Here is a 251,299-nt window from a genome sequence, read left to right as displayed (position 1 = left end):
GACCGGACCTGGGGGCGGGGGGGGTGGGGAGAGCCGCGTGCTGTGCTGCGCCGCGCCAAGGGCCATGAACGTTACAACAGCAGGGAGAATACCGAGGTAAGTTTTAGGTGCGGTTTTCAGCGCGGAAATCAGGCGTGGCTCGCAGGGCTGCACCATCCTAGGCGCGGCCCAAAACTTGACCCCATTGAGGGGTGAGGCTATCGCGGGATTTGAAAACAAGGATGAGAACTTTTATTTTTCAAAACCTGTCTGTCATCAACTAACCATTCCTTGTTGATTCACTTTTTGAATCCTGTCTTCTCTCCTACATTTTTCAACTTTGGTGATGCGATGGGCCTTTCAATTAGATTTATCTAAAACATAATTTTTATTGAAGGTGATAACTACCCATCATGAAAGTCAACCTTCTGTACTTAAATTGTACAAATTTAGATTCTGGCCTGTACTTAACTTCAGAGGTGATTAAAATTGTATAATTTGATTAGATATTGCACAATGATGTGGACATGATGCTGGCATTGGAGGCTTCAGAAAATCAATTCAGTGGGGTCATACCCTTCAGGGCAATGAGAGAGAGGTTTACCAGGGATGAGGGACATCCGTTATGCGGGGAGATTGGAGAAGCTGGACTTGTTCTGCTTGGAGCAGAGAGGGTTCAGGGGAAACCTAATAGAGGTGTTCAAAATTATGAAGGGTTTTGATAGAGCAAGCAGGGAGAATCTGTTTCCTCTGGCAAGTGGGTTGTTAACCAGAGTCAAAGACTTAAAATAATAGGATTGACTATTTGTACTATTTATGTTCTTCGCAAGCGTCCTGTCGACACTCCGTCCCTGTTGTCTCCCGCCACTGCAATCAGCCCGAGCACGCTCCGTGAGCCTCCGAGTGACCGGGGAGAGAAGGGGCCGGGCCGGGGTGGGGGGGTGTGTGTGGGGGAGGGAGGCAGCCTGGCGGCGGGGGGGGCAAAGGGCAGAGAAGAGAGAGAGGTGACGGGGGGGGGGGGAAAGAGAGCGGGGGGGGGGGAGGGGAGAGAGAGAGAGTGGGGGGGGGGAGGAGGAGAGAGCGGGGGGGGGGGGGAGGAGGAGAGAGCGGGGGGGGAAAAGAGAGGGGCGGGGGGGGGGAAAGAGGGGTGGGGGGGAGAGAGGGGGTGGGGGGGAGAGGGGGTGGGTGGGAGAGAGAGAGGGGGGCGGGGGGGGGGAGAGAGAGGGGGCCGGGGGGGGAGAGAGAGGGGGGCGGGGGGGAGAGAGAGGGGCGACGGGGGGGGAGAGAGAGGGGGGGCGGGGGGGGGGGGAGAAGAGCGGGGCGGCCAGGCAGGGGGGGAGGAGACGAAGAGCTTGGCGGGGTGAGGGGGGGGGAAGAGAGACACGGTGGGGGGGTGGACCGGAGGGGAGAGAAGTTCTTCCAATGCAGAAATCACGACACTGTCACTATTCACTTCACACCCAATAAACCTGTTAACAGTCCGCACACACTGCCCCATTTATGGCGGGGGGATCATGCATTTGTGCCGGGGCAAGGGACTTTGGCTATGGGGGAGGGACGCACTTGTGCTGGGGTAAGGGACTTCGGCTGGCACTTAGTGGCTTCTGGGAGATCTATCCTCTGTAGCTTCTGGAAGTCAAGTGGATCAAGTTACAATTTGTGATGTCTGAGAACGAGGGCTGGGTGGTTCCAGTTACGCATTCCAGAGAACCTTCAGGGTGTGGCTTATCCTCCAAGGGGATCAATCAGACACAAGGGAAGCCATTTTTGCAGAGCAAATAAACGCGTCCTAAAACAATTGGCATAAGAGATAGAGGAGAAATGAGGATACATTTTCTCAGAGGGTTGTTAAGATCTGGAATGAAAGCAGATTCCATGGGAACTTTTAACATGTAATTGGACATGTACGTGAAGAGGAATAATTTGCAGTGTTATGGTGAGAAAGCTTGGGTATGGGACTAAATTGGATAGCGAGCCAGCACAGGCACGATGGGCCGAATGACAACCTCCTGTGCTGTAAGATTCTATGATTTTGTGTGAGGTGTCTCGGTTCATTAATCGAGTGAATCAACTGAAATAGGTTAGAACTTTATGTAGGGCTCATTGAGAAACCTGGATGGAGCACAGAGGAGAGACCACCAGGTTACTCAAGTAGTCGTGGTCAGGGGATGCCAATCTTGTGTTTTATAATAATTTATGCATTGAGGATGAAGAGGTGTCTTAGTTTTGAGGTACTGGGTAAAGCAATTGGGATAGGTGGTATTTGGCAGCATTTGGGGATGCAGGGAGGAGAACATGTTGACCGTACAGCCCATTTAGAACTTTGGAGGAACAAAGAGGAACGTGTTGAATATTAGCAACTTGAAACTCAGCAGCATATTCCACAGGCCCGTAAAGCAGTTTCAGTCGCTGTTGAGTGTGGACTGTGAGGCTGTATTTAAACTTCTTCCCTTGTCCTCTTCCTACGTTAGAGTCTGCAGATGAGAGTGTGCTGGCCGCCAGCCAACTGAGGAGCAGGCTCCCACAGTCCATGAAGATCATGCATGAGATCATGTACAAAGTGGAAGTGTTATACGTGTTGTGTGTACTGCTGATGGGAAGGCAGCGGAACCAGGTTAGTGACAGACTCCAGGCACATTTCATTAGGACTTGTAACCTTTGTCTCTGGGTCTTTTTCTTTGAGAACTAGTCGCACATCACGGCAGGTCCTTCACCATATTCTTACTCCTTTCAACCTTGAACCAGAGCTACTGGCCCTTCCGAAATATTGGCCCATTTGTTGAGAAGTACCGCCGGTGTGAGTGGATATTGGGTCTTGGTATGTGCTATGTTTGTAGCCTGCTTTAATGTTGCTATCTGATCCCAGTTTCTAAAAGGGCTGTAGCAGCACTGCAGAAAGTTGTGTTGTGTAAGGTGGTGAAATGCCATCATCCACTTTATGCTTCAAGCTTTCCCACATTAGGAGAACCATGTAGAATTTTAGTAGTGTCAAGTGTTAGATTTGGAGATTTCATCAGATCATAGGATTGTCTGTGTAATTGCGATTTCAGTGCCGGCTCTCCTGCAATGCTCATGGTCAAGGAACAGAAACCGGCAAGTGTCCAGTCTGTTAATTTGACAAGTTTGTGCAATTGCTCATGTGCTCATCGCCAAGAATATGCGGATTACTGCTGCTGAACAGTTGCGATGTTCTGTCCACTGTGATTGATTGCAGAATGCATCTGTTTAACTGGCTGGTATATTTATGACTCACCATTTTAGTTTAGTGTGACATGAGCAGAATTTAATTTGAGAAAGTGATTACTCCTGCTACTGGTTTTCCTGACTTTCCAATGTTCCTTTCTCCCAATACTGATTCATTCTAGCTCAAGTCCACAGCCACCACCAGTCTCCGCCCCCTTCAAGTAGCTGTTCTAAGATTGGAGAATGTGTGCGCTGGACCTTCAGTCAGAGAGACACCGCAGCTCAACTTGATCTACGTGCTCTGTCCGCACAAGCATTCCTCAGCACCTGGTTCGATGGCAGTGCTTTCTCATTCCTAGCCTGAGGATGCTACCCGCTGCCACACTGATCGAGATTAACTCGGCACAAACCGTGGCTAATTGCTATGCTTAATATCTAGACATCAAGTTTTTCAATAAATACTGGAAACTGAAAACATTCAGACAACCATATTTTCTTAAAGCTCTGAGTTGCCATGTTATAATATGGTACCTGGGTGGGATTGCAGAATGTGCTGTTTGCTGAGCCGGAGACCAGCCGCTGGAACTTATTTCTCTGTTGTTTCAGGTTCATAAAATGTTGGCAGAATTTCGACTTATCCCAGGACTGAATAATCTGTTTGACAAACTGATATGGAGGAAACATTCTACTAATCACGTGCTGCACGGACAGAACCAAATCTGTGACTGCAGTCCAGTGAGTATGGAACTTAGAAACTGACATTCTTACTCCCTCTGATATTTTTTAATATGCAAACTTTTGGTGCTCTGGTAACAAATTCCATAAATGTACTGGGTATGTTGGGTTGTGTGTAAGGTCACTTGCCCGAATGATCACTGACCAGTAAGTTCACGGTAGATTCCCTGGCTGTGCTGTGATGAGGTTTGAAACACAACAAAGGTGACTGGATAAGTTGTATGGTTTTGGTGTGAATTATATCATTTTTTTAAATTTTGTTACAAGCGTTATTTTAGTATTTTAACATCCAGCTGCCAACAAAAAATGTTGGCTCCCGAAAGGATTTTCGGAAAATATTGAGAGATTTCATTGTCTGTCTGTCTGTCCTCTCTGTCCCTCGCTCATTTTGTTGATGGATCTTACTGTTGGTCCTTGATTGGTTTTCATGCAACGCTGGTTCCTTTTGATATCTTTGTATCTGCTTGCTGCTGCTTCACTGGTGTGTTCCCTACCTGTTCGGTTGTGATTGGCTCAAATACAATCTACAAAAGAGCAACATTCAGATGTAAATGTAATGCAATTTGTCAGACCTGTGGAGTCTGACACTTGGCATGTGCTGAATGCATTGTGGACCGAGAATTTAACTTTCGACAATCCAGCCCAGTCCACGGCCGAAGGGCTGAGCTCCACCGACGTGTTTAACTGCCCGCCATAGATTCATGTGCAGCCAGTGATCCCTGCAGTGCACCATTCCATTATACACTAGGAATCCCCTTGGCTGGCTCCTCTTCCCCTCTCCTCTCTCTCCCCCCAACACCCGGCTGGCTCGCTCTCTCTCCCTTGCCCCCCCCCCGGCCCAGCCCAGCTTCCCACACACAGTCACAACCCATGGACTTGGCCCAATGTCTCCTGGTTTTACCCCTGGTTTGAGCATTTTACAGCTAGAAGTCATATTCTGATGTAAAGGAGCAATGCTTTAAATCTGGACCAGCACCAACAGACCCAGGTTGGGTGGATGTGTTAGACTGACACCTCAACTAATGCAAATTTCCAAATGTGGTTTTGTACATTGGAATTGGATGGACCCAGTTTCTGAAACCAGAGCTCTGTAATTGAAGCATTGTTGTGTCTAATAACTTTAATTCCTAGTTACACCAGACACACACTACAGTGGTAAAATAATCATGTTAGAAACTGTATTATTGGAAATTTACAGCACTCTTGTGTGTAATTGTATGTAAGGAAGAACACAGGTGATCGTGAAACTCTGGGGATAGACACGTAAATCCTTACACTGGGGTTCCTTGGGTGATTGCCTCTTGCAATGGTCCTGCCACTTTAAACTTCGAGCTCAGCAGCATCGCTGTCCCTATGGGTTGGTGAAACCTGTGGTAGAGGTGATTTGTTCAGTGCATGGTTACACACCGTGTCTTTCTCTTGCAGCGACATGAAAATAAATTCAAGAACAAAACCGCCTTGTGCTCCAGTGCCAAAAAACTTTTTTTGTCACTCCATATTTTGAAACCAAGAAGTGCTGTTTGGCTCAGAGCGGTGTTCCAACAACTGGTTCAATAGCATAGACTCGAGCAGAGTTGGAGACATTGCATCTGTCAGTCCAAGCTTTGGGCTCATGCCCTCATATGCTGGTCAGAGCGAGGTCAATTTTCCAATTGGGATTTAGCTAGGATTTGCTCTGATATATCTCAATTGTATATCTAAGTGAACAAATTTGCTGTTGGTGCTTTAGACATGAAAGCTTTCAACCGATTGAAGATTTCACTAGTTTGTATCCAGTAATATTTTGCAATCTGACAAAACCACTTTGTTCCTACATGTTGCAGCAAGTGTGCCCTGTCACTAATGCATTAGCTATTCCTAGTGACTGCTGCACTACCGGTTACACTTCTGCCTTTTCTTTTGGACCTGAATACACTCAGACCTAGCTGTGCAAGTGCTCTTGTTGCAACAGCTCTCTTTACCTAAAACTTTTGCCATTCCTCCACAGGAGATTTCCCTGAAAATCCAATTCTTGAGGTTGCTTCAGAGCTTCAGTGATCACCATGAGTGAGTATTTTGAAGCTGGCATTTCCAGCATACCTGTCTGGGTGTATTGGCACCTATAACCACTTACAGCAGCTCACCAGTGTCTAAACTTGTAAAATCGGATTGCAGCTGCAGGTCATGGGAGGAGGAACCCAATTCGCTGATCCAGCTCCCGTTTGCATTCGCCAACCTCCCAAGTGTATCTGCAGAACCCACAGCAACGTGCCTTTGGGAAATGCACCAAGTACATCAGCCTTTACAATTAATTAGTAATAGGACTGTTTCCCAAGGCCACAGTAGCACAAGGATTGTGTGAACGTCCATTGCTTGTAAGGTGTGGAATTTTCAGAAGTTTATGGGGGGATAGAAAACAGTGCTTGCATATAAATTTAAAAAAATCCTTGTATATTCTTTGACAGCTGATGGTGCTTGGTGCTTCTCAGACTGTTGGTGTATTTGCTTCAACCCCAGCTGTTTTAATTTGGTTTTAGCACTTAGCGACCTTGAAAATATGACATTTTCCCATTGGCACCCTCTTTGGTTATATTTTATCTGTTCTGCAATAGTCTCGGGAACAGCCACATTGAATATCATTGATTTCTCCGATCAAACAGTTCTGTGGTCTGTCTGAAGATTAAACCTACATTTCGGGGTGAAAATAGTGTGACGCACTAAAGCACCCAATCCCTTGAACGAGCACAGGTTTCTGGCTCAATGGCCTTTTGCACCATGTCCAGTCGCTAGCACCCCTCACATCAGATTAGGAAAAGGGGAGGTGCAAAGAGACCTGGGTGTCATGGTACATCAGTCATTGAAGGTTGGCATGCAGGTACAGCAGGCGGTTAAGAAAGCAAATGGCATGTTGGCCTTCATAGCGAGGGGATTTGAGTACGGGGGCAGGGAGGTGTTGCTACAGTTGTACAGGGCCTTGGTGAGGCCACACCTAGAGTATTGTGTACTGTTTTGGTCTCCTAACCTGAGGAAGGACATTCTTGCTATTGAGGGAGTGCAGCGATGGTTCATCAGACTGATTCCCGGGATGGCGGGACTGACCTATCAAGAAAGACTGGATCAACTGGGCTTGTATTCACTGGAGTTCAGAAGAATGAGAGGGGACCTCATAAAATGTTTAAAATTCTGATGGGGTTAGACAGGTTAGATGCAGGAAGAATGTTCCCAATGTTGGGGAAGTCCAGAACCAGGGGACACAGTCTAAGGATAAGGGGTAAGCCATTTAGGACCGAGATGAGGAGAAACTTCTTCACCCAGAGAGTGGTGAACCTGTGGAATTCTCTACCACAGAAAGTTATTGAGGACAATTCACTAAATATATTCAAAAAGGAGTTAGATGAAGTCCTTACTACTAGGGGGATCAAGGGTTATGGCGAGAAAGCAGGAATGGGCTACTGAAGTTGCATGTTCAGCCATGAACTCATTGAATGGCGGTGCAGGCTAGAAGGGCCGAATGGCCTACTCCTGCACCTATTTTCTATGTTTCTATCTTGTAATAGATTAGACAATGAAAACTCTGGGTTTGATTCCTGAATGTCTCTCCTTTCATGTGACCGTTGTTGTTTTGGATTTTCAGGAATAAGTACCTATTATTGAACAGCCAGGAGCTGAACGAACTTAGTGCCATCTCACTCAAAGCCAACATTCCTGAGGTCGAAGCAGTTGTCAACACTGACAGGTAAACCGAGCATTAACTTGCAGTGTATGCGAAGAGTAACCATTACAGTGCTTAAATTAGGAAGCTGCAACCACTCTCGAGTGTCTCCCATGAGTTTGTTTAATGCTACCATAATACTGAATCTGTGCAGCAGTGTACTCTGATTTTAAACAAAAATGCAATTTAGTTTGAAATCAATCAAACAAACTGCTCTGTCCAGGGTGGTGTCAAGCTTCCATGAGTATTGTGACTGCACCATCCAAGCAAGTAGCAAGATTTCCTGATTTCAGCTTTGAGGGGTCAGGAGTTGAACCACTTTTCAAAGTACCTAACCTCGGGCCTGCTCTGGTAACTGCGGTGCTGGTATGGCTGTTTCAATTCAGCTTCTGATCAGAAGATTTGCCCCCTCCGACCCCACAGATGTTGATTTTGAGAGACTTGACAATAGTGGTGCCACTAAAAGTCATGGTGATATGGGCGTTCTCATGTTCAAGGTGGCCACTCCTGCTGACATGACTGGTGGAGGCTTCATGGGCAGCTGTGAATAGAGGGCACGACAACTTGGTGGGGTGGGGCCGGTGGAGAGGTGTGCAAGTATCAAAGATGTAGAAACCGTGACCATTCTAAGTTGGGAATTGGAGGGGTGGTTGGTTATGGTTGTTGTATAAACCTCTCTATCGTCTGTGGACTACATGATGAGCTACTGAGTAACCCACTGAATAGTCGCCACACCCCTGGCTTGAGTCCTATGTCTCTCTCATTTCGAAGCAGGTCCAGCTCTTATTAAACTTTTTTTTTGGCATTCTATGTAGTATGTAGGATCGTGTGGTAAATGGAAGTGTTAAATGTAGATTTAGACACACTCCTAAACTGGGATTAAGTCTTAGAACATACGAACATAATAAATAGGAGCAGGAGTCAGCCCTCGAGCCTGCTCCGCCATTCCACAAGATCACGGCTGATCTTCGACCTCAACTCCATTTTCCTGCACTGTCCCCATATCCCTCAATTCCCTTAATATCCAAAAATCTATCGATCTCTGTCTTGAATGTACTCAACGACTGAGCCTCCACAGCCCTCTGGGGCAGAGAATTTCAAAGATTCGCCACCCTCTGAGTGAAGAATTTTCTCTGCATTTCAGTCCTAAATGGCCGACCCCTTATTCTGAGACTGTGACCCCTGGTTCTGGACTCTCCAGCCAGGGGAAACATCCTCTCGTTATCTATCCTGTCAAACCCCTTACAGAAGCGTTTATACATTTCAATGAGATTATCTCTTGTTTTTCTAAACTCTAGGAAATTACAGGCCTAGTCTACTCTCACAGGACAATCTCTTCTGCCCACACCCCCCCCGCGCCCCAAACCCAGGGATCAGTCTGGTGAACCTTCGTTGCACTCCCTCTATGGCAAGTATATCCATCCTTAGGTAAGGAGGCCAAAACTGTGCACAATACTCCAGGTGTGGTCTCACCAGGGCCCTATATAATCGCAGTAGGACATCTTTACTCTTATACTCAAATCCTCCTGTAATAAAGGCCGACATTCCATTTGCTTTCCTAATTGCTTGCTGTACTTGCAGGTTAACTTTCAGTGATTGGTGTATAAGGACACCCAGGTCCCTCTGAACACTGACATTTTCCAAACTCGTGATTCAAAAAAAAATAGTCTTGTTTTTCTTTTTTTCCTACCACATTATACTCCATCTGCCATGACCTTGCCCACTCAATTAACCTGTCTAAATCCCTTTGCAGCCTCTTTGCATCCCCCTCACAACTTACTTTCCCACCTAGCTTTGTTTCGTCAGTAAACTTGGAAACATTACACTCGGCTTATTGGGGTCGAGGAATGGGGGCTTTACTCCAAACCTTTGTGCAACATTTGATGCAATAGTAGGAAACCTGTTTCTAACCTCAATTGATCAGCAAAGTATCAAAATTGTACTTAAAAACTGATTATTATTAGTGGGCAGTGAGTATGAATCATAAAATTATAGAGCAGCAAAGGAGGCTTTTGACATCAATAGATTAATTCACAGATTAGTTGCACATTTCCATGACCGCTTTTCATAATATTTCTTTTTTCCTAGAAGTCTGATCTGTGATGGGAAGAAAGGCCTTCTGACTAGGTTATTACAGGTCATGAAGAAAGAACCTGCAGAATCCTCTTTCAGGTAGGATTGCTGCACAGTCTGTAAGGAAGTGGAATTAACACCACTCGTTCCACTGCTAGGGACAAATCTGCCCCATACCATCCGCCGCACCTTCCTGGCCAAACACTTCTTCCCTTCCACACCTTATTTCGGAAGCCATGTTGTGTATTTCTAATGGGTCCTTCCTTTTCCCAGTGATGATAAAGGGCATCTCTTCTGATCCCTTGTAGCATCTTCCCAGGCTGGTGGGCCTGTCATTCCCTGGCTCTGACTTGTCCCTTTTTTTGAAAATCGGAACTACATGAGCTTCCAGTCCAAGAGAACTATCCCGGCTCCACTGGCCCATTGAAGGTTCGGGCTCCCAGAGCATCTGTCCAATCTCCTTAATCACCCTTGGATGGATATCCGCAACTGGAGCCCAATCAGTTTTGAGCTTTCCCAATCTATCCAAGGTGACCTTGTGATTTTAATAATAATGCTACTCAATACTGAGCACCCTTTATCTGGGACATAAGCTTCAGCTACAGGAGAACAGACTGATGCAAAATAAAACTTAAAAAAAATTATAAATGGGATTAATCCAAGATCCTTTAATGTGGTACTAAATTCCAAATATATACGCCATATTTGAAGTCCCAATCTCAAATTTTGGTTCATGTGGTTAAGGACAGATTTGGATTGGAAAATTGCAGCTACATTCAGTGTTTTTTGTAGAATGTGCATTAAATGTTGACCTTCAAAGAACTTAGCTGCAGCTCCTGCAATGGCTGAGAGTTTATGCAGACTGATGGCCATGTCTCGATGCTCACCTTGCTGAGTTGGCTTATTATAGCTGGGGTGCAATTACCAGTGCACGGATTGGTAGCAGCTGTGCTGCCCTGCAATTCATTAACCCGCTGTTAAAGTGCAAACATGGATAATGGCTACATGGGCCAATACTGACAGGGCACACTGCCTGTGGGGCCATACCCTGTGGCTGATCAGGAGAGGGAAGGCCCATTGTTGAGGAATGGACCTAGCTATATTTATCGATTTCTTGTCTCCCATTCCTGGCAGATTCTGGCAGGCCAGAGCAGTTGAGAGTTTTCTACGAGGAGTGACCTCTTATGCTGACCAGATGTTCCTTTTGAAACGTGGCCTGCTGGAGGTAAGGCCCTGTTTAATCGAAGAGAAGCATTACATTAATGGTCAAGCTATTTGTGGAGGGTGGGAAGAATTTCCTACGTGTTCCAGTTTGCTTGCAAGATGTGACCATTTTAACTCTGCATATGTCATATTCCTACACCGTGTCTGGAAGTAGGTTCAGATTTAAAGTTAGAACCAGCCTGTCCTCTCTGGCTTGATGTTACTGGTTATTGGGGAGTACTGCTGGTGGGGGGGGGGGGGCAGCAGGAGCGGGGCAGGTGCTCGGGGGAGGGGCTGGGGGGTGAGGGGAGGGGCAGGAGAGGGGCTGATGCGGGGGGGGGGGGAAGGGCTGGTGCTGTGGGGCGGGGGAGAGGGGCTGGGGGAGGGGCTGGTGCTGGGGGGTTGGGGGAGGCAGGTGCGGGGGGGGAGGCAGGTGCGGGGGGGGAGGCAGGTGCGGGGGGGGAGGGGCTGGTGGGGGGGGGTGGGAGAGGGGCTGGTGCTGGGCGGGGGGGTGGGAGAGGGGCTGGTGCTGGGCGCGGGGGGTGGGGGAGGTATTGAGACTGAAGACCTCACTCCTGTGTTGCAGAAGCATGTATATCTGCTGCCGACTGATGGCCAAGCAGCGCTCCATTTTGTGGATATGCCTGCTGCCCCCTGAGAGAGAGATGGGGAAACTGGCCTGTTGATAATGCAGTAGAATAGAACAGTTTTCCAACTTTGGCGTGCAATGCTAGTGTCAGGTGCTGTTGGGTCGAGTGATGCACAATTAGATGCACAGTAAAGCTCTCTCTCCCCCCCCCTTTCCCCCATGCCTTATTCCCAAACTCAGCACTGTTCCCACTGCTCGCACTGGACATCTTTGTGGCCTCAGCAGTAAGATGCTGAGTTGTGCAATATGTTGTGTCCAGGAACAGGATTAAAACTGCATCATCCTCACTTCACGAGACAGGCCCTTACAGCGAGCAAAATGGAAGGCTCAGGATTCCCCACTCATCCACTTCTGCTGATTACAGTCCGAATCCCAGGGGTGAAAGGGCAATGTCTAGTCAGAGTAGAATTTGCATATATTTTAAACATTTCAATGTAAATGAACTACTGTGGAACATAAAATAAAGTTGGAAAATGTAAAAAAAACTTTGTCAAGGTACAAAGATGTTAGAAAAATTGTGGCTAAAGATGCAAGACACAGCGAGAATTGCAATAGCATCGGAGGAAGGGAAGGGCCTCTTCAAATCAAGGTAAACTTGTGTATTTTTCTTCTTGCAGCACATTCTGCTGTGCATTATCGACAGCGAGTGCAAGTCACGGGATGTGTTGCAGAGTTATTTTGACCTTTTGGGTGAGCTGATGAAGTTCAACGTTGATGCGTTCAAGAGGTTTAATAAGTATGTAAACACCGAAGGGAAGGTGAGTTGTGGTACACTGAGCTGCACAGCTTAATCTACAATGGCGTCTGCTTGATTGACATTTATTGTTTAGAAAATATAGCAAGTGCCCTGTTTTAATAAGGATTTTGCAAGTTCCTTGTATTTCATCGATCAGTAAAAGTAATCATGAAGCTGTCGAATTGTCATAAAAATCCAACTAGTTGACTATTGTCCTTTAGAGAAGGTCACCTACCTTCCCTACCCAGCCTGGCCTATATCATTCCAGTTCCACACCAATTGATTTGGCTGAGCAATCCACCTAGTTAGAAGACCCACCAATACCTTCTCATGGCAACAAATGCCGGACTTGCCAGCGCTGCCCACATCCAGAGAATGAATTGTAAAATTATAGATGAAGTTGGCTTGATGGCTGAATTCCTCAGTTGGGCTTTGCCATCCCCTTGCTACTGGTTCTCCGGCTCTGAGGTAGATGAGATCAGTAATACTGTACATTCTCCTCCGTGTATCCGCCTGGTCTCACTGCAACCCAGCCTGGAGCGAGGGCTTTGGAACCTCTGACTGGGGGCGTTTCCCGCCATTAGCTATGACTCAAGCTGGGCGCAGGGGACGTCTGTTCAGCCACAGTGGTCGAAGGTTGGTGGAGGACCTGTCACTTTCCAGGCATCACGGCGCACAGGCAGACGTTCAGAAGCTGCAAGGCTGCTGATCCTCCATGGTCAAACACAACTGGCTCTGGAGGGACTTCCAGATGGAAAGCAGCAAACGCCCTCTCGCATGCAAAATAAGCCTCAGAGCCACAAATCGCTGGTGGAGCGGGGGGCAGCGACACCGCTGGGGGGGGGGGGGGGATATCTCGGTGGTGAGAAGTTTCCCCGCTGACTGCTCTTATCAGAAAACCGTGTTCTGAAACCAAGTCCTGAAACTGAACTTGTTGGGTGATTAGATTTTTGTACATAAAATCTTCATGCTTCATTTTGTGATTGTAATTGTGTAAACTGACTACTGCAACCTGTCATGATATAAATGCTTGAAAAAGAATATTAAAGGATGTGAGGAGTGGGGGTGGCTTGTGAAAATAACACATAGGCAAAAGACCTGTTCCTGTGCTGGAATTTCAGTGATTTTATAAAGTGTTGCAACCAAACCAAATTAAAAACTAAGGACTGTACTTTTCATCATTGATGGAAGTAGCTAATGGATGAGAGCTGGGCCGTGACAGCTATTGAGAAGGGCAAGACGATCCCCCATTGACAATTTTAACGAGCAGTGTACTGGGGCCTAAAACACTTCCATCTATTTCCAACTAGTAGCTTGTTTTCAACATTAATGTACTCACCAAACTGCAGCAAATGGTGACACTGTCTGTCGTCTTCAGTTTCAGATATTTTTGAATCAGATCAACAGTTCTTTAGTGGATTCCAATATGTTGGTTCGCTGCATAGTGTTGTCCTTGGATCGATTTGAGAGCCAAACAGACGCTGTAAAAGGTATAATGAAAGTGAACTCAAGTCATTCTGCAATGAAACTAATTCTTTCTCATTGCCCTCCAAAGAAGTGGGGCAGAGTACAATTTTTTCAATATTCAACAAATCTGACCGCAGATTTTTTATTGTTTATCGCGAGAAATGCACAACCAGTTCAGCATCAAACAGGTCAGGTGTAGCATGCAGAGTAAATCTCGCGAGGTGAAAGTAGGTTTGCTCAACATCAAGGCAGAATATGGCACCAAGGCGCCCAAGGTAAACTGAGAATGCGAGTTAAGCGGAAACCGTCTGGTGTCTGGAATCAGACCTGCCGCTGGGAAATGGTTGTGGTGATTAGAGGCCAATTGTTGTAACTCCAAGGCATCACTGCAGGAGTTCCTCAGGGCAGTGTCCTCGGCTGCTTCATCAATGACCTTCCCTCCATCATAAGATTAGGAGTGACAGTCCTACTGTGTTCAGCTCTATTCACAACTCCTCCGTTTCAGCCTCATCATCATAGACAGTCCCTCGGAATCGAGGAAGACTTGCTTTCAGTCTAAAAGTGAGTTATCAGCTGGCTGTACAGTCCAATGCGTGAATTACAGTCTCTGCCACAGGTGGGGCAGACAGTGGTTGAAGGAAAACGTGGGTTGCTGCACACTCCTTCCGCTGCCTGCGCTTGCTTTCTGCATGCTCTCGGCGACGAGACTCAAGATGCTCAGCGCCCTCCCAGATGCTCTTCCTCCACTTTGGCCAGTCGTGGGCCAGGGATTCCCAGGCACAGGTGGGGATGTTGCACTTTATCAGGGAGGCTTTGAGGATGTCCCTGTAACGTTTCCTCTGCCCACCTGGGGCTCTCTTGCTGTGTAGGAGTTCCAAGTAGAGCGCTTGCTTTGGGAGTCGAGTGTCGGGCATGCAGACATTGTGGCCCGACCAAAGGAGCTGGTCGAGTGTGGTCAGTGCTTCGATGCTGGGGATGTTGGCCTGATCGAGGACGCTAATGTTGGTGCGTCTATCCTCTCAGTGAATTTGCAGGATCTTGCGGAGGCGGCGTTGGTGGTATTTCTCCAGCGCTTTGCGATGTCTGCTGTATATGGTCCACGTCTGAGTCATATAGGAAGGTGGGTATCACTACAGCCCTGTAGACCATAAGCTTGGTGCCAGATTTGAGGTCCCGGTCTTCAAACACTCTCTTCTTCAGGCAACTGAAGGCTGCGCTGGCACACTGGAAGCGGTGTTGAACCTTGTCGTCAATGTCTGCCCTTGCTGATAGTAGGCTCCCGAGGTATGGAAAATGGTCCATGTTGTCCAAGGCTGCACCGTGAACTTTGATGACCGGGTGGCAGTGCTGTGTGGCGGGGTCAGGTTGGTGGAAGACCTTTGTCTTACGGATGTTTAGCGCAAGGCCCATGCTTTCGTACGCCTCGGTGAAGGTGTTGATGGCTTGAAATTCGGCCTCTGAATGTGCGCAGGCGCAAGCATCGTCCGCGTACTGTAGCTCGACGACAGAGGATGGGATGACCTTGGATCTAGCCTGGAGGCGGCGACGGTTGAACATGTTCCCATTGGTTCTATAGTTTAGTTGCACTCCAGTGGGGAGCTTGTTGAGCATGAGGTGGAGCATTGCAGCGAGGAAGATCAAGAAAAACGTTGGTGCGATGACGCAGCCCTGTTGACCCCGGTCTGGACATGGATTGGGTCTGTGGTGGATCTGTTGGTCAGGATCACGGCTTGCATGTCGTCGTGGAGCAGGCGGAGGATGGTGACGAACTTTTGGGGGGAGCCGAAATTGAGGAGGACGCTTCATAGTCCATCGTGGTTGACGGTGTCAAAGAAAGCCATATACAAGGGTTGGTGCTGTTCCTTGCATTTCTCTTGTAGTTGTCGCACCGTAAGGATCATGTCCGTTGTGTCCCTTTTTGGATGGAACCCGTACTGTGACTCCGGGAGGAGCTTCTCAGCCACAGGGAGAAGATGGTTGAGGAGGATTCTTGCAATGACTTTCCTAGTGGCCGACAGCAGGGAGATTCCTCTGTAGTTACCGCAGTCGGACTTGTCCCCTTTTCTGAGATCTCCTGGCATGCTCTCCTCCTTCCAGATAAGAGAGATGAGGTCGTGCCAATAGTGCCTGGGCTGTAGGTGGACTTGACTACGCTGAAGAAACCTCGTGATTGTTGGCCAACTGCTGGATCTCGTGTGCTTTCTCCACCCACCAACTATTCTTTAGTTCGTGGGCTTTTTGTTGGACCTCGGTCTTAAGCCGCCTGTAGAGCTGTTTTGCTGTCCAAAATTGGGTTGCTGCTTCAGGTTCAGAAATGCCTTGCACTTGCAGCTTATAGAATATAAGAGCAGGGAGGTTATGCTTAATTTGTATAATACTTTGGTTAGGCCACAGCTGGAGTACTGCGTGCAGTTCTGGTCGCCATATTATAGGAAGAACGTGATTGCACTGGAGAAGGTGCAGAGGAGATTTACTAGGATGCTGCCTGGAATGGAGAATCTTAGTTATGAGGACAGATTGAATAGGCTGGGTTTGTTCTCATTGGAACAGAGGCGGTTGAGAGGAGACCTCATTGAGGTGTACAAAATCTTGAGGGGCCTAGACATAGTGGATAGTAAGGATCTATTTCCATTGGTGGAGGAGGCTATTACGAGAAAGCATAGTTTTAAGGTGGTTGATGGAAGGTTTAGAGGGATTTGAGGGGGGGGGGCTTCTTTACGCAGAGGGTTGTGGGGATCTGGAACTCACTGCCTGGAAGAGTGCTGGATGCAGAAACCCTCACCACTTTTAAGAGATGGTTGGATGTGCACTTAAAGCGCAGTAACCTGCAGGGTTACGGACCTCGAGCTGGTAATTGGGATTAGACTGGATGACCTTTTGTTGGATGGAGCAGATATAATGGTCAGTACTGCAGGGAATAGAATACGGCCAGGGTGACTCCTGGACTAGTTTCGATCGCCTGGATGGGTCGGAGAGGAATTTTCCCAGATTTTTTCTTGCTAAATTGGACTGGGTTTTTATCTGGTTTTTGCCTCTCCCAGGAGATCACATGGCTCCGGTTGGAGTGTAGAATGTTTCAGTATAAGGGGTATCGCAGTTGTGTGAGGCGGACTGGTTGGGCTGGGTGCTCTTTGCCTTTCCGTCATTGTTCATAGGTTTATATGTAACCTTCAGGGCTGCTGACCAAGGGCCGTGCGGCTCTTTGTTGGCCGGCGTGGACACGATGGGCCGAAATGACCTCCCCCTGCGCTGTAAATTTCTACGTTTCTATTAGCTCCTGGTCGTTCTCGTCAAACCAGTCTTGCTGTTTCCTGGTTGAGTGACCGAGCATCTCTTCGCAGGCATTGGTTATGGAGGCTTTGAGGTTAGATCAGGCACCGTGGGCACTCTGCGCCTCGGTGTCATCGAGGGTCATCAGGTTGGTAGTGAGGATTCTCTTAGTTGGGTCTTTGAGTACCCTAGCGTTGATTTTTCTGCAGCATTGTTTCTGTTGCCGTCGTCGCTTTGGGGCTATGTTGATGATGGAACGGTTTAGGCGGTGGAACAGTCGTTGGCTCCTGTCATGGCGCGGGTGATGCACACGCCCTGGCGGTCCCTCGCTCGGACGATGAAGTAGTCGAGCAGGTGCCAGCGTATGGAGCGAGGGTGTTGCCACGATGCATTGTACTTGTCCCTCTGGCGGAGCAAGATGTTCTAGGCATTTTGTCAGGAGCAGGGTACCGCTGGAGTTGGTTTTCCCTACTCCCTCTCTGCCGATCACGCCTCCCCAGAGGTCTGTGTCCTTACCTACTCTGGCGCTGAAGTCGCTGAGCAGGATCAGTTTGTTGTCCGTAGGGACGCGGGACAGGGATTGTCCGAGGCTGGAGTAAAATCCCTCTTTGGTCTCATCTGTAGCTTCGAGTGTTGGGGCATACGCGCTGATGACTGTGGCACACTGGTTCCGGGACAGGGTGAGTCGGAGAGTCATGAGACGTTTGCTAATCCCGCAGGGGGAGTCTCTGAGGCGGTCAACCAGCTCGTTCTTGATGGAGAAACCGACTCCATGAGGGCGACATTCTTTTTCTGGTTTGCCTTTCCAGAAGCAGGTGTAACCTCCACTTTGTTCTTTGAGCAAGCCTTCCCCTGCCCCCGGGTCTCACTTAGGGCGGCGATGTCGACAATGAAGCGTCTAAGTTCCCGGGCAATGATGGCGGTGCGGCGCTCCGGTCTGTGGCTGTTGGGATCGTCCTTGGGTCCTGATGTTCCAGGTCCCGAACTTCACATTGAAGGGTGGAAGATGCCTGTGCGTGAGTTCTTTTAACGTGGGGTGGCCGGTGCACACCAGCTACCACACGGGCTGAGCAGAGCAAGGTGTTAGTCCGGTGGCAAGGGGGTCCGAGACGACTGGAGACCAGGCACTGCTGTATGGGCCTAGATGCAAGCCGTAAGCTCGGTACTAGGCAGTGCCTTCAGAAGAGGTGGTGGGAGAGGTGTGATGAGGGGTGGGGATGAGGAGCGCTGGGGCCCTGCTCCATTTTAGCTTCTCGAAGGGTCGTGGGCAAAGTCAAGAGTGGCCGCCGCCATTACTCACGTTACATGCCCGACACGGGCTCCGCTGCAGCTCCTCCAGCTGCTTTCGTCTCCGCAAACTGGGCCGCCGGCCGATAGAACTCCAGGGCTGGCTCCAAGCTGGCCGAAGGGACTCCGAAGGACACCGCCGGGCCTGGGCGGACGGAGGCCGGGCCTGGGCGGACGGAGGCCGGGCCTGGGCGGACGGAGGCCGGGCCTGGGCGGACGGAGCTCCAAAGCCTTAGAATCTGGAGAGGGAGCGAGTTGCAGGTGCAGTGGAGAGGTCCAGGAGGTGGTTGGTGCTGCGGAGAGGTCTGATAGGTGGGTCCAGGTTGTTGTCCGTGCAGCATGGGTTTGTGCTTTGGGGAGTGGGGAATGTACCCGCAATTAGGGCTGGGGGGGGAACTTAAGCTTAAGCTTAAACTTAAACGGTGGTAGGGTAAGAGAATGTAGGTTTGAACCTACATCAGGATCTACATAACGTTCGGGCTTGGCTCATAAATGGCAGGCAACATTCACACCACATAAAACAGACCAACCATTGCCCCCCTGATCTGCACATTACTGGTGGCCCCCAAGGTATTGCTGCTGGGACGCTCATTGCCAGGAGCACATGGTAATAAATCTGCTGCAGGGGGCAGGAGATGGAAAGGTGGGCTCAAGTGGTCCCTGGTCTTTATTGAGTAGTTTTAATTTAAATAGCATGTGCTATCATGATCTGCAGTTTAGCGGTTTACATCAAGAGTTGGTAAAATTCCTGCTGTCATTGTGTATATTCCTCTGTTTGTGTAATCGTTTGGTTTGTAATTTCTCCACTGATCTGTGTGAGGAAGGAGTTGCAATCTGGTTATCCCCTGCACTATTATTCTGACCACTGTGCTCTGTACTTAGTTGCAGAAGTGATTTCCCAGTGCTGCCTACTATCCTACATGTCGCGTGTGGAAAACCGGCTCTCATTCCTTTTCCGGCTAATTAATATTATTCAAGTGCAGACGCTCACGCAGGTAAACTTAATTCTTTTATGAAGTATTTACATTTTGTCAAGAGAATTAAAATGTCTTTTGTTTCAGCTTGCTCTCTCAAACATCAAATTAAAACACGTCTACAAATTCTTAACTGTTTTATAATTCGGAGTAAGCCAGGGTTTTAATGCAGACCCTGACCTCAAACTTAGCCCCTTATAGATCTTGACCTTTGACCTACCCCCTTATAGAGCCTGACCTTTAACCTACTCCTCTCCAGTTCAAGAATCCACAACAGTTACACCTAACGTTAAAGTGATACATGTCTACATTCTATTTTGTATGGTATAATTTGTATTTTTAAAACCGTGCATTCTCTGATTTAGCATGAGCAGTTCCACAGGAGATTGTCGTGTGTCTGAATGTCTCTCGCTCTGAAAATATTTTTTTCCTCATGGGGCTAACTTCAAAAGCCATGGGTTAATTTAAATCTAAGTTTGATGATGGGCGCCTACACAGGAATGTTTATGTGGGGAGGGGTGTTGCTGGGGGAGGGGAGGACGGGGGCAGGGAGGGGAGGCGGCTAGTGGTGGCGGGGAAGGGATGAGGTGTCAGCGGTGGGGAGGTGGGGGGAGAGAGAGGGGGGGGGAGAGAGAGAGAGAGGGGGGGGGGAGAGAGAGAGGGGGGGGAGAGAGAGAGGGGGGGGGGGGGGTGCATCCACTGGTTCTCCATTGTCCGCTCTACCAGTTACATCCTCACAAAATTCTAGAAGATTTGTCAAGCATCATTTCCCTTTCATAAATCCATGCTGACTTGGACCGATCCTGTCACTGCTTTCCAAATGCGTTGGTATTTCATCTTTAATAATTGTTTCCAACATTTTCCCCACTAATGTCAGGCTAACCGGTCTATAATTACCCGTTTTCTCTCCCTCCTTTTAAAAAAAAAAAAAAAAATGGTGTTACATTAGCTACCCTCCAATCCATAGGAACTGATCCAGAATGTTAGAAAATGACCACCAATGCATCCACTATTTCTACAGCCACTTCCTTAAGTACTCTGGGATGCAGACTATCAGGCCCTGGGGATTTTTCGACCTTCAGTCCCATCAATTTCCCTAACACAATTTCCTGACCAATAAGGATTTCCTTCAGTTCCTCCTCCTCACCTAGACCCTCGGTCTCCTAGTATTTCCGGAAGGTTATTTGTGTCTTCCTCAGTGAAGACAGAACCAAAGTATTTGTTTAGTTGGTCTGCCATTTCTTTGCTCCCCATTATAAATTCACCTGATTCTGTCAACAAAGGACCTATGTTGGTCTTCACTAATCTTTTTCTCTTCACATATCTATAGAAGTGTTTGCAGTCAGTTTTTATGTTCCCTGCAAGCTTATTCTCATACTCTATTTTCCCCCTTCTAATTAAACCCTTTGTCCTCCTTTGCTGAATTCTAAATTTCTCCCAGTCCTCAGGTTTGCTGCTTTTTCTGGTCAATTTATATGCCTCTTCCTTGGATTCAACACAATTCTCATTACACATCACCCAGTCTAGTTAGTTCCTCGACATATTGGTCAAGAAAACCATCCCTAATACACTCCAGGAAATCCTCCTCCACCGTATTGCTACCAGTTTGGTTAGCCCAATCTATATGCAGATTAAAGTCACCCATGATAACTGCTGTACCTTTTATTGCATGCATCCCTAATTTCCTGTTTGATGCCATCTGCAACCTCGCTACTACTGTTTGGTGGTCTGTACACAACACCCACTAGCATTTTCTGCCCTTTGGTGTTCCGCAGTTCCGCAGCTCTACCCACACAGATTCCACATCATCCAAGCTAATGTCCTTCCTTACTATTGCGTTAATCTCCTCTTTAACCAGCAACGCTACCCCACCTCCTTTTCCTTTCTGTCTACCCTTCCTGAATATTGAATACCCCTGGATGTTGAGTTCCCAGCCTTGGTCACCCTGGAGCCATGTTTCCGTAATCCCAATTACATCATATCCGTTAACAGCTATCTGCGCAGTTAATTCATCCACCTTATTATGAATGCTTCTCGCATTGAGACACAGAACCTTCAGGCTTGTTTTTTTAACACTCTTTGTCCTTTTAGAATTATGTTGTAATGTGGCCCTTTTTGATTTTTGCCTTTGATTTCTCTGCCCTCCACTTTTCCTTATCTTCTTTCTACCTTTTGCTTCTGCCCCCATTTTGCTTCCCTCTTGTCTCCCTGCATAGATTCCCATCCCCCTGCCATATTAGTTTAAACCCTCCCCAACAGCACTAGCAAACACTCCCCCTCGCACATTGGTTCCGGTCCTGCCCAGGTGCAGACCATCTGGTTTGTACTGGTCCCACCTCCCCCAGAACCGGTTCCAATGTCCTCGGAATTTGAATCCCTCCCTCCTGCACCACTCCTCAAGCCACGTATTCATCTTAACTATCCTGTTATTTCTATTCTGACTAGCACGTGGCACTGGTAGCAATCCTGAGATTACTACCTTTGAGGTCCTATTTTTAAATTTAACTCCTAGCTCCCTAAATTCAGCTTGTAGGACCTCATCCCGTTTTTTTACCTATATCATTGGTACCTATATGCACCACGACAACTGGCTGTTCACCCTCCCCCTCCAGAATGCCCTGCAGCCGCTCCGAGACATCCTTGATCCGCACCAGGGAGGCAACATACCATCCTGGAGTCTCGATTGTGGTCGCAGAAGCGGCTTTCTATTCCCCTACCACTATAGCTCTCCCACTTTTTCTCCTGCCCTCCTGTGCAGCAAAGCCACCTATGGTGCCATGAACTTGGCTGCTGCTGCTGCCCTCCCCTGATGAGCCATCTCCCCCAACAGTACCCAAAACGGTATATCTGTTTTGGAGGGAGATGACCGCAGGGAGGACCCTGCACTACCTTCCTTGCACTGCTCTACCTGATGGTCACCTATTCCCTGCCTGCCTGTGTAACCTTTACCTGCGGTGTGACCAACTCACTAAACGTGCTATTCACGACATCCTTAGCATCGCGGATGCTCCAGAGTGAGTCCATGTGCAGCTCCAGTGCCGCAATGCGGTCTATCAGGAGTTGCAGCTGGACACACTTCCTGCACACATAGTAGCCAGGGACACTGGAAGCGTCCCTGACTTCCCACATAGCACAGGAGGAGCATGACACGAGTCTGGGCTCTGCTGCCATGACTTAACCCTTAAATTAACTTAATTTGGCAACAAGGGAAATCGTGTTTGACAAATTTGCTGGAGTTCTTTGAGGATGTAACGAGCAGGGTGGATAAGGGGGAACCAGTGGATGTGGTGTATTTGGATTTCCAGAAGGCATTCGATAAGGTGCCTCATAGAAGGTTACTGCACAAGATTAAAAACTCCTGGGGTTGGGGGTAATATATTAGCATGGGTAGAGGATTGGCTAACAGAAACAGAGTGTCGGGATAAATGGGTCATTTTCAGGTTGGCAAACTGTATCTAGTGGGATGCCACAGGGATCAGTGCTGGGACCTCAACTATTTACAATTGGAAGAAGGGACCGAGTATAATGTAGCCAAATTTGTGATGTGAGGAGGGCGCAAAGAATCTGCAAAGGGATATAGATAGGTTCACTGAGTGGGCAAAAATTTGGTAGATGGAATATAATGTGGGAAAATGTGAGCTTATCCACTTTGGTAGGAAAAATAAAAAAGCAAATTATTATTTAAATGATGATTACAAAATACTGCGGTACAGAGAGACCTGGGGGTCCTGTACATGAAACTCGAAGTTAGTATTCAGATAGAGCAAGTAATTAGAAAAGCAAATGGAATGTTGACCTTTATTGCAAGGGAGATGGAGTATAAAATTAAGGAAGTTCTGCAACTGATCAGGGCGTTGGTGAGACCACACCTGGAGTACTGCGTACAGTATTGGTCTCCTTATTTAAGGAGGGATATACTTGCATTGGAAGCAGTTCAGAGAAGGTTCACAAGGTTGATTCCTGAGATGGTGGTGTTGTCCTATGAAGAAAGGATGAGCAGGTTGGGCCTATACTCATTGGAGTTTAGAAGACTGAGAGATGATCTTATTGAAGATTCTGAGGGGGCTTGACAGGGTAGATGCAGAGAGGATGTTTCCACTCATGGAGAAATCTAGAACTCGGGGGGCAAAGTCTCAGAATAAGGGGTCACCCATTTAAAACGGAAATGAGGAAGAATTTCTTCTTTCAGAGGGTCATGAATCTTTGGAATTCGATACCCCAGAGTGTCCATAATAAAACAGGGAAGCTGGAGGCAATCATGCGTTGTGAGGAACCAGATATAGTAGGGATTACTGAGACATGGCTACAGAAAAATCAGGACTGGGAATTAAACATTGCAGGGTATAACACATTTAGAAAAGAGAGAGAGAAGGGAAAAGGAGAGGAGGCGTAGCTGTACTTATTAGAGATAGCAGTGGCAGTAGAAAAAAGTGACAACGATCAGCAAGACAGAAATAGAATACATGTGGATAGAGATAAAAGATAATAAATGATTAATCACACTAATGGGGATAGTTTACAGACCACCTAATAGTGGAAGGGAGGTGGAGGATGAAATATGCAAACAAATTAGGGAAATGAATAAAAACATAGAATAATAATCATGGGGGATTTCAACTACCCTATTAATTGGACAGAAGAGGTAGGTAAAGGAATGGAGTTCCTACAATGTGTACAGGACTGCTTTCTAACCCAATATATAAAAAGCCAAACAAGAGAGGATTTGCTATTAGAGCTAGTAACAGGGAATGAACCAGAGCAGATAAGAGAAGTAAAAGTAAGGGAACATCCAGGCAATAGTGATCATGATATAATGCGCTTTAAGATAATTGAGAAGGGCATAAGTATAACAAAGACTAGGGTAATAGATTGGAGAAAAGCTGGTTTTGAGGTGCTGAGATTAGCACTTGGGTAAAATAAAATGGACAACAATGTTGGCAAACAATGTAAAACAGCATTGGAAAACATTTAAAACGTGTTCAGCGGAGTCCAGGAAAAATATATTCCGCTAATAAACTAGAACAGGCTAAACACTAAAGACTCCATGGATGAATAAAGCCATAGAGAGCAAGGAAAGAGGCATACATTAAGTACATGGACAGCTGGGAGGAACATAAGAGAGAATACGAAGGGATTGGGAGAGAAGTCAAAAACACAATTAGGAAGGCAAAGAGGAAATATGAAATTAAATTATCAAGGAACATAAAACAAAACAGTAAAATATTTTACAGGCACATCAATAAAAAATGGAAGGTTGGGATGGGAATAGGGCCATTAAGGGATAGACAGGATAATACACGGGCAGCAATAGAGAGATGGCAGAAATATTAAATAATGACTTTGCTTCAGCATTTACCAGGGAGATAGAACAGGTGGAGATGACATTGAATGATGAGATTAGTCATGTATTAACTGCATTTAAAATAAAACGAGGAAATATACTAAATAAACTAATGAAACTCAGAGGATAAAACCCTTGGTCCAGACAGATTAGATTCGCGCATTTTAAAAGAATCTACTACACATATTTAGTAATTCTTTAGAAAAAGGTGTAGTGCCAGAGGACTGGCAGAGAGCTAACACAATACCTATATTTAAGAAGGGGATAGAACCTGTTCAGGGAATTATAGACCAGTCAGTTTAACATCGGCGGTAGGAAAAATAATGAAATCCCTACTAAAGGAGAAAATAGAAGAACATCTAGAAACCAAAAATATAAATAGCATGGATTTTAAAAGGGACCAACCTCATTGAATTTTTTGAAAAGGTAACAGAGAAAGTAGACAAGGGTAATGCAGTAGATGTAATTTATCTAGATTTATAAAAGACCTTCGATAAGGTACCCCATAATAAACTGATGAACAAGGTCAGGGAACGCAGAGTCAGGGGACAAGTAGCAGAATGGATCGCTAGCTGGCTTCAAGACAGAAAGCAGAGAGTAGGGGTAAAGGGTAGCTATTCACAGTGGCAGGAGGTGGTGTTCCACAAGGATCAGTGCGACCACTGTTGTTCACAATTTATATTAACGGTGTAGACATTGGAATCAAAAACACAATTTCTACATTTCTGGACAACACCAAATTGGAAGGGGGTGGGGTTGGGGGGTGGGGGTGTGTGGCCAATACAGAAGCGGGATCTCGGAGTACAAATACACAAATCACTAAGTAGCAACACGGGTTAGCAAGGCCATTTATAAAAAAAAAATCAAACCAAGCACTGGAGTTTATGTCTAGAGGGGTAGAGTTGAAAAGTAGGGAAGATTTGCTAAACCTGTATCGAACCTTGGTTAGACCGCACTTGGAATACTGCGTACAGTTCTGGTCGCCTTTTTATAAAAAGGATATAGAGGCACTGGAGAGGGTGCAGAGAAGATTTACAAGGATGATACCAGAAATGCAAGGGTATACATATCAGGAAAGGGTGAACAGGCTGGGGGTCTCTTCCCTTGAAAAAAGAAGGCTGAGGGGTGACCTAATAGAGGTCTTTAAAGTTATGAAAGGTTTTGATAGAGTGGATGCAGAGAGAATGTTTCCACTTGTGGGGAAGAGCATAACTAGAGGCCATCAATATAAGATAATCACCAAGAAATCCAATAGGGAATTCAGAAGAAATGTCTTTACCCAGAGAGTGGGGAGAATGTGGAACTCGCTGCCACAGGGAGGGGTTGAAGTGAATAGAACGATACATTTAAGGGGAGGTTGGACAAGCATTTCAGGGAGAAGGGAATCGAGGATTATGCTGATAGGGTTAGATGGGAGGAGGTTCGAGTGGAGCATAATCACCGGGACGGACCGGTTGGGCTGGATGGCCTGTTTCTGTGCTATATAACTGATGTAATGCTGTGTCATTTTTAACACTAATTCGTTTATTGATGGGAAAATTTCCCCCTCTGTTTAGTCGGACCGATCACTGAAACGGCATCAATAAAGTTTGTTCCTTATACTCCATCATCTGGTGTCTCGCACTTACTTGAGACTTGTTGTTGTGAGCTCGAGGAGGAAGGAGGCTGACTGCTAAGACATCCTACTAATATTTAATGTTTCTGCTATGCAAGGAAAATGTCAGCTGTCTGAACACGAGCCTGGTGATCTTGATGCTGGCGAGGCGCAAGGGCAAACTGCCATTCTATCTGAATGCCCTGCGGGAGAAGGAGCTCGCCGAGAAATACCCGGGTTTCCTCCTCAACAATTTCCACAGCCTGCTACGCTTCTGGCAGGAGCATTACCTCAACAAGGATAAGGACAGCACGTGTCTGGAGAACGTGAGTCTGCACAGCCGAGGCATGAATCTTTAGGGTTTTCAATCATCTTAAATAATAAATAAAAATTATATGTAATTTAATTTCACCTAGTTTGTTATTTTAATCCAACCTGGAAATTGAGCAGGTGGCTATCCGCTGTCTTGCCCTTTGTGTCTTGGCGAATGTAGTGTGATGGGAGCAGTAACTGGGGAATGATAGAAAGAAAGGTTGATTTGGTGAACTCCTCGACCTCAACTGAGTGGTAACTGGCTCTCTAATCTTCACTGCGAGTGGGGTTATGGGCTGATAGTCAGGGTCGGAGAGTATGTGTGTGTATTAATGTGGAGACATGATTTGACCAGGCCTGGCTTTCATGCCCTGTTTTAATAACGTGCTGATTCTTGTTGTCTGAGTTTGCAAGTATTACAAGTCTTACAAAGAATTACTATTTGGAAATGGGTGTTTGTCCTTCACATGAGCCTGCCCTGTGCCCATATTCCTTTATCCCCATTTCCTTTATCCTAACCTATTATTGATATGGCCTCTGCTTCAATCACTCACTAATCCTTGGCCTCAATCTCCAGTGTAAAACAAACAGTTTCTCCTCTCGACCACTGGTTACATTCTGTTTCTAGCTGCCTTGTCCCATCCTTATTTGTTTTATCTCTCAATCACCCTGTAATCTCCTGTTCTAACAAAAACCACATGTTTGAGAAGAATGGTTAATTGGGCGAGGTACTGTATGACCTCTGGAACCCAGGAGTCGTACCCCAACACCAAATGTCTCCTTTAGGGCAAAGGGAGGGAGAGAGGAGGAACCTCTCAACATTGAGCTCCTGCTCAAAGCTCTTGATGACCTTTTATTACAAGTTAAATTTTGAACCTGATCCTCTTCCTCCCACAGAGTTCCTGCATTAGCTTCAGTTACTGGAAAGAGACAGTGTCACTGCTGCTGTGTCCTGACCGAACGGCCCCTTGTGCAATCATTAGCTACATTGATGAAGCGTACATGAACGTTGATAAAGACTTCAGTGAAGACTGATATGCAGCGTGTGGACCAATTGGACTAATGCTTCGTACAACTGCAGAGTAAGCCTGAGACCATGGATATTCAGGCCGTATTGTCTGATGTTTGTTTGCATTCGGACTGGGAGTTGGGGAAGAGCTGGTTGGTGTTTGACGCAGATGCTTTTATTTTAACCATGGACTGATGCCTTTTGTCTTTGATTAACGTCCTTTTGGTTGTCTGAACTTGTACGTTACTGGCTGGGGGGAGGATGAGAGATGTTCCATCACTGGGTGCAAGAGTCCTAGTTGCCTGAGAACCAGCACTGCCTTGGGCTAAACGTACTGTGGAGCACTTTTAAGATCTCTGATCTTTTTAAACAAATGTCCCATTATACTTCGGTATTTTAAATGTTCACCTCTACCTGTGTCATTTTGCATCTTCCCATTTACAATTCTTGGTTATGGGAAGACGCAAATGGCTAGCAGAGCACCTGTCAATGTAATCATAGTGGCAATGTACATTGGGACTTTAAAAGTAGTTTTATTTCTTTTACAGGAACTTTTTACTTTAAATACTTTGGTAAACTGAGTTGCTGTTATCAGGGTTTTAATGAGCTGTGTTTCTCTTGGGGTATTTTGAGTCTGCTTTCAAGCATTGAACTTAAAACTTATATAACATGTACAGCTTATTAAATACTCATATAGTTTATAATATATACAGTGTACTTAATATGCCCAGAGTTTGACTTGTACAATTTGCTGAATGCTCCGATAGTTTTTTGCAAAGTCTGGAAAGGTTTCATTTTCTAAAGGGATCTAGTGCACGGTTATTCATCGAGCTTTTTTTCTTTCATTTATCATCTTCTATTTTTTTCTCTCTCGCCAATTTTCTTTCTTCCCCAAGGTGGTGACTCCTTACTGGGTGCAGTTCCATGGGTGCTGGTCGCCCTCGAGTGCCTCGCCCAAGTTTGATGATTCACAGTGAGTGTCTGCAGGCTGTTGGATTGTGGGAGGGCACATCAAAGTGGAGCCAAGTTCTGTCCTTGAATTTTCAGCTGGAAACGTTGAATACTGATCCAGGTCCGTAATCCTGGCCAATTCTTCTCTCCCTACCCAAGGTGCTGTGAGGCTGTGCTCAGCTAACCGAGCACTGCGCGGGGGGGGTCATCCTGCTCTCTGAGTCACAGGCGGGCCCAGTTGGGTTTTTGATTGAATGCTGATTTGTGTAAAGCCATTAAACTTTACACAATGAGTGAGCTGTATATATGTGTAAAATAATGATTAATGGGCTTGAATTAGTGCAGTTTATAATACTTGTGGAAGTAAAAAAATCTGTCAGTGTGACATCAAATGACAAAATTCAATGTCGCTAAGATTTCAGTCAAGTGTATCGCGTGTGAAATGTCTGCACTCTGTCCACTTGCACCACCTTTCCATACGTCCTGTGTCTGGGGGCAGTATTGTGAGGTATAAACACGAGGGGGAAGTACTGGTGATGGAGCTGTTTGAGTTTATAAATAAAAAGACTATCCACAAGATGAGGATGCACAATGTTGGTGCCTCTCCCATATCTGGAGTCTCTTTAGTATCTTACAGTTCCAAGCTGGCTGATATGAAGAGCCTGTGTGGAAAGAGGCTAATTAAAACGGAGCTAAGCTATCAGCGCCTCTAATCTCTGATCTGCTTCCCTGCCTCCCTCCCTCTCCTGAAGGATTTGATTGTTGCTGTGATTTTAGTTCCACAATCCCTCCTAATCTCCAGTGCCCCACCTGAATGTCCACTATTATGTAAGCCTTGACGGCAAGTGTGTGGGCTATTGAGCCAAGTGAGCATCGCAGCCAAACCCAATCTTCACACAATCTCCACACACGCACTTTCACTGGGCCTGACAGGCTTGCCCTCCCCAACACAGGCACTGCGCTGTGAGCTGAGATCAGATAACATAACTCTGACATGAGATTGGACCTGGTCTGCTTACAGGCAACACTATTCGGGGAGCTCCCAGATGTATTTTTATAACTCACCCCACCAGATTTAAGGATTACCATGCTCTGCAGTAGTGGTTGTGCCCAGTTTCTACCCCTGGGCTCGGCAACCTCTGCATGCCTGATTGGCTGCTGCCGTTGACACGGGTTCAGCACTGTGCAGGTCTATGGCTTTGCCTCTACTTGAACATTATTGATGGTGTCCTAGTCCTAGACCAGCAAACAGCTCAGTGCCCCCAGGGTGTAGTGCCCCCAGGGCGTCGGCTCAGTGCCCCCAGGGCGTCGGCTCAGTGCCCCCCAGGGCGTCGGCTCAGTGCCCCCCAGGGCATCGGCTCAGTGCCCCCAGGGTGTCGGCTCAGTGCCCCCCAGGGGTCGGGTCAGTGCCCCCAGGGTGTCGGCTCAATGCCCCCAGGGGGTGGAAGTAAATAGCTAAATGCTAAACTCAAACTCTGCATTACTGCAGCAAGAGTTTTGAGTCCATTGAATGCCAATGTTGAGAGTTTTAACCATCAAAATGTAATCATGTTGCAGTTCTGACTCTTAAACAGACTAAATCCATCTCCCTACTTGTCTCCAGCAGCAGAAATCCTGAGTGCTCCTCGCTCGCCGAGACACATTTGCTAAACGTTCCACCTGTTGTGTGATCAGACTCTGATTTTAAACACCATCCCGGTAACTGCTGCACTCTGTCCATCCCGGTAACTGCTGCACTCTGTCCATCCCGGTCGGTAACTGCTGCACTCTGTCCATCCCGATCCAATATTAGGATGTCTAAAACTAATGCAGCTCTGAAGCATGTGTATTGCCTCACTGAAAAGAATCTGCATTCTCTGCTTTATTTGAGATGAATGATTTTCTCACTCATTCCCATTCATTCATTCCATTTATTGACGAGTCCAGTGAAACCCACAGTTCTTGGATTGCAATCTCTGGATTTCCTTGTAGTTGATTTCAACCATTAAAAAAACATTCAAATTTCGAAAATAGTTCTTTAGGACAGAAGGAGGCCATTCAGCCCTTTGAGCCCGTTCCGCTGTTCTGTTAAATTATGGGTGATCTGTATTAACACGTTTACCTACCTTTTGATCCATATCCCTTGATACACTTAGCTAACAAAAATCTATTGATCTCTATCTTGAATATTTTGATTTACCCTCCAGCATCCACAGCCTTTCGGCCTGGTCTCGCTGTAATATTGCCTGTGCCAGTTTGCATTTGCAGGTCCTTGGATTAACCAAAGACTGTTCAGGATTTTAAAATCATTTAAAGTTGGCAGCGACACATCTCTGTGTATGTGAATGTTATAACATTCCATTCACAGCAGGGGGCAGTAAAGAGCTTTGTAAATGTTGTTTCAGAACTTTAGGCTATCACTGCCATTGGCTGCAACGGGCATAGAACTAGCCGGAGGGTCTGTAAGACTACTCAAAGTCTCTACCGGTGGGTTACAATACAGCTCATTGAGATAACGCAGTATCAGTAGGCTGTGTTCATCCGACTGACTCTGTAATTACATTAAAATTGTTTTTCCATTGGCTAAAGTCTGCCATCAGTCTGGATATAAAGAGTTCCTCTGGGCTAGTTAGTAACTAAGTAAAAAGTCCAGCCAGTGTGTGGCTGCATTCTTGGGGTCTTGGGCAAGCACCGACCAAAAGGATATGGACTGGATCTGCACGGAGGCTGTGTCAGGCAGATGTGCAGCTGGTCCACCACTTTATCCATAAGGAGAGGGATCTTAATGGGGAATGGGTTGGGCAGGTTGTGACTTTATAGAAGATCACAGAACAGAGCAAGACTTGGGAAATCACTTGCAGTGTTTTTATTCATTTTTGTGAAGTTTTGGACCTAGTGCCTTATGTAACCTCCTGAAACAAATAGGAGCGCTTGGTTAAATCCCAGATTTTATTTGGGATTGTACTTCAATTCTGAGTATAGATGGGAGACTCACTGAGCCTCTCAAAAGGAATGGGACAAAATTGCCCACTGTCCCCTCATATTCAGCATTTGTTGGATGGCATCAAAAGGGATGTTTTTACAGTGAGACATTTCTGAAAGAATGATAATGTTCCTTGCCTGAGGGTCTAATACACTGAACAATGGGCGAACCGATGGAAGGAGGTGGTGGGGGTTCCCAAATGTGTGTTGGTTTGCACAGCTCAAGTGGGGATCTCAAAGGTACCAGCAGATTCTATCCAGTTGTTGCTTCACGGGGCTTTGATCAATGTCAATTTTAACCTGCAGAGTGGTTCATAATTACACAGAGAGGGGTGAAGATGCTTTGATTTTTTCCATCTTCCTGCAATGACAGCCAAATCCCAGGTGAAAGGTGTAAGAGATATCCATACAGTTCCCTGCATGGTTCAGGATTCCGTGATGTGCAATGGGAGGGCTTCCTCCCACTAGCAAGATCCAAGACCAGGCCGTGAGGTGGATTTCTGTCAAAAAGGGGTAATGGTTGTAGAGAGGGAAGCTTGTGGCCTGTAGTAAGCTGCCACTGAATACCCAGGGGTCAGGTTGGCACCAAGGTAATCTGCTTGGTCATAAAAGATTGGAACTGTCGACTCTGTGATGGACAGACAAGTCCAGCGCAGTGTTGATGGACAAACCAACCCACCTTGTTAATTTCTCGCTTTCTCGCCGAGATTCTTCCTGCTCTGCTTCATTTAACACTGCAAGACTCGGGATGCATTCTTACTGAAATCTCAGTTACCCTCTGTATGTTGTGTACATTTCCTTTCTCCAATATCTCCATGATTGTGCAACTATTTTCCCATTGCGATTATTGGATACTTTGATGCTTGCCTATAATGCAAACTGACGAGTGGCAGCTCGTGTGTTGCTGCTTTCTTGCTTCAGTCCTGTGCCTAGTCCCTGTGTTCCGTGTGTGTCTGTCATCTGCCTGAGATGATCCAGCACTTGCTGTCTGAGGCAGTGAAGCCTTTTCAACACTTTGTAAGGTTATCTTATCTCCCCATCTGAAAGTTCTGTTTCAATTAATTTCTTTTTACGAGGTATAAAGTAGATCGAGACTGAGGGAAGAATGTATCTTTAAACTGGGCAGGGGCAAGTGGAGCAGTGAAACGGAAAGAATTTGAGTATTGATGAATTATTCTACATCACATTGAATACTTGCCAAATCTGGCAGTAAGCAAGGTTGGGAGAATAAGCAGCTATTTGGGGGGTGTGGGGTAATGTCAAGATGAATAGTGCTTCAGTTCCCTTTCTCTTATTTCTAACCAATGAAAGCAGAGTTGAACGCAGAGGGCCATGGGTATAGTTGACCAATCAATGGACTGTGTTTGTATAAGCGATCTGCCAAAGAGAATCCTGCTAGATCTAAAGCTGGCCTTTTAGCCTATTGTATGTTTAACTTCACAAATTGCTACTAGATTAAAAGCTGATGAAAGTCACTGCGATAATGCTCTCTGCCTCTTGGGCCAGCGGTTAAGTGGTGATGTGCATTTGACATGAGTCCTTCCATCTCGGGTAATCGGGTATTGTAATTTCAGTAGTCACCGTATTGAGGTGCCCTGTTCATAGTGTCCCATCTTCATTGGACCACAAACTCCTAGTTTAGAAACATAAGAACAGGAGTAGGCCATTCAGCCCCTTGGGCCTATTCCACCATTCATGGCTGATCTGTATCTTAAATTCATCCCATCTGCCTTGTCTCCAAAGCCTTTCATACCCTTATCTGTCAATCTCAAGACTTAAAATGATTCCTTGAGCTAGCATCTACCGCTCTTTGTGTGAGAGAGTTCCACACTTCTACCGCCCTTTGTGTGAGGAAGTGTTTCATAAGAACATAAGAAATAGGGGGAGCAGGCTATACTCCGCCATTCAATAAGATCATGGCTGATCATTGACTTTAACTCCACTTTCCCGCCCGATCTCCATATCCCTTGATTCCCCTAGACTCCAAAAATCTATCGATCTCAGCCTTGAATATATTCAGAAACTCAGCATCCACAGCCCTATCAATTCCTATCAAAATCCTAAAAACCTCAATCAAATCAACCCGTAACCATCTATACTTTGATCACCCTCAACTGAACCCCGGAGAACACACAAACTGATTTGAAATGTGACTCATTTATCCTTCAGTAAATCCCCTTGTGTCTTTGTTGGAAGAGATTGCAGCAGAGCTTGTTGGTACTCAGTTTCGTTATCATAGAACCATAGAAATTTACAACACAGAAGGAGGCCATTCGGCCCATTGTGTCCGGGCCGGCTGACAAAGAGCTATCCAGCCTAATCCCACTTTCCAGCTCTGGGTCCGTAGCCCTGTAGGTTACGGCACTTCAAGTGCATGTCCAAGTACTTTTTAAATGTGGTGAGGGTTTCTGCCTCTACCACCCTTTCAGGCAGTGAGTTCCAGACCCTCACCACCCTCTGGGTGAAAAGATTTCTCCTCAAATCCCCGCTAAACCTCCTACCACTTACTTTAAATCTATGTCCCCTAGTTATTGACCCCTCTGCTAAACGAAATAGGTCCTTCCTATCCACTCTATCTAGGCCCCTCAATTTTATACACCTCAGTTAGGTCGCCCCTCAGCCTCCTCTGTTCCAAAGAAAACAAACCCAGCCTATCCAATCTTTCCTCATAGCTAAAATTCCCCAGTCCAGGCAACATTCTTGTACCCTCTCTCATACAGTCACATCTTTCCTGTAATGTGGTGACCAGAACTGCACGCAGTACTCTAACTGTGGCCTAACTAGTGTTTTATACAGTTCAAGCATAACCTCGCTGCTTATATTCTGTGCCTTGGCTAATCAAGGTAAGTATTCCGTATACCTTCGTAACCACCTTATCTACCTGTCCTACCTTCAGGGATCTGTGGACCTGCACTCCAAGGCCCCTCTGTTCCTCTACACTTCTCAGTCCTACCATTTATTGTGTATTCCCTTTCCTGTTAGCCTTCCCCAAATGCATTACCTCACACTTCTCCGGATTGAATTCCATTTGCCACTGTTCTGCCCAGTACATTGATAGCTTCCTGCAGTCTGCAGCTTTCTTCTTCATTATCAACCACACAGCCTATTTTTGTATCATCTGCAAAGTTCTTAATTATGCCCCCTATATTCAAGTCCAAATCATTGATATATATACCACAAAAAGCAAGGGACCCAGCGTAGAGCCCTGCGGAACCCCACTGGAAACAGCCTTCCAGTCACAAAAACACCCATCAATCTTTACCCTTTGCTTCCTGCCTCTGAGCCAATTTTGGATCCAACTTGTCACTTTGCCCTGGACCCCGTGGGCTTTTACTTTCGTGGCCAGTCTGCCATGTGGGACCTTATCAAAAGCTTTGCTAAAATCCATATACACTACATCAAACGCTCTGCCCTCATCGACCCTTCTGGTTACCTCCTCAAAAAATTCAATCAAGTTAGTCAGACACAACCTTCCCATAACAAATCCATGTTGACTGTCAGTCTTTGATTAATCCATGCATTTCTAAATGAAGATTTATCCTGTCCCTCAGAATTCTTCCAATAATTTTCCCACCACTGAGGTTAGGCTGACTGGCCTGTAATTACTCGGTTTATCCCTTCCTCCCTTTTTAAACAACGGTACAACGTTAGCAATCCTTCCGCACCACACCTGAAGCCAGAGAGGATTGAGAAATGATGGTTACAGCCTCTGTGATTTCCTCTCTTGCTTCACTTAACAGCCTGGGATACATTTCATCTGGGCCTGGGAATTTATCCACTTTCAAAGCTGCTAAGCCCCTTAATACTTCCCCTCTCTGTTTATTTCATCTAATATTTCACACTCCTCCCTGATTGCAATGTCTGCATCATCCCTCTCTTTTGTGAAAACGAACTCAAATTATTCATTAAGAACCATAATTTCCCCCCTGCACTTTCTATACGCCTCTAGGGTTCCTGCAGCATTGAGCCCTCGGTATCTATCATAAGCTTCCTTTTCTTTCTTCTACCCTGTATGCCCTGTCCAGGGGGCTCTAGATTTGTTAGTCCCACCCTTTTTCTTTAAGGGGACGTACTTGCTCTGAACCCACACTATCTCCCCCTTGAATGCCTCCCACTGCTCAAATAGCTGTTTCAGTCCACTTTGGCTAAATCATCTTTCAGCTTAGCAAAATTGGCTTTACCCCAGTTGAGAACTTTTATTCCTGCTCTATCTTTATCCTATTCCATAACTACCCTAAATCTCACTGAATTATGATCATGAGCACCAAAATGCTCTTCCACTGATACCCCTTCCACCTGCCCAGCTGCGTTCCCTAAAACTAAGTCCAAAACCGCCCCTCTCTTGGGTTTGCTGCGTACTGGCTTTTTAAAAATTCTGCTCCCTCCATACGTTTCACACTAATTCTATCCCAGTCAATATTAGATAGTTGAAACCCCAAACTATTACTGCCCTATTGTTTTTGCACGTCTCAGACATTTGCCTACATATTTGCAGTTCTAGCTCCCTCTGACTGGGGGTCGATAGTACACTCCCAGCAATGTGATTGCCCCTTTTTTGTTCTTCAGTTCAACATATACGGCCTCATTTGATGATTCTTCCAACATATCATCCCTCCTCTTAGCTGTAATTATTTCTTTCGTCAACATTGTGACCCCCTCTCTATCTTGTCTGAAAACCAGGAATGTTGAGCTGCTATTCCTACCCTTCTTTCAGCCATGTTTGTTATTTTAAAACAATTCTCTTAGTCTAAATTTGATTCTTAAAAGAAATGTGGCAAGAAAATCACTAACCTAGATAGAAAACTTCACTGTTAAAGTGCAAGAAGATAGCGGTCAGGGGGCGATTATTCCCCAATTGATGCCTTGAAACTTAGTTCTCTGGGTGTTTGTGCATGAATGGACCCTGTTCTATTTCAACGGATTAACACCGTCCCCCAAATAGAGGAAGGAATTTTTATGAATACACTGAGCGTGGTAGTAAGTAGCTTTGCAATTTGCCCGCCTTTAGCAGCTGATGGCTGTTTTGAAGTCATGTTGTGAGCCAAGTCTCGGTGTTATCCAAACTTAACTCAAGTTGCTCAGTTGTAAAATTGCCTTTTTGAAGATTTACTCAACTCCTGAGACTTTCCACCAAACTATTTTTGATTACTTTTAATGGTTGGAATTGGATCCATTTTGTTCTACAAAGCTCCTCGTGAAGTTTACGCCCCTTTGATCTTTCACACCCTCCTCTTCAGGGAACCTGCAAAAATGACCTGGACCCAGGGTATACTGACTGTTGAGTTGCTGCCTGCTCCCAGAATGCCTCTCTGCTCTCCAGTTAAAATATATATATTTTGTTTTTATCATTGTTTATTTAATCTGTTATTGTACATGACAATAAAAATGCTTCTGATTACCTTACACCAGTGTGAGATTTGGATATACTCCCGCCACCAGAGGGGCCTTGCGGTTGAAGTAACCGCATCGAATGCGGTTGGAAGTTAATTATTGCTGCCAAATAATAACTAACAATTTTCCCCAAATTTGACTTTGAGGAGTTTTTTTTGGCAGGTTTCCCTGACACTCGGGAGTTGTCTGTAGAATCATAGAATGGTTACAGCACGGAAGAAGGCATTCGACCCATCGAGCTCGTGCTGACTCTCAGCTAGTCCCACTCCCCTGCCCTTTCCCCATAGCCCTGCAAAATGTTTTCCTTCAAATACTTATCCACTTCCCTTTTGAATGCTGTGATCGAGTCTGCCTCCATCACCCTTTCATTCCAGAAACCAACTACTCGCTGTGTAAAGTTTTTTTCTCACATAGACTTTGGTACTTTTGCCAATCACCTTAAATCTGTGTCCTCTGATTCTCGACCCTTCTGCCAATGGCAACAATTTCTCACTATCTACTCTATCCAGACCCCTTATTTCTGACTCGGCTGGTGAAGGCAGAGAGGACCCAGCTTCAATCATAGGAATAGGCATCATAGGAAGAGGGAAAATCAACGAGAAAGCCAGTCCCTTCTCCACTGATCATCATCATCATAGGCAGTCCCTCGGACTTGCTGCCACTAAAAGTGGGTTCCCAGGTGGCTGAACAGTCCTGTACGGGAATTACAGTCTCTGTCACAGGTGGGGCAGACAGTGGTTGAAGGGAAGGGTGGGTGGGGAGTCTGGTTTGCCGCACGCTCCTTCCGCTGCCTGCGCTTGATTTCTGTATGCTCTCGCCGACGAGACTCGAGGTGTTCAGCGCCCTCCCGATGCAGTTCCTTCACTTTGGGCGGTCTTTGGCCAGGGACTCAAAGGTGTCGGTGGGAATGTTGTACTTTATCAAGGAAGTTTTGAGGGTGTCCTTGAAACATTTCTTCTGCCCACCTGGGGCTCGCTTGCCATGTAAGAGTTCAGAGTAGAGCGCTTGCTTAGGAAGTCTAGTGTTGGGCATGCGGACAATGTGGCCCACCCAATGGAGCTGGTCGAGTGTGGTCAGTGCTTCGATGCTGGTGATGTTGGTCTGATCGAGAACACTGACGTTGTGTCTGTCCTACCAGGGGATTTGCAGGATCTTACGGAGACATCGTTGGTGGTATTTCGCCAATGATTTGAGATGTCTACTGTATATGGTCCACATCTCCAAGTTGTACAGGAGGGCGGGTATCACTACAGCCCTGTAGACCATGAGCTTGGTGCCAAATTTGAGGGCCTGATCTTCAAACACTCTCTTCCTCAGGCGACCGAAGGCTGCACTGGCACGTTGGAGGCGGTGTTGAACCTCTGCATCGATGTCTGCCCTTGGCTCCCGAGGTATGGAAAATGGTCCACGTTGTCCAGGGCCGTGCAATGGATTTTGGTGACCGGGGTGCAGTGCTGTGTGGCGGGGTTTTTTCTCGATCTTCCTCGCTGCAATGCCCCATCTCACTCTCAACAAGCTCCCCACTGGAGTAGAACTAAAATATAAAACCAATGGGAACCTGTTCAACCTTCGCTAGATCTAAGGTCGTCCCATTCTCTGTCATCGAACCACAGTACGCGGACGATGCTTGCATCTGCACGCACACATGGGCCGAGCTCCAAGCCATCGTCAACACCTTCACCGAGGTGGCCGAAAGCATGGGCGTTACACTAAACATCCATAAGACAAAGGTCCTCCACCAACCTGACCCCACCATGTGGTTTGGGTTTGATTACCATCAGTCCAACTGCCCATCAGCACCGGGTGTCTCAGCTCACCAGAAGAACAAGGTGCTGAGCTCATGAGTTTGCTCCTTCAGCAGCAGGTAGGAGGCGACAGTATTTGGAAATCAGACATTGCTGCTATGTGTATGCATGTTGTGGCACGTTGGGGGGGAATGTGCTCGAGCCTGTGTGCCTGTACAAAATGTCTGAAGTGCATTGTTCCATCAGCACTTCTGTGTAGAGTTTACCTTTTTAAAAGCTCAAAGTAAAGGTGATTTAATGTGAAGCTTCACTCCATGTGCCCAGGTACTTGCCAAGAAACATGAGCAAATTACAAACACGTTCAGAGTGTGATGTGATTGTGTATGTCCCGCTAAATCAACTTTAATATTCAGCTTTGCACACAGTTGTTTTGGTTGACGTGACAGTATTCTGAAACTTGCCGAGGACACGCCGTGCCAGTAATCTACCCAGATATTCCTTGGCTTCCTGTTCACATTATCGGTTTGAGTCCCAGTCTCTGGCACTTGGCACAAGCTGGGCTGAAATTTGGCATTAAATATTTCAGATCAACTTGTTATTTTGGGGGCGGGCAGGATGCGAAGATCCCTCTCGTCTGTAGTAGCGACAGGAAGCTTCCCTTCTGACTTACAACGTAATTGTCAGAGAAGGAGCAGGAAATGGCCTGTGGATTCATTTTGTGTTTCTTGCCTCAGCTCTTCAGCTTGGTGTAGTTTAATAGTTAATGTGAGGTGGTTGAGGGCTAGTTTTCCAGTTATTTTCTGATTGCTATTCCAGTCTCGTGTTCAGCACCAACTGCAGTTACCTCTTCCCTGCCCTTATCCGTGAGGGGGAGCGCTCCCCAATCCGTGAGAGGGAGCACACCCCTCTTCCCCCCCCCCCCCTCTCTTCTCCTCTCCCTCCTCCCCCAAATCTGGGAATGATTCCTGGATTCTTTTCCCTCATTCCCTTCCTAAATCTCAGCCACACTGCTGCGGGGTGAAGTGTGTGGGGGCTGGGCCTGAGTCACTGTTCCGCCTGTATTTGGGGATTATTCCCTGGACTGTTGACTACTCGTCATTCTCATAAGGTGGGAAGCTGCCAGGAAATTACATTTAAAGGTGAACCACTGGAAATATCAACCCCAGACCAATGAGTTGCATTCTGATTTGCTTTATTCACACAAGCTTTGTTGCACTAAAACTACATTGAAACCAAAAAGCAGGGCGATGTTTGAGACTCGTGTTCACTCTTCGTGCTGAAATAGGAAAAAAGGACATGTGTAAACATCAAATCTGAGTAGAGCCAGTGACTTCCCGAGGGGGGGGGGGGGGCAAGGGGAGAGTGCCTAGCCCCCAACCAGACATGTAATTTATCTGAACTGGAGGGGCAGGGGAGGGAGTTGGGTGCACTGGTGCGAGGTTCAGTGGAAGTAGCAGAGATATGTTTGGGCGGCTTGGTTGGGTTATTGTCCGGCGCAGACTGAGTGGGATTGCAGACTCTCGGACCGATCCTGGAGGCTGAAGAACGGCAAGTGGAGGCACTTCCTCCAAACCCATGTTGGCCGATCTCAAAACGATTGAGGGGGTCGTGATGGTGCCCACACTGGATTTAGGATTTTCAGACTTTAAGCAAGATTACAGGTGGTAGAAAAAAAACATTAAAAAATGAGTGGGATTGATGTAGAAATTCTTCATCAACTCCTTGTTTTATACAAGACTGGTTAGATCATAACTGAATCTTCAGCGCACCCTATTACATGGATATCAGAGCTATGGAACAGGTATGCTGTTTCACTGGATTATACACTTAAGAAAAATAGGGAGGTCACATATTACTTGGAAAATACGAATCTAAATGGGGTAGAGGAACAAAGGGATCTCGGAGTACACAAAGTATCGACACGGGTAAACAAGGCCATAAAAGCAAACCATGCACAAGGGTTTATTTTTAGAGGGATAGAGTTGAAAACTTGAATCAAACTTTGGTTAGACCACACTTGGGAGCACTGCGTACAGTTCTGGTCGCCATATTATAAAAATATATCGAGGCACTGGAGAGGGGAAGGTGAACAGGCTGGGTCTCTTTTCTCTCGAACAAAGGCTGAAGGGCCGAATAGGTCTTTAAAATGATGGTAGGTTTTGCTAAAGCGTCGATACAGAGTGTTTCCACTTGTGGGAGAGACAAGAACTAGAGGCCATCAATATCAGATCGTCACTAATAAATCCAATAGGGAATTCAGGAGAAACATCTTTACCCAGAGAGTGGGGAGAATGTGGAACTCACTGCCACAGGGAGTGGTTGAAGTGAATAGTATCGATGCATTTAAGGGGCGGCTGGATAAACACATGAGGGAGAAGGGAATAGAGGGTTATGCTGATAGAGTTCGATGAGGAAAGACGGGAGCATAAACACCGGCATGGACTGGTTGGGCCGAATGGCCTGTTTCTGTGCCGTATATCCTATGCAATCCTAGATCAGGCATGGGAGGATATAGTAATTATTGACATGTAAAACTGGGATTGTAGTCACAAGCAGAGAAGGGTCAGGGGGTTGAATAGGAATGGGGAAAATGAGAGAGGATGAAGATAATTCCCACTTGTTGCATCAGTAATAAGGGGGCATATAGTTAGGATTACAATCGATACAGCACCTTTACCTCGTAAAGCCTCCATGGTGCCTCACAGGACAAAAATTGACCAAATGAGATGTGGAGCAAGGTCCAAAAGCTTGGTCAAAGTGGTAGGTTTTAAGGAGCATCTTAAAGGAGGAGAGAGATTTAGGGACGGAATTCCAGAGTTAGGGCCCAGGCAGTTGAAGGCACGGCCACCGAAAGTGGAGTGATGGAAATGGGGAATACACAAGTGTCCAGAATTGGAGGAGTGCAGAGATCGCAGACATGTGTAAGACTGGGGGAGCCCATGGAGGGATTTGAAAACAAGGCTGAGAATTTTAACGTGGGTGTTTATGTAGGTCAACGAGCACAGGGGTGATGGGTGAACAGGACTTGGTTCGAGTTAGGATACGGCAGCAAAGTTTTGGAGCTCAAGTTTACGGAGGGTGGAAGATGAGAGGCCGAACATCAGGGCATTGGAATAATCAAGTCTGGAGGTAACAAAGTCATGGATGAGGGTTTCAGCAGCAGATGAGCTGAGGCTGGGGTGGAGATGGGCGATACTATGGACCACAGTTCTCTACATTTTTAGACAATTGGAGTTGTACAGAGTGATGTGGAAATCTGAGACCTTTTACTATACCAGACAAATTAATTCTACTGTATTCCCTTCGTACCTTGGTATCTCTGCTTTTGGTTCTCAGCTTATTGACCTGCGACTCTGCTATCTCAGCACGTTCCTCAGCATCGTCCAGCTCGTGCTGCAGTGTCCTGTACTTGGTTATACTTGTGCTGGCGTTTCCCTCCTGTGATAAAACCATAACGTTGTTACCTTGATAAACACAACTCTCCAACGTGTGAAACTTGCAGAAATGCCAATAAACTCACCGCCTCTTCAGCCTGTCGCTTGTAGCTCTTGACTTTCAGCTGCAGCTTATCGCTGAGGTCTTGCATACGAACGATGTTCTTCCTGTCCTCCTCAGCCTGGTCAAGGAATTGACAGCTTAATACCAGACCTGCAGTTTCACAGGTGAACTTTCAAAATCCTACATCCAATGATGGAGGCAGCTGGGGTCTTGGGGAGGGTCATGATCCCCTTCCTTTTGATGCCGCCTCAAAATGAAGAAAATTGTCACTTTCTGCAATGACTGCTGTGAAAGTGGCCCAAAACTTTACCTAATACAGGTCTTTAAAAATGATGGCGGGGTTTGATAGGGTAAACGTACAGACGATGTTTCCACTTGTGGACGAGGCCAGAACTAAGGGCCATAAATATAAGATGGTCACTAATAAATTCAAGAGGTAATTCAGAAGAAACTCCTTTACCAGAGAGTGGTGAGAATGTGGAACTCGCTGCCACGGGGGGGGGGGGGGGGGGGTGAGGTGAGGCGAATAGTATCGATGTATTTAGGGGGAAGCTGGATAAACACATGAGGGAGAAAGGACTAGAGGGATATGGTGAGATGCAGTAACCTTACTGCTACCAAATGACCTCCGCCGGACTTGCTGCCACGAGCCGTGTTTCTGTGTTGGAATGTCAATAGACTCGAGGTCAGGAATGACAAAGGTCAACAAGTATACTGGAACTATAGATGGGGACGGGCGAGTACTAATCCTTTGACAGGTTCCGAACAGTCACTGGGGAAGTGGTCAGAGAGATTAACCCGGCGGTGACCGGTTCCAGTGTTACAATGTGGAGCAATTCAGGCTCCTGCTCCAGGAAATGCAGCAAAGATTGCAATGGGCGGGTGAAGGATTCTGCAAAAGCCCCTTGGGCTCTGTACCTGGTAGGTCAGCTCCTTGATTTTCCGCTCGTACTTTCGCAGACCCTTCACAGAGTCCGCACTTTTCTTCTGTTCGGACTCCAGCTCAGACTCCAGCTCCCTCACCTGGAAAACAAAGGGGAATGGCTCATCCACATGGGGTTGGCTAAAATGCCCGTACCGCAATTCAGGACTTTTTGACTATTTTTCTAGGGAATGTATTTTAAAAAATATATTATAAAACTCTATTTTTAAAGAAAGCGAATTCTCAAGTTTTTTTTAAACAAGCAGAAAATGCTGGAAATACTCAACAAGTCAGGCAGCATCTGTGGAGAGACAGGCAGTTAAAGTTTCAGGTCGATGACACTTCATCAGAACTGGAAGAAGTTAGAGATGTAGCAGATATTAAGCAAGGGCAGGGAAAAGGTGGAGGGGAGGAATGAATAGCTGCCATTTTAAAACATTGAGGCAGTCTTTGTGCTCTGAAATTGTTGAACTCGATGTCGAGTCCAGGTGGCTGTAAAGCACCTCATCAAAAGCTTCAATGGAACAGTGTAAGAGGCAGAGGTCAGAGTGGGAGTGGAGCGGAGAATTAACGTGACAGGCGACCGGAAGCTCAGGGTCACGATTGCGGACTGAGCGTAAATGTTCCGCAAAGCGGTCACCCAATCGTCATTTGGTCTCTCCAATGTAGAGGAGACTGCACCGTGAGCAGCGAATACAGTATACTACATTGCAAGAAGTACAAGTAAATCGCTGTTTCAATTGGAAGGGGTGTTTGGGGCTCTGGGTGGGGGGAAGGGAGGGGGTAAACGGGCCGGTGTTGCATCTCCTGTACTTGCACAGGAGGGTGCTGTGGGAAGGGGAAGGAGTGATTGACAAATGGGCCAGAGTATCGCGGAGGGAGCGGTCCCTTCGGAATGCTGAAGGGATGGGAGGGGAAGATGTGTTTGGTGGGATCACACTGATCCGCTGAATGTGGAGGCTGGTGGGGTGGAAGGTGAGGACAAGGGGAACCTGTCGTGGTTCTGGGAGGGAGGGGAAAGGGTGAGAACAGAAGTGTGGGAAATGGAATAGACACGGTCGAGGGCCATGGCAACCATGGTAAAGGGGAATTCTCGGTTGAGGAAAACATCGAAGCACTAGTATGGAAGGTGGCATCGTCTGAACAGATGTGACAAAGATGGAGACACTGGGAGAATGGAAGCAAGGTGAGAGGAAGTATAGTCCAGATAGCTGTGGGAGTCAGTGGGCTTCGACTGGGAGGAGACACGCATCAACATCTGGGATCTTGCTCAGGCCAACATCGAAGCACTGACTACACTCGACCAGCTCCGTTAGGCAGGCCACATCATCTGCATGCCTGATACGAGACTCCCTAAGCAAGTGTTCTACTCGGAACACCTACATGGCAAGCGAGCCCCAGGTGGGCAGGGAAAATGCTTCAAGGACACCCTCAAAGCCTCCTTGATAAAGCGCAACATCCCCACTGACACCTGGGAGTCCCTGGCCCAGGACCGTCCAAAGTGGAGGAAGAGCATCCGGGAGGGCGTTGAGCACCTCGAGTCTCGTCACCGAGAGCATGCAGAAAGCAAGCGCAGGCAGCGGAAGGAGCGTGCGGCAAACCAGGCTCCCCACCCACCCCTTCCCTCAACGTCTGTCTGTCCCACCTGTGACAGGGACTGTAATTCCCGTATTGGACTGTTCAGCCACCTGAGAACTCACTTCCACTCTAAAAGCAAGTCTTCCTTGATTTAGAGGGACTGCCTATGATTATGATGATGAATGGATGTTTATCAATAGTCTATCCGCAGAAATGGAGACAGAAGTCGAGGAAGGGAAGAGTCGGAGATGGACCATGTGAAATTGAGGGAAGTGTGGAAATTGGAAGCAAAGTGAATGAAATTTTCCAGTTCAGGGCGAGAGCAGGAAATGGCACCGATAGTCATCAATGTATCGGAAAAATAGGTGAGGGAGGGGACCTTAGTAGGACTGGAACAAAGAATGTTCCACATATCCCACAAAAAGGCAGGCATAGCTAGGACCCATGCAGGTTTCCATAGCAACACCTTTATTGTGGAGGAAGTGAGTGGAGTCAAAGGAGAAGATGTTCAATGTGAGAACAAGTTCAGCCGGGCGGAGGAGGGTGGGTACTGGTCGGGCCTCTGTTCAAGATAGAAGTAGAGGGCCCTCAGACTGTTCTGGGGGGGGGGGATGGAGCTGTAGAGGGACTGGATGTTTAACAAAAGGATAGTTAGAGCCATCTTTATGTCGATTAAGTTGACCCAGTGATGTGGGGTACGGTGCCGTGTTCTTTATTATCAAGGATTGAACTGATGGGTGGTTTGTCACACCACCTTACAGTGAGTTAAAGCAGCTTAATACCCCTGGAGTTGGATCTGACTTTCTCTCGCCAAGTGTTTCCGAGGCCTGGTTTCGAGCGCTTGAAGAATGCATGCGTGAGGGACGCGAATACCTGTTTCAGGTAACGGGGGCGACGGCGCATCCTCGCTCCCATAGCTACACGTAGATACAATGCAAACTCAATCAACCCCAGATCAGGCTGCCTATGGGGGCAACTGAGAGCGAGAAAGATACTATGGCAGAAAGGAGTTCAAGGCTGAACGTTGCTTGCCCAATAAAAAGGCTCTCAGGACAAACTGTCCCTGCTTGCTCATGTCATCACCTCGATGAGCTGAATGTTTAAAACTTCTAAAAAGATTTATATTCGATGTAGTGGCAGGTCACTGGTGAGGGGGAGATGGGGGAGGGACTGGTGAGGGAGGGGAGGGGAGGGACTGGTGAGGGGAGGGGAGGGACTGGTGAGGGAGATGAGGGGGGGACTGGTGAGGGGGAGGGACGGGAGAGGGGAGGACTGGGGAGGGGAGAGGGACTGGTGAGGAAGGAGAGGGACTGCTGAGGGAGGGAAGGGGGGAGCTACTGGAGGGGAGGGGAGGGGAGGGGAGGGACTGGTGAGGGGAGGGGATGGGAGAGGAGGGGATGGGAGGGGAGGGAGAGGGGAGGACTGGGGAGGGGGGAGGGACTGGTGAGGAAGAAGAGGGACTGCTGAGGGAGGGGAGGGGGGAGGAGGGACTGGGGAGGGGAGGGAGGCTGGGCAACTTTCCCGACCCGGTGACAGTGTGTGAGAGAGTCACCGAGCAGGAAGCAGAGACGACGCTCAGTATCCTTTGCTGTGCGACAATTTGATGTCTGTCCCTGAACAAATATTTAACATTGAGAGTTGAAGAGGAAGATTGTTAATACAAAAGCAAAATACTGCGGATGCTGGAAGTCTAAAATAAAAACAGAAAATGCTGCAAACACTCAGCAGTTCAGGCAGGGTCTGTGGAGAAACAGTTAATCTTTCAGGCCGAGGGTCTTTCATTGTTAGCTCAGTTTCTCTCCACAGGTACTGCCTGACCTGACCAGCTTTGACTGTTGTTATTATAGGAAGATTGTTAAATTCTTTATTTTTTTTTGAAAGCTGGCAGGAGAAGGTAGAATCCCCCAGACCCTGGGAAACCTTGGACCTCCCCCCCCCCCCCCAAATGTATTGCTGTCTCCCGCCCACCAGGTGCTGATTCCTGCTGGGTTGCTGCGGGAGATTGGATCAGAACCTCTCTCCAGCAAGACTGGGTGAGCTGCACCCTTGGCCCTCAGTCCCGAGGCTCAACCGTCACCAGCCCACCTTACCCTTTGCCGATGTCACTCACTCTGCTCTCTAGTTTCTGGATCTGTTTCTTGCCTCCTTTCATTGCGATCTGTTCAGCTTCGTTCAGTCGCAGCTGCAGATCCTTCATTGTCTGCTCCAGGTTTTTCTTCATCCTCTCCAGGTGCGCACTGGTGTCTTGTTCTTTCTTCAGTTCCTCCGCCATCATTGCAGCCTGAAAACCATTAAAGCCCATCAACTGCTCGACTCAAAACTGACGATTTATACTCTGTCTATTCTGCTCGTGATCAAGAAGTAATGGAAGCTTGTAGGAAAGGTATGGCAATATTCATGGTCAATTTTAGTCTTCATATTGTTTGAACAAATCAAATTGGCCAGGGTAGCCTTGAGGAAGAGTTCATAGAGTGTATCTGGGATGGTTTCCTTGAACAGTACATTGCGGAACCAACCACAACCAGGGAGCAGGCTTTCTTAGATCTGGTCCTGTGTAATGAGACAGGATTAATAAATGATCTCGTAGTAAAGGATCCTCTAGGAAAGAGTGATCATAGCATGGTTCAATTTCAAATTCAGTTGGAGGGTGAGAAAGTTCAGTCTCAAACCAGTGTCATAAGAACATAATGCTGTACCTGCATACTAACTTGTGTTTCATACACAAGGACCCCCAGGTCCCCCTGTACTGCAGCATTTTGTAATTTCTCTCCATTTAAATTATAATATTTTTTTTACTTTTTCTGCCAAAGTAGATAACTTTACTTTCCCACATTATACTCCATCTACCAAATGTTTGCCCACTCACCTAGCCTGTCTATATCCCTTTGCAGATTCTTTGTGTCCTCCTCACAATTTGCTTTCCAACCCATCTTTGTATCATCAGCAAACTTGGCTACATTACACTCGGTCCCTTCATCCAAGTCATTAATATAGATTGTAAATAGTTGAGGCCCCAGCACTGATCCCTGCGGCACCCCACTAGTTACCATTTGCCAACCGGAAAATGACCCATTTATCCCGACTCAATGTTTTCTGTTAGTTAGCCAACCCTCTATCCATGCTAAAATATTACCCCCAACCCCGTGAGCTCTTATTGTGCACAATAACCTTTTATGTGGCACCTTATTGAACGGCTGCCACGTTTCCCACATTACAACAGTGGCTACACTCAAAAGTACTTCATTGGCTGTAAAGTGCTTTGAGACATCTGGTGGTCGTGAAAGGCGCTATAGAAATGCAAGCCTGTCTGTCTGTGTTAGAACTATACTCATTGGAGTTAAGAAAGAGGTGATCTTATCAAAACATAAAAGATACTGAGGGCGCTCAACAAGGTAGATGCAGAGAGGATGTTTCCACTCGTAAGGGAATCTAGAACTAGGGGCATAGTTTAAGAATAAGGGGTCGCCCATTTAGAACTGAGATGAGGAGGAATTTCTTCTCTGAGGTTCGTAAATCTCTGCCCCAGAGAGCTGTGGAGGCTGGGTCTTTGAATATATTTAAGGCGGAGATAGACAGATTTCTGAGCGATAAGGGAGTGAAGGGTTATGGGAAGCGGGCAGGGAAGTGAAGTTCAGTCCATGATCAGATCAGCCATGATCTTACTGAATGGCGGAGCAGGCTCGAGGGGCCAAATGGCCTACTCCTGTTCCTATTTCTGATGTTCTTGTGTTAATAATACTTTGAAAATTGGAGTTCTCTGACGCTTTGGTTGGTTTGTGCAGTGAATGTCCAGAGTAACGGTCGATTTAAGCTGATTGCAATCTCCCCTGGACCCCGATCACTCGGGTTAGGACAGTCGTGTGGGGGAGAGAATCCAACACCATGAGAACCGGAAACTGGAGGGCAGCACCTTCCGTGGAGGTTACCCCTGCGCCTCGCTGTGCACTTCTGCCCCCCCCAACACATATATATATAAATCAGCCCAGAGGGCGACAGTTCAAATCCCATTCGGGCAAAGTGTGAAACTGAATCCAACAAATGTGGTCAGTCATGGGCTGCACCAGAGCTGCTGGATTGTAAAATCGGAAGTGGCTCCATTTCACTCTCATTCCCTGTTGAAGTGCGCAATCACCGACTTGTTCAATGACTGGAAACAGGCAGGTGTGGAGAGGGCATCAAAGCGGGCCAGTGAGCGAGGTGTTGGCAATACACCGTGCTGCATTTCTCAGCTCGACACTTACATCGGTTATTGCTTTCTTTGCTTTCTCCTCTGCATTCCGACATTCCTGTACTGCTTCCTCCACCTCGGTGCTCAGGTAATTAATGTCGCTCTCCAGCTTCTTTTTCTGGTTAATGAGACCTGTATTCTGAAGATGTGCAAAAGAGAAGATTACTGTTTCCCTCCTCTTGGCCTTAGCACCAGCGCCCCAATGTACAACCTGGCGCACCCTACCTGTGCAAGCAGCAGGTTGACGCGCTCTGTTGCCTCCAGTAATTCCTGCTCGGCCAGCTTCCTGCCTCTCTCCGACTGCTCGAGGCCAGCACGGAGCTCCTCAACCTCCGCCATCAACAGGTTGCTGTGACGCTCCACCGCTGCAATTTGCTCCTTGTAATCATCATTCTGTCGAATCGTTTCATCAAGTTCCAGTTGGATGTCCTACGAGAAACACACGTTGTTACTGCCGCTGATATTCAAGGTTCCTGGATCGAGCGGACTGAAGCTTACACACGTGTTCACATTCAAACAGTGTCTGCACTGTACACAAGCATTTCTCGCTCATTAAAAGCAATTATACAAGATTGAAAGGTGTGTGTCTCGATCCGGATCTCGTCCTGCCCCACGCTCGCCCTCTGCCCCTGCCCCCAGCCCGACCTCTGCCCCACGCTCGTCCTCTGCCCCTGCCCCCAGCCCGACCCCTGCCCTATGCTCACCCCTGCCCCACGCTCAACCCTGCTCGACCCCTGCCCCCTGCCCCACGCTCAACCCTGCCCGATCTCTGCCCCCTGCCCGACCCCTGCCCCACGCTCAACCCTGCCCAACCTCTGCCCCCTGACCTTGATGTGTGTCTGGAGGTTCCGCAGCAGTTTCAGGGCGTCGGTCGCCTGTCGATTGGCGTGATTCAACTGCATTTCCATCTCGTTCAGGTCGCCCTCCATCTTCTTCTTCAACCTAATTGCTTCATTTCTGGCCTTTGCCTCGCTGTCCAGTGCTGACTGCATCTGGTCCAGGTTTCTCTGGTGGTTACGCCTGAAATCAGCGTGGCAGATTTATAATAAATAAACTTTTCTTTGACGTGAGAGGTGATATAAATAAAATATCCATTTTCTGTTTGAAGTGCACTGCCTTTGTTATGGAGCAAATGCAGTGCCGACTGTGTGTGGGAGACAACAACATCACGTGGCATCACAGGTGGTGTTGGCCGAATGTGACCGACCACTGGTCCTGATCCACCCTGCCATGGGATCTTGCTGCCTTCCTTGATATCTGTCGTTGGATGCGAGACACGAGGTCACAATTATTGCCCTTCTCTAGTTGCCTTGTAACAATTGTTTTTACAGCTGATTGCCTGCCCCCTGAACTGGGCCAGTAAGGCAGTGTTAACCACAGTAATGGGCCTGGAGTCACATGTGAGCCAGGCAGGAGTGGGAAAGGAGTCACGTGTGGGCCGGGTAGGAGTGGTAGGTTTTTTTTCCCTGAAGGCTATTATTGACTTGGTTGTATTTCTAAGGCTTCTGGTGCCAAAAATGACCGGATTTATTGAATTGAATTTTTCCTGGATGTCCTGATGTGATGCTCGTAAAGATATTCTTCCAGTTCACCTGGACAAAGAACTGCAACAATTTCAGATAACAGGACAAACACCACATCGTTACTGAGCAATCATAATTAACACTTTGTACATCCCATAATACCTTGATCTGTAGATTAGCCAGAATGCAAAAATCCATCTCCGAGATAATCGGGTCAGAGTGTGTCTGTAGACAGTTGGATTGTCTTGGACTTTATTAAGGAACGGCACTGCTTCCAGCTCTCAAATTATTTCAAGAATACATTAGTACATGATTGAAAATAGACAGTGTGGAGAATCCAGAAATCTTCCCAATTCGATGAAGGATGTAATCTGTGCTTTCATCTAAGCAAATAACGTGATGAGGAACAGTTAAGAAAGTTAGCTCTGGTTTCTTGTGGACAGGACATACGTGGACAATTGTCAGGTTGATGCCAATGAGGCAGCTGCACTGGGGAAGCGACTATCTCTGGTACACTGATAGTCCACACTACAGCTGGGATCTTGTCTTGGCCCATGACCTTTACTGTGTTCAGTGCACTCAGCTGTTTTTGATATCGTGTGGAGTGACCAGAAATAGCTGGACACTGGGATCTCTGATGTTGGGACCTCAGAAGCAGGAGGCAAAATTGGATCATCCACTCACCACTCCTGGCTGAAGATGTTTGCAAACTCTTTAACTTGCTCTTCCACTGGGCTCCATCATGGTGAGGATTGAAATATTCTTGGAGACGCTCCAGGTTACTTGCTGGATTGTCCACCATCATTGTTTGAAATAAAGGAGACTCTTGAATTGGTACAATAGATGTTTTCAAGATTTTGTAGCTAATTGTTGATTATGGCAAAGAGTTCAGATCCCAGGGGCCAAAAGCTAGTTAGGGACTTGGGACTAAGGAGGGGTGTTGGGGGAGCTCAGCTCAGGGAGTGAGTGTGGAGGGGTAACTGGTTCTGGAGAGAGAGGATTGCAGGTAAGTCAGGTGATTGCTGAGATGGGCAAATGTCACTGTTTCCTGTTAACATTTCTTAGCTTTTGACTGTTTGACCAATTTGCTTTTACCCTTAGAGTGCCAGAAGGTGAATAATAATATAGTAACAAAACCTTTCAGCTCACCGTAGGTTTTCAATTTCCTCATCCTTTTCTGCCAGTTTTCGTTCAATCTCAGCTTTGATCTGTACGAGTTCGAGTTGGATCCTCAGAGTTTTACTTTCCTCGTGCTCAAGGGCACCCTGGGAAAAAAATAAAAGCCTGTCAATCAAGGTTTCTATGTAACAAGCTCTGGTTAGTCATGGCCCAGCTCACTGGTACTGAGGCACAAGCTCACGCTAGGTCCCTGGGTATCAAACTAAAGTGTTTGGAACATGGGAGTTTTCACTTGGATTGTCAGACAGTAAGTTGATTTAAATTAAATTAAATTTCGACTGCACTAAGTGATTTGCGAACAGTTGAAGTTCTTGCTGTTCTTGAGTTTTCAAATTGAGCTTCCTCAAAATTGAACAAGTTTAGGGAGAGGAGAAACTTTCAGAGCATGAAAACGGCAAATGTATTTAAAAAAGGAGGCAGACAAAAAGCAGGAAATTATAGACCAGTTAGCCTAACATCTGTCGTTGGGAAAATGCTGGAGTCCATTATTAAGGACGCAGTAGCAGGACATTTGGAAAAGCATGATTCAATCAAGCAGAGTCAACATGGATTTATGAAAGGGAAATCATGTTTGACAAACTTGCTGGAGTTCTTTGAGGATGTAACGAGCAGGGTGGATAAGGGGGAACCAGTGGATGTGGTGTATTTGGATTTCCAGAGGGCATTCGATAAGGTGCCACATTTGAGGTTACTGCACAAGATAAAAGTTCACGGGGTTGGGGGTAATATATTAACATGGATAGAGGATTGGCTAACTAACAGAAAACAGAGAGTTGGGATAAATGGGTCATTTTCCAGTTGGCAAACAGTAACTAGTGGGGTACTGCAGGGATCAGTGCTGGGACCCCAACTATTCACAATCTATATTAATGACTTGGATGAAGGGACCGAGTGTAATGTAGCTAAGTTTGCTGATGATACAAAGATGGGTGGGAAAGTAAATTGTGAGGAGGACACAAAAATCTGCAAACGATACAGACAGGCTAAATGAGTGGGCAAAAATTTGGGAGATGTAGTATAATGTGGGAAAATGTGAGGGTATCCACTTTGGCAGAAATAATAGAAAAGCAAATTATAATTTAAGTGGAGAAAAATTGCAAAGTGCCACAGTACAGAGGGACCTGGGGGTCCTTGTGCATGAAATACAAAAGGTTAGTATGCAGGTACAGCAAGTAATCAGAAAGGCCAATGGAATGTTGGCCTTTATTGTAAGGGGGATAGAGTATAAAAGCAGAGAAGTCCTGCTACAACTGTACAGGGTATTGGTGAGGCCACACCTAGAATACTGCATACAGTTTTGGTCTCCGTATTTAAGGAAGGATATACTTGCATTGGAGGCTGTTCAGAGAAGGTTCACTAGGTTGATTCCAGAGATGAGGGGGTTGACTTATGAAGATAGGTTGAGTAGGTTGTACCTCTACTCATTGGAGTTCAGAAGAATGAGAGGTGATCTTATTGAAACATAAGATAATGAGGGGGCTCGACAAGGTGGATGCAGAGAGGATATTTCCACTCATAGGGGAAACTAAAACTAGGGGACATAGTTTTAAATGGGCGGCCCCTTATTCTGAGACTGAGATGAGGAAAAATTTCTTCTCTGAGGGTTGTAAATCTATGAAATTCTCTGCCCCAGAGAGCTGTGGAGGCTGGGTCACTGAATATATTTAAGACGGAGTTAAACAGATTTTTGAGCGACAAGGGAGTAAAGGGTTATGGGGAGCAGGCAGGGAAGTGGAGCTGAGTCCATGATCAGATCAGCCATGATCTTATTGAATGACGGAGCAGACTCGAGGGGCCGAATGGTCTCCTATTCCTATTTCTTATGAAATTCAAACTTTCACACCAGCAGAGAGCAGAAGCACCCTGGAAACAGTTTTAGAGCAAGTGTCAGTGATGGGCACTTAGTGTAGGTCACGATTTCCTTTTGGTGGGTGACCTACACTGAGTACACACAGAAACAGGCCATTCGGCCCCCCGCTCCGTGCCGATGTTTATTCTCCACACCAGCCCCCTCCCACCCCTCCATCTCACTCTATCACCATATCCCTTTCTCCCCCATGTGTTTATCCAGCTTCCCCCTAAATGCATCGATACTATTTGCCTCAACCCCTCCCTGTTACAGCGAGTTCCACAATCTCATCACTCTCTGGGTAAAGAAGTTTCTCCTGAATTCTCCATTGGATTTATTAGCGACTGTCTTATATTGATGGCCCCCTAGTTCTGGTCTCCTCCAGAAGTGGAAACATCTTGTCTACATCGACCCAATTGAAACCTTTTATAATTTTGAAGTCATTGATTAGGTCACCCCTCAGCCTTTTCGAGAAAAGAGCAGATAATGTGATGGGAATAGAACAGCTCCATTTAAAGACATTCTTTAAGATGATGGCCCAGCGAGAAAGTTAGGGAAGAACTGGTGGAGTGCAGACTCACGTCTGAGATCCTGCAGATTATGGATTGTGATCCTGACTGTGGCTGGGTTGTGGAGGTTGAGACAAGTGTAACCGATTTCACAGCTTCACCAAATCCAGAGTAATGTCAATTTAAATTGGCTTTGTAATTTTACAAAAGTGTAAGATAGATCATAATGAGCAGTTCCGGAATCTGAAGCTCAGACCCATCCCATAAACCACAACATCAACTACTTCTACAGGGCAGTCCCTAGTGACGAGGGTGATGCTCTTCATACCAAAAAAAGATGTGCTCACAGGTGTTTCAATGACTTTCAAAGGGCAGAAGATGCCTGTAGGTGGATTTGTTTAACGTGGGGTGGCCGTTGCACACCAGCCACCACACGGGCTTGACAGAGCGAGGTCTTGGTCCAGTGGCAAGGACGACTGGAGACCTGCTGTGCTGGCCGACACCACCGCTGCCCAATCAACAAGCAGCTTGTAATAAATTGGCCACTGTCACATGGTGGTGCTTTACACAATTACACACTCAATACGACTAGCTTCGGTTTCTCACAACTCATCCATGCAGTTATTTTCTCCATGTTGCTCCCAATCTGTCTAGCAGATTCGGGGCTCGGGTGAAGGCGAACAATGTTTCCCGTCACAATTACTCTCCAGCTCTGGCTGGAATCCTGGATGACCCACCTCTGCCTCGGCCAATGCACTCTGCACCTCGCTCTTCTCCTGCTCCAGGCTCTTTTTCATTTTCTCCAGCTCGTGAATGCTCTTGCTGCTTTCGCTGATCTGGTCAGTCAGGTCTGTGATCTCATCTGTCATCACATAAAACACAATCTGAGATTCCAATAAACAGTAATTTAAGCTCCCATGATGCCCCAAGGAATGGCTCTCTTGTTCAGTTCAAATGTCGTGGGTTCGAGACCCACTCGTGACCCGAGCCTGTAATTGAGCCCAACCCTCCCAGTCACACCACTGACAGAGTGCAGCACTATCAGAGGAGCAGTACTGAGGGAGAGTGGAGGTCTCCAGTTAACAACCAGTTCTTTATTTTTGCTGCTGTTGCTTGAGGGAGGAATGTTGGTTTCGACACAGCAGCGATCCCTCAGTACTGACCCTCCGACAGTGCGGCGCTCCCTCAGTACTGCCCTCCGACAGTGCAGCGCTCCCTCGGTACTGCCCCTCCAACAGTGCAGCGCTCCCTCAGTACTGCCCCTCCAACAGTGCAGCACTCCTTCAGTACTGCCCCTCCGACAGTGCAGCACTCCCTCACTACTGGTCCTCCCACATTGCGGCCCCACTGGAAACATTCTTCCAGTCACAAAAACACCAATAAACCATTACCCTTTGCTCCTGCCTCCGAGCCAATTTTCGATCCAACTTGTCACTTTGCCCTGGATCCCATGGGGCTGTTACTTCCATGACCAGTGGGTCATTAGTGGGGGGGGGGGGCGTGGCGGGTTCAGGTGAGCAGAAACCTAAAAGCTCAAAGGTGGGCGTAGTCTATAGGCCCCCTAACAGTAGCAACTCTGTTGGTCGGAGCATAAACCAGGAAATAGTGGGGGCTTGTAAAAAGGGAACAGCAATAATCATGGGTGATTTTAACCTCCATATTGATTGGACAAATCAAATTGGTCAGGGTAGCCTTGAGGAAGAGTGTATCATAGAGTGTATCAGGGACGGGTTCCTTGAGCAGTATGTAACGGAACCAACCAGGGGGCAGGCTATCTTAGATCTGGTCCTGTGTGTAATGAGACAGGATTAATAAACAATCTCCTAGTAAAGGATCCCCTCGGAATGAGTGACCATAGCATGGTTGAATTTCAAATTCAGATGGAGGGTGAGAAAGTTGGATCTCAAACCAGCGTACTAAGCTTAAATAAAGGTGACTATGAATGTATGAGGGCAGAGTTGGCCAAATTGTAGGATGATTGATGAACAGTGGTGTACATTAAAGGAGATATTTCATAACTTTCAAGAAAAATATATTCTAGTGAGGAGGAAAGGGTGTAAAAGAAAAGATAGCCATCTGTGGCTAACTAAAGAAATAAAGGACGGTATCCAATTAAAAACAAGGGCAGACAAAGTGGCCAAAACTAGTGGGAGGACAGAAGACTGGGAAGCTTTTAGAAGCCAGCAAAGAATGACTAAATAAAATTATTAAGAAAATGATTAAGAAAGGGAAGATAGACTATGAAAGTAAACTAGCACAAAATATAAAAAGATAGCAAGAGTTTCTACAGGTATATAAAAAGGAAAAGAGTGGCTAAAGTAAATGTTGGTCCCTTAGAGGATGAGACCGGGGAATTAGTGATGGGGAACATGGAGATGGCAGAAACTCTGAACAAATATTTTGTATCAGTCTTTACGGTAGAGGACACTAACAATATCCCAACAGTGGATAGTCAAGGAGCTATAGGTGGGGGGAGGAACTTAACACAATCACAATCACTAAAGAGGTGGTACTCAGTAAGATAATGGGACTAAAGGCAGATAAATCCCCTGGACCTGATGGCTTGCATCCTGGGGTCTTAAGAGAAGTAGCGGCAGGGATAGTGGATGCATTGGTTGTAATTTACCAAAATTCCCTGGATTCTGGGGAGGTCCCAGCAGATTGGAAAACTGCAAATATAACGTCCCTATTTAAAAAAGGAGGCAGACAAAAAGCAGGAAACTATAGACCAGTTAGCCTAACATCTGTGGTTGGGAAAATGTTGGAGTCCATTATTAAAGAAGCAGTAGCAGGACATTTGGAAAAGCAAAATTTGGTCAGGCAGAGTTAGCATGGATTTATGAAGGGGAAGTCATGTTTGACAAATTTGTTGGAATTCTTTGAGGATGTAATGAACAGGGTGGATAAAGGGGAACCAACGGATGTGTATTTGGACTTCCAGAAGGCATTTGACAAGGTGCCACATAAAAGGTTACTGCACAAGATAAAAGTTCATGGGGTTGGGGGTACTATATTAGCATGGATAGAGGATTGGCTAACTAACAGAAAAACAGAGAGTCGGGATAAATGGTTCATTCTCAGGTTGGCAATCTGTAACTAGTGGGGTGCTGCAGGGATCAGTGCTGGGACCTCAACTATTTACAATCTATATTAACGACTTGGATGAAAGGACCATTGAAACATAGAAAATAGGTGCAGGAGTAGGCCATTCGGCCCTTTGAGCCTGCACCATCATTCAATAAGATCATGGCTGATCATTCAACCTCAGTAACCCTTTCCTGCTTTCTCTCCATACCCCTTGATCCCTTTAGCTATAAGGGCCATATCCAACTCCTTTTTGAATATATCTAACGAACTGGCCTCAACAACTTTCTGCGGTAGAGAATTCCACAGGTTCACAACTCTCTGAGTGAAGAAGTTTCTCCTCATCTCGGTCCTAAATGGCTTACCCCTTATCCTTAGACTGTGACCTCTGGTTCTGGATTTCCCCAACATCGGGAACATTATTTCTGCCTCTAACCTGTCCAATCTCATCAGAATTTTGTATGTTTCTATGAGATTCCCTCTCATTCTTCTAAACTCCAGTGGATATAGGCCCAGTCGATCCAGTCTCTCCTCATATGTCAGTCATGCCATCCCGGGAATCAGTCTGGTGAACCTTCGCTGCACTCCCTCAATAGCAAGAACGCCTTCCTCAGATTAGGAGACTAAAACTGTACACAATATTCCACGTGTGGCCTCACTAAGGCCCTGTACAACTGCAGTAAGACCTCCCTGCTCCTATACTCAAATCCCCTCGCTAGGAAGGCCAACGTGCCATTTGCTTTCTTCACCGCCTGCTGTACCTGCTTGCCAACTTTCAATGACTGATGTACCATGACACCCAGGTCTCGTTGCACCTCCCCTTTTCCTAATCTGTCACCATTCAGATAATATTCTGCCTTCCTCTTTTTGCCACCAAAGTGGATAACCTCACATTTATCCACATTATACTGCATCTGCCATGCATTTGCCTACTCATCTAACCTGTCCAAGTCATCCTGCAGCCTCTTAGCATCCTCCTCACAGCTCACACCACCACCCAGCTTAGTGTCATCTGCAAACTTGGAGATATTACATTCAATTCCTTCATCTAAATCAGTAATGTATATTGTAAATAGCTGGGGTCCCAGCACCGAGCCCTGCGGTACCCCACTAGTCACTGCCTGCCATTCTGAAAAGGACCCATTTATTCCGACTCTCTGCTTCCTGTCTGCCAACCAGTTCTCTATCCATGTCAATGCATTACCCCCAATACCATGTGCTTTAATTTTGCACACTAATCTTTTGTGTGGGACCTTGTCAAAAGCCTTTTGAAAGTCCAAATACAGCACATCCATTGGTTCTCCCTTGTCTACTCTACTAGTTACATCCTCAAAAAATTCTAGAAGATTTGTCAAGCATGATTTCCCTTTCATAAATCCATGCTGACTTGGACCGATCCTGTCACTGCTTTCCAAATGCTCTGCTATTTCATCTTTAATAACTGATTCCAACATTTTTCCCACTACTGATGTCAGGCTAACCAGTCTATAATTACCCGTTTCTCTCTCCTTCCTTTTTTTTTAAAAAGTGGTGTTACATTAGCTACCCTCCAGTCCATCGGGACTAATCCAGAGTCAATAGAATGTTGGAAAATGATCACCAATGCATCCACTATTTCTAGGGCCACTTCCTTAAGTACTCTGGGATGCAGCCCATCAGGTGTAACGTAGCCAAGTTTGCTGACGATAAAAAGATGGGAGGAAAAGCAAAGTGTGAGGAGGACACAAAAAACCTGCAAAAGGACATAGACAGGCTAAGTGAGCGGGCAAATATTTGGCAAACGGAGTATAATGTTGCAAAGTGTGAGGTCATGCACTTTGGCAGAAAAAAATCAAAGAGCAAGTTATTATTCAAATGGAGAAAAATTGCAAAGTGCTGCAGTACAGCAGGACCTGGGGGTCCTGGTGCATAAAACACAAAAGGTTAGTATGCAGGTACAGCAAGTGATCAGGAAGGCCAATGGAATCTTGGCCTTTATTGCAAAGGGGGTGGAATATAAAAGCAGGGAAGTCTTGCTACAGTTATACAGGGTATTGGTGAGGCCAAACCTGGAATACTGCGTACAGTTTTGGTTTCCATATTTAAGAAAGGATATACTTGCTTTGGAGGCTGTTCAGGGAAGGTTCATTAGGTTGATTTCGGAGATGAGGGAGTTGACATGAAGAAAGGTTTAGTAGGTTGGGCCTCTACACATTGGAATTCAGAAGAATGAGAGGTGATCTTATCGAAACGTATAAGATTATGAGGGGGCTTGACAAGATGGATGCAGAGAGGATGTTTCCACTGATAGGGGAGACTAGAACTAGAGGGCATAATCTTAGAATAAGGGGCCGCCCATTTAAAACAGAGATGAGGAGAAATTTCTTCTCTGAGGGTTGTGGATCTGTGGAATTCGCTGCCTCAGAGAGCTGTGGAAGCTGGGACATTGAATAAATTTAAGACAGAGATAGACAGTTTCTTAACCGATAAGGGAATAAGGAGTTATGGGGAACAGGCAGGGAATTGGACCTGAGTCCATGATTGGATCAGCCATGCTCGTATTAAATGGCGGAGCAGGCTCGAGGGGCCGTATGACCGACTCCTGCTACTATTTCTTATGTCCTGATGACCAGTCTGCCATGTGGGACCTTATCACAAGCCTTGCTAAAATCCATATACACTACATCAAACGCACTACCCTCATCGACCCTCCTGGTTACCTCCTCGAAAAATTCAATCAAGTTAGTTAGACACGACCTTCCCTTGACAAATCCATGCTGACTGTCCTTGATTAGTCCATGCCTTTCCAAATGAAGATTTATCCTGTGTCTCAGGATTTTTTCCAATAATTTTCCCACTGCCGAGGTTAGGCTGACTGGCCTGTAATTACTCGGTCTATCCCTTTCTCCCTTTTTAAACAAAGGTACAACACTCGCAGTCCTTCAGTCCTCCATCACCACACCTGTAGCCAGTGAGAATTGGAAAATGATGATCAGAGCCTCTGCTATTTCCTCTTTTGCTTCTCTTAACAGTCTGGGTTGCATTTCATCCGGGCCTGGTATTTATTCTCTTTCCAAGCTGCTAAGCCCCATAATACTTCCTCTCTCACTATGTTTATCTCGTCTAATATTTCACATTCCTCCTCCCTCATTGCAAAGTCTGCATTGCCCCTCTCTGTTGTGAAAACGGATGCAAAGTATTCATTAACAATTCTACCCACAGATTTCCTTTATGGTCTATAATAGGCCCCACTCTTTCTCTAGTTATCCTCTTGCTCTCAATGTATTTATAAAACATCTTTGTGTTTTCCCTGATTTTACTTGCCAACATTCTTTCATGTGCTCTTTGATTTCCTGATATCTTTTTTAATTCCACCCTTGCACCACTTCTACTCCGAGAGTTTCTGCAGTGTTGAGTTCTCGGTATCTGTCAGAAGCTTCCTTTTTTTCTTTATCTCCCCCTGTATGTCCCTTGACATCCAGGGGGCTCTCGATTTGTTAGCCCCACAGTTTTTTTTTAAAGGGAACATATTTGCTCTGTACCCTCCGGATCTCCTTGAATACCTCCCACTGCTCTGACACTGATTTACCAACAAGTAGCTGTTTCCAGTCCACTTTGGCCAAATCCCATCTCAGCTCAGCAAAATTGCCTTTACCTCAATTGAGAACTTTTATTCCTGGTCAACGTTTGTCCTTTTCCAATAACTACCCTAAATCTTACTGAATTATGATCACTGGCACCAAAATGCTCTCCCATTGATACCCCTTCCACCTGCCGCGCTTCATTCTCCAAAACCAATTCCAGAACCACCCCCTCCCTTTATTTTTTTTTTTTTAGTTGTCCTTTGCTGGTTTCTACAAATTTCCCAATCCTCTGGCCTTTCACTATTCTTTGCAACATTGTATGCCGTTGTTTTCAATTTGATACCATCCTTTACTTCCATAGTTAGCCACGGATGGTTCATCCTTCTCTTAAGAGTCTTTCTTTCTCACTGGAATATATCTTTGCAGAGAGTTGTGAAATATCTCCTTAAATGTTTGCCATTGCTTTTCTACCGTCTTACCCTTTAATCTATTTTCCCAGTCCATTCTAGCCAGCTCCACCTTCATACCTTTGTAATTGCCTTTATTTAAGTTCAGAACACTAGTTAGAGAGCTGGGTTTCACATCCTCAAACTGAATTTGGAATTCTACCATGCTAAGAGGCTGCAGGGTGACTTGGACAGGTAGGTGAGTGGGCAAATGCATGGCAGATGCAGTATAATGTGGATAAATGTGAGGTTATCCACTTTGGTGGCAAAAAGAGGAAGGCAGAATATTATCTGACTGGTGACAGATTAGGAAAAGGGGAGGTGCAATGAGACCTGGGTGTCATGGTATATCAGTCATTGAAAGTTGGCATGCGGGTACAGCAGGCGGTGAAGAAGGCAAATGGTATGTTGGCCTTCATAGCTAGGGGATGTGAGTATAGGAGCAGGGAGGTCTTACTGCAGTTGTACAAGGCCTTAGTGACGCCTCACCTGGAATATTGTTTACAGTTTTGGTCTCCTAATCTGAGGAAGGACGTTCTTGCTATTGAGGGAGTGCAGCGAAGGTTCACCAGACTGATTCCCGGGATGGCAGGACTGACATATGAAGAAAGACTGGATCGACTGGGCCTGTATTCACTGGAATTTAGAAGAATGAGAGGGGATCTCATAGAAACATATAAAATTCTGACGGGACTGGACAGGTTAGATGCAGGAAGAATGTTCCCTATGTTAGGGAAGTCCAGAACCAGGGGTCACAGTCTAAGGATAAGGGGTAAACCATTTAGGACCGAGATGAGGAGAAACTTCTTCACTCAGAGAATTGTGAACCTGTGGAATTCTCTACCGCAGAAAGTTGATGATGCCAGTTCGTTAGATATATTCAAAAGGGAGTTAGATGTGGCCCTTACGGCTAAAGGGATCAAGGGGTATGGAGAGAAAGCAGGAAAGGGGTACTAAAGTCGCATGATCAGCCATGATCTTATTGAATGGTGGAGCAGGCTCGAAGGGCCGAATGGCCTACTCCTGCACCTATTTTCTATGTTTCCATGATCACTCTTCCCTTGAGGATCCTTTACTATTAGATCATTAATTAATCAGTAGTTTAACAATAGTGAGTTTATATTCAACAATCTATTTAAAAATATTATGCGTTCACACTTCTTGTCTATGGAACATTACTCCGTTGTCACACTTCTGTCATCATTTTGTGTCAATTTTCCCATATCCACATTAAAATGGAGAATCCTATGTAAACTTGGCACACTGTAATTACACCCTCCCATCACTAGGGCTGTAGAACCTAGAGGAAATCCTCTGCTCCAACCCACCTCTAACCCACTTCACCCAAAGACTCCACTTGCTTTTGACCTCCACATACCCATTGCTACAGGAGATCACCGAGTACAGTAATATCATTGGTACGTCTGAGCTACAGAAGGTGTATCCCAGGCCAAGGCCGGTGATATTGGGGGTAATGTACTGACGTGGATAGAGAACTGGTTGACAGACAGGAAGCAGAGAGTCGGAATAAATGGGTCCTTTTCAGAATGGCAGGCAGTGACTATTGGGATGCTGCAGGGTTCAGTGCTGGGACCCCAGCTATTTACAATATACATCAATGATTTAGATGAAGGAATTGAATGTAATATCTCCAAGTTTGCAGATGACACTAAGCTGGGCGGTGGTGTGAGCTGTGAGGAGGATGCTAAGAGGCTGCAGGGTGACTTGGACAGGTTAGGTGAGTGGGCAAATGCATGGCAGATGCAGTATAATGTGGATAAATGTGAGGTTATCCACTTTGGCGGCAAAAGGATTTGAGTATAGGAGCAGTGAGGTCTTACTGCAGTTGTGCAGGGCCTTGGTGATACACCTGGAATATTGTGTTTCAGTTTTGGTCTCCTAATCTGAGGAAGGATGTTCTTGCTATTGAGGGAGTGCAGCGAAGGTTCACCAGATTGATTCCCGGGATGGCAGGACTGACATATGAGGAGAGACTGGATTAACTGGGCTTGTATGCATTGGAGTTTAGGAGAATGAGAGGGGCTCTCATAGAAACATATAAAATTCTGATGGGACTGGACAGGTTAGAGGCAGGAAGAATGTTTCCGTTGCTGGGGCGTTCCAGAACCAGGGGACATAGTCTAAGAATAAGGGGTAAGCCATTTAGGACCGAGATGAGGAGAAACTTCTTCACTCAGAGAGTTGTTACCCTGTGGAATTCCCTGCCGCAGAGAGTTGTTGAAGGCAGTTCGTTAGATATATTCAAAAGGGAGTTAGATATGGCCCTGACGGCCAAAGGGATCAAGGGGTATGGAGAGAAAGCAGGAAAGGGGTACTGAGGTTGAATGATCAGCCATGATCTACTGAATGGCGGTGCAGGCTCGAAGGGCCGAATGGCCTACTCCTGCACCTATTTTCTACGTTTCTAATATACCTTGAAGGTTCTTGTTCTCTCGTTTGAGGGTCTCCAGGTGGTCCAGTGACTCCTCGTAGGCATTCTTCAGTTTAAAGAGCTCAGTGCTCAGGCTACGGGCCTCCTTCTGTGAGGCCTCTAGCTCAGCCTGAGACTCCTCGAACTTCTGCTTCCAGTCAGAGATCGTCTTGTCGAAGTTGCGTTGCTTCTTGTCAAATGCAATAGCTGCTGAATTTGCTCTCTCCAGGTCGATCGTCAAATCCTCGATTTCTGTCTGCAGACGATGCTTGGTCTTGTCCAGCGAGGAGCACTTGGCGTTTACCGCTTCCACCGCCTCCTCTGCTTCTTGGAGACGGATAGCCAACTTCTTCCTATAATCAGGAATCGGGTGAATCAGGTTAATTCCTGACGCTTATTAAGGGGATGAGTTATTCACTTCAAGCATCCAGTATCCTGTCAAACACTCCCAGGGCACAGATTAGATATAGAGTAAAGCTCCCTCTACACTGTCCCATCAAACACTCCCAGGGCAGGTACAGGGGGTTAGATACAGAGTAAAGCTCCCTCTACATTGTCCCATCAAACACTCCCAGGGCAGGTACAGGGGGTTAGATACAGAGTAAAGCTCCCTCTACACTGTCCCGTCAAACACTCCCAGGGCAGGTACAGCACGGGGTTAGATACAGAGTAAAGCTCCCTCTACACTGTCCCATCAAACACTCCCAGGGCAGGTACAGCACGGGGTTAGATACAGAGTAAAGCTCCCTCTACACTGTCCCATCAAACACTCCCAGGGCAGGTACAGGGGGTTAGATACAGAGTAAAGCTCCCTCTACACTGTCCCATCAAACACTCCCAGGGCAGGTACAGCACGGGGTTAGATACAGAGTAAAGCTCCCTCTACACTGTCCCATCAAACACTCCCAGGGCAGGTACAGGGGGTTAGATACAGAGTAAAGCTTCCTCTACACTGTCCCATCAAACACTCCCAGGGCAGGTACAGGGGGTTAGATACAGAGTAAAGCTCCCTCTACACTGTCCCATCAAACACTCCCAGGGCAGGTGTAACGCTGTCCCATCAATCTGAAACATTAACTCAGTTTCTCCCTCCACAGATGCTGCCTGACTTGCTGAGCATTTGCAGCATTTTCTGCTTTTATTTCAGACTTCCAGCATCCACAGTATTTTATTCTCGTGTGATCCCGAGCGGGATTACCCAATGCAGTGGGACACGGGCCAGTCTCCTGCTTTGGGCCATTGCCAACAAGATCTGGCCGTGTATTACACTTCAGGTTCTGCATGTTGTGGTATGCAATGACTTGCTGTATGACTTATGCATCCCTGTACAAAACTAGTCAGCAGGGAGCTTCCCAGAGAATAACAGGTTTTTGGGACAGGCTGGCAGCTCGTGTGGTGAACGCTGATTCACTGAATTGCTTTGAGCGAGAGCTGGAGCTGTTTCTGGCTGGAGAGGATATATCCTTGTACAGGAGGTCAGTTCCTGGTAACGTTATCAGGACCAGGGGACACTCCTGGTTTCGATCACCTAAGGGGGTCACAGAGGAATTTTCCACATTCTTTCCCCTAATTGCCCTGGTTTTTATCTTTTTGCCTCTCCCAGGAGATTCCATGGCACGAGTGGGGAAGGGTGTCTGTACCGAGAGGCACACGGTATCACAGCTGAGTGGGACAGGCTAGGTGCACCACAAGATCTCTTCCTGGCTCAGTTTTGTATCTTTGCACTTTGTCGCATGCCATCACGTTTACTGAAAGCGTTTCTCAGAGGGTTCTACTAGTTCCTGATCTGTAATAAAGTACAGCTTCTTAACCTAAAAGCAGGTCGGTGAAGATTGAGTCATTTGATTAGGTTTATAGAATTATAGAAATTTACAGCACGGAAGGAGGCCATTCGGCCCATCGTGTCCGGGCCAGCCGACCAAGAGCTACCCAGCCTAATCCCACTTTCCAGCTCTGGGTCCGTAGCCCTGTGGGTTACGGCACTTCAAGTGCATATTCCAAGTACTTTTTAAATGTGGTGAGGGTTTCTGCCTCTACCACCCTTTCAGGCAGTGAGTTCCAGACCCCCACCACCCTCTGGGTGAAAAAAATTCCACTCAAATCCTCCTACCAATTACTTTAAATCTATCTCCCCTGGTTATTGACCCCTCTGCCAAGGAAAACAGGTCCTTCCTATCCATTCTATCCAGGCTCCTCATAATTTTATACACCTCAATCATGTGCCCCCTCAGCCTCCTCTGTTCCGAGGAAAACAGATCCAGCATCTCCAATCTTTTTTCATAGCCAAAATTCTCCAGTTCAGGCAAGATTCTTGTAAATTTCCTCTGCATCCTTTCCAGTGCAATCACATCTTTCCTGTAATGTGGTGACCAGAACTGCACACAGTATTCCAACTGCAGCCTAACCAATGTTTTATACAGTTCAAGCATAACCTCCCTGCTCTTGTATTCCACGTCTTGACTTATAAAGGCAAGTATTCCATATGCCTTCTTAACCACCTTATCTACCTGGCCTGCTACCTTCAGGGATCTGTGGACCTGCACTCCAAGGTCCCTCTGTTCCTCTACACTTCTCAGTTAATGTGTATTCCCTTGCCTTGTTAGACCTCCCCAAATGTATTACCTCACACTTATCCGGATTGAATTCCATTTGCCACTGTTCTGACTTCTTAATCATATCCCCAACATTTAACTCCAAGTCATTGATATATACCACAAAAAGCAAGGGACCCAGTACCGAGCCCTGCGGAACCCCACTAGAAACGTCCTTCCAGTCACAAAAACACCCATCAACCATTACCCTTTGCTTCCTGCCTCTGAGCCAATTTTGGATCCAACTTGCCACTTTGCCCTGGATCCCATAGGCTTTTACCTTCATGACTAGTCTGCCACGTGGGACCTTATCAAAAGCTTTGCTAAAATCCATATACATTACATCGCACGCACTGCCCTCATCGACCCTCCTGGTTACCTCCTTGAAAAATTCAATCAATGGTTGTGGGCGTTGGGTTGAGGGGGGGTCGGGGAGTTGGGAGCATTTGGGTTGGGGGGGGGTAGGAGGGTTGGTTGGGGGGGTCGGATTGGGTGGTTGGGGGGGTCGGGATGGGAGAGGTTGGGTTGGGGGGGGAGAGGTTGGGGTGTGGGAGGGGGTGTCGGGTCGGGTTGGGAGGAGGTTTGCTTGGGGGGGTCGGATTGGGGTGTGGGAGGGGGTGTCGGGTTGGGTTGGGGGAGGGTTGGTTGGGGGAGGTTGGGTTGGGGGGGGGTCGGGTTGGATGGGGGGTTGGGGGTTCGGACTCTGCAAGAGTTTACGTTGCTGAGTATATCTGTCCAATCATTTTAACTTTTAGACTTGCAACGGGTCCAAAGAAAGTTCTGTCTCCAGGTTCTGTGGTTTTGCTTGTTTTTAGCTTGCGTGCTGTGACACAGATATTAGAGAAATAAATCTAGAAACATAGAAGCATAGAAAATAGATGCAGGAGTAGGCCATTCGGCTCTTCTAGCCTGCACCACCATTCAATAAGATCATGGCTGATCATTCCCTCAGTACCCCTTTCCTGCTCTCTCTACATACTCCTTGATCCCTTTAGCCGTAAGGGCCATATCTAACTCCCTCTTGAATATATCCAATGAACTGGCATCAACAACTCTCTGTGGTAGGGAATTCCACAGGTTAACAACTCTCTGAGTGAAGAAGTTTCTCCTCATCTCAGATAAATGGCCTACCCCTTATCCTAAGACTCTGTCCCCTGGTTCTGGACTTTCCCAACATCGGGAACAATCTACCCGCATCTAACCTGTCCAGTCCCGTCAGAATCTTATACGTTTCTATGAGATCCCCTCTCATCCTTCTAAACTCCAATGTATGAAGGCCCTGTTGATCCAGTCTCTCCTCATATGTCAGGCCGGCCATCCCGGGAATCAGTCTGGTGAACCTTCGCTGCACTCCCTCAATAGCAAGAGCGTCCTTCCTCAGATTAGGAGACCAAAATTGAACACAATATTCCAGGTGAGGCCTCACCAAGACCCTATACAACTGCAGTAAGACCTCCCTGCTCCTATACTCAAATGCCCTAGCTATGAAGGCCAACATGCCATTTGGCTTCTTCACCGCCTGCTGTACCTGCATGCCAACTTTCAATGACTGATGTACCATGACACCCAGGTCTCGTTGCACCTCCCCTTTTCCTAATCTGTCACCATTCAGATAATATTCTGTCTTCGTGTTTTTGCCCCCAAAGTGGATAACCTCACATTTATCCACATTATACTGCACCTGCCATGCATTTGCCCACTCACCTAACCTGTCCAAGTCACCCTGCAGCCTCTTAGCATCCTCCTCACAGCTCACACCGCCACCCAGTTTAGTGTCATCTGCAAACTTGGAGATATTACACTCAATTCCTTCATCCAAATCATTGATGTATATTGTAAAGAGCTGGGGTCCCAGCACTAAACCTTGCGGCACCCCACTAGTCACTGCCTCCCATTCTGAAAAGGACCCATTTATCCCGACTCTCTGCTTCCTGTCTGCCAACCAGTTCTCTATCCACGTCAGTACATTACCCCCAATACCATGTGCTTTGATTTCGCACACCAATCTCTTGTGTGGGACCTTGTCAAAAGCCTTTTGAAAGTCCAAATACATCACATACACTGGTTCTCCCTTGTCCACTCTACTAGTTACATTCTCAAAAAATTCCAGAAGGTTTGTCAAGCATGATTTCCCTTTCATAAATCCATGCTGACTTGGACTGATCCTGTCACTGCTTTCCAAATACGCTGCTATTTCATCTTTAATAATTAATTCCAACATCAATTGATCTAACATCAGAAATAGCTTTACTATTGGAGAGGGTGCAGGGGAGATTGACCAGAATGGTCCCAGGGATGAGGGACCTCAGTTACGGGGAGAGACTGGAGAAGCTGGGGTTGTTCTCCTTAGAGTAGAGGGGGTTGTGGGAAGATTTACTAGAGGTGTTCAGATCGAGTAAATGAAGAGAAATGTTCCCAGGGGCAGAAGGCTCGGTAACCAGAGGACACAGATTGAAGGCGGTTAGCAAAAAATCCAGGGCTAAACAAGAATTTTTTTTTAAAAAACACATCGAGTTGTTGATCGGGAAGGCGCTGCCTGAAAGGATGGTGGAAGCAGATTCAATAGTAACTTTCTGAGGGGGAAAATTGTTCGGGTAATGGGGAACAAGTGGGGAGTGGGCCGAATTGGGTGGCTTTACCAAAGAGCTGGCACAGGCGCGATGGGCCGAAGGTTCTCCTTCCATGTTGCATCAGTCACAGGATTACATCGGTTTATACGGCACCGAAACAGACCATCCGGCCCAACCAGTCCATGTTCCACTCCAGCATCCTCCCGTCTTTCCCCATCTAAATCTATTCCCTTCTCCCCCATGTGTTTGTCCAGCCTCCCTTTAAATACATCGATACTATTCGCTTCAACCCCTCCCTGTGGTAGCGAGTTCCACATTCTCACCACTCTCTGGGTAAAGAACTTTCTTCTGAATTCCCCATTGGATTTCTGGGTGACTATCTTATATTGATGGCCTCTAGTTATGCTCCTCCCCACAAGTGGAAACATTCTCTGTATCCACTCGATCAAAACCTTTCATCATTTTAAATACCTCTATGAGGTCACCCCTCAGCCTTCTTTTTTCCACAAGAAAAGAGACCCAGCCTGTTCATCCTTTCCTGATGTATATACCCTCACATTTCTGGTATCATCCTTGTAAATCTTCTCTGCACCCTCGCCAGTGCCTCTATATATTTTTTATAATATGGCGACCACAACTGTACGCAGCACTCCGTCAGCCGTGGCTCAGTGGACAGCACCCTCGCCTCGGAGTCAGAAGTTTGAGAGTTTAAGTCCCACTCCAGGAACTTGAGCACAATAATCTAGGCTGACACTCCAGTGCAGTACTGAGGGAGCGCTGCACTGTCGGAGGAGCAGTACTGAGGGAGCGCTGCACTGTCGGAGGGGCAGTACTGAGGGAGCGCTGTACTGTCGGAGAGGCAGTACTGAGGGAGCGCTGCACTGTCGGAGGGGCGGTACTGAGGGAGCGCTGCACTGTCGGAGGGGCGGTACTGAGGGAGCGCTGCACTGTCGGAGGGGCGGTACTGAGGGAGCGCTGCACTGTCGGACATGGCATCTTTCAGATGAGATGTTAAATCGAGGTCCCAGCTGCCCCCTCAGGTGGACATAAAAAGATTCCATGGCACTACTTCGAAAAAGAGCAGGGGAGTTATCCCTGGTGTCCTGGTCAATATTTATCCCTCAATCAGCATAACAAAAAACAAATTATCTGGTCATTATCACATTGCTGTTTGTGGGAGCTTGCTGTGCACAAATTGGCTGCTGCATTACCCACATTACAACAGTGACTATATGCCAAAAGTACTTCATTGGCTGTAAAGTGGTTTGAGACGTCTGGTGGTCGTGAAAAGCGCTATATACTCTAACCTTTTACTCTAGTTATGGTCTAACCAAGGTTCGATACAGGTTTAGCATAACTTCCCTACTTCTCAATTTTATAGCTCTAGAAATAAACCCTAATTCTGAGTTTGCTTTTTTATGGTCTTGCTAACCTGCATCACAACCTTTTAGTGATTTGTGTATTTGTACCCGAGGTCCCTTTGTTCCTCTACCCCACCTAGACTCCACCCTCCAAGTAATAAGTGACCTCCCTATTCTTTCTACCAAAATGTAATACCTCACATTTGTCGGAGTTGAACTTCATTTGCCAAATACATGCCCATTCTGCAAGTTTATTAATGTGCTCCTCAGTGTTGACTATCGCCCCATTCTATGATAATGTTGCGAGGACAAGGAGATGAGAGAATAACATCGCAACCTCAGTGAGGAAATAAGCTATTTCCAGTGTTCCTGATCAAGGTTAAAGCACGTACTTTGCCTCCTCCAGTTCCTCCGTTCTCTGGATTGCGTCAGTTTCATATTTGTTCCTCCATTGTGCCACCTCTGCGTTGGCCTTGGACAGCGCCCGCTGTAGCTCTGCCTTCGCCTCCTGCTCCTCCTCGTACTGTTCTCTCAGAAGGTCACAATCGTGTCGGGAAGCGTGCAGAGTGTGAGCCAAAGCATTCTTGGTCTTTGATGTAAACACAAACAAAATCAAACATTTCTGGACTGAAACATGGGCTGTGCTGGTGGCTTTAGTTCATCTGCGACACCATGACTTACACAGAGAGGTGTGGTTCTGGACAGACGCAATATAAACCAATCAGTTTTCCCGGTGGCTTAGGGCTAATGTCACTGTTCTATGTGGTATTGAGTCCGAAACATCAGCAAGATCTCAGATTCAGACCAAGTCTATGTTGATCAGCTGATTGAAGCACGACAGCCTGTGACATCAGCCGTGCATTGGGGGAGTAACAACTGGCCAGGGTTCCAGTGATTGCCAGCCAACGTTTGGCTGTGCGAATTGCGGGCGAAGACAGAATGGGGCTCAGGCACTCACAATTCATTGTCCAGTACTGGATCATTTCCTCCAATTAAACATTTGAAAGACTAAGGTAATTGGGGTTGAAATTGGGTCCCGCCGTTTTGAGGCGGTGTCTCTGCCTGAGTGCTGATGTTACCACCAGCCATTGCGTGCAGCCTCAAAATTCAGTTTTTACACCCAAAGATATGAGAGCAGCGCTAAAAAGTGGCATTGCACACTCATCCTTGGGCGGGAGCTCAGGAGGCCGACTGAATTTCGTATCGGGAGGCGGCCATCATGCTGGCTGAAAAACAAGAAGAAAAGGGAAGAGCGAAAAAAACAACAAACTTCCCCGGCCGGTACACGAACGTCCCCGGCCGGTACACGAACGTCGCCGACCGATACACGAACTTCGCCGACCGATACACGAACTTCGCCGACCGATACACGAACTTCGCCACTGTTACAACTAATGATGAAATAAAGAAAGAAAAAAAAACTGACAATCTCTAGGTGAATACACCCAAGCACGGTGATTTCCCAGGCGATACAAACACCTTGCCTTCAGGCGTCTGTACAAACCAAATATCGCGGGAGCAGCGCACAGGGGGCGTTGCACGCTGGATGATGTCACCGCGTGGGTGCCGTTAGAGGGCACAGCGTTACCTCTTGGCCCCTCCACCAAAGAGCTGACCGAATTTCTCCTGAGCCGTGGACGGCACTTAGCACCGACCGTAGGCCTTTACCATCTGTTAGCCGCCTAACACCGGTGCTAACAGGCGGCATTATAAAGGGAATTTCGAGCCCATTGTCTTTGGTCCCCGTCACAAATTCCGTTCCCGAGCCACTGACTCCAGTCCTCTTCCTGGCCGAAGTCCGAGGCTGAACTAGACTGTTTGCAACTTCGGCATCCTATTTGACCCTGAGCTGAGCTTCTGACCCCATATCCTCTCCAAGAATTAGGAGCAGGAGTAGGCCGTACGGCCCCTCGAGCCTGCTCCGCCATTCAATACGATCACGGCTGATCTTCAACCTCAACTCCACTTTCCTACCCGATCTCTATATCCCTTGATTCCCCTCGAGTCCAAAAATCTATCTATCTCAGCCTTGAATATACTGAACGACAGAGAATTCCAAATATTCACAACCCTCTGAGTGAAGAATTCCTCCCCATCTCAGTCCTAAATGGCCGACCTCTTATCCTGAGACTGTGCCCCCTGGTTCTAGACTCCCCAGCCCGGGGGAAAACTTCCTCCCTGCATCTACCCTGTCAATCCCCCTCAGAATCTGGTGTGTTTCAATCAGATCACCTCTCATTCTTCTAAACTCCAGAGAGTATCGGCCCATTCTACTCAATCTCTCCTCATAGGACAACCCTCTCACTCCAGGAATCAGTCTGGTGAACCTTCGTTGTACTGCCTTAAGACAAGTATATCCTTCCTTAGATAAGGAGACCAAAACTGTGCACAGTACTCCAGGTATGGTCTCACCAAGGCCCTGTACAATTCTAGCACGACTTCCTTACACTTATACTCCAACTCCCTTCCAATAAAGGCCAACATGCCTTTTGCCTTCCTTATTGCTTGCTCGCTTTCTGTGTTCTGCCCAAGGACACCCAAACCTCTCTGAACACCAACATTTAAAAGTTTCTCACCATTTAAAAAAAAATCTGTTTTTCTATTCTTCCTACCAGAGTGAATGACCTCACATTTACCCACATTATACTCCATCTGCGACCTCACTGCCCACTCACTTAGTCCGCCTATTCTCAGCTCCGTAACATCTCCCGTCTCCGACCCTCCCTCAGCTCATCCGCTGCTGAAACTCTCATCCGTGCCTTTGTTACCTCTAGACTCGACTATTCCTGTGCTCTCCTGGCCGGCCTCCCATCCTCCACCCTCTGTAAACTGGCACTCATCCAAACTCTGCTGTCCGTGTTCTAACTCGCACCAAGTCCCGTTCACCCATCACCCCTGTGCTCACCAATCTAAATTGGCTCCCAGACTGGCAACATCTTGATTTTAACATTTTCATCCTCACGTTCAAATCCCTCCATCGTCTCGCCCCTCCCTATCTCTACAATATTCCAGGACTCTGTTTCTCTGACTCTTGAGCATCCCTGCTTTTAATCACCCCACCATTGGCGGCCGTGCCTTCAGTTGCCTGGGCCCCAATCTCTGGAGCTCCCTCCCTAAACCTCTCGACCCCTTTTAGACACTCCTTAAAACTTACCTCTTTGACCCAGCTTTTGGTCACTTGACTTATGTGGCTTAGTGTCAGATTCTGTCTGATTACCACTCCTGTGGACATTTCTCGACCGGACATTTTGGTGAACTTACTTTATTCTCTTCCTCCAGCTGTCTCCTCAACTCTTCAATACTTTGTGTGAAGGAAATCTTTCCTCGGCTCAGCTGGTTGATTAGAGCTTCTTTTTCTTCCATTTGTCGGCTGAACTCCCCTGATAGTGATTAAAGGACACACAATAAATCAAGTGGCCAGATTTCTCTGCTTATGCTTTGTGGCCCTCCCCTTCCAAGGGTGTTGGCCAAGCCTCCAGTATATCCCCACGGAGACAGGCTGCATGTTTGAGCCCCATCACTGGGCGTGGATTTCCACCGCCAAATACCTGACATTACGGGGCAGCCCTGTGCAAATTCCCCGAGTGTTAGCACCTGCTGTGTCACCAGGGGCATGGGCTGGCCCCCGAGACACCACCCCTCCCTCCCTCCCCCCCGTCAGCGACTTTAACTGTTCCCCTGAAACGGGGCGGAACCAAGGCCCTCATTTAAATATGCAGATGGATGCGTTGCTGACTGTGATTTTAAACAGAGGCCTGAGTGGGACGTGGAGTCGGGGCGAGATTTGCCGTTGTTCCAGGGACCATTCCTTCGATCCCCGGTCATGGGCTCCTACTGCCCAACATTAGAAACATAGAAAATAGGTGCAGGAGCAGGCCATTCAGCCCTTCTAGCCTGCACCACCATTCAATGAGTTCATGGCTGAACATGAAACTTCAGTATACCCTTCTTGCTTTCTCGCCATAACCCTTGATCCCCCGAGTAGTAAGGACTTCATCTAACTCCCTTTTGAATATATTTAGTGAATTGGCCTCAACTACTTTCTGTGGTAGAGAATTCCACAGGTTCACCACTCTCTGGGTGAAGAAGTTTCTCCTCATCTCGGTCCTAAATGGCTTACCCCTTATCCTCAGACTGTGACCCCTGGTTCTGGACTTCCCCAACATTGGGAACATTCTTCCTGCATCTAACCTGTCTAAACCCGTCAGAATTTTAAAAGTTTCCATGAGGTCCCCTCTCATTCTTCTGAACTCCAGTGAATACAAGCCCAGTTGATTCAGTCTTTCTTGATAGGTCAGTCCCGCCATCCCGGGAATCAGTCTGGTGAATCTTCGCTGCACTCCCTCAATAGCAAGAATGTCCTTCCTCAAGTTAGGAGACCAAAACTGTTCACAATACTCCAGGTGTGGTCTCACCAAGGCCCTGTACAACTGCAGCAACACCTCCCTGCCCCTGTACTCAAATCCCCTCGCTATGAAGGCCAACATGCCATTTGCTTTCTTAACCGCCTGCTGTACCTGCATGCCAATCTTCAATGACTGATGTACCATGACACCCAGGTCTCGTTGCACCTTCCCTTTTCCTAATCTGTCACCATTCAGATAATAGTCTGTCTCTCTGTTTTTACCACCAAAGTGGATAACCTCACATTTATCCACATTATACTTCATCTGCCATGCATTTGCCCAATCATCTAACCTATCCAAGTCACTCTGCAGCCTCATAGCATCCTCCTCGCAGCTCACACTGCCACCCAACTTAGTGTCATCCGCAAATTTGGAGATACTGCATTTAATCCCCTCGTCTAAATCATTAATGTACAGTGTAAACAGCTGGGGCCCCAGCACAGAACCTTGCGGTACCCCACTAGCCATTCTGAAAAGTACCCGTTTACTCCTACTCTTTGCTTCCTGTCTGACAACCAGTTCTCAATCCACGTCAGCACACGACCCCCAATCCCATGTGCTTTAACTTTGCACATTAATCTCTTGTGTGGGACCTTGTCGAAAGCCTTCTGAAAGTCCAACTATACCACATCAACTGGTTCTCCTTTGTCCACTTTACTGGAAACATCCTCAAAAAATTCCAGAAGATTTGTCAAGCATGATTTCCCTTTCACAAATCCATGCTGACTTGGACCTATCATATCACCATTTTCCAGATGCACTGCTATAACATCCTTAATAATTGATTCCATCATTTTACCCACTACTGAGGTCAGGCTGACCGGTCTATAATTCCCTGTTTTCTCTCCCTCCTTTTTTAAAAAGTGGGGTTACATTGGCTACCCTCCACTCCATAGGAACTGATCCAGAGTCAATGGAATGTTGGAAAATGACTGTCAATGCATCCGCTATTTCCAAGGCCACCTCCTTAAGTACTCTGGGATGCAGTCCATCAGGCCCTGGGGATTTATCGGCCTTCAATCCCATCAATTTCCCCAACACAATTTCCCGACTAATAAAGATTTCCCTCAGTTCCCCCTCCTTACTAGACCCTCTGACCCCTTTTATATCCGGAAGGTTGTTTGTATCCTCCTTAGTGAATACCGAACCAAAGTACTTGTTCAATTGGTCTGCCATTTCTTTGTTCCCCGTTATGACTTCCCCTGATTCTGACTGCAGGGGACCTACGTTTGTCTTTACTAACCTTTTTCTCTTCACATACCTATAGAAACTTTTGCAATCCGCCTTAATATTCCCTGCAAGCTTCTTCTCGTACTCCATTTTCCCTGCCCTAATCAAACCCTTTGTCCTCCTCTGCTGAGTTCTAAATTTCTCCCAGTCCCCAGGTTCGCTGCTATTTCTGGCCAATTTGTATGACACTTCCTTGGCTTTAATACTATCCCTGATTTCCCTTGATAGCCACGGTTGAGCCACCTTCCCTTTTTTATTTTTACGCCAGACAGGAATGTACAATTGTTGTAATTCATCTATGCGGTCTCTAAATGTCTGCCATTGCCCATCCACAGTCAACCCCCTAAGTATCATTCGCCAATCTATCCTAGCCAATTCACGCCTCATACCTTCAAAGTTACTCTTCTTTAAGTTCTGGACCATGGTCTCTGAATTAACTGTTTCATTCTCCATCCTAATGCAGAATTCCACTATATTATGGTCACTCTTCCCCAAGGGGCCTCGCACCATGAGATTGCTAATTAATCCTCTCTCATTACACAACACCCAGTCTAAGATGGCCTCCCCCCTAGTTGGTTCCTCAACATATTGGTCTAGAAAACCATCCCTTATGCACTCCAGGAAATCCTCCTCCACCGTATTGCTTCCAGTTTGGCTAGCCCAATCTATGTGCATATTAAAGTCACCCATTATAACTGCTACACCTTTATTGCATGCACCCCTAATTTCCTGTTTGATGCCCTCCCTAATATCCCTATTACTGTTTGGAGGTCTGTACACAACTCCTACTAACGTTTTTTGCCCTTTAGTGTTCTGCAGCTCTACCCATATAGATTCCACATCATCCAAGCTAATGTCTTTCCTAACTATTGCATTAATCTCCTCTTTAACCAGCAATGCTACCACACCTCCTTTTCCTTTTATTCTATCCTTCCTGAATGTTGAATACCCCTGAATGTTGAGTTCCCAGCCCTGATCATCCTGGAGCCACGTCTCCGTAATCCCAATCACATCATATTTGTTAACATCTATTTGCACAATTAATTCATCCACCTTATTGCGGATACTCCTTGCATTAAGACACAAAGCCTTCAGGCTTGTTTTTTTAACACCCTTTGTCCTTTTAGAATTTTGCTGTACAGTGGCCCTTTTTGTTCTTTGCCTTGGGTTTCTCTGCCCTCCACTTTTCCTCATCTCCTTTCTGTCTTTTGCTTTTGCCTCCTTTTTGTTTCCCTCTGTCTCCCTGCATTGGTTCCCATCCCCCTGCCATATTAGTTTAAATCCTCCCCAACAGCACTAGCAAACACTCCCCCTAGGACATTGGTTCCGGTCCTGCCCACTGCCACCCCCAGTCCATCACCCTCCGGCCCCATCCCCTGCTGCCCCTCCCGAGACCATCCTAACTGAGGGCACGCAGCTCAACAGAGAGATTTCGAAGGGGAGTCATGTCTTGTTCACCCCTCTTTCCTCCTCACCCCTCCGACCCCTCTCCCACCCGACTGTCTTCCCCCCCGCCTCCACTCCTCTCCCCTCCAAACCCTCCCCCCCACACTCCTCTCCCCCTCCTCCATCGTCTTACCCCTCACCCCCCACCGTCTTACCCCTCATCCCTCTCCCACCCCCTCGCCCCAACTCCTCCCCCCCGAACGTCTTCTCACCTCTCCCCCCCCCCAAACCCCTCTCTCCCCCCTCACCCACCCCATCCCTCTCCCCCCTCCTCCCCCCCGACCCCTCTCCTGCCCCCTGACCCCTCTCTCCCCCTGGCCCCTCCCAACCCCCCCTCTCCCCCTCTCCCCAGACCCCACTCCTCTCCCCCCCCACCCCACCCCTCTCTCTCCCCCCCGACCCCTTCCCCTGCTGTGGTTTCCTACCGTTCTGACTCTGCAGTTTTGCTTTGGTCGAAGTTAAATCAGTGACGTGACGCTGAAGTTCTCCAACTTTGTTATTCACTTCATGCAGTTGATCTTCATAAGTTCTGGCCAGTTTCTCTGCATTGATCTAGAACACCCAGAACACTATCTCATTCAGTTATTCTTTACACTTCTATCAAACCACTCAACAAGGACCAAGGAGACATTTTCAGCAAAGATTCAATATCTCCCTCAATGGCTCAATGTGTTTTCCACGATGAGGAAAGTTCTGGATTCAATTCCTGGTCTGGGCTTAGAAACCACCACAACCCCTGCCCCATTTCCCCAGATCAGGGTTCATTGTCCACGAACGACAGATTCCCAGCAGGATTTCTGCCACCTGTGTCACAGAGGGAGATCATCCACAGGTGCCCTGAGAATGGGGGAAGCTGGCAATCGCAGCAGTGGGGGGGGGGAAGAGGGGGCGAAGATATTTTCATTTGTAGATGTTCCAAAAATCATTTGCAAGTTGATAAGAGTTGGGGGTGATTTTTGTAATTTATTGGTTTGGCCACAGTTCGAATATTGTGTCCAGTTCTGGAACAATGTCAAGACCATGGAAAGGGTGCAGGAGAGTCACTGAAACAATCCCAGGGATCAGAGACTTCGGTTAGGAGATGGTGAAGAGGAGATCTGATGGAAGTCAGAGTTTCAATAAGGTAAGTCAGGGGAAACTATTTCCATGCCTGGTGAGTCAGTAACTCGAAGGAAGAAATGTAAGATTAACACTAAAAGAATGAATGGAAAGGTTAAAAGAGAAGTTTAATGCTGAGGGTTGTAGGGTCAAGAAATGCTCTATAAGAAACAGTGGAGGAAACGGAATCCATAATAGACTTTGAAAGGGCAGTGGATAAATATTTGAAAAATAAAACATAAAGGCACAGGGACGGATTGGGGGTAGACAGAACTAAAGCTGTCTCAGAGACCAGCACATGCACGGTGGGCAGAAGGGAACAGTATCCCAGCGAGGCAGAGATTGATTAAATTAAATGTTATGTATCATAATACTGTATACTGGATTTAGTATGTAAGAAATTCTAAACGTTCCCTTAACATCAGTAAGTGTTGCTGTTTCAATTTGAGTACATATAGTAGTTTCTAGTCAGTTCTCTTAACGTTTCAGTTAAGCAGAACCAATTAGAATGTTGCTTGAATTAGAATGATCTTTAACCACAAAGTAAATGTGGTTGTTATTCCGTCCCCAGTCAGAGTGTTCTAACAATATCTGAACTGAACCTGGCCAATTACACGCCAGCTCTGCAAGCCGCTCACCTTAGCTTTAGTTACATGTTCAAAGCTGGAACTTAAATCATCCGTCTCCATTTTGAGCTCGCTTTTCTCTTTCTCCAACTTCTGTTTAACCCTTTGTAGGTTGTCAATCTGCTCACTCAGCTCCGCCACTGTGTCGGAGTGCTTCTTCCGCAGGGCGGAGCCAGTTGCCTCGTGATGCAAAGTCGCCTCCTCCAGGTCGCGCCGCAGTTTCAGAAACGCCGCTTCGCGTTTCTTGTTCATCTCCACCTGTGCCGATGTCGCACCTCCTGCTTCCTCCAGCCTCTCACTCAACTCCTCCAGCTCCCGGGACACATCGGCTCTTTGCTTCTCCACCTTAGCCCGGGCAGCTCGTTCTGCCTCCAACTCCTCCTCCAGCTCTTCAATTCGAGCCTAGTTACAGGGGCAAAAATGATCAACACTGGGACTTGACAAACAAATATTGACAATTCTCCTGATTTTAGAGATGGGAAGGGACATCTTGTCCGTTAAAATGAAACACTTCTATTTTGGAATCCAGTGTCACTCTCGACATCAAACAACAGAATAAAGGTCCTTTGCTCATCCAATCTCAAACCCTACTGCCCCAGACTGACATATATTCCCAGCTGTTTGTGGAACGTCTCTGACTGATAGTCAATTTAATCGCGTGGGCCAATGCTCACAAGGACCTCGGCTGAAAATGTTCAAAACTTATTTCATAGGAGCCTTGCAGTAAGGATTTGGGACCATCGGCCAACAATGTACAAGGAATGGCAATCCGTTATAAGAGACATAACCAGTGAAGCTGGTACTATTGTGTGGCACAGCACACCAGCACCACACTGGACTGAATGAATTCATTTTCAATGGTTGAGTATTTTCAGGAGCAGTTCCCAGTTACCTGCAGTTCCTTAATCTTCTTCTGAAGTTGAATGACGAGGGCCCCTTCATCCTCGACCTTTGAGTTCAGCTGATTTATTTCAAAATCCTTCCTGTGAACAACATGAGCATTCAGGTCAGGGGTCAAAGTCACATACCTGGCTTCAGATTACTCCAGATTTCTTTGCCTTTTCTTTTGATTTTTACTTGCCTCTGAGTCAGCTGTGGCCCAGTGAGTCGCATTCTCCTCTGAGTCAGAAGGTCGTGGGTTCAAGTCCCACTCCAGAGACTTGAACACAAAATCTAGGCTGACACTCCCAGTGCAGTACTGAGGGAGTGCCGCACTGTCGGAGGGGCAGTACCGAGGGAGCGCCGCACTGTCGGAGGGGCAGTACCGAGGGAGCGTCGCACTGTCGGAGGGGCAGTACCGAGGGAGCATCGCACTGTCGGAGGGGCAGTACCGAGGGAGCGTCGCACTGTCGGAGGGGCAGTACCGCACTGTCGGAGGGGCAGTACTGAGGGAGCGTCGCACTGTCGGAGGGGCAGTACTGAGGGAGCGTCGCACTGTCGGAGGGGCAGTACTGAGGGAGCGTCGCACTGTCGGAGGGGCAGTACCGAGGGAGTGCTGCACTGTCGGAGGGGCAGTACTGAGGGAGCGTCGCACTGTCGGAGGGGCAGTACTGAGGGAGCGTCGCACTGTCGGAGGGGCGGTACTGAGGGAGTCTTGTATTGTCGGAGGGGCAGTACTGAGGGAGCGTCGCCCTGTCGGAGGGGCAGTACTGAGGGAGCGTCGCACTGTCGGAGGGGCAGTACTGAGGGAGCGTCACACTGTCGGAGGGGCAGTACTGAGGGAGCGTCGCACTGTCGGAGGGGCAGTACTGAGGGAGCGTCGCACTGTCGGAGGGGCAGTACTGAGGGAGTGCCGCACTGTCGGAAGTGCCGTCTTTCGAATGAGACTTTAAACCGAGGCCCCATCTGCTCTCTCAAGTGGACATAAACGATCCCATGGCAGTATTTTGCAGGGATTTATCCCCGGTGTCCTGGGGCCAATATTTATCCCTCAATCAACATCACTGAAACAGATTATCTGGTCATTATCACATTGCTGTTTGTGGGAGCTTGCTGTGCGCAAATTGGCTGCCGCGTTTCCCACATCACAACAGTGACTACGCTCCAAAAGTACTTCATTGGCTGTAAAGTGCTTTGGGATATCTGGTGGTCGTGAAAGGCACTATATAAATGCAAGTCTTTCTTTCATTTACTAATACTCGATTGACAGGAATGTCACATGACACACATTTACAAACTAATTGGGAGATGTGGTCATGCCATGATTGGTGAATTAGCCTTAGCCTTGATTCCTCGTCTGTGTCGAGTTTTCTGCAGTTTCCCTGGGCACTGCTTCCCCTCTGCTAACTTGGCCAAGTGGCTATTGTTTATGTGTGAGTCCAGTCAGTGAATGTTAAGATGTTTGACAATGGGGGCATCACATGAGCTCAGCATTTCCTCATGTGACTGCCACATGTGCGCAGTGTCTATCAGTTTCCAGATAATGATCGCTACACCAGGGTCATGAAGTGAATTGTATCCACCGAGGACTCAGATCAGGAAACTCGAGACAAATTTCAGATGGAACCTGGACCTTCCGGTATAACTCATAGAATCACAGACTGACACAGCTCAGAAGGAGGAAATGCAGCCCATAGAGTTGTAGGAGCTATACAATAAGTCCCACACCCCCTGCTCTTTCCTGCAAACAATTCCCTTTGGAATGTCACTGCTGAATCTGCTCCCACCGTCGTTTCAGGCAGTGCATTCCAGATCATAACAACTCGCTGCGTGAACACAATTCTCCTCACCTCCCCTCTGCTCCTTTTGCCGATCACCTTAAACTTGTGTCCCTCTGGTTACCGACCCTCCTGCAGGATTTTGAACACCTCTATCAAATCTCCCCTTAACCCTCTCTGTTCTAAGGAGAACAATCCCAGTTTCTCTAATCGCCCTACATAACTGAAATCCCTCATCATTGGTACCATTCTAGTAATCTCTGCTCTGAATGGAGAATTGCTTTGATTGCTTGCCTGTGTTGTACAAGCTCAGAGATTTCAGTCTAAACATTGTGTAATCTTGTGACAGGAATCGTGCTCCCAGTCTGTTCTGGATCTAGCGAGCAAGTGGTGCAGGAACGCTGTATTAAAGTGCGATTCTCATCGATTGGGGACAGGAAAAGCCCAGTCGGGGACATTGGAAGTGAGGGCGCCCTTTTATCGGGAATGGTGAAGACACGCTGTGTAAAAATGACACACTCACTTCTTCAGCCTCTCCTCCAGCTGCTGTTTATCGTTCTCCAGATCCATGACACACTCGTGACTTAGTTTCACATCTCCCTCCAGTTTCCGTTTCACTCGCTCCAGATCCATTCGCAGTTTTTTCTCTTGTTCCAATGACCCTTCGAGCTGCCGCGGAAATGAGAGGAAGAATTCAAACAAGAATGGTTTTATGAAGGGAAACCATATTTGACAAATTTGCTGGAGTTCTTTGAGGATGTAACGAGCAGGGTGGATAAGGGGGAACCAGTGGATGTGGTGTATTTGGATTTCCAGAAAGCATTCGATAAGGTGCCACATAAAAGGTTACTGCACAAGATAAAAGTTCACGGGGTTGGGGGTAATATATTAGCATGGATAGAGGATTGGCTAACTAACAGAAAACAGAGAGTCGGGATAAATGGGTCATTTTTCGGTTAGCAAACAGTAACTAGTGGGGTGTCGCAGGGATCAGTGCTGGGCCCCAACTATTTACAATCTATATTAATGACTTGGATGAAGGGACCGAGTGTAATGTAGCCAAGTTTGCTGATGATACAAAAATGGATGAAAATGCAAATTGTGAGGAGGACACAAATAATCTGCAAAGGGATATAGACAGGCTAGGTGAGTGGGCAAAAATTTGGCAGATGGAGTATAATGTGAAAAATGTGAGGTTATCCAATTTGGCAGAAAAAATTGAAAAGCAAATTATAATTTAAATGGAGAAAAATTGCAAAGTGCTGCAGTACAGAGGGACCTGGGGGTCCTTGTGCATGAAACACAAAATTTTGTATGCAGATACAGCAAGTAATCAGGAAGGCAAATGCAATGTTGGCCTTTATTGCAAGGGGGATAGAGTATAAAAGCAGAGAGGTCCTGCTACAACTGTACAGGGTATTGGTGAGGCCACATCTGGAGCACTGCATACAGTTTTGGTCTCCGTATTTAAGGAAGGATATACTTGCATTGGAGACTGTTCAGAGAAGGTTCACTAGGTTGATTCCAGAGATGAGGGGGTTGACTTATGAAGATAGGTTGAGTAGGTTGGGCTTCTACTCATTGGAGTTCAGAATAATGAGAGGTAATATTATCGAAACATATGAGGGGGCTCGACAAGGTGGATGCAGAGAGGATATTTCCACTCATAGGGAAACTAAAACTAGAGGACACAGAATAAGTGGCCGCCCATTTAAAACAGAAATGAGGAGGAATTTCTTCTCTCAGAGGGTTGTAAATCTGTGGAATTCTCTGCCCCAGAGAGCTGTGGAGGCTGGGTCACTGAATATATTTAAGGCGGAGATAGACAGATTTTTGAGCGATAAGGGTTATGGGGAGCGGGCAGGGAAGTGGAGCTGAGCCCAGAATCGGATCAGCCATGATCTTATTGAAAGGCGGAGCAGGCTCGAGGGGCCAAATGGCCTACTCCTGTTCCTATTTCTGATGTTCTTTAGCAGCAAACACAAGACAGGTAGAAATTTCCCACCTCCGATTATATCGATGGATTGTCAGAACAGAATATTTTCATAATTCATGAAAATGGAGATATTTGATAATATCAAACCAGAATGTAACGTAAAGTTAATTCCCAATTCAAATCAAATTTATATCTAATTTTATTCTCATGTGAATATTCAGCTTTGACCAAATAGGATTTATCTCAAATCCAGAGAAACACAACTAGTTTGTGCCCAGGTGTGAGCAAGATGTCAGTGCTGTAACCTGCTCATGGTGAGTCATGCGGTAACCATACTGGAGGAGCGAGTTATGCGAACTTTGAGAGAGAGTAGGGACGATTAAAGCCAGTGAGGACGGGCGGAGAAAAGCGGTTGGGTCCCATCCCGATGAGAGCCGCCATTTGAACACATTGTTTGCCGATGCGGGAGTCGATGCTGCCACAGGTAAGTGCGGCTGGATCAATAGTTCCAATGATATCATTCGGACCCGGACAAACGTTTAACCGCAGGAGCGGTCAGTGCTGGACCTGCGATGGAATCACAAGCAGTAAAGGTTCGGGTAAATTACAATAATTAATCTGTTTCCCGCCATGTTGTGAGTTTGGTGGAGCAGGTGGGTCCCCACACTGAGACCTGGGGCCTCCTCTGCTCCAGGCTGCCCATCCCCTCAAGGAAATGAGTGAAGAAGCTTTTTTGGGAGGAATTTGTGCTTCGAGCATCAACGAGGGGGATGGTGGGTGAGGAGGTGCGGACACGAGAAGATTTACCCCTGAAACTCTGGCGCTGCCTAAAGGGGTGTAGACCCTGGTACCAGATCTCACCTCAAAACCCACGCCCCACCCGTCCCAATACCACCCTGAATCCCCCTGAAATATTGTAAAATTTCCCAGATCTATTTTTGCAGTAATTGTCCAGTAAACGCGGTCAGTCAGATGGAAATGAGCTGTTTGACTGACTTCCTCAACCTCTACGACACGGTCTACCTCGACTTCTAGAAAGTTCTGCACAAAACTTTACAAGTTCAACTCAAAGTATTGGAGATTCTGCGTAAAAACTGGAAATGGATAAGAAATTGATTGAAAAGTCAGGAGCAGCGGAGTTAGTTAGACTGAGTGCCCGGGATTAATGTCCGGACCCTCATGTTTACACTGCAATTGTCAAATTTTGTTTAATTACACTCCTGTGAAGCACTTTGGGAAAGTAACCAAAGAATTCATCCGACAGCGAACACTCAGACCTGCTCTAGATCAATAAACCGCCCGGTGTTTTTAAACCAGCTTGGGATTTGAGCCAACATTCAGCTAGAATCTTCAAACTGGTCTTTTTAAACTTTAATTTTCACTCACGTCATCAACCTGTTGCTCGAGTTTGGCCTTGGCTTTGGTCAGAGTGTTGACCTTATCCTCCTCGGCCTGTAGGTCCTCCAGAGTCTGTTGGTGAGCCTCCTGAAGGGCCTTCCTCTCCTTAGTCAGTTTAACGATGGTTTCATCCAGAGTCGCCATTTCTTCCGTAAGATTCTTAACCTAGAAATGGCAGCAAGAAACGTGGATTAAAACCCAACAAGTTGCTCATCGCTGGGCAAGAGGGTCATTCTCATTCTGCAGCCTCACGCCTGCTTGGAAACAGATGCAAGATGTGAGTTTTAGCGTTAGTGAGCACCAAATATAGAATTATAGAAATTTATGGCACGGAAAGAGGCCATTTTGGCCCATCGTGTCCGTGCCGGCTGACATAGAGCTACCCAGCCTAATCCCACTTTCCAGCTCTCGGTTCGTAGCCCTGTAGGTTACAGCACTTCAGGTGCACATCCAAGTACTTTTTAAATGTGGTGAGGGTTTCTGCCTCTACCACCCTTTCAGGCAGTGAGTTCCAGACCCCCACCACCTCTGGGTGAAGAAATTTTCCCTCAAGTCCCCTCTACTCCCCCAATTACTTTAAATCTATGCCCCCTGGTTATTGACCCCTCTGCTAAGGGAAATTGGTCCTTCCTATCCACTCTATCCAGGCCCCTCATAATTTTATACACCTCAATAAGGTCTCCCCTCAGCCTCCTCTGTTCCAAAGAAAACAGACCCAGCCTATCCAATCTTTCCTCATAGCTAAATTTCTCCAGTCCAGGCAACATCCTCGTAAATCCCCTCTGTACCCTCTCCAGTGCAATCACATCTTTCCTGTAATGTGGTGACCAGAACTGCACGCAGTACTCCAGCTGCGGCCTAACCAGTGTTTTATACAGTTCAAGCATAACCTCCCTGCTCTTGTATTCTATGCCTCGGCCAATAAAGGCAAGTATTCCGTATGACTTCTTAACCACCTTATCTACAGGTCCTGCTACCTTCAGGGATCGGTGGACCTGCACTCCAAGGTCCCTCTGTTGCTCTACACTTCTCAGTGTCCTACCATTTATTGTGTATTCCCTTTGCCTTGTTAGCCCTCCCCAAATGCATTACCTCACACTTCTCCGGATTGAATTCCATTTGCCACTGTTCTGCCCATCTGACCAGTACATTGATATCTTCCTGCAGTCTGCAGCTTTCTTCTTCATTATCAGCCACACAGCTAAATTTTGTATCATCTGAAAACTTCTTAATCATGCCCCCAACATTCAAATCCAAAGCATTGATATATATCACAAAAAGCATGGGACTTTGGGGGGGGGGGGGGATTTTTGGCTCCCCTCTGCTCCGTTTTTTGCCCCGGAGTGGGCGCTCAGCCCCCAGCGCCCCACAGCGATCCTCGGTCCGGTTTGGTGACAGCGCTGGGCAGCACCGCCCGGAAGAGCTGCGCCTGGTGTGTAACGCCCCTGGGTGCGACACATTCACGAGTTTGGACTATTGCCCGACCCGTCTGCCCTGCACTGACCGCTTGGGAAATCAGGGCGGCCCAGCGATGCCAACAGTGGAGAGGCAGGGTTATGGACTCCTGAGGGAAGTGCGATTGTTTGTGCGATGTGTTGTGCTGCGCAGGCAATATTTTGGGAATGTTTTTGTGGAGTTTTTTTAGTTTTCCCCCCATCCCCTCCCCCCCCAGGCGCCTCCAGGAGCATTCCCGGCCCAGTTCTTTAGCTCGGGAGTTTCCCATCCTAACACCCCGAGAGATGGGTACAACGCCTCCCTTAGCGCTGCTCTCCTGACGCAGGGCCCAGCGGCCAAACTTACTTTACTGAGGCGCAAACTATTCCCGGGCACAAACTTTCCCGCCCCGCCGCCATTACCGCCCAAAAACATCAAAGCCGCAAATTCAGCCCTAGCTAGTATCGAGCCCTGTGGAACCCCAGTGGGTACAGCCTTCCAGTCACAAAAATACCCGTCAATCATTACCTTTTGCTTCCTGCCTCTGAGCCAATTTTGGATCCAACGTGTCACTTTGCCCTGGATCCCAGGGGCTTTTACTTTTGTGACCAGTCTGCCATGTGAGACCTTATCAAAAGCTTTGCTAAAATCCATATACACGGCATCGTACACACTGCCCTCATCGACCCTCCTGGTTACCGCCTCAAAAAATTCAATCAAGTTAGTCGGACACGACCTTCCCTTAACAAATCCATGCTGACTGTCCTTGATTAATCCATCTCTTTCCAAATGAAGATTTATCCTGTCGCTCAGAATTTTTTCCAATAATTTTCCCACCACCGAGGTTAGGCTGACTGGCCTGTAATTACTTGGTCTATCCCTTTCTCCCTTTTTAAACAAAGGTACAACGTTAGCAGTCCTCCAGTCCTCTGACACCACACCTGAAGCCAGGGAGGATTGGAAAATGATGGTCAGAGCCTCTGCTATTTCCTCTTTTGCTTCTCTTAACAGCCTGGGCTACATTACATCCGGGCCTGGGAATTTATCCACTTTCAAAGCTGCTAAACCCCTTAATACTTCCTCTATGTTTATTTCATCTAATATTTCACACTCCTCCTCCTCAATAGCAGTGTCTGCATCGCCCTCTCTTTTGCGAAAACAGATGCAAATTATTCATTAAGAACTATACCCACATCCTCCGCCTCCACGCACAGATTACCCTCATGGTCTCTAATAGACCCCACTCGTTCTCTAGTTATCCTCTTGCTCCTAATGTATTTATAAAACATCTTGGGGTTTTCCTTAATTTTCCTTGCCAAAATCTTTCCATGCTCTCTCTTTGCTTTCCTAATTTCCTTTTTATACAGCTCTCGAGTTTCTGCAGTATTCAGCCCTTGGTATCTGTCATAAGCTTCCCTTTTTTTCTTTATCCTTCCCTGTATGTCCCTTGACATCCAGGGAGCTATAGGTTTGTTAGGCCCACCCTTTTTTTTTTAAAAAAGGGAACATACTTGCTCTGTACCCTCAGGATCTTCTCCTTGAAGGCCTCTCACTGCTCTGACACTGATTTACCATCAAGTAGCTGGTTCCAGTCCACTTTGGCCAAATCCCATCTCAGCTCAGCAAAATTGCCTTTACCCCAATTGAGAACTTTTACTCCTGGTCTATCTTTGTCCTTTTCAATAACTACCCTAAATCTAACTGAATTATGATCACTAGCACCAAAATGCTCTCCCACAGATACCCCTTCCACCTGCCCAGCTTTATTCCCTAAAACTAAGTCCAGAACTGCCCCCTTCCCTTGTTGGGCTTGCTACACACTAGCTAAAAAAGTTCTCCTGAATGCATTTTAAGAATTCTGCTCCCTCTATACCTTTCACACTAATTCTATCCCAGTTAATATTAGGGTAGTTGAAGTCTCCTACGATTATTGCCCTGTAGTTTTCCCAAAAAGAGTTCCAAGTTATCCTGATGGGAAATGTGTGAAGGGTCTGAGGCACTGGGGTACAGTGCTGGTGGGTACAGGTCTGTCACTGTATAACTGGGATACAGTACTGGTGGGTACAGGTCTGTCACTGTATAACTGGGGTACAGTACTGGTGGGTACAGGTCTATCACTGTATAACACTGGGGTACAGTACTGGTGGGTACAGGTCTGTCACTGTATAACTGGGATACAGTACTGGTGGGTACAGGTCTGTCACTGTATAACACGGATACAGTACTGGTGGGTACAGGTCTGTCACTGTATAACTGGGGTACAGTACTGGTGGGTACAGGTCTGTTACTTAGCACTGGGATACAGTACTGGTGGGTACAGGTCTATCACTGTATAACTGGGGTACAGTACTGGTGGGTACAGGTCTGTTACTTAGCACTGGGATATAGTACTGGTGGGTACAGGTCTGTTACTGTATAACTGGGATACAGTACTGGTGGGTACAGGTCTGTCACTGTATAACACTGGGGTACAGTACTGGTGGGTACAGGGCTGTCACTGTATAACACTGGGGTTCAGTACTGGTGGGTACAGGTCTGTCACTGTATAACACTGGGGTACAGTACTGGTGGGTACAGGTCTGTCACTGTATAACACTGGGGTTCAGTACTGGTGGGTACAGGTCTGTCACTGTATAACACTGGGGTACAGTACTGGTGGGTACAGGTCTGTCACTGTATAACACTGGGGTACAGTACTGGTGGGTACAGGTCTGTCACTGTATAACACTGGGGTACAGTACTGGTGGGTACAGGTCTGTCACTGTATAACTGGGGTACAGTACTGGTGGGTACAGGTCTGTTACTTAGCACTGGGATATAGTACTGGTGGGTACAGGTCTATCACTATAACTGGGGTACAGTACTGGTGGGTACAGGTCTGTCACTGTATAACTGGGATACAGTACTGGTGGGTACAGGTCTGTCACTGTATAACACTGGGGTACAGTACTGGTGGGTACAGGTCTGTCACTGTATAACTGGGATACAGTACTGGTGGGTACAGGTCTGTCACTGTATAACACGGATACAGTACTGGTGGGTACAGGTCTGTCACTGTATAACACTGGGGTACAGTACTGGTGGGTACAGGTCTGTCACTGTATAACACTGGGGTACAGTACTGGTGGGTGCAGGTCTGTCACTGTATAACACTGGGGTACAGTACTGGTGGGTACAGGTCTGTCACTGTATAACACTGGGGTACAGTACTGGTGGGTACAGGGTGTCACTGTATAACACTGGGGTACAGTACTGGTGGGTACAGGTCTGTCACTGTATAACACGGGGGAAGGGGAGGGCAGGGGGACGTGGCGTGGGGAGGGATAGTTAGAGGGGTGGATGCGGGAGGGGAGGAGCGAGGGGAGTGGGACGGGGATGAGAGTGGAGGGGCTGGCGGGAGGGGGAGTTCCTGAGTATCACACAGTGCAGTGATCCCGGAGCAGGTTGTGTTTCCACCCACAGTCGATGCTAGGAGTGCAGGGGCCGAAATGGGGAGAGCGGGAGTCTCCCAGGAACCTGGAATCTTTGCTCATTGAGAATCTCACCTTATTTTCCGTTGCGTGTTTCTCCTTTTCCACTTTGGCCAGCGTGAGTTCCAGGTCATCAATGTCTTTCTTCAGTTCTGCGCACTCGTCCTCTAGTTTGCGTTTCTTGGCCGTGAGCTCAGCGTTCATCTCCTCCTCATCGTCCAGTCGCTCCGTTAGTTCCTTTGTCTTTGCCTCTAACTGGATCTTCGATTTGATTAGCAGATCACATCTTTCTGCTGCATCAGCGAGAGTGTCCTGTTCCTAGAGAGACAAATCGCACGCTTGGTCACGCCAGCTCTCAACGTTCCTGACATGTGTGAACAGGACTGAATGTTAAAGTGGAGCGCTCAGTGCTTCCCATGTTAAATGAGGTGGCGGCTGCTCTTACTGTTAGAGAGGGTGACACAAGGGATCAAAACAGACACTCCCACACTGTGGCCCCCCTGAGCGAGGTTACCAGCAGTGTGAAATGCAAGGCAGTTGGGTCAGGAGTGTTTCAGCCCAATCCGTGTCTCACAAACCTTTACAGCCAACAGAGAGACAGCATGACTTCCATCAATCTCGGGTGGAGTAACAGGCTGGTGGCAAAGCCGCTGCCTCACTGGAACCCTCGGCAAATAGCTTAACTCTTTGGGGGGCATTTTCACTTTTGAGTGATAGCAAATCAGCTTGCCCGATGGAGACTGAGTGTTCGATTTGCTGTCACCTGATTCTCATCAGCGATAATAGTTGGGGCCATTAAAGGGCCATATCCTGTGGGGTGGGGCCATTAAAGGGCCATATCCTGTGGGGTGGGGCCATTAAAGGGCCATATCCTGTGGGGTGGGGCCATTAAAGGGCCATATCCTGTGGGGTGGGGCCATTAAAGGGCCATGTCTATGGGGTGGGGCCATTAAAGGGCCATGTCTGTGGGGTGGGGCCATGTCTGTGGGAGTGGGTCCTGGGCAGCCCTTGTGTCTTACCGCCTGTAGCTGAAGGGACAAATCGTTCTTTTCTTGGATCAGGCTGACTTGCTTCTCCTCCAGTTCCTTGCGCTTGGCCTCCGACTTTACCAGGGCCTCCTTCAATTTCAGGAATTCATCCTTCATGGTTGCCATCTCCTTCTCTGTCTCAGCGCTCTTCAGCAGAGGTTTAATCTTGAAGAAGAGCTTCATCCAGGACCAATTTTTCACTGCGTTGAAAGCACGAATGTTCCATTGGATGACGAGCATTGCATCTCTGGTTCCAAAAGAAGTACAAATTATATGTTTTGGCATAACCTTAATCCATAGTCCCTTAATCCAGTACTTCATGGGAATTGCCTCTTAATCCAGCTCAATGCTTTCTTTGAGATTGTGCACTTGTTTTTAAATATGTTTTTCATTCTCGGGATGTGGGTGTCACTGGCAAGGCCGGCATTCTTTGCCCGGATCTCATTGGGGTTTGTTAAACAACTCAGTGGCTTGTCCTACCACTTCAGAGGGCAGTTAAGAGTCAACCATGTTAATGTGGGCCTGGAGTTACAGAAAGGCCAAACCGGGTAAGGGCAGCAGATTTCCTTCCCTAAAGGACATTAGTTTTTGCCATAATCCAACAGCTTCATGGTCACTTCTACAGATACCAGCCTTTTAAAACTGAATTCATTCTCATGTTTCCCCGTGGTGGGATTTGAACACACGTTCTCTGGATATTAGTCCAGGCCTCAGAATACTAGTCCAGTAACAAAGCCCCTACACTACCCTACGCCAAATTACAAAGGGAATTGACAAAGCTGGTGACTATAACAAAGGATGCAGGACTCGGGGACATACAGATGGGTGCCAACAGGAACAGTTTTAGATTTCCACGTTGGGCATGAGTGGTGAAGTGAAGACCTTTCCATCCACCAACACGGGAGTGATGGGAGCAAGCTGCTGAGTTTCACCCATTTAGAACCAGAGGCATGTGAGCTATTGCAATGAACACTTTTCATGTAATTAAATGTCTGTCTCACTGCCACCATTCCCGGCGAGAGCTGGTATTTACCGCCTGGCGATTATCTTCTGATACTCAATTCTCATCAATCGGCCTCGGCTCCGAGCCTGGATCAAGGTCAGAATCTTCGCCAAGCGCTCGTCTCGCATTTCTTCCAGCTGACCCAGCAAGCCAGCCTTGAAGAACACCTGGTTGACGAAGGAAGGGACACTGTTCAGGGGCAGACAGGACAGAACATTCCCCTGGTCATGGCAGGCAGGGTTATAACCTAGCACAAGACTTCATTCACTCAATAAAACTCAAGTCTTGGGTGGCTCCTCGGGAACAGCATTTCGTTAGTGGGATCTTCCTCTACACTTCTCCAGGGTGGAAACCCATTTAGCTCAGACAGCGGCAGTTCAGGAGGAGCGAGCTGAGTGGGCGCGGGACTACAAAGGCCGGCGGCAGTCAGAGGTGCCTGAGATCGGGAGGAGCCGGGGATCGGGAGGAGATCGGGGGGAGCCGGGGATCGGGAGGAGCCGGGGATCGGGAGGAGCTGGGGATCGGGAGGAGATCGGGGAGAGCCGGGTTTCGGGAGCAGATTGGGGATTGGGAGGAGATCGGGGAGAGCCGGGGATCTGGAGGGGATCGGGAGGAGATCGGGGATCGGGAGGAGATCCAGTGGATCTATGTGCAGCAGCGACAGGAGTAAGGGACAAAAAGTAAAAAGACTCAAAATCGAAGTGTGACGTCACAGCCAAGCAGGTAAGTGATTGGCTGGTGGATTGGTGAGTCTTTTTCTTTTCTTTAAAAAAACCTTGGGCATTGGTGTAAGTTAGGAACTGCAATTAAATGGAGAAGTGATCTTTATTATCTAAAGAGAACTAATTAGTTAAATCAGCTGATTGCTGAGTAGTTGCTGGGTGTGTTTTGCTAAGGTTTAGAGTTTATTTCTGCTTGATAGTTCCAAGTGTAACTAGAGAGATGACAGTGCAGCTCAGTCCCATAGATTACACATCCTGTGGCATGTGGGAAGTCCTGGACGCTTCGTGCAGCTGGGACGACCACGTGTGCAGGAGGTGTCTCCAGCTCCAGTTTTGGAGTTTGAGCGGCGGCTGGAGTCACTGCGGTGCATCCGTGAGACTGAGAGCTACGTGGGTAACACGTTTCTAGAGGTGGTCACCCCGCAGCTTAAGAGTGAGCAGACAGAAGAGGAGGACCAGGCAGATAGTGCAGGAGTGCCCCGAGTCCATCTCGCTCTCCAATCGGTATTCTCTTCTCAGTACCAATGGGGGCAACGGTGGCTCTGGGGAGTGCAGCCAGAGCCAAGACTACGGTACCACGGGGGGCTCAGCTGCACGGAGGGGAGGGGGGTGAGGAGGAAGAAGAATGGAAGAGCTATAGTGGTAGGCGATTCAATACCCAGGGGAGCAGACAGGCGTTTCTGCGGCCGCAGACATGACTCCAGGATGGTATGTTGCCTCCCCAGTGCCAGGGTCAAGGATGTCACTGAGCGGCTGCAGGGCATTCTGGGGGGGGGGGGGGGGGGGGGGGGGGGGGGGGAAAGAGGGTGAACAGCCAGAGGCCGTGGTCCATATCGGGACCAATGACAGAGGTAGAAAGAGGGATGAGGTCCTTCAGGCAGAGTTTAGGGAGCTAGGAGATTAAAAATCAGGACCTCAAAAGGTAGTAATCTCCGATTACTCCCGGCGCCACGAGCTAGTGAGTACAGAAATAGGAGGATAGAGCAGATGAATACGTGGCTGGAGAGATGGTGCAGGTGGGAGGGCTTTAGATTCCTGGGGCATTGGGACCGTTTCTGGGGGAGGTGGGACCTGTACAAGCCGGACGGGTTGCACCTCAACAGAGCCGGGACCAATATCCTCGCGGGGGGGGTGGGGTTTGCTAGTGCTGTTGGGGAGGGTTTAAATTAACTTGGCAGGGGGATGGGAACCTGAGAATGGATTCAGTAGGGAGGGGAGTAAAGCTGCAATTAGAAAGCAAAAATGTAGAAAGTGAATTTGAAAGAAACAAGCAGGAAAAAGGGGTAAAAAACAAAATTAAAGACACTTTGTCTAAATGCACGTAGCATTTGTAACAAAATAGATGAGTTGACGGCACAAATAGATACAAATGGGTTTATCTGATAGCCATTACAGAGACGTGGTCGCAAGGTGACCAGGTCTGGGAATTAAATATTCAGAGGTATTTGACAATCCGGAAGGACAGACAGAAAGGAGGTGGGGTAGCTCTATTGATAAACGATGGAATCACTGCAATAGTGAGAAACGATATTAGCTCAAATGATCAGGGTATTGAAACAGTTTGGGTGGAGATAAGGAATAATAAGGGGAAAAAGTCACTGGTGGGCGTAGTCTATAGGTCCCCTAACAGACACAACTCTGTTGGTCGGAGAATAAACCAGGAAATAGTGGGGGCTTGTAAAAAGGGAACAGCAATAATCATGGGTGATTTTAACTTCCATATTGATTGGACAAATCAAATTAGTCAGGATAGCCTTGAGGAAGAGATAATAGAGTGCATAAGGGAAGGGTTACTTGAGCAGTATGTAACGGAACCAACCAGGGGGCAGGCTATCTTAGATCTGGTCCTGTGTAATGAGACAGGATTAATAAACAATCTCCTAGTAAAGGATCCCCTTGGAATGAGTGATCATAGTATGGTTGAATTTCAAATTCAGATGCAGGGCGAGAAAGTTAGATCTCAAACCAGCGTACTAAGCTTAAATAAAGGTGACTATGAATGTATGAGGGCAGAGTTAGCTAAAGTGTAGGATGGTTGATGACCAGTGGCGTACATTTAAGGAGTTACATCATAACTCTCAAGAAAAATATATTCCAGTGAGGAGGAAAGGGCGTCTGTGGCTAAGTAAAGAAATAAAGGATGGTATCCAATTAAAAACAAGGGCAGACAAAGTGGCCAAACTAGTGGGAGGTCAGAAGACTGGGAAGCTTTTAAAAGTCAGCAAAGAATGACTAAAAAAATGATTCAGAAAGGGAAGATAGACTATGAAAGTAAACTAGCACGAAATATAAAAACAAATAGCAAGAGTTTCTATCGGTATATAAAAAGGAAAAGAGTGACTAAAGTAAATGTTGGTCCCTTAGAGGACGAGACCGGGGAATTAGTGATGGGGAACATGGAGATGGCAGAAACTCTGAACAAATATTTTGTATCAGTCTTTACGGTAGAGAACACTAAAAATATCCCAACAGTGGATAGTCAAGGGGCTATAGGGGGGGAGGAACTTAACACAATCACAATCACTAAAGAGGTGGTACTCAGTAAGATAATGGGACTAAAGGCAGATAAATCCCCTGGACCTGATGGCTTGCATCCTCGGGTCTTAAGAGAAGTAGCGGCAGGGATAGTGGATGCATTGGTTGTAATTTACCAAAATTCCCTGGATTCTGGGGAGTTCCAGCAGATTGGAAAACTGCAAATGTAACGTGCCTTTTTAAAAAAGAAGGCAGACAAAAAGCAGGAAACTATAGACCAGTGGTTGGGAAAATGTTGGAGTCCATTATTAAAGAAGCAGTAGCAGGACATTTGGAAAAGAATAATTTGGTCAGGCAGAGTCAGCATGGATTTATGAAGGGGAAGTCATGTTTGACAAATTTGCTGGAATTCTTTGAGGATGTAACGAACAGGGTGGATAAAGGGGAACCAGTGGATGTGGTGTATTTGGACTTCCAGAAGGCATTTGACAAGGTGCCACATAAAAGGTTACTGCACAAGATAAAAGTTCACAGGGTTGGGGGTAATATATTAGCATGGATAGAGGATTGGCTAACTAACAGAAAACAGAGAGTCGGGATAAATGGTACATTCTCTGGTTGGTAATCAGGAACTAGTGGGGTGCCGCAGGGATCAATGCTGGGACCCCAACTATTTACAATCTATATTAACGACTTGGAAGAAAGGACCGAGTGTAATGTAGCCAAGTTTGCTGACAATACAAAGATGGGAGGAAAAGCAATGTGTGAGGAGGACACAAAAAACCTGCAAAAAGACAGACAGGCTAAGTGAGTGGGCAAAAATTTGGCAGATGGAGTATAATGTTGGAAAGTGTGAGGTCATGCACTTTGGCAGCAAAAATCAAAGAGCAATTTATTATTTAAATGGAGAAAAATTGCAAAGTGCTGCAGTACAGAGGGACCTGGGGTACTTGTACATGAAACACAAAAGGATAGTATGCAGGTACAGCAAGTAATCAGGAAGGCCAATGGAATCTTGGCCTTTATTGCAAAGGGGATGGAGTATAAAAGCAGGGAAGTCTTGCTACAGTTATACAGGGTATTGGTGAGGCCACACCTGGAATACTGCGTGCAGTTTCCATATTTACAAAAGGATATACTTGCTTTGGAGGAAGTTCAGAGAAGGTTCACTAGGTTGATTCCGGAGATGAGGGGGTTGATTTATGAGGAAAGGTTGAGTAGTTTGGGCCTCTACTCATTGGAATTCAGAAGAATGAGAGGTGAGCTTATCAAAACATATAAGATTATGAGGGGGCTTGACAAGGTGGATGCAGAGAGAATGTTTCCACTGATGGGGGAGACTAGAACTAGGGGGCATGATCTTAGAATAGGGGGCCACACATTTAAAACTGAGATGAGAAGGAATTTCTTCTCTGAGGGTTGTAAATCTGTGGAATTTGCTGCCTCAGAGAGCTGTGGAAGCTGGGACATTGAATAAATTTAAGACAGAAATAGACAGTTTCTTAACTAATAAAGGAATAAGGGGTTATGGGGAGCGGGCGGGGAAGTGGAGTTGACGACAAGATCAGATCAGCCATGATCGTATTAAATGGCGGAGCAGGCTCGAGGGGCCATATGGCCTACTCCTGCTCCGATTTCTTATGTTCTTATATTTTAGCAGAGTCTCTGCTAAACCAACACCAAGTTTATACCGAGAGCAGGAACGGGGAAGAGGAAAGCTAAGGGAAAGATTTCAGATTAGAATTATAGAATAGAAAAAAATTAAATAAAAAGAGGGGCAGAAAGAGAATCAGAAGGAAAGAGGTCTGATGATGGGCCCAGTTAAATGCTTCATTTTACTGACTTTTATACAAAGAATTACAGTTAATAATTAATATTCTACCAGTAAAGCTATTTCCAATATTAGAGCCGATTTATTTGTGTAATCTCCCAGGGAGACGGGAATATTCTGACTCTGCCTGGTTAATGGTTGAGAGCTGTTTCTGGTATTAAGGCCTGTTCTTACCTTAGTGTGACCAAACTTGTACTGAGTGTGGTCGATATCGAGAGACCCCAACAATTTCTCTGTTGCTTTTCTGCTGTCGACGAACTTGTCTTCAGGAACAGCATTTGGGTTGAGAATACGATAGCTGAAAATATAGAAAGGTTAAACAATCTGCTTCCTCTGAACATTACGGCGAGAGTCGAGGCTGGTGCACAGGGTCTGGGCTTCCCGTCACACCAAACACACTTAACAATGGGATCGGAATCATATAAATAATGTCTTTACATCTCAAAGCAGGTCACACATTGAATTACTCCGGAGTGCAGCGACTGTGGGTATGTTGGAAACTCACCAGGGTGAGGAGTGGCCAGGAATGGCTGGCGGAGGAATGTTGCTCCCTATTCTTCCAATAAGGATGTGGGATTGTTAACATCCACATGAACAGGTAAGGGGTAAGTCGGGGGAGGGGGTGGGGGGGTAAGTCGGGGGAGGGGGTGGGGGGGGTAAGTCGGGGGAGGGGGTGGGGGGGGTAAGTCGGGGGAGGGGGTGGGGGGGGTAAGTCGGGGGAGGGGGTGGGGGGGGTAAGTCGAGGGAGGGGGTGGGGGGGGTAAGTCGGGGGAGGGGGTGGGGGGGTAAGTCGGGGGAGGGGGTGGGGGGGTAAGTCGGGGGAGGGGGTGGGGGGGTAAGTCGGGGGAGGGGGTGGGGGGGTAAGTCGGGGGAGGGGGTGGGGGGGTAAGTCGGGGGAGGGGGTGGGGGGTAAGTTGGGGGAGAGGGTGGGGGGGTAAGTCGGGGGAGGGGGTGGGGGGGTAAGTCGGTGGAGGGGGTGGGGGGGTAAGTCGGGGGAGGGGGTGGGGGGGTAAGTCGGGGGAGGGGGTGGGGGGGTAAGTCGGGGGAGGGGGTGGGGGGGTAAGTCGGGGGAGGGGGTGGGGGGGTAAGTCGGGGGAGGTGGTGGGGGGGTAAGTCGGGGCAGGGGGTGGGGGGGTAAGTCGGGGCAGGGGGTGGGGGGGTAAGTCGGGGCAGGGGGTGGGGGGGTAAGTCGGGGGAGGGGGTGGGGGGGTAAGTCGGGGGAGGGGGTGGGGGGGTAAGTCGGGGGAGGGGGTGGGGGGGTAAGTCGGGGGAGGGGGTGGGGGGGTAAGTCGGGGGAGGGGGTGGGGGGTAAGTCGAGGGAGGGGGTGGGGGGGTACGTCGGGGGAGGGGGTGGGGGGGTAAGTCGGGGGAGGGGGTGGGGGGGTAAGTCGGGGGAGGGGGTGGGGGGGTAAGTCGGGGGAGGGGGTGGGGGGGTAAGTCGGGGGAGGGGGTGGGGGGTAAGTCGAGGGAGGGGGTGGGGGGGTACGTCGGGGGAGGGGGTGGGGGGGTACGTCGGGGTAAGTCGGGGGAGGGTCCAGAACCAGTGGGTTATTTTTGTCATAATGAGGTTCCTTTGGATGTCAGTAATTCCCGCTCTCAGTGCATTGATTTCAGAATCCTTGTCCTTATCCTGCGCCCTCGATCCACCCTCTGGTCACTCCGCCCCACCTCGGGGTACACGAGGCTGGCAGGATCCTGGGCCTCAACTGGCCCTCTGTGCTGTAACCATTGAATGATTAATACCCCATAACCTGATCACTTCTCGCCTGTCGACCCTCGCTGTGCAGCCTCTCCTGTGATGCCCGTCAGAATGTCGCCATGCTGAAGGTGAAGCCTGTTGTGTCAATGATCGAAGTCACTGCATCAGTTTGGAGCAGATTTAGAGCCGAGCCTCATTGGGAGGGTGTAAGTTTTACCGCTCTGCCGTCAGACGGTGCACTCGGTGACTTTCCTGTGTTTTGATGCTGGGCTCAGTCACTATTTTTAAACGGGTTGTCGACATTTAAAATAATACGCTGTGGATTGACCTCCCGTTATTCAGTAATTTGTTAAAAATAGAACAAAGAAATATTTCTACAGTCCTGACATAAAAGACCAAACGTCCTCGGACTCCGCTGGACTCTTGCTCTGCGAGATCCCAATCAGCTGTATTGGGGGAGGGGCTGGGGACGAGGGCTCCTAATGCAGGGCGACCTCTCTCCCCGGACCCTAAGGAACTCAGCGAATGTCTGTACACAGAGTGAGTTGGCTGGAATCTGCCTCCGGAGCAACACATGTGGGCCCATGGGGGGGGGGGGGATAAGCCAGGCCAAAGGTGGGTACACTTAAGCAAAGGAGGGCACACTGGTGGGAGGGGGTCACACTGGCGGGGGGGGGCACACTGGCAGGGGGCACACTGGCCGGGGGGCACACTGGCGGGAGGGGGGCACACTGGCGGGGGGGGGGCACACTGAGTGGCACTGTCTGCGATATTTCAATGCACAATGGCAGCACTTGAGAAGCCTCTCAATGGGTCTAGGAATGGCTCCATTGTTTCAGTTCCTGCCCCGCCAACACTCGAGTACAGGGCAGCTCTCCACCTCTCCCCATCCCTTCCTTTTATAATCTTCAGGTTTATGGCCACCTGCCCACCTCTCCTGGATTTATCTCATACGGTCAGTCCTGGTAATCTCCCTGTGCTGTCGGTTAACCCAAGTATCTCAATAAACAAATCTCAGTTCTTCATAATCTCTTCTGTTCACCCCTGCAGTACACCCGGAGTATTAAAGAGTTCGGCAGCCTCATGGGGCGCAGGGTAATGTTCGCCATAGTGCGGTAAGGGGTTGGCACCCGCCAATACTGTGGCAGTGCCTCCACTAACCCCTGCACAATCTCACCCCCGCCCCGGGCAAAAAGTGTTTTGCGCCCCCCCCGGAGGTACTAACAGGCATTGCAAAAAGGGGAAATTTTATCCCCATTATGTTTGAAAGATTCTCCTGGATACAATTTCCCACTGGGACATCCTTGGCCGTGTCACAGGAACAGGAATCGACCGTATGGCCCCTCGAGCCTGTTACACCATTTACCAAATGTCACTCAGTAACTTGCTGTCAAATTCCAACTGGATGCACGAATGCATGATGGATTTAAATCTACATCCCACTCACACGGTAAGGTCCCGCCTTGTCTCTGTGGCCCCTTAACCCTTCTCAGAATGAGGGGCAAAGGGTTGAGTTTCAGGAATTCTCTTGGTGTTGTTTTAAGGAGCCATTCGACTCTAAGCTGTAAGGGGGTTAAAGGTTACTAACCCTGGGATGGTCAACAGGCCACAGCCAGGCTGACATTGACTGGACTCCCGGGGCCAAACAACAACTTGTATTTATATAGCGCCTTTAAGGTAGTGAACTGTCTTAAGGCGCTTCACAGGAGTGTTTATTACGTGATTTTAAAAAATTTGACACCAAGCTGCATAATTAGCGCAGGTGACCAAAAGCTTGGTCAAAGAGGGAGGTTTTAAGGAGCATCTTGAAGGAGGAGAGAGAGGTAGAGAGACGGAGAGGTTTAGGGAGGGAGTTCCAGAGCTTGGGGCCTAGGCAACAGAAGGCACGGCCACCAATGGTGGAGTGATTATAATCAGGGATGCTCAAGAGGGCAGAATTAGAAGAGGGCAGAATTAGAGGAGCGCAGACATCTCGGGAGGTTGTGGGGCTGGAGGAGATTACAGAGATAGGGAGGGGCGAGGCCATGGAGGGATTTGTAAACAAGGATGAGAATTTTGAAATCGAAGCGTTGCTTAACCAGAAGCCAATGTGGGTCGGCGAGCACCGGGGTGATGGGTGAGCGGGACTTGGTGTGAGTTAGGACACAGGGGCAGCGAGCACAGGGGTGATGGGTGAGCGGGACTCGGTGCAAGTTAGGACACGGGGCAGCGAGCACGGGGGTGATGGGTGAGCGCGACTCGGTGCGAGTTAGGACACGGATTGCCGAGTTTTGGATCACCTCTAGTTTACATAGGGTAGAACGTGGGAGGTCAGCCAGATGTGCATTGGAATAGTCAAGTCTAGAGGTAAAAAAGGCATTGATGAGGGTTTCAGCAGCGGATGAGCTGAGGTAAGGGCGGAGATGGGCGATGTTGTGGAGGGGGAAATAGGCGGTCTTAGTTATGCTGCGGATATGTGGGCGGAAGCTCATTTCAGGGTCAAATATGACACCAAGGTTGTGAACAATGTGGTTCAGCCTCAGACAGATGTGAGGGACAGGGATGGAGTCAGTGGCGAGGGATCGGAGTTTGTGGCGGGGACCTAAAAGAATGGCTTCGGTATTCCCAATATTCAATTGTAGAAAATTTCTGCTCATCCAGGACTGGATGTCGGACAAGCAGTCTGACAATTTAGTGACCGTGGAGGGGTGGAGAGAAGTGGTGGTGAGGTAGAGCTGGGTGTCTCAGCGTACATGTGGAAACTGACGCTGTGTTTCCGGATGATGTCACCAAGGGGCAACATGTAGATGAGAAATAGGAGGGGGCCAAGGATAGATCCTTGGGGGACACCAGAGGTAACGATGTGGGGGTGGGAAGAGAAGCCGTTGCAGGTGATTCTCTGACTACGATTCGATGGATAAGAATGGAACCAGGCGAGTGCAGTCCCACCCAGTTGGACCATGGTGGAGAGGCGTTGGAGGAGGATGGAACCAGGCGAGTGCAGTCCCACCCAGTTGGACCATGGTGGAGAGGCGTTGGAGGAGGATGGAACCAGGCGAGTGCAGTCCCACCCAGTTGGGCGATGGTGGAGAGGCGTTGGAGGAGGATGGAACCAGGCGAGTGCAGTTCCACCCAGCTGGACCATGGTTGAGAGGCGTTGGAGGAGGATGGAACCAGGCGAGTGCAGTTCCACCCAGCTGGACCATGGTTGAGAGGCGTTGGAGGAGGATGGAACCAGGCGAGTGCAGTCCCACCCAGTTGGGCGATGGTGGAGAGGCGTTGGAGGAGGATGGAACCAGGCGAGTGCAGTCCCACCCAGCTGGACCATGGTGGAGAGGCGTTGGAGGAGGATGGAGTGGTCAACCGTGTCAGAGACTGCAGACAGGTCGAGAAGAACGAGGAGGGATAGTTTGCCTTTGTCACAGGCACAAAGGATGTCATTTGTGACTTTGATGAGAGCCGTTACGATACTGTGGCAGGCGCGGAATCCGGATTGGAGAGATTCAGACATGGAATTACGGGAAAGATGGGCACGGATTTGGGAGGCGACAACACGTTCAAGGGTTTGGAGAGGAAAGCGAGGTGATGAAAAAATACCCCTCCCCAGGATTAAAACGGCCATTTTGGCCGGAGATGAAAGGTAAAGCCCTGGTCACGGCCCTGGTGTCAGTGTGAACAATCAAGTCATGATCAGTGACTGTGCAAAAAGCAACCACAATCAGCAAAGGTCTTTTACATTGTGGGTGGAGGCCCTACTGTGGCTATTTGAGGGGGTTCAAAGTTCAACACATGGACGCACCACAGCATGTGTTTCCTTACCGCTGCTTGAAGTCTGCATACAGCACTCTGTTCGGGAAACCTTTGCGGCAAATACGGATTCCTTCGAGCACGCCATTACAGCGGAGCTGGTGCAGAACCATGAACGGGTCCATCGCACCTGCACAATGGAGAACGATGAATTACCAGCCAGCAAGGACCAAGCGTTAGAATGGCCAAACCTACCCTGAACCACAGTCTCACCATCAGGTCCCATTATCCAGAGTTTGACCGTCAGGTCCCATTAACCAGAGTCTGACCATCAGGTCCCATTAACTAGAGTCTCACCGTCAGGTCCCATTAACTAGAGTCTGACCGTCAGGTCCCATTAACTAGAGTCTGACCATCAGGTCCCATTAATCAGAGTCTGACCATCAGGTCCCATTAACTAGAGTCTGACCGTCAGGTCCCATTAATCAGAGTCTCACCATCAGGTCCCATTAATCAGAGTCTGACCATCAGGTCCCATTAACCAGAGTCTGACCGTCAGGACCCGTTACATTGGGGCCTTTCCCGGGGGTGCCTGTGAACAGAGAGGATCACGACATGGGACACTTTGAAGAATGATTGTGTGGAGTGTTGGATTGAAGGGTTGAAAGTTTATTCTACACAGCACAGTTTGTCACAAGTTGTCACTTGTAGGCCGGAAGGATCATATTTCTATCGCGCTTTCACGACTTTAGGAATTCCCAAAGCGCTTTATACCCATTAAATACTTTTGAATTGTAGCCACTGTTGTAATGTTGGAAACACGGCAGCCAAAATGTGCACAGCAGGATTCCACAAACAACAATGATCAGATAATCTGTTTTAGTGATGTTGGTTGGGGGATGAATATTGACCAGGACACTGGGGAGAACTCCCCAGATCTAGTTCAGGAGGGGGCATTTGCCTGAGCCTACTGCTGAGGCATGTTGTTGGGCCGGAGTGGAGGGATCTCTTCATTGCATTTAGTTCATAACTGACTTGAGGAATAGGAGGGGGAAAGGTATTTTGTGTGTGGAAAACGTTTCATTGATCACTATGTGGACAAGAAACTTCCTCCCACAGACACACACACACAAATGTACTTAATGGATCGTTAGGGGGGCAATCCCAACAGGACAGCTTGTGTCAGTCACACTGGAGTATTCTTGGGATCAGTGTTACACATTGACATAGCTCAGATCGCCACCTGAACATTCACCTCCTAGTAACAGCACCAGGCTGGATGGAGCCAAGTACCTGGAGTCTTGGATTCGTTGGGAATGATACAGCGCACAAAATGAGGCTGGGTCTGTCGCAAGTTGGTCATCAGCTTGTTGAGGTTCTCCTGTGGTGATGAAAGAAAGAAGTTTGTTACTGCAGGTGCCTTCTTCAAGATTGGGCTCAGAATTTGCTGAACAATTCTATAGCTAACAATCTGCTCTTCACACAAAAACTATTAAAGTTACCCTTTCTCTTGAACTTTCTCCCATCCCGACCTCAACCCCTGTCCCTAACTCATGCCGAGGTTGTGAGGTCACTGGCACCTGTGTGAGCATGCACACTGTGTAGATGCTCGCTGGTTAATAGGGGATCCTCATTGGTTAATGGGGGATCCTCTCTGGTTAATAGGGGATACTAGAAATTTACAGTACAGGAAGCCATTTCGGCCCATCGTGTCCATGCCTGCCGACCAAGAGCTACCCAGCCTATTCCCACTTTCCAGCTCTGGGTCCGTAGCCCTGTAGGTTACGGCACTTCAGGTGCACAGCCAAGTACTTTTTAAATGTGGTGAGGGTTTCTGCCTCTACCACCCTTTCAGGCCGTGAGTTCCAGACCCCCACCACCCTCTGGGTGAAAGAATTTCCCCTCAAACCCCCATTAAACCTCCTACCAATTACTTTAAATCTATGCCCCTGGTTGTTGACCCCTCTGCTAAGGGATTAGGCCCTTCCTATCCACTCTATCCAGGCCCCTCATAATTTTATACACCTCAATAAGGTCTTCCCTCAGCCTCCTCTGTTCCAAGGAAAACAAACCCAGCATCTCCAATCTTTCCTCATAGTTAAAATTCTCCAGTCCCGGCAACATTCTCGTAAAGCTCCTCAGTAATCTCTCTCGTGCAATCACATCTTTCCTGCTATGTGGTGACCAGAACTGCACGCAGTACTCCAGCTGTGGCCTAACTAGTGCTTTATACAGTTCAAGCATAACCTCCCTACTCTTGTATTCCATGCTTTGGCTAATAAAGGCAAGTATTCCGTATGCCTTCTTAACCACCTTATCTACCTTTCCTGCTACCCTCAGGGATCTGTGGACACGCACTCCAAGGTCCCTCTGTTCCTCTACACTTCTCAGTGTCCTACCATTTATTGTGTATTCCCTTGCCTTGTTAGCCCTCCCCAAATGCATTACCTCACACTTCCCCGAATTGAATTCCATTTGCCACTGTTCTGCCCACCTGACCATTACATTGATAGCTTCCTGCAGTCTACAGCTTTCTTCTTCATTATCAACCACACAGCCTATTTTAGTATCATCTGCAAACCTCTTAATCATACCCCTTATATTCAAGTCTAAATCATTGATATATACCACAAAAAGCAAGGGACCCAGTACTGAGCCCTGCAGGACCCTACTACAAACAGCCTTCCAGTCACAAAAACACCCATTGACCATTACCCTTCGCTTCCTGCCTCTCAGCCAACTTTGGACAAACTTGTCACTTTGCCCTGGATCCCATGGGCTTTTACTTTTGTGACTAGTCTACCATGTGGGACCTAATCAAAAGCTTTGCTGAAGTCCATATACACTACATCATACGCACTACCCTCATCGACCTTCCTGGTTACCTCCTCGAAAAATTCAATCAAGTTAGTCAGACATGACCTTCCCTTAACAAATCCATGTTGTCTGTCCTTGATTAATCCATGTCTTTCTAAATGAAGATTTATCCTGTCCTTCACAATTTTTTCCATTGATTTTCCCATCACCGAGGTTACGATCCTCTCTGGTTAATAGGAGATGCTCCGGGTAATAGGGGAGCCTCTGGAGTTGAGCGACAGATATTGTAGTTTTCTTTTCCTGGTGACAGTGTGCCGTTGTTCCAAGCAATATTAAGGGTGAGGGGATATGATTGGTTTGGGATGCCGCTGCGTTTATTTCCCCATCAGGACTTATCCGGCTGTCGTTCTTTTTCAAAACTTAACACATTCTACTCTTCAGCAGATAGTGAGTAGAAAGATAGCACAGACTTAAAGTGATGTTCATTCATAAATTAGCTAAACATCACTGCAAGTCTTAACTACCTTGATCTCATTGTCAGGTCAGAAAGAAATCACAAGGTCAGTTCGGATTAAGGAAGCTTTTAGGCATTTCATCTCATCCATCCCGAATCCCAACATTCCCACTGAGCCAAGCTGTCTCCAAGAAGCCTTAGTAAATGGTTAAGAATGGGATCATCTATTAAAAAGTATAACCTCCCTCTTTAGCCTTTGGAATCCTCGCTTAATAAATCCAACAAGGAATTCAGGAGAAACTTCTTTACCCAGAGAGTGGGGAGAATGTGGAACTCGCTGTCACAGGGAGGGGTTGAGGCGAATAGTATCGATACATTTAAGGGGAGGCTGGACAAACATATGAGGGAAAAGGGAACCGAGGGTTATGCTGATAGAGTTAGATGAGGAAAGGCGGGAGGAGGCTCGAGGGGAGCATAAACACCGGCATGGACTGGTTGGGCCGAATGGCCTGTTTCTGTGCTGTATATCCCATACAATCCTATGTATGGTCACCCTGTTTAAAGTTTGGTGGTATCTGCTACCTGATACATGTTTGATAGGGGAGAGATGGGGCCAGGCTGATGTGATAATTCTTAGTTATTGAGCATCTGGGGAAAGGATTTTATTTGAATTACGAAGAGAGCTATTCGCACAGTCACAGTGGGCACTGTACTGATCTAGCTCGGGGCTCCAGCTTCTGAATGCTGGGTAAGGTGAGGGTGTGACCATCTCCTCTCTCCGCCCACTGTCAGGATAGGATTACAAATACATTTGGGCCAATCTCAGCCTAGCTGACCTGAACGTTGAGTTTACAACTACCTGTAACTTTCCACAAATTTGCACTGAATAAACAATCTCACTTGGCGAGGACTGGTGTGAGAAATGGAGCTCAGAAGGGCTCTGGGTTTCAGGTACATTATTTGAACAGGATAGAGTGAGCTTTACTCTGTATCTCACCGTGCTGTAGCTGACCTGGCAATGCTTGGGGTGCCCATAGTTCCAGTGCCAACATCCTTTGCCTTAATTGGAACTAAAATTTGACCAAAGCAAGAAAGAACGTTTCCTGGGATATGTACAAGGAGAAAATCTTATTGGGATTGACTGAGGGCAGTCTCGGGCACTTTGATTGGGTCACTGGTAATGTTATGGTGCTCTCCAATTGTTCCACTATCTCCCGCTCTGTCTAGGTTCTTTCCGTACTATCTCAGGTTTGAAGTATTAGAAAGAACAAAATATAATGGAGTGTTTTCCAATGACTATTACATTGAGTGATTCCGTTTCACCCTCTGTCTCGTATAGTAACTAATCCGGAGAATTCGGGCAGTTTTTGTACAATAAAATTTAAAGTATCCAATAATTTGATTACAAAAAATGTGAAGAACATTGTAACACAGGAATCTAGAGCTCAAAAAATAGAAATATTTGATCATTTGGATTAAGTGACTTTGAATTAAGAGGCACTAAGTGTTGCTGAATTGTAGGATCAGTTTGCATTTTTTCATATCGAACTATTAATAATGTTTCACAATTTCAATCAGTGGATTTTTGTCACTAACTATTTGAGTGGATATTGAAATTCAAACTGTTCCATCATTGGCCGGGTCACTTCCCAGCAGTTTAAGATGTTTCAGGCGAAGCGATGTGGAATGAAACTCGGTCAGATTCTGATACTGGTGCACGCACTCTGAGTGAAGGAAGCTGTATATCGCCCCATGGAGTGTATCGGAGGGTGAGATTACAATTGGCCAACATTTGAGGAGTGCGGAGTGTGCACAAAAAGCCAGTTTGAAGCTGGATTGTACACAGAGTTGAATCTTACTTTATGTAACTGGGAGACAGTCTGGAAAGACGCAGCTTTCTTCCGCTTTTCCTTTGTCCCAGACTTGCTCTGCTCCTGGGCTGGAATGAAAGGAGAAGAGTGAAAAATAAAATATTTATTATATGGGAGTCGGTGGGTACAGCCACTTCCAGCAGTAAGTGCACCCAGAAAATCCCAGAATTAATCCCGGTCTCAGTGACGAGTCAGCAGGATATCGAGGTACTGGTACAGTCAGGGCACAGCCGGGGGCATTGGCCTGTGTTAAACCTGAATTGAGAGTGCTTAATACAGACTCTAGGTTAAAGTATTCACAACTACTTCATCTCTTACTTGCTCCATGAGCAGGGAAGGTTCCAGAATTGTGCCTGGCCCGTGGTCCGATTGATTGTGTCTGCACTTCATTGCTGGTGATTGGGGGTTGAGATCGGGATCTGGGTCCAGGTCAGAATGAGGTCGGATTCAGGGTTGAGATTTGAGGCCGGTGTCGTAATTTGGGGGCCAGGGTCAGAGTGGGGTCAGGGTTGGAGTCAGGGGTCGGGTCAGATTCAGGGTTGAGTCGGGTCAGGTCAGATTCAGGGTCAGAGTGGGGTCAGGGTTGGAGTCAGGGGTCGGGTCAGATTGGGGTTCGGGTCTGGAGTCAGGTTTGGGGTTGGTGTCGTAATTCGGGAGTCGGAGTCAGGTTGGGGTCGGATTCAGGGTCGGGAGTCGGGGTCAGTGTGGGGTCAGGTTGGGGTCGGGGTCAGCGTGGGGTCAGGTTGGGGTTGGATTCAGGGTCGGGAGTCGGAGTCGGGTTGGGGTCGGGAGTCAGGGTCAGTGTGGGGTCAGGGTCGGTGTGGGGGTTTGGGGTCGGGGGTCAGGGTCTGGGCCTACATGGACGGGAAGCAACAGACCACAGTCCCTGTCCTGACTGTTGGAAAGTTTCAGTCTGAGGCACTCAGCTGGACAAAGAACAGGAACAGATATTAACAAGTTGAAAATAATTTACCTATTTCGGCACCGATATAATTTTCATACAAGCTGGCCAACAGCTTGTTGGAAGATTTCTGAAAGATTGCCACCACTGTCTCATTCAGAGGGTCCTTGTTTTTATTCAGCCACCCATTAATATTGTAAGGAACCTGTGGGAAAATCAAAAGTAATCCCCGTGGAGATCAAGACTCAGCAACAAAACGTGTCGGACTGGAGCCCAGTGAATCTCAGTTAACTCTTTCACTTACTGAGCGTCCCCTTAAACAGGCCCTGTCACATTCTCTCTCACACTCTCTCTCTGATACACTGTTATATCTGTGTAATAATTTATCACACTTACCACACCAGCGTAGTGAACCAGCTCGAAATGAGCCTCATATTTGCGTTTTTTGTCTGGCCGAGGTTTCTGCAGGTTGGGCGATTTCCCCAGGTGATTGTCATACAGCTTGGCTTTGAATGACATGTCGGTGGCTTTTGGGAACATGCATTCCTCCTCCAGGATTGACAGGATGCCCAACGGCTGAGTCAAACAGCGAATAAACAGTCAGTGAGTTAAGCACGCTTTCTCACTTCCCGCCAATTCCCTTCCCGCCAATTCCCTTCCCTCTCCGCCTTTTCCGAGGTTGTTACCTCCTCCCTGAGGTAAAGTTCCATGGCAGCAGTTGCCCTCTGGGCCTCACCCTGCGTAAGAACCTCTATTTGACTGGGGGTGGCATCACAGTGAGTGGGATTCTAGCCTTTGTCGTAGCCGTCATGTAAGAACCGGGACAATTTTTCCCTGATATTCCCGGGTCCGGAATCCAGTTGTGGCCCCTTAGCATGATGGCAACTGAGATCAACTAACTGTGCACAGACTGGGAATTGAACTGGGGTCTCCCTGGTCTAGCTCAGTCAAAGAGGTAGGTTTTAAGGAGAGTCTTAAAGAGGGAAAGAGAGGTAGCGAGGGGGGAGAGGTTTAGGGAGGGAGTTCCAGAGCTCAGGACCCAGGCAGCTGAAGGCACAGCTACCGATGGTGCAGTGATTACAAACAAGGATACTCAAGAGGCCAGAATTGGAGGAGTGCAGAGATCTCGGGGGGAAGGGGGGGGGGGGGTTGTGGGGCTGGAGGAGATTAGAGATAGGGAGGGGTGAAGCCATGGAGGGATTTGAACACGAGAATGAGAATTTTAAAATCGAGGCATTACTGGAGCGGGAACCAATGTAGGTCAGCGAGCACAGGGGGTGGTGGATGAGCGGGACTCGGTGCGAGTTAGGATACGGGTCAGGTTGGAATAGAGGGCGAGAGGAACAAACCTACGGAAGGATCTGCAAACTACAACAAATATTTTAACTGAATTTTCTGGACATGCAACAAAAATGTGTATGTCAAAAGATCGTTTTTCCCTAAAATATTTTACATTTGAAAGAGATGAACGGTTTGCACAAGTCTCTACCTTTTCAATAAGATCAATACAAGCCTGCAGATCCAGGCCAAAGTCAATGAAGACCCAATCGATTCCCTCCTTCTTATATTCCTCCTGTTCCAGCACAAACATGTGGTGATTGAAAAACTGTTGCAGTTTCTCATTTGTGTAGTTGATGCAGAGCTGCTCGAAGCTATTAAACTGTAGGACCAGAGAGAGAGAGAGGAAGGGAGGGGGGAGGGAGAGAGAGAGAGAGAGAGAGAGGAAGGGAGAGGGAGGGAGGGAGGGGGAGGGAGGGAGGGAGGGGAGGGGGAGAGAGGGAGGGAGGGGGAGAGAGAGAGGGGGAGGGGGAGGGAGAGAGAGAGAGAGAGAGAGAGGAAGGGAGGGGGAGGGAGAGAGAGAGAGAGAGAGGAAGGGAGGGGGAGGGAGAGAGAGAGAGAGAGAGGAAGGGAGAGGGAGGGAGAGAGAGAGAGAGAGAGAGAGAGGGAGGGAGGGAGGGGGAGGGGGAGAGAGGGAGGGAGAGAGAGGGAGAGAGGAAGGGATAGAGAGGGAGAGAGAGAAGGCGAGAGAGAGAGAGAGAGAGAGAGAAGGCAAGAGGGAGAGGGAGGGAGGGGGAGGGAGAGAGAGAGAGGGAAGAAAGGAAGGGGAGAGAGAGAGAGAGAGAAGGAGAAAGGAGAGAGAGAAAGAAAGCGGGAGAGAGAGGAAGGTAGGGAGATGGAGAGACAGAGAGAGGGGGAGGGAGGGAGAGAGAGAGAGCATTAATAGTTATACAGGATGTGGTCTGTAATTGTTGGACTGAATGCCTGGAGACAGAGTGAGACGATGGGTTCTATTATGGGTTGTAAAGTCCCTACACCTTCCAGCATGCTCAGATTCAGAGTGTGACTGCTCGGTGATCTGTGTTCGGGAGGGGGATTTCAACCCCACCCCCGCCTGACAGTTACCAGGGGGGCAGTTAAAATAGAGTAGGGGATTGACCCTGACCTGGCCGTGTAATTGAAGGCAGCAAGGACGCCCGCTGAGCGATTCATGCACACTTCCTTGGTGAACGCCTGCATTGACTAGAATAGAGAACACGAAGAGGCTATTCAGCCCATTGTGTCAGCACTGGTTCTTTGCTAGACTTTGACAAGCCCCTTGATATCCAGAAAAGCTTTAATGAGGTCACTGCAAAGTCTCTTTTCAATTGGAAAGTTCAGCTTTTTACACAAAAACAGCATTTCCTGATGGTTGGATGAATTAGCTAGAGTTAACGACCTGCGGACCTTCGACCGGTCACTCTCACATTTCCCACCTTATCGGCTTCGGTTTTAAATGGATTGCAGTTGTAGTCAGGGACTTACATCAAATATTTCAAAACCTGCGATGTCCAGCACTCCGATGAAGAACTGCCTTGATAACTTAGTGTCCAAGGTCTTATTGATCCGAGTGACCATCCACTTAAACATGCGATCATAAGTGGCCTTCCCCAGAGCCCCCACAGCATAATTGACCTGCAAGGGAAGAAATTACATTTCACCAATGTCGAACCTTTCTCTGCAGTGGCTTAAAGGTGACCAATGATGTGATCTGGGCAGATCCATGCCCCTCAATTACTGGCTCTTCAACAACTTGCATTTATATAACAAAATTAAATATCCCAAGACACTTCACAGGAGCGTTATCAAACAAAACCTGACACCAAGCCACATATGGAAATATTAGGGCAGGTGACCAAATGCTTGGTCAAAGAGTTAGGTTTTAAGGAGCGTCATAAAGGAAGAGAGAGAGGAAGTGAGGGTTAGGCAGGGAATTCCAGAGTTAGGGCAAGGTCACCGATGGTGGAATGCTCAAGAGGGCAGAATTAGAGGAGCGCAGAGATCTCGGGGGGTTGTGGGGCTGGAGAAGGTTACAGATGGGACGAGGGCCATGGAGGGATTTGAACACAAGCATGTAAACTTTAAAATCAAGATATTGCGGAGTCAATGTAAGTGAACAAGCACAGGGGCAATGGGTGAGCGGGACTCGGGGCGAGTTAGGACACGGGGCAGTGAGCACAGGGGGGGATGGGCGAGTGGGACTCGGGGCGAGTTAGGACACGGGGCAGTGAGCACAGGGGGTGATGGGTGAGCGGGACTCGGGGCGAGTTAGGACACGGGGCAGTGAGCACACGGGGTGATGGGTGAGCGGGTCTGGGTGCGAGTTAGGACACGGGGCAATGAGCACAGGGGGTGATGGGTGAGCAGGACTTGGTGCGAGTTAGGACACGGGGCAGTGAGCACAGGGGGCGATAAGTGAGCAGGACTCGGTGCAAGTTAGGACACGGGACAGCGAGCACAGAGGCAATGGGTGAGCGGGACACGGTGCGAGTTAGGACAAGGGGCAGCGAGCAGAGAGGCAATGGGTGAGCGGGACTCGGTGCGAGTTAGGACACGGAGTAGCGAGCACAGGGGGTGATGGGTGAGCGGGACTCGGTGCGAGTTAGGACACGGGGCAGCGAGCACAGGGGGTGATGGGCGAGTGGGACTCGGTGCGAGTTAGGACACGGGGCAGTGAGCACAGGGGGCGATAAGTGAGCAGGACTCGGTGCAAGTTAGGACACGGGACAGCGAGCACAGAGGCAATGGGTGAGCGGGACACGGTGCGAGTTAGGACATGGGCAGCAGAGTTTTGGTTGAGCTCAGGTTGACGGAGGTGGTGTCGGTGATGCAGCAGATGGGGGCGTAAGCTCATCTGTTCCATGCTCAGAGGCTGCTTTTCAATTGTCCTCGAGTTCTCAAAACCCTATTTTGTCTCTCTTCCCACCACCATAAAGCTTCTAAATCCCGTTGTGTCCGTGCCTCTGGCCACACCGTTCCTTCTATACCATCGGAGATGTTGTTCCAGAGTCCTCCCAGTGTAGGATGGTCAGGAATCAATGCCCAGGGTAGAAACAGGGTCAGAATCCTGGAACTCCCTCCCTAACAGCACTGTGGGAGCACCTTCACCACACGGACTGCAGCGGTTCAAGAAGGCAGCTCACCACCCCCTTCTCGAGGGGCAATTAGGGATGGGCAATAAATGCTGGCCTTGCCAGTGATGCCCACATCCCAGGAATAAATTAAATAGAACATGGCTCCTGATGTCTGAGGGAAACAGGGCACGTGCGGGCATTCTCGCACTGGAAGTTCTGTCCCTTCTGCCAAGATCAGCCTGGTGTGCTGGCTCCCACAAACACCGGCTTCATTACCTTTAAACTGGTCCCTTTGACAATGGGAACCAGCTTCTCATGCTGCTGGTAGGTACCCAGACCCCCATATCACACGCTCGCTTACCTCTGGCAAGTGCCCAGGAACTGACCGGTCATCAGCGGGGTCAGGGGCAGCGGACGTTCCCTGGGTTAATATTTCCCCCCAAAATACCACAGCACAGGATAAAGTGGCAGTGTGCTGTGTGTGTGATCCATAGACCCAGGAGGCCCCTGCTGTGAGTTAGCTGATGTCAATCGGGACAGCACCAAGGGTGGAGGTCACTGGTCAGTGAGCAATCAGTGAGTGGGCAATGAGACGGTCACCTGTTTGACCTCCATCTGTGGAACACGCTGAGATACTGGGAGCGCCAAAAAGAGACGGAAAAATATCAAATCATTTATTTTTTTTTAAAATGGGAAATAACTAAGCCGGGAAATATTAAATACAATGAAATATTTTGTACTACCTGGGCGACGGTCTGACCCTTGGTCACCCATTCATTCCCTACTTTCACCCGGGGATGGAGCAGCGCTTTCACCAGGTCGGCGGAGCTGACACCCATCAGGTAAGCAGCCTTGTCGGTATCTGCAACGTCAAAGATCAAAGTTACTGTGAGAATCAGTAATCCCCACAACCAATCCCATTTCAAACCGAGGTAGTGAATGGGCCCCGGGGAGTGAATGGGCCCCGGGGAGTGAATAGGCCCCGGGGAGTGAATGGGCCCCGGGGAGTGAATGGGCCCCGGGGAGTGAATGGGCCCCGGGGAGTGAATGGGCCCCGGGGAGTGAATGGTGAACTTGGAATACCTTTTTATTTGGAGTTCAGGGTAGGATGGGAATGATTCTCAGCTGTGAGAGTGTAATGTGTGAAATGTCACAGCACATTCGTGGTGGTGTGCAACTGTCCCCTACCCTCACACTTACCGTCACCAGATCAATAGACGGCGGTAATTCCAACCTGTCTCAACTGGCAGGAAACTGACAGAATCAGGTGCAAAGCCGCATTCACCCCTCGATCGGCTTTACTCTCCATTGAGCGAGGAGCAAAACCAGCCTTCTACCAATCCTGTGAGCTTTACTCTGTATCTAACCCATGCTGTACCTGCCCTGGGAGTGTTTGATGGGACAGTGTAGAGGGAGCTTTACTCTGTATCTAACCCCCTGTACCTGCCCTGGGAGTGTTTGATGGGACAGTGTAGAGGGAGCTTTACTCTGTATCTAACCCCCTGTACCTGCCCTGCGAGTGTTTGATGGGACAGTGTAAACATAGAACATAGAAAATAGGTGCAAGAGTCGGCCTTCGAACCTGCACCACCATTCAATAAGATCATGGCTGATCATGCAACTGCAGTACCCCATTCCTGCTTTCTCTCCATACCCCTTGATCCCTTTACCCGTAAGGGCCACATTTAACTCCCTTTTGAATATATCTAACGAACTGGCCTCAACAACTGAACAGCACTGAACCTTGCAGTACCCCACTAGTCACTGCCTGCCATTCTGAAAAGGACCCTTTTATTCCTACTCTTTGCTTCCTGTCTGCCAACCAGTTCTCTATCCATGTCAATACATTACCCCCAATACATTGTGCTTTAATTTTGCGCACCAATCTCGTGTGTGGGACCTTGTCAAAAGCCTTTTGAAAGTCCAAATACACCACATCCACTGGTTCTCCCTTGTCCACTCTACTAGTTACATCTTCAAAAAATTCTAGAAGATTTGTCAAGCATGATTTCCCTTTCATAAATCCATGCTGACTTGGACCGATCCTGTTATTGCTTTCCAAATGCACTGCTATTACCTCTTTAATAATTGATTCCAAAATTTTCCCCACGACCGATGTCAGGCTAACCGGTCTATAATTACCCGTTTTCTCTGTCCCTCCTTTTTTAAAAAGTGGGGTTACATTAGCTACCCTCTAATCCACAGAAACTGATCCAGAGTCTATAGAATGTTGGAAAATGACCACCAATGCATCCACTATTTCTAGGGCCACTTCCTTAAGTACGCTGGGATGCAGACTATCAGGCCCTGGGGATTTATCGGCCTTCAATCCCATCAATTTCCCCAACAATATTTTCTGACTAATAAGGATTTCCTTCAGTTCCTCCTTCTCACCAGACCCTTGGTCCCCTAGTATTTCTGGAAAGTTATTTGTGTTTTCCTTAGTGAAGACAGAACCAAAGTATTTGTTCAATTGGTCTGCCATTTCTTTGTTCCCCATTATAAATTCACCTGATCCTGACTGCAAGGGACCTACATTTGTCTTCACTAATCTTTTTCTCTTCACATATCTATAGAAGCTTTTGCAGTCAGTATTTATGTTCCCTGCAAGCTTACTCTCATACTCTATTTTCCCCCTCCTAATTAAATCCTTTGTCTTCCTCTGCTGAATTCTAAATTTCTCCCAGTCCTCAGGTTTACTGCTTTTCTGGCCAATTTATATGCCTCTTCCTTGTATTTAACACTATCCTTAATTTCCCTTATTAGCCACAGTTGAGCCACCTTCCCCGTTTTATTTTTACTCCAGACAGGGATGTACAATTGTTGAAGTTCATCCACGTGATCTTTAAATGTTTGCCATTGCCTATCCACCGTCAACCCTTTAAGTATCATTCGCCAGTCTATCCTAGCCAATTCACGCCTCATACCATCGAAGTTATTTCCTTAAGTTCAGGACCCTAGTCTCTGAATTAACTGTGTCACTCTCCATCTTAATGAAGAATTCTACCATATTATGGTAGAGGGAGCTTTACTCTGTATCTAACCCGTGCTGTACCTGCCCTGGAAGTGTTTGATGGGACAGTGTAGAGGGAGCTTTACTCTGTATCTAACCCCCTGTACCTGCCCTGGGAGTGTTTGATGGGACAGTGTAGAGGGAGCTTTACTCTGTATCTAACCCCCTGTACCTGCCCTGGGAGTGTTTGATGGGACAGTGTAGAGGGAGCTTTACTCTGTATCTAACCCCCTGTACCTGCCCTGGGAGTGTTTGATGGGACAGTGTAGAGGGAGCTTTACTCTGTATCTAACCCCCTGTACCTGCCCTGGGAGTGTTTGATGGGACAGTGTAGAGGGAGCTTTACTCTGTATCTAACCCCGTGCTGTACCTGCCCTGGGAGTGTTTGATGGGACGGTGACTTACTTTCTGTTCCGTCTGCCTCCGCTTGCTCCTCCCGTTGCTTTTGTTTGAACTTCATGTTCCCATAGTGCATGATGGCTCCTACAATCTTGTAGCAGCCATACTTCTCATCAGTACTGAAGCCTAGGATGTCCATGGCGTGCTATTTAAAGCAGAAACAAGGGCAAATTATTCTCCCTTGTTATAGTCATTTCCGTCTCAGTATCGGTATTCAGTCGCTGCCTCCGACTGTGAGCTCATGTAGACTTTACTGACAGAGCTCCTGTGACATTGCTCACACAAAGCGACACAGCTTGGCTATTGCTGCATCCTCAGGGCAGTGCCCTAGACCCAACCACCCTCAGGGCAGTGTGCTCGGCCCAACCATCCTCAGGGCAGTGTCCTAGACCCAACCACCCTCAGGGCAGTGTCCTAGACCCAACCATCCTCAGGGCAGTGCCCTAGGCCCAACCACCCTCAGGGCAGTGCCCTAGGCCCAACCATCCTCAGGGCAGTGTGCTCGGCCCAACCACCCTCAGGGCAGTGCCCTAGGCCCAACCACCCTCAGGGCAGTGCCCTAGGCCCAACCACCCTCAGGGCAGTGCCCTAGGCCCAACCACCCTCAGGGCAGTGTGCTCGGCCCAACCATCCTCAGGGCAGTGCCCTAGGCCCAACCATCCTCAGGGCAGTGCCCTAGGCCCAACCACCCTCAGGGCAGTGCCCTAGGCCCAACCATCCTCAGGGCAGTGCCCTAGGCCCAACCATCCTCAGGGCAGTGCCCTAGACCCAACCATCCTCAGGGCAGTGTCCTAGACCCAACCACCCTCAGGGCAGTGCCCTAGGCCCAACCATCCTCAGGGCAGTGCCCTAGGCCCAACCACCCTCAGGGCAGTGCCCTAGGCCCAACCATCCTCAGGGCAGTGCCCTAGGCCCAACCATCCTCAGGGCAGTGCCCTAGACCCAACCATCCTCAGGGCAGTGTCCTAGGCCCAACCATCCTCAGGGCAGTGTGCTCGGCCCAACCATCCTCAGGGCAGTGTGCTCGGCCCAACCATCCTCAGGGCAGTGCCCTAGGCCCAACCACCCTCAGGGCAGTGCCCTAGGCCCAACCACCCTCAGGGCAGTGCCCTAGGCCCAACCACCCTCAGGGCAGTGCCCTAGGCCCAACCATCCTCAGGGCAGTGCCCTAGACCCAACCACCCTCAGGGCAGTGCCCTAGGCCCAACCACCCTCAGAGCAGTGCCCTAGGCCCAACCACCCTCAGGGCAGTGCCCTAGGCCCAACCATCCTCAGGGCAGTGTCCTAGACCCAACCATCCTCAGGGCAGTGCCCTAGGCCCAACCATCCTCAGAGCAGTGCCCTAGGCCCAACCATCCTCAGGGCAGTGCCCTAGGCCCAACCATCCTCAGGGCAGTGCCCTAGGCCCAACCATCCTCAGGGCAGTGCCCTAGGCCCAACCATCCTCAGGGCAGTGCCCTAGGCCCAACCATCCTCAGGGCAGTGCCCTAGGCCCAACCATCCTCAGGGCAGTGCCCTAGGCCCAACCATCCTCAGGGCAGTGCCCTAGGCCCAACCATCCTCAGAGCAGTGCCCTAGGCCCAACCATCCTCAGGGCAGTGCTCTAGGCCCAACCATCCTCAGGGCAGTGTGCTCGGCCCAACCATCCTCAGGGCAGTGTGCTCGGCCCAACCATCCTCAGAGCAGTGCCCTAGGCCCAACCATCCTCAGAGCAGTGCCCTAGGCCCAACCATCCTCAGGGCAGTGCCCTAGGCCCAACCATCCTCAGGGCAGTGTGCTCGGCCCAACCATCCTCAGGGCAGTGCCCTAGGCCCAACCATCCTCAGGGCAGTGCCCTAGGCCCAACCATCCTCAGGGCAGTGTGCTCGGCCCAACCATCCTCAGCTGCATCATCAATGACCTTCCCTCCATCAAAAGGTCAGAAGTGGGGATGTTCACTAATGACTGCAGAGTGTTCAGTGCCATTCGCAACTCCTCAGACAATGAAGCAGTCCATGCCTACATACAACAGGACCTAGACAACATTCAGTGGCAAGTAACATTCGCGCCACACAAGAGCCAGGCAATGACTATCTCCAACTAGCGAGAGTCTAACCACCGCCCCTTGACATTCAACGGCATTACCATCGCCGAATCTCCCACCATCAACATCTTGGGGTCACCATTGACCAGAAACTTACCTGGACCAGCCACATAAATACTGTGGCTACAAGAGCAGGTCAGAGGCTGGGTATTCTGCGGCGAGTGTCTCACCTCCTGACTCCCCAAAGCCTTTCCGCCATCTACAAGGCACAAGTCAGGAGTGTGATGGAATACTCTCCACTTGCCTGGATGAGTGCAGCTCCAACAACACTCAAGAAGCTCGACATCATCCAGGACAAAGCAGCCCGCTTGATTGGCACCCCTTAAACATCAACAGGGTTATAAGAACATAAGAATTAGGAACAGGAGTAGGCCATCTAGCCCCTCGAGCCTGCTCCACCATTCAATAAGATCATGGCTGATCTGCCATGGGTTAACGAACCATGGCGGGTAAATCAGTCATGATCGAACTGAATGGCTGAATGGTTTCTTCCTGAACCTGTATTCCACTCCCTCCACCACCATGGCTGCCATGTGTACTCGGATATAGGATTGGTGCCAGAGGACTGGAGGTTTGCAAATGTTAGTATGTGCTAATAAATGAAAGTTAGGATAGATTTGATAAAGGCAAATCGTATTTGACTAACTTGATCGAGTTATTTGATTAAGTAACAGAGAGGGTTAGCAAAATGAAAGCCCATGGGATTAAAGGGGCAGTGGCTACGTGGATACAACATTGGATAAGGGACAGGAAGCAGAGCGTGGTGATGAAGGGTTTCTCAGTCTGGTGGGAAGCTGTTCCCCAGGGGGCGGTGTTGGGACCACTGCTGCCTTCGATATATATTAATGAGCTGGACTTGTGCATACAGGGGATCATTTCAAAGTTTGCAGAAATGTAGTAAACAGTGAGGAGGATAGAAATCGACTTCACGAGGATATAGGAATGGGCAGACACATGGTTAATTACATTTCATGCAGAGAAGTGTGAGGTGATACATTTTGGAAGGAAGAATGATGAGGGGAAATATAAACTAATGGTACGATTGTAAAGGGGGTGCAGGAACAGGGAGACCTGGGGGTGTCTGTACACATATCACTGGAGGTGGCAGGGCAAGGTGAGAAGGCTGTTAAAAAGCATCTGGGATCTTTGGTTTTATAAACAGAGGAATACAGCACAAAAGCCAGGAAGTTACACTAAACCTTTATACATCACGGGTTAGGGCCCAGCTGGAGTATTGTGGCCAATTCTGGGCCCCACACTTTAGGTGGGATGTTGGGGCCTTGGAGAGGGTGCAGGGGAGATTGACCAGAATGGTCCCAGTGATGAGGGATTTCAGTTATGGGGAGAGACTGGAGCTGTTCTCCTTAGAGCAGAGAAGGTTAAGGGGAGAGTTAATAGAATGATTTTGATGGAATAAATAAGGAGAGATTGTTCCCCATGGTGAGAGGGTCAGTAACCAGAGGGACACAGGTTTAAGGTGACATGAGGAAACATTTTTTCACACAGCGAGTTGTTGTGATCGGGAATGTGCTCCCTGTAATGACGGTGGAAGCAGATTCAGTCGTAACTTTCAAAAGGGACTTGGATAAATACTTGAAGGGGAAAGATTGACGAGGCTATGGGGAGAGCGCGGGGAAGTGGGACTAATTGTATAGCTCCATGCCAGATCTTAGAAAGAGCTATCCAATTGTCCCAGCCTCCCCCCGCTCTTTCCTCATAGCCCTGCAGGATTGGACTGACGTGGGTCACAATAAACCTTGCCCATGCTGAGGACCAACTAACAGAGTAGTCACAGCAACTCAGTCAGCAAACCATTTCTCCCTCTCCTCTTTTGGCCGTTGCTTAACTGTTTAACTTGATTTTTCCAGCGAGGCTTTTGAAGCACATTCCTTGTATCACCCGTGTCCTCCCTCAAAGTAGTAATCTCGGGATTGCTACCAGGGCCACATGCTAGTCAGAGTAGGAATCGCAGGATAGTGCAGATGAATACATAGCTTGAGCAGTGGTGCAACAGGGAGAGATTCAAATTCCTGGGGCATTGGAACCGGTTCTGGGGGAGGTGGGACCAGTACAAACCGGACGGTCTGCACCTGGGCAGGACCGGAACCAATGTTTGCTAGTGCTGTTGGGGAGGAGTTAAATTAATATGGCAGGGGGATGGGAACCAATGCAGGGAGACAGAGGGAAACAAAAAGGAGACAAAAGCAAAAGACAGAAAGGAGATGAGGAAAAGTGGAGGGCAGAGAAACCCATGAAAAAGAACAAAAAGGGCCACTGTACAGCAAAATTCTAAAAGGACAAAGGGTGTTAAAAAAACAAGCCTGAAGGCTTTGTGTCTTAATGCAAGGAGTATCCGTAATAAGGTGGATGAATTAACTGTGCAAATAGATGTAAACAAATATGATGTGATTGGGATTACGGAGACGTGGCTCCAGGATGATCAGGACTGGGAACTCAACATCCAGGGGTATTCAACATTCAGGAAGGATAGAATAAAAGGAAAAGGAGGTGGGGTAGCATTGCTGGTTAAAGAGGAGATTAATGCAATAGTTAGGAAAGACATTAGCTTGGATGATGTGGAATCTATATGGGTAGAGCTGCAGAACACCAAAGGGCAAAAAACGTTAGTGGGAGTTGTGTACAGACCTCCAAACAGTAGTAGTGATGTTGGGGAGGGCATCAAACAGGAAATTAGGGGTGCATGCAATAAAGGTGCAGCAGTTATCATGGGTGACTTTAATATGCACATAGATTGGGTGAGCCAAACTGGAAGCAATACGGTGGAGGAGGATTTCCTGGAGTGCATAAGGGATGGTTTTCTAGACCAATATGTCGAGGAATCAACTAGGGGGAAGGCCATCTTAGACTGGGTGTTGTGTAATGAGAGAGGATTAATTAGCAATCTCGTTGTGCGAGGCCCCTTGGGGAAGAGTGACCATAATATGGTGGAATTCTGCATTAGGATGGAGAATAAAACAGTTAATTCAGAGACCATGGTCCAGAACTTAAAGAAGGGTAACTTTGAAGGTATGAGGCGTGAATTGGCTAGGATAGATTGGCGAATGATACTTAAGGGGTTGACTGTGGATGGGCAATGGCAGACATTTAGAGACCGCATGGATGAACTACAACAATTGCACATTCCTGTCTGGCGTAAAAATAAAAAAGGGAAGGTGGCTCAACCGTGGCTATCAAGGGAAATCAGGGATAGTATTAAAGCCAAGGAAGTGGCATACAAATTAGCCAGAAATAGCAGCGAACCCAGGGACTGGGAGAAATTTAGAACTCAGCAGAGGAGGACAAAGGGTTTGATTAGGGCAGGGAAAATGGAGTACGAGAAGAAGCTTGCAGGGAACATTAAGACGGATTGCAAAAGCTTCTATAAGTATGCAAGGAGAAAAAGGTTAGTAAAGACAAACATAGGTCACCTGCAGTCAGAATCAAAGGAAGTCATAACGGGGAACAAAGAAATGGCAGACCAATTGAACAAGTACTTTGGTTCGGTATTCACTAAGGAGGACACAAACAACTTTCCGGATATAAAAGGGGTCAGAGGGTCTAGTAAGGAGGAGGAACTGAGGGAAATCTTTATTAGTCGGGAAATTGTGTTGGGGAAATTGATGGGATTGAAGGCCGATAAATCCCCAGGGCCTGATGGACTGCATCCCAGAGTACTTAAGGAGGTGGCCTTGGAAATAGCGGATGCATTGACAGTCATTTTCCAGCATTCCATTGACTCTGGATCAGTTCCTATCGAGTGGAGGGTAGCCAATGTAACCCCACTTTTTAAAAAATGGAGGGAGAGAGAAAACAGGGAATTATAGACCGGTCAGCCTGACCTCAGTAGTGGGTAAAATGATGGAATCAATTATTAAGGATGTCATAGCAGCGCATTTGGAAAGAGGTGACATGATAGGTCCAAGTCAGCATGGATTTGTGAAAGGGAAATCATGCTTGACAAATCTTCTGGAATTTTTTGAGGATGTTTCCAGTAGAGTGGACAAGGGAGAACCAGTTGATGTGGTATATTTGGACTTTCAGAAGGCTTTCGACAAGGTTCCACACAAGAGATTAATATGCAAAGTTAAAGCACATGGGATTGGGGGTAGTGTGCTGACGTGGATTGAGAACTGGTTGTCAGACAGGAAGCAAAGAGTAGGAGTAAATGGGTACTTTTCAGAATGGCAGGCAGTGACTAGTGGGGTACCGCAAGGTTCTGTGCTGGGGCCCCAGCTGTTTACACTGTACATTAATGAGTTAGACGAGGGGATTAAATGCAGTATCTCCAAATTTGCGGATGACACTAAGTTGGGTGGCAGTGTGAGCTGCGAGGAGGATGCTATGAGGCTGCAGAGTGACTTGGATAGGTTAGGTGAGTGGGCAAATGCATGGCAGATGAAGTATAATGTGGATAAATGTGAGGTTATCCACTTTGGTGGTAAAAACAGAGAGACAGACTATTATCTGAATGGTGACAGATTAGGAAAAGGGGAGGTGCAACGAGACCTGGGTGTCATGGTACATCAGTCATTGAAGGTTGGCATGCAGGTACAGCAGGCAGTTAAGAAAGCAAATGGCATGTTGGCCTTCATAGCGAGGGGATTTGAGTACAGGGGCAGGGAGGTGTTGCTACAGTTGTACAGGGCCTTGGTGAGGCCACACCTGGAGTATTGTGTACAGTTTTGGTCTCCTAACTTGAGGAAGGACATTCTTGCTATTGAGGGAGTGCAGCGAAGGTTCACCAGACTGATTCCCGGGATGGCGGGACTGACCTATCAAGAAAGACTGGATCAACTGGACTTGTATTCACTGGAGTTCAAAAGAATGAGAGGGGACCTCATGGAAACGTTTAAAATTCTGACGGGTTTAGACAGGTTAGATGCAGGAAGAATGTTCCCAATGTTGGGGATGTCCAGAACCAGGGGTCACAGTCTAAGGATAAGGGGTAAGCCATCTAGGACTGAGATGAGGAGAAACTTCTTCACCCAGAGAGAGTGGTGAACCTGTGGAATTCTCTACCACAGAAAGTTGTTGAGGCCAATTCACTAAATATATTCAAAAGAGAGTTAGATGAAGTCCTTACTACTCGGGAGATCAAGGGGTATGGCGAGAAAGCAGGAAGGGGGTACTGAAGTTGCATGTTCAGCCATGAACTCATTGAATGGCGTTGCAGGCTAGAAGGGCCGGATGGCCTGCTCCTGCACCTATTTTCTATGTTTCTATGTCAATACACAACAACCAATGATATATCGGATAACCAATCTCCCTCAGTTGGTAGATCACTGCCCAGTGAGTGACCAGCGGATTCCACACCAAGGAAAAACTTAACAGAAGGCCAGAGAGGTCAGGAAGATCACAAGTTTGATTTTCAGTGAGTTAGCTGAGGTACCTGTAAGTATCTGTGAAGCACCCCCAGCGTAAGCTTTGAAGGTCCAGGAATTGTGCTCACACGTGCTGAGCAATTCCATCTGTTCTTGCCTCTCAGTGCTGGATACAAACTCCAAGAAAATACACAAAACTTCATCTCGAAAGCGGCCCAGTTATTTACGAACTCCCCCAATCTCTGATTGCACAGGCATTGATCCCACTGCTAACTTCGTGGGGATCCATTTTCAGCTTTTCCGGCAGTTGAGTAAAACAAGTGTTCGGCCCTTAGGTATGGAAATTAAGGCCTAACGCCCTTGAAATGAAATTCCTTGTACTTCTGAAATTCAAATCAGGAATGTCAAACAATCTTTGGGATTCTTCAGCTGAAGCTCTGTTGCTCCAAAACTGGACACCAGGCACTTAACTCTTCACTTCAACAGAGGTAAAGGAACTCTTTACAAAATTGGTTAATGTCAGGCGTCAGGAGGGTGGATGTCGGGCTCTGAACCAAGATGCCTGTGGATCGATGGAAATTGGTGTTGGGAACATCTGCTGCCAGTGCAGGTCAGGCAACTTCCCACGTGAAGATACAGCAATGTTGGGCTACCGACCTCGCTGGCAGCAGCCTGCAGGTAAGCCCCAGGATGAGGGACTGGAGGAGTCCTGACTTATTCATTTAGTTTTTAATTAAGTTCAAATGGCAGTTGAAGTGAAGAGTTAAGTGTCCGGTGTCCAGTTTTGGAGCAACAGAGCTACAGCCGAAAAATCCCAAAGATTATTTGACATTCCTGTTGTGATTTTCATTTCAAGGAAGAAAGTATCCTGATACTGGAAGTAACTGTGGCTAAACTTTGCAGGTTGGCCTTTGCCCTCTACCCTGTTCCTGAGTAACAGATCAGGTGACAGGAAAAACTTACATCAGTTGCCATCAACTCTTCGCCATCATCCAGATTGTCCACGGTTACAACCCCTTGGGAACAGACGTGATAGTCGAAGGCATTGTTACTCACCAGTAACATATCTGTCAAAGAGAAAATTCAAGTCAGTGACAAAAGGAAAATATAACAGAGAAGGACATTTCTCTAAAATTTAGTTGGGACTCAGGATTTTTGCCCCCATCTGTTTTGTTGATCTTAAGGATAGATTTTCAGGTCAGATTGTTGTGTATGTATATACCCTGTACACTCAATGTACAGTTACATAAGACCACTGAATGTACCTTCACACTGTATACACTATGCCTGTACCACCAGAGGGTGCAACTGATGGAGACCTCGGGGGTTACCTGCACACTGCAGGTAACCAGGTATAAAAGGGAGCTCACTTTACTGTACCCTCATTCAGGAGCTGTAATAAATGGACGAAGGTCACAACAGTTCAAGTGCAATACCTTAGCTCATGGAGTCATTACTAGCGTGCTTACAAATACAATACAAATAAAGTTAAGTCCAGGATTACAGAGCTCGAATGTAAACCCAGTCCAGACGACTGGAAATCATTGCCATAATGAGCCAGAGCTCCCAGTGGAGTTTTGGCCTACTCCAGAGACCTAGGGGGCTGAAACTGATCAACTCGCCGCCCACCGCTGCCCACATTCCTCTGCAAGACCCGCCCAGTGCCACTTTTGGGGTGGCCTGGAGCGGACGGGAGGGGAGAGCTGCCGGGAAGCGCCCGCTGATGTCAGCAAGCGGCCGAGTGGTGCAACTGAGCTCCCACCCGCCGAGCTCCCAGATGCCTGTCGGCGGGAGGATGGGGATGGACCGCTGGTTGGAGGCTGGTCTGTCCCCAACAGTAAGTCTGAAGATCCTGAAAAAAAGGTAAGTGAACTTCCTATTTATTTTTTTCCACAACGACTTACCTGGATGGGGTCCCCTGAAGGTCTTCCGATCGTTTTTAACATTTTTTGCTGTTATTTTTTTTTCAGGTCTTTGACCCTCCGTGGGCCCGACTCCACCCATGGCGGCACTTGGCAGCAATCGCCTCTGCCACCGAGAACGCGACCTCCCGCCCGCAGCCGCCCAGATTGGCGGCGTACGTTGTCCATTTGCCGCCCGCCAACCTTCGATGGACCTCGACGATGAATATCCCGCCCAAAGTACCGTTCGGTACCTCAGCGCCATCGACAGCACTTTGGGCGGGTAGAGGCCTTGATCAAATTCAGCCCCTGAGACTAATGTGGGAAAATTGTGAGAGAACTGAGAATGAAAGGGAAGTGGCACTGTAAGGGTGCAGTGGGCTGCCCTACCCACAGAATGATTCATTGGCAGATCTGTCTGAAGGAGAGTGAGAAAGGAGTGTCAGCAAAATGGAGGTGAAGCAGGATACGCAACGTGGGAACACAATCGGAGCAGCAGCTCTGGAGCAACCCCTCCCCTAACCTATATCTCGTTGGTTGCATGAGGTGAGTGTTGTAAAGTTGCTCCATCTGGAGTCGAGTGTCCCTCCCAATCAGAGGCAGTGCAGCATTCCTGCAGTCAGCCCGAGAGATGAGAGGTGCGTCACAGGGTCACACGGCACTAGTCTCCGTAACTTTGACTCTGAATGCACACGGAGAGTTCCAGGGACAAATCGAGGAATGTGCACCTCTTATGGGCTTGTGTGTGGGAGGGTAACTCCACGTGGGCACAGGCTTGCTGTGGGGCAATCTCACCTGCCTCGTATCCCTCTACTGCTTCCTTCCAAATAATAACAGGAGAATCTCCATACAGAAACCCATTGCTGACAGGCCGTAGCAACACGAGAACCCACGGCGCGTAAAGCCACGAATAAATCAACCGTAAAAACCACTGGTTTGACTTCCTCTGACCCTTAAACTCTTCACTTTTACCCCGTACAACTGTGTCATATCGGCAGGCACTCATTACGCTGGGCACGGCTCAATCCAGCTCCAATCTATCAGCGGGGAGCAGCGAGGTTGTTGAAATCCATCCTCAATCACTGATTTCTTTTTGAAAAATAAATTCTGTCCAACCTTCTCCTCTTGTCTGCCAAATACACATCCCAGATTTTGGTGAATGTGTCTGGGTGACGTTCACTGTTATTAATGCTCGAATCGACCAGCAACTTCTGACGAGGCAGAGAAACTCCATGAAATGTGAATCACTGCAAGTTGCTGGAGAATGATTTTTGCCGTTCCACCGTTAACTTCGCGAAAACGGCATCTCATGCTTAACTGCCGTCAGTCTTATTAATTACCCTAAACGCACCAGAGAAAGTTAATTCTAGTAATTATCAGTGTAAATGCCCCTTTAACAGTGTGATCATTGTTAATGACTGTCAATCAACCTCACTGACCCAGAAAGTGAACAATTAAAAGTGTGGAGTCTCATTCCTTCAGGTTGTGAATTGTTTTCGGAGAGTTAAAAAATGTCAAATATTTAATTTTTACATTTTTATTTACTTTTCCTTTCCGTCTCGCACTCTTGATCCAATCTTTCTTTCCCTCTCTATTTCTCTTTCTGTACCCGATTTGACTCTAATTCACCCGATTTCTCTGTCATTCCTCTTTATTTCCCAATCCTTAAATCTCATTGGTCAAGCAGATAGACTGTTGATTCTGTCGTTCACCGAGGTCCCAGATGCCCCATGGTCCTCGCCATGCCGGTATCAGAATGCGCTTCCAACAAGTTACATGGCAAAACATTTTTAAGCCTAAATGTGCAATTGCAAATCTAACTAACGGGACTTGCCGCGAGATGTCCCACTCCAGACAAATCTGGCCACGGACTCGTGCTGAGTAACTGTCTTGGAGACACAGGCAGCAGTGGCCATTCCCCAGTACGAGGCTGGACAGTGAGGATATTTAACCCAGCCCAGCCGGATCCTCGATATCCACTTTCCAAGAGGGCTAGCTGGATGGTGAGCAGGAGCAGTTATGCTGGTTGAATTTACCCCTTGCTAACCAATGGCTAATTGTAGCATCCCTGTAGGAAAATGATGCACAAACCAAAGGTTGAACCTAGGGTCTTCCTAGACTGTGTGCCTCAGCACTGCTCGTATCCACAGGGTCAGGAGTGCTGACAAATTATTGGACCTGAAACTCCTTTCCAACTTTGAGATACAAGGTTTTAGGGAGGTGCTAACGTGTGTCTTTTTGTACTCACCAAACAGCTCTGGCTTTTTGCCGGAGAAAATCTGGTAATAAATGTGGTAACTTCTTTCACCGGGCTGCTGGAAGATTACTCTCGACTTTTCTAGCAGGTCTGAAAGTCAAAGGTTAGAATGATTACAGAGCAACGTGCGCAGGCTGCATCGGATTTCACAGAGCAGAACAATTATTGTCTGAAGTGTGTGGAACACAACATCTAAACTGGACTTTGAAGAAAGGCTGTGGAGACTGAAGTTGGTCTGAGATGGAGACTTGCCATGGAGGTGCAGTTTGGTTAAGGGGAATAGGCCAGACGTATTCATGAGTGTAGGTCTATAATTCAGACCTTCCCTTCGGAGCCAGGGTTGGAACATAAATCAGTCTTGTTTGGAGTTATATAGAATTTACATTTTTATACCACTAGTTCTGGTCTCGTCCACAAATGGAAATATCTTCTCTATGTCTACCCTATCGAATTCCTTCATAATCTTAAAGACCTCTATTAGGTCACCCCTCAGCATTCTCTTTTCTAGTGAAAAAGCCGCAGCCTGTTCAGTCTCTCCCGGTAGGCATAACCTTTCGGTTCTGGTATCAGCCTAGAAAATCTTTTTTGCACCTTCTCCAGTGTCTCTATATCCTTTTTATTATATATGGAGACCAGAACTGTGCACAGTGCTCTAAGTGCAGAATAACCAAGGTTCTGTACAGGTTTAACATAACTTCTCTGCTTCTGAATTCTATTCCTCTAGAAATGAACCCGTGTGCTGGGTTTGCCTTTATTATGGCCTTATTAACCTGCATCACTACTTTTAGTGATTTGTGTATCTGTAGCCCAGACCTCTGGTCTTCTGGCCTATTTATTGATTCTCCAAGAGTTGGGGATGTGCATGGAGGATCGCTGAAAGTGGACAAATTTGGCAAATTAATTATTCAGCACAAGATGATCTGGGACCTTCTGAACCCTTCTGAGCCCAACAATGCAACCCAGTCGTGTTTCCTGCAGGAGCTTTGAACCCAGTAGAGAGAAACTTTCATCTCATGGGTCTAGATATCAGACTGTGCTAACTCACTGCAACACCCAGCCCTCAGCCTGTGTCCCAATGCTCCGGCAAAGTGTTCTCCACACTTACAGATGTCGATATCAGCTGATGCCAGTTTTCCCGTGGGACCAAAGTGGATCCGGATAAACTTCCCCTGCACAAAGAGAAGGTGATGGTGATATTACTAAAATCAGTGAGTGTAACTAATTCATTAGATGCAAAATGCTTGAAGATGTTTAGACACAATCAGACGCCACATCACAAGTCTCTCTCTTTATTTTCTATTATGTAATTAAGCTTTTTCAAATTGTACAGTTTATTGTCTGGTATTACCTGCTCACATTGCTTAACATGTCGGCAATTGTGAGAGAGAAAGGGGGTGAGGCAGAGAGAGGGGGTGAGGCAGAGAGAGAGGGTGAGGCAGAGAGAGAGAGAGATGGGTGAGGCAGAGAGAGAGAGAGATGGGTGAGGCAGAGAGAGAGAGAGATGGGTGAGGCAGAGAGAGAGAGAGGGTGGGAGAGAGAGAGAGAGAGAGGGTGGGAGAGAGAGAGAGCGAGGGGGTGGGAGAGAGAGAGAGCGAGGGGGTGGGAGAGAGAGAGAGCGAGGGGGTGGGAGAGAGAGAGAGCGAGGGGGTGGGAGAGAGAGAGCGAGAGGGTGGGAGAGAGAGAGCGAGAGGGTGGGAGAGAGAGAGGGTGGGAGAGAGAGAGGGTGGGAGAGAGAGAGCGAGAGGGTGGGAGAGGGAGCAAGAGGGTGGGGGAGAGAGAGAGACGGGGGAGACAGAGACAGAGAGCGAGAGAGAGGGGGGAGACACAGAGAGAGAGAGAGAGGGGGGGGGAGAGAGAAGGGCAGACAGAGAGAGAGAGAGAGGGGGAGACAGAGAGAGAGGAGGAGGCAGAGAGAGAGAGGGGGGAGACAAAGAGAGAGAGAGGGGTGGAGAGAGAGGGGTTGAGGCAGTGACGGGGGGAGGCAGAGAGGAGGGAGACAGAGAGAGAGGGAGAGACAGAGAGAGAGAAGGGGGCAGAAAGAGAGGGGGAGACAGAGAGATAGAGAGATAGAGAGAGGGAGAGAGATAGAGAGAGAGGCGGGGAGAGAGGGAGAGAGAGCGGGGAGACAGAGACAGAGAGAGGGGGAGACAGAGAGAGGGGGGGAGACAGAGAGAGGGGGGGGTGATAGAGGGGGGGAGACAGAGAGAGGGGGGGAGACAGAGAGAGGGGGGGGTGATAGAGGGGGGGAGACAGAGAGAGGGGGGGGAGACAGAGAGAGGGGGGGAGACAGAGAGAGGGGGGGTGATAGAGGGGGGGAGACAGAGAGAGGGGGGGAGACAGAGAGAGGGGGGGGGGAGACAGAGAGAGGGGGGGAGAGAGAGAGGGGGTGAGACAGAGAGAGAGAGAGGGGGGGGAGAGAACCGGGGAGACAGAGAGATATGCATTTGATCAAATACTTACAAAACGGGAAGAGTTGTCATTTCTTAGGGTCTTGGCGTTGCCGAAAGCCTCCATCGCTGGGTTTGCTTCAATGATCTGGTCTTCTAAAGTACCCTAGGGATTGAATAAACCTACTGTGAGGGCAACCTATTCCAATTAGCTCCAGAACTCACTTAAATTAATCATCAACACCTCAGCCCAAAAAGCTCATCCCTTTCTCATAGACCAACTGCCCCAGCTGACCAGGCCCATTCCCTCATCCAGTTACCTCGAGCTGGTGTCCACTTCAGCAGATTCCCAGTGACATTATTCCACAGGCCAGTGATCTCTGGCTTATAGACTTCGATCTGGTTTGCCTTGGTATTTAAACACTTCACCAGAACAATGCACTGGATCACCTTCACCAAGTTCATTCTGAATCTTGCTGCAATGTCTCTACGTTTAGTACCAGGGGCGGGGATCAAGGTCATGATCAGCGTGGGCGGGGCGAGGGGAGGGGAGGGGGGGGGAAATCGGGGTATTTAAAGTGTCCAGTGAGGTGACACAGAATTCAGGAATTCAAACTTCAGCTCGATGCTCAGAGGGCAGAGTTCAGGTGGGCTGAGTGGCCTTTTCTTATTTCTTATCAGTCTCCTTTACCGATTTCTACGCAGCGACATGACACAGGTATTTATAAAGAAAAGGACACTTATGTACAGAAGCACAGACACAAATATATAAACCTGCACAAATAGTTTTACATAAATATACAGACATAAATATTGAAAGATGCCGAGGAAGGTACACACAGTGTACACACATTTATATAGACATGAAGATTATGAATATATAGCAATATTTACAGTGTAAACGCCTGAAATGTAAAATATAAGGAACTCCTGGGAACATGGGATGATTACGAGTTCCGATGCGCCAGATGGAGGTTAAATTTGCCCCAGAGGTGTATTCATCAGAGGTCAAAGGACATCAAATGTAAGAGTTCAAAGTTTTGAAAGGATTAGGGAGGGTAAAAGTGAAAGTGAATCAGTAGTAAGGGTCTTACATTTAGGAATAGAACTAAAAGTACTGAGGGAGAAAGCAGAATAAAACTTTACAAAAGGAGGTTTGAGATGATTGAGTGTTAAACCTGAGTCAGTCGGACCATTTACAAGGGAATTAGATAAAGACTTGCCAAGGACAGATGGGGAATGGGATTCGAGTGATGTGTGGCTGAACACGTGGAGAGTGACTGTTCCCCAGATGCTGTAGGGGATGGGCAGTAACAGCATGTCCTCCTGCCGTTTCCTCACATTGTGTGGAGATGTACAAAGCACATGGACACAAGCCGACAGACACATCACCCACACCCAGCAATCTTACCCCAGTCTTTGTGGCCGGCTGGGACTTGGAGGGAAAACAAAGAGAAATAAATTAATATTTTTCTGATTAAAATGTTAAAACATTTTCCTTCTTTGAAAAAAAAATCAGCAATTTTATTTTGAAAAATCACAAAAACACATAAAAAATTATATTAAAAACTCTTGTTTTAAAAATATATAAAAAAGGAAAAAGAAACTTTAGGGCAAAAAGTATTTACTTGTAAAGTACAATCGCTGTATAAATTACTGCATGTTAAAGCAAAACGGACGGAAAAATAGTTTTTAAAGAAAAATGTAAAAATGTAAAATGAAAAGTGAAGAAGTTTGAAAGAATTCATCTTACTCCCTTCTTTCCACCTCCTTCGCCCAAGGCAGCAACAATTGCAAAGTATTGAATAACACGTTTCGTGTTCACAGTTTTCCCAGCTCCAGACTCACCGCTGGGCAGACAAAACCAGCAAAGGAAAAAAGTGAAAAAGTTAAACCCCAAAAAATCAAAATTAAGTAAGAAAATATTCATAGAATCATTCACATTATCAAATACAAAAAGAATCAAGGTTTTTTATTCTCAGATTTAAAGATAAGTCTCTCTTTGTGCTGATTGAGCGGTGTCAGTATATTCTGCACAAGCTGGGTCATTGCTATAATGTGGGCAGTCTGCTGTCTGTCTCTCTGTCTGCCTCTGTGTGTCTCTCTCTCTCTGCCTGTTTGTCTCTCTCTCTCGCATTCTCTCTGGCACTCTCTCTGGCACTCTCTGTCTGGCTCTCTCTCGCACTCTCTGTCTGGCTCTCTCTAGCTCGCTCTCTCACTCTCTGTCTGGCTCTCTCTTGCTCTCGCTCTCTGTCTGGCTCGCACTCGCTCTGTCTGGCTTGCTCTCGCTCTCAGTCTGGCTCTCTCTCGCTCTGTCTGGCTCTCTCCCGCTCTCGCTCTGTCTGGTTCTCTCTCTCTCGCTCTCGCTCTCGCTCTCGCTCTCGCTCACTCGCTCTCTGTCTGGCTCGCTCTCGCTCTGTCTGGCTCTCTCTCGCTCTCTGTCTGGCTCTCTCTTGCTCTCGCTCTCTGTCTGGCTCTCTCTCGCTCTCGCTCTCTGTCTGGCTCTCTCTCGCTCTCGCTCTATCTGGCTCTCTCTCGCTCTCGCTCTGTCTGGCTCTCTCCCACTCTCGCTCTCTGTCTGGCTCTCCGTTGCTCTCTGGCTCTCTTGCGCTCTCGCTCTGTCTGGCTCTCTTGCGCTCTCGCTCTGTCTGGCTCTCTCTCGCTCTCGCTCTCTCTGGCTCTCTCTCGCTCTCGCTCTGTCTGGCTCGCTCTCGCTTGCTGTGTCTGGCTCGCTCTCGCTTGCTGTGTCTGGCTCGCTCTCGCTCTCTGTCTGGCTCGCTCTCGCTCTGTCTGGTTCTCTCTCTCTCTCGCTCTCGCTCTCGCTCTCGCTCTCGCTCTCTCGCTCTGTCTGGCTCGCTCTCTCGCTCTCTCGCTCTGTCTGGCTCTCTCTCGCTCTCGCTCTGTCTGGCTCTCTCTCGCTCTCTGTCTGGCTCTCTCTTGCTCTCGCTCTCTGTCTGGCTCTCTCTCGCTCTCGCTCTGGCTCGTTCTCGCTCTCGCTCTGTCTGGCTCTCTCTCGCTCTCGCTCTGTCTGGCTCTCTCTCGCTCTCGCTCTGTCTGGCTCTCGCTCTGTCTGGCTCTCTCCCGCTCTTGCTCTGTCTGGCTCTCTCCCGCTCTCGCTCTGTCTGGCTCTCTCCCGCTCTCGCTCTGTCTGGCTCTCTCTTGCTCTCGCTCTGTCTGGCTCTCTCTCGTTCTCGCTCTGTCTGGCACTCTCCCACTCTCGCTCTCTGTCTGGCTCTCCGTCGCTCTCTGTCTGGCTCTCTTGCGCTCTCGCTCTGTCTGGCTCTCTTGCGCTCTCGCTCTGTCTGGCTCTCTCTCGCTCTCGCTCTGTCTGGCTCGCTCTCGCTTGCTGTGTCTGGCTCGCTCTCGCTTGCTGTGTCTGGCTCGCTCTCGCTCTCTGTCTGGCTCGCTCTCGCTCTGTCTGGCTCGCTCTCGCGCTCTCTGTCTGGCTCGCTCTCGCTCTGTCTGGCTCGCTCTCTCGCTCTGTCTGGCTCTCTCTCGCTCTGTCTGGCTCTCTCTCGCTCTCGCTCTGTCTGGCTCGCGCTCTCACTCTCTGTCTGGCTCTCTTTTGCTCTCGCTCTGTCTGGCTCTCTCTCGTTCTCGCTCTGTCTGGCTCTCTCTCGTTCTCGCTCTGTCTGGCTCTCTCTCGTTCTCGCTCTGTCTGGCTCTCTCCCACTCTCGCTCTCTGTCTGGCTCTACGTCGCTCTCTGTCTGGCTCTCTCTCGCTCTCGCTCTGTCTGGCTCTCTCGCGCTCTCGCTCTGTCTGGCTCTCTCTCGCTCTCGCTCTGTCTGGCTCTCTCTCGCTCTCGCTCTGTCTGGCTCGCTCTCGCTTGCTCTGTCTGGCTCGCTCTCGCTCTCTGTCTGGCTCGCTCTTGCTCTGTCTGGATCGCTCTCTCGCTCTCTGTCTGGCTCGCTCTCGCTCTCGCTCTCGCTCTGTCTGGCTCGCTCTCTCGCTCTGTCTGGCTCTCTCTCGCTCTGTCTGGCTCTCTCTTGCTCTCGCTCTGTCTCGCTTGCTCTCTCGCTCTCTGTCTGGCTCTCTTTTGCTCTCGCTCTGTCTGGCACTCTCTCGCTCTCGCTCTGTCTGGCTCTCTCCCGCTCTCGCACTCTGTCTGGCTCTCTCTCGCTCTCGCTCTGTCTGGCTCTCTCTCGCTCTCTGTCTGGCTCTCTCTTGCTCTCGCTCTGTCTGGCTCGCTCTCGCTCACGCTGTCTGGCTCGCTCTCTCGCTGTCTGTCTGGCTCGCTCTATGTCTGGCTCTCTCTCGTTCTCACTGTCTGGCTCTCTCTCGCTCTCTGTCTGGCTCGCTCTCGCTCTCTGTCTGGCTCTCTCTCGCTCTCTGTCTGGCTCTCTCTCGCTCTCTGTCTGGCTCTCTCTTGCTCTGTCTGGCTCTCTCTCGCTCTCGCTCTGTCTGGCTCTCTCCCGCTCACGCTCTCTGTCTGGCTCTCTCTCGCTCTCTGTCTGGCTCTCTCACGCTCTCGCTCTGTCTGGCTCTCTCGCGCTCTCGCTCTGTCTGGCTCTCTCGCACTCTCGCTCTGTCTGGCTCTCTCGCGCTCTCGCTCTGTCTGGCTCTCTCGCGCTCTCGCTCTGTCTGGCTCTCTCGCGCTCTCGGTCTGTCTGGCTCTCTCTCGCTCTCGCTCTGTCTGGCTTGCTCTCACTCGCTCTCTCTGTCTGGCTCGCTCTCGCTCTCTGTCTGGCTCGCTCTCGCTCTCCCTCTGTCTGGCTCGCTCTCTCGCTCTCTAACTGGCTCTCTCTCGCTCTCTGTCTGGCTCTCTCTCGTTCTCACTCTCTGTCTGGCTCTCTCTCGCTCTGTCTGGCTCTCTCTCGCTCTCGCTCTGTCTGGCTCGCTCTCTCGCTCTCTGTCTGGCTCTCTCTCGCTCTCTGTCTGGCTCTCTCTTGCTCTCGCTCTGTCTGGCTTGCTCTCTCGCTCTCTGTCTGGCTCTCTCTCGCTCTCGCTCTGTCTGGCTCTCTCTCGCTCTCGCTCTGTCTGGCTCTCTCTCGCTCTCGCTCTGTCTGGCTCTCTCTCGCTCTCGCTCTGTCTGGCCCGCTCTCTCGCTCTCTGCCTGGCTCTCTCCCGCTCTCGCTCTCTGTCTGGCTCTCTCTTGCTTTCACTCTGTCTGGCTTTCTCTCGCTCTCGCTCTGTCTGGCTCGCTCTCTCGCTCTCTGTCTGGCTCTCGCTCTCTGTCTGGCTCGCTCTCGCTCTCGCTCTGTCTGGCTCGCTCTCTCGCTCTGTCAGGCTCTCTCTCTCGCTCTGTCTGGCTCTCTCTTGCTCTCGCTCTGTCTCGCTTGCTCTCTCGCTCTCTGTCTGGCTCTCTTTTGCTCTCGCTCTGTCTGGCACTCTCTCGCTCTCACTCTGTCTGGCTCTCTCCCGCTCTCGCTCTCTGTCTGGCTCTCTCTCGCTCTCGCTCTGTCTGGCTCTCTCTCGCTCTCGCTCTGTCTGGCTCTCTCTCGCTCTCGCTCTGTCTGGCTCTCTCTCGCTCTCTGTCTGGCTCTCTCTTGCTCTCTGTCTGGCTCTCTCTCTCTCGCTCTCTGTCTGGCTCGCTCTCGCTCACGCTCTGTCTGGCTCGCTCTCGCTCACGCTCTGTCTGGCTCGCTCTCGCTCACGCTCTGTCTGGCTCGCTCTCTTGCTCTCTGTCTGGCTCGCTCTCTGTCTGTCTCTCTATCGCTCTCTCTGGCTCTCTCTCGTTCTCACTGTCTGGCTCTCTCTCGCTCTCTGTCTGGCTCTCTCTCGCTCTGTCTGGCTCTCTCCCGCTCTCGCTCTGTCTGGCTCTCTCCCGCTCTCGCTCTGTCTGGCTCTCTCTCGCTCTGTCTGGCTCTCTCTCGCTCTGTCTGGCTCGCTCTCTCGCTCTCTGTCTGGCTCTCTCTCGCTCTCGCTCTCTGTCTGGCTCTCTCTTGCTCTCGCTCTGTCTGGCTTGCTCTCTCGCTCTCTGTCTGGCTCTCTCTCGCTCTCGCTCTGTCTGGCTCTCTCTCGCTCTCGCTCTGTCTGGCTCGCTCTCTCGCTCTCTGTCTGGCTCTCTCCCGCTCTCGCTCTCTGTCTGGCTCTCTCCCACTCTCGCTCTCTGTCTGGCTCTCTCGTTCTCTGTCTGGCTCTCGCCCGCTCTCGCTCTCTGTCTGGCTCGCTCTCGCTCTCGCTCTGTCTGGCTCGCTCTCTCGCTCTGTCTGGCTCTCTCTCTCGCTCTGTCTGGCTCTCTCTTGCTCTCGCTCTGTCTCGCTTGCTCTCTCACTCTCTGTCTGGCTCTCTTTTGCTCTCGCTCTGTCTGGCACTCTCTCGCTCTCGCTCTGTCTGGCTCTCTCCCGCTCTTGCTCTCTGTCTGGCTCTCTCTCGCTCTCGCTCTGTCTGGCTCTCTCTCGCTCTCTGTCTGGCTCTCTCTTGCTCTCGCTCTGTCTGGCTCGCTCTCGCTCACGCTGTCTGGCTCGGTCTCTCGCTCTCTGTCTGGCACGCTCTCTGTCTGGCTCTCTCTCGTTCTCACTGTCTGGCTCTCTCTCGCTCTCTGTCTGGCTCTCTCTCGCTCTGTCTGGCTCTCTCCCGCTCTCGCTCTGTCTGGCTCTCTCTCGCTCTCGCTCTGTCTGGCTCTCTCTCGCTCTGTCTGGCTCACTCTCGCTCTCGCTCTGTCTGGCTCGCTCTCTCGCTCTCTGTCTGGCTCTCTCTCGCTCTCGCTCTCTGTCTGGCTCTCTCTTGCTCTCGCTCTGTCTGGCTTGCTCTCTCGCTCTCTGTCTGGCTCTCGCTCTGTCTGGCTCTCTCTCGCTCTCGCTCTGTCTGGCTCGCTCTCTCACTCTCTGTCTGGCTCTCTCCCGCTCTCGCTCTCTGTCTGGCTCTCTCTTGCTTTCACTCTGTCTGGCTCTCTCTCGCTCTCACTCTGTCTGGCTCGCTCTCTCGCTCTCTGTCTGGCTCTCTCCCGCTCTCGCTCTCTGTCTGGCTCTCTCCCGCTCTCGCTCTCTGTCTGGCTCTCTCTCGCTCTCACTCTGTCTGGCTCGCTCTCTCGCTCGCTGTCTGGCTCTCTCTCGCTCTCTGTCTGGCTCTCTCTCGCTCTCACTCTGTCAGGCTCGCTCTCTCGCTCTCTGTCTGGCTCTCTCCCGCTCTCGCTCTCTGTCTGGCTCTCTCCCGCTCTCTCTCTCTCTGGCTCTCTCCCGTTCTCTCTCTCTCTGGCTCTCTCCCGCTCTCGCTCTCTGTCTGGCTCGCTCCCGCTCTCTCGCTCTCTGTCTGGCTCTCTCCTGCTCTTGCTCTCTGTCTGGCTCTCTCTCTCTCTGGCTCTCTCTCTCTCTGGCTCTGTCTGGCTCGCTCTCGTTCTCTGTCTGGCTCCCGCTCTGTCTGGCTCGGGATAGGGGAATCGGGGGTCGGTGTTGATCTTTGGAACTGTAATGGGGAAGGGGGGGAAAATCACTCCTGCACGCTGGTTCCACATTCAGGTAAGTACACTGCAAACGGCTTGACGCAGGCTCCATAACCATTTAATATTTTATGTTATTCATTTATTTTTAGGGATCTATATTTAGATATTTTGGAATCAAAGTAGCCACACAGAAAGTTGGAACATTTTTGGAGGGAAATCAATGAAATTATTTTAGATGGTGTGGGTTTGATTCACCAATAACTAAAATCACCTGTTACCTCACATTACACCCATGGGGAGTCTGTAGTGACAGTGTCAGAACTGACCATTAAACGAATCGATGTCCTGGGACTTCACACGGGAAGTTAGCCATCAAGTGGAGTCTTCCGGTGAAGTGAGGCCAGAAGGTGGGATGCAGGGTCAAACCTAATGCAGACCCTATTTCAAGCTTATTCTTGCATAATACTTAGATTTAATGTTGTTATTTATACTTAGTGAAAGGTACAGCAATTGCAGAAGGAGAGCAGTGGATCGGTATGTAGGTGTTTCTCTGTAGCACAGGCCAAGGAGATGGGAGACACGACACTGAGGTGCTACTGTGCCACCTCTGGCAGGAGAGTGTAATTACAGTGTGACAAGTTTACATAGGAATTTCCCATTATAAATATGGACAGAAATTTTAAAAGAAGTTGGCAAAATATAATGTTATAATGTAACACTAGGAAATAAGGTTCTGTAAACAGGAAGTGTGTGCAGATGGCAGATTTTTAATATATTAAAGCTATACAGGAGTGTTATACCCAGTCACACATGGTGTGTTGTTATATAATATATATATAGGAGTAATATACCAGTAACACATGGTGTGTTATTATAGAATTATAATATATATATATATATATATATATACACACAGGAGTATTATACCAGTAACACATGGTGTGTTATTATAGAATTATATATATATATATATAATATATAATATATATATATATTTTTTATATATATATATATATATATATATACACACAGGAGTATTATACCAGTAACACATGGTGTGTTATTATAGAATTATATAAATAAATAAATATATATATGTGTATATATATATATATATATATACACACACAGGAATATTATACCAGTAACACATGGTGTGTTATTATATAATATATATAGAGCTTTATACCAGTAACACACTGTGTTATTATATAATATATACAGGAGTGTTACAGTCAGTAACGTGCGGTGTGTTAAAGAGCAACACGGTTTATGGTGTCCACAATGTTTCATCGTCAGTCAGCCTTCCACTGGGACAACCGCACCACAGCAAAACCCAAAAACCAAGCATGAGCAGGAAAACTGGAAAAGCCTGGATCAAGACGAATATTTGGGATTATACTGAGTGTTATTCCTGCTCAGATCTGGATAATGCTGATAGGTCACAAGGGTTCTGGGTAATATTTGAGAATATGCTCAGGGCTCTTACTCAAAGCAAAAATTCTCAGCCTTTATCAATTAACCCTCTTTAATTTATGTTTTAAATATTTGTGAGAATTAGTTTAGAATCATTATTAAAATATGAAAGTTATAGACTCACGTAATCAGCATGGATTGGTTCTCCCGATCTGAAAAAATTAAATTATAATTAATGACACTTCCCAGCCTGTTGTCTCCTTCTCACCGCCCACAGTATAACTTTCACCTGACCAATACAGGGAGCCAGTCACTGATACTCACAGCCCGCAGTATAATTCACTGCCCACCTGAGATCAGCTAACCCAGTCCATGTGCCATCATTCTCTGTGGTTCAGTTCCACACATTTGGTAGAGGTTCCGATGATGGTGCTACTTACTACGAACCATGTCATTGTACGCGTTGTCAGCAATGGAGTAGATGTGAGGCGGGGCCTCAGAGCGTCTCTTCCCCTTGTAAGCTGCGACCACTTGACTGCTATACACTGGGAGCCATTTGTACGGGTTCACAGTCACACAGAACAGCCCAGAGTATGTCTGTGAGGAAGAAAGAGGCAGAATTAGATGGACAGTTCCTAATCTATGTTACCTTTCTTAAGAGAAGGTGAGCCGATTGGCCTTTCACCTCTGAGACCTAGGTTCAAATTCTGCCCAGACTGTCAGTCTCTGTTCATCGGCTGAAAGGATCCTCTGTAAAGTTTGGGCTGTTCTTAATCCAGATAAGAATTAGGAGGAGTAGGCCATACGGCCCCTCAAGTCTGCTCCGCTATTCAATAAAATCATGGCTAATCTATGTTTTATGACTTAACATCCACAGCCCTCTGGGACAGAGAATTCAAAAGATTCATAACCCTCTGAGTGAAGAAATTCCTCCTCATCTCAGTCCTAAAAGGTCGATCCCTTATCCTGAGACGATGCCCCCTAGTTCTAGACTCTCCAGCCAGGGGAAACAGCCGCTCAGCATTTATCCTATCAATTGCCCTCAGAATCTTATATGTTTCAATGAGATCTAAACTTCAAAGAGTATAGGTCCAACCGACTCCATCTTTCCTCAAAGGATAACCCTCTCATTCCGGGGATCAATCTAGTGAACCCTCACTGCACCGCCTCTAAGGCAAGTATATCTTTCCTTAGATAAGGAGACCAAAACTGTGCACAGTTCTCCAGGTGTGGTCTCACCAAAGCCCTGTACAATTGTAACAAGACTTCCTTACTTTTGTACTCCAACCCTCTACCAATAAAGGCCAACTTGCCAATTGCTTGCTGTACCTGCATGCTAACGCTCTGTTTCTTGTACTAAGACATCTAAATCTCTCTCAACATCAACATTTAATAGTTTCTCACCATTTAAAAAATATTATTTTTCTATTCTTCCTACCAAAGTGAATAACCTCACATTTCCCCACATTATACTCCGTCTGCCCCTTATTGCCCACTCACGTAACCTGTCTATATCCCTTTGCAGGTTCTTTGTGTCCTCCTCACAGCTTACTGTCCCACCTAGCTTTGTACCATCAGCAAATTTGGAAACATTACACTCGGTCCCTTCATCTAAGTCATTAATATAGATTGTAAATAACTGAGGCCCCAGCACTGATCCCTGTGGCACCCCACTAGTTACAGCCTGCCAACTGGAAGATGACCCGTTTATCCCTATTCTCTGTTTTCTGTCCATTAACCAATCCTCTGTTCATGCTACTACATTACCCAATCCCATGAACCCATATCTTGCAATAACAACCTTTTATGTGGCACCTTATCGAATGGCCTTTGGAAATCCAAATATACTACATCCACTGGTTCCCCTTTATCTACCCTGTTAGTTACAAGTTCAAAAAACTCCAATAAATGTGTTAAACGTCATTTCCTTTTCATAAAACCACGTTGACTCTGACTAATCATATTATGATTTTCTAAGTGCCCTGTTACCACTTTCTTAATAATGGATTCCAGCATTTTCCTGATGACTGATGTCAGGCTAACTGGCCTGTAGTTCCCTGTTTTCTCTCTTACTCCTTTCTTGAATAGCGGGGTTACATTTGCTACCTTCCAATCCACTGGGATTGTTCTAGAATCTGGGGAACTTTGGACAATCACAACCAATGCGTCCAATATCTCTGCAGCCACCTCTTTTAAAACCCTTGGATGTAGGCCGTCAGATCCAGGGGATTTGTTGGCTTTTAGTCCCATTAGTTTCTCAAGTATTTTTTCTCTGCTGATTCCTTACTTTAAGTTCCTTACTCTCATTAGCCCCTTGGTTCCCCACTATTTTGTTATATTTTTTGTGTCTTTAAAGTCTTTGCTATTTCCTTGTTCCCCATTATAATTTTCCCTGTCTCAGCCTCTAAGGGATCAACGCTTGCTTTTGCTACTCTCTTTTTTACATACTTGGAGAAACTCTTACAATTTGTTTTTATATTTCTTGCTGAGAGAGTCTGGATGCAACAGGAAACAGTCCTACAAGTGGAGCTCAATCGGCCCTCTCGTTCCCAGAGGAGCTCAGTCAGTCCTCTCGTTCCCAGAGGAGCTCAGTCGGTCCTCTCGTTCCCAGAGGAGCTCAGTCGGTCCTCTCGTTCCCAGAGGAGCTCAGTCGGTCCTCTCGTTCCCAGAGGAGCTCAGTCGGTCCTCTCGTTCCCAGAGGAGCTCAGTCGGTCCTCTCGTTCCCAGAGGAGCTCAGTCGGTCCTCTCGTTCCCAGAGGAGCTCAGTCGGTCCTCTCGTTCCCAGAGGAGCTCAGTCGGTCCTCTCGTTCCCAGAGGAGCTCAGTCGGTCCTCTCGTTCCCAGAGGAGCTCAGTCGGTCCTCTCGTTCCCAGAGGAGCTCAGTCGGTCCTCTCGTTCCCAGAGGAGCTCAGTCGGTCCTCTCGTTCCCAGAGGAGCTCAGTCGGTCCTCTCGTTCCCAGAGGAGCTCGGTCGGTCCTCTCGTTCCCAGAGGAGCTCGGTCGGTCCTCTCGTTCCCAGAGGAGCTCGGTCGGTCCTCTCGTTCCCAGAGGAGCTCGGTCGGTCCTCTCGTTCCCAGAGGAGCTCGGTCGGTCCTCTCGTTCCCAGAGGAGCTCGGTCGGTCCTTTTGTTCCCAGAAGATGGGTGGTGTTGGAAGTGAAAGGTGTTTGTCATTTCCCCAGTTTGTCAGAGAGTGAATCCGTCACTGTGCAAGGAGTTTATTTTGGATATTGGGACGATTGCAGGACACCGAGAGTGAAAGTGGTAAAAGAGGCGATGGGTAAATCAGGAATCAGGTGATGTGAAATTTGGATTTTAAAGCCTGCAGTTTGTAAGACAGGTGAAAACTGAGGGAGGTGGGGATCTGAGATACAGGTAAGAATTCTGGAAGCAACCTGAAAATCCACGGGCTGCGATCCCAGAGTTTACACCAGAGTTACCCCACTGGTTCTTCCAGAGCTGACACGGTGGATCAGTGAGGGCACCTCAGAGGTTTAGCAGCTGACTGGATCACACCACGGGCTCCCAAGCATCCACTATCCCATGTTCCCAAGACATGCAGAATACCTCCTCTATCCCAAACCTTTTCATAAAATATTTCCTGCCATATCTCCAGGGGCCAGGCTGTGTCACCTGGTTTGGATCTCTTGCTTTGGACCTCCTGGATGGGACCTATTTGTGCCTTGGTATACATTGATCAAATTGATATACCCTCATTCTCGCATTGCACCAGCCTCTAGGGAAGTGCAAACACCCAGTGTGGGGAGTCATAGCCCCCAATCCCCAATCTTAGACCCTGACCTCCAACACCTGGCCCCCGACCCCCAATCTCCATCCCCAGGTCCCAGTCCCCAGCTTGAAAGGGGTTTGATTATTTGACTTCTGCTCCACAGTACGAGTGAGTCAGACCATGTTTCCCATTTGAATATCCTGAAGTCATGAATTTTTGCGGGTCTTTTGGCCAAGTCTCCCCTTTATTTTGTACATTTTCCCCTTGTTGTTGTCCACCTGGCCTAGAAGGCGAGAGAAACATAGAAATTTACAGCGCAGAAGGAGGCCATTCCGGCCCATCGTGTCCGCGCCGGCCGACAAAGAGCCGCACGGCCCTCGGTCAGCAGCCCTGAAGGTTACATATAAACCCATGAACAATGAACAATGGCGGAAAGGTAAAGAGCACCCAGCCCAACCAGTCTGCCTCACACAACTGCGCCACCCCTTACACTGAAACATTCTACACTCCACCCCAACCGGAGCCATGGGATCTCCTGGGAGAGGCAAAAGCCAGATAAAAACCCAGGCCAATTGGGGGGAAAAAAAAATCTGGGAGAATTTCTCTCTGACCCATCGAAACTAATCCAGGAAATCACCCTGGCCGTATTCGATTCCCTGCAGTACTTACCATTATATCTGCAGCAGCCAACAAGAGCTTATCCAGTCTAATCCCAATTACCAGCTCTAGGTCCGTAACCCTGCAGGTTACGACACTTTAAGTGCCCATCCAAGCACCTTTTAAATGTGGTGAGGGTTTCTGCATCCACCACTCTTCAAGGCAGTGAGTTCCAGATCCCCACAACCCTCTGTGCAAAGAAGCGTCCCCTCAAATCCCTCTGAACCTTCCACCAACCATCTTAAAACTATGCCCCCTTGTAATTGACCCCTCCACCAAGGGAACTAGGCCCTTGCTATCCAGGCCCCTCAAAATGTTATACATCTCAATGAGATCTCCTCTCAACCTCCTCTGTTCCAAGGAGAACAAACCCAGCCTATCCAATCTGTCCTCATAGCTAATATTCTCCATTCCAGGCATCATGCTAGTAAATCCCCTCTGCACGTCTCTAGTGCAATCACGTCCTTCCTATAATACGGCGACCAGAACTGCACGCAGTACTCCAGATGTGGCCTAATCAAAGAGGCAGGAGATCGGATTGCCCCTCGGCTACCAGAGGAGATCAGAGATTGCCAGACATCTGGTCTTTGACCTTTCCTGCCAGCGCTGCAGACTCCAGTTTCTCTACTCACTTTAATGCAGGGCTCATAAACACATCAGGAAATTCTTACCGTGAGGCCGAGATTCCTGATCACACAAGTCCCATTTTGTTAAATGTTTTCAATTCTAATTAATTGGTGCCATTCAGCACCTGAGGCCCACGACCATTCTTACATAGATCATCCAGTTACTGTAGCGCCGGCGGAGATTGGAAAGCACCGAGGCTTCGTTCAGGTTAGTCAGCATGGCCATGTCTTCAATCATATCGAACTTGGGCGGGTTCATCTGCTGGATATCATCCTCTTTAATTGTTAAAGTCTGAAAGGAAGAGAGTCAGACGGAAAGACACACAACTTGAAACATTTATCAAGTAGGCAAAACAAGCATGTTGAGGATTAATTTGACTGTACGTAAAAGATCTCTAAAGGACAGCAAGACGCCACTGGACTGGACAAAATCGCACTGGGCACATCGCTAAATGGTGTAGACGGAGCGACATTTGTGGGTGTTTGCAGACCCAACATGTACCATCACATCGCTGTGAAGCAACAATTAACAAAACAAGTAAAGCTGAGCCATTTGGCCAGATTGGGAATGAATCACTCAGAAGACGGAGGAGGGGTGGGGGCGGGGGGTGGTGGTGAGATAGGTGGAGAGTTTAAAGGGATCAGCTCAGACTGAGCTTTGAGTTACCATGCCATGTCCAGTTATAGTCATCAACATAAGAGGAACACTGAAGGCTGTGTAAGAGATATGAGCTAAGACTAGCGTAACAGAATCTCTTCATCCTTGAAAGTAACAGACGTTAGAAGAAGATAGACCTTTAGAAAAGGTGGTGGAACGTGATCCAAGCTAATCCATGACAGAAGAACAAGGGAAAGAAAGAAGAATTCAGAACAGATATCAGGAGGATAAACACCTGAAAACTTGGCTGAGGTGAAAAATTTTGTCTTGTTCAGGAGTCACTTCAATCCATAAAGAGGGCACAGTGGATAGACAGTGGACGGTGGATGGATCCTGGGCAGTGGACAGTGAATGGGCCCTGGGCAGTGGACAGTGGATGGGCCCTGGACAGTGGATAGTGGACAGGCCCTGGGCAGTGGACAATGGACGGGCCCTGGGCAGTGGACAATGGATGGGCCCTGGGCAGTGGACAATGGACGGGCCCTGGGCAGTGGACAATGGATGGGCCCTGGGCAGTGGACAATGGATGGACCCTAGACAGTGGACAGTGGATGGACCCTGGAGAGTGGACAGGCCCTGGGCAGTGGACAATGGATGGACCCTAGACAGTGGACAGTGGATGGACCGTGGACAGTGGACGGGCCCTGGACAGTGGACAGGCCCTGGACAGTGGACAGTGGACGGGCCCTGGGCAGTGGACAGTGGATGGGCCCTGGACAGTGGATGGGGCCTGGACAGTGGACAATGGATGGACCCTGGACAGTGGACGGGGCCTGGACAGTGGACAATGGATGGACCCTGGACAGTGGACAGTGGACGGGACCTGAACAGTGGACAATGGACGGGCTCTGGACAGGCCCTGGAGAGTGGACAGTGGACGGGCCCTGGACAGTGGACAATGGTTGGGCCCTGGACAGTGGACGGGGCCTGGACAGTGGACAATGGATGGACCCTGGACAGTGGACAGTGGACGGGACCTGAACAGTGGACAATGGACGGGCTCTGGACAGGCCCTGGAGAGTGGACAGTGGACGGGCCCTGGACAGTGGACAATGGATGGGCCCTGGACAGTGGACAATGGATGGGCCCTGGACAGTGGACGGGCTCTGGACAGTGGACGGGCCCTGGACAGTGGACAGGCCCTGGACAGTGGACAGTGGATGCCCTAGACAGTGGACAGTGGACAGGTCCTGGACAGTGGACAATGGATGGGCCCTGGACAGTGGACGGGCTCTGGACAGTGGACAATGGACGGGTCCTGGACAGTGGACAATGGATGGGCCCTGGACAGTGGACGGGCTCTGGACAGTGGACAATGGACGGGCCCTGGACAGTGGACAATGGATGGACCCTGGACAGTGGACAGTGGACGGGACCTGAACAGTGGACAATGGACGGGCTCTGGACAGGCCCTGGAGAGTGGACAGTGGACGGGCCCTGGACAGTGGACAATGGATGGGCCCTGGACAGTGGACAATGGATGGGCCCTGGACAGTGGACGGGCTCTGGACAGTGGACGGGCCCTGGACAGTGGACAGGCCCTGGACAGTGGACAGTGGATGGGCCCTGGACAGTGGATGGGGCCTGGACAGTGGACAATGGATGGACCCTGGACAGTGGACGGGGCCTGGACAGTGGACAATGGATGGACCCTGGACAGTGGACAGTGGACGGGACCTGAACAGTGGACAATGGACGGGCTCTGGACAGGCCCTGGAGAGTGGACAGTGGACGGGCCCTGGACAGTGGACAATGGATGGGCCCTGGACAGTGGACAATGGATGGGCCCTGGACAGTGGACGGGCTCTGGACAGTGGACGGGCCCTGGACAGTGGACAGGCCCTGGACAGTGGACAGTGGATGGGCCCTAGACAGTGGACAGTGGACAGGTCCTGGACAGTGGACAATGGATGGGCCCTGGACAGTGGACGGGCTCTGGACAGTGGACAATGGACGGGCCCTGGACAGTGGACAATGGATGGGCCCTGGACAATGGACGGGCCCTGGACAGTGGACAGGCTCTGGACAGTGGACAGGCCCTCGACAGCGAACAGTGGACAGGCCCTGGACAGCGGACAGTGGAAAGGCCCTGGACAGTGGACGGTGGATGGATCCTGGGCCGTGGATGGACAGTGGGACTGTCACATGCCCGTGTGGAAGATGGGCTGTTTACCAATCAGCTTCCCACTTACATTGCCAGTCTTGGTTTCCACGGTGACCTTGTCACCACTCCGATCTCGAATCTCAGCTTCGATATAAGCCTCCTTGTCATCAGCAATCCAGCATCGCTTCTTGCCTAAAGACCGAGAATAGCCAAGAATGAAATCTGAATTATTAAGTCAACTGTCATTCTAAGAAAAACAATGATAGTTTCTGCTTAAATCGTGTTGAAGAACAGAGACCTGGGGTATATGTTCACAAACCTTTGAAGGTGGCGGGACAAGTTGAGAGGACTGTTTAAAAAGTCTTATGGAATCCTTGGCTTTATTAATAGAGGAATACAGCACAAAAGCAAAGACATTATGCTAAACCTTTATAAATCACGGGTTTGGCCCCAGCTGAAGTATTGCTGGGTCCCACACTTAGGAAGGATGTCAAGGCTATAGAGAGAGTGAGAGGAGATTTACTAGAGACACGCAGCGAGTTGTTGTGATCGGGAATGCGCTGCCTGAAAGGACGGTGGGAGCAGATTCGATAGTGACTTTCAAACAGGAATTGGATAAATAGTTGAAAAAGCAAAGGTTATAGGAAAAGAGCGGAGGCGTGGGATTAATGGGATCGCTCTGTCACAGAGCCAGCACATGCATGATGGGCCGAACGGGTTCCTGTGTTGGATCATTCTATAATTTTAAGATTCTATAAAGTCTCAGAGACTGAGCAGAATACTGTTTAGAAAACTGGCCCTTCACCTGTCAGAGCTTGCTGAATTTAATGGAACAGCTTTATGTCACTGCCCGTGTCAGCCCAGCTCAGGTCTAACATTTCACCAAATGGCAGGCTGCAGGCCGACCACAGGAGGCTTCACACCTGCCTGCAACTAGCAGAGATCAATGGGCAGTGCCCAGGGAGAGCCCCCGTCCCCATACACCATAGTGTCACTGATACATTCACTCACTCACTGCTCCCTTAACCAGGACTAAGTCACAAACATTTCTCATTCTGCCTGTCTCCCGATTGACAGGGCAATGGACTCAATCATTTCAAATCAGCTGTCATGATACATTAAGTCACTTCCTTACCGTCGAAGGCGACGGTTTGCAATACCATTAAATCCTTATCGCTTTTCCTCAGGAAAGAGGCAGCCTCGCCAAACTCGGACATATCGCGCAAAGCCATTTTTGCTAATTCACCAGCAACTCGACAGACGACTGCAAAGAGCTTTAATTGACGCACAGAGTGGTCAGAACTGTGGGAGAGAAAGAGAGAGAGTGAGAAGCGGCTGGTGCCTGCAGTGGGCCCTGAGATTCTCATTCCCGTCCATTGCTCCCATATCCATGAGAGCCCCTCCCCAGGAGTAACTGCCCTCCCGTTGTTTGGCTCTCTCGCTACACCCGGCCACCCAGGTCATTACTCTTCGGCTGTGCTGGCCACTCTCTGACAATGTCACTGTTGGCCCCGACATTGTGCTCACCCTTTAACATAGGCTTCCAGCCAGGATCGTGGGATATTAATCAGGAGACAACACGCTGTCAAATTCTCTTTAGCCTCAGAGATTCAGACCAATGCCCGGGCCCCAAGCCTGTTTAGAGAAGTGGCATGGTGGCAGGCAATCATTACTCACCGAGCTACTGCTTGTGTGCCTCAACTTTAATGGAGATGGTCTGAAAGTCACTGTGCTCTCATTAATAAAGAGTTCTGATTGGCGTCATGGCCCCTGAACTTACCCATCTGAGGAGAGGTCCTGCCCAATGGTGAATGATCCTGGAGTAGGAACTCCAGGATCTGCTCCTACTCCCAGAATCAGCTCCCAGGATCTGCTCCTACTCCCAGGATCGGCTCCCAGGATCTGCTCCTACTCCCAGAATCAGCTCCCAGGATCTGCTCCTACTCCCAGGATCAGCTCCCAGGATCTGCTCCTACTCCCAGGTTCGGCTCCCAGGATCTGTTCCTAATCCCAGAATCAGCTCCGAGGATCTGCTCCTACTCCCAGGATTGGTTCCCAGGATCTGCTCCTCTCCCAGAATCAGCTCCGAGGATCTGCTCCTACTCCCAGGATTGGTTCCCAGGATCTGCTCCTACTCCCAGGATCTGCTCTTACTCCCAGAATCTGCTCCCCAGCCAACTCTCCGTGAATCTACAACTAGCTGCCAAAAGACAAACTTGAGAATGGCCCTAAGACCTACAGCAGGGAGGAGAAAGCCACAAGCCCTCCGGTTGGGGCATTAACTTTTGAAAGCTGGAGAAATTAGCGGCAGGCCCTAATGATTCTCAACTTTCTCTAAATTGGGTGTTAGCGCTTGAGGAAGGAAGTGGAGTGCTAAATCAAGCGCCGCCACTTCTGTTGGAGCGCTAAACGACACAGGTGGAGCAGTAGTGGTCCTGTGTAGTGCTGCCCAGATCCGAGTCTCCTTCATTGCTCTACATTGGAAGGAGTTAGCTGGTCCCCGACAGCAGCCCCGATCAGCCCCAAGCACTCTAGTGGAGTGCCTGGTTGATCAATCGCCGCCAAAGAAAAATGGAAAAAAATTCACATTTATGCATTCGTAAATTTGTTTTCTTCCCTGTACCAACATCCCCTTTATCTTGCACCCCCAAAGCGGCGGAGTCCCGAACAACATCTCCTGTAGCTGTCAGTATTGTCACCCGGCAATGCTGTAGGGGGCAGAACACAAGTTTGAGTCCGGGACGCTACTGGGGTGATGTGCAGGACAATGGTGTCACGATCTTTGGGTGCAGGAGATCGGGGAGTAAGGTGTTACCATCGCCGCAAACCTCTCGGCCAAGTTAGCGGGATTTGTTTCTGTCACTCGGTCGGTAAGTCGTTAGCGCCCCCCCCTCCCCCACCCCAGAGGCGATAACAGGAGGCGCAAAGGCCAATTTCTAGGCCCGGGGACTTTTCCTCTTACTGTATGTTAGATTCTGCCTTCTTTGCAAAGCCCCCTCATGTAGCCGGCACAGGTGCAATGGGCCGAATGGCCTCCCTCAATGCTGCAACATTTTATGGGTCTCTGTAGAGCAATGTGAACCAGAAGCTCATCCGAGTGAGGACTAATTCCCCGTAGCATGGATCCCTGGAGCATCTCAGGGCCCAGTAACAGCTTGGAATGTAATAAATAAATAAAAAATACATCTTTTGAAGATTTTCAAATAAGTTACACTTCAGTTATATAACAAAATGCTGAGTAATCATAGGCAACATGATCCTGAGCTCATTCTGTATAAAAACAAATGACAGAACTGGGTAAGAGTGGAAGAAGAGTAACGGGCGATGAGCATTAGCAAGATTGGCACAGCACATCCTGATCTACTCCTCCAAAGATGTATTTAGCAAAACAAAATCATAAACAAAAATTAATTCTGGAAAGCTATGAGTATTGCTACTAAAAGCTTTCAATATCACTGTTGCAAACGTTTCCATCTCTGTTTTATCCCCTGAACTTTCCTCTTGTTCCTCCTGAGCTCCAAATGTTCCATCCACCTTCTACCTCCTTGCATCCTGTGTTGAAATCCAAATTCTTCACAGCTGTGTCCTACTCCAACTGCCTCCCAGGATCTAAACACTGTGGAGCTCCTGCCCTTCCTCAGCCTTCCTTTGCTTGCAAACCACAGACAGATTAAACTCAAGCTCCGTATCATTAAGCACCACTTCTTGACACTTCTCTGTTACCTTCCTGCGCTGTCGGCCTTGGTTTCGGAATAATATTGAGAAACCTTCAGGGGATTAGCAACTCTTCAAAGGAAGACTATTAATGCAAAAAGTTGTGAAAAAGTACCCAAAAACAAAATGAAATGTATTTTTGAGGTTAAACTAAACTATGCATGAGACAGAACTCGCAGCCTATGGAGGTGTTTTTAAATTCCATTTCCCTGTTCTGCTCACTGGTTATCAAAACTACAAAACCAGTTTGCACAAAGTACATTTCATTCAGAAACTTCAGTAATGAATCCTGCATGGCACAGTGTGCTCGTGACATAAACCCCAGCATAGGGAACACACGGCTTAGTTGTGAAAGAAAACCACTTTGAATTATCAGTGTCCCTCTTTGATTGTGAGAGCGCGTGGTGTGAAATCCCAACGCAGACCCTGCACATTTCGACACTTATCACAGCTCACTGCCTAAACTCCACAACTTTATGAAAACGACATACCCAAAGGTAATGCAAATCAGTGGCCATAAACTGTAACAAGCCACTTGCCCTCTCCACAGTTCCACACACCCATCAAAAGCAATCTCTTTACCCACATTAAAACCGTTATCATAATCATTACATTTATCAAACTATGCAAATAAATTCGTGCCTCTTTTCCCTCGATACTGCAGTGCATATAAGTCTCTTTGTTCATGCAATGTCCCTATTTGCATCAGGTTAGTTTGTTTCTAAAGGTGTGAGGAAGCATGCTGTACTAACCTTCACTAACCAGCACTGATTGAAGTGAAAGCACTTTCAGCCCCTTTTATTCTTCCCTCAAGGTCAGTTTGACAGGAGCAATGTGAGAAATCCCTCGTGTTATTGGCCCTCAAGCCCATTGGATCTGACACTCTGTCCCAGCCTTACAGAAAAGGCAATCCCCTCAACTATCCACAGCTCTTTATTTTTATTATCGAATCACAGCTAGTACTGGAGAATGAGGAACTCTTCATTAATTTGTTTGTTCCCTACAATCTACCACCTTGAAATCTCCACTCATTATGTGCTCGAAGCTGCTTTTTACATAACAATGGTTCTTTGCTCTATTTCTGAGAAATTGACAGTTTCCTTAATGAATTCTACGTTTTTATATTTTGACTCAGTTTATAAATTTTCATGTTTGCATGTCACACTAGGGAGGATATTCCTGTCTCTGTGGACAGTGCCACACTGGGGGTGGTGGGTGCTGAGATCAGTACAGACCCTGAGCAGACTCTCTCACACAACTTAATGTGGCAGTGAGCTTCTCTTAAACCAGATAATACATTTAATGAGCTGGCATTGCGCTCCACGTGCCTTTCACCTGTGGAGTGAAGGCATCTTAGAGAAGGCATGTTGGTGATCGTCACAATTATTCCTCCCTCGCCTCTCCTCCCTCGCCTCTCCTACTTCCTCCCTCGCCTCTCCTCCCTCACCTCTCCTCCCTTGCCTCTCCTCCCTCACCTCTCCTCCCTCCTCCCAAACCTCTTTACCTCCTCCCTCGCCCCTCCTCCCTCGCCTCTCCTCCCTCGCCTCTCCTCCCTCGCCTCTCCTCCCTCACCTCTCCTCCCTCACCTCTCCTCCCTCCTCCCAAACCTCTTTACCTCCTCCCTCGCCCCTCCTCCCTCGCCTCTCCTCCCTCGCCTCTCCTCCATCGCCTCTCCTCCCTCTCCTCCCTCCTCCCAAAACTCTCTACCTCCTCCCTCGCCCCTCATCCCTCGCCTCTCCTCCCTCGCCTCTCCTCCCTCGCCTCTCCTCCCTCGCCTCTCCTCCCTCCTCCCAAACCTCTCTACCTCCTCCCTCGCCTCTCCTCCCTCGCCTCTCCTCCCTCGACTCTCCTCCCTCGCCTCTCCGACCTCCTCCCTCGCCTCTCCTCCCTCACCTCTCCTCCCTCGCCTCTCCTCCCTCGCCTCTCCTCCCTCGCCTCTCCTCCCTCACCTCTCCTCCCTCACCTCTCCTCCCTCCTCCCAAACCTCTCTACCTCCTTCCTCGCCTCTCCTCCCTCGACTCTTCTCCCTCGGCTCTCCTACCTCCTCCCTCACCTCTCCTCCCTCACCTCTCCTCCCTCGCCTCTTCTACCTCCTCCCTCACCCCTCCTCCCTCGCCTCTCCTCCCTCGCCTCTCCTCCCTCGCCTCTCCTCCCTCGCCTCTCCTCCCTCCTCCCTCGCCTCTCCTCCCTCGCCTCTCCTCCCTCGACTCTCCTCCCTCGCCTCTCCTACCTCCTCCCTCGCCTCTCCTCCTTCGCCTCTCCTCCCTCGACTCTCCTCCCTCGCCTCTCCTACCTCCTCCCTCGCCTCTTTTCCCTCACCTCTCCTCCCTCCTCCCAAACCTCTCTACCTCCTCCCTCGCCCCTCATCCCTCGCCTCTCCTCCCTCGCCTCTCCTCCCTCGCCTCTCCTCCCTCGCCTCTCCTCCCTCGCCTCTCCTCCCTCGCCTCTCCTCCCTCCTCCCAAACCTCTCTACCTCCTCCCTCGCCTCTCCTCCCTCGCCTCTCCTCCCTCGACTCTCTTCCCTCGCCTCTCCGACCTCCTCCCTCGCCTCTCCTCCCTCGCCTCTCCTCCCTCGCCTCTCCTCCCTCACCTCTCCTCCCTCCTCCCAAACCTCTCTACCTCCTTCCTTGCCTCTCCTCCCTCGACTCTTCTCCCTCGCCTCTCCTACCTCCTCCCTCACCTCTCCTCCCTCACCTCTCCTCCCTCGCCTCTCCTCCCTCGCCTCTCCTACCTCCTCCCTCACCCCTCCTCCCTCGCCTCTCCTCCCTCGCCTCTCCTCCCTCGCCTCTCCTCCCTCACCTCTCCTCCCTCCTCCCAAACCTTTCTACCTCCTCCCTCGCCTCTCCTCCCTCGCCTCTCCTCCCTCGACTCTCCTCCCTCGCCTCTCCTACCTCCTCCCTCGCCTCTCCTCCTTCGCCTCTCCTCCCTCGACTCTCCTCCCTCGCCTCTCCTACCTCCTCCCTCGCCTCTTTTCCCTCACCTCTCCTCCCTCGCCTCTCCTCCCTCCTCCCAAACCTCTCTACCTCCTCCCTCGCCTCTCCTCCCTTGCCTCTCCTCCCTCGACTCTCCTCCCTCGCCTCTCCTACCTCCTCCCTCGCCTCTCCTCCCTCACCTCTCCTCCCTCGCCTCTCCTACCAACTCCCTCGCCTCTCCTCCCTCGTCTCTCCTCCCTCACCTCTCCTCCCTCGCCTCTCCTCCCTCCTCCCAAACCTCTCTACCTCCTCCCTCGCCTCTCCTCCCACGCTTCTCCTCCCTCATCTCTCTACTTTCTCCCTCACTTCTCCTACCTTCTCACGAATAGCTGCAGGCACTGATAACTTCTTGTTTTGGTCATTGCAGGCGAAACCCACCCACAAGAGGCGAGAGCAGGAGTGGACATGAGGTGGAGAGCCAGACCTCCAGGACCTAACCGGCATCAAGGAGCGAGTGTCCGCCCTCATGGACCCAGCAGTCGGGCTGGTGGCAGAGGGCGAGGCAGGCCCCCGTAGGACAGTGACAGTCTGAGAAATGAAATGTCCATTTTCTGTGCACGGCCTGAACCTTACAATATGTCGCTCCATAAAAACGATGCCCCCTCCTCAACTGCGACCCACAATACCAAACAGAGAGTCGGGATCAATGGGTCATTCTCGGGTCGGCAACCAGTAACTAGTGGGGTGCCGCAGGGATCAGTGCTGGGACCCCAACTATTTACAATCTATATTAATGACTTGGAAGAAGGGACCGAGTGTAACGTAGCCAAGTTTGCTGACGATACAAAGATGGGAGGAAAAGCAATGTGTGAGGAGGACACAAAAAATCTGTAAAAGGACAAAGACAGGCTAAGTGAGGGGGCAAAAATTTGTCAGATGGAGTATAATGTTGGAAAGTGTGAGGTCATGCACTTTGGCAGAAAAAAATCGAAGAGCAAGTTATTATTTAAATGGAGAAAAATCGCAAAATGCTGCAGTACAGCGGGACCTGGGGGTCCTGGTGCATGAACAGCAGGTGATCAGGAAGGCCAGTGGTATCTTGGCCTTTATTGCAAAGGGGATGGAGTATAAAAGCAGGGAAGTCTTGCTACAGTTATACAGGGTATTGGTGAGGCCACACCTAGAATACTGCGTGCAGTTTTAGTTTCCATATTTACGAAAGGATATACTTGCTTTGGAGGAAGTTCAGAGAAGGTTCACTTGGTTGATTCCGGGGATGAGGGGGTTGACTTATGAGGAAAGGTTGAGTAGGTTGGGCCTCGACTCATTGGAATTCAGAAGAATGAGAGGTGATCTTATTGAAATGTATAAGATTATGAGGGGGCTTGACAAGGTGGATGCAGAGAGGATATTTCCACTGATGGGGGAGACTAGAACTAGGGGGCATGATCTTAGAATAAGGGGCCGCCCATTTAAAACTGAGATGAGGAGAAATGTCTTCTCTCAGAGAGTTGTAAATTTGTGGAATTTGCTGCCTCAGAGAGCTGTGGAAGCCGGGACATTGAGACAGACAGTTTCTTAACCAATAAGGGATTAAGAGGTTATGGGGAGTGTGCAGGGAAGTGGAGCTGAGTCCATGATCGGATCATCCATGATGGTATTAAATGGTGGAGCAGGCTCGAGGGGCTGTATGGCCTACTCCGGCTCCTATTTCTTATGTTCTTACGTTGCTTTATGCCGACAGATGATGAGCCAGATCAGCCGCAGCCTGCCGGTCAGCTGCCATCTTCACACCAGGGGAGGATGAGGAGAACGTGGAGACGAGTGTGGCCACAGACCGGGACCCATCCTCATTGCCCGCGAGTGGGGAGACCAACTCGGTGGAGGAGGGCACGATTACGGGATTTGTTGATCCTAATGCTCCGGGCCCCAGTGGCCTGCAGCAACGCGCTGTGCTGGGGAAGCTCAGGGGCCAGCTCTCCAGAGGGTAAATTGGCCCAGGAGACCTGCTCAGAGTCGGGCAGATGAGGACCTGGATTGGGAGGCTCTGTCCAGGGAGTCATCGCAGATGCATCCATGAGATGATGGCTGCATTGAGGAGTGTGTCGCAGAGCGTGGATACACTTGCTGTGAGTGTGGTGGAAGCCACCTGCAGCATTGCTCATGTCTCTCAGCAGTCCACTGAAACCATCCTTGCCTATCTAAACCGGGAAGTGGCCTCAATGAATGACAGTGGGTCACAGAGGTGATAGCGCATGCAGCATGTTGACATGTCATCACAGGAGGAGGCCACGCAAGGTCTTCGTGATAAGAACAAAACGTAAAAACATAAAAAATAGGAACAGGAGTAGGCCATACGGCCCCTTGAGCCTACTCCGCCATTCATAAGAACATAAGAACATAAGAATTAGGAACAGGAGTAGGCCATCTAGCCCCTCGAGCCTGCTCCGCCATTCAATAAGATCATGGCTGATCTGGCCGTGGACTCAGCTCCACTTACCCGCCCGCTCCCCGTAACCCTTAATTCCCTTAGTGGTTAAAAATCTATCTATCTGTGACTTGAATATATTCAATGAGCTAGCGTTAACTGCTTCCTTGGGCAGAGAATTCCACAGATTCACAACCCTCTGGGAGAAGAAATTCCTTCTCAACTCGGTTTTAAATTGGCTCCCCTGTATTTTGAGGCTGTGCCCCCTAGTTCTAGTCTCCCCGACCAGTGGAAACAACCTCTCTGCCTCTATCTTGTCTATCCCTTTCATTATTTTAAATGTTTCTATAAGATCACCCCTCATCCTTCTGAACTCCAACGAGTAAAGACCCAGTCTACTCAATCTATCATCATCTCCGGAATCAGCCGAGTGAATCGTCTCTGTACCCCCTCCAAAGCCAGTATATCCTTCCTTAAGTAAGGTGACCAAAACTGCACGCAGTACTCCAGGTGCGACCTCACCAATACCCTATACAGTTGCAGCAGGACCTCCCTGCTTTTGTACTCCATCCCTCTCGTAATGAAGGCCAACATTCCATTCGCCTTCCTGATTACCTGCTGCACCTACAAACTAACTTTTTGGGATTCATGCACAAGGACTCCCAGGTCCCTCTACACCTCAGCATGTTGTAATTTCTCCCCATTCAAATAATATTCCCTTTTACTGTTTTTTTTTCCAATTCAATAAGATCATGGCTGATCTGATCATGGACTCAGCTCCACTTCCCTGCCCACTCCCCATAACCCCTTATTCCCTTATCATTTAAGAAACTGTCTATTTCAATGTCCCAGCCTCCACAGCTCTCTGAGGCAGCCGGTTCCACAGATTTACAACCCTCTGAGAGAAGAAATTTCTCCTCATCTCAGTTTTAAATGGGCGGCCCTTATTCTAAGACCATGCCCTCTAGTTCTAGTCTCCCCATCAGTGGAAACATCCACTCTGCATCCACCTTGTCAAACCCCCTCATAATCTTACACGTTTTGATAAGATCACCTCTCATTCTTCTGAATTCCAATGAGTAGAGGCCCAACTTACTCAACCTTTCCTCATAAGTCAACTCCGTCATCCCCGGAATCAACCGACTGAACCTTCTCTGAACTGCCTCCAAAGCAAGTATATCCTTTCGAAAATATGGAAACCAAAACTGCACGCAGTATTCCAGATGTGACCTCAACAATACCCTGTATAACTGTAGCAAGACTTCCCTACTTTTATACTCCATCCCCTTTGCAATAAAGACCAAGATTCCATTGACCTCCCTGATCACCTGCCGTACCTGCATACTAACCTTTTGTGTTTCACGCACAAGTACCCCCAGGTCCCACTGTACTGCTGCACTTTGCAATATACCTCCATTTAAATAATAACTTGCTCTTTGATTTTTTTTCTGCCAAAGTGTATAACCTCACACTTTCCAACATTATAATCCATCTGCCAAATTTTTGCTCCCTCACTTAGCCTGTCTTTGTCCTTTTGCAGATTTTTTGTGTCCTCCTCACACATTGCTTTTCCTCCCATCTTTGTATCATCAGCGAACTTGGCTACATTACACTCAGTCCCTTCTTCCAAGTCGTTAATATAGATTGTAAGTAGTTGGGGTTCCAGCACTGATCCCTGCGGCACCCCACTAGTTCCTGATTGCCAACCAGAGAACGAACCATTTATCCCGACTCTCTGTTTTCTGTTAGTTAGCCAATCCTCTATCCATGCTAATATATTACCCCCAACCCTGTGAACTTTTATCTTGTGCAATAACCTTTTATGTGCCACCTTGTCAAATGCCTTCTGGAAGTCCAAATACACCACATCCACTGGTTCCCCTTTATCCACCCTGTTTGATACATCCTCAAAGAACTACAATAAATTTGTCAAACATGACTTCCCCTTCATAAATCTATGTTGACTCTGCCTGACCGAATTATGCTTTTCCAAATATCCTGCTACTGCTTCTTTAATAATGGACTCCAACATTTTCCCAACCACAGATGTTAGGCTAACCGGTCTATAGTTTCCTGCTTTTTGTCTGCCTCCTTTTTTAAATAGGGGTGTTAAATTTGCAGTCTTCCAATCTGCTGGGACCTCTCCAGAATCCAGGGAATTTTGGTAAATTACAACCAATGCATCCACTATCCCTGCCGCTACTTCTCTTAAGACCCTAGGCTGCAAGTCAGCAGGTCCAGGGGATTTAGTCCCATTATCTTACTGAGTACCACCTCCTTAGTGATTGTGATTGTGTTAAGTTCCTCCCCCCTAGAGCCCCTTGACTATCCACTGTTGGAATATTTTTAGTGTCCTCTACCGTAAAGACTGATACAAAATATTTGTTCAGAGTTTCTGCCATCTCCATGTTCCCCATCACTAATTCCCCGGTCTCGTCCTCTAAGGGACCAACATTTACTTTAGCCACTCTTTTCCTTTTTATATACCTGTAGAAACTCTTGCTATCTGTTTTTATATTTTGTGCTAGTTTACTTTCATAGTCTAGCTTCCCTTTCTTAATCATTTTTTGAGTCGTTCTTTGCTGGCTTTTAAAAGCTTCCCAGTCTTCTGTCCTCCCACGAGATTGCATGCCAGACACTGCTTGCTGGCCTGCAATCTCAGACTGCAGCGTTTCAGGCGCTCCCTGCGTTCCTTCAGTCTCAGAGTGCTGCCATGCGAGCAGTGTCTGCCGCTGTCCTCTCCAACATCCCCACAGTCGGACGGGGAACAACAATACAGCAATCCGTTGGGGCACATATTGCTCCTGATGTTCTGGCACTGCCTGGGAGGACTGGCAGTCTGTCGCAGGAAATGGAAGGTGCTGCCCTTCCTCACGATGGCAGCATTCTGTCTCCTACCACTGCCAGTCCACCTTCGCACCCGCCATGGCCTGTACCCCCAGCCGTCCCACACTGCTGCCGCCCATCCTGAGGCAATGTAGTCAGCAGCCGGGCCTTCCATGCTGCAGCGAATCCAGGGCATCCACGTAGGCCATCTGTCCTGACTGCCTCAGACACACAGCAGCCCTCAAACGTCCTTGCTGCAGGCACTGAGGCCACATTGAGCAGGAGCATGGAAAGGGGGTGAGGCAGCGGGATGGGAAATGCAAGTGTATGACCTCTGTAAAAAATTAATCAAGTCTCTTGTTCGTTTGTTTTCTTTGAAGGGCTGGATGCTCCATTTTGTTTTATTTGAGGGTGTGAGGTCTTTGGGGCTGTTTCATCGACGTGTCTTTAAAAAAAGCTCTTACTTTGACCGTCTCCTTCAGCCTTTGGTGTATGACTGTGGACTTGTGACAGAGATGTGGCATTATCATGACACAATGCGCGCTCATTATTAACTGCATCCCTCAGCTTTCTCCATTTAAGCGAAGCGCTTCCTCTGAGCCGCCGCCAACATTGGCATGTTGTGGCTCCCGTTCCTCCTCCTCCTCCTCCTCTTCATCCCGGTCCTGAGGTGGGCCTGCAATCCACACTGGTAAGGCCTGGGCCCTCGTGATGGCCAAGTTGTGCAGCATGCAGCACGCCATAGTGACTAGTGAAACCTGTTGAGGGGAGTATTGAAGGCTGTCTTCAGAGCAGTCCAGGCATCGGAATCGCTGCTTCAGCACCTCTATTGTCTGCTCAATGATGTTGCAGGAGGCGGCTTGTCTCTCAGTGTTCCTCCGGCTCTGTGCTGGGGTTGCAGAGGGGGGCATTAGCCAGGTGGCCAGGCCATATCCCTTGTCCCCAAGCAGCCAGCCTCGGCCTTCCTGTGGTGGCTGAAACAGTTGAGGCACAATGCTCTCCCGGAGGACAAACGCATCATGTGCGCTTCCAGGATAGCGGGCATTGACTGCGAGGATGCGCTGCGTGTGGTCGCACACCAGCTGCATATTTAGGGAGTGGTATCCTTTTCTGTTTCTACATTCTGGAATGGTGCTCGCAAGGCCACGTGTGTGCAATCAATTGCTCCTTGCACCATCAGGAAGCCCGCTGTTGTGTATGGAGAAAGAGTCAGACTGAACACTGTGAGCTCAAAGTAAAGTGTGACCGTAGTCTTTTATTGCAGGTCTCCAGAGTGCCTCTCCAACCTGTGAAGCCTCCTTAAATACCTGTGCTCTCAAGGGATTATGGGATCCCTTGGGACTCCAGGGGATCAGCCCTCTGCTGGCTGTACAGAGTAAATACAAGTCCACATATATAACAACACTCCCCCGCAAAGTCAGTAGTGTAACTATTTACAGTGTGAGTCGATCTGGGGCCCTTCTTGCCCTGGTTGATTGTCTCGGTGTGAGCTGGTATTGTTGAATCATTTGTTGTGCCCTCGCTGGGCTGCTGTGCAGCTGGCCTTGCTGGGCTGCCTGGTGTGTTGGGCCCTGCTGGGCTGCTGTGGATGATGGATTCTGCTTCGTGGTCAACCGTGGTGCTGGTTGCCACTGGTGTGTTTGTTGGGGGATCAAAAAAGGTCGGGTCAGAGGTGGGTTGCTCAGGATAGTCCGTGAATCTGAGTTTGATTTGGTCCAAGTGTTTCCGGTGAATGAGTCCATTTGAAAGTTTGACCCGAAACACCCTGCTCCCCTCTTTGGCCACGACAGTGCCGGGAAGCCACTTGGGACCTTGTCCATAATTTAATACAAATACAGGATCATTGATTTCAATCTCGCGTGACACATTTGCGCTATCATGGTATGCACTTTGTTGAAGCTGCCTGCTCTCTACCTGCTCATGTAGATCAGGATGAACTAACGAGAGCCTTGTCTTAAGTGTTCTTTTCATGAGCAGTTCAGCAGGTGGGATCCCAGTGAGTGAGTGGGGTCTCGTGCAGTAGCTAAGCAGGACTTGGGATAGGCGAGTCTGCAGTGAGCCTTCAGTTACCCTCTTCAAGCCTTGCTTGATGGTTTGCACTGCTCTCTCTGCCTGATCATTGGACGCTGGTTTAAACGGGGCAGATGTGACATGTTTGATCCCATTGCGGGTCATGAATTCTTTGAACTCAGCACTGGTAAAACATGGCCGGTTGGTGCTCACCAGGACATCGGGTAGGCCGTGTGTGGCAAACATGGCCCGCAGGCTTTCAGTAGTGGCAGCGGACGTGCTAGCCGACATTATCTCACATTCAATCCACTTGGAATACGCGTCTACAACCACAAGGAACATTTTACCCAAGAACGGGCCTGCATAGTCGATGTGTACCCTAGACCACGGTTTGGAGGGCCAAGACCATAAACTTAGCGGCGCCTCCCTGGGTACATTGCTTAACTGCGAGCATGTATTACATCTGTGAACACAGGACTCTAAGTCCGCATCGATACCGGGCCACCAGACATGGGATCTGGCTATCGCTTTCATCGTTACAATGCCTGGGTGGGTACTGTGGAGGTCATTGATGAAGGTGTCTCTGCCCTTCTTGGGGACCTTTACTCGATTGCCCCACAGAAGGCAGTCTGTCTGTATAGACATTTCACCTTTGCGCCGCTGGAACGGCTTTATCTCTTCCTGCATTTCCACTGGGACACTGGACCAGCTCCTGTGAAGCACACAGCTTTTGACTAGAGATAATAAGGGGTCCTGGCTTGTCCAGGTTTTGATCTGCCGGGCAGTGACAGGTGATTGCTCAACCTCAAATGCTTCCATAACCATGGCTAGATCTGCAGGCTGCGCCATTTCCACCCCCGTAGTGGGCAATGGCAGCCTACTGAGAGCATCGGCGCAGTTTTCTATGCCTGGCCTGTGGCAGATGGCATAGTTGTATGCGGACAATATGAGCGCCCATCTCTGGATGTGGGTCAATGCGTTGGTATTTATCCATTTACTCTCGGAGAACAGGGATATAAGTGGCTTATGGTCAGTTTCCAATTCGAATTTTAGCCCAAACAGGTATTGATGCATTTTCTTTACCCCATAGACACATGCTAACGCTTCTTTCTCAATCATGCTGTAGGCTCTCTCAGCCTTAGACAGACTCCTGGATGTATAAGCAACCGGTTGCAGTTTCCCGAAATCATTAGCTTGTTGCCATACACACTCCATATGACGACGCATCACATGCTAGTACCAAACGCTTACATGGATCATACAACACAAGCAATTGGTTTGAGCATAACAATTTTCTCGCTTTACAAAGGCATTTTCATGGCTTTTGCCCCAAACCCATTCATCCCCTTTTCGTAGTAAGACATGTCGTGGTTCTAACAGTGTGCTGAGACCCGGTAAGAAGTTACCAAAGTAGTTCAGGAGTCCCAGAAACGACCGCAGCTCTGTCACATTCTGTGGCCTCGGTGCGTTCTCGATTGCCTCCGTCTTCGCGTTGGTGGGCCTGATGCTGTCCGCTGCAATCCTCCTTCCCAGGAACTCCACTTCAGGTGCCAGGAAAATGCAGTTTGAGCATTTTAACCTGAGCCCCACGCGGTTGAGTGGACTAAGAACCTCCTCCAGGTTCTGCAGATGCTCGACTGTGTTCTGACCTGTGACCAAGATATTGTCCTGGAAGACCACGGTGTGCGGGACTGACTTCAGTAAACTTTCCATGTTTCTCTGGAATATCGCCGCCGCCGATTGGATTCCAAACGGGCATCTGTTATAAACAAAAAGACCTTTGTGCGTGTTGATGCAGGTGAGGGCCTTCGATGATTCCTCCATTTCCTGTGTTATGTAGGCTGAAGTCAGATCCAGCTTCGTGAATGTCTTTCCTCCCGCCAGCGTTGCAAAGACGTTGTCGGCCTTTGGTAGTGGGTATTGGTCCTGCGGGGAGAAACGATTGATAGTTACTTTGTAATCGCCACTGATTCTGACGGTGCCGTCTCCCTTGAGGACTGGGACAATAGGACTGGCCCACTCGCTGAACTCAATCAGGGAAATGTTGCCCTCTCTTTGCAGCTGCTCTAGCTCGATCTCTACCCTTTCTCTCATCATGTACGGTACAGCTCTCGCCTTGTGATGGATGGACCGCGCCCCCGGAATTAGGTATGTCATGTATTCAACTATCATTGTAACCCATGTATAAGCTGACCTAAGTTGTATACCTTGAGATCATTGACCACAAGGGGTGAACTTGTGGGAGACACTCCTAATCTGGACTTTCAGGTATAAAAGGGGAAGCTCCACCCACCTTCATCACAGGAGGTCTTGGTAATAAAGGTAACTGGTCACAGAGTGATCTTCTCTCAAGTATGCGCCTCATGTGTATTTATACTGTATAGTAAGGACATATTATTGGTGATGAGAAACTGGGATTTAAACCACGCGAGCATGGCCACTAGCAGCACAGAAGTACTGTGTTGGTAATGATTGGGACGACTTTATTGAGAGACTGCAGCAAAGTTTTGTCACTAAGGAATGGTTGGGACAGGATTTGGCCGACAAACGCAGGGCTCATCTCCTGACGGCTTGTGGATCTAGAACGTACTCCCTGATGAAGGACCTTCTAGCGCCAGAGAAGCCGGCGGACAAGACGTTCGAAGAGCTCAGTAAGTTGATTGGGGAACAGCATGCACATGGCGAGACACTAGTTTTACACGCACCGGTGGCGAGAAGGGCAAAGCGTTCCAGACTTCGTGGCAGATCTCTGGCGACTATGTAAGTTCCCAGATGCATGCAGAGCGGAGATGCTGCGAGACTTTTTTATTGAGGGCATCGGGCACGCTGGGGTTTTCAGGAAACTGATTGAGACCAAAGACTTGACCTTGGAAGCAGCGGCTCTGATAGCCCAGACATTTATCTCAGGGGATGAAGAGACCAGAATGATGTATGACAAAAATCTTGGCTCAAATGCGGCAAACGACCAGGGAGTCAACATTGTTAACGCGGCACACAGTTCTCTAGGCAGACGAGGGCAATCGGACATGCCCCAGCATGTAATTGAACCCAAAGGGGGAATTCAACAGAGACAGTTGCTAGCTGAACGGCGATTCATGTCATCGCAATGGACAATGCGGCCAGTAATGGGGCCATCAACACCTGTTAATGGTGCGCTTAAGGACAGTTACAGAGACAGTCAGAGACGATCGACTGGTAATGTACCTTTTGTTTCCAACAATGGCGCCTCTAGCTCATGCTGGAGGTGTGGAGGCAAACACCTAGCCAGAGCCTGCAGTTATCAGCAATATACCTGCAGAAACTGCAATGTCAGCGGTCACTTGGCGCATATGTGCAGGAAGCCTGCAGCCAGTTTGATGTACGAGGAGGACGGGCCCGATTTAAGCCCTACGAGGCCAAAGGAATACTGGGGGAAATCGCTGGAAGCTGAAGTTCAGCGAGTTCATGTGGAGCACATATACAGTTCATATACCAGGACACCACCGATAATGATGAAAGTGCTCCTCAATGGCATCCCAGTATTAATGGAGCTAGACACAGGGGCCAGCCAGTCCCTGATGAGTATCAAACAGTTCAAAAGGTTGTGGGTGTCCAAGGCCATGAGGCCAAAATTATTGCCGATTGACGCACTGCTACGGACATATACAAAGGAGATCATTCCGGTGCTAGGCAGCGTCACGGTAGTCATGACCCACAAAGATTCGGAGAACAGGTTGCCACTCTGGATTGTCCCGGGGGACGGTCCCGCACTACTGGGGAGGAGTTGGCTTGCTGTCATGAACTGGAAATGGGGCAATGTCAATGCAATTTCTTCTGTGGAGCGAGTATCATGCTCACAGGTCCTGGACAAATTTGACTCATTATTTCAACCCGGCATCGGCACTTTCATGGGGACCAAGGTAGTGATTCACATAAACCCGGATGCCAGGCCAGTACACCACAAGGCCACAGCGGTGCCGTACGTGATGCGGGAAAAGATAGAATGCGAATTGGACCGCCTGCTGAGGGAAGGCATCATCTCGCCAGTCAAATTCAGTGACTGGGCGAGCCCAATTGTGCCGGTGCTCAAGGCGGATGGGTCGGTCAGGATATGTGGCGATTACAAGGCCACCATCAATCGGGTGTCACTCCAAGATCAGTACCTGCTACCGAGAGCGGAGGACCTCTTTGCGATGCTATCCGGTGGCAAACTTTTTTCAAAATTGAACCTGACCTCAACTTACATGACCCAGGAGCTGGCGAGTGAGTCGAAGAAGCTGACCACCATCACGACACACAAGGGGTTGTTTGAGTGTAACAGATGTCCGTTCGGGATTCGTTCGGCCGCCGCGATCTTTCAACGAAATATGGAAAGCCTCCTCAAGTCGATTCCAGGGACGGTGGTTTTTCAAGACAACATCCTCATCATGGGTCATGATACTGAAGAACACCTCCACAACCTGGAGGAGGTGCTACGAAGACTGGACCGGGTAGGGCTGCGACTGAAAAAGGCGAAGTGCGTCTTCTTTGCTCCAGAGGTAGAATTCCTGGGGAGGAGGGTAGCAGCAGACAGGATCAGACCTACTGTGTCCAAAACATAAGTGATCCAGAGAGCACCCAGACCCCGTAACACGACGGAGCTGCGTTCGTTCCTGGGGCTCCTGAACTATTTTGCTAACTTTCTTCCCAAATTGAGCACGCTGTTCGAGCCGCTACACGTGCTCCTACGCAAAGGTCGCGATTGGGTCTGGGGGGACAACCAGGAAAGGGCTTTTGATAGAGCACACAATTTGTTATGCTCCAACAAACTGTTAACGTTATATGACCCGTGTAAGAAACTTGTTTTAACGTGCGATGCGTCGTCCTATGGGATCGGGTGTGTGTTGCAGCATGTGAATGCCAATGGTCAGTTACAGTCGGTAGCTTATGCCTCCAGAAGTCTGTCCTGGGCAGAAAGGGGCTACGGGATGGTAGAAAAGGAAGCGCTAGCATGTATATATGCAGTAAAGAAAATGCACCAGTACCTGTTTGGCAGGAAATTTGAGCTGGAGACAGATCACAAAACCCTAACGTCCCTTTTGGCCGACAACACGGCCATAAATGCGAAAGCATTGGCCCGCATACAGAGGTGGGCACTCACGTTAGCCGCCTGTGACTACACAATTCAGCACAGACCAGGCACTGAAAACTGTGCCGATGCACTCAGCAGGCTCCTACTAGCCACCACTGAGGGGGCAACTGAGCAGGATGCTGAGATGGTCATGGCTGTTGAAGCTTTCGAAAGCGAAGGCTCACCTGTGACAGCCCGTCAGATTCAAGTCTGGACAAATAAAGACCCGCGACTGTCTTTAGTTAAGAAATGTGTCCTGAATGAGGACTGGGCAGCCACGTACGGGCATGCCCTGAGGAATTTAAACCGCTTCATAGGCGCAAGGATGAACTCTCGATTCAGGCCGATTGCCCACTGTGGGGAAACCGAGTAATCATGCCCCAGATGGGCAAAAAGGTGTTTATCAGAGAACTCCACAATGAGTACCCGGGCATTGTCACGATGAAGGCAATTGGCAGGTCACACGTTTGGTGGCCAGGGATAGATGCAGACCTGGAACTAGCACTGCCAATTGCAGGAATCAGTTCTTTCGTGTAAGTTCTTAGTTTTGTGCGAACTGGCGTTAAGACTGGCCTTGAGGCCTTGTTGCACCACAACCTTTCGAAAGTCGTTTTGCCCATGATGGACTGGCCCGCGCCTGTGTCCAGCTCCATTGACACCGGGAGTCCATTTAGTTCAACATTCAGCATTATCGGGGACAATTCGTGGTGAATGTGTGCACCCCATGTACCTCTGCCTCCTCAATCTGAGGCTCTGGTTCATCGTGACCCTCCGTGGATCTGTCCTCCTCTGGAACATGGTGGTTTGCAGGTTTAACAGGTTTTGCAGCTCACCTGCACACTCGTTGGAGGTGTCCCATTGTTCCACAGCCCTTGCAAATGTACTCTTTGAATCGGCATGAATGAAAACGATGATCACCCCCGCAGCGCCAACAAGGTGTTAATGGCCTTGCATTCATCACCCTTGATAGTGGTCTCTGAGACATCTGCGGACCTGTGACGTGCCCTGTACGTTATGATTCAAAAACAACAGCACGTTGTTCACAGTACTTGTAGCAGCACGTGTGTGCTGAGAGATTTGCTTCATATTGTCACTGGTGGCAATGAACGCCTGGGCTATCGCTATGGCCTTACTCAAGGTTGGGGTCACTACAGCTTTGCGAAATATAGTTTCGTGGCCAATGCCAAGTACAAAAAAGTCTCTGAGCATGTGCTCTAAATGTCCTTCAAATTCGCAATGTCCTGCAAGGCGTCTTAGCTCAGTGACATACCTCGCCACTTCCTGGCCTTCAGACCATTTGCAGGTGTAGAACCGGTACCTCGCCATCAGAACGCTTTCCTTCGGGTTCAAATGCTCTCGGACCAGTGTGCACAAATCATTGTATGATTTCTCCGTGCGTTTTGCTGGAGTGAGCAGATTCTTCATGAGGCCATACGATGGTGAGGAGGATCGCCCTTCGTTTGGCAGCGCTCTCTTCCCCATCTAGCTCATTGGCCACGAAGTATTGGTTGAGTCGCTCCACAAAAGTTTCCCAATCATCTCCCTCTGAGAATTTCTCCAGGATGCCCACTGTTCTCTGCATCTTTGAGTTTGCTATCTGTATCTCATCGCCAGTTGTTGTGTATGGAGAAAGAGTCAGACTGAATACTGTGAGCTCAAAGTAAAGTGTGACCTTAGTCTTTTATTGCAGGTCTCCAGAGTGCCTCTCCAACCTGTGAAGCCTGCTTAAATACCTGTGCTCCCAAGAGATTATGGGATCCCTTGGGACTCCAGGGGATAAGCCTCTAGTGGCTGTACAGAGTAAATACAAGTTTACATATATAACACCTGCTATCCTGGCAAACCCACATGTGCGCTCATGCTGTTTCTCTCCCTGGCTATCGGGAAGGTAATGAAGTACATTCAATGGATGTAGAGAGGCTGTGGTTGCAGCGATGTGCTGTGAATTGTGAGACTATGTCCCTGATGCAGCCTGGAAGGAGCCGGAGTCATAGAAGGTGAGTGCCACCGTGCCCTTCACTGCGACTGGCAGCACAGTCCTGGTGCTGATGTGAGGCGGGAGGTCTGCCTGCAGGAGATGGCATATCTCTGTAAGTATCTAATTTCGGAAACACAGCCTTGTGATACCCTGCTCCTCAGATAGGTCCAGGTATGCACGTTGCTGTCGGTAAAGCCGTGGGGGTGGGGGGCGGGTAAGGCCTCCAGCCCTGACATTTATGGGGCTCTCCTCCTTCAGCCGCCGACACGGCCAACAGCTCTTCTCTCTTGACACCTGCTTGCTAGAGCATGTGGAATTCAACCCTGGCAAACTAGTAAAGCCCCCATTAAAGTTTTCAAAATGACTTATACTCAAGCTGAACTGCTATGTCTATCTGCCACTGCAAACTCAGAGGCTCACGCACTCTGCTGTGTGTAAATGTGTAAATGTTGCACTTCCTCATCCCTTTCAGTAACCACCAGTTAACGACTCTGCAAGCCTATCCTGACTGTTTTTCCAGACGTTGTTATTTGTGGGCAGTAAATGAATTTAGCGAGTGAAGAGCAAGTGTGGGCGTTGCCCCAGCACTGACATCAGGATCGCACTGATTGTCAGCAGCCAGGTGCTAGCCATTTGTGCCCCCAGTAAACCTCGAATGAAATTTCCGTTGAGGCATGCCTGGTCGGTAAGCTCTAATGCTCGCATTAACGGCCCCTCTGGGTGTTAACTGAGGCTATAGACAACCCAAAATCCAGCACGATATCAAGCTTTAAGTTTAGTTAACAGTCTCTGATGTAGAATAAATGTCTTCTGGAAATCCATATAGACTACATCCATAGACATTCCTCTGTCCACTACTTCCTCAAAAAGTTCAAATAGGTTTGTTAGATGCGACCTACCCGTTACAGATCCAACATGGCTCACTCTAATCAGCTCAAATTCCTCAAAGTGCTCAGTCACTTGTTCTTAAGTATAGATTCCAATAACTTCCCCACAACGGAGGTGAGACTAACAGGTCTATAATTTCCTGTTTTTTCTCTCTTTCATCTTTCTTAAATAATGGGTTTACATTTGCAATTTTCCAATCCAAAGGGACAGTTCCTGAATCGCGAGAGCTTTGGAAGATTTTGGCTAAAGAAGCTGCAATTTCCTCACCTACTTCCTTTAAAACCCTGGGGTTGAAACCATCAGGACCTGGGGATTTGTCAGTCAGTTTTGGTCTCTGCATTGACAGTCATTTTCCAACATTCCATTGACTCTGAATCAGTTCCGATGGAGTGGAGAGTAGCCAATGTAACCCCACTTTTTAAAAAAGGAGGGAGAGAGAAAACGGAATTATAGACCGGTCAGCCTGACATCGGTAGTGCGTAAAATGATGGAATCAATTATTAAGGATGTCATAGCAGCGCATTTGGAAAGAGGTGACATAATAGGTCCAAGTCAGCATGGATTTGTGAAAGGGAAATCATGCTTGACAAATCTTCTGGAATTTTTTGAGGATGTTTCCAGTAGAGTGGACAAGGGAGAACCAGTTGATGTGATGTATTTGGACTTTCAGAAGGCCTTCGACAAGGTCCCACACAAGAGATTAATGTGCAAAGTTAAAGCACATGGGATTGGGGGTAGTGTGCTGACGTGGATTGAGAACTGGTTGGCAGACAGGAAGCAAAGAGTAGGAGTAAATGGGGACTTTTCAGAATGGCAGGCAGTGACTAGTGGGGTACCGCAAGGTTCTGTGCTGGGACCCCAGCTGTTTACATTGTACATTAATGATTTAGACGAGGGGATTAAATGTAGTATCTCCAAATTTGCGGATGACACTAAGTTGGGTGGCAGTGTGAGCTGCAAGGAGGATGCTTTGAGGCTGCAGAGTGACTTGGATAGGTTAGGTGAGTGGGCAAATGCATGGCAGATGAAGTATAATGTGGATAAATGTGAGGTTATCCACTTTGGTGGTAAAAACAGAGAGACAGACTATTATCTGAATGGTGACAGATTAGGAAAAGGGGAGGTGCAACGAGACCTGGGTGTCATGGTGCATCAGTCATTGAAGGTTGGCATGCAGGTACAGCAGGCAGTTAAGAAAGCAAATGACATGTTGGCCTTCATAGCGAGGGAATTTGAGTACAGGGGCAGGGAGGTGTTACTACAGTTGTACAGGGCCTTGGTGAGGCCACACCTGGAGTATTGTGTACAGTTTTGGTCTCCTAACTTGAGGAAGGACATTCTTGCTATTGAGGGAGTGCAGCGAAGGTTCACCAGACTGATTCCCGGGATGGTGGGACTGACATATCAAGAAAGACTGGATCAACTGGGCTTGTATTCACTGGAGTTCAGAAGAATGAGAGGGGATCTCATTGAAACGTTTAAAATTCTGACGGGCTTAGACAGATTAGATGCAGGAAGAATGTTCCCAATGTTGGGGAATTCCAGAACCAGGGGTCACAGTCTAAGGATAAGGGGTAAGCCATTTAGGACCGAGATGAGGAGAAACTTCTTCATCCAGAGAGTGGCGAACCTGTGGAATTCTCTACCACAGAAAGTTGTTGAGGCCAATTCACTAAATATATTCAAAAAGGAGTTAGATGTAGTCCTTACTACTAGGGGGATCAAGGGGTATGGCGAGAAAGCAGGAATGGGGTACTGAAGTTGCATGTTCAGCCATGAACTCATTGAATGGCGGTGCAGGCTCGAAGGGCCGAATGGCCTACACCTGCACCTATTTTCTATATTTCTTTGTTTCTATGAAGGATATACTTGCATTGGAGGCTGTTCAGAGAAGGTTCACTAGGTTGGTTCCAGAGATGAAGGGGTTGACTTATGAAGATAGGTTGAGTAGGTTGGGCCTATACTCATTGGAGTTCAGAAGAATGAGAGGTGATCTTATCGAAACATATAAGATAATGAGGGGGCTCGACAAGGTGGATGCAGAGAGGACATTTCCATATAGGGGAAACTAAAACTAGGGGACATAGTCTCAGAATAAGGGGCTGCCCATTTAAAACTGAGATGAATTTCTTCTCTCAGAGGGTTGTAAATCTGTGGAATTCTCTGCTCCAGTGAGCTGTGGAGGCTGGGTCATTGAATATATTTAAGGTGGAGATAGACAGATTTTTGAGCGATAAGGGAGTAAAGGGTTATGGGGAGCAGGCAGGGAAGTGGAGCTGAGTCCATGATCAGATCAGCCATGATCGTATTGAATGGCGGAGCAGGCTCGAGGGGCCGAATGGCCTACTCTTGCTCCTATTTCTTATGTTCTTATGTTTAGGAACATAGGAACGTAGGAACAGGAGGAGGCCATTCAGCCCGTTGAGCCTGTTCTGCCAGTCCATGAGATCATGGCTGATCTATGACCTAACTCCATATACCCGCCCATGTCCCTTACTACCTCTGGTTAACAAAAAGCTAGCAATTTCAGATTTAAAATTAACAGTTGATCCAGCATCAACTGCCGTTTGCGGAAGAGAGTTCCAGACCTCTCCCACCCTCTGTGTGTAGAAGTGTTTCCTAATTTCACTCCTGAAAGGTCTGGCTCTAATGTTTAGACTCTGCTCCTTGTCCTAGACTCCCCAACCATCAGGAATAGTTTCTATGTACCTCATCTATTCCCCTTAATATCTTGAAAACTTTGATCAGACCAACTCTTAACCTTCTAAATTCTAGGGAATACAGCACTAATTTGTGTCATCCCTCCTTGCAATTTAACCCTTGGGAGTCCGGGTATTGTTCAGGTAAACCCATGCTGCACTCCCTCCGAGGCCAATATATCCTCCCTAAGGTGTGCTACCCGGAACTGCTCACAGTGCTCCAGGTGTGGGCTAACCAGGGCTTTGTACAGCTGCAGCATAACCTCTACCCCCTTGTATTCTAGTCCTCCAGATATAAAGGCCAGCATTCCATTAGCCTTTGATTATTTTCTCTACCTGTTCATGACATTTTAATGATCGATGTACCTGGACCCCCAGTCTCTTTGGACATCCACTATTTTTAGCTTTTCACCATTTTGAAGGTACCGTGTTCAATCCTTTTTAGATCCAAAGTGGATGACCTCACATTTGCTTACATTGAAATCCATTTGCCACAGTTTTGCCTATTCACTTCATCTATCAATATCCCTTTGTAATTTAGTGCTTTCATCTGCACTGCATGCAATGCCGCCTATATTTGTGTCATCGGCATCCGTCAGATTTGGATATATGACTTTCTATGTCATCATCTAAATCGTTAATAAATACTGTGAATTGTTGAGGCCCCAACACAGATTCCTGCCGGACACCATTCGTCACATCCTGCCAATTTGAGTACCTACCTATTATCCCTACTCTCTGTATCTTGCCACTTAGACAATTTCCTAACCAGTTCAATAGTGACTTTCATTTTTCTAATACTGTTTTCTTGCTGATATTCACTTTAGTGAGTTTCAGTCCTTAATTCATTATTAGCTTCCCAGGAATGTCAGATATATTCTTCTCTTCCTCTACTGTGAAGACTGACACAAAGTGATTATTCAACAAATCTGCCATTTAAAAAATTTTTTTTTTTGCAATATTACCCACATCTGTTTTAAGGGGCCCACATTATCCTTGACTTTCTTGTAATATAATTGTAAAAACTTCTTATGTTATTCTTGATATCCCTCGCAAGTTTCTTTTTGTTTTCCCTTTTTGCAGCTCTTACTATCTTTTTTGTCTTCCTTTGCTGTTCTCGGTTTTATCTCCTCCCCTGAGGGGTATCTATCGGTCCTGTAATAAGCTAAATTGTGTTTTGAACACTACCCCACTGTTAATCTGTGACTTTACCCGACAACAGTTTGGACCAGTCTCTGTCTCATCCCGTTAAAGTTAGCGTTACCACAATCTATCATCTTAGTAACAGTGATACAGTTCTCCTTTTCAAACCTAACATTGAATTCAATTAGATAAATGTTCTCTTACTGTTAATGTTAGCCATCACTCATTACTAAACCTAGTATGGCCTGCCCTCCTGTTGGTTCTAGAACACATTGCTACAGAAACTATCTTGAATGCACTCAAGAAATTCAATACCTTCAGCTACACTACACTGTTCTTCCCAATCTTTAGGAAAATTTAATTCTCCGATTAAATAATTCTGCTCTATTGGTGAGTGAGTGCTGCTTGATACTATTGTGGCCTCCCCCCCCCATCACTTTGCTGAGACAATAATTGGCCAGCTTGAATTTGTCCAGCTTTATGGTCAGGATATAACTGCAATTTTCCAGCATTAACTGTAACATTAACTGTAATAAACTGGCTGCTACATTTCCCTACATTACGACAGAGTATTGGAGTAATATTAATACCACAGGGCACTGGAGGCCTTTCTGAATGACATTGTAGGACAAGTTGCAGACAAGGAGGAGATTTTCTATTTGTTATTTTTGTGCCTTTGATGTGAGTTAATCTGAGCTCTGGCAGAATAAACAATGACCTTCGACAGAACAAAAGAGACAATGTCCTTGCAGGAGGCCTGTGCATGATATAAATAGCCGAGTAAAACAGGCACACGATCTTCTGCCGCTGGTCTCACAGTGAGCTGTGTCCTCAGGCCTGTTTCAATGACCCTGAGTAAAGCCCCTTGTTTCAGAGAGCACTCTGCCTGGTTACAGGAACCCAGCAAAGTTTTAGTTTTCAAGTATTTATCCAATTCCCTTTCTCATATAAAATGATGTAATAATAAATGTAGTGAACAGAATCCATCACCTGTTCCAACAGTTGAAAGGTCACTATGTCCCATCTGTACTGGGCAGTGCTGCACTGTCGGAGGTGCAGTACTGAGGGAGTGCCGCACTGTCAGAGGGGCAGTACTGAGGGAGTGCCGCACTGTCAGAGGGGCAGTACTGAAGGAGTGCCGCACTGTCGGGAGGGCAGTACTGAGGGAGTGCAGTACTGTCGGAAGGGCAGTACTGAGGGAGTGCCGCACTGTCGGAGGGGCAGTACTGAGGGAGCGCCGCACTGTCGGAGGGGCAGTACTGAGGCAGTGCTGCAATGTCGGAGGGGCAGTACTGAGGGAGTGCTGCACTGTCGGAGGGGCAGTACTGAGGGAGTGCTGCACTGTTGGAGGGGCTGTACTGAGAGAGCGATGCACTGTCCGAGTGGTGGTACTGAGGGAGTGCCGCACTGTCGGAGGGGCAGTACTGAGGGAGTGCCACAATGTTGGACGGTAAGTATTGAGGGGATTTGTTATTTTCTTTAAATTTTTATTTTGTTTTTTAAATTTTTCGTAGCCAATCTTTCCAATTCTTTGTCAGATCACAAACGCCAGAGGTCACCTTGCACATATCAAGGATCACCCTGCGCTAATGCTCTTAGCCAAAAGGCCTAGAGCCCAAGCACCGTTCCTGGAAGTACTGCAATACCAGGTTCGTGCCATGGAGGTGGATGGGTCAGTAACCCCACACACCTCCTATTGAGGAGATTTATTTATTTATTTTTTTTAATTCGTAGCCAATCTTTCCAATTCTTTGTCAAATCACAAACACCAGAGGTCACCTTGCACACATCAAGGATCACTCTGCGCCAATGCTCTTAGCCAAAAGGCCTAGAGCCACTGCACCGTTCCTGGAAGTACTGCAATACCAGGTTCGTGCCATGGAGGTGGATGGGTCAGGCCCCCAACACATCCGTGGAGGTGGATGGGTCAAGCCACCCCACCCACCTCCTAGGGGATGCTGCACTGTCGGAGGGTCGGTGGGAGAGTGACTGAGACAGAGAGCGAGAGGGTAGGTACCAGGTCTCTCACTGCTAATCCCCCAGCAGTTTATGGTGGTTTTAAAACGGTGATTTAATTCATCCAAGAATATTTGAGGGGTGAGGAGAGTGAAGGGTGAGGAAGTGGGGGTGATGGTGAGTAGGGTTTGGGGGTCAGGGTGTGAAGGGTGAGGAATTGGGGGTGATGATGAGCAGGGTTTGGGGGTCAGGGTGTGAAGGGTGAGGAAGTTGGGCATGTGGGGGTGAGGGTGAGTGGGTTGGGGGTCAGGGGATGTGAAGGGTGTGGGGGTTGATGGGTGAGCGATGGGGCATCAGAGGATTGGGGGTGAGGGGGTTGGGGGTGAGGGGGTTGGGGATGAGGGGGTTGAGGAGTGAAGGGGTTGGGAGTTTGTGGGTGAGGGGTTTGGGGGTGAGGGGGTTAGGGTTTGTGTGGGGTGAGGGGGTTGAGGAGTGAGGGGGCTGGGGGTGAGGGGATGTGGGGGCTGGGTGTGAGGGATTGGGGGTGAGAGTGTTGGGGATGAGGGGGTTGGGGGTGAGGGGTGTGAGCCATTTCGGCCCACCGTGTCTGCGCCGGCTAATCAAGAGCTATCCACTAATCCCACTTTCCAGCTCTCAGTCCGTAGCCCTGTAGGTTATGGCAATTCAGGTGCACATCCAAGTACCGTTTAAATGTGGTGAGAGTTTCTGCCTCTACCTCCCTTTCAGGCAGTGAGTTCCAGACCCCCACAACCCTCTGAGTGAAAACATTTCCCCTCAAATCCCTTCTAATCCTCCTACCAATCAGTTTAAATCTATACCCCCTGGTTATTGAGCCCCCTGTCAAGGGAAACAGGTCCTTCCTATCCACTCTATCCAGGCCCCTCATAATTTTATACACCTCCCCTCAGCCTCCTTTGTTCCAAAGCAACGAACTCCAGCCTATCCAATCTTTCCTCATAGCTAAAATTCCCCAGTCCTGGCAACATCCTTGTAAATCTCCTCTGTACCCTCTCTAGTGCACTCACATCTTTCCTGTAATGTGGTGACCAGAACTGCATGCAGTACTCCAGATGTGGCCTAACTAGTGTTTTATACAGTTCAAGCATAACCACCCTGCTCTTGTATTCTATGCCTTGGCTAATAAAGGCAAGTATTCCGTATGCCTTCTTAACCACCTTATCTACCTGTCCTGTTCCCTTCAGGGATCTGTGGACCTGCACTCCAAGGTCCCGCTGTTCCTCTACACTTCTCAGTGTCCATTTAATGTGTATTCCCTTGCCTTGTTAGCCCTCCCCAAATGCATTACCTCACACTTCTCTGGATTTGCCACTGTTCTGCCATCTGACCAGTTGATTGATATCTTCCTGCAGTCTTCAACTTTCTTCTTCATTATCAATCACACAACTAATTTTTGTATCATCTGCAAACTTCTTAACCAGACCCCCAACATTCAAGTCTAAATCATTGATATATATCTTCTCTTCTTCTTTGGTAGTCCCTCGGAGTTGAAGATGACTTGCTTCCACACTAAAAATGAATTCTCAGGTGACTGAAGAGTCCAATGCGGGACCTACAGTCTCTGTCACAGGTGGGGCAGACAGTGGTTTTACCTTGGATCCCATAGGCTTTTACTTTCGTGACCAGTCTGCTATTGAGGATGTAATGAGCAGGGTGGATAAGGGGGAACCAGTGGATGTGGTGTATTTGGATTTCCAGAAGGCATTCGATAAGGTGCCACATAAAAGGTTCTGCACAAGATAAAAGTTCATGGGGTTGGGGGTAATATATTAGCATGGATAGAGGATTGGTTAACTAACAGAAAAAAGAGACTCAGGATAAATGGGTCATTTTCTGGTTGGCAAACAGTAACTAGTGGGGTGCCACAGGGATCGGTGCTAGGGCCTATTTACAATCTATATTAATGACTTGGATGAAGGGACCGAGTGTAATGTAGCCAAGTTTGCTGATGATACAAAGATGGGTGGGAAAGCAAATTGTGAGGAGGACACAACAAATCTGCAAAGGGTCATAGTCAGGCTAAGTGAGTGGGCAAAAATTTGGCAGGTGGAATATAATGTGAAGTTATCCACTTTGGCAGAAAAAATAGAAAAGCAAATTATAATTTAACTGGAGAAAAATTGCAAAGTGCTGTAGTTGGGGGTCCTTGTGTATGAAACACAAAAAGTTAGTATGCAGGTACAACAAGTAATCAGGAAGGCAAATGGAATGTTGGCCTTTATTGCAAGGGGCATAGAGTATAAAAGCAGAGAAGTCCTGCTACAACTGTACAGGGTATTGGTGAGACCACACCTGGAGTACTGCGTACAGTTTTGGTCTCCGTATTTAAGGAAGGATATACTTGCATTGGAGGCTATTCAGAGAAGGTTCACTAGGTTGATTCCGGAGGTGAGGGGGTTGACTTAAGAAGATAGGTTGAGTAGGTTGGGTCTATACACATTGGAGTTCAGAAGAATGAGAGGTGATCTTATCGAAACATATAAGATATGAGGGGGCTCGACAAGGTGGATGCAGAGAGGATATTTCCATATAAGGCAAACTAGGGAACATAGGCTTAGAATAAGGAGCCGCCCATTTAAAACTGAGATGACGAGGAATTTCTTCTCTCAGTTGAAAATCTGTGGAATTCTCTTCCCCAGAGAGCTATGGAGACTGGGTCATTGAATATATTTAAGGCAGGGTTAGACAGATTTTTGAGCGATAAGGGAATAAAGGGTTATGGGGAGTGGGCGGGGAAGTGGAGCTGAGTCCATGATCGGATTAACCATGATCTTAAATGGCGGAGCAGGCTCGAGGGGCCAGGTGGCCTACTCCTGCTCCTATTTCTTATGTTCTTATGTGGGACCTTATCAAAAGCCTTGCTAAAATCCAAATGCACTGCATCAAACATACTACCCTCAACGAACCTCGTTACCGCCTCAAAAAATTAAATCAAGTTAGTCAGACACAACCTTCCCTTAAATCCATGCTGACTGTCCTTGATTGATCTGTGTCTTTCTGAATGAAGATTTATCCTGTCCCTCAGAATTTTTTCCAATAATTTTCCCACCACCGAGGTTAGGCTGACTGGCTTGTAATGACTCGGTCTATGGGAGATATGAAGGGATGGGTTGAAATGATGTCATGTGATGCTAAAAACAGATTTATCTGCCAGCTTTGTTTAACAAAGGCATCAACCTTCGATGCTAATGGAAAGTCTGATCTCAATGCTTGCTTTGTTCCCTGCATTGATTGGTGAGGCACTGTTGTTTTAAGTGCTGTAGTGCGATGGACAGTGTTGGAATAGTTGTCATATCTGCTGCTGTTTAAAGTGTTGGAAGATTTTCAAGAGCCGCTGCTCACAGATAAGATAAACAGTCAGCGTGTTTCTATTCCTAGCCTGTTTCCATTCGGTGAGCTGGGAGTGTGTGGACAACGGATGAGGTGCCGTCTCCTGGAGTTCAGACCACTCCCAATTTCCGCAAGTGGCTCCAGTTCCCTCTGTTCCTCCCGTTACTCCATTCAATCTGATTATTCAACATCTCACAGTTGAGTTCCTTGATAAAGGGGAAATCACATATGGGCCGGTATGGAAACCAGGTGGAATCACATCGAACTGCTTTTATAGGCTCCTCCCCATAGTGAGTTCTATTGAAGTCCATTTTCAGCCATTTAATCAGATCATGGCTGAGCTGTATCTACCCACCTTGGTTCCACAACCCTTAATACCCTTACCCAACAAAATAGCAACCTCAGTTTTGACATTTTCAATTGACCCCAAGCCTCAATAGCTTTTAGGGGAGAGAATTTCAGATTTTCACTGCCCTTTATGTGAAGAAGTGTTTCCTGACATCACCCCTGAACGGCCTGGCTCTAATTTTAAGGTGATGCCCCTTGTTCTGGACTCTCCCACCAGAGGGAATAGTTTCTCTTTATCTACCCTATTGAATCCCTTTAATCATCTTAAACATCTCAGTTAGATCACCTCTTACTCTTCTAAACTAATGAGAATACATGCAAGTCTGTGCAACCTGTCCTCGGGATTTAACCCTTTCAGCCCGGGGATCACTCTGGTGAATCCGGGCTGCCCCCCCCCTCCGAGGCCGATATACCCTCCCTGAGGGGGGGGGGGGTGCAGTGGGGGAGGGAACGCAGTGTCCCGGGGGGGTCTAACCAGACTGTACAGCTGAAGCTTCACTGCCTCCCCTCTATTCCAACCCCGAGATAAAGGCCAACATTCCATTAGCCTGTTTAATTATTTGTGTCTGTCCCTAGCTTCTCGTGATTCCAGTACTTGGATCCCGAAATCTCTCTGCTCCTCCTCAGTGCCTAGCTTCTCGCCATTTATAAAATACTCTCATCGATCTTTCTAAGGTCAAAGTGGATGACCTCACACTTTCCCACATCAAACTCCATCTGCCACAGTTTTGCCCGCTCACTTAACCCATCAATGTCCCTTTGTAACTTTCTGTTCCCAGCGACACTATTTACTGTGCCTCCGAACTTAGTGTCATCAGCAACCTTAGCTATATGGCTCTCTATTCCTTCATCCAAATCACTTATAAATATCTCTCTCTCTTAGGCAGTCACATCCCTGGGGGACACCACGAATCACATCCTGCCAATTGGATTACACACCCATTATCCCTACCCTCTGTCTCCTACCTCCTAATTCGGAATCGAGGAAGATTTGCTTCCATTCTAAAAGTGAGTTCTCAGGCGACTGAACAGTCCAATACAGGAATTACAGTCTCTGTCACAGGTGGGACAGACAGTGGTTGAAGGAAAGGGTGGGTGGGGAGTCTTGTTTGCCGCTCGCTCCTTCTGCTGCTTGTGCTTGCTTTATGCATGCTCTCGGCGACGAGACTTGAGGAGCTCACCACCCTCCTGGATGCTCTTCCTCCACTTAGGGCGGTCTTTGGCCAGGGACTCCCAGGTGTCGGTGGGAATGTTGCATTTTATGAGGGAGGCTTTGAGGGTGTCCTTGTAAAGTTTCCTCTGCCCACCTGGGGCTCGCTTGCCATGAAGGAGCTCCGAGTAGAGCGCTTGCTTTGGGAGTCTTGTGTCAGGCATGCGGACAATGTGGCCCTGCCCAATGGAGCTGGTCGAGTGTGGTCAGTGCTTCGATGCTGGGGATGTTGGTCTGATCAAGGACATTAACGTTGGTGTGTCTGTCTTCCCGGGGGATTTGCAGGATCTTGCGGAGACATCGTTGGTGGTATTTCTGCAGTGATTTGAGGTGTCTACTGTGTATGGTCCACGTCTCTGAGCCATACAGGAGGGCAGGTATCACTACAGACCTGTAGACCGTGAGCTTGGTGCTAGATTTGAGGGAATGATCTTCGAACACTCTTTTCCTCAGGCGACTGAAAGCTGCACATTGGAGGTGGTGTTGAACCTCGTTGTCGATGTCTGCCCTTGCTGATAATAGGCTCCCGAGGTATGGAAAGTGGTCCACGTTGTCCAGGGCCGCGCTGACTGGGGGGCAGTGCTGTGTGGCGGGGTCAGGTTGGAGGAGGACCTTTGTCTTACGGATATTTAGTGTAAGGCCCATGCTTCCGTACGCCTCAGTGAAGATGTTGACGATGACTTGGAGTTCAGCCTCTGAATGTGCGCAGACACAAGCATCGCCTGCATACTGTAGCTCGACGACAGAGGATGGGACGGTCTTGCATCTGGCCTGGAGGCGACGAAGGTTGAACAGGTTCCCACTGGTTCCAGTGGGGAGCTTGTTGAGTGTGAGGTGGAGCATTGCAGCGAGGAAGATCGAGAAGAGTGTTGGGGCGATGACGCAGCCCTGCTTGACCCCGGTCCAGTCATGGATTGGGTCTGTGGTGGATCCGTTGGTCAGGATCACGGCCTGCATGTCGTCGTGGAGCAGGCGGAGGATGGCGACAAACTTTAGGGGGCAGCCGAAACGGAGGAGGACGCGCCATAGTCCCTCACGGTTAACAGTGTCAAAAGTCTTTGTAAGGTCAAAGGAGACAATGTACAAGGGGTAAAAGTGCTGTTCCCTGCATTTCTCTTGCAGTTGCAGTTGTCACGCCATAAAGATCATGTCCGTTGTACCCCGTAGTGGACGGAATCCACACAGTGACTCCGGGAGGAGCTCCTCAGCCACATGGAGAAGACGGTTGAGGAAGATTCTAGCGATGACTTTCCCAGCGGCTGATAGCAGGGAGATTCCGCTGTAGTTGCCACAGTCAGACTTGTCCCCTTTTTTAAAGATGGTCATGATCAGTGCATCTCTGAGATCTCCCGGCATGCTCTCCTCCTTCCAGATGAGAGATGAGGTCATGCATTTGTGCCAATAGTGCCTCTCCACCATACCTTAGTGCCTCAGCAGGGATTCCATCCGCTCCTGATGCCTTGTTGTTCTTGAGCTGACAGATGGCCTTTTCTACCTCGTGCAGGGCTGGGGTTTTGCTGAGATGGTGACGGGTAGCATGCTGCGGGATGGAGTCGAGGATTTTTGGAAGACTTCTGGAAGTCCATATAAATAACATCCATAGACACCACGTGAGGTATGTCCTCAAAAAGTTCAATTAAATTCATTCGACATGACTTACCCTTTACACATGCTGGCTCTCTGATCCACTCACATTTGTCCCAATGTTCAGTCACTCTTTCACTAATAACAGGTTTGAGAAACGTCCCCATAAATGGCGTTAGACTAATGAGCCTGGGATTGCTCTCCCACCCTTCATAAATAATGGACTGACATTTTTAAGGTAACTGACAAAAAATCCAGGGGGAAATCAGGGGAATTTTTTTACACAATGAATTGTTGTGATGTGGAACGCGCTGCCTGAAAGGGCGGTGGAAGCAGATTCAAAAGGGAACTGGATAAATACTTGAAAAGGAGAAAATTGCTCAAATATGAGGAAAGAGCAGGGCGATTGGGACGAACTGGATAGCCCTTTCAAAGAGTCTGCACAGACACAATGGGCCCAATAGCCTCCTGTACGGAATGATCCAATGATTAGCAAAGTTTCCCATCCAATGGGACAGCTCCTGAATTGAAAGAGTTTTGGAAGATCGTGACTAAAAGCATCTGCAATTTCCTCACCTGCTTTTAATATCCTGGAGTGGGATCCATTGCGTCCTGGAGACTTGTCTATCTTTAATCTAATTATTTCCTCTATTACCATTTTTATAAACTTATATCAAATCTAGTAAGTCACTCCACTTGATTTATGTTTAGGCTTCCTCGAATCTTTGGTATTTTATCCTCACCCTGTACTATAAAGACCCATACAAAGTATTTATTTAGTAAGTCTTCCGTTTCCTGATTTTGAATGACAAATCCCCTGCGTCTCTTGTTAAGGACCCCACGTTACTCTTAGTCACCTTCTTTCTCTTAATATATTTGTAAAATCTTTCCGTGTTGTCCTTGATATTCCCTCACAAGTTTATTTTCATACATATCATTGGACAAACGATGAAATAGCTGACAGAACATCGATTATAATAGAATGATGCGACTGATAGGTCACAAGATGTTGGAGGTGCATGGACATTGTTGAACAGTTAAGCAGTAACTATGTTGGGAAGATATTACACAGCAGCCTGGAAGCTGTGCCTGTTATTGCTTTGTTCAGATCCCTGGCATGTGTCATGTGAGAGTCTGTTCAAACTGTCAAACATTCCATCAAAGTTCGTGATGTGTATTAAACCTCCCAGGCCACCGACTGCGCCTTGTGTTGTGCTGCTAAATGAACATTCCCCAGATTACATAGAAACAGAGAAACATAGAAAATAGGTGCAGGAGTAGGCCATTCGGCCCTTCGAGCCTGCACCGCCATTCAATAAGATCATGGCTGATCATTCCCTCAGTACCCCTTTCCTGCTTTCTCTCCATACCCCTTGATCCCCTTAGCCGTAAGGGACATATCTAACTCCCTCTTGAATATATCCAATGAACTGGCATCAACAACTCTCTGCGGCAGGGAATTCCATAGGTTAACAACTCTCTGAGTGAAGAAGTTTCTCCTCATCTCAGTCCTAAATGGCCTACCCCTTATCCTAAGGCTATGTCCCCTGGTTCTGGACTTCCCCAACATCGGGAACATTCTTCCCGCATCTAACCTGTCCAGTCCCGTCAGAATCTTATGCGTTTCTATGAGATCCCCTCTCATCCTTCCAAACTCCAGTGAATAAAGGCCCAGTTGATCCAGTCTCTCCTCATATGACAGTCCAGCCATCCCTGGAATCAGTCTGGTAAACCTTCGCTGCAGTCCCTCAATAGCAAGAATGTCCTTCCTCAAATTAGGAGATCAAAACTGAACACAATATTCCAGGTGAGGCCTCACTAAGGCCCTGTACAGCTGCAGTACGACCTCCCTGCTCCTATACTCAAATCCCCTAGCTATGAAGGCCAACATACCATTTGTCTTCTTCACCGCTTGCTGTACCTGCATGCCCACTTTCAGTGACTGATGAACCATGACACCCAGGTCTCGTTGCACCTCCCCTTTTCCTAATCTGCCACCATCCAGATAATATTCTGCCTTTGTGTTTTTTCCCCCAAAATGGATAACCTCACATTTATCCACATTATACTGCATCTGCCATGCATTTGCCCATTCACCTAACCTGTCCAAGTCACCCTGCAGACTCTTAGTGTCCTCCTCACAGCTCACACCACCACCCAGTTTAGTGTCATCTGCAAACTTGGAGATATTACACTCAATTCCTTCATCTAAATTGTTAATGTATATTGTAAATAGCTGGGGTCCCAGCACTGAGCCCTGCGGCACCCCACTAGTCACTGTCTGCCATTCTGAAAAGGACTAGTTTATCCCAACTCTCTGCTTCCTGTCTGCCAACCAGTTCTCTATCCACATCTATACATTGCCCCCAATACCATGCGCTTTGACTTTGCACACCAATCTCTTGTGCGGGACCTTGTCAAAAGCCTTTTGAAAGTCCAAATACACCACATCCACTGGTTCTCCCTTGTCCACTCTGCTAGTTACATCCTCAAAAGATTCCAGAAGATTCGTCAAGCATGATTTCCCTTTCATAAATCCATGCTGACTCGGTCCGATCCTGTCACTGCTTTCCAAATGTGCTGCTATTTCATCCTTAATGATTGATTCCAACATTTTCCCCACTACTGATGTCAGGCTAACCAGTCTATAATTACCCGTTTTCTCTCTCCCTCCTTTTTTAAAAAGTGGTGTTACATTAGCTACCCTCCAATCCATAGGAACTGATCCAGAGTCGATAGACTGTTGGAAAATGATCACCAATGCATCCACTATTTCTGGGACCACTTCCTTAAGTGCTCTGGGATGCAGACTATCAGGCCCCAGGGATTTATCGGCCTTCAATCCCATTAATTTCCCGAACACAATTTCCCATCTAATGAGGATAGCCTTCAGTTCCTTCTTCTCACTAGACCTACTATCCCCTAGTACAATCAGAAGGTTATTTGTGTCTTCCTTCGTGAAGACAGAACCAAAGTATTTGTTCAATTGGTCTGCCATTTCTTTGTTCCCCATTATAAATTCACCTGAATCCGACTGCAAGGGACCTACGTTTGTCTTCACTAATCTTTTTCTCTTCACATATTTATAGAAGCTTTTGCAGTCAGTTTTTATGTTCCCTGCAAGCTTCCTCTTGTACTCTATTTTCCCCCCTCTTAATTAAACCCTTAGTCCTCCTCTGAGTTTTAAATTTCTCCCAGTCCTCAGGTTTGCTGCTTTTTCTGGCCAATTTATATGCCTCTTCCTTGGTTTGAACACTATCCTTAATTTCCTTTGTTAGCCACGGTTGAGCCACCTTCCCCATTTTATTTTTACTCCAGACAGGGATGTACAATTGCTGAAGTTCATCCATGTGATCTTTAAATGTTTGCCATTGCTTATCCACCATCAACCCTTTAAGTATCCTTTGCCAGTCTATTCTAGCCAATTCACGCCTCATACTGTTGAAGTTACCTTTCCTTAAGTTCAGGACCCTAGTTTCTGAATTAACTGTGTCACTCTCTATCTTAATAAAGAATTCTACCATATTATGGTCACTCTTCCCCAAGTGGCCTCGCACAACAAGATTGCCAATTAGTTCCTTCTCATTTCACATCACCCTGTCTAGGGTGGCCAGCTCTCTGGTTGGTTCCTCAACATATTGGTCGAGAAAACCATCCCTAATACACTCCAGGAAATCTTCCTCCACCGCATTGCTACCAGTTTGGTTATCCCAATCAATATGTAGATTAAAGTCGCCCATGATAACTGCTATACCTTTATTGCACACATCCCTTATTTCTTGTTTGATGCTGTCCCCAATCTCACTACTACTGTTTGGTGGTCTGTACACAACTCACACTAGCATTTTCTGCCCTTTGGTATTCCGCAGCTCCACCCATACCGATTCCACATCATCCAGGCTAATGTTCTTCCTTACTATTGCATTAATTTCCTCTTTAACCAGCAATGCCACCCCGCCTCCTTTTCCTTTCTGTCTCTCCTTCCTAAATGCTGAATACCCCTGGATGTTGAGTTCCCAGCCTTGGTCACCCTGGAGCCATGTTTCCGTGATGCCAATTACATCATATCCGTTAACTGCTTTCTGCGCAGTTAATTCGTCCACCTTATTCCGAATACTCCTCGCATTGAGGCACAGAGCCTTCAGGCTTGTCTTTTTAACACACTTTGCCCCTTTAGAATTTTGCTGTAATGTGGTCCATTTTGTTTTTTGCCTTGGGTTTCTCTGCCCTCCACTTTTACTCATCTCCTTTCTATCTTTTGCTTCTGCCTCCATTTTATTTCCCTCTGTCTCCCTGCATAGGTTCCCATCCCCCTGCCATATTAGTTTAACTCCTCCCCAACAGCACTAGCAAACACTCCCCCTAGGACATTGGTTCCGGTCCTGCCCAGGTGCAGACCGTCCGGTTTGTACTGGTCCCACCTCCCTCAGAACCGGTTCCAATGCCCCAGGAATTTGAATCCCTTCCTTCTGCACCATTGCTCAAGCCACGTATTCATCTGAGCTATCCTGTGATTCCTACTCTGACTAGCATGTGGCACTGATAGCAATCCTGAGATTACTACTTTTGAGGTCCTACTTTTTAATTTAACTCCTAGCTCCCTAAATTCATCTCGTAGGACCTCATCCCGTTTTTTACCTATATCGTTGTTACCAATGTGCACCACGACAACTGGCTGTTCACCCTCCCTTTTCAGAATGTCCTGCACCTGCTCCGAGACATCCTTGACCCTTGCACCAGGGAGGCAACATAGCATCCTGGAGTCTCGGTTGCGGCTGCAGAAACGCCTATCTATTCCCCTTACAATTGAATCCCCTATCGCTATAGCTCTCCCACTCTTTTTCCTGCCCTCCTGTGCAGCAAAACCACCCACAGTGCCATGAACTTGGCTGCTGCTGCTCTCCCCTGATGGGTCATCCATCTCAACAGTACCCAAAGCGGTGTATCTGTTTTGCAGGGGGATGATTGCAGGGGATCCCTGCACTACCTTCCTTGCACTGCTCTTCCTGTTGGTCTTCCATTCCCTATCTGGCTGTGGACCCTTTACCTGCGGTAAGACCAACTCACTAAATGTGCTATTCACATCATTCTCATCATCGTGCATGCTCCAGGGTGAATCCACCTGCAGCTCCAGTTCCGCAATGCGGTCTGTCAGGAGATGGAGGCGGATACACTTCCCGCACACGTAGTCGTCAGGGACACCAGAAGCGTCCCTGACTTCCCACATGGTACAGGAGGTGCATAACACGTGTCCGAGCTGTCCTGCCATGACTTAACCCTTAGATAAATTTAAATTGGCCACAACAATGCTAAATGTTACTTACTGATATAGAAAAGAAAAAAGAAAAGCTACTTACCAATCACCAGCCAATCACTTACCTCCTTGGCTATGATGTCACCTTTCGATTTCTTTCTACTTTTTTGCCACCCTGCTGCAGCTGCACCGGTCGGCTTCTCCAAACGCTGGGCCTTTATAGGCCTCCCCACGCTTGCCTCTCCGACGCTGCTCCTTACTGGAAGTTATAATTGGATCAGGACCACTTAAAATGTTTAATAGATGCTGCAAAGCTCTGCCCAGCATGTGATCTCTCTACTCTTTACCTTTAGTTCAATGGCCTCCTCTACCACATACCCCAAGTGAACTTGCAACTGATTGAGTGAATCTTTGGTAACGAAATATGAATGGTCTTAATGCAGCTCCAAGTGAATTAATGTTCATGTCTCAGAAATACACATAATTAATTTCTAAATTGGCAATCTCACTCAGAGACCAAAAGGAAGATTGGATGGGAAATTAGAATGTTACTTGGTGTAGTAGCGGTGGTCTTCTGAGGGTGGGGTTCGGACACTTTGTTGGAGCTACCTATTCGATTCTCGACAGGTGTCAGAGTGTAATGAGCAGTCTGTAAGTAAGAACATAAGAAATAGGAGCAGGAGTAGGTCATACGGCCCCTCGAGCCTGCTCCGCCATTCAATAAGATCGTGGTTGAACTTCGACCTTGTTGTGTATCTGTAAAGCATGCACTCCCATGTTCCGCCACCAGGGATGCGCTCCCTGGTGGCGGAACATGGGAGTTCATGCTTTACAGATACAAAACATCACCCCCCGTCAAAGTCAAAGTGAAAACTATTTACAAGGTGAGGTGGTCGGGAGCCTTTCTTTCCCTGGTGGACCGCCTCGGTACAAATGTCTGTTCTGGTGTGTTGGCTGTGCCCTTGCTGGGCTGGCATGTTGTTGGCCCTGCAGGGCTGCTGGGTGAGCCTGGCCTTGCTGGGCTGTTGGGCATGATGGGTTCGATTTCCTGGTCCGGCGTGGTGTCGTTGATCCTTTGGGTGTGTGTTGTGGGCTCGAAAAAGGTGGTGTCTGCTGTGGGTTGTTCAGGGGAGTCTGTGAACCGCAGCCTCGTTTGGTCCAGGTGCTTTCTGCAAATTTGTCCATTGTCTAGTTTGACTACAAACACCCTACTCCCTTCTTCAGCTATCACCGTGCCCGCGATCCACTTGGGACCATGTCCATAGTTTAGCACATACACAGGGTCATTCGATCAATTTCCCGTGACACAGTGGCGTGACGATCGTTTACATTTTGTTGCTGTCACCTGCCCTCTACCTGATCATGCAGTTGGGGTGAACCAGCTAGAGTCTGGTTTTAAGTTTCCTTTTCATGAGTTGCTCAGCCGGGGGCACCCCTGTGAGCGAGTGGGGTCTCGTGCGGTAGCTGAGCAGTACTCGGGACAGGCGGGTTTGGAGTGAGCCTTCTGTGACTCATTTGAGGCTCTGTTTGATGGTTTGTACTGCCCGCTCTGCCTGCCCATTGGAGGCTGGTTTAAACGGGGCTGAAGTGACATTTTTTATCCCATTGCGGGTCATGAATTCTTTAAATTCGGCACTGGTGAAACATGGCCCGTTGTCACTGACCAGTATGTCAGGCAGGCCAGGGGTGGCAAACATGGCCCTCAGGCTTTCAATGGTGGCGGTGGCGGTGCTTCCCGACATTATTTCACATTCAATCCATTTTGAAAAAGCATCCACCAGCACCAGGAACATTTTATCGAGAAATGGGCCCACATAGTCGACATGGATCCTTGACCATGGTCTGGAGGGCCAGGACCACAAACTTAGTGGTGCCTCTCTGGGCACGTTGCTCAACTGAGCACATACGCTGTATTGTCGTACACAGGACTCTAAGTCAGAGTCAATACCGGGCCACCACACGTGGGATCTGGCTATCGCTTTCATCATTACTATACCCGGGTGTGTGCTGTGGAGATCCGAGATGAACGTCTCCCTGCCCTTTTTGGGTAGCACTACGCGGTTACCCCACAACAGGCAGTCTGCCTGAATGAACAGCTCGTCCTTTCACCGCTGGAACGGCTTGATTAGATCTTGGATTTCAACGGGGATGCTGGCCCAGCTCCCATGTAGTACACAGTTTTTTTACTAGCGACAGCACAGGATCTTGGCTGGTCCAAGTCCTGATCTGGCAGGTCATGACAGGTGATTATCATTTTCAAACACTTCCATGACCATCAACAAGTCTGCGGGCTGCGTCACCATCAACAAGTTTGAAGGCTGCGCCATTTCCACTCCCATGGTGGGCAATGGTAGCCGACTGAGAGCATCCGCACAGTTCGCGGTGCCTGGCCTGTGGCGGATGGTATAGTTATACTCTGATAGCGTGAGTGCCCACCTTTGTATGCAGGCTGAGGCATTAGTATTTATCCTCTTGTTTTCAGCGAACAGGGATATGAGGGGCTTGTGATCGGTTTCCAGCTCAAATTTGAAGTCAAACAGGTACTGATGCATTTTCTTTACCCCGAACACACACGCTAATGTCTCTTTCTCAATCATGCTGTAGGCCCTCTCGGCCTTAGACAAGCTCCTGGAAGCATAGGCGACAGGTTGCAACTTCCCCACAACGTGAGCTTGTTGTAATACCCACCCAACTCCGTACGACGATGCGTCACATGCTAGCACAAGTCTTTTACACGGGTTATACAATACAAGCAGCTTGTTGGAGCATAAAATGTTTCTGGCTTTCTCAAAAGCAATTACTTGTTTTTTTCCCCATACCCAGTTCTCACCTTTACGCAATAACACATGCAGGGGCTCTAAGAGGGTGCTTAACCCTGGTAGGAAGTTACCAAAATAGTTGAGGAGTCCCAGGAACGACCATAGCTCCGTGACGTTCTGTGGCCTGGGCACATTCCTGATAGCCTCTGTCTTGGCATCTGTGGGCCGAATGCCGTCCGCCGCGATTTTTCTCCCCAAAAACTCCACTTCTGTTGCCATGAAGATGCATTTCGACTTCTTCAGCCGATGCCCTACGCGATCCAGTCACTGGAGGACCTCCTCCAGGTTTTGTAGGTGCTCGACGGTGTCCCGACCCATGACCAATATGTCGTCCTGAAAAACCAGCATGCGTGGTATCGACTTGAGTAGGCTCTCCATGTTTCTCTGGAAGATCGCTGCAGCCGACCGAATTCCAAACGGGCATCTGTTGCAGATGAACAATCCCTTGTGCGTGTTGATGCAGGTGAGGCCCTTCGAAGTCTCCTCCAGCTCCTGCGTCATGGAGGCCGAAGTCAGGTCGAGCTTGGTGAACGTCTTGCCTCCTGCCAGCGTCACAAATAGATCGTCTGCCTTAGGTAGTGGGTATTGGTCCTGTAGTGAGGAATGATTAATAGTTACTTTATAATCGCCGCAAATCCTGACCGTGCCATCACTTTTGAGTACTGGAACAATCATGCTCACCCACTCGCTGAATTCCACTGGAGAGATGATGCCCTCGCGTTGCAGCCTGTCCAGCTCGATTTCCACTCTCTCTCTCATCATGTGAGGTACCGCTCGCGCCTTGTGGTGAATGGGTCGTGCCTCTGGGACCAAGTGGATCCGCACCTTCGTCCTGGTAAAGTTTCCAATGCCTGGCTCAAAAAGGGAAGGAAATTTGTTAAGAACCTGGGTACATGAGGCCTCATCGACATATGATAGTGCTCGGATGTCATCTCAGTTCCAGCGGATTTTGTCCAGCCAGCTCCTTCCAACCAGTGTGGGGCCATCGCCCGGGACAAACCAGAGTGACAGTTCATGCACCGTGCCCTCATAGGTGACCTTGAACATGGCGCTGCCCAGGAAAGTGATAAGCTCTTTGGTGTACGTTCTCAGTTTCGTGTGGATGGGGCTCAGGGCTGGTCTGAGTGCCTTGTTGCACCACAGTCTCTCAAACTTCTTTTTACTCATGATGGATTGACTAGCGCCAGTATTCAGTTCCATGGCTACGGGTAAGCCATTCAATTTTACGTTTAAAATTATAGATGGACATTCTGTCGAAAATGTGTGCACCCCGTGTACTTCAGCATCTGCCTCCTCTCTCTGAGGCTCAAAATTGCTTTAGTCCAACATGGACCGATCTTCCTCTGCCACGTGCTGGTTAGCGGGTTTTGCAGAGCTTGCAGCTCATTTGCAAGCTCTTTGGAGGTGCCCCATTGTTCCACAGCTCTTGCAAATATACCCTTTGAAGCGGCATGAATAGGCTGAATGAAAGCCTCCACAATGTGAATAAGGTGTGAATTGCTTTGCATTCATCCTTTGTTGCGGACTCTGAGTCATCTGGGTCACCTGAGGCCTGCTGGCAGTTGCAGACTCGTGGTTTCTGCCCTGTACATTTCTGCTCGCAAACACAGTTCCAGTTAATTTATGAACATTGCTAGCACTTGTGTGCTGAGAGATTTGTTTGGTGTTATCACTGGTGGACATAAATGCCTGTGCTATCGCAATGGCCTTACTGAGGGTCGGTGTCTGTACAGTCAAAAGTTTTCGTATGATGGTCCCATGGCCAATGCCCAGTACAAAAAAGTCTCTGAGCATTTGCTCCAGGTAGCCTTCAAACTCACATTGTCCTGCAAGTTACCTTAGCTCAGCGACGTAGCTCGCCACTTCCTGATCTTCAGATCGCTGGTACGTATTGAACCGGTACCTCGCCATCAGCACGCTCTCCCTCGGGTTAAGATGCTCCCGAACCAGTGTACACAGCTCCTCATACGACTTATCTGTGGGTTTCACTGGAGCCAGAAGATTCTTCATGAGGCTGTAGGTCGGTGCCCCGCAGACTGTGAGGAGGACCGCTCTCCTTTTTGCAGCGCTTCCTTCTCCGTCCAGCTCGTTGGCTACAAAGTACTGGTCTAACCATTCGACATAGGCTTCCCAGTCCTCACCCTCCGAGAACTTCTCCTGGATGCCCACAGTTTGCTGTATCTTTGTGTTGGATTCGTATACTCATTGCCAGTTATTGTGTTTCTAACACAGATGAGACTGCGCACAGGGAGGTTAAAGTAACAGTGACCTCAGTCTTTATTAAGACACTCCAGAGTGAGGAACAGGCCTTAGGGCCTGGCTTATATACAGTGCTCCCAAGGGATGCTGGGATCCCTTGGGACTTCAGGGGATGCGTCCCTGGTGACGGAACATGGGAGTGCATGCTTTACAGATACACAACAGACCTCAACTCCACTTTCCTGCCCAATCCTCATATCCCTTGATTCCCCTCGAGTCGAAAAATCTATTGATCTCAGCCTTGAATGTACTCAACAACTGAGCCTCCACAGCCCTCTGGGGCAGAGAATTCCAATGATTCACCAATCTCTGAGTGAAGAAATTTCTCCTCATCTCAGTCTTAAATGGCCGACCCCTTATCCTGAGACTGTGCCCCCTGGTTCTAGACTCCCCAGCCCGGGGGCAACAACCTTCCTGCATCTACCCTGTCAATCCCGCTCTCTATGAATTTTATACTTTTCAATGAGCTCACCTCTCATTCTTCTAAACTCCAGAGAATATAAGCCCATTCTATCCAATCTCTCCTCATCGGACAACCCTCTCACCCCAGGAATCAATCTAGTGAACCTTTGTTGCACCCTTTCTAAGGCAACTTCTTAGGTAAGGAGACCAAATCTGTACACAGTACTCCAGGTGTGGTCTCTCCAATGCCCTGTATAATTGCAGCAATAATTCCTTACTCTTCTTCTCCAACCCCCTGACAATAAAGATGAACATACAATTTGCCTTGTCTAATTGCTTGCTGTACCACATGTTAACTTTCTGTGATTCATGTACAAGGACACCAAAATCCCTCTGCGTATCAACATTTACTACTCTCTCATCTTTTAAAAGATATTCTCCTTTTTTATTCCACCAAAGTAGAATCTTTTATGTTCATCTGAGAGGGTAGATGGAACCTCCGACAGAGCAACGATCCTTTCGGGAAACACGAGCCTTGACTGTGCCAGAACCTGTTCCCTTGTAATTCAGAGGCCAAGTGTTGCCAGTAGCTCAGGAGGGTAATATATATTTGCCTCTCCACTGTCTCCTTGTGTCACACACCTTTCCCATTTGGGACGATGCCTGTGGAACCTTGCTCCCACATCTCCATTGCTGTTCCTCTGCCGTTGGTTGTCGGATGTTGTTGAGAGAAGCTCGAGGTGACCCAGTCTGGTGTCTCTCTCCCCCACAGCGAAGTCTAACTTGTACTTGATGCAATCTCAGCGCTGTTGAACTCAGTAAATCTTACTGAGTGTGAATCGTGGTCCTGACGCTGTGCCCTACCCAGTGGTAATATGCCAGTTCCAGAAGTGTCTTTTTTCTAGGCGGGTTTATGGGAACGTTCCTTCAGATTATTTAGATTGATTTTATTTGTTGCTTTTTTTCTGCATTTTTACAATTTCTGTTTCCTGTAAGGATTTTCTGAGGTATAATTTATTGAGCGACTATACCCCACAGAGCAGAGAACGTGATGGAGAGTCGCGTATGTTGCATTAATCCATGATTACCAGAAGGATATAAAAACAGGTAGTAAGCATTTCTATAGGTATATAAAAAGGAAAAGAGTGGCTAAAGTAAATGTTGGTCCCTTCGAGGACGAGACCAGGGAATTAGTAATGAGGAACATGGAGATGGCAGAAACTCTGAACAAATATTTTGTATCAGTCTTTACAGTAGAGGACACTAACAATATTCCGACAATGGATAGTCAAGGGGCTATAGGGGGGAGGAACTCAACCAATCACAATCACTAAAGAGGTGGTACTCAGTAAGATAATGGGACTAAAGGCAGATAAATCCCCTGGACCTGATGGCTTGCATCCTGGGATCTTAAGAGAAGTAGCGGCAGGGATTGTGGATGCATTGGTTGTAATTTACCAAAATTCCCTGGATTCTGGGGAGGTCCCAGTATATAGGAGAACTGCAAATGTAACGCCCCTATTTAAAAAAGGAGGCAGACAAAAAGCAGGAAATTATGGACCAGTTAGTCTAACATCTGTGGTTGGAAAAATGTTGGAGTCCATTATTAAAAAAGCAGTAGCAGGATATTTGGAAAAGCATAATTCAGTCAGACAGAGTCAGCATGGATTTATGAAGGGGAAGTCATGTTTGACAAATTTGCTGGAATTCTTTGAGGATGTAACGAACAGAGTGGATAAGGGGGAACCAGTCGATGTGGTGTATTTGGACTTCCAGAAGGTATTTGACAAGGTGCCACATAAAAGTTTACTGCACAAGATAAAAGTTCACGGGGTTGGGGGTAATATATTAGCATGGATAGAGGATTGGCTAACTAACAGAAAACAGAGTCGGGATAAATGGTTCATTCTCAGGTTGGCAATCAGTAACTAGTGGGGTGCCACAGGGATCAGTGCTGGGACCCCAACTATTTACAATCTATATTAATGATTTGGATGAAGGACCGAGTGTAATGTAGCCAAGTTTGCTGACGATACAAAGATGGGAGGAAAAGCAAATTGTGAGGGGGACACAAAAAATCTGCAAAAGGACATAGACAGGCTAAGTGAGTGGGCAAAAATTTGGCAGATGGAGTATAATGTTGGAAAGTGTGAGGTCATGCACTTTGGCAGAAAAAAATCGATGAACAAGTTATTATTTAAATGGAGAACAATTGCAAAGCGCTGCAGTGCAGCGAGACCTGGGGGAACTTGTGCATGAAACACAAAAGGATAGTATGTAGGTACAGCAAGTGATCAGGAAGGCCAATGGAATCTTGGCCTTTATTGCAAATACCCTTTAGACCATATACATGGTCTATGGTTAGTATAGACCATGTATACTAACTGTATAGTCACATAAGGTGTGCCACCAGAGGGCACTGCGGTGGGAGACCTGAGGGTCACCTGCCCAGGTGTGCAGGGCCCAGTATAAAAGGCTGCCCACCATGCTGTGCCTCACTCTGGCGTCACAATAAATGTTACTAAGGTCACAGCTCAAGTACAATATTAGCCCTTGTGGAGTCATTCAAATGAGTATTAAAGACATAACAACTGGCGACGAGATTACAAACTTTCACACAAAAATGACTAATGTTGGTGCATTAGAAAAGTTTTCAGAGGGTGAAGATTGGGGAGCCCTTGTGGAGTGGCTCAACTAATATTTCATAACAAACGACCCGGTAGGTGATGATCCGGCCACACTGGCAGATAAGCGCAGAGCTATCCTGTTGACCAGTTGTCTACGGCCTCGTCAGGGACTTGCTTGCATCAGAGAAAACAACGACCAACTCATACGAGGAGCTGTAAGTGCTAAGTCGAGACCAGCTCAAACCGAAGGAGTGCATCCTCACGGCCTGGCATCGATTTTATACACGCCGCCGCCCCGATGGCCAGGAAATCGCGAAGTACGCTGCCGACCTCAGGAGGCTGGCAGGACCGTGTGAATTCGGCATATCCCTCGCCGATGCACTGTGGGACGTCTTCGTAATTGGCAGCGGTCATGAGGCCCTTCTTCACAGGTTACTGTCTGCCGAAACCACCGTCACTCTGCAGAAGGCCATCAGCATCAGCCAGGCGTTCATGACCTCAAGCTGCAGCTCCAAGCAGATGATGACTCACTCTCAGGACTCAAACCCGGCAAGTACTGTAAATAGAATGGTGCCTTTCACAGGCAGAACTGTTGAACGTGAATCTGCCCAGAGCCGAGCGTACAGGCCCCTGAGTCCTTTAACTCAAATTCTGCCAACAGGTGGAAACGTAAGTCAAGTATCATCATGCTGGTATTGAGGAGGTAATCACAGGGCTCATCAGTGTCGGTTCAGAGACTATGAGTCCAAGTTTCCACAAGAAAAAAAACGGGCGCCCCTCCGAGCTGGGCGCCCGATTTTCGCGCCTAAAATGGCGCCTAAAAAAATCCTCGGAATTCTCCACCTACTTACAGGTCCTCTGGCCCTCGGCGCAGCCGGCACGAGCTGTGGGGGGGCGGAGCCAGGTCCCGGCGCTGAAAACAGTGCCGGGACCTCTGCACATGCGCGCTACAGTCGGCACGCAAGTGCAGTAGCTCCAGGCGCCGAACTGTGTGGGAGGGGCCCGAAGCACGCAGCCCCTAGCCCTGGCCCAATGGCCTCACTGGGGCTGCGTGAATGAGGCTCCTCCCACGGCCAGCTCCTGCTCCCCGCCCCCCCCCCCGACCCGACCCGACACTCGCGCCCCCCCCTCCCGCCGACCAGACACCCGACACCCGCTCCCCCCCCTCCCGCCGACCAGACACCCGACACCCGCTCCCCCCCCCCCCCGCCGACCAGACCCGAGACCCGACACCTGCTCCCCCCCCCGCCCCGCCCCGACCCGAGACCCGCTCCCCCCCCCACCCCGACCCGACACCCGCTCCCCCCCCGCCCCGCCCCGACCCGACACCCGCTCCCCCCCCGCCCCGCCCCGACCCGAGACCCGCTCCCCCCCCCCCCGCCGACCAGACCCGAGACCCGACACCCGCTCCCCCCCCGCCCCGCCCCGACCCGAGACCCGCTCCCCCCCCCCGCCCCGACCCGAGACCCGCTCCCCCCCCCGCCCCGCCCCGACCCGAGACCCGCTCCCCCCCCCCCCCGCCGACCAGACCCGAGACCCGCTCCCCCCCCCGCCCCGCCCCGACCCGAGACCCGCTCCCCCCCCCCCCGCCGACCAGACCCGAGACCCGACACCCGCTCCCCCCCCGCCCCGACCCGAGACCCGACACCCGCTCCCCCCCCCCGCCCCGACCCGAGACCCGCTCCCCCCCCCGCCCCGCCCCGACCCGAGACCCGCTCCCCCCCCCCCCGCCGACCAGACCCGAGACCCGACACCCGCTCCCCCCCCGCCCCGACCCGAGACCCGACACCCGCTCCCCCCCCCACCCCGCCCCGACCCGAGACCCGCTCCCCCCCCCACTGACCCGACCCCGCGCTCCTGTTCCCCGACCCGACCTGACCCCCCCTTTCTCTTCCCCCCATCCCTTCCCCCCCTCTCTTCCCCCCCTCTCTCTTCCCCCCTCTCTCTCTTCCCCCCCTCTCTCTCTCTTCCCCCCCTCTCTTTCCCCCCCTCTCTCTTCCCCCCCATTCTCTCTCTCTTCCCCCCCTCTCTCTCTCTTCCCCCCCCTCTCTTCTCCCACCCTCCCTCCCTCCCCCTCTCTCTCTCTCTCTCCCTCCCTCCCCCCCCTCTCTCTCTCTCTCTCCCTCCCTCCCTCCCCTCTCTCTCTCTCTCTCTCTCTCCCCCTCCCGCTCAGCGGCACGAACGGCTGCAGAATTCTCCCTGGCTGAAGCACTTTCACACAGGTAGGAAGATGGTTTATTTAATCTTTTCTTTGCTTATAAATGTTTATTCAGGTTGGATTTATTTGTATAATATTTGTAGAAGTATAAATAAGGATTTATTGTCGAATGAGTTCCCTCCCCCCCCCACCTCGTTCTGGACGCCTAATTTGTAACCTGCGCCTGATTTTTTAATGTGTAGAACAGGTTTTTTCAGTTCTACAAAAATCTTCACTGGCTCCATTCTACTTTAGTTTGGAGTACATTTTCACTGTGGAAACTTTCAAATCAGGCGTCAGTGGCCAGACACGCCCCCTTTTGAAGAAAAAATTCTGTTCTAAACTAGAACTGTTCTACCTGACTAGAACTGCAGAAAAAAAAATGTGGAGAATTGCGATTTCTAAAATAGTCCGTTCTCCACCAGTTGCTCCTAAAAATCAGGCGCAAATCATGTGGAAACTTGGGCCCTATGTGTGCAAAGGCTACAGCACAAAGGGCCACCTCCAGCGAATGTGCAAAACGGCTGTGACTCATCACGTGGAAGAGGAGTCAGCAGATGGCTGTGAATCCAGCGAGGATTATGAGGAGATGGCTAGAGAGGCAGCTCAGTCCCAGGACGAAGTGTATGGAATATATACCTGCACCACAGATTGTCCTCTTAGTGATAATGGAAGTCGAGATAAATGGCATTCCAGTCTTCATGGAAGTGGACACGGGGGCGAGTCAGTCAGTAATGAGCCAGGAAACCTTTGAGAGGCTATGGAACGATCAAGCTGAATGACCCAATCTGGTCCCGGTTCAGGCAAAACTGTCCACCTACACCAAGGAACTGATATCAGTTGTTGGTAGTGCGGATGTAAGTGTATCCCATGATGGCGCAGTGCACAATTTACCATTGTGGATTGTTTCAGGTGATGGACCAATGCTACTTGAAAGAAGATGGATGGAGAAGATTCATTGGAACTGGGAAGACTTCATCCTTCCATCCCTTCGTCCCCTGTGCTCAGAGGCAGAGCAAGCCCCCACCTTTGGTTGGACCAGGTACCGGAGAGCAGATCCGCGCAGCCCCCGAGGCACAGACTGCTCATCACGACTGTGTGGCGATGATCCGGCCGGGACGACCCGAACGCACCTTCCTGGTTTCAGTGGCAGGACTCCTGGGGAGGAAGATTGGATCCGAGGGCAGAATCCCTGGGAAAGAAGATCGCGGCAGTGGACATCAGGGACAGGGAAAAGAAGGCGCCCAAACCACGAAGTGCAGCGCTATTGGAGCAACGGCACGTGGTTCCATGCAAGGAAGAAGATTGGGGTAAAAGTAGTAAGGCCATTTTAAAGGAGGCCAGCAAACTGCCATTTTTTAATAAACTGCTTGAAATTGGTAACCAATGTAAAAGTCCAGCTGTAACGAGCAAAATATTGTTGAGCGATGTCGAGTGCAAATTGCAATAAGCCAATGTAGCGGGCAAACACCTAACAGTCGTATACAGGTCCAGCGGGTTTCCCAATGCTGTAGCCTGCGTCCCCAGGCCCAGAATGATGTATCATAAAGTGTCCCCACAGCTGACAGAAGTAGACAAGCCGCAGAGTAAATGATCCCCGGAGAGCAGAGGCAGATACCCTGCCTCAGATCGGTTTAACATTGCAGGCACCCGATGGCATGAACCGCCACGGACCAGAAACAGTAAACTGCACCTATGCTCGCAGTCGGCTACCGTCGCCCACCAGCCGGTTGGAAAAGGCACAGCCCACAAACCCACTCACCACCACGGCAATGCCCAAGAGCGAAGGGTCACCCGTAACGGCTCCTCCGAACAGGACCTGGACCAGCCAGGATCCCAAACTAGAGAGTGCTCACAACAGTGCCCTCAAGGAAAGCGAGTCAGCAGTCCCCTGCGAACTGCTGGACAAGACAAGGCAGCCCCACTGTCGCTTAGACGAAACGCTCACTCGCTCAGACCGCTTCCCCAGGGAGCAGCAGCGACACTGTGCAAACGAAAAGGACAGGGAGGTCACAGACACATCAGCTGTCTTTGGGCCTGCCCGACACTAGGAGTAACAGCAAGAGCCCTGAGCTCTGGCAACTCGAGCAAAATGAGCTCACCTCGCCCACAGATCCACTAGCATGGGGCGCTGCACCGCCACCAGATGACCCGGATCTCATCCGGCCGTGCTGGAACTAGACTGTCCTTGTGTACCTGTACTGATATACCTGTACTGATCATGTAAATGTACCACACAAAAAGAAACGCAACTGTAATCCACCCAACAAATGTACCAAGATGTAAATGTAAAACCCATGTGATGAACTTGAATGCAACTTGCCTGTAACGGGCCATTAGCATGATCTCTGTGTGTGTGGGTGGGGGGGGGAGAATGGAGTAGTCATGGACTACAACCAGAAACCACGGGGACCTCCACTGGCAACAAATCTCACCACCAATCCACCCAAACTAGAAGTGACCCTCCAATGGTCAACCAGGAAGAGCAAAGCCCAGGTCACCGTCAATGTACGAGTCAATTTGCATTAAAGACTTAGGGGGAAGTGATGTCATGTATGTAGGCTATATATACTAACTGTGTAGTCACATAAGGTATGCCACCAGAGGGCACTGCGATGGGAGACCTGAGGATCACCTGCCCAGGTGTGCAGGGTTCAGTATAAAAGACTTGTGTCTCACTCTGGAGTTACAATAAATGGGACTAAGGTCACAATAGCTCAAATACAATACTAGACCTCGTGGAATCATTCATAAGAGTATTAAAAGCAGGGAAGTCTTGCTACAGCTATGCAGGGTATTGGTGAGGTCACACCTGGAATACTGCGTGCAGTTTTGGTTTCCATATTTACGAAAGGATATACTTGCTTTGGAGGCAGTTCAGAGAAGGTTCACTGGGTTGATTCTGGAGATGAGGGGATTGACTTACAAGGAAAGATTGAGTAGATTGGGCCTCTACTCATTGGAATTCAGAAGAATGAGAGGTGATCTTATCGAAGCATATAAGATTTTGAGGGGGCTTGACAAGGTGGATGCAGAGAGGATATTTCCACTGATGGGGGAGACTAGAACTAGAGGGCATAATCTTAGAATAAGGGGCCGCCCATTTAAAACTGAGATGAGGAGGAATTTCTTCTCTCTGAGGGTTGTAAATCTGTGGAATTCGCTGCCTCAGAGAGCTGTGGAAGCTGGGACATTGAATAAATTTAAGACAGAGATAGACAGTGTTATGTATGCATGCCAATGATATAATGATGTACTGTAACACTAGACCTGAATGTCATCATCATCATAGGCAGTCCCTCACATCGAGGATGACTTGCTTCCATGTCAAAAAGTTCACAGGTGTTTCAATGATGGACCTAAAATTCCAGGTCTGAACTCAATCTTGAAGGGTGGAAGATGCCTCTGCTTGGATTTTTTTAATGTGTGGTAACTGTTGCACACCAGCCACCAGATAGGATTAACCAAGACGACTGGAGACCTGCTCTGCTGCACGGACCTAGTGCGCACACATGTTGTAGTGTGGGCTGGCCCGTGCTGCCCCTTGGCCCTCGCCTCTCCTGGGTCCCAATCACATCCCTCTACGAACTCTCGCCGCTCCTCCGCCCTGACCTTGCCGCTCCTGCAGTACCTGCCCACACTCCAATCACCGACCTGGACCTTGATGACATCACTCTTCGCTGCCGTTGCTCTCCTGTTCCAGCACGTGCTGCTCCCTGGAGTGGTATGCCGCCACGCTGCTCCTTCCGCTCCCCGGCCTGCTCCGATGGTGCTCGCAGGCTGGGGGCCGCTCAGCCTGCTGGGCTAGGCCGCCACACTTCTCCTTCCGCTCCCGGCCTGCTCCGATGGTGCTCGCAGGCCAGGGGCCGCTCAGCCTGCTGGGCTAGGCCGCCACACTTCTCCTTCCGCTCCCGGCCTGCTCCGATGGTGCTCGCAGGCCAGGGGCCGCTCAGCCTGCTGGGCTAGGCCGCCACATTGCTCCTTCCGCTCCCGGCCTGCTCCGATGGTGCTCGCAGGCTGGGGGCCACTCAGCCTGCTGGGCTCGGCCGCCACACTGCTCCTTCCGCTCCCCGGCCTGCTCCGATGGTGCTCGCAGGCTGGGGGCCACTCAGCCTGCTGGGCTAGGCCGCCACTGCTCTTTCCGCTCCCGGCCTGCTCCGATGGTGCTCGCAGGCTGGGGGCCACTCAGCCTGCTGGGCTAGGCCACCACTGCTCCTTCCGCTCCCGGCCTGCTCCGATGGTGCTCGCAGGCCCGGGGCCGCTCAGCCTGCTGGGCTAGGCCGCCACGCTGCTCCTTCCGCTCCCCGGCCTGCTCCGATGGTGCTCGCAGGCTGGGGGCCACTCAGCCTGCTGGGCTAGGCCGCCACACTGCTCCTTCCGCTCCCCGGCCTGCTCTGATGGTGCTCGCAGGCTGGGGGCCACTCAGCCTGCTGGGCTAGGCCACCACGTTGCTCCTTCCGCTCCGGCCTGCTCCGATGGTGCTCGCAGGCTGGGGGCCGCTCAGCCTGCTGGGCTAGGCTTGAATGCTGCTCCTGTACATTCACCCTGTATATACCTTACCTGTACACCAGAGGGTGCTGCTGCTGGAGACCTGTACACTGCAGGTAACCCAGTATAAAAGGGAGCTGGCCTCTTGGTGTCCTCACTCTAGGAGCTGCAATAAAGGACTACAGTCTGTACAGTCCAAGTGCCATAGCCCTGCCTCGTGGAGTCATTAACAGAGTGCTTACATACATAATAACTGGCGATGAGGTCACGAATCCCATGCACAACATGTCTAATCTCAGCAACTTCCAACAATTCACCGATGGGGAAGATTGGGACGCCTTCGTGGAAAGGTTAGAACACTTCTTCATAGCCAACGACCTGGATGGGGACTCACCGGCTACACTGGCGAACAAGCGCTGGGCCATCCTGCTTAGCATCCAGCATCCACCATCCACGACTTCGTCAGGGACCTACTAGCCCCAGTGAAGACAACAACCAAGAGCTATGGGGAGCTTGTAAACCTGATACAGAATCAACTGAAACCCAAAGAGAGCATCCTCACAGCCAGGCACCGGTTTTACACTCACCGGCGACCTGAAGGTTAAGAAATTGCTAAGTATGCTGCAGATTTAAGAAGGTTGGCTGCACCATGTGATTTTGGCGACCACCTCACCGAAGCACTAAGGGACATATTTGTTATCGGAATCGGCCACGCGAGCCTCCTGCACAAACTACTCTCTGCGGACATCACGGTCACCCTGCAGAAGGCAATTAAAGTGAGCCAGGCTGACATGATTTCGGTCAGCGACTCCAAGCGAATGATGACTCACATCCAGAACTCTAAACCGACGAGCGCAGTGAACAGAATGGTGACTTTCAAAGGCAGAAATGCTGCCCAGAGTCTCGCAACCCTGAGTCTGCCACATGGAGCCAACCGGCTAGCCCCGTGCTGGCGCTGTGGAGGAAACCACTGGGCCCACCAGTGCCGCTTCAAAGAATACATCTGCAAAGGCTGCAACGCGAAAGGTCACCTTCAGAGAATGTGCAGAAAAATCTTTACTGACCGCGCCGCTGAAGACTTGGCTGATCACCTGGGCTCCGACACTGATGAAGACGAAGTTGCTCAACCCCTGGAAGAAGAGTACGGAATTTATACCTGCTCCACCGAGAGTTCCCCGTGGAAGATGGAAGTCGATATCAACAGAGTTCCAGTTTTGATGGAGATCGACACAGGGCCGAGTCTTTGATGAGCCAGACGACCTTTGAAAAACTTTGGAACAATCCCGCCGAATGACCAAAACTGTCTCCTGTCCAGGCAAAGCTGCTCACCTACACCAAAGGCACCATCCCAGTCATTGGCAGTGTGGATGTCCAGGTCTCCCAGGGTGGCGCGATGAACAAGCTCCCCCTGTGGATCGTTGCCGGCGATGGTCCAACGCTGCTGGGAAGAAGTTGGATGAAGCAGGTCCAAATCGGTCGGAGCGACGACGGCCTCGGGGCCCCAGCGATCGACATCCCACGCAGCCCCGAACGTGGATCCATTGCTGCACCTAGAAATCCCACCGTCCAGCTCGACTGCGCGGCGATGGCTCCACAACACCGTGGCGAGATCACCCAACCCGAACGTCCAAACCTCACCTTCCGGGGGAAGAAGATCGGCGAAAAAGGTGGATTCCTGATGTCTGTGGCCGAACCTGAGAAGAAAAAGATCACCACAGCCTACCTCGAGGAGAATGAGAAGATGGCGGCCACACCACGAGGCGAAGAACCCAGAATCAAAATGGCCGCGACCAGACCATGAGGGGCAGCGTTGGAGGAGCGACACGTGGCACCGAGCGGCGAACCGGATTGGAAGGCCCTCTTAAAAGAGACTGGTAACCCAAAGAATTTAAAGGGACAGTTTCAATCTAAAGATGCCAAGGACTTTAAAGTTAAAATTGCAGTTAGCGATTGCAGGTATGCTAATGTAATGTTGAATTGTGATGCCGGAATAACTGATGAAAAAAATGTCATGAATGCTTGTGTAAGTAATGTTAAGAACAAGTTTGTACTGTTAAAGGATGATGATAGAAATTTTAATATGACAAATGTAACCATGTATGGAGACACCAATACACAAGAAAGTGTTATAGTGTTAAAAGTAATAACGTAAAGAGAGATAACAGTGTAGAACTGGCTATGTATGATTGGAGTCAATGTGTCATGTATGCAGAAAGTAGACTGTTAAAGGATGCCGGGTTCTACAGGTACAATGTAAATGCCAGAGGAATCCCCCCGTGGGAGACCCCCAGGTCCAGCGGGCTACCTGACCATGTAGTCTGGACTTTTGGGACAAATGTGATGCCCCAGGAAGGGCTCACACACACCCAATGGGAGCAGACCCACTGCAGGGACAGCGGTCAATGGGCAGCACAGCCACCACCACTGGCAACCTGCCCCAGACCGGCCCTACACCCCCTGGCCACCAGGGCCAGCACCAGGAGCAAGAGGCCAGTACCCTCCGGCTTTCCCGGCGGACCCCGGGATGACCAGACTTCCACCACCAATGGAGGACAAGGAGCCCACACAGCCCTGTGGCCCTGCCCACCACCGCTTCCCCACTCTACAGTGTATGTACCCTACCCATTGCACTGGCTCCATCACTGAGGAATCCTCCAACAGTGACACCCACATGGTCTGTGTGTGAGGGGGGCAGGGGGGGGATGTATGAGGCCAGCCTGGCACCTGCACAACTCTCACTACTGATCACCTCCCCAGGTCATAGCAATAAGGACTTGGAAACGGCTTAGGGGGGTATGTTGTTATGTATGCATACCAATGATGTAATGATGTACTGTAACACTAGACCTGAATGTACCATCACCCTGTATATACCTTACCTGTACACCAGATGGTGCTGCTGCTGGAAACCTAAGGGTCACCTGTACACTGCAGGTAACCCAGTATAAAAGGGAGCTCACCTCTTGGTGTCCTCACTTTAGGAGCTGCAATAAAGGACTAGAGTCTGTACAGTTCAAGCACCATACCTTGCCTCGTGGAGTCATTAACATACACAATAGACAGTTACTTAACCGATAAAGCAATAAGATGTTATAGGGAGCGGGCAGGGAAGTGGACCTGAGTCCATGATTGGATCAGCCATGATCGTATTAAATGGCGGAGCAGGCTCAAGGGGCCATATGGCCTACTCCTGTTCCTAGCTCTTATGTTCTTATGATCTTATGATATACTGGACTCTTGTCCCTTCTTTCAAGTTATTTCTTCCGAAACCTTTCTTGGCCTTCCCTTAGCGCTTTGTGAGGTTCAATAAATAGGCACAACTGAAAAACACACCACTTGTTCCTCTAAGAACATGCTATCGCCCAAATGACCTTGTTCCCTGAAACTCAATGGTTAATGGCCGCACAAACCAGAAGGTGCCACATTCAATCCCTGACCTGAGCGAATGGTAGCAGCAAAATGTTTCAATCTATCTCAGCTCCTCTCGATAATCAGTGGGAGCTCCTGCAAAATGCATCAGTGGGAATTGAGTTGTGAAGAGAATCAAACGCAGGTGTGAATACCTCCAAGGTGTGAAGAGTGTGATGAGGAGCAATAGTAAAAGGCCGCATTGACACAGCCCAGCAAAGTAAAGTAGAGAAAAGCGTTAGTGAATCCTTGAATTTACAGGCATTTTTCTCAAAAGGTTGAAGGTTGAATCCTCTGGTTCGGTATCATTCTCTATTTGTGCCACTGTTAGGGCATCACATGAGAAACAGTGAGGAAACTGAGATGTAGATAAAACAATGACAACTGCTCCCTATTTTTAGAGTGAAATATTAACCCAAGGCTCCGACAATCAAAGTCCAGGAGTGAAAGCTCTCAGTACCGCGTTCTTGTGACATGAGGTTACTGTTAAATGGTTAAGAATTCTTTGATCCTATGATATCTTTAATGTAAAGGCAAAATACTGCGGATGCTAGAAATAAAACAAAAAATGCTGGAAATACTCAGTAAGTTAGGCAGCATCTGTGGAGAGAGAAACAGAGTTAACAGCCCTGATCTTATCTTATCTCAAAGCAGTTGGTGGGGAAGGGGTGGGTACCAGCCAGACTGAGAGGCTGGGGGCCAGTCGGGCAGGGGGAGATCGGAAGGGTCAGGGGGAGGTCGGAGGGGTGGGGAAGGGGGCAGATCGGGCTGGGGGGGAGATCGGAGGGGCTGGGCTGAGTTCGATAGAGTCGGGGGAGATCGGAAGGGTCAAGGAGCAGGGTGTTCAATCACAGGGGCTTACCTCCTGGATCCAGAGCCCTTGCCTCCCTTTAGCTGCTGGGTTTCCCAACACCAGGGTTAAATTTATAATGGTGGTTAAATATGAGGCATACAACCTCATTATTATATTCAAATTACCAACCCGCTTTCTGCGAGCAGATTGGTTGCCCGCCCAATTCCGCCTCCGTTAAAACTGGAAGTGGGTGGTTGGGATCGGGTTTCAGATTTTTAATATTTTTACACCTCACCTGACCCAAACCCACCCATTATTGGGGGTTAAAATTCCCACCAATGTTTCAGGTTGATAACCTTTCATCAGAACTGGAAGAAGTTAGAGATGTAGCAGGTTTTAAGGAAGTACAGGGGCAGGGAAAGGAGGGAGGGGAGGAAAGAGCAAAAGGGAAGGTCAGTGACAGGGTGGGAGGCAGGAGAGATTAATAGGGTGATGGTGCAAGGCAAAAGGAGATGGTAATGGGAGAAGTAAAGAAACAAAAAATGGGTCTCCATCATCATCATCATCATCATCGGCAGTCCCTCAGAATCGAGGAAGACTTGCTTCCACTCCTGAAGCGAGTTCTTTGGTGGCTGAACAGTCCGATACGAGAGCCACAGACTCTGTCACAGGTGGGACAGATAGTCGTTGAGGGTAAGGGTGGGTGGGACTGGTTTGCCGCACGCTCTTTCCACTGCCTGTGTTTGATTTCTGCATGCTCCTAGCGTTGAGACTCGAAGTGCTCAGCGCCCTCCCGGATGCACTTCCTCCACTTAGGGCGGTCTTGGGCCAGGGACCCCCAGGTGTCAGTGGGGAAATCGCACTTTATCAGGGAGGCTTTGAGGGTGTCCTTATAACGTTTCCGCTGCCCACCTTTGGCTCGTTTGCCGTGAAGGAGCTCTACATAGAGCACTTGCTTTGGGAGTCTCGTGTCTGGCATGCGAACTATGTGGCCTGCCCAGCGAAGCTGATCAAGTGTGGTCAGTGCTTCGATGCTGGGGATGTTGGCCTGGACGAGGACACTGATGTTGGTGTGTCTGTCCTCCCAGGGGATTTGCAGGATCTTGCGGAGACATCGTTGGTGATAAATCTCCAGCGACTTGCGGTGTCTACTGTACATCGTCCATGTCTCTGAGCCATACAGGAGGGCGGGTATTACTACAGCCTGTAGACCATGACCTTGGTGGTAGATTTGAGGGCCAGGCCTTCGAACACTCTTTTCCTCAGGCGGCCGAAGGCTGCACTGGCGCACTGGAGGCGATGTTGAATCTCCACAACAATGTCTGCTTTTGTTGACAAGAGGCTCCAGAAGTCCACATTGTCGAAGGTTGCGCCGTGGATCTTGATGACTGGGGGGCAGTGCTGTGCGGCGGTGACAGGCTGGTGGAGGACCTTTGTCTTACGAATGTTTAGCGTAAGGCCCATGCTTTCATATGCCTCAGTAAATACATTGACTATATCCTGGAGTTCAGCCTCTGTGTGTGTGCAGACGCAGGCGTTGTCTGTGTACTGTAGCTCAACGACAGAGGTTGGGGTGGTCTTGGACCTGGCCTGGAGGCAGAGTGGGTTAAACAGCTTCCCACTGGTTCTGTAGTTTAGTTCCACTCCAGCGGGGAGCTTGTTGACTGTGAGGTGGAGCATGACGGCGAGGAAGATTGAGAAAAGGGTTGGGGTGATGACGCAGCCCTGTTTGACCCCGGTTGGATGTAGATTGGGTCTGTAATGGATCCGTTGGTGAGGATCACGGCCTGCATGTCGTCGTGGAAGGATGTTGACAAACTTTTGGGGGCATCTGAAATGGAGGAGGACGCTCCATAGACCCTTGCGGTTGACAGTGTCGAAGAAGGCCATGTATAAGGGCTGACGCTGCTCCCTGCATTTTTCCTGCCGCTGTCGCGCTGCAAAGATCATGTCTGTTGTGCCCCGGAGGAGATGAAATCCGCATTGTGATTCCGGGAGGAGCTCCTCGGCCACGGGGAGAAGACGGTTGAGGAGAGCTCTAGCGACAACTTTCCCAGTGGCTGATAGCAGGGAGATTCCTCTGTAGTTGCCGCAGTCGGACTTGTCCCCTTTTTTAAAGATGGTCGCGATCACTGCATCTCTGAGATCTCCTGGCATGCTCTCCTCCCTCCAAATGAGAGAGATGAGGTCATGTATCCGCGCCAATAGCGCCTCTCCGCCATACTTCAGTGCCTCAGCAGGGATTCCATCCGCTCATAAGAATTAGGAACAGGAGTAGGCCATCTAGCCCCTCGAGCCTGCTCCATCATTCAACAAGATCATGGCTGATCTGGCCGTGAACTCAGCTCCACTTACTCAGCCGCTCCCCGTAACCCTTAATTCCCTTATTGGTTAAAAATCTATCTATCTGTGACTTGAATACATTCAATGAGCTAGCCTCAACTGCTTCCTTGGGCAGAGAATTCCACAGATTCACAACCCTCTGGGAGAAGAAATTCCTTCTCAACTCGGTTTTAAATTGGCTCCCCCGTATTTTGAGGTTGTGCCCCCTAGTTCTAGTCTCCCCGATCAGTGGAAACAACCTCTCTGCCTCTATCTTGTCTATCCCTTTCATTATTTTAAATGTTTCTATAAGATCACCCCTCATCCTTCTGAACTCCAACGAGTAAAGACCCAGTCTACTCAATCTATCATCATAAAGTAACCCACTCATCTCCGGAACCAGCCTAGTGAATCGTCTCTGTACCCCCTCCAAAGCTAGTATATCCTTCCTTAAGTAAGGTGACCAAAACTGCACGCAGTATTCCAGGTGCGGCCTCACCAATACCCTGTATAGTTGCAGCAGGACCTCCCTGCTTTTGTATTCCATCCCTCTCGCAATGAAGGCCAACATTCCATTCGCCTTCCTGATTAACTGCTGCACCTGCAAACTAACTTTTTGGGATTCATGCACAAGGACCCCCAGGTCCCTCTACACCGCAGCATGTTGTAATTTCTCCCCATTCAAATAATATTCCCTTTTACTGTTTTTTTTCCCCAAGGTGGATGACCTCACACTTTCCGACATTGTATTCCATCTGCCAAACCTTAGCCCATTCGCTTAACCTTTCTAAATCTCTTTGCAGCCTCTCTGTGTCCTCTACACAACCCGCTTTCCCACTAATCTTTGTGTCATCTGCAAATTTTGTTACACTACACTCTGTCCCCTCTTCCAGGTCATCTATGCATATTGTAAACAGTTGTGGTCCCAGCACCGATCCCTGTGGCACACCACTAACCACCGATTTCCAACCCGAAAAGGACCCATTTATCCCGACTCTCTGCTTTCTGTTCGCCGGCCAATTCTCTATCCATGCTAATACATTTCCTCTGACTCCGCGTACCCTTATCTTCTGCAGTAACCTTTTGTGTGACACCTGAGCGAATGCCTTTTGAAAATCTAAATACACCACATCCATCGGTACACCTCTATCCACCATGTTCGTTATATCCTCAAAGAATTCCAGTAAATTAGTTAAACATGATTTCCCCTTCATGAATCCATGCTGTGTCTGCTTGATTGCACTATTCCTATCTAGATGTCCCGCTATTTCTTTCTTAATGATAGTTTCAAGCATTTTCACCACTACGGATGTTAAACTAACTGGCCTATAGTTACCTGCCTTTTGTCTGCCCCCTTTTTTAAACAGAGGCATTACATTAGTTGCTTTCCAATCCGCTGGTACCTCCCCAGAGTCCAGAGAATTTTGGTAGATTATAACGAATGCATCTGCTATAACTTCCGCCATCTCTTTAATATCCTGGGATGCATTTCATCAGGTCCAGGGGACTTGTCTACCTTGAGTCCCATTAGCCTGTCCAGCACTACCCCCCTAGTGATAGTGATTGTCTCAAGGTCCTCCCTTCCCACATTCCTGTGACCAGCAATTTTTGGCATGGTTTTGTGCCTTCCACTGTGAAGACCGAAACAAAATAATTGTTTAAAGTCTCAGCCATTTCCACATTTCCCATTATTAAATCCCCCTTCTCATCTTCTAAGGGACCAACATTTACTTTAGTCACTCTTTTCCGTTTTATATATCTGTAAAAGCTTTTACTATCCGTTTTTATGCTTTGCGCAAGTTTACCTTCGTAATCTATCTTTCCTTTCTTTATTGATTTCTTAGTCATTCTTTGCTGTCGTTTAAAATTTTCCCAATCTTCTAGTTTCCCACTAACCTTGGCCACCTTATACGCATTGGTTTTTAATTTGATACTCTCCTTTATTTCCTTGGTTATCCACGACTGGTTAACCCTTCTCTTACCGCCCTTCTTTTTCACTGGAATATATTTTTGTTGAGCACTATGAAAGAGCTCCTTAAAAGTCCTCCACTGTTCCTCAATTGTGCCACCGTTTAGTCTGTGTTTCCAGTCTACTTTAGCCAACTCTGCCCTCATCCCACTGTAGTCCCCTTTGTTTAAGCATAGTATGCTCGTTTGAGACACTACTTCCTCATCCTCAATCTGTATTACAAATTCAACCATACTGTGATCACTCATTTACTCGGAGATCGTTTATTATTCCTGCCGCATTACACAGGACCAGATCTAAGATCGCTTGCTCCCTTGTAGGTTCTGTAACATACTGTTCTAAGAAACAATCCCGTATGCATTGTATGAATTCCTCCTCCAGGCTATCCCGTGCGATTTGATTTGACCAATCGATATGTAGGTTAAAATCCCCCATGATTACTGCCATTCCTTTTTCACATGCCTCCATTATTCCCTTGATTATTGCCCTCCCCACTGTGAAGTTATTATTTGGGGGCCTATAAACTACACCCACCAGTGACTTTTTCCCCTTACTATCTCTAATCTCCACCCACAATGATTCCACATTTTGTTCATTAGAGCCAATATCGTCTCTCACAACTGCCCTGATATCATCCTTTATTAACAGAGCTACCCCACCTCCTTTCCCTTCTTGTCTATCTTTCCGAATCGTCAGATACCCCTGTATGTTTAATTCCCAGTCTTGGCCACCCTGCAACCATGTTTCTGTAATGGCCACCAAATCATACCCATTTGTAATGATTTGTGCCGTCAACTCATTTACTTTATTTCGAATGCTGCGTGCGTTTAGGTAGAGTGTTTTAATATTAGTTTTTAAACCATGATTTTTAGTTTTGACCCCTCCTGCAGCCCCTTTATATTCAGTGGCCCTTTTTGTTGCCTTGGGTTTCTCTGCCCTCCACTTTTACTCATCTCCTTTCTGTTTTTTGCTTTTGACTCCTTTTTGTTTCCCTCTGTCTCCCTGCATTGGCTCCCGTAGCCTTGTTCTTCTTGAGCTGTTTTATGGCTTTGCCTACCACATGCATTGTTGGGGTTTCACTGAGTTGGTGGCAGCTCGCATGCTGCGGGATGGAGTTGAGAACAATCAAGTCAAAGGCAGAGTCTCAATTGAGGAGATCTTCGAAATGCTTCTTCCATCGGGCCCTGACTGCCTCGGTGTCCTTGATGAGTGTTTCCCCATTCTTGGCCAGCAGTGGGGTGGGGCCTTGGGAGTTTGACCATAGATGGCCTTGACTGCGATGAAGAATCCTTGCATATCGTGGCTGTCAGCCAGTTGTTGTATCTCCTGTGCTTTCTCCATCCACCACTTGTTCTTTAGGTCCCGGGTTTTTTGTTGGACCTCAGCCTTGAGCCGTCTGAAATGTTGCTTTGCTGCTCCCGAGTTGGGCTGTTGCTTGAGGCTCAGAAATGCTCTGCGCTTATGATCTATTAGTTCCTGGATCTCTTGATCATTTTCATCAAACCAGTCCTGTTGTTTTCTGGTTGAGTGACCAAGTGTCTCTTCACAGGCACTGGTTATAGAGGCCTGGAGGGCAGACCAAGCGCTGTGGGCATTCTGCGTCTTGGAGTCATCAAGGCATGCCAGGTTAGCTGTGAGGCGCTGGCTGTATAGGACTCTCTTAGTTGGGTCTTTAAGTGCCCCGGCATTGACTTTTTTGTGGCACTGCTTCTCTGCCCCCTCTGCTTTGGGGCTATGTTAATGTCGATGATGGATCAGATTAGGCGATGGTCCATCCAGCAGTCGTTAGCTCCTGTCATGGCGCACATCCTTGCTCCCTGGCTCGGACGATGACTCAGTCGAGCAGGTGCCAGTGTTTGGAGCGAGGGTGTTGCCACAATGCCTTGTATTTGTCCCTCTGGTGGAACAGAGTGTTGATGATGGGGAGTTCATGTTCTAGACATTTTGTCAGTAGGGTACCGCTGGCGTTGGCTTTCCCTACCCCCTCTCTGCCAATCACACCTCCCCAGAGGGCTGTGTCCTTGCCGACCCTGGCATTGAAGTCACCCAGGAGGATCAGTTTATCGCCCGTGGGGACGCGGGACAGGGATGTTTCGAGGTTGGAATAAAAACTCTCTTTGGTCTCATCCATTGCATCGAGTGTTGGGGCATGTGCACTGATGACTGTGCGCATTGGTTCCGGTATAGGGTGAGTCAGAGAGTCATGAGGCGTTCGTTAACCCCGCAAGGGGAGTCTTTGAGGCGGTCGACCAGCTCATTTTTGCTGGCGAAGCTGACTCCATGAAGGCGGCGTTCTTCCTCTGGTTTTCCTTTCCAGAAAAAGGTATAGCCTCCACCATGTTCCTTGAGCTGGCCTTCCCCGCCCGCTGGGTCTCGCTTCGGACGCGATGTCGATGTCAAAGTGTCTAAGTTCACGGTCGACTATGATGGTGCAGCATTCCGGCCTGTCACTGTTGGAGTTGTCCATGAGGGTCCTGACATTCCAGGTCCCGAACTGCATGTTAACGAAGTGGAAGATGCCTGTGCGTGAGTTCTTTTAACGTGGGGTGGCAGCTGCACACCAGCAACCACACGGGCTTAGCTGAGCAAGGTCTTGGTCCAGTGGCAAGGGGGTCTGAGATGACTGGAGACTAGGCACAGCTGTATGAGCCTAGTTGCCTAGGGCGAGATGTTGGCCGCAAGCTCGATGCCGAGTAGCGCCATTGGTGGTAGGTGGCCCGAGGCTTGGTTGGGGGCAGGCATTAGGAAGGTCAGTTGTCCACTGGAGTTCCGAGGGATGTTTTGAAAGTTTCTTCCAAAATTTTCCGAAGTTATTTAAAAGTTTCTCCAGGGGTTTCAAAAGAAAAATTGTCCAAGTTGTTTAAAAGTTAGAACATTTTCCCAAATTGTTTAAAAAGTTTAAAAGTAGATTAAAAGTTTAAAAGTAGATTAAAAGTTAATTAAAAGTTGATTAAAATGTAAGTCAGTAGTCTACAGCCCAGTCAGTGTTCACTGAGAGGCAGTCTAAATGGCAACAGCAGAATCAATACCAGCAATTGCTGTCTGAAAAAATAGGGGCAGAGGATATGATGTAAAATTGCTGAACTCGATTATGAGTCCAGAAGGCTGTAAAGTGTCTGATCTAAAGGTGAATTTCTTTCCCTCGAGCTTCATTGGAACAGTGCAAGAGGCCAAGGTCAGAAGTCAGAATGGGAGTGGGATGGAGAATATGTTTAATGTGCTGGTGTAAAATGCTAATGAATGCATCAAGATGGGTGGCAGGATTTCTGTAACTAAAACAGGGTGAATGGTTGAATCTGTGCCTCCCTCCATGGCCTCATAAGAACATAAGAATTAGGAACAGGAGTAGGCCATCTAGCCCCTCGAGCCTGCTCCGCCATTCAACAAGATCATGGCTGATCTGGCCGTGGACTCAGCTCCACTTACCCGCCCACTCCCCATAACCCTTAATTCCCTTATTGGTTAAAAATCTATCTATCTGTGATTTGAATACATTCAATGAGCTAGCCTCAACTGCTTCCTTGGGCAGAGAATTCCACAGATTCACAACCCTCTGGGAGAAGAAATTCCTTCTCAACTCGGTTTTAAATTGGCTCCCCCGTATTTTGAGGCTGTGCCCCCTAGTTCTAGTCTCCCCGACCAGTGGAAACAACCTCTTTGCCTCTATCTTGTCTATCCCTTTCATTATTTTAAATGTTTCTATAAGATCACCCCTCATCCTTCTGAACTCCAACGAGTAAAGACCCAGTCTACTCAATCTATCATCATAAGGTAACCCCCTCATCTCCGGAATCAGCCTAGTGAATCGTCTCTGTATCCCCTCCAAAGCTAGTATATCCTTCCTTAAGTAAGGTGACCAAAACTGCACGCAGTACTCCAGGTGCGGCCTCACCAATACCCTATACAGTTGCAGCAGGACCTCCCTGCTTTTGTACTCCATCCCTCTCGCAATGAAGGCCAACATTCCATTCGCCTTCCTGATTACCTGCTGCACCTGCAAACTAGCCTTTTGGGATTCATGCACAAGGAGGCACTTCCCCTCGATAGCTCAGTTGGTAGAGCGGAGGACTGTAGTGGAATTTTCAGCAAAGTCATCCTTAGGTCGCTGGTTCAATTCCGGCTCGAAGGAGCTAGTGTACTTTTCCTGATCTTTGGGCACCCTGTGCGGAGGGGAGCGGGTAGGTCCGAAGGCCTCCTCGTAGGACTGCTCCTGGGCACGGCCAAGGGTGCCATCAGCCGGTCCAGGCAACGGGCGGTCGAGGGGGTCGTTCAACCTGACTGCCTGCCTCTCTTCCGCTCTTACATCCGGTCCAGGGTGTCCTTGGAGATGGAGCATGCGGTGTCCACCGGTACGCTCACGGCCTTCCGCGAGAGGTGGGCACCGGAGTGACTGGAGTGCATCATCACGCCCGGCAGCCAAATTTTAATTTGATTTTACATTTTAAAGTTTAATTTGATTTAATTGCCGGTGCTTTTAGTGTCCCCCTTCCCTTTTATAGGGGGCACTTGGAAAAATGTGATTTTAGCGCCCCAAAAAAAACCAAAAAAAGAAAAACACAAAAAAAAAGGAGAAAAAAAAAGGGGCCTTGTAAATGTCTGGTGTGTCACCCAGGTCGGGTGGCACGGTTTAATGTTTTTTGTTTTGCAGATAAACTCCAAAATGAGTTTCATGCACAAGGACCCCCAGGTCCCTCTGCAACACAGCATGTTGTAATTTCTCCCCATTCAAATAATATTCCCTTTTACTGTTTTTTTTTCCAAGGTGGATGACCTCACATTTTCTCACATTGTATTCCATCTGCCAAACCTTAGCCCATTCACTTAACCTATCTAAATCTCTTTGCAGCCTCTCTGTGTCCTCTACACAACCCGCTTTCCCACTAATCTTTGTGTCATCTGCAAATTTTGTTACACTACACTCTGTCCCCTCTTCCAGGTCATCTATGTATATTGTAAACAGTTGTGGTCCCAGCACCGATCCCTGTGGCACACCACTAACCACCGACTTCCAACCCGAAAAGGACCCATTTATCCCGACTCTCTGCTTTCTGTTAGCCAGCCAATTCTTGATCAATGCTAATACATTTCCTCTGACTCCACGTACCTTTATCTTCTGCAGTAACCTTTTGTGTGGCACCTTATCGAATGCATTTTGGAAATCTAAATACACCATATCCATTGGTACACCTCTATCCAACATACTCGTTATATCCTCAAAGAATTCCAGTAAATTAGTTAAACATGATTTCCCCTTCATGAATCCATGTTGTGTCTGCTTGATTGCACTATTCCTATCTAGATGTCCCGCTATTTCTTCCTTAATGATAGCTTCAAGCATTTTCCCCACTACAGATGTTAAACTAACTGGCCTATAGTTACCTGCCTTTTGTCTGCCCCCTTTTTTAAAACAGAGGCGTTACATTAGCTGCTTTCCAATCCGCTGGTACCTCCCCAGAGTCCAGAGAATTTTGGTAGATTATAACCAATGCATCTGCTATAACTTCCGCCATCTCTTTTAATACCCTGGGATGCATTTCATCAGGACCAGGGGACTTGTCTACCTTGAGTCCCATTAGCCTGTCCAGCACTACCCCACTAGTGATAGTGATGATCTTAAGGTCCTCCCTTCCCATATTCCCGTGACCAGCAATCTTTGGCATGGTTTTTGTTTCTTCCACTGTGAAGACCGAAGCAAAATAATTGTTTAAAGTCTCAACCATTTCCACATTTCCCATTATTAAATCCCCCTTCTCACCTTCTAAGGGACCAACATTTACTTTAGTCACTCTTTTCCGTTTTATATATCGGTAAAAGCTTTTACTATCTGTTTTAATGTTTTGCGCAAGATTACTTTCGTAATCTATCTTGCCTTTCTTTATTGCTTTCTTAGTCATTCTTTGCTGTCGTTTAAAATTTTCCCAATCTTCTAGTTTCTCACTAACTTTGGCCACCTTATACGCGTTGATTTTTAATTTGATACTCTCCTTTATTTCCTTGGTTATCCACGGCTGGTTATCCCTTCTCTTACCGCCCTTCTTTTTCACTGGAATATATTTTTGTTGAGCACTATGAAAGAGCTCCTTAAAAGTCCTCCACTGTTCCTCAATTGTGCCACCGTTTAGTCTGTGTTTCCTGTCTACTTTAGCCAACTCTGCCCTCATCCCACTGTAGTCCCCTTTGTTTAAGCATAGTACACTCGTTTGAGACACTACTTCCTCACCCTCAATCTGTATTATAAATTCAACCATACTGTGATCACTCATTCCAAGAGGATCTTTTACTAGGAGATCGTTTATTATTCCTGTCTCATTACACAGGACCAGATCTAAGATAGCTTGCTCCCTTGTAGGTTCTGTAACATACTGTTCTAAGAAACAATCCCGTATGCATTGTATGAATTCCTCCTCCAGGCTACCCCGTGTGATTTGATTTGACCAATCGATATGTAGGTTAAACTCCCCCATGATTACTGCCATTCCTTTTTCACATGCCTCCATTATTCCCTTTATTATTGTCCGTCCCACTGTGAAGTTATTATTTGGGGGCCTATAAACTACGCCCACCAGTGACTTTTTCCCCTTACTATCTCTAATCTCCACCCACAATGATTCCACATTTTGTTCATTAGAGCCAATATCGTCTCTCACAACTGCCCTGATATCATCCTTTATTAACAGAGCTACCCCACCTCCTTTCCCTTCTTGTCTATCTTTCCGAATCGTCAGATACACCTGTATGTTTAATTCCCAGTCTTGGCCACTCTGCAACCATGTTTGTGTAATGGCCACCAAATCATAGCCATTTGTAATGATTTGTGCCGTCAACTCATTTACTTTATTTCGAATGCTGCGTGCGTTTAGGTCGAGTGTTTTAATACTAGTTTTTAAACCATGATTTTAGTTTTGACCCCTCCTGCAGCCCCTTTATATTCATACATATTGTCCCTTCCTATCACCTTGTGGTTTTCACTTACCCCAGCGCTTCTCCGCTCTCTTGCCTCCTGCCTTTTGCATTCTTTCTTGGGGTCCTGTTCATCTGAGCTCTCCCCCCTCTCTAACTAGCTCAGAACCCTCTCCTGGGTTCCGAATACTCCTCGCATTGAGGCACCGAGCTTTCATGCTTGCCTTTTTATTACACTTTGACCCTTTACAATTTTGCTGTACAGTGACCCTTTTTGTTTTTTGCCTTGGGTTTCTCTGCCCTCCACTTTTACTCATCTCCTTTCTGTCTTTTGCTTTTGTCTCCTTTTTGTTTCCCTCTGTCTTCCTGCATTGGTTCCCATCCCCCTGCCATATTAGTATAACTCCTCCCCAACAGCACTAGCAAACACTCCCCCTAGGACATTGGTTCCGGTTCTGCTCAGGTGCAGACCGTCCGGTTTGTACTGGTCCCACCTCCCCCAGAACTGGTTCCAATGCCCCAGGATTTTGAATCAATCCCTGCTGCACCACTGCTCAAGCCACGTATTCATCTGAGCTATCCTGCGACTCCTATTCTGACTAGCACGTGGCACTGGTAGCAATCCCGAGATTACTACTTTTGAGGCCCTACTTTTTAATTTAGCTCCTAGCTCCTTAAATTCTTCTCGTAGGACCTCATCCCTTTTTTTACCTATATCGTTGGTACCAATGTGCACCACGACAACTGGCTGTTCACCCTCCCTTTTTAGAATGTCCTACACCCGCTCCGAGACATCCTTGACCCTTGCACCAGGGAGGCAACATACCATCCTGGAGTTTCGGTTGCGGCCGCAGAAACTCCTATATATTCCCCTTACAATAGAGTCCCCTATCACTATCGCTCTCCCACTCTTTTTCCTGCCCTCCTGTGCAGCAGAGCCAGCCATGGTGCCATGAACTTGGCTGCTGCTGCTCTCCCCTGATGGGTCATCCACCTCAACAGTACTCAAAGCGGTGTATCTGTTTTGCAGGGTGATGACCGCAGGGGACCCCTGCACTACCTTCCTTGCACTACTCTTCCTGCTGGTCTTCCATTCCCTATCTGGCTGTGGACCCTTCACCTGCGGTAAGACCAACTCACTAAACGTGCTACTCACGTCATTCTCAGCATCATGGATGCTCCACAGTGAATCCACCTGCAGCTCCAATTCCACAACGCTGAGCCAGGAGCAGCGTGAGTCCGTTGGTGAGGCCTATAAAAGGTCGGGAGGGGCGTGGAGAGGCATCGCTGAGCCGGGAGCAGCGTGAGTCCATTGGTGAGGCCGATAAAAGGTCGGGAGGTGTGCGGAGAGGTGTGGCTTGTGCAACTACAGGGAGAATGCAAAAAAGAAGTCGAAAGAAACAGAAAGGTGACGTCACAGCCAAGGGGGTAAGTGATTGGCTGGTGATTGGTGAGTAGTTTTTCTTTTTTCTCTTCTATAACAGTGAGTAAGCTTTAGCATTGTTGTTGCCAATTTAAGTGTATCTAAGGGTTAAGTCATGGCAGGAGAGCTCGGTCACGTGATATGCTCCTCCTGTACCATGTGGGAACTCAGGGACACTTCCGGTGTCCCTGACGACTACGTGTGCGGGAAGTGTATCCGCCTTCAGCTCCGCCTCGCCCCCTCCCTATCTCTGTAATCTCCTCCAGCCCCACAGCCCCCGAGATGTCTGCGCTCCTCTAATTCTGCCCTCCTGAGCATCCCTGATTATAATCACTCCACCATCGGTGGCCGTGCCTTCTGTTGCCTGGGCCCCAACCTCTGGAACTCCCTCTCTAAACCTCTCTGCATCTCTTTCCTCCTTCAAGATGCTCCTTAAAACCTACCTGCCCTAATTTCCCCTTATGTGGCTCGGTGTCAATTTTTTTTGTTTTATAATATTACTGTACTGCGAAGCGTCTTGGGATGTTTTATTACGTTAAAGGCATGATATAAATACAAGTTGCTGTGTTTCCTATACAAGGACACCTAAATCTCTGAACACCAACATTTAATAGTTCCTCACCATTAAAAAATATTAAATTTTTCTGTTTTAATTTGCAATTTTTTTTCTATATATAATTAATCAATGACTAGAACATCAGTTGGGTAGAATTGGTCCGTGAACTAAATTTAGCGCAAAAATGACGTGAGGTAAAATTGGACCCATTGCTTTACAATTATATTGTCTATGGTGCTAAACTCAGCGCAAAGAACAATACATTTAATGAGAACAGGACGGATTCAGTGTAGATTTCAGTAACGTGTTGCGAATGGGAGGGTAAATTTGTGTAAAATAGGCAGTAGTCTGTAATATGACCTTACTCTACAGTATAAATGCACACGAGGCCCATACTGGAGAGAAGATCACTCTGTGACCAGTTACCTTTATTACCAAGACCTCAAGAGACTGACGATGGGTGGAGCTTCCCCTTTTATACCGGAACGTCCAGGTTAGGAGTGTCTCCCACAAATTCGCCCCCTGTGGTCAGTGTTATTCATGGGTTACAATGACAGTTGAATACATGACATCACCTCCCCCCAAAAATCTTATTGGGATCACAGGTTAAGTCTCTCTGGTGGTTTACGCTCCCTTGTAGAGCCCTGAGTTGGGGCTCCGGTTGTTGGGCACTGGCCTGAGTGTCTGCTGTTTGCGGTGCCTCAGGCCTGTCCGGACTGCCCACAGTGACTGGGCTCTCCTCCACTTGGTTCCGGTGTTCGGTCACCTCTGGTGGAGTAAACTCTACGTCGTGTTCTTCCTCTGCTTCTTCTATGGGGTTGCTGAACCTCCTTTTAGTTTGATCCACGTGCTTGCGCAGATTTATCCATTGGTAAGTTTAACTACCAAAACCCTATTCCCCTCTTTGGCAATCACAGTGCCTGCAAGCCATTTGGGCCCTGCAGCATAATTAAGGACAATAACAGGGTCATTAACATCAATACATCGTGCCCTCGCATTCCTGTCATGGTAGTCACATTGTGACTGACACCTGCTCTCAACAATTTCTTTCATAGTAGGGTGTATAAGGGATAACCTGGTTTTGAGCGTCCTTTTCATTGGCAGCTCTGTGGGTGGAACCCCTGTGAGCGAGTGTGGTCAGGATCTATTGACCAACAGGAGGCGTGATAAGCGGCTTTGTAGGGAACCCCTTTGGATTCTGAGCATCCCCTGTTTGATTATCTGCACTGCTTGTTCCATCTGGCCGTTTGAGGCCGGCTTGAACAGTGCCGTTCTGACATGGTTGATTCCATTGCCTGCCATGAAGTTCTGGAATTCAGTGCTTGTGAAGCACGGGCCATTGTCGCTGACCAGGACGTCCGGTAGACCATGGGCGGCGAACATTGCCCATAGACTCTACCGTGGCAGAGGATGTGCTTGAATTGAGAATGTCACACTCAATCTATTTGGAGTAGACGTCTACTACAACCAAAAACATTTTCCCCACGAAAGGACCTGCGTAGTCCACATGGCTGCGTGACCATTGCTTGGCAGGCCAGGACCAGGGGCTAAGGGGAGCTTCCCTGGATGCGTTGTCCAGCTGAGCACACGTGTTGCACCTGCGAACACAAAGTTCCAGGTCTGCATCTATCCCTGGCCACCAAACGTGTGACCTGGCAATTGCCTTCATCATGACAATGCTCATTGTGAAGTTCTCTGATAAACACCTCTCTGCCCTTCTGGGGCATGACTACTCAGTTTCCCCACAGTAGCCAATCTGCCTGAATCGAGAGTTCATCCTTGCGCCTATGAAATGGTTTAAATTCCTCAGGGCATGTCCCGTACGTAGCTGCCCAGCCCCCATTCAGGACATATTTCTTAACTAAAGACAGTCGCGGGTCTTTATTTGTCCAGACTTTAATCTGACGGGCTGTCACAGGTGAGCCTTCGCTTTCGAAAGCTTCAACAGCCATGACCATCTCAGCATCATGCTCAGCTGCCCCCTTAGTGGTGGCTAGTGGGAGCCATCAGTTTTCGGTGCCCGGTCTGTGCCGAATTGTGTAGTCATAGGCGGCTAACGTAAGTGCCCACCTCTGTATGTGGGCCGATGCATTCGCATTTATGGCCTTGTTGTCGGCCAAAAGGGACGTTAGGGGTTTGTGATCTGTCTCCAGCTCAAATTTCCTGCCAAACAGGTACTGGTGCATTTTTTTTCACTGCATATACACATGCTAGCGCTTCCTTTTCTACCATCCCGTAGCCCCTTTCTGCCCGGGACAGACTTCTGGAGGCATAAGCTGCCGGCTGTAACTGACCCTTGGCATTCACATGTTGCAATACACACCTGACCCCATAGGACGACGCATCACATGTTAAAACTAGTTTCTTACACAGGTCATATAACGTTAACAGATTGTTGGAGCATAACAAATTGCGTGCTCCATCAAAAGCCCTTTCCTGGCTGTCCCCCCAGACCCAATCGCGACCTTTGCATAGGAGCTTGTGTAGCGGCTCTAACAGCGTTCTCAATTTGGGAAGAAAGTTGCCAAAATAGTTCAGGAGCCCCAGGAACAAATGCAGCTCCGTCATGTTACGGGGTCTGGGTGCTCTCTGGATCGCTTACGTTTTGGACACAGTAGGTCTGATCCCGACTGCTACTACCCTCCTCCCCAGGAATTCTACCTCTGGAGCTAAGAAGACGCACTTCTCCTTTTTCAGTCGCAGCCCTACCTGGTCCAGTCTGCGTAGCACCTCCTCCAGATTGTGGAGGTGTTCTTCAGTATCGCGACCCATGATGAGGATGTCGTCTTGAAAAACTACCGTCCTCGGAATCGACTTGAGGAGGCTTTCCATATTTCGCTGAAAGATCGCAGCGGCCGAACGAATCCCAAACGGACATCTGTTATACTCAAACAACCCCTTGTGTGTCGTGATGGTGGTCAGCTTCTTCGACTCACTCGCCAGCTCCTGGGTCATGTAAGCTGAGGTCAGGTCCAATTTTGAAAAAAGTTTGCCACCGGATAGCATCGCAAAGAGGTCCTCCGCTCTCGGTAGCGGGTACTGGTCTTGGAGTGACACCCGATTGATGGTGGCCTTGTAATCACTACATATCCTGACCGACCCATCCGCCTTGAGCACCGGCATGATCGGGCTCGCCCAGTCACTGAATTCGACTGGCGAGATGATGCCTTCCCTCAGCAGGCGGTCCAATTCGCATTCTATCTTTTCCCGCATCGTGTACGGCACCGCTCTGGCCTTGTGGTGTACTGGCCTGGCGTCCGGGTTTATGTGAATCACTACCTTGGTCCCCATGAAAGTGCCAATGCCGGGTTGAAATAATGAGTCAAATTTGTCCAGGGCCTGTGAGCATGATACTCGCTCCACAGAAGAAATTGCATTGACATCGCCCCATTTCCAGTTCATGACAGCAAGCCAACTCCTCCCCAGTAGTGCGGGACCGTCCCCCGGGACAATCCAGAGTGGCAACCTGTTCTCCGAATCTTTGTGGGTTACGACTACCGTGGCGCTGCCTCGCACCGGAATGATCTCCTTTGTATATGTCCGTAGCTGTGCGTCAATCGGCGATAATTTTGGCCTCCTGGCCTTGGACACTCACAACCTATCGAACTGTTTGATACTCATCAGGGACTGGCTGGCCCCCGTGTCCAGCTCCATTAATACTGGGATGCCATTGAGGAGCACTTGCATCATTATCGGTGGCGTCCTGGTATATGAACTGTATATGTGCTCCACATGAACTCGCTGAACTTCCGCTTCCAGCGATTTCCCCCAGTATTCATTTGGCCTCGTAGGGCTTACATCGGGCCCGTCCTCCTCGTACATCAACCTGGCTGCAGGCTTCCTGCACATATGTGCCAAGTGACCGCTGACGTTGCAGTTTCTGCAGGTATATTGCTGATACCTGCAGGCTCTGGCTGGGTGTTTGCCTCCACACCTCCAGCATGAGCTGGAGGCCCCGTTGTTGGAAACAAAAGGTCCATTACCAGTCGATCGTCTCTGACTGGCTCTGTAACTGTCCTTAAGCGCACCATTAACAGGTGTTGATTGGCCCCATTACTGGCCGCATTGTCCAATGCGTTGGCATGAATCGACGTTCAGCTAGCCATTGTCTCTGTTGAATTCCCCCTTTGGATTCGACTACATGCTGGGGCATGTCCAATTGCCCTTGTCTGCCTAGAGAACTGTGTGTCGCGTTAACAATGTTGACCCCCTGGTCGTTTGCCGCATTTGAGCCAAGATTTTTGCCATAAATCATTCTGGTCTCTTCCTCCCCTGAGATAATTGTCTGGGCTATCAGAGCCGTCGCTTCCAAGGTCAAGTCTTTGGTCTCAATCAGTTTCCTGAATACCCCAGCGTGCCCGATGCCCTCAATAAAAAAGTCTCGCAGCATCTTCGCTCTGCATGCATCTGGGAACTTACATAGGCTCGCCAGTCGCCGGAGATCTGCCACGAAGTCTGGAACGCCTTGCCCTTCTCGCCGCCGGTGCGTGTAAAACCGGTGTCTCGCCATGTGCATGCTGCTTGCCGGTTTAAGGTGTTCCCCGATCAACTTACTGAGCTCTTTGAACGTCTTGTCTGCCGGCTTCTCTGGCGCTAGAAGGTCCTTCATCAGGGTGTGCGTTCTGGATCCACAAACTGTCAGGAGATGAGCCCTGCGTTTGTCGGCCAAATCCTGTCCCATCCATTCCTTAGTGACAAAACTTTGCTGTAGTCTCTCAAGAAAGTCGTCCCAATCATCACCAATACAGTACCTCTCTTCTGTGCTGCTAGTGGCCATGCTCGCGTGGTTTAAATCCCAGTTTCTCGTCGCCAATAATATGTTCTTACTGTACAGTATAAATGCACATGAGGCCCATACTTGAGAGAAGATCACTGTGACCAGTTATCTTTATTACCAAGACCTCAAGAGACAGACGGTGGGTGGAGCTTCCCTTTTTATACCGGAAAGTCCAGGTTAGGAGTGTCTCCCACAAGTTTGCCCCCTATGGTCAGTGTTCTTAAGGTGTACAACTTAGGTCAGCTTATGCATGGGTTACAATGACAGTTGAATACATGACAGTCTGGTTATAGATTATGCCCTATCAGAGTGCAAGTAGCGCACAGTATACCCAATATATACTGAAAAAATGCAGTAACAGGCTGTCCAGGTCAGTGCTTTGTGCGATATTGGAGTGATATTCTCCCTGTGTCTCTCCTACACACATATACTACCAGACTGAGTAGCAAACACAAGCCGATTCCCCACAGCCCCACACGGCCATGAAATGTGGCATTTCGGTTTTCGAGGCTTTGGCTGAGATATAAGGTTAAAGTTTGGGTTCAGCGTTACATACCCAGGGAGATGCACTCAATGGTGATTCTGAGAATTGAGAGCTATTTCCTTAAGAATAAATTTTCTAATTGAACCCATATCAAAGTCACAAATTACATCCTATATTACTGTGACAATGGCAAACTATCCCTGCTCACTCATCCTGGTAGGGACTACACTCGCCTGGTTCCATTCTTATCTGTCCAGCCGTAGTCAGAGAATCACCTGCAGCAGCTTCTCTTCCTTGCTTCCGCACTGTTACCTCTGGTGTCCTCCAAGGATCTATCCTTGGCCCTCTACTATTTCTCATCTACATGATGCTCCTCGGCAACATCATCCAAAATCACATCAGGTTGTTATGTACGTAGACAACATCCAGCTCTACCTCAAGTGACCATCATCTCTCTCGACCCCTGCACTGTCTATAAATTATTACACTGCTTGTCTGAAATCCAGTACTGGATGAGCAGAAATTTCCTCCAACTAACTATTGGGAAGACCAAAGCCATTGTCTTCAGTCCCCACCACAAACTCCATTCCCTAGCCATCGACACCGAGGACACAAACAACCTTCCGGATATAAAAGGGGTCAGAGGGTCTAGTAAGGAGGAGGAACTGAGGGAAATCTTTATTAGTCGGGAAATTGTGTTGGGGAAATTGATGGGATTGAAGGCCGATAAATCCCCAGGGCCTGATGGACTGCATCCCAGAGTACTTAAGGAGGTGGCCTTGGAAATAGCGGATGCATTGACAGTCATTTTCCAACATTCCATTGACTCTGGATCAGTTCCTATCGAGTGGAGGGTAGCCAATGTAACCCCACTATTTAAAAAAGGAGGGAGAAAGCAGGGAATTATAGACCGGTCAGCCTGACCTCAGTAGTGGGTTAAATGATGGAATCAATTATTAAGGATGTCATAGCAGCGCATTTGGAAAATGGTGACATGATAGGTCCAAGTCAGCATGGATTTGTGAAAGGGAGATCATGCTTGACAAATCTTCTGGAATTTTTTGAGGATGTTTCCAGTAAAGTGGACAAAGGAGAACCAGTTGATGTGGTATATTTGGACTTTCAGAAGGCTTTCGACAAGGTCCCACACAGCAGATTAATGTGCAAAGTTAAAGCACATGGGATTGGGGGTAGTGTGCTGACGTGGATTGAGAACTGGTTGTCAGACAGGAAACCAAAAGTAGGAGTAAATGGGTACTTTTCAGAATGGCAGGCAGTGATTAGTGGGGTACCGCAAGGTTCTGTGCTGGGGCCCCAGCTGTTTACTTTGTACATTAATGATTTAGACGAGGGGATTAAATGTAGTATCTCCAAATTTGCGGATGACACTAAGTTGGGTGGCAGTGTGAGCTGCAAGGAGGATGCTATGACACTGCAGAGTGACTTGGATAGGTTAGGTGAGTGGGCAAATGCGTGGCAGATGAAGTATAATGTGGATAAATGTGAGGTTATCCACTTTGGTGGTAAAAACAGAGAGACAGACTATTATCTGAATGGTGACAGATTAGGAAAAGGAAAGGTGCAACGAGACCTGGGTGTCATGGTACATCAGTCATTGAAGGTTGGCATGCAGGTACAGCAGGCGGTTAAGAAAGCAAATGGCATGTTGGCCTTCATAGCGAGGGGATTTGAGTACAGGGGCAGGGAGGTGTTGCTACAGTTGTACAGGGCCTTGGTGAGACCACACCTGGAGTATTGTGTATAGTTTTGGTCTCCTAACTTGAGGAAGGACATTCTTGCTATTGAGGGAGTGCAGCGAAGATTCACCAGACTGATTCCCGGGATGGTGGGACTGACCTATCAAGGAAGACTGGATCAACTGGGCTTGTATTCACTGGAGTTCAGAAGAGTGAGAGGGGACCTCATAGAAACGTTTAAAATTCTGACGGGTTTGGACAGGTTGGATGCAGGAAGAATGTTCCCAATGTTGGGGAAGTCCAGAAACAGGGGTCACTGTCTAAGAATAAGGGGTAAGCCATTTAGGACCGAGATGAGGAGAAACTTCTTCACCCAGAGAGTGGTGAACCTGTGGAATTCTCTACCACAGAAAGTAGTTGAGGCCAATTCACTAAATATATTCAAAAGGGAGTTAGATGAAGTCCTTACTACTCGGGGGATCAAGGGGTATGGCGTGAAAGCAGGAAGGGGGTACTGAAGTTTCATGTTCAGCCATGAACTCATTGAATGGCGGTGCAGGCTAGAAGGGCTGAATGGCCTGCTCCTGCACCTATTTTCTATGTTTCTATGTTTCTATCCCTCTCCCTGGCAACAGTCTGAACCAGATTGTTCCCAACCTTGGTTTCATATTTGACCCTGAGCTAAGGTTTTGACCCCATATCACCAAGATCGTCTACTTCCACCTCCGTGATATTTCCTCCGCTGTTTCAGCTCATCAGCTGCTGAAACCCTCAACCATGCCTTTGTTACCTCCAGATTCGACTATTCAAATGCTCTCTTGGCTGGCCTCCCATCTTCCACCCTCCATTAACTTAATTCATCCAAATATCTTAACTCCTTTCACCCATCACCCCCGTGTTCGCTGACCTACATTGGCTCCCAGTCCTGCAATACCTCAATTAAAACATTCTCATTGTGTTCAAATCCCTCCATGGCCTCGCCCCTCCCTATCTCTGTAACCTCCTCCAGCCTTACAACCCTCCGAGATCTCTGTGCTCCTCCAATTCTGGCCTCTTGCGCATCCTTGATTATAATCACCCCATCATTGGCGGCCGTGCGTTCATCTGCCTGGGTCCTAAGCCCTGGAATTCCCTCCCTAAACCTCCCCACTTCTCTCCTCCTTTAAGACGCTCCTTAAAACCTACCTCTGAGCAAGTTTTTGGTCATCTGTCCCAATAACTCAGTATCAAATTTTGTTTGATAACCCTCCTATGAAGCATCTTTTGACATTTTATTACATTAAAAGTGCTATATAAATGCAAGTTGTTTTTTAGTTTCATCCAGAGGGCAGAAATCTGGCAATCGGTATGACAGCATTTGCAAGCTAACAAGGAATTGCTGAATGGTTTTAGCATTAACCTGTTTAAAATCTTAATAAATATCGTTATTTTCCCGTAAGATTCAATGTTTCTGCAGGAGACAAAGGAGGAAGAAAAAGCAGGAGTAGAATGAGAAAGAATTGCAAATTTATTTTGCTCTAAAATAATTGTCAATATTGTTAGCAGCTTATTCCACGTCAAGGAATCGTGAGGCTGTTTCTGAAGGTCCTCCTCACAAAAAGCCAATACTCAATCTTTACTTCACTGTGTTCCTTCTACATAAAAACCGACACATTTAAACAAGTTTTAAAGTTATGCTTAGATTGTGGAGATTACAATACTGTCAGTTTATGTCACTACTATGACATCATAAATGCTCTGTTATAGAGTAATTGAGCCAAGGTTCAGTCACTGAGGGGATAATGAGAGTGAAATTGGGCCCCAATATATTCAATGGTTCATCCTACGTAACAACTCTTGATTTTAGTGAATTCCCAAGGTGCAATGTGCAGGATGCCATTAAGTGGAAAGAGTTGGAGAGATGATCAGGTAAATGAAAAAATGATGGTTAGACAAAGTCAGCGTGTAGATTTGTGGAGAGAGAAATCTCCTTGGCCAACAGGGAGCTGTGGGACCACATTCAGCTGTGCCGCTGTGAGTAGGATTCACCACACTCCTGAATTATGTCACTACAGGAAGGAGCTGAGGCTAAACTGAAGGGATTAGGGTTGGTAAAGGCTGAAACCCTGTAACCATTTGAGGATTAGCTGGTTACTGTGTTGGGGAAATGCAAATGAATGGTCTGATGATGTTAGCATGTGATCCAGTCCACCTTTTCAATACACCTTGTCCGCACCCTCACCTGGCCAATCACAGGCTTCCTAGCCCGGCTTCTGAAGGGGAGCAGTACGCGGACGATGCCTGCACCTGCGCACATTCAGAGGCTGAACTCCAGGATATAGTCAATGTATTCACTCAGGCATTTGAAAGCATGGGCCTTACGCTTAACATCCGTAAGACAAAGGTCCTCCACCAGCCTGTCCCCGCCGCTCAGCACTGCCCCCCAATCATCAAGATCCACGGCGCAGCCCTGGACAACGTGGACCATTTCCCATACCTCGGGAGCCTCTTATTAACAAAGGCAGACATTGATGCGGAGATTCAACATTGCCAGTGCAGCCTTTGGCCGTTTGAAGAGAAGAGTTTGCAAGCTCGTTGGCGGTGCCCCATTGTTCCACAGCTCTTGCAAACATACCCTTTGAAGCGGCATGAATAGGCTGAATGAAAGCCTCCACAACGCCAACAAGGTGTGAATTGCCTTGCATTCATCCTTTGTTGGGGACTCTGAGTCATCTGGGTCACCTGAGGCCGGCTGGCAGTTGCAGACTCGTGGGTTCTGTCCTGTACATTTCTGCTCGCAAACACAGTTCCAGTTAATTTATGAATATTGCTAGCATTTGTGTGCTGAGAGATTTGTTTGGTGTTATCACTGGTGGACATAAACGCCTGTGCTATCGCAATGGCTTTACTGAGGTCGGTGTCTCTGCAGTCAAAAGTTTTCGTAAGATGGTCTCGTGGCCAATGCCCAGTACAAAAACGTGTCTGAGCTTTTGCTCCAGGTAGCCATCAAACTCACATTGTCCTGCAAGTCACCTTAGCTCGGCGATGTAGCTCGCCACTTCCTGACCTTCAGATTGCTGGCACGTGTAGAACCGATACCTTGCCATCAGCACGCTCTCCCTTGGGTTAAGATGCTCCCGAACCAGTGTGCACAGCTCCTCATATGACTTATCTGTGAGTTTTACCGGAGCCAGAAGATTCTTCATGAGACTGTAGGTCGGTGCCCCGCAGACTGTGAGGAGGACCGCTCTCATTTTTGCAGCGCTTCCTTCTCCGTCCAGCTCGTTGGCTACAAAGTACTGGTCTAACCGTTCGACATAGGCTTCCCAGTCCTCACCCTCCGAGAACTTCTCCAGGATGCCCACAGTTTGCTGCATCTTTGTGTTGGATTCGTATTCTCGTCGCCAGTTATTGTGTTCCTAACACAGATGAGGCTGCACACAGGGAGGTTAAAGTAACAGTGACCTCAGTCTTTAATAAGACACTCAGAGTGAGGAATAGGCCTTAGGGGCCGGCTTATATACAGTGCTCCCAAGGGATGCTGGGATCCCTTGGGACTTCAGGGGATGAGCTTCCTGGTGGCGGAACATGGGAGTGCATGCTTTACAGATACACAACAGTAACGTCTCATTACGCTGCAGTATTTCTAAGCTACATGTCGTTAAAATATTTCCAGGTAAGTATAAAATCCAGCGTTGAAAAGAGCAAAGTTTTACAGCAGTTACTAATTAACGTGAAGCTGCAGACAGCAGCTCCATCGAGCTCACTCACTCACCATCAGCATCATAGGCAGTCCCTCGGGGTCAAGGTGATTGATGAACTAGTTTTGAGTGATAGAAGATGCCTGTGCATAGATTCTTTTTACATGGGGTGAGCGTTGCACACCGACTACCACACGGGCTTGACGGAGCAAGGTCTTGGTCCAGTGACAAGGGGATCCAAGACGACTGGAGACCAGGCTCTGTCACATGTGCCAATACACACACATAAACTCAAACATACGCCTACTGTCTTCCTTCGTTCCACCTTCCTACAAGACCTCTCTCTACGTGGAATTGATAGTATGCAGTGTGAGCCTCACCACCTCACAGCCTCGCTATTGGCCTGTGCTGCGCCTTTCATTGGTGTTCTCCACGCTGCTCCACCTCTGGGCTCCCACCTGTCTCTGGTCCTCCGTGTCTCATCTGTGCTCTCTTCTCCGCTTCCGATCTCCGGACCTCACCGGTCCCGACCTCCGCTCCTCGTCGGTCCTGAGCTCCGCTCCATGCCGCTTCCAACCTCCATTCCTCGTCGCATCCCACCTCCGCTCCTCCCCAATTCCAACCTCCACTCCTTGCCGCTCCCTCCCTCTGCCCTTCGCCTCTTCCGAGCTCTTCTCCTCGCGGATTCCGAGCTACATAAGAACATAAGAATTAGGAACAGGAGTAGGCCATCTAGCCCCTCGAGCCTGCTCAGCCATCCAACAAGATCATGGCTGATCTGGCCGTGGACTCAGCTCCACTTACCCGCCCGCTCCCCGTAACCCTTAATTCCCTTATTGGTTAAAAATCTATCTATCTGTGACTTGAATACATTCAATGAGCTAGCCTCAACTGCTTCCTTGGGCAGAGAATTCCACAGATTCACAACCCTCTGGGAGAAGAAATTCCTTCTCAACTCGGTTTTAAATTGGCTCCCCCGTATTTTGAGACTGTGCCCCCTAGTTCTAGTCTCCCCGACCAGTGGAAACAACCTCTCTGCCACTATCTTGTCTATCCCTTTCATTATTTTAAATGTTTCTATAAGATCACCCCTCATCCTTCTGAACTCCAATGAGTAAAGACCCAGTCTACTCAATCTATCATCATAAGGTAACCCCCTCATCTCCGGAATCAGCCGAGTGAATCGTCTCTGTACCCCCTCCAAAGCCAGTATATCCTTCCTCAAGTAAGGTGACCAAAACTGCACGCAGTACTCCAGATGCGGCCTCACCAATACCCTATACAGTTGCAGCAGGACCTCCCTGCTTTTGTACTCCATCCCTCTCGCAATGAAGGCCAACATTCCATTCGCCTTCCTGATTACCTGCTGCACCTGCAAACTAACTTTTTGGGATTCATGCACAAGGACCCCCAGGTCTCTCTGCTGCTCAGCATGTTGTAATTTCTCTCATTCAAATAATATTCCCTTTTACTGTTTTTTTTCCCAAGGTGGATGACCTCACACTTTCCGACATTGTATTCCATCTGCCAAACTTTAGCCCATTCACTTAACCTATCCAAATCTCTTTGCAGCCTCTCTGTGTCCTCTACACAACCCACTTTTCCACTAATCTTTGTGTCATCTGCAAATTTTGTTACACTACACTCTGTCCCCTCTTCCAGGTCATCTATGTATACTGTAAACAGTTTTGGTCCCAGCACCGATCCCTGTAGCACACCACTAACCACCGATTTCCAACCCGAAAAGGACCCATTTATCCCGACTCTCTGCTTTCTGTTCGCCAGCCAATACTCTATCCAAGCTAATACATTTCCTCTGACTCCGCGTACCTCTATCTTCTGCAGTAACCTTTTGTGTGGCACTTTTTCGAATGCCTTTTGGAAATCTAAATACACCACATCCATCGGTACACCTCTATCCACCATGCTCGTTATATCCTCAATTCGTTAAACATGATTTCCCCTTCATGAATCCATGCTGCGTCTGCTTGATTGCACTATTCCTATCTAGATGTCCAGCTATTTCTTCCTTAATGATAGTTTCAAGCATTTTCCCCACTACAGATGTTAAACTAACCGGCCTATAGTTACCTGCCTTTTGTCTGCCCCCTTTTTTAAACAGAGGCGTTACATTAGCTGCTTTCCAATCCGCTGGTACCTCCCCAGAGTCCAGAGAAATTTGGTAGATTATAACGAATGCATCTGCTATAACTTCCGCCATCTCTTTAATATCCTGGGATGGATTTCATCAGGACCAGGGGACTTGTCTACCTTGAGTCCCATTAGCCTGTCCAGCACTACTCCACTAGTGATAGTGATTGTCTCAAGGTCCTCCCTTCCCACATTCCTGTGACCAGCAATTTATGGCATGGTTTTTGTGTCTTCGACTGTGAAGACCGAAGCAAAATAATTGTTTCAGGTCTCAGCCATTTCCACATTTCCCATTATTAAATCCCCCTTCTCATCTTCTAAGGGACCAACATTTACTTTAGTCACACTTTTCCGTTTTATATATCTGTAAAAGCTTTTACTATCTGTTTTTATGTTTTGCGCAAGTTTACCTTCGTAATCTATCTTTCCTTTCTTTATTGATTTTTTAGTCATTCTTTGCTGTTGTTGAAAATGTTCCCAATCTTCTAGTTTCCCACTAACCTTGGCCACCTTATACGCATTGGTCTTTAATTTGATACTCTCCTTTATTTCCTTGGTTATCCACGGCTGGCTATCCCTTCTCTTGCCGCCCTTCTTTTTCACTGGAATATATTTTTGTTGAGCACAATGAAAGAGCTCCTTAAAAGTCCTCCATTGTTCCTCAATTGTGCCACCGTTTAGTCTGTGTTTCCTCCTCCTCTGCTCTGCTCCTTGCCGTTCCCTCCCTCCGTCCCTTACTTAAGGAAGGATATACTAGCTTTGGAAGGGGTTCAGAGACGATTCACTCGGCTGATTCCGGAGATGAGGGGGTTACCTTATGATGATAGATTGAGTCTTTGCTCGTTGGAGTTCAGAAGGATGAGGGGTGATCTTATAGAAACATTTAAAATAATGAAAGGGATAGACAAGATAGAGGCAGAGAGGTTGTTTCCACTGGTCGTGGAGACTAGAACTAGGGGGCACAGTCTCAAAATACGGGGGAGCCAATTTAAAACCGAGTTGAGAAGGAATTTCTTCTCCCAGAGGGTTGTGAATCTGTGGAATTCTCTGCCCAAGGAAGCAGTTGAGGCTAGCTCATTGAATGTATTCAAATCACAGATAGACAGATTTTTAACCAATAAGGAAATTAAGGGTTACGGGGAGCGGGCGGGTAAGTGGAGCTGAGTCCACAGCCAGATCAGCCATGATCTTGTTGGAGGGCGGAGCAGGCTCGAGGGGCTAGATGGCCTACTCCTGGTCCTAATTCTTATGTTCTTATGTTCTTACGTTTGCCGCTCCCTCCCTCCGCTCCTCGCAGATTCCGAGCTCCGCTCTTCGCCCACTCCCGACCCCCGCTCCTCGCCCACTCCCGACCCCTGCTCCTCGCCCACTCCCGACCCCCGCTCCTCGCCCACTCCCGACCCCCGCTCCTCGCCCACTCCCGACCCCCGCTCCTCGCCCACTCCCGACCCCCGCTCCTCGCCCACTCCCGACCCCCGCTCCTCGCCCACTCCCGACCCCCGCTCCTCGCCCACTCCTCGCCCACTCCCGACCCCCGCTCCTCGCCCACTCCCGACCCCCGCTCCTCGCCCACTCCCGACCTCCGCTCCTCTCCCACTCCCGACCCCCGCTCCTCTCCCACTCCCGATTGGGCACTTTGGGACATCCTGAGGTCGGGAAAAGTTCTAAATAAAAGCAAATTTAAATGTTGACTCAAAACTTTACTCTGCCAATTTCCTCCCCTCCTTTGCTGAGGGTGTTATCAGGGGTACGATAGATGGCACCTTCTGTTACCTTGTCAAGTGATCATTGTTCAGGTTACTGCTGAGGGTGTTGGCGAGATTGCAGATGCACCTGTCATTTCCAATCCTGTTGTCAGCTGACACTAACAGCACTTCCTAACCCACGTAAGACAGCAGAGGCTGGGAACCAATCTTGCCAGGCTGTGTGGCTCAACTCACCGAGCTCCTCAACTGTCCAACCAGGATCATTGGTGAGTGAAAAGGAGCGGGAGCCCTGTCTGACCTTTCCCCCCTCGCGTCTAGGGACATTAGAAACATAGAAAATAGGTGCAGGAGTAGGCCATTCGGCCCTTCAAGCCTGCAACGCCATTCAATAAGATCATGGCTGATCATTCCCTCAGTACCTCTTTCCTGCTTTCTCTCCATACCCCTTGATCCCTTTAGCTGTAAGGGCCATATCTAACTCCCTCTTGAATATATGTAATGAACTGGCATCAACAACTCTCTGCGGCAGGGAATTCCACAGGTTAACAACTCTGAATGAAGAAGTTTCTCCTCATCTCGGTCCTAAACGGCCTACCCCTTATCCTTAGACTGTGACCCCTGGTTCTGGACTTCCCCAACATTGTGAACATTCTTCCTGCATCTAACCTGTCCAGTCCCGTCAGAATTTTATATGCTTCTATGAGATCCCCTCTCATCCTTCTAAACTCCAGTGAATACAGGCCCAGTCGATCCAGTCTCTCCTCATATGTCAGTCCTGCCATCCCGGGAATCAGTCTGGTGAATCTTCGCTGCACTCCCTCAATAGCAAGAACGTCCTTCCTCAGATTAGGAGACCAAAACTGTACACAATATTCCAGGTGAGGCCTCACCAAGGCCCTGTACAGCTGCAGCAAGACCTCCCTGCTCCTATACTCAAATCCCCTAGCTATGAAGGCCAACATACCATTTGCTTTCTTAACTGCCTGCTGTACCTGCATGCCAACCTTCAATGACTGATGTACCATGACACTTAGGTCTCGTTGCACCTCCCCTTTTCCTAATCTGTCACCATTCAGATAATATTCTGCCTTCATGTTTTTGCCACCAAAGTGGATAACCTCACATTTATCCACATTATACTGCATCTGCCATGCATTTGCCCACTCACCTAACCTGTCCAAGTCACCCTGCAGCCTCTTAGCATCTTCCTCACAGCTCACACTGCCACCCAGCTTAGTGTCATCTGCAAACTTGGAGATATTACACTCAATTCCTTCATCTCAATGATTGGTATATATTGTAAATAGCTGGGGTCCCAGCACTGAGCCCTGCGGCACCCCACTAGTCACTGCCTGTCATTCTGAAAAGGAACCGTTTATCCTGACTCTCTGGTTCCTGTCTGCCAACCAGTTCTCTATCCACATCAATACATTACCCTCAATACCATGTGCTTTAATTTTGCACACCAATCTCATGAGGGACCTTGTCAAAAGCCTTTTGAAAGTCCAAATACACCACATCCACTGGTTCTCCCTTGTCCACTCTACTAGTTACATCCTCAAAAAATTCTAAAAGATTTGTCAAGCATGATTTCCCTTTCATAAATCCATGCTGACTTGGACCGATCCTGTCACTGCTTTCCAAATGTGCTGCTATTTCATCTTTAATAATTGATTCCAACATTTTCCCCACTACTGATATCAGGCTAACTGGTCTATAATTCCCTATTTTTTCTCTCCCTCCTTTTTTAAAAAGTGGTGTTACATTAGCTACCCTCCAGTCCATAGGGACTGATCCAGAGTCGATAGACTGTTGCAAAATGATCACCAATGCATCCATTATTTCTAGGGCCACTTCCTTAAGTACTCTGTGATGCAGACTGTCAGGCCCTGGGAATTTATCCCATCAATTTCCCGAACAGAATGTCCTGACTAATAAGGATTTCCTTCAGTTCCTCCTTCTCGCTAGACCCTCGGTCCCCTAGTATTTCCGGAAGGTTATTTGTGTCTTCCTTCGTGAAGACAGAACCAAAGTATTTGTTCAATGGGTCTGCCATTTCTTTGCTCCCCATTATAAATTCACCTGATTCTGACTGCAAGGGTCGTACGTTTATCTTCACTAATCTTTTTCTCTTCACATCTCTTCACATATTTATAGAAGCTTTTGCAGTCAGTTTTTATGTTCCCAGCAGGCTTCCTCTCATACTGTATTTACCCCCTCCTAATTAAACCCTTTGTCCTCCTCTGCAATTTTAGGGAGTAACGATTAGCTACATTGGTACAAAGTGATAATTGAGCCTTTACCATTCTGTCTGTGTGGCTCAGAACAGACATAGGCTGTTTGTTAATTGGAGAGTCACATACAAAAGAATAGAAATGTAAACAAAACTTTAAAGTCATGTGTCAGGGTATTTTAGGCTCCCGTAACTCATCTCTCGCCACTCACTCACTGGCCTTGCACTTTCCCAGAATGATACTGCTTTGTTCTGTGGACTCATGTTTCCTGACCATTCAATCTGGCCACTCACTCACTGGCCTTGCACTTTCCCAGAATGATACTGCTTTGTTCTGTGGACTCATGTTTCCTGACCATTCAATCTGTTCAAGCTCACTTCAAATAGGGTTCGTCAGGAAGCTATTCTGGATCTAGGTGGAATTTTGAACAGTATAAATGGGTTGAAGAAACAAGTTGTGTTTCGAGAGCAGGAATGGATTGAAGGATATGGTGAGGGGACGGGTCGTGGATTAACTTTAACAAGATAGGTATAGAGTGTGTTGGCCAAACGGCTTTGTGCTGGGCCTCATGGTTCCAGAGGGGAAAGCACAACATTTTTACATTGCATTCTGCGTACTTGCTGCTTGTAGTCACTGTGGACGGGGACTGATGGGATTACTGTTTCTGGACGAGAGGGATGTAGAGCTGTTGCTAAATGCCATAAACCTTCAATACCCCTTCGTTGGGAAACACGGAGTCAAAGCCCACAGACTCTGTGGAAGGTGGTTACGTAGAAAGCTGCTGTCTAGGTCGCAAAATTACACCAAAAAATCGGCCAAAACAGCCCAAAATGACAGATTTTTTTCCCTCCGGGAGTTCTAGGTCAATCAACAGGAACACCAGTGCCCTGGGAGGAGAAGTGAAGGTTATCGTTTGATGCTGCTGTTTGGGAAGGGAGAGGCACAGGAGGTCCGGCCTGACTTGCTGAAGCTCCCTCGGTGACAGGTATTTTATTGGATCAGAGGAACGTCCTTGGTCTCTTTTTGTGCCGTTAGATTATTAACTAATGACATTTCGTTGCTTGAGTGAAAAGTCCAAAGCAATAAATCGCTGTCCCGCCAAACTGCTTCTTGACGGCATTGCTCCATGTGTCCATCAGTCTCGGGACACATACCAGTGGCGTGTCTCTCGGTGTCTGCACAATGCACGCACTCCATCAGCCTGGATTGTTTTATTATAAACCCTGACAGTTGCAGCTGTCTCTCTATATATAGGCCCATTATTATTAGGCTGACTATCTGCTTGTTGGAATCCAGCAAGAATGAAAATGCCCGATGACTTTGGCGCCATTCAGGGTTAGTTACATATCTGGTCCACTTCACGCTTTTCATTTCACAGAATGTTTTTTAACATTAAGGAACAAGAAAAGTTGTCTGTCCTTTTCCATATTTATATTGAGAAATCCAGTGAAAGGTCAAGGTTCATAGTGTGAGTCAAAGACTTGGAGAAAAGACAATTTAAATCCAGTAGTCAGTGACACCAACTATACTAATTGTTAAATATACTTTATCGCAAACAAGATAAATGCCAGCTTTAGGTTTCTGGTACCATTAGTAGCCCCCTGATTCTCAAGCACACTTAGCCACATCTTGTGCTTTCCCTTTGTGGCAAAGTCTTCAACTTCATCAAACTTTGTACAGTGGGACATTCTGATTTTAAAGGTTGCAGTTGTAGGAGGAACAGACAGAGGAGTTTGAGAGATTTGAGGTGCTGAAACAGTTTGGAACTTGGAGTGACGTGTCCCAGGAAGAGCCAGAACTTTCAACGGGGAAAGGGATAAAATTGAAATGGGGACACTGAAAAATAAAGGTGAAGAATCATGTCACGGTATTTTACACCCTTATCCTGGACCGTTCTTTTCAGCTGTCAGCAAAGCCGTGAAGTAGATGTGAACAATATCAGACTGAGTGCACCAGTATCCCTGTGCAGATAACTTAGAGCTAACTCAATCCATTACTGGGATATCACAGATAGAGAGCAGGAACTCTCCATTAGTCCAGATATGGTGACAGACACTCCCTCACACCACGGCCATATAATCAGTCACTCATTTAGTTAGGGCTGTGGATGGTTTCATTCAGTTGCTAACACTTGCCGATATGCAATTGTAAATCTGTAATGTGTTGAAAGTCATTCTTTATACAAAAGTATTGTAATTTTAACTCACTTAGTCTGTCTATAAACTGCCACATAATAGGCTTGCAGCAAAGTTGAAGCCCCTGGAATAAAAGGGACAGTGGCAGCATGGATACAGGATTGGCCCAGTGACAGGGAACAGGGAGTAGTGGTGAACGGTTGTTTATCGGACTGGAGGGAGGTATACAGTGGTGTTCCCCAGGGGTCAGTACTGGGACCACGGCTTTTCTTGATATATATTAAAGACTTGGATGTGGGTGTATCGGGCACAATTTCAAAATTTACAGATGACACAAAACTTGGAAGTGTAGTGAACAGTGAGGAGAGTGATCGACTTCAGGAAGGCAGACAGGCCGGTGGGATAGGCGGGCACGGGGCAGATGAAATTTAACGCAGAAAAGTACAAAGTGATATATTTTGGTAGGAAGAACAAGGAGAGGCAATATAAACTAAAGGGTACAATCCTAAAGGGGGTGCAGGAACAGAGAGACCTGGGGATATATGTGCACAAATCTTTGAAGGATGTGTAGGCATAGAGAGGGTGCAGAAACGATTTACAAGAACGATTCCAGGGGTAAGGGACTTCAGTTACGTGGATAGACTGGAGAAGCTGGGGTTGTTCTCTTTACATAAGAACATAAGAAATAGGAGCAGGAGTAGGCCATACGGCCCCTCGAGCCTGCTCTGACATTTAATACGATCATGGCTGATCCGATCATGGACTCAGGTTCACTTCCCCGCCTGCTCCCCATAACCCCTAATTCCCTTATAGGTTAAGAAACTGTCTATTTCTGTCTTAAATGTATTCAATGTCCCAGCCTCCACAGCTCTCTGAGGCAGTGAATTCCACAGATTTACAACCCTCTGAGAGAAGAAATTCTTCCTCATCTCAGTTTTAAATGGGCGGCCCCTTATTCTAAGATTATGCCCCTAGTTCTCGTCTCCCCTATCAGTGGAAACACCCTCCCTGCATTCACCTTGTCAAGCCCCCTCATAATCTTATACATTTTATACACCTCTCATTCTTCTAAATTCCAATGAGTAGAGGCCCAGCCTACTCAATCTTTCCTCATAAGTCAATTCCCTCATCTCCGGAATCAACCTAGTGAACCTTCTCTGAACTGTCTCCAAAGCAAGTACATCCTTTCTTAAATATGGAAACCAAAACTGTACGCAGTATTCCAGGTGTGGCCTCACCAATACCCTGTATAACTGTAGCAAGACTTCCCCATACTCTACCCACTTTGCAATAAAGGCCAAGATTCCATTGGCCTTTCTGATCACTTGTTGTACCTCCATACTATCCTTTTGTGTTTCATGCACCAGGACCCCCAGGTTCCACTGTACAGCAGCAACTTGCAATCTTTCTCCATTTAAATAATAACTTGCTCTTTGATTTTTTTTCTGCAAAAGTGCATAACCTCACACTTTCCAACATTATACTCCATCTGCCAAATTTTTGCCCACTCACTTAGCCTGTCTATGTCCTTTTACAGATTTTTTGTGTCCCCCTCACACATTGCTTTTCCTCCCATCTTTGTATCATCAGTAAACTTCACTATGCTACATTCGGTGCCTTCATCCAAGTCGTTAATATAGATTGTAAATAGTTGGGGTCCCAGCACTGATCCCTGCGGCACCCCACTAGTTACTGATTGCCAAGCTGAGAATGAACCATTTATCCCGACTCTCTGTTTTCTGTTCGTTAGCCAAATCCTCTATCCAAGCTAATATATTACTCCCAACCCCGTGTACTTTTATCTTGTGCAGTAACCTTTTATGTGGCACCTTGTCAAATGCCTTCTGGAAGTCCAAATACACCACATCCACTGGTTCCCTTTATCCACCCTGTTCGTTACATCCTCAAAGAGTTCCAGCAAATTTGTCAAACATGACTTCCCCTTCATAAATCCATGCTGACTCTGCCTGACTGCATTATGCTTTTCTAAATGTCCTGCTACTGCTTCTTTAATAATGGACCCCAACATTTTCCCAACCACAGATGTTAGGCTAACTGGTTTATAGTTTCCTGCTTTTTGTCTGCCTCCTTTTTTAAATAGAGGCATTACATTTCCGATTTTCCAATCTGCTGGAACCTTCCCAGAATCCAGGGAATTTTGGTAAATTACAACCAATGCATCCACAATCCCTGCCGCTACTTCTCTTAAGACCCAAGGATGCAAGCCATTAGGTCCAGGGGATTTATCTGCCTTTAGTCCCATTATCTTACTGAGTATCACCTCCTTAGTGATTGTAATTGTGTTAAGTTCCTCCCCCCCTATAGCCCCTTGACTATCCACTGTTGGGATATTATTAGTGTTCTCTACCGTAAAGAATGATACAAAATATTTGTTCAGAGTTTCTGCCATCTCCATGTTCCCCATCACTAATTCCCTGGTCTCGTCCTCTAAGGGACCAACATTTACTTTAGTCACTCTTTTCCTTTTTATACACCTGTAGAAACTCTTGCTATCTTTTTATATTTCGTGCTAGTTTACTTTCATAGTCTATCTTCCCTTTCTTAATCATTTTCTTAATCATTTTTTTAGTCATTCTTTGCTGGCTTTTAAAAGCTTCCTTGTCTTCTGTCCTCCCACTAGTTATGGACACTTTGTCTGCCCTTGTTTTTAATTGGATACCATCCTTTATTTCTTTAGTTAGCCACAGATGGCTATCTTTTCTTTTACACCCTTTCCTCCTCACTGCAATATATTTTTCTTGAGAGTTATGAAATATCTCCTTTAATGTACACCACTGTTCATCAACCATCCTACACTTTAATCTATTTTCCCAGTCCACTTTAGCCAACTCTGCCATCACACCTTTGTAGTCACCTTTATTTAAACTTAGTACGCTGGTTTGAGATCCAACTTTCTCGCCCTCTATCTGAATTTGAAATTCAATCATACTATGATCACTTATTCCAAGGGGATCCTTTATTCGAAGATTGTTTATTAATCCTGTCTCATTACACAGGACCAGATCTAAGATAGCCTGCCCCCTGATTTGTTACATACTGCTCAAGGAACCCGTCCCTGATACATTCTATGAATTCTTCCTCAAGGCTACCCTGACCAATTTGATTTGTCCAATCAAATGGAGGTTAAAAATCACCCATGATTATTGCTGTTCCCTTTTTACAAGCCCCCACTATTTCCTGGTTTATATTCCAACCAACAGAGTTGTGTCTGTTAGGGGACCTATAGACTACGCCCACCAGTGACTTTTTCCCCTTATTATTCCTTATCTCCACGCAAACTGTTTCAACATCCTGATCATTTGAGCCAATATCGTTTCTCACTATTGCAGTGATTCCATCCTGTATCAACAGAGCTACCCCACCTCCTTTTCCTTTCTGTCTGTCCTTCCGAATTGTCAAGTACCCCTGACTATTTAATTCCCACTCCTGGTCACCTTGCGACCACGTCTCTGTAATGGCTATCAGATCATATCCATTTGTAACTACTTGTGCCGACAGCTCATCTAATTTGTTACTAATGCCACGTACATTCAGATAAAGAGCTTTTAAATATGTTTCTTTACCATTTTCTCCTGCTATGGCCCCAGTATCTGATACACTGTTTATAGATCCTGTCCCTTCCTGGCACGCTCTGGTTTTCCTTTCCCCCAATGCTACCCGGCTCTATTGCCTTCACCTTGTTCTTTGAGCTTTTAGCTTTCTGTTCACCTGAACCCTCCTCCCCACTAATTAGTTTAAAGCTCTCTCTGCAGCCCTAGTTATTCAGTTCACCAGGACCCTAGCCCCAGCACGTTCCAAGTGGAGCCCGTCCCGACGGAACAGCTCCCTCTTAGCCCAGTACTGGTGCAGAGCCCCAGGAACCAAAACCCATTTCTCCCATACCAGTCTTTGAGCCACAAGTTTAGCTCTCTGATCTTATTTAACCAATGTAAATTTACTCGTGGCTCGGATCGAAGTCCAGAGATTATTATCTTTGTGGTTCTGCTTTTTAATTTGGCCCCTAGCTGCTCATAATCCCTTAGCAGAACCTTGTCTGTCCTATCTATGTCATTGGTACCCACATGGACCACGACAATTGAATCTACCCCCTCCCACTCCAAGTTCCTCTCCGGTCCCGAGGAGATGTCCTTAATTGTGGCACCAGGCAACACAGCCTTCGGGACTCACGCTCCCGGCTGCAGAGAACTGTACCTACCTCTCTAATGATACTGTCCCGTCCCACCACAACCTTTCTTTTTACTCCCCCCACTTGAATGGCCCCCTGTACCACGGTGCTGTGGTCAGTTTGCTCATCCTCCCTGCAGTCCCTGCTCTGGTCCACATAGGGAGTAAGAGCCTCGAACCTGTTGGACAAGAGCAAGGGCCGAGGCTCCTCCATCACTACCTCCTGGATCGCCATACCTTCCTGACTCATAGTCACACCCTCCTGTCCTTGACCGCTAGTCAAATCTGAGTTAGTTAACCTAAGGGGTGTGACTACCCCCTGGAACACAGTGTCCAGGTAACTCTCCCCCTCCCTGATGTGTCGCAGTGTCTACAGTTCGGACTCCAGCTCATCGATGCACAGCCAAAGTTCCTCGAGCTCAGACACTTGCCGCAGACGTGGCCACCATGGACCTCAATGGGGTCCACCAGCTCCCACATGTTGCAGCACTGACACACCACCCGTCCTGCTATCTTAATGTATTTAATTAATTCTTTAAATTTTATTTTTAGCCCCACCAATCCCACAGAATTCTAACCCTTAGTAAAACACACACTACTGCTATTTAGAAAACAGTTGTTTAAATAATGAAGCAAGGAAAGCAAGAAAGAAGAGAGAACTCACCAACCAATCACTTTGCTGCTTTCCTGTGACATCTAATGTAGTCGCCCAGTTGCACTTGGCCGCAGTCACCAACCTGCTCGCTCTGCTCCCTGGAGTATCTAGCCGCCGCCGTTACCTTTAAGCTGCCTTAACTCAACAGAGAAAAAACACTCACCACTTCCCTTGTGCCGACGTCACTTTTAAACTCTGACGTCCCTTTTGAATGTTGCCTTTTAAGCCTCCACCTCAGCTCCCGCTGCTGCTCCCACGCAGGTCCGCTGCCACTGTTAAATATCACTTAACTATTTTTAATTTAATCTTCCCCTCTTCTCCGAATTCCCACTCTTTCCAAATTCCCGAATAAACCACTCTGCTCAACTCTGCTCCATTTAAGACCTCTCTGTGCAGATCACTTTAGAGCAGAGAAGGTTGATTGGAGATTTGATAGAGGTGTTCAAAATCATGCTGGGGTCTAGACAGATTCGATAGAGAGAAATTTTTCTCATTGACAGAAGGGTTGAGAACCAGAGGACACAGATTTAAGGTGACAGAAGAACCAAAGGCGACATGAAAAACATTTTTACATAGCGAGTGGTTAGGATCTGGAATGCACTGCCTGAGAGGGTGGCAGAGGCAGACTCAATTGTGGCTTTCAAAAGGGAATTGGATAAGTACCCGAAGGAAAATATTGCAGGGCTCCGGGGAAATGGTGGGGGAGCAGGACTGACTGAAGTGCTCTAGCAGAGAGCCAGCACAGGCTCAACGGGCCGAATGGCCTCCTTCTGTGCTGTAACCATTCTATGATTCTAATATTCTAAGTTCTTTGCAATTTCCTGTTCCCATCTGCAGAATTTACTGTGCCTCATAACTTAGTGCCATCAGCACACTTGGATATACAACTCACTATTCCTTCATCCAAGTCATGAATTAATATGGTGAAAAGTTAAGGTCAGAACAGATCCCTGGGGAACACCACTAGTTGCCAGACCCTTTAACCCTGCTCTCTGACTCCTACCTGATAATCAATTTCAACCCAATCAAAAGGCTACCTGCAATTCTGTGCAATTTCATTTTGACAAAAATCTCTTGTGCGGAACCTTATCGAATGCTTTTTGGAAGTACATATATATAACATCCATAGGCTCTCCCTTATCGACCTTATTAGTGATCTTCTTAAAAAATTCATCAAGATTAATCAAATAAGACTCACCCTTCACAAATCCACGCTAGTGTTCCCTGATCACACGATTTGTTGGGATTTGGATTAATTTTGTTTTGGATATTTATTTACTCAGAAAACTTTCAAAAACAGTTTTGAATGAATCATTTGGATCAATTTCTAATTGGTCAGCTCTCTTGACTAGTCAGCCACGATTGGTTATTAATTTATCATTGGCAACTTTCAAACGGTTTCTGAGATTTCGATTCGTCGGCCTCTTCCTGCCAGATCAGATTTGTTGTTGAGTCAATCAACAGAGTGTAACAGTGATAGTGTGACAGGGTAAGTGTGACATGGTAAGTGTAACAGTGACAGTGTGACAGGGTAAGTGTAACAGTGATAGTGTGACAGGGTAAGTGTGACAGGGTAAGTGTAACAGTCATAGTGTGACAGGGTAAGTGTGACAGGGTAAGTGTAACAGTGATAGTGTGAGAGGGTAAGTGTAACAGTGATAGTGTGACAAGGTAAGTGTGACAGGGTAAGTGTAACAGTGATAATGTGACAGGGTAAGTGTGACAGGGTAAGTGTAACAGTGATAGTGTGACAGGGTATGTGTGACAGTGATAGTGTGACAAGTTAAATGTGACGGGGTAAGTGTGACAGGGTAAGTGTAAGTGTGACAGGGTAAGTGTAATAGTGATAGTGTGGCGGGGTAAGTGTAACAGTGATACTGTGACAGGGTAAGTGTGACAGTGATAGTGTGACACGGTAAATGTGACAGTGATAGTGTGACCGTGATAGTGTGAAAGGGTAAGTGTGACCGGGTAAGTGTGACAGCATACATGTGGCAGGTTTAGTGTGACTAGGTAAGTGTGACAGTAACAGTGTGACAGGGTAAGTGTGACAGTGAAAGTGTGACATTGATTGTGTGACATTGATTGTGTGACAGTGATAGTGTGATCGGGTAAATGTGACAGTAAAAGTGCGACAGTGATAGTGTGACAGGGTAAGTGTGACAGTGAAAGTGTGACAGGCTAAGTGTGACAACAATAGTGTGACAGCGATATTGTGACAGGGTAAGTGTGACCGGGTAAGTGTGACAGTGAAAGTTTGACAGTGATAGTGTGACAATGAAAGTGTAACAGGGTAAGTGTGACTAGTTAAGAGTGACAGAGAAAGTGTGACACGGTAAGTGTTACAGTGAAAAAGTGACAGTGCTAGTGTGACAGTGATAGTGTGACAGTGAAAGTGCGACAGTGAACGTGTGACAGGATAAGTGTACGGCAAGTGTGACAGTGATAGTGTGACAGTGATAGTGTGACAGTGAAAGAGTGACAGGGTAAGTGTGGCAGGGTAAGTGTGACAGTGATAGTGTGACAGTGTAAATGTGACAGTGAAAGTGTGACAGTGAAAGTGTGACAGGGTAAGTGTGACAGGGTAAGTGTGACTGCATAAGTGTGACGGGGTAAGTGTGACAGGGTAAGTGTGACCACTTAAGTGTGACAGGTTAAGTGTGGCAGGGTAAGTGTGAGCGCATAAGTGTGAAGGGGTAAGTGTGACAGTGACAGTGTGACCGGCTAAGTGTGACAGGGTCAGTGTGACAGGTAAGTGTGACAGAGTAAATGTGACAGTGAAAGTGTGACAGAGTAAATGTGACAGTGAAAGTGTGACATTGATAGTGTGATGTTGATAGTGTGATGGGGTAGGTGGGACCGGGTAAGTTTGACAGTAAAAGTGTGACAGGGTAAGTGTAACAGTGATGGTGTGACAGGGTAAGTGTGACAGGGTAAGTGTGACAGGGTAAGTGTAACAGTGATAGTGTGACAGGGTAAGTGTGACAGTGATAGTGTGACAGGGTAAGTGTGACAGGGTAAGTGTAACAGTGATAGAGTGACAAGGTACGTGTGACAGTAATAGTGTGACAGGGTAAGTGTGACAGGGTAAGTGTAACAGTGACAGTGTGACAGGGTTAGTGTAACAATGATAGTGTGACAGGGTGAGTGTGACAGGGTAAGTATAACAGTGATAGTGTGACAGGGTAAGTGTGACAGGGAAAGTGTGACAGGGTAAGTGTAACAGTGATAGTGTGACAAGGTAAGTGTGACAGGGTAAGTGTGACAGGGTAAGTGTAATAGTGATAGTGTGGCAGGTAAGTGTGACAGGGTAAGTGTGGCCGGGTAAGTGTAACAGTGATCGTGTGACAGGGTAAGCGTGACAGGGTAAGTGTAACAGTGATGGTGTGACAGGGTAAGTGTGACAGGGTAAGTGTAACAGTGATAGTGTGACAGGGTAACTGTAACAGTGATAGTTTGTCAGGGTAAGTGTGACAGGGGAAGTGTAACAGTGATAGTGTGACAGGGTAAATGTGACAGGGTAAGTATAACAGTGATAGCTTGACCGGGTAAATGTGACAGTGATAGTGTGACCGTGATAGTGTGACAGGGTAAGTGTGACTGGGTAAGTGTGACAACATACGTGTGGCAGGTTTAGTGTGACTGGGTAAGTGTGACAGTAAAAGTGTGACAAGGTAAGTGTGACAGTGAAAGTGTGACATTGATTGTGTGACAGGGTAAGTGTGACCGGGTAAATGTGACAGTAAAAGTGCGACAGTGATAGTGTGACAGGGTAAGTGTGACAGTGAAAGTGTGACAGGCTAAGTGTGACAGCAATAGTGTGACAGCGATACTGTGACAGGGTAAGTGTGACCGGGTAAGTGTGACAGGTTAAGTGTGACAGGGTAAGTGTGAGAGCATAAGCGTGAAGGGGTAAGTGTGACAGTGAAAGTGTGACCGGCTAAGTGTGACAGGGTCAGTGTGACAGGTAAGTGTGACAGTGAAAGTGTGACATTGATAGTGTGATGTTGATAGTGTGACGGGGTAGGTGTGACCGGGTAAGTTTGACAGTAAAAGTGTGACAGGGTAAGTGTAACAGTGATGGTGTGACAGGGTAAGTGTGACAGGGTAAGTGTGACAGGGTAAGTGTGACTGCATAAGTGTGACGGGGTAAGTGTGACAGGGTAAGTGTGACCGCATAAGTGTGACGGGGTAAGTGTGACAGGGTAAGTGTGCCCGCATAAGTGTGACAGGTTAAGTGTGACAGGGTAAGTGTGAGCGCATAAGCGTGACGTGGTAAGTGTGACAGTGAAAGTGTGACCGGCTAAGTGTGACAGGGTCAGTGTGACAGAGTAAATGTGACAATGAAAGTGTGACATTGATAGTGTGATGTTGATAGTGTGACGGGGTAGGTGTGACCGGGTAAGTTTGACCGCATAAGTGTGACGGGGTAAGTGTGACAGGGTAAGTGTGCCCGCATAAGTGTGACGGGGTAAGTGTGACAGGGTAAGTGTGACTGCATAAGTGTGATGGGGTAAGTGTGACAGGGTAAGTGTGACCGCATAAGTGTGACGGGGTAAGTGTGCCCGCATAAGTGTGACAGGTTAAGTGTGACAGGGTAAGTGTGAGCGCATAAGCGTGACAGAGTAAATGTGACAGTGAAAGTGTGACATTGATAGTGTGATGTTGATAGTGTGACGGGGTAGGTGTGACCGGGTAGGTTTGACAGTAAAAGTGTGACAGGGTAAGTGTAACAGTGATGGTGTGACAGGGTAAGTGTGACAGTGATAGTGTGACAGGGTAGGTGTGACAGGGTAAGTGTAACAGTGATAGAGTGACAAGGTAAGTGTGACAGTAATAGTGTGACAGGGTAAGTGTGACAGGGTAAGTATAACTGTGATAGTGTGACAGGGTAAGTGTGACAGGGTAAGTGTGACAGGGTAAGTATAACTGTGATAGTGTGACAGGGTAAGTGTGACAGGGTAAGTGTGACAGGGTAAGTGTAACAGTGATAGTGTGACAAGGTAAGTGTGACAGGGTAAGTGTGACAGTGTAAGTGTAATAGTGATAGTGTGGCAGGGTAAGTGTGACAGGGTAAGTGTGGCCGGGTAAGTGTAACAGTGATAGTGTGACAGGGTAAGTGTGACAGGGTAAGTGTAACGGTGATAGTGTGACAGGGTAAGTGTGACCGGGTAAGTGTGACAGCATACGTGTGGCAGGTTTAGTGTGACTGGGTAAGTGTGACAGGGTAAGTGTGACAGTGAAAGTGTGACATTGATTGTGTGACAGTGATAGTGTGACCGGGTAAATGTGACAGTAAAAGTGCGACAGTGATAGTGTGACAGGGTAAGTGTGACATTGAGAGTGTGACAGGCTAAGTGTGACAGCAATAGTGTGACAGCGATAGTGTGACAGGGTAAGTGTGACCGGGTAAGTGTGACAGTGATAGTGTGACAATGAAAGTGTAACAGGGTAAGTGTGACTAGTTAAGAGTGACAGTGAAAGTGTGACACGGTAAGTGTCACAGTGAAAAAGTGACAGTGATAGAGTGGCAGTGATAGTGTGATAGGATAAGTGTGACAAGGTAAATGTGACAGTGATAGTGTGACAGTGAAAGTGTGACAGGGTAAGTGTGACAGTGAAAGTGTGACAGGGTAAGTGTGGCAGGGTAAGTGTGACAGTGATAGTGTGACAGGGTAAATGTGACAGTGATAGTGTGACAGTGAAAGTGTGACAGTGAAAGTGTGACAGGTTAAGTGTGACATAGTAAGTGTGAGCGCATAAGCGTGAAGGGGTAAGTGTGACAGTGAAAGTGTGACCGGCTAAGTGTGACAGGGTCAGTGTGATAGGTAAGTGTGACAGAGTAAATGTGACAGTTAAAGTGTGACATTGATAGTGTGATGTTGATAGTGTGATGGGGTAGGTGTGACCGGGTAAGTTTGACAGTAAAAGTGTGACAGGGTAAGTGTAACAGTGATGGTGTGACAGGGTAAGTGTGACAGGGTAAGTGTAACGGCAAGTGTGACAGTGATAATGTGACAGTGAAAGTGTGAAAGGGTAAGTGTGGCAGGGTAAGTGTAACAGTGATAGCGTGACAGGGTAAATGTGACAGTGATAGTGTGACCGTGATAGTGTGACATGGTAAGTGTGACCGGGTAAGTGTGACAGCATACGTGTGGCAGGTTTAGTGTGACTGGGTAAGTGTGACAGTAAAAGTGTGACAGGGTAAGTGTGACAGTGAAAGTGTGACAGTGAAAGTGTGACATTGATTGTGTGACAGTGATAGTGTGACCAGGTAAATGTGACATTAAAAGTGCAACAGTGATAGTGTGACAGGGTAAGTGTGCCAGCAATAGTGTGACAGCGATAGTGTGACAGGGTAAGTGTGACCGGGTAAGTGTGACAGTGAAAGTGTGACAGTGATAGTGTGACAATGAAAGTGTAACAGGGTAAGTGTGACTAGTTAAGAGTGACAGTGATGGTGTGCCAGGGTAAGTGTGACAGGGTAAGTGTGACAGGGTAAGTGTAACAGTGATAGTGTGACAGGGTAAGTGTGACAGTGATAGTGTGACAGGGTAAGTGTGACAGGGTAAGTGTAACAGTGATAGAGTGACAAGGTACGTGTGACAGTAATAGTGTGACAGGGTAAGTGTGACAGGGTAAGTGTAACAGTGACAGTGTGACAGGGTTAGTGTAACAGTGATAGTGTGACAGGGTGAGTGTGACAGGGTAAGTATAACAGTGATAGTGTGACAGGGTAAGTGTGACAGGGTAAGTGTGACAGGGTAAGTGTAACAGTGATAGTGTGACAAGGTAAGTGTGACAGGGTAAGTGTGACAGTGTAAGTGTAATAGTGATAGTGTGGCAGGGTAAGTGTGACAGGGTAAGTGTGGCCGGGTAAGTGTAACAGTGATAGTGTGACAGGGTAAGCGTGACAGGGTAAGTGTAACAGTGATGGTGTGACAGGGTAAGTGTGACAGGGTAAGTGTGACAGTGTAAGTGTAATAGTGATAGTGTGGCAGGGTAAGTGTGACAGGGTAAGTGTGGCCGGGTAAGTGTAACAGTGATGGTGTGACAGGGTAAGTGTGACAGGGTAAGTGTAACAGTGATAGTGTGACAGGGTAACTGTAACAGTGATAGTGTGTCAGGGTAAGTGTGACAGGGGAAGTGTAACAGTGATAGTGTGACAGTGTAAGTGTGACAGGGTAAGTGTAACAGTGATAGCTTGACCGGGTAAATGTGACAGTGATAGTGTGACCGTGATAGTGTGACAGGGTAAGTGTGACTGGGTAAGTGTGACAGCATACGTGTGGCAGGTTTAGTGTGACTGGGTAAGTGTGACTGGGTAAGTGTGACAGTAAAAGTGTGACAAGGTAAGTGTGACAGTGAAAGTGTGACATTGATTGTGTGACAGGGTAAGTGTGACCGGGTAAATGTGACAGTAAAAGTGCGACAGTGATAGTGTGACAGGGTAAGTGTGACAGTGAAAGTGTGACAGGGTAAGTGTGAGAGCATAAGCGTGAAGGGGTAAGTGTGACAGTGAAAGTGTGACCGGCTAAGTGTGACAGGGTCAGTGTGACAGGTAAGTGTGACAGGGTAAATGTGACAGTGAAAGTGTGACATTGATAGTGTGATGTTGATAGTGTGACGGGGTAGGTGTGACCGGGTAAGTTTGACAGGGTAAGTGTGACAGGGTAAGTGTAATAGTGATAATGTGGCAGGGTAAGTGTGACATGGTAAGTGTGGCCGGGTAAGTGTAACAGTGATAGTGTGACAGGGTAAGCGTGACAGGGTAAGTGTAACAGTGATGGTGTGACAGGTAAGTGTGACAGGGTAAGTGTAACAGTGATAGTGTGACAGGGTAACTGTAACAGTGATAGTGTGTGAGGGTAAGTGTGACCGGGTAAGTGTGACAGCATACATGTGGCAGGTTTAGTGTGACTGGGTAAGTGTGACAGTAAAAGTGTGACAAGGTAAGTGTGACAGTGAAAGTGTGACATTGATTGTGTGACAGGGTAAGTGTGATCGGGTAAATGTGACAGTAAAAGTGCGACAGTGATAGTGTGACAGGGTAAGTGTGACAGTGAATGTGTGACAGGCTAAGTGTGACAGCAATAGTGTGACAGCGATAGTGTGACAGCGATAGTGTGACAGGGTAAGTGTGACCGGGTAAGTGTGACAGTGAAAGTGTGACAGTGATAGTGTGACAATGAAACATAGAAACATAGAAAATAGGTGCAGGAGTAGGCCATTCGGCCTTTCTAGCCTGCACCGCCATTCAATGAGTTCATGGCTGAACATGCAACTTCAGTACCCCATTCCTGCTTTCTCACCATACCCCTTGATTCCCCTAGTAGTAAGGACTTCATCTAACTCCTTTTTGAATATATTTAGTGAATTGGCCTCAACAACTTTCTGTGGTAGAGAATTCCACAGGTTCACCACTCTCTGGGTGAAGAAATTCCTCTTCATCTCGGTCCTAAATGGCTTCCCCCTTATCCTTAGACTGTGTCCCTTGGTTCTGGACTTCCCCAACTTTGGGAACATTCTTCCTGCATCTAACCTGTCTAAACCCGTCAGAATTTTAAAAGTTTCTATGAGGTCCCCTCTCATTCTTCTGAACTCCAGTGAATACAAGCCCAGTTGATCCAGTCTTTCTTGATAGGTCAGTCCCGCCATCCCGGGAATCAGTCTGGTGAATCTTCGCTGCACTCCCTCAATAGCAAGAATGTCCTTCCTCAGGTTAGGAGACCAAAACTGTACACAATACTCCAGGTGTGGCCTCACCAAGGCCCTATACAATTGTAGCAACACCTCCCTGCCCCTGTACTCAAATCCCCTCGCTATGAAGGCCAACATGCCATTTGCTTTCTTAACCGCCTGCTGTACCTGCATGCCAACCTTCAATGACTGATGTACCATGACACCCAGGTCTCTTTGCACCTCCCCTTTTCCTAATCTGTCACCATTCAGATAATAATCTGTCTCTCTGTTTTTACCACCAAAGTGGATAACCTCACATTTATCCACATTATACTTCATCTGCCATGCATTTGCCCACTCACCTAACCTATCCAAGTCGCTCTGCAGCCTCATAGCATCCTCCTCGCAGCTCACACTGCCACCCAACTTAGTGTCATCCGCAAATTTGGAGATACTACATTTAATCCCCTCGTCTAAATCATTAATGTACAGTGTAAACAGCTGGGGCCCCAGCACAGAACCTTGCGGTACCCCACTAGTCACTGCCTGCCATTCTGAAAAGTCCCCATTTACTCCTACTCTTTGCTTCCTGTCTGACAACCAGTTCTCAATCCATGTCAGCACACTACCCCCAATCCCATGTGCTTTAACTTTGCACATTAATCTCTTGTGTGGGACCTTGTCGAAAGCCTTCTGAAAGTCCAAATATACCACATCAACTGGTTCTCCCTTGTCCACTCTACTGGAAACATCCTCAAAAAATTCCAGAAGATTTGTCAAGCATGATTTCCCTTTCACAAATCCATGCTGACTTGGACCTATCATATTACCTCTTTCCAAATGCACTGCTATGACATCCTTAATAATTGATTCCATCATTTTACCCACTACCGATATCAGGCTGACCGGTCTATAATTCCTTGTTTTCTCTCTCCCTCCTTTTTTAAAAAGTGGGGCTACATTGGCTACT

General features: G+C 48.2%; 2 protein-coding genes and 1 non-coding gene across 7 annotated transcripts; 2 read left to right on the top strand and 1 right to left on the bottom strand.

Moving 5' to 3' along the window:
* The first annotated feature begins 2,430 nt into the window (after positions 1–2,430).
* LOC139277689 (short transient receptor potential channel 4-associated protein-like) lies at positions 2,431–36,818 on the top strand. 3 transcript variants are annotated; one of them, XM_070896519.1, is made up of 11 exons: positions 2,431–2,593; positions 3,769–3,897; positions 5,885–5,943; positions 7,511–7,612; positions 9,680–9,760; positions 10,796–10,886; positions 12,131–12,271; positions 13,628–13,739; positions 19,156–19,268; positions 26,302–26,508; positions 27,392–36,818. In XM_070896519.1, exons 1-11 carry the CDS (start codon positions 2,510–2,512, stop codon positions 27,527–27,529), a joined length of 1,257 nt encoding a protein of 418 aa, XP_070752620.1. In that variant the 5' UTR covers positions 2,431–2,509; the 3' UTR covers positions 27,530–36,818. The 3 variants fall into 3 exon arrangements, with proteins under 3 accessions (XP_070752620.1, XP_070752619.1, XP_070752621.1); XM_070896518.1 differs by having other exon boundaries at positions 9,677–9,760; XM_070896520.1 differs by lacking the exon at positions 2,431–2,593 and adding an exon at positions 3,409–3,500 and having other exon boundaries at positions 9,677–9,760.
* A 2,908-nt stretch (positions 36,819–39,726) lies between these two features.
* On the bottom strand, positions 39,727–240,714 carry LOC139277687 (myosin-7-like). 3 transcript variants are annotated; one of them, XM_070896514.1, is made up of 42 exons: positions 147,508–147,674; positions 146,461–146,564; positions 143,759–143,902; positions 139,042–139,198; positions 138,786–138,813; positions 131,617–131,713; positions 131,275–131,298; positions 129,937–130,029; positions 128,582–128,645; positions 127,468–127,566; positions 124,282–124,385; positions 115,921–116,059; positions 113,246–113,364; positions 110,914–111,063; positions 109,601–109,771; positions 108,508–108,687; positions 108,184–108,316; positions 107,199–107,278; positions 103,362–103,449; positions 102,141–102,258; positions 96,818–96,941; positions 91,646–91,782; positions 90,604–90,859; positions 89,660–89,902; positions 84,669–84,845; positions 81,870–82,015; positions 79,582–79,672; positions 78,702–79,091; positions 77,391–77,517; positions 73,145–73,263; positions 70,276–70,472; positions 63,365–63,714; positions 54,575–54,699; positions 51,450–51,565; positions 49,605–49,797; positions 49,003–49,206; positions 48,791–48,916; positions 46,660–46,830; positions 42,968–43,072; positions 42,072–42,167; positions 41,861–41,989; positions 39,727–39,827 (listed from the first exon to the last, which is right to left on the bottom strand). In XM_070896514.1, the coding sequence occupies exons 1-42, from the start codon at positions 147,602–147,604 to the stop codon at positions 39,816–39,818; spliced, it is 5,823 nt and encodes a 1,940-aa protein (XP_070752615.1). In that variant the 5' UTR covers positions 147,605–147,674; the 3' UTR covers positions 39,727–39,815. The 3 variants fall into 3 exon arrangements, with proteins under 3 accessions (XP_070752615.1, XP_070752616.1, XP_070752617.1); XM_070896515.1 differs by lacking the exons at positions 131,617–131,713; positions 139,042–139,198; positions 143,759–143,902; positions 146,461–146,564; positions 147,508–147,674 and having other exon boundaries at positions 138,786–138,807; XM_070896516.1 differs by lacking the exons at positions 131,275–131,298; positions 131,617–131,713; positions 138,786–138,813; ... (2 more) ...; positions 146,461–146,564; positions 147,508–147,674 and adding an exon at positions 240,710–240,714 and having other exon boundaries at positions 129,937–130,030.
* trnay-gua (transfer RNA tyrosine (anticodon GUA)) lies at positions 213,102–213,193 on the top strand. Its single transcript is given in 2 exon segments — positions 213,102–213,138; positions 213,158–213,193. It is a non-coding gene; the product is annotated as a tRNA-Tyr (tRNA).
* Positions 240,715–251,299: the final 10,585 nt, after the last annotated feature.

This window comes from Pristiophorus japonicus, chromosome 12 (assembly GCF_044704955.1).
Source record: "Pristiophorus japonicus isolate sPriJap1 chromosome 12, sPriJap1.hap1, whole genome shotgun sequence".
Lineage (NCBI taxonomy): Eukaryota > Metazoa > Chordata > Chondrichthyes > Pristiophoridae > Pristiophorus > Pristiophorus japonicus.
The sequence above is the reverse complement of the archived record's forward strand: the minus strand, read 5'-3'. Positions and strand labels throughout refer to the sequence as shown.

What these genes read in the sequence shown, in the direction of transcription:
- LOC139277689 (XM_070896518.1), top strand. Translation starts at nt 2,510, where the DNA reads ATGAAGATCATGCATGAGATCATGTACAAAGTGGAAGTGTTATACGTG. An exon ending in AAATCTGTGACTGCAGTCCA is followed by an intron (nt 3,898 to 5,884) that starts GTGAGTATGGAA and finishes ATTCCTCCACAG; the next exon opens with GAGATTTCCCTGAAAATCCA. An exon ending in GCAGTTGTCAACACTGACAG is followed by an intron (nt 7,613 to 9,676) that starts GTAAACCGAGCA and finishes CTTTTTTCCTAG; the next exon opens with AAGTCTGATCTGTGATGGGA.
- LOC139277687 (XM_070896514.1), bottom strand. Translation starts at nt 147,604, where the DNA reads ATGGCTTTGCGCGATATGTCCGAGTTTGGCGAGGCTGCCTCTTTCCTG. An exon ending in AGAGAACAAGAACCTTCAAG is followed by an intron (nt 54,700 to 63,364) that starts GTATATTAGAAA and finishes ATGTGATGACAG; the next exon opens with ATGAGATCACAGACCTGACT. An exon ending in TCCAGAAACTAGAGAGCAGA is followed by an intron (nt 43,073 to 46,659) that starts GTGAGTGACATC and finishes TTTGTTTTCCAG; the next exon opens with GTGAGGGAGCTGGAGTCTGA.